Genomic DNA, 245,338 nt, shown 5'->3' with positions numbered 1-245,338 from the left:
CAGTCAGTGAGCCCTCGAACGATCTTATACGTCATCACACAGTCGAACTGATAAAGGGTAGAGTCAACCGTTGGAATGTCGTACTCCTCCGCAATTGTTGAGTAATCGTGACAGAATTTATGTAGAGGTTTACCAAGTTTATAAGCTATGTATCTAAGGAAGGAATGACGGATAGATTCTAGTTTGTTAATTAGATACTGGCAATGAGGACGCCAGATCTTAGGACAGTACAAAAAATGAGGTAGAACTAGAGATCTGAAAAGGTAAACAATTGCGGAGGAGCCCGAAAAATCAACGGTTGATCGTTTAATAAAACCAAGCATCATGCGGAAGGACCTGGAGACCACGGCATCGATCTGCTGGGAGAACGTCAATGTTGAGTCAAAGATTATACCTAAGTTCTTGATCGACTCCACTCTGGGCAGAACGACACGGTCAATGCTGTAGTCGAACAACAGCGGGGATCTGCTTTTGCAGAACGAGATTACAGAGCACTTACTAACATTAAGAGATAAGCCGTTGTCGATCGACCACGCAGAGAGAGAATCCAGGTCCCTCTGAAGTCTAGCAGCATCCTCAACAGAGGAGATCTGCATAAAAATCTTTACATCGTCAGCATACATTAAAACTTGCGCAGATTCGACCTTCGGTACAAGGTCGTTGATATAAATGCAGAATAAGAGTGGTCCCAAGTGAGAGCCCTGAGGAACACCCGACATTACACGCTCAGGAGATGAGACCACCCCATTGAGTCTGACTGCTTGCGATCGGTCAGTTAGATAGGAACGTAGGAGATCAAAGAGTTTGCCGCGCAAACCGAAGTTCCACAGCTTCGATATAAGTCGCTTGTGGTTAACAGAATCAAAAGCTTTCGACATATCAGTATAAATAGCATCAGTTTGAATGCGGCTACATAAAGATTCGGACACAAAATCATTAAATACTAAGAGGTTCGTTAAAGTCGATCGGCCGCTAATGAAACCGTGCTGTCGCTGGGACAACTTCCCAAGAAGAGAGTTAGATAATTCAGATGCCAAGTACGCATTGAGAATCTTGGTGATGCAGCCAACAGTCGAGATGGGACGATAATTCGAGACGCTCCGTCTATCACCATTTTTGTAAATGGGTACAACATACGAAAATTTCCACGGGGTAGGGAAGTGACCAGAGCGCAAGGAAGAATTGAAGATCTCAACTACAGGCCGCTCCAGGACAGACCAGCACCGCTTCACAAAGTAAGGCGGAATGCCGTCAGGGCCTCCATTGATGTTGTCGTCGAGATTGGCCACAATGCCACGTAGGGTTTCGGTAGACAGCACGATGTCAGAGAGGCTAAATGTAGGATCATCAACCATGTCGATGTCCTTCAGAGCATCAGTTCTAAAAACAGAACCAAAGTATCTGGAGAAGAGATTGGCGACTTCAACATCACTGGAGGCCCTGGAGGGACCGCTAAACATATTGGACAGGATACAAGAGTCGTTTCTCAAGTATTTCACAAAAGACCAAAACGTTCGCAAATTGCGCTTTAAGCCCGACTCGAGAGACGAGATATAATCACGATACTTAGACCTAGACATTCTGAGACAGACGGCTCTCAGTCTTTTGAATTCGATTTCATCTTGCTTACATTTAGACGATTTCCACGCAATGTGCGCGATTTTCTTTTTACGGATCGCATCGATGAGGTCAGAGTCATACCATTTCGGGTATGAACTGAGGGACTGTCTAGAAATTGGAAAGTGTTGTGCAATGACATCATTTAGAATGACATTGAATTTATCAACAGTCGCGTCAGGATCATTAGACAGTGAACTGAGGACAGTCTCCCAGTTCACCTCCTAAAGGCGGACCCCGATTGCCTCATAGTCGGCAGCGTAGAATTTACGTTTACAAAATCTAAATACACGGGCCGCATCGGGTACACTGCACACATTACACATAAATACACCAGGAGCGTGATATTCATCGCTGGGCAGAATATCTTCATTGATGTCCAGCGGAGAGACAAGGTCCCTCGAAGCGAAGAGAAGATCCAACGAATAATCCTTCGATGGATGGGTCCGGAAGTGCTGAGACATGTCCATTGATGCACAGAAGCTTTCAGCACAGAGCTAATGTAGCCTGTTGATCAGTACGACAGAGGGTCCGATTATGCAAAGTAACAATTGCAATTTTTAATTGTAATTTGTAATTGTATACCTGCTACCTTAGTTTGTTATAACGCAATTTTCACGAAATTTCGCTGCGTGCGTCCTTGTAAAATTTCCTGTCTGCTAAAATGTAGATGAAATAAAAAACAGACCACACACAAGTGCTTTCGCCATTTTTCCGACATAGAGATTTGAGAATTTTGATTAAGTTGCGATGGATTGGTTTAGTTTTCAGGGAAGTTGTACGATGTACATAATGAAGATTATAATCAGTTTTACACCTTTGGATATTTATCGCATTTTAATAGACTAGAAATTGGTTTAGCGCGCGCGTTGATTTTGTTGTTGTTGAACTCTCTGAAGTTGCTCCTTATTTCCACTGTACCGACCAATGAAATCTTTTGATAACGGTCTGAATTGGCTCTGTAAGAGCTTCAATTCGATACTATCGCAATCTCCCTTTTAGAAATGGACATTGCGAAGTATGTAGCTGTATTTATATTTTTATCTCGTGTTTGTGAATGAAAAATAACCTTTAGCTTATGATATGCAAATAAGCTAAGCTGCTTTAATCTTTCATGATAGAAAACCGGAAAACTAAATAATTATTAATCCAACGGCGGTCATACTACTATAATACATACGATCGTATATAAGCAAGGTAGAAATGAGTCTAAGAACAGGCTAGTAACTAACCAGTTCTTAGGATTTAACCTATTTCCTACCTAATAAATGGCCAGTTCTTAGGGTCATTTCTACCAGGCTAATTATAATCATTAATATAACCAACTTACTTTTGATAAAAATCTTAATCATAATTACTTAGGAATATTAATTTGCTTAGTTGATTCTTGTTTGATGTATATATAATACAGTACATTTCGATACTAGTGGCATAAGTCGTACTTTACGGAATGGCGTGTACAAGGCGATATACACGGTGCAATAAAGGACTACTTATGCCACGCAGTGCTATAATAGTACATTGCGATACGTGTGACTTAAATGGTTCTATTTTACACGACGCAGTTAGCACCCGAGCTACGCTGTAAAACTGAACCATTTAGGTCAAGCGTATCGTTTAAAATTTTATAGCACAGACTGCTAAAATCCGCAAGTCTTGCCTATTCGTGACTGAAGTAGTCCTTATGTGCACCGCGAGGTTAGCGCACGAGCGAAGCGAGTGTGATAAACACGGTGCAAAAAAGGACTACTTTAGTCACAGATATGCGTGACTTAATAGCGGATTTTAGCCACGCAGTGCTATAAAATATATCGTTCAAGTTCAGGAGCATAAGCTTCTGAAAAAGAACGTGATTGTCTTTCAGTTTCTGCAGATACAATAAATAATCTGCTCCTTTTTTCATAGTTAATCACAATGAATTTTATTTATATGTGATTATAAAATATTGCCGCTTCCAGCAAGTACATATACGAAACTCGCGACGAAAACTATAGAGATAGATTTGTATTTCCCTCACGATAACATTCGGTGCTCCCGCGTCGAAGAGATTTGAAACATTTATACAGCTATAAAAGCGTACCGCAGTACTCCTCGACACTGCAACTATATTGAAAAGTGTAACTTTTCGTCAAATATGTATCTATATACTATCTTTCTTTCGTACTACTTCTCTTTCTTCAAATGTATCTAGTATCTACTATCTACTATAATCTTCGTATAGGAAAGGACGTTAGAATACTGAACGCACTCAGTTCCATTTTTTCAACTCTACATATTTGGCTTACTAATGGCAAATAGTTGGCTAATGTTTCTACCAGGGCTATGTAAATTAAAATTGCATAGGTACGCAGATCTAAAAAATGTTTGAAACGTTCTATGCAATTGGCAAATTACATAAAGTCAATTAAAAATAATTGTACTTTCCGATCGAAAGCAACATATCTATTGTTTTTTGATTTATTAAACTCAAGCTAATAAAATAACTTATATAATTGTTGACTGAAAATATAGGAAACAACCATTACGGAAACTAGAGTTATTTTTAAATTTTCATAGATATCGCATCTCTAACTATCTCTCTAAGAAACTCTCACATAGGTTTGTAATAATTATGGGATAGTAAACAAGGTTGGGACACGCGAGAATGCGAATATACATAAAGCATATATTATAAAGATTTGAGGCAAAATATTTTCTCGCACTGTGTAAGTAACCAACCATATTATCAAAAAAACTACGCGCATGTGGTCACGCAAGATCATGCAAATAAGCCGAATTAATAGTTAAAAGCGACGAGTATAATATATGTGTTGAGAAAAAAAAAATGCAAAATCAGAGTACGCAGAAGGAGAGGTCAGACAATAATGAGAATAGCGGTGTTATATACGTGAGACGTGCAAGTAAATGCCTTTCGCATCCGAGAGGCTGCTCTGTTGAGGTAGGTATCCAGTTTGGATTGTCAAAGGTCAGCGAGTGAGCCAGCGGGAGCGCTCGATCGTACGTGCGTATGGACGGAAAAGCCGATTTTATCTCGCGGGAGCTATATACATAATAATATTATGTTTATAGCATCGCAGGCAGTCGCTGAGTACAAGGCGCTCGGTGAACAGCAGGAGCCGGTCAGTCGAAGCTGACCACTCGAAGCATGAAGACCGCGACGAAGATGCTACCGGCGATTCTGCTGCTGTCGCTGTTTCTTAGCTCGGGGCAGTGGCAAAGCGTTGATGGGCAGTTCCTGGGGGGCATCAAAGACAAAGTGCTGCCGACCAACCTGGCCAGAGGCATATCCGAGGGTGTGAGCAGTACGCTGGGTAACGCGACCACCGGTCTGAAAAACGCCACCCTCAAAGCCCAGGACAAGATCGGAGATGCCGCCAAAGCCATTGGTAAATAAGCGTTTCGTGTAAAATTCGGACCGCCGCGATTGTTCGGCTCATTATGATTATCTACCGCGTTTATATTAAGATATATTGAAACTTCGTTTAGTACTACTTTCTTAATAATTAACTAACTTTCCATACAATATTACGAGGTCGATTAATCCAATAATATTTAATATTTATAATTTACACGCACCTGTATTATAAATGGGAAATTCTACGAGGAAAAAGCAACCTTTTTTCTAATTGTACATGCGAGCAATGCAAAACCACGTTCCAACACCGAAAAAGTGCCAAATTCGTCGATAAATAGCCATTGTTCAACGGCGTGTACCTAAAGCATGAAAGCACAAACAGAAAATGTAAAAAGACACTAATTTCTTGACTTCGAAAAATCCTGCAATTTTCATGATTTTTTCATATTTTCAATTGCAGGTAACTTTTGACCAAATCAAGCATTTTCAACGCATTTCTTTTTACATTGAAGCTCTTTTCCCGTTCTTTCATTCTACCGTAATACATTTTCTGTTTGTGCTTTCATGATTTAGGTACACGCCGTTGAACTTGTACAATAAGAAAAAAAGGCATATTTCTCGTAGAATTCCCCATATCTTTGTGATATTTTTAAAAATAATTAAGATTTTTCGAATGCATCATTCGTCGTCAGCTAAACGCCTTATCGATTGAGACTCATGCGCGACGATAGTTTTATGCATGGTCGCATAATGCTCTAGTATGCGTATCTATGTGTGGAGTAAAATAAACATGATAAAATAATACTTTTTCGCGCGTGGGAAACCCCATGCTCGAATTGCCAAATAATATATCATAGTTTCATATCGCGTTCGTACACGCATACCTACGAAAATGTGAGCAGCTTTGCTAAGAAGTTGTATAACAATGATGTAGAGGATAAAACATTGACTCCTGCGAGAAGAATGAAGAGATTGCTTTCTTAATGTTATTTTTTTTTGTTTTTTTTTGTTTACTATCTGCTAATTTCTCAATAAAATAATGATAGAAACGCATGCACAACATTTGGAGCATATAAGACGAGCGTTATAGACAGCTAATCCATATTCTAAAGCGTTGACGCGTTTAGCTTTGGAAGCCTACTGCGATTCTGCTGGTTTCTAACGAATGACAACTTAGGTAAAGCGACGAAGAGCGCGGTAGACACTGCCCAGAATGCGGCGGTGAAGATCGGCAACGCGACGATCGGCGAGGTGAACGACTGCCTGGGCCTGGGCTCGACTCTGTCCTCGCAGTTCGAGGCCCTGCTGAAGAAGGACGACAACGGCACGAGGGCACAGGACGCCCACTTCTACCTGTACTCGCGCAACCAGCCCCGCCAGGTCGAGGTCATGATCGGCAAGCAGTTCGGCCTGGAATGGACCGACTTCGAGGTCAGGCGCAACACCGTCGTCATCGTCCACGGCTTCCTCTCCAACGGCAACGAGACCTGGATCAAGGAGATGGCCGACGCCTTCCTCTACATGGTACACACACGCACATATTCGATCGTTTCTCATATCAGCTAATTTCTTCGTTTTCGACGTCATATATAAATATCGTATTCGGAATAAGCACGTTGTAGGAAAAGTACCAAATCACATTAGGAGCGATTTCCGTCATAAAGCCCGATAAAATGTGCTAATGGGATGACGCATACGCGTTTGGAGTTTTTCAGAAGTATAAAGACATAATTGACCGGTAATTAAACCGATTACCGGAATATGCCGATATTTTTACATACGAAATCGCTCGTCGGGCTCACGCGTGTCATTTAAATGCAAACGCGCACCAAGGTGAAAGATATTCACGCGGTTGAAAAACAAGGACGAGCTTACCACTGACATTCGAAATATTAGATCTTACGTGCATTATATGTATAAAAACAATTCCCATATACTCTGACGAGACGTCATATTTTTTTCGATTCAAATAATTTACGAGCACTTTTGAATCAAAAACTAATATGCAAATTGTGCGAATGGTTTTTGCATTGCAAGTGTGATTTAAAAATTGCAGGCTGACGTTAACGTAATTGTCGTTGATTGGAGCGATGGCGGCGATACATACAATTATTTGAAAGCAGTTGTAAACACGCAGACAACCGGAAATCAAATTGCAACGTGAGTGCAGTATCATGCGTTAGCGCATAATTACTTATATTTACTTATACTTCATCTTTTTTCTCATAATGCAAAGATTTTTCGGCCAAATCGCAAATTACACAGTCGAGCGAAACGGACCCACGAAGGAGCAATGGGGTAGCATCCACTGCGTTGGACACAGTTTGGGTGCTCACATTTGCGGGTATGCGGCCAACGAAATCAAGCGCCGCGGAGCTGATTGGAAAATCCGCAGGATAACCGGCTTGGATCCGGCTCAGCCTTGCTTCAAAACTGCAGATCTAGCTCTGAAATTGGACAAAAACGATGCGCCGTTCGTCGACGTCATTCATACCAATGGCCAATTTTTGAAGAAACTTGGATTGGGCCTCCCGCAACCTATTGGTGCGCTTTTTCTAAAAAATTTAATCCAAAGAATGAATCAGCAAAGTGCTTGGCAAAAATGAGTTTTTTTTTTTTTTTTTTTGTTTATTTTTCATTGTTCACAGGACACATCGATTTCTTCCCTAACGGCGGAAAACAACAGCCCGGTTGCGCACTGACCAGCTTTACAATACCAGTATTATCCATACCCAGAGAAGGTTCGTATCGAAACCGGTAATAGTTATACCGGTATAATGTATCCTCAATTTTTCATTATAAAGCTCATCATAGTAATGCGACAAACAAATTTTCAGCTATAAACAAGGCGATCTGCAGTCATGGTCGATCATACTTGTACTTTACGGAATCGATAGTCAACTCGGTGTCGAACAACTGCACTTTTGTTGCACACCCGTGGGACCGAACATATCGAAACATTGATCAAGTCTTATCCATAAATTGCCAATCAAATATGTGCAGTGAAATGGGAATCAATAGCGATAAATTTAAATTTAGAGGTTCATACTTTACTTTGACTTCTTCGGTTCAGCCATACTGCCGTACGTATACTTTATATATATATATATATATATATATATATATATATATATATATATATATATATATATATATATATATATATATATATATATATATATATATATATATATATATATATATATATATATATTATTTTAAATTACGCGCACATGATTATACACTCTAATATGTATTTTGATTTTATACTATTATTTTTAGATGCTGGATATTGGGATAGAGAAGAAGCTAAAGAAATCTTAAAAGACGACTTCAAAGATACTTTAGAGGATTAAAGCGAGAGGATTGAGCATTAAGCAATCTTAAATTAAAAATAAACAACAAAAAAATCAACATGAAGTTAATAAAACAAATATTTGGAAAACTATAAAACTCATAGCTATTCCGTAATATTACATAGAGTAGTATAGTGCAGGCACAAAATAATTATGGAAATTTTACTGGTTTTAAATAACTATAAAAGATGTTTTTAAATTTCGAATTTAGCGCAATCCTAATCAGTTTTTATTTATAATTTTTGTATTATCATAAGAAAGTATTTGTTTTGTAGTATAATCTCTTCATATTTTTAATGTGCGACGAATACATCCCCTGCTTTTATATGTGTACATCGCAATATATCGTACAAAGTTATTATAAAATAAAAGAATTATAAATATTTTGTAACAAACACCTATTTATTAATTAAGCAGATCATTTAATTAATTCATTACAAAAGTATTTTTTAATCACCTGTTAATTTTTTTTATCGCAAGCAGTCGTAAATATCTACTTTAAATTTAACATACTAGTTGAATAGATTCAACATACACAGAAGCAAAACAATGTTGAGAGGTTAAAAAATCAGACTAAATGACAAATTGAGCCAAAAACTTGAAAACAACTCGAAAGAATGATCAAAGCATTGAATAATACATAAAATAAAGATTTTTGTTGGCTTCCAACATTTATATTCAAATCTCCCGGTCCCCCAATCTGCCATTCTTAAAATCATATGCGTAAAAGCAGTGTTCCTAAAGCTATCGCGTTCTTATTGGGACGAACTTTGATAAAAGAAAAACACATTGCGAAGAAAGTTAGAGGTTATGTTGACTGTTGCCATAAGTATGTGGACTGGTGGCTGTTAATTTTGCAGCTCAGAAAAATTGAACGTTTTTTTACTACGTAATAAACAGGCAAATAGTCAAAATTTGGAAACTATATTACATGATAAAAACAAACAGATCCTTCAACAATGACATCGGAAGATCCAGCCGTCATTGAAGTTGAAGATTCGGGTACCAGCATAAGCGATTTCATTCAGGTAAATGCGGTACTTTTGGATTCATTTTTATGAAATTATTGCGTTTAACGATTCCTTTCTTAAAAGTATAGAACCCAGTTGCATAAGTCTTAATAAACATGTATGTTAAATACATCTTAATTAGAGAACAACCTTCTTGGGATGGTAATAAAGTCATAACATTTGTAGATCACATGTTTTGTTCCGCTATTTTCAATGCCGATTGATACTTTTGACTGATATTTTGATTCATTAATGGGTCCAGCCTGGGTTGAATGCTACAAAAAAACAACAAAATATTCGTCCAATACAAATTTTTTTCTTTTCACGTAAATTAAAAAACAAAAAATATCTACTGTAAATATTTACACTGTACACTATCTCTATCGAGAAATATCATATATATACCATACAAAATCACTGACCAAAGTTCATGATATTTTACTATATAAATAAGTGTTTTTAGTCACTTGCCACAGCATTATTAAAGATTTGGACCGTCTTCTTTACTCTACCCGGGCTTAAAATGTACCTTAAACATGCCCCCTCAGACCTAATGAAAGACATTTCTAAAAAATATTAATTAAATGTTTTTCGCAACAAGTACAGTGTGAAAAATATTAATTAAATTTATTAGCTACATATACAACGTATGGATAATAACATTTAATTAATATTTTTTAGAAATGTCTTTCATTAGGTCTAAGGGGGCATGTTTAAGGTACATTTTAAGCCCGGGTAGAGTAAAGAAGACGGTCAAGATCTTTCATAAAGCTGTGGCAAGTGACTAAAAACACTTATTTATACAGTAAAATGTTATGAATTTTGGTCAGTGATTTTGTATGGTATATATATGATATTTTTCCGTAGAAATAGTGTATATTGTAAATATTTTTAGAAGATATTTTGTTTTTTAATTTACGTGAAAAGAAAAAAATTTTTTGGATAAATATTTTGTTGTTTTTTTGTAGCATTCAACCCAGGCTGGATCCCTTTAGTGATTGGCATTTTCTTCGTTCTACAATATTAAAATATGATTTTCAGAAATCGTTTGCTGTTATCAAAGATGGCATCAAAGCTTCAAACAGTCTACCAAGTGCTGACAACTTTAACTACTATACCTGCTTCCCAACATTCAACGAGATTCGAAATGAACAAATCAAGAAAATTCTTAATTCTATGCAAGGTATTGTGGAGAGGGCAGGAATTGCAGGCAATATCAAACAAAGGGATATTGAAGAAAAATTTGACTTAATTCTTGAATCAAACGATATATATCTAGATCAAGCTGTAAGTGATAACTTCAAACGATGTAATTTATTAATCTACATTTGTTAATGTTTATTCATGAAATTCTATTTATTAATTCAGGGACTCTGTATGGATGAAGCATCTGGAATAAGTAAAAATCCTACTGTTGAGTTAATCATTTCACAAACTAATTCACCGAGACACGTAAATGGATCCTGGAATACTAACAATTCTAATACTGCTAAGTCTGCATCGCAGAGTTCCAATCCTGCACAGGCTGTTAGATTATTGGCTGCAAAAAACATACAAAGACCTCAATTAACATTTAAAGATAAAATTGACAATAGCCAAAAGCCATGGGAGCCCAAAATTAAATATAAACCAAATTCATTAAAACCGCTGGCTATATACTTGGAGTGTGGGGATGAAGGAGAAGAAATATTTTGTCATCCATATGAGTTTGAACTTGATAAATTTCAACCACCAGAAAAGCAGTTAGTGAAAAAGCGTCCAACTAAGTACAAGCCAGTTCTTGACACACCATTGATCGTAATTGAGAAAGTTCAAGATCTTAAAATATTGTTGGAAGACTTGGAAAAGTACAATGAAATTGCTGTAGATTTAGAACATCATTCTTACAGAAGTTTTCAAGGTATTACCTGTCTTATGCAAATTTCTACAAAAGACACAGATTACCTGATTGACACATTGACATTAAGGTCCGAACTGCACGTTTTAAATGAAATATTCACAAAGCCATCAATTCTCAAAGTATTTCATGGTGCTGACTCTGACATTCTGTGGTTACAAAGAGATTTGGGTCTATATATAGTAAACATGTTTGACACATACCAAGCAGCAAAGCAATTGGGATTGCCATTTTTGAGTTTATCTTACCTCTTGAAAACGCATTGCGAAATCAGTGCAAACAAACATTTTCAGTTGGCAGATTGGCGTATTAGACCATTACCAGAAGAGCTTATGAAATATGCTAGAGAAGATACGCATTATTTATTGTACATAAAAGATATTTTAAGCAATGCTCTCATTGATTCTGCTAATGGTCAAAGCAACATTTTAAAAGCTGTATATACCAGAAGTACCGATATATGCAAACAAACTTATACCAAACCAGTTTGGACAGAAAATAGTTATAAAGCTATGTACAGAAAAAGTCAGAAAATGTTCAACAATCGACAACTCTTCGCTTTGCAAGAGTTACACAAATGGAGGGATGAGACAGCTCGAGCTGAGGACGATAGCACAAACTACGTTTTACCAAATCATATGTTATTGAATATTGCAGAGACACTTCCTAGAGAAATGCAAGGTATTCTTGCTTGCTGCAACCCGATTCCACCACTGGTTAGGCAAAATCTATTGAAGATTCACAAGATGATATTGAAGGCTAGAGAACAGCCTCTGATAAAACCTATTTTAGAAGATGACATGAAACAAAGATTGACCCAAAGAAATCAAGTTTCAAACTCGGAGTCTTGGATTTTTGCACCGCACGATACACCAAGTGGCATGGAAGCTGAAGCAAATCTTCCTTGTTTGTTAAATACTTCCTCTACAGAGAACAAAGTAATGAATGAAACAAAATTAAAACCAGCCATAAATATTTTCGAAAGTTCGTCAGAGGTAAATGCTAATTACTTTTTTTTATGTAAACTTACTTGCAGGTGGTGTTGATGATTAAATATTTTTATTTTCTTAACAGGACGAAGGCGGGGATTCGAGATCCGAAAATTCGAGGAAAAAGGGAAAACTTGTTTTTATTAGTCCATTTGAGAGATACAAGCGTGTGATGCCCATGATAGTTGAAGAGGAAAGAAAAGCAAGAGAAAAGGCAGAGCAAGAGGAGGCAGAAAGAATAAGGAAATTGCAAAAGAGTCAGCAGGATACTGCTGCTAGCATAAGTAGGGTTCACGAACACTTTGTTACAGTGGTGCAAGAAAATGTTATTAGTCCCAAACTCACGGGAAATGCAGTATCAGCCGATAAAAAGTCTCCCCAGATGATCCAAGTAAATTCACGCTTTGACAGGATAGTTCATAAGCATCATAACAGGTCTCCTTCATCGTACCAGACTCTTAGCCAGATGCCTGGCAAGAAAAGAAAGAGGCAATTGAGTCCTGAAGTCATTCGACCTTTCAGAAACAATAAGAGCAATGCTGACAAAGGAAACAAGCGTAAACGCCAATAACTACATTGTTTCAATGTAGCTTTAAGACGACCGTTTGCTTATACACTTGAAATATCAGAAAGTCTATTTTGCCGCTATCTAACTATAGATAATTTTTCTGTATCGTTTGCGGATTTAAGCAATACTGACGCAGATTACTTTATTATTATTAAAATCTACGTGCTACTTTAAGAAATCTTGACCCTTATGGTAGCCAAAATGTAAATATACGGATAATTTTATAATTCTATGATAATCGATCGTGAGAGAAGAAAGTTTATTAGACTACAGGTCGTTGTTACACGATAACCGCCAGGTTGAAAGAAAAGGTTTGATTTCCTCCGAATTCGATGAAAAGTTTTTCTACGAGTAAATGCAATGTAAAAATAAATGTCGTTTAAATAAGAAAAAGTACGTTTTTCATCAGTATCCTCTCCGCAGGCAGCATAGGGTAAGAGTCGTTCCCGACCTTGCCGACTACGCGTTCCGCGTTCCCCGGCGCAAGTAGTCGCTGTGAAACGAAACTGAAACGAGAAACTGGAGAGACCCGCGCCGAGAGAGGCGCCGCTGGCGGCCGATGGGCGGACTGGCGGCTCGCCGAGAGAGCAGTCGCAGCGGTAGAGCGCAGCTCCAAAATTAGTAAATAAAGATGGTGCCTCTCGGACGGAGGCCCGCTCCGTGTCCTCGATCGTAAAATGTCGCGCAAATCGAGGCGGAAGACAGGCTCGCGGCCCTCCGCCGCGCCGAGTGCCCAGGCCTAGGATACCCGGCAGCAGCTGTGCGCCACAGGCCGACGAGTCTCCTGGACGACGACACCGCGCGAGCACACGGTAAGACAGAGCCGCTTATTTTTAGAGGAACCCGCGCGGCCCACATGCGTCGACTGTCGAGCCGTCGTCGGCACCGGGAGCGCTTTTTCCCGAATCCGAATTCCGAAGCGAAGCACGAGGGGACGTCATCGCCGTCGGGCCGCGGAGCGAGCGAGCTAGGGAGAGACGGGCGTGCAGCGGGGAGAGCACGGCGGAACGTCTCGCGCGCGCGCGCCGGACAGATCGGACCCTTCTATTCTGAATATCAGGATGCTATTTTTATCCCCGGAAACCTACATACCGACGCTCCGGCTGCTTCTGCTGCGGGCTCGCTGCACCGAGGCACGCGCGAACAAGAGCAGCTTCGTGTTTACCCGCGCCGTTGGTATTTTTTACTCAGTATCCGCGAGTCTGAGCGATGCCGCCGCGTACAGAGAGTCGCGGCGGCGGCGGCGGCGGCGGCGGCGGCGGCAGAGTAGCCGACGCCGTCGGCGCGCGCTCCGTCCTGCAGTGCGTTCGCCTTATACCAGGAAGCCGGGGGGAGGAGGAAAAAGTTCGGGCGAAAAGTCCGACGTCGCTTTGGCGTCACACCAGAATCCGATCCGCGGGGAGAGCAGATGTAACGGGACACCCGTGCGGCGATGTCGATGATAGAACTCGAGGCTCTCTCTCTCCAGCTTTTTTCGCGGGTGTCGCGAGCGAGACGCCCACTGTTTATAGAATACTCGGAACAACTTTTAATAATACCGCGTGAATCACGTGGCTGTGTGCGCTTCAACATCTATTCGATGTGTGACGTTTCGCTCATATTTATAGCGCCAACAAGCCGGTGCAGCCCCAGCGAGGTGTCGATGAACCAGAGGCTCCTCTCTCTCTCTCTCCTTGCTTTCGCTCGATCGTCGAGCGCGAGCTTGCGATAAGCCGATCGACATCGATTTTCGCCTGCATTACGAGCCGTATTAACTGTGCTGCGGTGCACGCCTCGGCCCGCGCGCACCTCGCTAAAAATAATCGCATCGAAAAAGCCGATCGAGCCGCGCGAACGGCATACATTTTTGTCCGCTTCCTCGCGCTGCTCTCTCTCTCTCTCTCTCTCTCTCTCTCTCTCTCTCTCTCTCGCTCGCTCGTGTCCTAATAAATTGACGCGATACCGCCGAAAATAGAACGCTCCTATTCGCGCGCACTGCACGGCTAGCCGGCACTCGATTGTCAAGCCATGCTACTCTACTTGTTTACATTCCCATCGACGTGTCTTCGCCACTCTGCCGAGGCGCGGCGACAAGACCGAATTCGTACGCAGCGGGGCTGCGCCCGCGGTCGAAACGATTGCTGTTTAATTCATGAGTACAATAATAACGCCGATCAGTCGGGGGAGCTCGCACCTCGCGACAATCGAGGCATCCTAGAGAACGGACAAAAATAAAAGCTTCTCTATTGGGACGAGAAGCGGGAGTATAAATAGCGTAGCCTTTGAACTTCAACCTACGTAGGCGGCCGAGCGATGCCTCTGCAAGGTAAAACGAACCGTTAGCTTTGGTATGAAAACGCACGAGTCACAACTCACGTGAGGTAGAAGATGGGCGGAGACGCGCGGGTGCAGTTTACAAAAGACGACGCTTTCATCCGCAAGCTCTTCCGACGCGCTCGTTAATTTTTCTTTCAGCGCGTCCGCTTTTAAAATGCATTCGCAGCATTTCTTTCAACGCGAGGGGGGCTTTTGGGCGAGTTATTGCGAAGTGTTGCGAAATGCGTCGCATCGGTATGCTCGCGTGCGTCCGTGCATATTCCCCTTGTACTTCGTAGATGAATCAGGGGAAAGAGCTCAGCCGCGCCTTTTACTACTGATGCGTGCAGCTGTATTCTCGATGTGCAGATTCTTTTTCGTGAGTGATCCGGTCGCTCACTTCGTTTTATGAATCGTTTCGTTTTCACTTTATCCTTGCGCGCAAAACAACGCGCAAAGCCGCACGCAGCGTCGTCGGTAGTGTAGGACATTTTCGAATGGACAATGCCTCGTAATGAAGATTGATCGCGTGAGTAATTCAAAGGCACAACTGAAGTAGTCGCAATAATTTGAAAAAATTCTCATTAGCATTGCAAAGCTTTGGATTCTCGCTCGGCGCTCCATACTTGGCGATTACAAAATCGAAAAGATACGACTTCGTCAGTGTATTGCGGCAAACAGATGAGAGGCGTAAGCGGGCTCGAGCCGACCGATAAATATGGCCACAGAGCAGCTAGAGAGCTGATGTGTGGCAGACGACGTAAGACGTAACTCATGCACTACGCCCGCGCGCGAGGTGAATGAAACTACGAGAGCGGCATGCACTAGTCTCGATCGCCCCTCCCCGCAACTCTGACGGCAACTCTAACGAGCAATGCGCCTCTGACCTGTTGCGCTGTGGGTTATCGGCGTTGTCTGCAGAAAACTTTGGGAGAGAGAAGCGATATTGCATAAGCGCCAGTCTCGAGCATCGTCAGCAGACGCAGAGTTGGCTATCGCCTGCTGCAGCTTCTGCCGACACTAGTGTCGCTATCGACGGAAAATTGAGCTCGGCCCAAGGCGGAGTCATATACTTGGGGACGAGCTGTGCGCGAAAAAACGAATTTGTCTGCCGGACAGGAAATCGATGCGACACGCGTGGATGGCAAACACTTGATAATCAATAGTTTCTAGGGGTGTTCCTCCTTGGAGGTACAAGGTAAGACGCGTCGGTTAAACAAACGGCGTCAGCGCGCACTCGGCTGATTGCATCGACTTCGCGTCGGATACTCCGCTCTCGAGGGAAACAACTCAATCGAGCGAATTGCAGTGTAGCTCGCACCTCTTTCTCTCCCGCGCGCGCGCGCGCGGTAATCACAAAAGCAGCGGAAGATCGAGCAACAATTAAAACAGCTGCGCTCGCGCAGCACGTGCTCCCTCGGAGGAGAGACATCACGAAGTCTCTCTCTCTCTCTCTCTCTCTCTCTCTCTCACTGCGGGAGGGTCCGCGCGCGGCGCGCAGTGGAAAAGCTGGCCGACACGCGCCGCTCTCTCAGACGGAAATAAACTTGCCACGCTTTCCTCGCCCTGCTTCTCCCCTTGCTGCCCCTATACATCGAGCTATTAACGCTCCCCGGCTCTATACTCTGCTCGCGGGACTGCCTTCGGCTGCGGCTGCTTCTTCCTCCTCCTCCTCCTCCTCCTCCTCTTCTGCTCCGATATACTGCGTCACTCTGGCTGCATGCTTAAACTGTAATGGGCGGACTCGGATATCTGACTGAGCTGGCTCTTTGGAAAGAAATTTTTAGAGATGATGACTTCTCCTGCCTACTGCTGTCTCGCATTCTCCAATCTTATTTTTTCTCGATCTCGCCTCTTTCTCTTTGGCGAGGCTCTGGGTTTGTCTCGGTGGGAATCCACGACGCTGCGTCGCCAAAGTAATGGAACATGTAAGCTTATAAGCTTCAGTTCGTTTGGAGGAGAATCCGTGTTGTGCACATCCTCATGAATGTGGAGAGGATCCTCGAGAGCTGCTCTCCTCGTACACTAAACGTTCGCCCTGCTTATATTTAAATATGATAAATTGAGAGAAGAGGTTTTTGCGAAAATCCGCGACCCATCGCGAGTTTGCTTGTTTCCACCTCGTAGCAACGAAGATCAGTCGCTTGTTTAATCGGTACACGTGGTTCACGCGCGGCGACCTTCTTATGTATAAAACATTAATTTTAGTAGACCCGACCGGTGACCGCCGCGAGTCAACGACCGGCGACACTGCGGGCCTTTTTTTATTTTCCACGGCGCCAAAACTACTTGGTGTCTATCTTTGAAAATAGAATGCCCAAAGTTTAACGACGTTTCTTTCTCGATCTGGTTGCAGGTGACAAAAATTAGTCAAGATGGTCGTCGGCGAAGCGAGCATCCATAACATTATGGGTGGCATGGAGAGCACCGGCGGCGTGCGTCTCCACAACCACAAGCGAAAACTGAAACAAAGGTAAGACTCTCGCATCTTCGATTGCGTCGAGCGAAAAATCGGGCAAGTGATTTATCGAGAGCGGGCGCTGCCAAGCGGGAAACGCGTGCGCGCACGTCGGGACGAACGGATCGTTTACTTTGGAAAGGTTCGACGCTTATTTCGAGCGCGCCGCGCGGAGACACCTGTTGTCCTGAAAAAACGTTGCACAAATGGTTAATGCTTGATTTCGCAGCTGCCAGAGCCGTAAATTGAGTCACTTTACCGCGCTTGAGTCACTACCGCCCTGCACCGCTTCTCGATACGCAAATAAAGTCTCTCTTGAGAGAGACTTCCGGATGAGAAAACAGGCGTAAGGTGCGTAACCGACGTCTCTGCTTCGAAGGTTCGATATAATCAAAAAGCTGGGCCAAGGCACCTACGGAAAAGTACAACTGGGCATCAACAAGGAAACGGGTCAGGAGGTCGCCATCAAGACGATCAAGAAGTGCAAGATCGAGACGGAGGCGGACCTCATCAGGATACGCAGGGAGATCCAGATCATGTCGAGCGTCCAGCACCCGAACATCATCCACATTTACGAAGGTAGGTACAGCGAGCTACAGCCAGCGAGCTACAGCGAGCGCGTTTGCTCATTCGCCGCGCGACTCTGCCCGCAGTGTTCGAGAACAGGGAGAAGATGGTGCTGGTGATGGAGTACGCGGCGGGCGGCGAGCTCTACGACTACCTGAGCGAGCGCAAGGTGCTGAGCGAGCAGGAGGCCCGGCGCATCTTCCGGCAGATCTCGACCGCCGTGTTCTACTGCCACAAGCACAAGATCTGCCACCGGGACCTCAAGCTCGAGAACATCCTGCTCGACCAGAACGGCAACGCCAAGATCGCCGACTTCGGCCTCTCCAACGTCTTCGACGAGCAGCGCCTGCTCTCGACCTTCTGCGGCAGCCCGCTCTACGCCAGCCCCGAGATAGTCAAGGGCCGGCCCTACCACGGGCCCGAGGTCGACTGCTGGAGCCTAGGCGTCCTCCTCTACACCCTCGTCTACGGCGCCATGCCCTTCGACGGCTCCCACTTCAACCGGCTGGTCAAGCAGATCTCCCAGTCCGACTACTTCGAGCCCAAGAAGCCCTCGCGTGAGTATCATATGAAGCCCTCGTCGACGTCGGATCCTTTCATCGAATTCATCTCGTGCAATGATTCTTCCCGCGATCTCGCCGCAGCCGCGTCCCCGCTGATAAAGGACATGCTGACGGTCTGCCCCTCGAGGCGCGCCGACATCGAGAAGATCTGCGCGCACTGGTGGGTCAACGAGGGCTACGAGCAGAGCTGCCTCGACATAGCCGAGGACCTCGCGGCCCAGACGCCGGTCCGGCTGGACCTGCTGCTCTCGCTGGTGCCTCAGTCCGCGAGCGCCGAGCAGCTCGTCGTCGGCGGCGACCAGGCGGCCGCGCAGCAGCCGGCCGGCATCGCCAACAGCGTGTCCAGCGAGACCCTCGTGCCCACCAGGTGCCACTCGGTCGGCAGCCTCATGGAGCTCGACCAGAACAACTCGGACAGGCGGATCAGGGAGATGGTGCAGGAGGAGGAGCCCGCGGCCACCGCCGGACAGGACGCCGGCAAGCGGAAGCTCGAGACCACCCCGTCGGCGGAGGAGACGAGCGCCGCCGGGCTCAAGCGGAAGGAGCGCACCGGGAGAAAAGACGGAACCGACGACCGGGACCCCAGGGCCTATAGATCCGCCTCCAAGTGAGTGTGTTGCATAACATAATATCATCATCCCTCGGCTCGGCACAGTCGATGCATTCGTTTACTTTTTGCAGGCACCACTCGGCACCGATCCCAAACTCGATAATAGAAGAAGCGATGGAGGTGGACCCGGTAGCTGTGCCCGCAGCAGTTCCTACAAGCGAGACCGTCGAAATGAACAACGTAGAAGAGGCCGCCTCTTGCCTGGAAGTGAAGCAAGAGCAGCGCGAGCAAAAATCGCCCAGCAAAGAGCGCAGCAAAACTCCTGTGATTGAAAACTTAGCCGAGGACATCGACATGACGAGCGCCAAGGATCAGAGCGTCGAGGAGAGTCAGAACCGGATCGGCGCTCCCGCATCCTCGGTGAAGTCGGCGGGGCCGGAGTTGGCGCAGCCGCAAGAACCGCCAGCGCCAGCTTCGCCCGAAAAAGTCTCTCCGTCAACGTCCGCTGAAGTGGAAGAGAACAAGGACCTGCCCAAATCCGACGTGCCAAAAGAGAAGAGCCCAGCAAAGACTGGCGAAGCCATTAGCAATAAAGTTCCTGTACAGAAAGAGAGCAGCAAATCTGCTGCGGAAGCGGCGGCTAAGCAACAGCCCAAAGAAAAGAAAACAAAGAACAAAGCTCTCTCACTTGACTGCGACCTGTTGCCGGATGAGTCGGCGCCAAAGCCCTCGACCGAGCGTCGAAGATCGAAGATCTTCGAGACTGCGGAGAAGTTCAATCAGTTGGCCTCGCCGGTTGAGCCGGACAAGCCTAAGAAAATATTCATCCCCGGCGTGAACGTCGGAGGCGCGAAGGCCGCCTTCGAGAGGAAGGCCAGCCTGACGTCTGCAACCATACCTCAGACTGTCAAAGCTCCAGTCTCCAAGGTCATCATTGATGTGCCGAGCGTGGAGAAAAAGCCCGAGAACGACAAATCCGCAGAGCTCGATGCCAAGGAGAAGGAGAGGAAACGCGAGGAGGAGAAGAGAAGAGCCGTGGAAGTCATAACTGGCGCCCTCGGAAAACCACCCATGCAGAGGAAGGCCAGTGTTGGTTCTCCGCCCATCTCGCCTCAGAGCAACGATCCTAAGAAGCTTGGCCTGAAGATACCGGTCGGCCCAAATGACGTGAGAAACGCGACCGTCACAGTTTCCACGCCTACCGAAACCAAATTCCCATTCGAGTCGGAAGCCAGAAATCCAGAACTTCTTGCCAAAGCTGTAAGTATTGGCGTCGAACGTGTCTGCGATTAGGGACAATCGACTACGAAAACTGCGCTCTGTCAACTTTGCAGTCGATTTGGTATGCATGGTTACGCAATTTCAGTGCAAGTAATTAAAGTCGGTTCGTTGTTTTCCTACAGGTGCCAGTGAGCCCAGATGTTTCGTCGGGCAATGACGCGTTCACCTCCATGCCAGAAGAACCAAAGAAGTGCAGCAAGATGGAGATAACGCTGAAAAGCGCAACGCTGCCGCGACCGCGCAAGACAAGTAAGGCCGAGATAACTCTGTCCGGTGTGCGGCCTGTGGACACGGCTTTCCGTTCGGAGGTTGAGGCTAAGATCGACGCGTTCCAACCCCAGAAGCTGCGCACTCAGCGATCGGAGGTGGCCTTTCCCGTGGCTGCCGCTGTACCTCAATCGCATCGCAGCTCTAGTCTCGAGCCCGAGGGCCAGGGAGCCAACAACCATAATTCATTCAAGGAGCGAATCATACCCATCCAGGTGGAGCCGATCGCGCAGCAAGCGACCGTACACTCGACGACGCCACCTCCTAAACCACCTATGCCTCAGCGCTCGTTGTCGCAACGCTCGAACTCACTGTCGCGGCAATCGACCGCTGATTCCGATACGGACAGCGCGCTGGGATCAATTGCGGGCCCGGAACCTATAAGAAAGAGCCCGAGGGAATACATCATACCTATTGCCGTCGAAGGTGGTGGCTACGTAACGCCTAGGTCCGGCAGTGTCGAACCCGAAAGTAAGAATAGCACGCCCACGAGCACTAATCCACCGAGATCAAGATTCGGTCGACCCAGTAGAATGGGATCGCTACTGTCAGACGCCAGTGAAGACGAGTCGCCGTTCCCTTCGCTGCACAGGTAAAAAATAATGGAAACAATTTTTCAACAATATACTTTTTCGTTCGCAACAGTAGCTCATTAATTTTTATAACTTTAAGTCCTATCAAAAATACGCAATATTATTCCATCGAAATATTTACTTTTTACAGAGACAACGATGACTTGCTGCAGAGGCACATGCACCGTTTGAGGAGTTCGCGACCATCGCGACAGGCACCCGAACACGCAGACAGTTTATCATCTGGCGAAGAAGACGATGACGATGGTTTTGAACTATTGACGGCCGAGAACTTATTTTCCACACTTTTATCGCGAGTGAGAAGCCTCACTCAAAGGCTTAACGTTGGCGACAATACAAGCACTGGCTTCCCAAATACAAGGTTACTTGGTAGACTGGGCTCAAACTCACCCCAAGGATTCTGGGGCATTCACGAACCTCTGTCCAGGTATGCATGAATACATTGATCTCTTCGTTGCTTTTACAACGGTTATGAAGTTAGAAAATTGAGATTAAGTGACTTACAATCAATAGAAAACTAACTCAATTTTTGAAGAGGTACATTTCAATACTTATAGCTGTTCAAATAATTATTGACAATGTAAACATGGGTTAGTGTTCTATTCGTCATGCAATCATTATAAAATGACTAACAACGGCGCCTGTTTGTGTGCAAGCTACGAGAGCTACTTTGAAAGTCAAACGGTGACAACGTGAGTTTCCTAACAAGAATTTTAAGACCTTTAAATGCCTGTAATTCACCAAATAATTACTTTGCGCAATTCAATTAATTTTATCGCGATTATAATTTATTTTATCAATCACATTTTTGCCATAATACATCCTAAAATATATGCACTCATCCGCATAAATTTATATATCAACTAATGTTACTAATTTAAAAAAGCACGCTTGAGCTGTTGCAAAAATAAATGAGCTCAAAATACCTGGCATCACCCAGCACTGTTTCATACATTCTAATTTGACTCACATACGCCTTTGCTTGATTTCACTTTGTCCAAACTCTTAATTCAAACGCTTCGATCCCTTTTTTATTACTGTGTGTATAAACGCTAGGCCTTATCGACTGCACTCCTCAAATGATAAGAGCAGTTTACTTTAGAATTCTTTAATAGCTTATTCACTATATTTTTTAGTATGCAACCAACCAATTTTATTTGATGATTTTTTTATATATTTGTGAGCTTATACTTATATTTTAAAAGTAAACTATTTAAGGATGAGTCTGATAAGTTTAATTTAATTTTACAACTATAAGAGTAGAACAAGTTAAATTGCATTTCTTCTTCTTATTATTTTTTTTTAATATAATTAAATCACTGCACATCAGCATGAGTTTTTCTAATTCATTTATTTCTCGTCAATCAGACGGATCCCTGACTCGCAATTCAGACGCTCGATGAGCCGCGATAACAGCGATCGCTTTAGCCGCAAGGAGACGAGCGGACCCAACAGTCCAGGATCTCAGCAAAATAGCCCAGGAGCACGCACACCCTCTCGTGACAGTTTATTCGAAATGGGAAACAATACCTTGCCAAGAGGTGAGTCTTCCTGCAGTAATAGCTCTAGCAAGCGCAACAAATTGCCTTGAAATCTATTGATTCAATGAATCGCATGTACTGTCACAGATTAACGATATCCTAAAGATCTTTTTTATTAGTCAACGCGCTTAGCATTTAAAATGAAGCAAATGTCTATCGGCATTTTTACAAAGAATCTAAAGAATTCAATTGATGCGCACGAATTTCAAAGCAATATGTTGTGGCTGAATATCAAAATCGAATAATTCTATGGTAATAATGTCACCTCTCTTTGTAGAAGTCTAGATAGATGTTGACTTACATAATGCACTGTGTTTTTTCATGCAAAAAGTACAAAGATAGAATTAAATTTTAGCTATAGTATAGCGAAAAACAGTTCATGACTTCTTACAAGTAGAAGTGTACATGGCGGTCATAAACCGATTACAGAAAAATATACCATTTATAACAGAATATGAAGTTCTGTCTGCATCTTCTAGAACCTAGCTGTTGTCGAGTCGTTGATAGACAGAGCACATATATATTTATAATTTTTTGTTGACTTTATTTATTTTATTTTTTTTTTCATTGAGTTATTCCTGTCATTTTTTTTCTCTCCAACAAAATAATTTCCTCTCTTTGACTTGATGATTGCCTGACGATGTTTTTGCCATTATTTTTTTGGTACTAACACACGTAAATTTAGATAGTATACGGTTCATGTTCGGCACAGGTGGGTAGAGCGCAACAACTTTTTTGTTCATCTGTTGGGCACAGATTGAGGAGTTTTTCGCGTATCTATCGTTTGAATTTTTTAAGTGCCTGGCGCTGATTTACAAATGGCTTTTTAATAATTGTTAAATCAATGTTTTATAAACTTACGTTGTTGTTTTTACATTATTCTGTCAAAAACCGAGTTTAGTGCAGAGCTATATTAATATCTATCGCTTTTATCAGCAGATTTGAAAATTCAGTCAAGTAGATATAATTGGTCCGTATAAGATAAATATGCGCAATTGTTTGACTCACGTTCAATGTAAGTTTAAAATATATAACGTAGTTAGATGAGCATGGATGCACGTTAACTTTTTGTCTGACATCCCTGATTAGAAAATAATCGAAGTATATAGATGCAAACGTCAATGATAGTTATGGTTAATATCGTATCAAAATTTTGAGAAAGTTGGATTTCTAATCAGGGAATTTTTAAAACTTAACTATGTGGCATTTTAGTTTGTATAAAACACGAAACTCGGAGTTCAAACACCATATATTCATAATCGAACAACTTACGTGCGAAGTTTATACTCGAAATAAGATAAAAAGGTTATAAAAAATGTATAACATCTGCGGCCAGTCTGGCTGTGTTTGATAGTTTTTGGTTTTGTCAATTAATTCAATACATTATGGAGAAAACATGCTTACCTTTGCCCAACATAGAACCTTTCGTAATGCGCAGTAGACTTGCAATTGTTGTTGCTGATTTTTGTCTCTCTTTTTTTCATTCTCAATTTTTCCTTTAACATCATTGTTCTGACGGTTTTACGCGAACCTTTTTCTCATGTTTATAATAACGAGTGTTGAAATAGAAACATTTTATGAAGCATGAATGCACATACACACGAGATTCAAGCACATAGAAAACAAGTATTCTTGCATACACACAAGCATAACAGATTGTAAATAAAAAGTGTCTCTAAACTACAATTTTCAAGAAAAATATTAATAATTGAATTTGCAATTATCTCGGTATAAAGCTTTTTGGTTCTTGAAAATTGCGGGTCTGAGTCTACTTACACACAGTCACATTTTTATTCATCTTGTCATACAAGACTACAAGAGACACTTAACAGACATACTTTTTTTAAAATCACTCCAAGTCTATCGTCGACTCTTCAATCAGTGATTAAAAAATTAGCAGCATTCTATATAACCAGCTGACTGATTTTTTCAGTTCATACTACTCTCGCCAATATACTTAATAGTCGCGAATAAAGTTGTTGCAGCTATATTGAAAAGTGAAACATAAAGCGATGATTAAATTGTTGGAAATCATGAATAGATAGCGAGCTAGAAAGAGTATGAATTGAAAAATGCGTCATGTCAGTTGCAATGCTCTCTGTGGTATACGTATTTTATTGACGGTCTTTTCTGACGGTTGTTGCAGCGACCGTGCGAGTGACTCTTCGTAGGCGGGCTGACGGTAATCCCCAATAGAGAATCCAAGTTAGGTACTACTTACTCTGCCTAATCTCTAATCGAGACCAAACTCAACAACACGATACAGTGGTCGCGTTTCTTCTTCTACTTCTACTTCTACTCTACTTCTCCGCAAAGAATATAAGATAAGACAAAATAACAGTAAACCAAAAAATAACTTTATCTAACTCAAAGAACGACGGGCAGTGAAAAAGCTTGTTCTCGTCATGTATGCTTATTTATTATCTAAGACCATGTTTATACGTTTCTGTCTACATACGCGCTAAAAATAAAACTTTCCACGCGTGCAAACTCGTGCTTCACACAACACGACAAACCACTTCTATATACACAGTGAAAAAAAGAAACGAAGTGAAAAATACAAGATATTTTGTCTTTCCCAGAGCAAATATTCTGATATATTCTTGTACTAACAGATCGCTAAACGGTCATTCGACCAAGCTATACATACATATATTATTATAATATACAAATACGACAATCGAGAGAAAAATGTAGATACATCTACGTAATGATGAGACAAACTCGAAGTTCACACGTTCTCTAACTGTTGTAAAATTTAATCAAGCGACTTATCTTGTTTCGCGCACTTCTTTTTATACACATTAAAGTAACGTTGACTCTCTTTAAGTATGCTGTACTCTAGTTTTTAAGCTTCGCGTACTATTATATACAACGAATGAAAAACTAAATAAGAGAACAAAAAAGAATTATATTACCGGAGCGACGATAAAGTGATAACGAAAGAGCTGGAAAAATCCATGTCATTAGTAGAGTTAATGATAATACTGATTCTGCTCGATGAGAGGATCAAGAAGGAAAATAAAAATGACAAAAAAAAATACAAGCCAATTAAAATATAAGCTGATTGTTGCGTTACCACAGAAGCAATTTTATAATATATAAATAACACGATGAATTTTGTATATGACAATGTTGAGAGGAGAATGAAAAAGTGTTTGATAATCTTATAACGCCAGCAAGAACTAACCCTTGTATGATGATGGCTGCAATTTGTTGTGTTTTCAAGAGTTTATAAATAACAGCGTTTTTTATTTCATACTTTCTTGGCATGTTGCGATTGCGATTTATACATTGTATTTTAATATACACTGTGCAAAGTGCAAAGAACTGGGAGCCAAGCTTACTCATTTATAGCCAGCCTAGACTTTTGAAATTTAATCATCAGTAGCAGTACTGAGATGTGTGATCATCTAGAAGCATGTTTTTTTTCTAACGATATCTTTATATGGATTTGTAAGTGTGGCGCAAGAGGATATGTGCGTAACAAGAAATGAGTAATCCTCTCTCCGCATACACAGTTTTCTTTTTTTTCCACGTTTTTATATAAGTGGTCTCTCGGAATAACAGAGCGTGACTAATTACCAGAATCGTAACACTGATGATAAGAATCAAAATTGGTTCCTTGCTATGTATTCAATCAATCTATTGAGAACCAATAAATATGTAATCGTGGAGTATTTTTTCAATTGTCCAGTCAGACCCGATGAAAACAGTGTTTTTGATGTGTGCTAACATAAAACACCTCTTTTGTTTGGAATATTAACTCGTATACTTTAATCCTAATCAGTGTGCTCACCAAGACCAACCATGCAGTTGTGGTAGCCAGACTATTTCGGAGACACCGCTATGATATAATCTCGTAAGCTCGAAAATCGGATATCCGATTTTCGAGTCAAATATGCGCATACGCGAATTAGATAAAAAAGTAGCCGATTATTTGTTCAATTTGTTTTTTCTCATGCAAGTTCTTTCAATTGTTTTGTCATGGTAGACGATGATCTTCCACATAATTCTAAGTCATACTATAGCAGTCGAGAAAGAAGGTACAGCATATATAGTGATGTATATAATTTTGTACACCGCGTTATCCGCAATGAGTCGATTATTTATACAAGAAAAAGCACGCGGTACAGAAAAGATTGTAGCTGTCGTGTAATCTTCTACATAAATAACAGTCTTTATTTATTATTACTTTTCGACGGATTTTATAAAAACATTTTCTGTATGTAGAAATAAAGAATTGTATATATTAAAAATCCGAGATCTCTTACTTTGATGAACCAAATACTAAGCTTATAATCGTCTGTATACTAACGCTTTCAAATCATTCGTTTGATTTTTGCTTCTAACAGAACTTATATAATTTAGTTAAACCGAGGATTGTAATGCTTTTTTAAGAACCACAACCGATCCTGCGATTTTTATACTCGGTCGCATTGGAAATAGTATATATTCTGAAGGTGAGATTTTAGTACAATGAATGCTACAATCTCACACTCGATGTGCGTACATATTGATAACGGCCCTTTTTCATGCATATAGGGTGAATTCCAATGTCTCTCACTTTAGATGTATCAAAATAGGCTTCGAAAAAGGCATTACGCGATAGTCAAAGCATGTTGTGTAGCGAAAGCAAATAAGACCGAACGACCTATGCACTACTTTCGAGCCACCATTTGGCAAGATTTCGCGGGAAGCTGTTCACCCAGTATCAGTTAGTATTGGTATACATTAACCGGCTTATACATATGTTTTGGATATAAAAAGTTCATTCGTTAACGCTCTGTACTCTTTTCTCTACTAACGCCCTGTAACGAGTGAGTGACTCGTGCACGGACGCGATAGCCTGCGGATCGAAGGTACGTATGTGTGTCCCATCCCATTGGAATAAAAATCGCAGAGAATCGTCTTGGCCATTGTTTCGTTTGAGTAGGAAGCATTGCGAAATCGGATGAGGAAAACGTAGGTATGAGCCGGGTAAGCGGGACGTCTGCACCTGCATGTTTTCCGCTGTTTTCAGCCAAGAGCAGCAGCCATCAGCACCTCCTCCGTCACCAGCCGCAAACGCAGCCGCAACAGCAGCAGCAGCAGGCATCCCGGTCGCAGTCGCCCTCGGTCGGCACCGGCAGCAACGGCCTGCTGCAGCCCGAGCCGCGCAAGGAGCCGGAGAGCCTGGAGCAGAACCTGACGCCGTGCCTGGCTCGCCGACTCAGCCGGCAGTTCATCGAGAAGACGCGCCAGTCGCTGCCGCGCTCGCCGTCCCTGCCGCGCGAGCGCAGCTTCCGCGAGCCCTCGGCCGGCGGACTGCAGCAGGAGCAGAGCCAGGGCCACAGCAGCCTCGAGCGCTTCCGCAGCCGGTCGCACGACCGCGGCTACCACAGCATGCGCCGCGCCAACAGCCTGCTCGAGCCCTCGGTCTCCGGCCCCGAGGTCGACAGCAGGCGCTCGCCCAGGCGCAGCATCAGCCTCTTCGACGATGAGGACCGCTACCTGCCGCCGCTCGGGCCGGCGCGCCAGCCGCTCATCGCCAGCCTCGGGCGCAAGTACCGGGACTCGGGCAAGCTCAGCACGACGCCCATCGCCGTCGAGAAGATCCAGGAGGAGCAGCCCGAGGAGCTGGGCCCGAGCGGGCTCGCGATCCCCCGCATCCGCGCCGACGACTGCGAGAGCAACAGCCTCGCGACCGACAACAACTCGCTCTCCGAGTGCCTCGAGCGCACCTCCAGCCGCTCGGCCATCTCGGGCGAGACCTCGCCCACCGAGTCCACCAGCAACATCCTCGACTACAGCTCGTCCTACAAGAACCTCGCGAGTAGCTCGGCCAGCAGCAGCCGCGAGCTGCAGAATCGGCTGCTCGCCGCCGAGAACCTCATCAAGGAGTCCACGCTGAAGAACCTCGGCCCCTCCCGGTACAGCGCCAACCTCAGCTCCAACTACAAGGAGCTCGACAAGTGCGACAAGGAGTCGCTCGGAGCCATCGCCGTGACGGCCTCGGCGGCCGTGGCCAAGCGGCGCAGCTGCATCCCCAGCCTACGGCTGCGCTCGGGCTCGCTCACCCGCGACAGCTCGCTCGGCCGCAGCAAGTACGCCGAGGACAGCGTCAGCGTGCACGGCCTCACGCCCGAGCGCTCGCTGCTGAGCAAGTTCTTCCGGAGCGGCAGCTCTGCCGGCAGGGACTCGTCGACCGAGCGACTCAGCTCCGAGCCGCACAAGCAGCAGCCCAAGCAGCGCCGGATCTCGCGGTTCCTGCGCCCGGACTTCTTCGACACGCCGCGCGAGGAGAGCCAGTACGTCAAGGACAAGGAGGCGCAGAAGGCCGCGGAGAACGAGCGACGCAAGTCGCGCTTCATGCGCCGCAAGACCGAGCCGGTCGACCGGCTGCTGCTCAGCCCCACGCCCGACAAGCCGCCCGACGGGGAGCGCCTCGACAAGGAGCTCAAGAACGAGGTCAACTCGCTGACCAAGGGCAGGTCCGCCGAGCCGCCAGCCGGCGACGAGTCCAAGCCGAGCATCCGCAACAGCTTCCTGCAGAGCCTGGAGAGGAAGCTCGAGAAGTTCCGCTCGACGGACGACGCGTCCAAGTCCCAGCAGCAGGCCTGTAAGCCACCGGTACCCGCGACTCCCGCGGACGACAACAAAGCGCTGCAGTCCGCGAGGGAGAGCTCGGTCCCACCCTCGGCGGCAGCAGTGACCGATCCGCAGCCGCAGGAGCCTAAGCGGGCGACCAGCGCAGAGGACCTATCGACGACTAGCAGCAACAGCCTCTCGATCCAGAGTCCCCCGGCCAAGAGCAAGGTTAACTCGGTGCTGGGGCTCTTCAAAAACAGCGGCAGCAGCGAGCCCAAGAGCGCCGAGGCGAACGGCGCGCCGCGCAGCCAGGGCCAGACGATCCTGAGCAGGCTCAGAAAGAACGCGTACAAGGGATCGAGGTCGGACAGCGTGCTGTCCTCCAGCGACGCCGCGACCAGCAAGATTCCCACCAAGTTCGGCAAGAGCGAGCCGAGGCCGAGCAAGAAGGTGCAGGCCGAGCCGAAGAAGCCGTCACCCGAGAAGAGCACTACGCTCGGCTTCAAGAGATCGCCCTCCAAAGACAAGGATAAGGAGACCACTCCGCCCAAGAGAGTCAGCCCCGAGTCAAAGAAGCCGGCCATGGAGAGACTGTCCAAGACGTTGAAGAAAAGCCCCGAAAAGCTGCTCAAAGGAAAGACGGACAAGACTGAGAAGCCAGCCGATCTCAAGAAAGATGCCTCCACGGGCAAGCTCTCGGAGAAGAAAAAGTCGCCGGAGAAGTCGTTTCTGAAGGCCAAGTCGCCCGAGAAGTCCTTTATGAAAGCGAAATCGCCGGATAAGTCGTTCATGAAGGCGAAGTCACCGGAGAAGCTCGTCATCGACAACAAGCAGATCGAGGACATGAACGGGCAAGTCGAGGAGATGGGGGTGGCGAAGCTGAAGAAGAAGCTCGCGACCTCGCCTGATAACGGTTCCAGTCTCAAATCGGACAAGTCCGACGGCGTGAAGAAAGTGAAGAAAGTGGTGAAGGCCAAGGAGCCCAGCGATAAGGACAAGGACAAGGACGGAGAGGAGAACACGAAGAAGAAGAGAATAGTGCGCGTCGTGCGGAAAGTCGTGAAAAAGTCGTCCGATAGTTCTGACAGCAAGTCGGAAGACAAAGAAAAACCTACCAAGACCGACGTCATCAAGAAGAGCGTTGTCGCGAAGAAGGACAAGAGTCCCGAAACACCCGCGGCGACAACCACGATTCCGAGAAAGAGTCCGGAAGATCTAACGCCTGTACAAAGTGAGCAGGTGATGGAAACGGCGAAAACAGCTGACACAGGCGAGAAGAGCGTAAACGAAAATGCAGAAATGATGGAAAAGGACAAAGATTTCAACGAGATCGATAAAGCACAGGTTTGTCAAATAGATAACGGTGTCGCGTTGACAAAGCCACCGGAAATTAAGCCATGCAGAGAGAAATTGAAGTTGGACTTCTCGAAAATCCCGCAGCACAATTTTAGAAACGTTACGCCACCAAGAAGAGAGTCTCCGAAGAGTGAAAATGCAAAAAGTGAAATAGGCGATGCTTCCAAATTAGTGCAGAGAAGTCAGTCCGACGACGTATCGGAAAAGTTATCCGAGGCCTTACCGAAACTGACTCACCGAGCTATCTTTATGGGAAACAGAATTGTCGTGGATAAACCGCTTATGGCCAAAGACATTGCAGATTTAAAAACGGAAGCCAATGTCGACGGTGCGGAAATTTCCGAAAGCGCTTCGATATCGAACGAGATCGGCAAAGAAAATTGCAACGTCGATTCGAATTCATTGAACAGCCCTCAAGAAATAGAAAAGAACAATACAGAAGAAACGAAGGAAATGAAAATGTCAAACTCTTCGTCGAAGGATCCCATTAGCACGGAGGATCTAATGTCGCCAACCGAGGATACCGAGAGCTTCGATTCGTGGTCGATCTGCTCAGCTGACATCAATCATACGAGAGGGGACTTGCACTCGCCGACCTCTCCCACGTATAGCATGTACATGCGCGGGAACAATCCAAATGCGGAGTCGGTCATAGATAGAATTAGAAGAAAAAGTTTTTACTCCAGGTTCAACGACAGAAAGCGAAAGGCTTCACTGAACGCTCCACCGCCGGGTGTCAACGTGTCCTCCAGTATGACACTCCCGAGAAAGTTCAGTTTCAATAATCCACGGGACAGCAACAAGGAACAACCGAGCAAAGCCAAGACTAACAACTATACTTTGCCGAACAGGAAGAACGCGGAGAAATGCTACAGTATGTACAACGAAGAAGTTCCTACATTCAGAAAATCGCCAATTGAGCGAGACAGATACTCGGATGGCGGCAGTGCATCTTCGTACAACAACGACCTGAAATCACCTGGTGAAACATATGGACATATTTCCTCCTCCTACGACCCTCTGAGAAAGTATTTATCCCCCACATTTGATTCTAGCGCTGCACGCAGAAAATATCACAGCACCGAATTCAGTACCGCTAACGATTTGGGTTCTTACAGAAACTCATCCCTCACTGACAGTATCCTGGAACCCAGTACAAGCAGGAATATAAGTTCTCTGCCTCGAAGGTACGGCTCCAGTTTATCTGGATTCGAGCCCAAGACAGTTGCATATTACGAGGAGCTGCTAGCACCGAATCATACCGATTACTTGGGAGGTCGCAGAGCGTCTCCACTTCCGCATGAGAACTACAGCAAATATGAAAACGGTTACCACAACGGAAGCATAGACCTGCCACAATTCAGCGCTGATAAGTGGAAGAGTCATGCTGAAAAATCGACCAAAACAGATCCTTCTGACGGAATGCAAATCGAGGATCGTGCAAGGTATGAAAAATTTTAACCTGTTTTCAAAAAAATCGACTGTACTAGTTTCATTAACTAACACTGTTTCTTAACTGTGTTGTATAACAATGTAGTAGTGTAAAATATTTTGCTAATCAAGCGTTGATTCATTTATGATTGCAGAAAAGTGAGCCTGTGCTTTAGTGAACCAGACAATATGTCATCGAGTTCCTTGGATCAGCGAGCGACTACTTCCACTGCCGAGTGATATGCGTTTCAAGATTCTATAAGATACTCAAAAAACTGAGGAATTCCAAATAAAGTGTACAACATTTTTAAGAATTATCGAACCGCAGTTTTGACCGACTAGTCCTGCAGAACTCAATATTCGTAACCAAGCCAACAACTAATCTACGATATTTGTTAAGTGCTGTGTATTTACAAACAGAACAATTGTATTTTAAACTCAAGTCAATAGATGCCAAAGAGCTATAAAAATTAAGCAATGTGCAGTCAGTAGGAAACTTAAGAAATAATGAGTATATTAAATATAGGAATTTTGTAATCAAAAAACGGACGAAATGAAGCATAACAATGACAGAAATGTTGATTAATACAATTTCTAATAGCAGTGCGGACAATGAGATGGAAGATTTTGTAAAAATAAAAAATGCAAAGAACTGTATGAATGTACGTTGTTGCCAGAAACTTGAGTGTCATTAGAATCATTTAATTATCAATTGAACTATATTCTTGTAAGAGTCAATTTATACCTTTGGTTTATTTTGTCTCACGCATAGTAGATTTGCCTGATGATTTATTGTTCTTATTCTTGGCTAAAAGTCATTTTGAGTGTTTCATTTTTATATCACACCAAAGGCCTATGCGATGTCATTTTATTCCTATTTAGTTTTTAAAGTGTGCTTCTGGCAAGTAGAAGAGTTTTTTTAATATAGAGATATCTAAATCTCTACTGCAATTATTATTATACAATATAGAACACTTAAATTTAAATAATTCTGATGGCTCCATAAATTATAGAAATATAATATATGTGGTAGCCAGATTTTATTATTAAATGAAAGATTATTTGGGCTAGGTTTTGAGAATTGCTTAATACAAGTTCAGATTATCTCTTTCTTACATAAAAAGGAATAAGAACCTTTAGTTCCTTGTACGGATGATGCCTTGTAGTCATGTAAATGCTTTTGTGAAAAAAAAAGAAATAGAAGTGAAGGTTTGTTTATCAATCTCTGAGTTGTTAATCTGTAAGTGGTCTTCCGCATGTTATGTACTATGTATTTTCTATTGGTGTATATATATATATATATATATATATATATATATATATATACATTTTAAAATAAATATTTGAATCAAATTTTTTCTGAGCTTGTCCATTTATTTATCAAGAATAATGTATACAAAACGACATCATACATATTTAAAAAAACTTGTAAAAAAAAGCAAAATTATTCAAGATTTCAATGCTTAACACACATTGAATAACTTAAATACAAAAAAAGTCAATTTAAATAGTAAGAAATTCAATTTTTCTATTATTCTCTGACTTTTTCTTTGACTAGAAGCAGTATAATACTAATCTATATCATAATATCATATTCCTTATTTCATGAACTTCAGAAAACTAATTTGTGAGTTGCCTGGCAATATAAATAATATGATAATAATAAACAAATAAGTCCATGTTTCAGTGCTTAGCAGATATTGAATAAAATATAAGAGTGAACTATGAATTTGAATAATTCGAAAAATCAGATTTTGGTGTGATCATTTGATAATTTGAAGAAGAATTAGAACTATTATAAGAAGCAATATAGTAACCGGCAGATCTAGGAACTTTGGTTATTGTCGGTATCTCAAAGCCTTACAAATTTTTACAAATTTTTAAATAAAAAATGGTAAAAAACATACTTACGGAGTACAAACTCCACTTGCTGAAAGTAGTTTCTTGTTTTCTTTTTGCAGCGTAACACATGCTATTTTCAATGTATTATATTTTTGATAAAATTTTTTCAAATGTTCAGAATTAGCTAAGTATTCTTGCTTTAAAGTTTGATATTTACATTCCTGTAAAGCAGATATAAAATAAAAACCGGTCGAATTGTAAATACATATTGTGTATTATATAGGCTAAATAATCTTACAATTACATCAGCTCGTTGTAAGTAGAGTTTCATTTGAGACGTTTGAAAAATCTCTACTTGCTTAGCTTTGCCACGTAAAATATCAGGATCAGTAAAGTAACGAGCTATTTGAGTACTTAAAGGTTCTCTTACTGATCTTTAATTTAATTCTAAAAATGACTGCACTGAGTTATATGAAAATTTGGTTCTTTTTGATCGATTTTAAGCCAACACGAGTTGCAATGCACCCACTCTGTGTAACATTTAACTGATGATACCAGCTTCATCATAAATAACAATCGTTGAAGATTCGCGCGAGCAATGAGCAACGACCAGTTTTATCAAAACAAAACACTTAACTATACCTATTACTTTTCCGCAGTGAAAAATAATTTAGTGTAACCTTATATACTTGTTATAGGTGTATTTAATCGGATTAAGGAGATAATAAAAATACAGACTCTAACAAGCATTGTACGCGATAAACAAGCGCAACAGAACCTCATGTATACTGCCGGGTCGGTGCCGACTCCCGCTGCCGCAGCAGCGCCAAACGCCAATAGGCGGCGAGCCTGTCCTGACTCCTGACTCCTGAACGAGTCACAACAAGCCCGGAGTGGGTATAAGCGGTACTAGCCACTGTATACCATCAGGTATACTATAGAGCAGCTCTCTGGTACGTAGTCTATAAGTAGTAGACTATAAAATTCACGGTTTGTCTAAATGTTATTCGAGTGCACACCAAAAACGTATTGGCAGAGATACTTTATTCGTTTTATTTGGTCTTCAACCACTGCGTCTTCTCAGTTCAGGGCTTCATATTGTTTTTATTTGTCCAAAGTAATTTGAGTACTTATACAGTGCTCCGCTATTCATTTCAAGAAACTAACTGTACGTATTACTTATAGGCACAGAGAGTTGTGTTGTTTTGAAGAATCTTCAAAATTTCGAAAAAAAACAAACGATGAACCCTAACAAGTTAAAATTTCTGACCGAGAGATACGACAAAGAAAATAGAAATTTGAAATTCCAAGAGAAATTTATAGCATTGCCTGGTTTGAAACCCGTATCGGGAAAATTTTACGCTAAACATGACGCCTTGTCGTCGCACGACTCATCACCTGTGGAATATATTGACCTAGTCAAAAGATCGGCTTCTGCCACACCAAAGGATAACTTCCATTTCCCACCACCTGCCGTGAATATGGAGTAAGTAATATTTCAACATTCATCTCGCATCTAATTAAGTTCAAGAACACTGAAAATCTATAGGTTATATTTAGTATTGGTAGGACGCGCGCGCGTGTGTGTGTGTGTGTGTGTGTGTACAAATTTTCTGCATGATTTTCCGAAATAATAAAATATAAAAATCATGAAAAACGCGTATCTAAAAAAGTGTAGCAAAGTTTATTCATCAAAATTTTATGCATTGTAAGGGCAATTCTTAAATTTGCATTTTCGTAATTTTATATATTTATTCACAGATACGGATGGTTTGCAAAGCCCTTAATTCCTCGACCCTCCGATAAAAGGCTTATTTTCCCTATAAAACAATCCGATTTTATAAAAACCGAAATCTATATAAGAGAGATGCAAAAAAACTTGCCAGAAATGAAGTTTACTGGTATACCTTTTCGCACATGAAAGTAAATTTTAATATGGCATTCTATTCATTTTTCAAATTGTTGACATTTTGTATTCTATAACGATATCGAATGAAAATGCTTTATAAACTCACCCTACATGTATATTTTATGCTAATATGTTGCATTTAAACTATATGAAAAAAATAATTTAAAAAATAGTAACCAATAACTATAATTCAGAATTTAATTATTTTGCTGAAGGTTCGTATATTCGTATATACTTTAAGTTAAAATCATGTAAATTCGGCTCATTTCGGAGAAACAAGCCCCCGGTTGAAAAAATTGAGCAGTGAAACTGGCGAGCAGACCATAGTGACTGAATAATGAGTGCTTTAGGCACTGGCCAATCACCGCCAAGATTCCGAATTGTGAACCGTTAACAACAAGATGCTTAATCCCGAAAAATACGTATATACGGTTTTATGACACGCCGTGGCATAAACTTCGATTCAAGTCACGCTCGTGCAAAAATGCACTTGCTAGATCTCGGTTTATGCACGTTGATTCATAAAATATCGTACGATACTAGGGGGGTCAAGTGCACCCTCGTGCGGGGGGACTTATCGCCTTGTCCCTACGAGGATGAAACATAATTTTATTCAAAGGTGTATCAGTGATACACCTTTGAATAAAATTATAACGATTTTAACAAGCCACAATTCCAAATAGTTAGCAAAAAATAGGCATCACTGAACAGCTTAGTCCGAGACCTTGAATTTAAAAAAAAATTGTCGAAAATGACCGTCCTTATCGAAAGAGGCGAGCATTCTGAAATAGGATAAAATTGCCGTTCAAAAATGCCGTCGACACGAGAATGTTCAGTTTTTCGTCGGATTTTCTCATTTTAGACGATTTTTAGCCTACTTTAAATTGCTCGTAGTCGTCGTACACTATTTTAAATCGTCTACGAAAGAGCGTTGCCGATTTGTATATGCCGTGTAATCCATTTTTTATCTTTCTATAAATACTTCTACAATTTCATGATTTTCCATAATGTTAATCGCGTATCTCGTTATTATTATATTCTAAAATCAAAGCGAATCCACAACAATTATGTTACATAGAATACTGCAAAATAATGCAGTATTCAACATATATGAGGATAATTTTTAAAAAATATTTATGGCTATTTCAAAAGAATCGAACAGTAAATTATATTATTATGAGACATCCGTTACTACCTGACATCCCGGACCGTTATAAACTTGTATTAATTATTTATTAAAATCGCATTTTCGTCGTTGCGGCCGATCCGTGCGTCTTCGCCGTGCTCGAGCGATGAAAGCTGGATAAAGCTGAAGCCAAGCTCTGGGCGCGAACGGCCCGAGCGCTCTTATTTTCTTGATCCTAACTTTGGTTCTAAGTAAGAACTGCCGCATCTAATGAATTTGGGATCTAATAAAGGCTAGACAACTGGTTTTATGCCAAGAGCTATAATTTTTTTGTCAAAACGTTAATTTATTGCCAACTATGAGCATGCGAATATTTTTGTTGATTTTCACTGAAACACTTTTTTAGCTAAATTACTTTTTCAAACTCGGGCAAGAAATGCGTGTTTTAAAAAGTTTTGGTTGGATCAGCGGGCAAATAGTATGCTATACGCCAAGGGGGAGAAGAAGGCTTTTCTCCCGCGTGTGAGTTTGCAGCACGAGGCGAAAGCTGCAAAGACATATTATATACGTGGAGACATCTCCCTTTTCATCAGGCGTCTCTGATTTTCGGCCGTTATTATGCTTCCATGAAAACAGCCATACTTGTATATAAGCCCAGATAAGGTATCTGCTTTCATTTGTTTTTAAGCTAACATCCGACAGATCTTCGCCACCTCGGAAGTAGAATCCCGAGTCGTTGACAATCGCGAACATAAGTAGAAAATGATTGGCAGTGGCATTGCAGGTCGTTGGGCGGGCATTCGCACACGTCCTTTAAACACGCTTCATAGTACGATGTTACGTTGATTTTGTTCAAGCATTTTTCAAAAGCGGATCCTTTGATGTAACTACACAACCTGCAGTCGTACAAGGGATAACGTTCAGTAGTTCATTTTTAAAGCGAATAACAGTTCATTGGTGCGACTTACCTTTGATCCTTGCGTGGATTGCAGCCTCTCATCCCATAGTTTCTGGTGTCCAAACAAATGTCCTCTCCCGAGGTCCAGGACTGCGCAAAAGTAGCAGGATCGTCAACCAAAATACCCTCCCGCGTAGTTAAGTCATTGTCGGTAATAGAGTCAAAGCCGCCGCACAAGCCGCACACTGTTTTTCGATAGCTCTTCGGTATCGTGACTTCGACGAATCCCATGTAATTCCACAAAACCTTGATTCCAATTTCCGATCTAACGACAATGTTGCCACTGAACTCTTTTACTTCTAATTTGTCTTGTTTCCGATACGGCAAGTCAACAATTCGGTCGTTTACTTTGCTGTTTTTGTTTTGCTGAAGATCAACTTTTATCTTGCCCAGTCTCAACGATACTCTCTTTATCGTAACGTCATTGCCCACCACGGTATTTTTAAGTCGAATATTGAACGTCCCGCCGTCGCAATCACTGGCTAATTGGTATTTGCACGAACCTACGAAAGCATACAGCTTTCCATCAAATGTGCGAACGTGCGAGCCACCAAACACTCTGCAAACGCCCTTGCCTTCAAATAAGATCGAACAGTTTCGGATTATTTCTAATAATCTCTAACATTCATACGAAATCTAATGTTTCTTATTTATTCGCTTACTTTCCCGCTCCTCACATAGCGGGCAACACTCTCCCTCTGGTATTGCCAAAATTGAATGTTGCGGACAGCGAATAGCTGGGCACGTCATTGCTAAACATTTGATTTTTCCTGCTTGACAAGTGCAAGTCTCGCACGTTTCTGTATTCCAGGTTGCGCCATCCTTCGCCGAAACAAATATAACGCGTACGTACAATGATATAGGTATACACTATTCAGCACCTAATAACCACTAACCTTATATATTGTGTCACTGTGTGCGCAACTGTTTAATTTTTCGACTTCTTGAGTTTTATCTTTGGCTTGGTCGGTCTCTATAATGTTGAGCCCATTGTCGCTGCCTATGCATTGGGGACAACACTGACCCGGCCAAGTTGTCTGCTGCTCTCGTTTGCAGCTCAAAATAGGACAGCTTTCTCTCTGGCAAAATACGGTTGAATTTTCACAGCTGCAGTGCGTGCAATCGTCCAGAGTAAATTGCGTTCCAGATTTATGTAACTTCAGACCCTGCAGCAGGCAGGCTCCTTGGCGCGGCGGATCCACGTACGTGCCACTACCTTTTTGACAGCAATAGTGAGGCTATGAGAATCGCTTTTTTGGAGAAACAATGTGCAAAAGTATGGAAAAAATACCTTGACACCGCGGACAACAGTCTTCGAAGCTATGCACGATTTGTGATTCGGGACAATTTAGAACTGGACAAGCCTTCTTCGCGCATGCCAGTTTGCCAGAAGTACAGTCGCAGAGAGTGCAGGGATCATGTTTGGGCATAATACTCGTTTCTTTGCTTATTGTTTTACCCTTGAAACGGCAGTCTAAAATTGAAGGAAAAAGATGATATTTCTTTTCCTACACAATCCCGTAGAATTAGATTAAAATAATTAATAGCGATAAATTTACTTGGACACGTGGGACAGCATTGTCCAAGCGCTGGTGGCACTGGGTTGGAGCAAGGAGTACGGCAACGAATAGATGATTCGGTGATAACGCCTGCAATACAGGTTAATGATTTGCACGGTTTGTTCGGCTCAGTCCACTCGGTTCCTGACTCGTGGTACAAACCATTTTTCATGCAACCTTCAATTATTCCATTCGCAATTAATACTTTATAAATTCGCATTATTCTACGCATATTTATTCAATTAAATATATACGTTTTCACCTTTGCATTTTCGGCAACATTCATCATTTCGTAACTCTTGAAGTACATAACAACCTTCAATTTTGGAACAATTCTGTTTAACACATTGAACCATGCCACTCTGAAACGAGTGATATTATATATTAGAGAAGTCGTATTAGATTGTATAAACATTTCAACTTAACATCACTAATGTGCCATTGGCGTCATAAAATAAATATTAACTTGAGCACACATTAGTTGTATAGAATTTAAATCATACCTTGCAAGTACAGTGAAAACATTTTATATCGGGTATCCCAGGGCTGAGGATAGGTTCGCCTTCAGCATCACACGTCTCAACGCTGCCTGATGGTAAACATACGTACGTATAATATTATAGTATCATCGGAATTCGTTAAATTGGCCGTATGACGACACGAACAAAACATTTATACCTGACAGTTGTGCAGTGACGCTACTGCTCCGCTGTGCCACACTGAAGAAAACGTATAAACCGATTGCAAAACTCAAGGTGGTAGAAGACAGTAGCACGAATGTTTGCATACTGTTTATGTCACTCGAGGAAAGCCTCGAAATTCTGATAAAAAGTTTAAAAATCATTTAACGCGCGCGCTAAAGCCAAAGAGTTTAAATTCTGCACTGTATGAGTTCAGTGTACATTTTTCTCACAAGCAACCCGACCAGCTGCTGATATATAAGTTTTGTAAATAATATTTTATATCAAACCTCGTAAGTGATTTTTCCTGCATGACAATTAATTACACTTGTGAGTTTGCACGTATATCGATTATCCAGGAGCGAATAAATTCGGTATGCGTTTGTGCTGAATAAGTACCTATACATATACGTTTACACTGTTTATACATCATAATAATGAATACTAGCATGTTCGCAGTCGAGTCTCTGGTCTCGGATTTGTAATACACAGTGTGCGCGCGTGTGTGTAATGCATATATTTAATATTATCATGCTGAATATACGTTATATAAATATGTATTTATATTATTTCAGTAATAAATCGAAAGCTGAAAAAAATGAGTTTTTTTGTGCCTCGATTACGGACGCAAAAAGGCCTTATTGCACTTGAGATTTCGGGAAAAAGTAGATATTTTATGTGTTTTGGCTAAGTTTATTGCACAGCTTTCAAACCCCTATGATTCGTAAGATATCAAGGTTTCAATTTTTTTTTTTGAAAATTTTTTGATTCCTTATATCTCATCAAAACAATCTGGTCAAATGCTTCAAAATTTTATTTGGTAATTCACCATAAAAAATGCTATCCGCTGCTAAAATTTTAAACGATTTCGTTGAGCGGTTTTCGAGCAAAGAGTAAAAATGTAAAAATCGTTTTCTCGAAAAGTGCGCGAGCGACCTATCTAATGAATAACCTGCTGTTTTGATGGTTAGGATGTAAACATGCGTAAATTTCTGTGAAAAAAAATTGACGACAGTGTTCCTATTCTATAATAAGAAAACAGAGGGGTCTTGTGTAGCAATCTTGTGTATCAAAAATCGCCTCATACAGATATATAGATATATTAAAACAATATTTTATTTATTGGACTTATAAATTTAGTTGGAGGAAGCTATAACGTGCCAATGAATTGAAAGAAAAAAGTGTATGCATGCCCAAAATCTGTAATGTAGTTATGTGATTATTGAATTATCGATAAATCAAATACCTATAGCAATATTGTATCATCGCTCTCAACAAAGATTATCTCACGTCCCAAATTACTATACCTATAGGCCATATAATATTCGAAAGCACGAGCATCGTTTCGGAGTTCTATAATTTTTAAACAATTGAGGATATTTATGAACGCCGAAGCGCGGATACGTACAATAATATTCACATACAAAGAACAAGCTAGAACAAAAATTATTTGTTGTTACAGTTTGAGCCGTGAAACGGTCTCTATAGTCTTCGCGGCGAAAAATGAAGAATTGAAATGTGTTAGTCAGTTGTAGTTACTTCAGCGCGAATAACAAAATGTGCTACTCAATATATAGTGAGCGACGAATTATGTACTATACTATTATGATGTAGGGGAGGACATAGAGGGCTCATTCGCAACTTCTTTTTCGGACCAGATATTTTTACTCTTTTAATTATTAATCTAAGCATTATAATTAAACCGAAGCGTTTATGGATCCTTTCGCAAGTAAACTATACTAATTTATGCTTAAGGAAATATAGCGAGCTTCAAAAAAATAATAAGTATCTTCAAATTCGGTGCCAAAACTTGGCACAACTTCTTGCACTTTAATTTTAAATTTATCTTACTGATTCTTCAGCTCGTTACTAAAATATGCAATAAGTGTTCTTATTGTGCTAAAAATGCTTTGGTAATTGTTAAATTTACGATTAAAATGATCCAAAAGTGGACCGCCGGAGCCGCATACGTACCCGCAATATTAACCAGAATACCATATATAAGTTCTAATTGTTCGTATGAATATAATCATGTACGCGTGCCTTGCGCTCCGCAGCTCCACTACCGTGAGTTTCACCTGTTGATATTTATAACGCAATCGTATATATATATATATATATATATATATATATATATAACATAATAACACTCAAACTCTGCCATAACTAAGTATTCGGAAAATGTGATAATTTTTGCTCTAAATTTTCTCCCGATGCAGCGATCGGCTATGATCTATGATCGCATCGACTAGAACTATATCGATCGCCATCAATCAACAGGGCTACGTTAACTGCGCGCGGTACCATGGTTCGGGAATACTTATGAATTGTGAGCGGCAGAATATATAAGTACCTTAGCAGAATACTTCTAGCATCAGGTGGTCATTATGGGAAACTTCGTCACATAACAGCTGGTTATTGGTTCCCTAGCGACGTCGCATTTAAAATATTCAAACATATCCAGGTACGTACAAGATGGCGTTGAATATTCGAAGTTCAAGTAAACTTGTCAATGTATAAACCATTTTCGTGATTATTCATCAAACTTAATTTTTTTTCATCAAATCATTGACGAGTGTGCAAATTGAAATGTCATCACGTAAATCAGACTATACTGCTACACCACAATATAATTCAAGACAGTAAATATCGACTGCTTTTTGTGGAAAAATCTCCGATACAGCACCATGGTTGGAAGGGCGTTTTCTGTTAAAATAGATCTTGACCTGCACGCTGTAAGCTCTTCAATCGAATGACAAATATTCTTCAAATACAATATAACAATAATAATTTTAGGTTACTTGTCCAGGAGTTTGGCTGTGTCCAAATGGGAAAGTTGCCTTGCAAATTAACATTTTTGACTCGTGCATAGCAACCCACAGATTAACGCCCATTTTCCCTCTGCTCTATCACAATAAATTCACATTTAAAAAAATATTTACCACCGTGACAACATTGGCAGAACTGGAAAAAAAATTGGCTGAAGAATACATTTTTGCTGAACTAATTCAATGCTCTCCCACAGCCAACAGGAATGTGTCTCTGGCTACATTTGAAACAAACTTAGTTGATTTATTATATCCAGTGCCTTGCTTTAAGGGTTTGTTAGCTGGAGTTGACGTCGATTTGCTTATGGAACCATCAACATTTTTCCCAGTACAGCTTATTGCTCTTTCATACAAATTTTTCTGACATATTCAACATTTTTTTCACTGTTGCATTTCAATATTTCAGGGTATATTAGCTCCAAAAATTGAAGTGTCAACAAGAACTACAATAGAGGAAGTTACAAATTTTCATGTCCGTTCTTCTGATGGTCATGTAATAAATCCTAAAATTATAAATTCCATGGTATGAAGTTTAGAACAGAATTTATTTTAAAATTGTCCTAAAATACTTGAATTTGTAATTCAATATTTTAGAATCAGCGTTGCATTCATAAAAAAAAAGATCCACCACCTAAACAAAGAATTATTAGACAAAAAAGAGTATGTCATACTGGCCAAGGCAAATTAAATAACTATATATGCAGATGGTAAGTTTTTATGATAAAATGTGATTACAGATGGTATTTGTTTTAACGTACAGTTTACTTATACAGTTGCCGTCGTCAAGGGACTACTGAGGAGGGCAATTGCAATTGCGACGCATATAATGATTCTCTACGATCTTCCAAAGATCAATGTTATTTAGCAACATCTAAAAGAAGACAGATATGTAGTTGCACATCACCAGTTAAGCTAACATCTGCTCGAAATTACAATGTTTGCAATGATGCTCATATTCTTGATAGTTGTCCAATTTGTCTTAAATATAAATGTTATTTTTCTAATAGAAAAATTGATGCAAATAATTTATCTAAATTATGTGATGTTACGAATTGCCAAAATCCTTATAACAAACATGTACAGAGCACAACTAAGCTTCTGAGTGGAATGAATTGTAACACTATTAAAAACTGCAGGAAGAATGTATCAAAATTTTCCAATGACATAGATTCTCTCAATTTACAAAATGATATGAAGAGTAGTAATCATAAGTCATGTGATGGAGATACATGTTGTAAGTCTTCTTCTTTAGAAAATTGTAAAAATAGTTCTATCTACAGATCAAACAGTGCACCATCGTTACAAGATGATCCAACTACATCGATGTAAGTTTCTATGATTTTATTGTAAATTGCATATATAAGTATAAATTAAACACAATGATTTTGTTATAAATAATTCAATATGAGTTTATTTTAGTTTACTTGCAAAAATGAGGCAACTAGAAAGAACAAAAGAAAGATTAAATTATGCTAATTGTGCCAACAGGTGAGAAATAAGACAACTTTTTGTGAAATATACAAGTATATACTTTTGAATTCATAATTACAATTAGTTGATATTGTATTTTACACTTTACAGGTATTCAGATCATAATCTATCCTGCAAAGATGTACAAAATAACGAGTCAAGGAAAGGATTTTATAAAAATTTAGAAAAGTTTTATAAAAGAATGTATAAACAGGCAAAACAACGTGCACAGGATTTAAATGAAACTTAATTTTACAATTCCAGTTTTTGTGAAATTTGTTTCATAGATCTTATTTAAGGAAATCATTAATAGACTTTCAGTTGAACATTTATTTTCGACATGTACCAAGTATGTATATCTGGATCTGTTTATTCAACAATTGCTACTTACATAGTAAAAAAATTAATGAATAATTTACAAACGAATAACAAAAAATTACAATGTTTGGAGATATTGTTTGATTGAAGGCAAGAGGAAACTGTAAGATATAAAATATCAAATCACCTTCAATGCTATGTACTAGTCAATGACTTTAGTTTTAACTCTTACGATTGTATGATTTTGAACTATTTAATTTTAATTAGTTATTTTTTGTATGTTTCATGAGACAGTTTTAAAAGCAGCTTTACATGTATTAAATGTATTTTTAAAGTATTGTGTATTTGCGCAGAAATATATAAAATCGTTTCTTTTCTTAATCTATATTCTAGATTGTTTCTTAGAATAATATATTTGTCGCCCTAGTCTGTAAGCGAGACTATTAAGTTTTCTCATCCCGCGATGGTTTACAGAATTTGGTAAAAGTGCCGGAGTTCTCAAGTAAATTCCTCGCCCTTCAGGAGTCCATCCTCTCATAACTACTCTTTGATTTTCATCTGCAGTAATAGCAATCCAACCTAAAAATATATTTTATGAGTTTCAAAACTTTATTAAAAATTATATATATTAAATTGAAAACACTCTTTACCAGCGCTAGATAAAACTACATCTGAAACTGATTCTTTATGACCCACACCTATCGTTTCAAAATCTTTTGATTTTAATTCAGGCCACATTTTGAGCCTTTCTGGGTTATTCATTGGCACAACAAAAGCTTCGGTATGCAGTAACTCATTATACACCAACTCAGAATCTTCAACTTCACAAATGGTAATAGGTAATTTATTACTTGCAAAAACTGTACACCTAATTAAAACATAAGAAACTATTCATGAGAAATTCTTTAAAAACGGTCATGTACAGAATTACGCTTCTATTAGATGAAATATAAACCTTATAAAATTGGAAGATTCCAGAATATCCAATCTTCCTAGACCTGCTATAAATATTGTAAGGCCAGGTTGAATACAAAATGTTCTTGGAGAAATTATTCTACTAGGCAATGTTTTCATAAGTTCATCCGTTGTTAAGAAATGTAAAATTTGATCAGGCTGTATTGTTCCAGGTGTATCATAACACCAATGAGAAGTCTTAAATTCAGGAGCTGTTTCGTCTAAACCAATGTTTTTCTTTGTATCTATTGTGATTATGTCAGTATTTTCCTTACTTCTGTCTAAAGCTAGATTAATTTCCCTACAGTCTTTAAATGTATGGACAATACGACCTGCAAACAGTAATAAAAGATTTTTCCAATCAACATTAAATATATTTGTTCAAGATTTTAATGAGTCATGAAAAATGCATTACTTTGTAGTGTAGCCAATTCGATGTTTCTAGACAACCTAGACTTTTTTTCTCGTAACATTTGCTCTTGATGTTGCATCGTCTGATCTTGTTTTAATCTGAGAGTTCTTCTTTTCAGCCTTGAACTATTATGTCTGAGTATAGGAAATTTCAACAAATTCAAAGTAGTTCCTGGCCATGGAGAAGTTGTTGCGCGTTGTATTAAGTCAACAGCTTGTGACTTACAAAAGTCAGATTGTAATAAAGTATTAAATAAAGTTGATTTTCCTGCATTTGTGCATCCAACTATATAGACATCACCTTCAAAATTATTACAAGATTATGCAATTTTGTATGCTCACATTTTTATGAATGGCAAAGCAACATTTTAGTAAAATCAAGTTTATTCTTACTTCTGTACTGCCATACTTTATATAACTTGTTAATTAGTTGCTCGATTCCATATCCAGTTTTTGCTGATATAAGACCAACATGTTTTATATTTGTTTTGGTTAGTCCTATTTCTATCAATGATTCTGTTAAAGAATCTTTGACATGGTCCAAAAATAATGTACTATCTTTTGGTAACAGATCAATTTTATTGCCAACCACATACACGTGTCTTTTGGTTCCTATGACTTCTGGTAATTTTGGCCAAATGCTACATGGAAAATCAGTCAAATCCACTAATAATATCACTATAGCTCTTCGATTATCATTGATCTTTTCTAATAGTTTTGGATACTCATCTGGTGAAACTCTAACATCCAAACATGTGTGATAATTCTTCATAAAATGACATCTTTGACATGTAACTGATCTTAAGTCAGCGATAGTTTTATTCAGAAATAATTCTGATGGTAAATAGCCAGGAATAGCAACATCCTTACAATGTAATAATGCGCCACATCCGCCACAAGGTACAGAACTAACATCAGCATTTGGGTCTGGTGTGCCATATTTTACATCTTGAAAATCTTCCAATGAATCGTCATAAATTTCATAATCTGTCATCCAAGATGATGGTATTTTTGACAGATCATCCTCCAATCGCACTTTAATTGCATCACTTGCATTTTTGGCATTTAGATCACCTGGATTTGCAGATGCATAATTTGATAATTCTAAATATTTTTCATACAGTTTTTTAAATTTATCATCCAGTTCCACCTCGATTGTTGGTTGCTCTTTATGTTGAAAGTTCTTGGTAGGTACTTTTTTATATGTGTCAATAATTGAATAAGGCATGTGGATTGGTTTTTGCTCCCGTGCATCTACCTCGCTCTCACTATACTCATCGTCACTATTGAGTTCTGATTGTTGATGCAAAATTGTTTTATCACCATCCAAATATTTTAAAGCAACACTGATTGCAGGAGTTTGCCTCTCTACGAGTTGTTTGCCTTTCATTAATTTATACTCTAATTTTCTTTGTTTCTCTTTATTAGTATTGTATCCAAATTTTAATTTTTTTTTCTCTATGTAATCACAATACTTCAATTTGTCTTTAATCTGCCTCACTTTAGGATCCAGTAAATCATCAGTATCAGTTGTGCCTAATTTGAACAAATCGTGCATTACTGAATTTGAATAATTTGAAACACGCAAAATTTGCACCTTCCTTATGCGTGATAACTTCAAAAAATAATGCTGCATTCTTATTAAAATGTTAGCTTTTATTTGGAAAGAATTATCTCTTTATAATGTTTCAAAAACCCTGCAAAATATATTACAATTTTAATGTGTACAATTTTTATTTTGATCACTTATTTCTAATTTACTCAATCGAATAATTACCACATCACTTATTTTAACACACACGTTAAAATGCACATTTGTTTCATCTATTTTTCAATAGTTGATTATTATTTTATTTTACGTAAGTTAATAAACGTTCACGCACGTTGTTCGCTTAGATGAAAGAAGTTAGATGAAAAGTTAGGTTATGGTATATGGCTCTATAAACGCGTGCGTATGATATAACCGTATATTTCGCGTCTGAAAAGACAAAAAGTTTGTAGCTGCACGAAGTTCGCGAATAATTTGTATAAATCGTATCGGAAAAAAATTAGATAATTGCGGAATCGTTATAAAAGTTTGTAATCGCAAGTAAAAAAATTGTCAGTTTATTAGTTTATTTATAAAAAATCAAAAACTTTTTACGCCGCGAGAAAGTAGAAAAATGCGTTTTTCTTGTAAGATATTGATCTGAGAACATTGAAACCACTGCGAATCGTTTGTAAATTAATTACCGATTCTGTAAATATTGCCTTTATTGCGTTATTCGCTATAGATACTGATTAATAAATTAATTATTTTTTCGTCAACTATGCTACACCAATTCGGGCGGTTCGTGTACCATATTCCGTTCGATGATTCGAATCAGCTGTTCCTATATCGTTACGCACGTGTACTGCAGTGACTATATAATATACGACAACAACAATAAGTCGGTTTGTGCAAGTGCATCGCGGATTCAGAAGTGTGTACAGTGCAGCGATGGTCTCCTGGTGCAACGGCCTCTTCAGGGAGTATTGGCTTTCAATCTTATTCTAACTTTAATAAGTCCAGAAGTAGTGAAAGTGTAAATTACTAGGTCATAACCTACAAATTATATACTCCATCATAATATCTCTTTTATTTATTTAATAAAGTCTAGATAACAAACGGGTTTTTATACTGCAGTAGTCGATTCTTTATTGTAAATAAAGTCACTTATGGCAAAAATATTTTAATTATTAATGTTTTTATCATTTTCTATGTCTCATTTTTTGATGATTAATTTTTTGAAATCTAATCAATATTAGATATTTTTTAATAGAATTTCATGCCTAGTTCTATCACTTTTTATCATTACTTTATTACTTTTACAGTAATCTTCAATAACACCAATCAGTCTACATGCCATTAGATCATACTTGGATAGAAGAGCTTACCGTTGTAGCTACTACTGTTATAACTACAGGTATGTCCTATCGTACAAAACATTTTGAACCTTCAATGGCTAACTTATAACAAATATTAGGTGCTTCAAAACATTGTAATCAGGGTGACCAGACCTGTCGTCACTTACTATCATTATATTACAAAAAATATTAATTGAGATTACATAATAATTTCTTTGTTGATTTTTGAAATATCTGAAATCGTAAACATCTCACCACATTACTAAATAATCACATAAATAACATTTGGCCAGGTCTGGTCACCTGGCTCATTGAAATATCTTGTGCAACATACTAATTCATTTATTTTTCATCGAACGAGCAAACTGTTCCTGCATAAGTTCCTGCATCACTGATGTCTCACCGGTATCCACTCTTATTTGTGCTGCTGCGCGTATTCACTGGAGTGAAGTCTTCAATACTTATTGAATTACCTTTCGCCAAGAGTGTATCATGAAGGACATTTTCAGAACAATACATATAATATAACAAAGTGATCAAAATATTAAAATTATTAATTTTTCAGATTCGAGGCCGTCAACTTTGATGGTGTAAACAACAGTGCGACTGATGCAGTGCAGGACAGCTGGATAGCTGTTTCATCTGTTTCAAGAGTGAAGACCGCTGTGTTACAAGTGAAAGTGCGAAAGTGTTCTTAGGGGGATGAAATAGACTTAGGGATTAGAATGTGAGGGAGTAGGATTAGTTTAGAATAGTGTTATCAAAATAGGATACAGAGCGTATTATCAGATGAAAATTGAAACTCTAAGTTCATTAATTAGAATACATAATGTTTTGTTTAATAACTTTCGAAAATGTCACTGAATATTTTGTTTCAATTTTCATCTGCTCAGACTTTGGCAGGATATATGTTATTTTGCGAGTAAACTTTAGAAAAGCTAATCACAGAGGATCTGTCAGGACTAGCTTAAATAAATCTGTGTTCTGCCATATTTTTAGGTCCAGAAGGTGAAAATAGAAAATTCAACTCAAGTAATTATGACCATCTGGTCCTAAAAATACAGCAGAAAGTAAAAAAAGAACTTGTAAACGCTTAGAGATACTCCATCTCAGCAATTACAGTTGCAAAGAGAAAAACCGTGAGCAGGTGTTTAGGTGATCATAGGAACCGAATATAGATAAACGAAAATTGCCATGATAGCTATAGTTTCCTAATGATTAACATAACATCTGTACAAGTTTTTAGACCTCTAGATTAAAAACTACTTTAATAGTATTGTCATTACGTTCAACAAGTTTTGTATATCCTTAAAAAAAGTAACTACCATAGCAATTTTTATTTATCATTGTCAGTGACTTTTATCGAGGTATTTTACTTAATTTTAAAGCGTGGAAAAGCAACAATAATTTTGAACAATTATAAATAATATAAACTTAAAAATACTTCAATTTGTTAATATGCAAATAATTTATAATACTTGAAAGGAAAAATTATTGTTAAATACTAAGGTATAGCTTGAGTAACAATGCTTTTCTATACTTGAAATTATACTAGATAACAGTAATGCAAGTCTCAAAGGTTAATAGATTCTCTATAAAAAACCATCACAGAAATGTGAGTCGCAAAGTGAAAAGCACGAGTGGGTTTACAGGTAATCATCTATACAGGATAAAGTTAAATAAAAACTGCCATGGTAATTAGTTTTTAAATAATTTTTAAAACGTCTGTACAAAATTTCAGCTGTCTAGTTCAAAATTTATTGTTATTTTTTTGTCAATGGGAAGAAAGTCATAAGTCAAAATAAGCAAGAATTTTCCAGCCATTTCTATTGCTTTTGACGTACAGCTTTGAAATTTTGTAAAGATATTTCACAACTTATTAGAAAACTATTTACCTGATCAGTTTTTATTTAATTGTATCCTTTCTTTATGTTTATCCGAAGCCCTATGCTCGGCTTTTTAGTTTGACGGGGTGATTTATTATAAAGAGAACCTCTAAAGTGCAGTGACTTATACTAATGCGTGTTCAATGTTTTCCTTTTTTTTTACTGCTAAAAGGTACCATTAGTTAACCAGTTACCTTAGAAATTTTTCAATTATATTTAAAAATTATTAAGGATTTAGACATCCCTTGTAACAAGACTTTTGTAGGAAATCAAACTTCCAAAGTGAAAAGCCGTATGCAGGTCTCCAGGTAAAGGTACAGAGAGGATAAATTTAAATAAAAACTGATAAGCTTAATAGTTTTGTAATGAGTTGTAAAGCTTTTGTTCAAAATTTTAGAGCTCTACAATTAATGACAACTCTCAAGTATCGTAATAAGCAAGATTAACATTTCAGTCATTTCTCTTCTTTTGAACGTAGAGCTCTGAAATTTTGCACAGATGCTTTAAAACTCATTCCATAACTATTTACCTTATCAATTTTTATATAATGTTATATTTTCTTTATGTTTACCTGAAGCCCTATGTACAGCTTTTTGATTTGAGTAGGTGATTTGGTTCAAATAATTTTGTTAAAATGAATCTCTTAGCTGCACTGACTTCTCTTGGTGTGTATTCACTTTTTTTATAATTTTTCATACAGTTCACCTTAGTATTTAACAATAATTTTTTAAATCGTGAATGTTATAATTAACTAGCAAAATGAAAAGTTGAAAATTTTGTAAAATTCTAACGTAAAAACTAATTATAGCTTCATATATTAAAATACCCTCGAATTTTTTGTATGCAATCTGACGAAAAGAAGAGGAAAAAATTATGTACAATAAATATTTTTACACTACAATTAAATAAATGTATTTATTAATAATCATGCATTAATTATTTTTAAAACAGACTGCCAGTGTTTCTTGCAATATAATTGTACATTATCTGCGACGATGATCTCTGAAAAATAATACAAGATTTTATAAAATTTCCTATGCGTTAATATTAATTGAGACATCAGTAATTCAATTTTTACTAACCTCTAGTTATCAAATTGTTATTGTTATCAACCTTGTTATCAAATTCTGTGTAAATTAATATTGCTCCGATTATTGAGGCAGCTTTATATTGCTGATTGATCAATCTTCTCTGTGTTATCATAGTATGATACCTTCGCATAAATAATTAAAGCAATTTTTTCTTCTGGAGGGATGAATAATACTATTTTATTGGAGGCTAAATCATTATACAATATCCATTCTTCATTAGTGGAATATGTGTAAGCTTTGTAATGAGCTAGGCTCTTTGGTGATTTGGAGTCACCGTGAAAAGCAATTACTCCTTTGAGTTCAAAATCATTATCTTTCAGTTCTAACATTTTAGGTATTTCTTCAAAATCTGTTTTGAAATTCACTTTTTTATTTTTGACGGTTGGCAGAATAATCTCAGCGTTCTTTTCTTCGTGTAAATATTCCAGATCAATTACAAAATAATTAGAAAGTTCATATTTTACCTCTAAGCTTTTATTTACGCACTCCATACAAAATATAAAATTGTTTAATAATTGATTCTCTAAGAACCTTTCAATATATTTTATACCATTATCATAATAGTTTGTGGCTGATATTGACATACTATAATATGCTCTTTGGTTTTTATAATCACAATGTGAGCATTTAAAAGTTTTCTGAATACTTGGTAATTGTTTCAATAATTTTTCAAGTACATTTCCTACATTGTCACAGCAATCAATAATAGATTCTGAAGATGTTTTTGCATTTTGATATAATGGATACAAAATCTCACTCCTACAATTATATACATAATCTGTATTAAAATTATTGTCACAATAATCAACTATACAACTGTAAATACTAAGAGAACCATCACATTTCGATTTCTTTATATCTCGTTTAAAGTATTCATTATCAATATAAATAGTCGTCAAAACTTCCAATACACTATCGAAGGGGCATGTGTTTCGAAATTGTAGTAGCTTTAAGCTGTTATTTATGCCGTATATTTTTTTCCCTATTTTATTTCCATTTAAAATAAGCCCGCGTTCTTGGATATCACTCTGGTCCTTGAAAGAAGAAGCTAACATTTCATTCTTATCAAAACTTGAATCACTCTGACTATCCGCAATTGACGTATTTTCTACTGGCATCTTTTTTGAATAACTGTGCTCTAAGCTTATGTAAGATTCTTCTAAAGTATTTTGTGTACTAATTTCATTATATATTGGAACTGATTCTATAGAACGTCTTTTTGTTTTCAGTTTTTCTAGATTAAATGTTGGTGATATGGATATTGCTGTTTCATTAACATCATAACTATTTTCTTTTTTAAGTAATAAATTTCCAACGCTTACATACTTTTTAATTCTATTTACATCTGACAAAATATACTTTTGTAACTGTTTTGGACGCTCACATTGTTTGATTTTCTTAAAAAATGCTTCAGACCGAGCAGATGATGCAGCGTTATTTGTAGATTTAAAATGATTTTTCATAACGTTTGTCCAAGTTACAAAAGTATAACATAAATTTTTAAAATTTTTAAGAAACTCATGACAATATAAATAGTTTACTTTGTCGCTTATCTCATCTGAAGTATTACTAAGAGCTACTCCCCGGTCGAAAATCGAATCAATATATTTAGTAATAGAATCTTTATTTTCTTCCATTTCTTCTTCAGGAATGTTAACATAATCATCATCGTCACTTATATTTGTTACATCATCGCTAGATATAATAACTAATTCAAGTTTGTACTGGAAGGTTTTGAAAATATTTGTCATTAACAGTTTTCGAGTGTAACATTCAGATCCTTCATCTGATAATGTACTGTTACAAATTATCACAATAGATATGACTATTTGTTCAAATTCGTCTAAATCTTCGACCTGTGTAAGATAACCTAAGCCTCTGACAAAAAAATCTATTGTAGCTTTATTAGATTTGTCGAAACATTTCCATTTTCGTACTGCATTAATTAAATGTGCAACGTCATGACGGTAGTAGCAATTTGGTGATGAATGTTGTAAGTTAATAAGCATTTGATAACAGTGATTGTTGTACATCTTGTACGTCATTTTGTTGAAAGCAATACAAATACCGTTTTGTAAGGCTAACGATCCATCAGTTACGATTTCTTTAGGTATTTTTGCACCAAATTCGATCCATTTTTCCAGAAACTCTTTAATAAATAAAACATGATGTATACTGGATATAGTTTGCAGTAAGGGAATGATTTTCTTCTTATAGCCAACTACTAGTACGTAATAAAATAAAATTTTGCCGGAGTAAGATAAATATTTTTTTACTAAACCTCCCGTAGAATCGAGAGATAATGGTAAGTTTCTATGCTGTAATTTGTTCCAAAATATTATTTGTGCGTCTGTAAAGTAATACACATATAATGGATGCAATGATAACTTCCTAATGCTGCACTTTTGTATGAATTTTTCATTTGTAATAGACAAACCTTTAAATTCAAAATAACCGTCAGCTTTATCCAAAACTTCTTCCCTTAATTTTTGCAAAGCGCCTGTTTTATTTAAGTCGGGAGGTTCAAAATCTATATCTAATTTTTCTATCTGTTCTTCTCTATATTCTGTCGCAGTTTTTGTTAATAGTTCTTTTCCTATTTCTTCCCGTCTTTTACCTGTTAACTGTCTTTTGTTTTTATGAGGAATTTGATGCGTTGAAAACGTTTTTATTTGTATAGTTAAAAGTTTATTTTCAGCACTAACAAAGTCACTTTCTCCTACAATACTAGTTTTGCAATCACTACAAAAGCCTTTGATTTTAAAAGATGTTTTCGTTAGATAACCATCTTTAAGATTAAAAACGCAAGGTAAGTTTTGTGATGCCGATATTTGGTCTTTAACTTCTTCTGCCCATTTAGTCTGATTCTTCCTTGTTGTTAAATCAATTATTTTGCTAGTTTCTGCAACAATTTTAAATTCTAATCTTTTGCACTTGTAAGGATTATTGCGGGATTCCTCATCACAATAATCAAGATCTATATCACTTAATTCTTGAATTTTTCTTTTTTTACTTGGTACTTTAAAAAAACGTTCCAAATTCGTTCTAATGTTATGCCTATTTCCGTATACATTTAAATACAAAGAGTTTGCAGTCATTTTTAGATTTAGAGCCTTTTTTATGTCATTCCAAATTGGATCAATTGTGCCCTTTAATGTCCCATTTTTATGAAAAACATTCCATTCTTTTAGTTTTTCTTCCAAAAATTGTGCTGGTACTTCTGCTTCTCGTGGCATATTGTTTTTTTTTGTCTGATATCAACACATATAATACTTGATCATGCAATAATCTATTAAACTTTTGTAGTAAACACATACAATATCTCATTTTTCGGTCATCAAAGACGAATGCGACTTTTGCCGCGAACGACCGTTGCCTCGCGCGATAACGTTTTCCAGGAAATCTGATCGTCGATTGTTTTATATATATTACGTTGTCAGAACACACCACGAATCAGATGACATCTTAGTCTTTTCTTTGTTAAAAACTTCACAAAAACTTGTCTTGTAATACATCTATTTTTTAACAAAAACAAAATAGCTACGTGCAGGATCACGTTTTCGCGGAATCTCGATGCGCGTGGTGGATTTCGTGTGAGAACGCGTTGATTTTTGCTAGCGCCTGTTGCGACTGTTGCAGTCCTTTATATATACTATACAGACTAAACTATACTTTTTATTGTAATAGATGCATGCGTTTATGATTAAGAAACTTATTCGTCGATACGATTACGGCATTTAGATCAGTATATACGACTTCGCGCTTCAGTCTTCGTGTGTTTACAAACAGATGTGATCATAAGAAGAAAATTCCTATATCATTTTACGTTATATCCCCTAATCTATTCTAGTTACTTATACGATTCTGCTAGAGATTTTTATCTACAAGCTTTGCTAGACTGAGAAAGTGCCAGTGACATATGAAAGCTATCGCCTAGCAGCTCAAACGTGTTTCAATTGCCTTCTAATATTATGTCTGATTCGACAAATAACTACAATATATAAGTAATATTATTATAATAACAATGGGGAAAAGAGGAAAACCATGCTTAGTGCCACATGAAGATCGGATAGAAGAAATGAGAAAACATGAGATTTGTACCGCAAATGGAAAATTGAAGAAAGAAAGTGATCCCGTGTGGCAATTAATTTGTGACAACATAAAAAAACGAGATTGTAAAAAAATTATAAATGTGCGAAATCTGTACCGCTATGTTCAAATTAATTCCAAGAAAATATTAGCTGAAATCAATATTACAAATGCACTAGATACAATAGAGGATACAGTAAAAGACACAATAAATGATTCTCAATTAGCAGATGAACGAGATGAAGAATCTATACTGATTGAAATGCGAAAAGACGTATTCTACAAGCCTGCAATAAGAGAAATATGTACATTTCCTCTATCTGTTTTACATTGGACGATAGAAGCAATAGATTTTTCAAAAGATTTAGGAAAAGATATTCTGTATATGTTTTCTCTGATAGGAACGTTTTGCAAGCCATTTATGGCGCCGGATGGACACGTTAGCAAGCCAATAAATTTATATGCATTAGGTACAGTGGTGTCTAATACATTTGTACCTTTGTGTCAATTATCGACTGAAGATTACTCAACATCCTTATTTAATAAATTCTTTGGTGAAAATATACGAAGTGGCTTAGCAATTCCAAAATTTTTAGTTTTGGACTATTACACACATCATTATCTTACAGCAAATGAAGTTTTTAATGAGTACTTACCATACGAAGAATATTTGCTTTTGTGTTACGATTATTTAACTGGGAAAGCTCAAATATTACCGAGAGTTATTATTTATACTCACAACAGATTTTTGATTATCAAAATAAAATATTGGGAATGCATCAACAGGATACAACTTCCATCTGTAAAGAGATTTCATCTTTACTGTGTTATTGTACTAAGTTTACAACAAAATTTAGATGATTTTCAACGCAATTTAAAAAGCATCTTCATTGTCTCCAGTAGTCAATATCAAAGTAAAATTACACATGAGAATTTTGAGCTTATTAAGTTACAAATACAAGAATTAAATGTGGAAACACTTTATAGCAATGAAGAACTAGAAAAAATAGAGAATAAATTCAAACAAATTGTAGACCTTGATAATGTTATCAAAATTAACTGTGATAAGTGTAAATGCATTAAAGACTTTATAGAGAATATTTTTATAGAAGCTAATCAAATAATGATTACACAAAATGATCAATCATGTGAAAATAATGTGTTTTATAATCCACAATTTTGCGAAGAATTGATGAAACTTTGTATGGAATTTGTTCTTTGGTCAAATATTATACAACAAAATAGCATTACAAGTTCATCCTGTGATTTTACTGCACTATTAGATAGTTATAAAGTTGACTTTGATAGATACTTATCACTAAAATTCGAATCAACACCAAGACTAAATGAATATTTATTAAAAAATATTGATTATGAGAATGAAAAGTTAGAATATTTAAGAAAGATTATTCATTCAGAAGCAAGTAGAAAAACAAAAGATAAATATTTTGACTATAGTTACATGCAGTATGAAGAAAATTGGATGGGTCTTAATAATTATCGAGTAAAAGCTAAAGAGGAAAACAATTCAGAAAACTCTTCAAGCAGTGATGATGAAAGTATACTAGACACTAATAATGATAGTGATGGTGTTGATTTTGAAGAAGTAAGTTTGAATATCAATACATTTATAGACTCTGTTTGCCAAGATAATAATGATAATCATATCTCACACACACATGCAGTAATATCTGAAAAGTTGGTTCCCATTGAAAATGAAAATACAAAAGTTGAATCACAATATGTGCATGATAAGCACGATAATGAAATTTTTCAACAAAATGCTGTTACTAAACAAAACAATAACACTAGTAAGAGTAATAAAAAAGTTCAGAAATCAGAATCTGCAATTGCAAAAAATAATTTCAATAGAGGAAAGTTTCTTAGGCCTTGTGAGGATATCTATTTGTTGCAACAAAAACCAACACAATCCTCTATAAAACGTCAAGTTATTAAAAATTCCAATCAATCTACATCTAATAAGATTAATAAACAAAGAAGAATTCTTGCTACTTCAAGTCCTTTTGATAGTCTTTTAGAAATATTAACTTCAGCTTATTGTAATATCCAAAAATTTCAAAATTTTATAACTCAACCAACAAATTATACAATAGAGGAAATCACTGAAGAGTTTTTCAACATTCTTCAAAAATATGTTGAGAATTTCAACTTTAGACAGCTAAGCTCATTGAGAGTGAAATTTGTCGACAAGCTTTGTGGCTCAGCAAGTCAAAAGTTTTGTTGGAGACAATCTATTGGTGAATTTTATAAAAGAATTATGCCATCAACCATAATTGATAAGTATGAATGTAACCAGTGTAACATCATATCATATCGACATGAAAAATGTATAAATATGTCATCTACAGAAATAATGTCTGAAAATTATATAGAAAATATTATTAAACACCTTCATATACCAGATAAATGTGATAAATGTGGTCATAAGATTTTTATAGCAGATTTTAAAATACAAAATATTTTATGCATTGATATTGAAGACACAGTCAAAAATAGTGGATCATGCTTACTCAAGTTAGGTGAATTAGTATCACACATAAAAATAGAAGAACAATCATTTATTTTGATGGGAATAATTGGTTTTCAAGAACCTTTAGGAGAACAAACAACAAGGCACTATTTTGCTTGTTGTAGAGGCATTCAAGGATTTTGGTTAAAGTATGATAACACAGAAGAATCCAGCAAACCTATCAGAATCAGCGATAAAGCTGCATCACTAAACGGAGCAATATTAATTTACATAGAATTTGATAACAAGGTATAACTAGCGGTTAGTAAAAATTGAATTACTGATGTCTCAATTAATATTAACGCATAGGAAATTTTATAAAATCTTGTATTATTTTTCAGAGATCATCGTCGCAGATAATGTACAATTATATTGCAAGAAACACTGGCAGTCTGTTTTAAAAAATAATTAATGCATGATTATTAATAAATACATTTATTTAATTGTAGTGTAAAAATATTTATTGTACATAATTTTTTCCTCTTCTTTTCGTCAGATTGCATACAAAAAATTCGAGGGTATTTTAATATATGAAGCTATAATTAGTTTTTACGTTAGAATTTTACAAAATTTTCAACTTTTCATTTTGCTAGTTAATTATAACATTCACGATTTAAAAAATTATTGTTAAATACTAAGGTGAACTGTATGAAAAATTATAAAAAAAGTGAATACACACCAAGAGAAGTCAGTGCAGCTAAGAGATTCATTTTAACAAAATTATTTGAACCAAATCACCTACTCAAATCAAAAAGCTGTACATAGGGCTTCAGGTAAACATAAAGAAAATATAACATTATATAAAAATTGATAAGGTAAATAGTTATGGAATGAGTTTTAAAGCATCTGTGCAAAATTTCAGAGCTCTACGTTCAAAAGAAGAGAAATGACTGAAATGTTAATCTTGCTTATTACGATACTTGAGAGTTGTCATTAATTGTAGAGCTCTAAAATTTTGAACAAAAGCTTTACAACTCATTACAAAACTATTAAGCTTATCAGTTTTTATTTAAATTTATCCTCTCTGTACCTTTACCTGGAGACCTGCATACGGCTTTTCACTTTGGAAGTTTGATTTCCTACAAAAGTCTTGTTACAAGGGATGTCTAAATCCTTAATAATTTTTAAATATAATTGAAAAATTTCTAAGGTAACTGGTTAACTAATGGTACCTTTTAGCAGTAAAAAAAAAAGGAAAACATTGAACACGCATTAGTATAAGTCACTGCACTTTAGAGGTTCTCTTTATAATAAATCACCCCCTCAAACTAAAAAGCCGAGCATAGGGCTTCGGATAAACATAAAGAAAGGATACAATTAAATAAAAACTGATCAGGTAAATAGTTTTCTAATAAGTTGTGAAATATCTTTACAAAATTTCAAAGCTGTACGTCAAAAGCAATAGAAATGGCTGGAAAATTCTTGCTTATTTTGACTTATGACTTTCTTCCCATTGACAAAAAAATAACAATAAATTTTGAACTAGACAGCTGAAATTTTGTACAGACGTTTTAAAAATTATTTAAAAACTAATTACCATGGCAGTTTTTATTTAACTTTATCCTGTATAGATGATTACCTGTAAACCCACTCGTGCTTTTCACTTTGCGACTCACATTTCTGTGATGGTTTTTTATAGAGAATCTATTAACCTTTGAGACTTGCATTACTGTTATCTAGTATAATTTCAAGTATAGAAAAGCATTGTTACTCAAGCTATACCTTAGTATTTAACAATAATTTTTCCTTTCAAGTATTATAAATTATTTGCATATTAACAAATTGAAGTATTTTTAAGTTTATATTATTTATAATTGTTCAAAATTATTGTTGCTTTTCCACGCTTTAAAATTAAGTAAAATACCTCGATAAAAGTCACTGACAATGATAAATAAAAATTGCTATGGTAGTTACTTTTTTTAAGGATATACAAAACTTGTTGAACGTAATGACAATACTATTAAAGTAGTTTTTAATCTAGAGGTCTAAAAACTTGTACAGATGTTATGTTAATCATTAGGAAACTATAGCTATCATGGCAATTTTCGTTTATCTATATTCGGTTCCTATGATCACCTAAACACCTGCTCACGGTTTTTCTCTTTGCAACTGTAATTGCTGAGATGGAGTATCTCTAAGCGTTTACAAGTTCTTTTTTTACTTTCTGCTGTATTTTTAGGACCAGATGGTCATAATTACTTGAGTTGAATTTTCTATTTTCACCTTCTGGACCTAAAAATATGGCAGAACACAGATTTATTTAAGCTAGTCCTGACAGATCCTCTGTGATTAGCTTTTCTAAAGTTTACTCGCAAAATAACATATATCCTGCCAAAGTCTGAGCAGATGAAAATTGAAACAAAATATTCAGTGACATTTTCGAAAGTTATTAAACAAAACATTATGTATTCTAATTAATGAACTTAGAGTTTCAATTTTCATCTGATAATACGCTCTGTATCCTATTTTGATAACACTATTCTAAACTAATCCTACTCCCTCACATTCTAATCCCTAAGTCTATTTCATCCCCCTAAGAACACTTTCGCACTTTCACTTGTAACACAGCGGTCTTCACTCTTGAAACAGATGAAACAGCTATCCAGCTGTCCTGCACTGCATCAGTCGCACTGTTGTTTACACCATCAAAGTTGACGGCCTCGAATCTGAAAAATTAATAATTTTAATATTTTGATCACTTTGTTATATTATATGTATTGTTCTGAAAATGTCCTTCATGATACACTCTTGGCGAAAGGTAATTCAATAAGTATTGAAGACTTCACTCCAGTGAATACGCGCAGCAGCACAAATAAGAGTGGATACCGGTGAGACATCAGTGATGCAGGAACTTATGCAGGAACAGTTTGCTCGTTCGATGAAAAATAAATGAATTAGTATGTTGCACAAGATATTTCAATGAGCCAGGTGACCAGACCTGGCCAAATGTTATTTATGTGATTATTTAGTAATGTGGTGAGATGTTTACGATTTCAGATATTTCAAAAATCAACAAAGAAATTATTATGTAATCTCAATTAATATTTTTTGTAATATAATGATAGTAAGTGACGACAGGTCTGGTCACCCTGATTACAATGTTTTGAAGCACCTAATATTTGTTATAAGTTAGCCATTGAAGGTTCAAAATGTTTTGTACGATAGGACATACCTGTAGTTATAACAGTAGTAGCTACAACGGTAAGCTCTTCTATCCAAGTATGATCTAATGGCATGTAGACTGATTGGTGTTATTGAAGATTACTGTAAAAGTAATAAAGTAATGATAAAAAGTGATAGAACTAGGCATGAAATTCTATTAAAAAATATCTAATATTGATTAGATTTCAAAAAATTAATCATCAAAAAATGAGACATAGAAAATGATAAAAACATTAATAATTAAAATATTTTTGCCATAAGTGACTTTATTTACAATAAAGAATCGACTACTGCAGTATAAAAACCCGTTTGTTATCTAGACTTTATTAAATAAATAAAAGAGATATTATGATGGAGTATATAATTTGTAGGTTATGACCTAGTAATTTACACTTTCACTACTTCTGGACTTATTAAAGTTAGAATAAGATTGAAAGCCAATACTCCCTGAAGAGGCCGTTGCACCAGGAGACCATCGCTGCACTGTACACACTTCTGAATCCGCGATGCACTTGCACAAACCGACTTATTGTTGTTGTCGTATATTATATAGTCACTGCAGTACACGTGCGTAACGATATAGGAACAGCTGATTCGAATCATCGAACGGAATATGGTACACGAACCGCCCGAATTGGTGTAGCATAGTTGACGAAAAAATAATTAATTTATTAATCAGTATCTATAGCGAATAACGCAATAAAGGCAATATTTACAGAATCGGTAATTAATTTACAAACGATTCGCAGTGGTTTCAATGTTCTCAGATCAATATCTTACAAGAAAAACGCATTTTTCTACTTTCTCGCGGCGTAAAAAGTTTTTGATTTTTTATAAATAAACTAATAAACTGACAATTTTTTTACTTGCGATTACAAACTTTTATAACGATTCCGCAATTATCTAATTTTTTTCCGATACGATTTATACAAATTATTCGTGAACTTCGTGCAGCTAAAGTTTGTTTCGTTCTTAGAAAAACAAGTTTCCGTGAGTGCCTATGTATATATGTATACACACAAATTTTTTTCTAAGGACGAAACAAACTTCATGTATAGGTATTCTCTTTGCGCAATTATATGTGCGTGTACTATAAGTAGTTCTTTCTAGGATGCATTTTTTTTTTCAATTAAAATAAACAATTTTTTAAGTTGAAAAAATAAGCAATCGAGATTAATATAATTATAAAGCGGGATAAATTAAGAATGAATAAGTTTTGCGTAAAATTTTCGCTTTAATTCATCCAACTACATTAGATTATACACTTGAGAGAAAAGAAAAATGTTATATTAAACCCTTTTCTCGATTCAGTCTCGATATTGCTGTCTCTATTATCTGCAGCTAGAAATAAGTAATAAATGCATTCATGCAAATCGTCACCTAATAACAGCTTACGAGCGCAATTGTTATCCAGCATGGAACCGAGTAATTTTCCGCTCGGAGCTCTACTAGCTACCTATAATAATATTTCTGTGATTATTCGAGCCAGGTAGAATCACCTGCGACCCCTTATACTGGCAATTTTTTTTCGAAGCCGACTATTTTGCGTTAGTTTATTTGCGAGCACTACAGCTGCTTGTATAACGATATAGTGTAATACAAAAGAAACTGCGAAACATGGATGAGCGTGAAATAGATCTACTATATGATAACTATTATTTTAAATTGAACAAAAAGCTTCAAATTATAACAGGTCTTTGGCCATACAAATCACGAAAATACAAATTAGGCATTCGAGCCGTAGTGTACGCAACTTTGTCTCTTGTGATGATTCCTCTCGTAAGTTGAATAAAACAAAAATCTAAAACAAAGTCGCGTTTGAAAAATGTTAATCATTGATGATTTGTTTTTTTAGACCTGATTTTTAATTATTACGTTTTATAAAACATCCGGGTTTGGCTACTTTGCTGTTCTCAATTTATTGTAAATATTTATTTATATATTCTAAATACTAGAAATTCGATGGTTGTTGATGCGTTGTTGAACGTACTGCCTGACGTTCCCCCATTGCATCCACCAATGAAATTCTTTGACAACGCTCTCAATTAGCACATGTTTACCTTCCTTTCGATACTATCGCACTCTGGTAGAATATTGACCCTATTTCTGGGCAGGATTTCTGGCCAACGCCATACTCCGAAACAAATTTCTGATAATAAAACCTTTTGACCTGCATTTTCTACCAGGGCAATCTTACTTTTATACATGGATTATACGACACAAAGCGAATTAAAAAAAAAATTAAAAACTGTTTTCCATTTATTATATAAATTTAGTTCATTCTACTATTGTTTTATTTTTATTACAATTTAAGTTTGCTGTTAATTGCGAATACATGTTATATTAATTGTAATTATTTGTTTGATTTATTTAGTGCAACGGTTTTCGAACGTGGTGTGGTGTCAACTTAGATATATGTGGCGAGAATTTAGTGGGAATCTGTTATACAATGCTTATTTTTCTAAAGTACTGGGTCACAACTCATAGTGAAGAAAGAGTATGTTGAATCTATTACCTAAACCACACTCGCATGCAGAAAACAATCCTCTTGGTGCAATTTTTTCAAATATATATATATTTGTGTGTGTGTGTAATATATACTGTTGAGAGGGGGCGAACTTGAACGTGGGGCAATACTATAACTTTTCTATATAACTTTTGAGTAAAGCGCATCTACGCTCCGCCGATAACATATATGTCATATCTCACCAAAACTAACATTTGGACCAGCTGACTTTTCTGTACGCAGCGGTTATGCGTGCGCAGGGCCAGTGAACGAAAAATTCTCAAACACTTTCTGTAACTTTTAAAAGTCAGGAAAAGTGTGAACACGCCAGTGTGTATCTAAAAATTAATATTTTCGGCCTGTGAGATGGAAAAGTACACCGCGTTAAAAGGGTGATTTTGACGCCGGGTCGCTTGTGCATACGTAAGTTTAAAGGCTAGATATTGACAACTGAATTCTTCAAAACCCTTGAGGCTTATTTGTACATTAGGTACGGGGCAATACTGTACATAAGATTAACATAGAGAAATATGAATGAACTTGAAATCCATTTTTTATAAACATGCCTTTAGTACTTTAATTATAGCTTAAAACGGTTTATAGATCAGTAAAATTGCGGTATGCTCAAAAAAACTTTCAAATGCCGCATAAGCTGTGGTAAGGGACGACTGACCTATACTTAGTAGCGCCATAGGTCGCCAATATGATATAAAAGCTTCATCTCCGTCACAGCACTTACAAAAATAAAAAAATTAAGTTTGAAACATATGTGTACAATTTTCTTATTAATTAAACGATTGCCCCACCCCTAGGGCAATTTTATAAAAGTTATGCTTCGTTAAAGTTGTAGACGGATTTTTACAGTGGTCTTTTAGGGAGCTGAAAATTTTTGTATAACAACTTTAATCCAAGTATTTGAAACCTAATTGATTGATTTTTTATTTTCTTTTAACGGTTTTAAAATATAAAGCGACAAAAAAAGCGTTCAACGTTCGCCCTCTTCTCCCCTAATTATTTAATGAATACATAGAAATATTCTTTTCGATTAAAAACTGTGAGAAAATAATTCTTGACACAAAGAAGAATTCTAAACTATTAAGAAAATTGGATTAAAATGTGGAGAAATCTACGCGTCTTATGAACAGTCAAGTTATTTCAGATATTTGAATTTGAGTCGCGCTGTTTTTGCACTCGGTCGATAACTTATTTTACCGTTGGTGAGATATAACAAATACACGAAAAATAAGCTGCGGTTAAGTCGCGAATCCTTTACGATAAGGATTCTTTTTTTTATCGAATAAATAATTATTGCTCAAGATTTTAATATAATTATTGGCGAGAGAATTATTTTCTGAGCGATGCCATATTATAACAAAATTATATTGAAAAATGCAGTTTCAGAATTTTAAATAAACTTTATAGCTTAAAAATGTGTATAGACTTGTAGCGAAAAATTGGATGGAAATCACTGATCCACATGAGCATGAAATTCTAGTTGACTATGCCAAACAAGGAAGATTGAAGACTATAGGGTATACAGGTACGGGATAAAATGTATTTCATTTTACAATTATATGATGCAAACAATATTAATTATTTATTTATTTATTTATTTATTTAACCAGTACAATAATACTACATGTTTGTCTATATAGCTATAGACAACAGTAGCATATCCTATAGAGGCAAAACAAGTTTACCTGTACATAGGGCCGGTTTACAAAACTTAAACTTAAAACTTACATACTAATACTAAAACTAAACAATTCAGGATTTGTTTTTATAAAACTAGTTAACGGTGTTATAGCCTTTGTTTCAAATTACATTTATATTTAATGAGTTGCTTTATAACTATATTTGATATTTTTGATATATTTTAATGAAATATAATTATATTTCATTAAAAATTATAATTAATAAAATATACATTTTAGTGCTTAGAAACAAGTTAATTATTTCATACACTCATGCGATAAAAAACAATTTCCTTTTTAATGCTTCTTTAATAAAAAACAGCAACTATAAACTGAGTATACTTGATGTTTCGCGCGACACGGAAGTGCCTTATAGTTTCGTGTGCGAAAAATGTGTGAGATGCGATATCTCACGCAATTTTCGACCGATCGGGCTGAAATTTTAGGAGAAGTCTCCTTTTGCAAAAGCTAAAAAACTAATTTTTTTATCCCGATCCTCTACGTCGTTTTGAAATGCGGGCACAATTTGTTAGATTTTTAAGCGTTTTTTTAATAAAAATTTTCCTGTGATGCGATTATCTCTGAGAGACTTTAGTCAATTGGGCTCAACATTTTTTTGGGAACTCGTCTCATAATACTATACTGACGGTCCTATTTTGGGCCTGATTCCTAACATATATACAAAATGCGGCCACCTTCAAAAATCGCTAAAAATGGTTTTTGGGCTGTAACTTTAAATCCAAGCATTCTAAAAAAAAAAGTTAAATCGAAAAATTGTAGATCTTTGAAAAATACAACTTTTTCTATTGACATCAAATCATGAAAATGCTTATAACTCGAGTTTACAGCCCAAAATCGATTTTTTAGAACTAAAAACCAATTATTTGCCATAAAACATTACGGATTTACGTTTTACATGAAAATGTTAAATGTAAAAGTTGTAAACATTTTCAAAATACAACTTTTTACCGTGGCAAACATTTTTTGTTAACACTTTTTGACATACACAACCCTAAAAGCCATTTTTTGATACATAAATTCAATGTGCAACATGCCCCATCCAACCCAATTATTTTCAGCAATTTTCCTATATTATTAAAAGCTGAAAGTTATATTTTGGCCTTTATATCATACATATATACAAAATTAAACCACTTTTTTAATTAAATTATAAAAAATGCATAATTTAGGAAATACGTAATGGCCGAATACAATCCGTGTAACTTGGCATCATTCAACGACGTACGCTATATTAATTAAATCTTTTAAGCTGAATCAGTACAATTCACTTTAAAAATTCAATTGTATATACTGAACTACAAAAACCTAAACTCAATAAAGAAAATTGCTTAGATTGAAGAAAAGCTCTAAGTAGCTTACTACATCCCTTTAAACTATGCTAAATACCTAAACAATCAATTTTCTAATATTCTAATTGAAATCCTACAAACGAAATATCATCCTTTTGTTTACTTCCTCTTGAAAACTGCGATACAAACGTGTTGTATTATTTATCTGGAATTACAATAGAATAAAATTAAAATAAGATATATTTTAAGAATATCTACAAAGAAAAATAAACAATTGATACAAATACAAATAAGTTACTAATTTTCCAGTAGTTTTGATGATAGTGTTGATGACCGCCAGAAGAATACCAATTGCCAAAACTTTGACAACAATATTGAAAAAAAAAACAGGATAATTCTGTATAAGCACCGGTAGGCATTACGAACTACGCGAAGCGCGAGCGTCAGCGGTCGTGCCTTATGCGCAAAACGCGAAGCGCAAGCCAACGCGGCCGTAGGGCCGCGCGTGGCGTGCTATAGTTATACTAGTATAAGTATGCGAAGGTGTGAATTTAGCCTTGTGTGAACGTTTGATCACTCAAGAGCAAAGCGAGTGCGAAAAGGCCACACAAGACTGAAATCACCTTCTGGCACATTCGAACCTTATTATTTGACACTATGTGTGCGAAGCTCGATTCAAGCATACGCTTGCGCGATGCAACGCACGTGAGTTAGGTCACGTGATACACACACACAAGAGCGTGTCCGTGAGCATATATATAGATATACATTTAACACGGGTTTGGGGCTGGGAACCAAGACGCCCTCTGGGCTGAGCTTGCATGCTAACATTCCTAATAGAAGAACAGAATGCAGACTCACAGACTGCCGCGAATTCAAATGTATGAGGATATTGCAAGCTGGAGCCAGATGGCGTCAGTACGCGACTCAGCTGTCATGGCCGCCGCACCTACAACGTAGCTGAATACATAGCTGTGCTAGTCTGCTGCGTACTCATGTGCCTAGCGTTGAGAGTGTGGGGGGGGGGGGGAGATCATCATTTAAACCAACACGATTATTCGCATAATTGTTGTGAATTTTACAAAACCTAAGGCTCTTTTTAGAATCCGCAATTAAATTGCAAACGTTTTGTGCTACTCTTATGCCAATGTAGTTTTTATATTGTATAAATAGGCTACCTCACTTAATCTATGCAGCGAAAATCTAGAAACAGCCTTATATTAGCATAAGAGTAGCATAAAACTTTTGCAATTTAATTGCGGATTCTACAAGTGCCTTGGATTTTGCAAAATTCGCAGTAATTATGCAAAAAATAATGTTGGTTTGATTGGCGCCTTCCCTCCATGCTCTCCACATTATGGGTGTGTTCCAGAGGGAACGCCAGCAGCGGTACAGCAGTTCGGTCCGCGTTCGAAATTCCGCTGCTGTACTGTTACTGTGAAATCGTTCCGCGTCAGCTGTTTGCATGGTATCTTTTTTCATGGTGCTGTAAAAGTTATTACCAAATTAGTATGGCAAATTATACAGAGAAAATTACTTTTTATGACCCTGAAACGCACGAAAACATTATTCTTCGTGTAATGAAAATTTTCTTTAAAATCATTATTATTGTATCTTACAATTACAGTTTCTATGTAATTATTGATTCGAGGAATTCTTCGACGTTCACGACGCGGAATGAAAAACATGATCCCGTTATTTTCATCATCACTGTTTTCACTACTAGAAGACGATAATAAGAACTTTGTAATGTTCAAGAGGTTACAACTGCAAACAGTACAAACAGAATCAGCTGACGCGGAACGATTTCACAGTAACAGCACAGCACCGGAATTTCGAACGCGGACCGGACTGCTGTACCGCTGCTGGCGTTCCCTCTGGAACACACCCTATATAAGGAGGTTTGCCCTGCAAGTTCGGCCCAGGTGGCGCCAGTACGCGTCTCAGCTGTCATGGCTGCCACGCACCAATAGAAGAACAGAATGCAGACTGCCGCGAATTAAAATGTATAATGTGGAGAGCATGAAGGGGAGATGCTAATCAAACCAACATTATTTTTTGCAAAATTCACAACTATTATGCGAATAATCATGTTGGTTTAAATGGCCATCCCCCTCCACACTCTTAACGCTAGGCACATGAGTATACGCAGCAGACTATAGCACAGCTATGTATATAGCCTATGTCGTAGGTGCGGCGGCCATGACAGCTGAGACGCGTACTTGCGCCATCTGGCACCCCCCCCCCTGCCCCAGACTACGAATTTTGGATATATATATATATATATATATATATATATATATATATAAAAATACGTATAGATGTATTTTTAATAGCACTTCTCAAAAATATTAATTATATAAATAGCACCCCCGTAGTTTATAAATAAAAAATAGGTAAAGATCGCGCATCTTATAACCTTGATATCTCTTCAGATACCTACAATTCGTTACTTCTTATAGTCTAAAAAACAGCACCATACGTGAATCTAATTTCACCATAGCTAAAAATCCATAAAATGCAATATTAATTGCGAAAAGTTAATAAAACCCAATTTATCTATCGCCGAACTGCACGGCGTCTTGGCGCATGCGCAGAGCAGATATTCTAGGGTTTTTATTTTGGGAGCTAAAGCGAATCCCGCAGTCCCGCAGATGATTAAAAATTGTATAAGAAGTTAACTTATACATTTTTCTTTTTAAATAAATAATAATAGTTAATATAAATAAATAAAAATTAAAGTTAACAATGGATGCACATACAATGGTAATTATATTAACAACGTTATTTTTAAAACTTTCTATAGTTAATACATTTTATTCGTTTATAATTGTATACTTTGCCGTATTATAAACGTGTCATAATTAAATATTATATTTTCATTTTTACGTTAATCAGAGAGCAACAGTCGTACGCATGGTCTTGCAGTCATTATAGCAGGCTAAAACACATCAATATAAAAATATTGTTATGCATCAATGAGCCATACAACACCTGAGGCAACAGGAAGCATATACTTGGAACTGTGCTCTGATCATTCCCTTATAGTTCTGCACTTTTGGAAACTGGACATGTATTATATGTATCATGAGACAACTACTGGTTAACAAGGAGGCGATTGCCAAGGCGTGGCTGGGGCTTATCCCACCTAAGAATATTAGGAACAGTCTCAAGGATTGCTGAATTTTTCATTTGCTGAACATCAAGCTTAAACTCTGCTTTCAAAAGATATAAAGCATACAAAAAGTATGGCCCAAATTGTAAGTAAAGCTTATGATTTTGATAAACTTGAAATAGTGGATTCAAAAATGTGCTCCCGATGCAAAAAAGTAGCTAAAAACTGATGTTCTAGATGCTAGGATATTAGGAACAGTCTCAAGGTTTCATCATACGTGGTGGGTAGTAAATTTTAACATAAATATCTCTTGTTTTAGAAATGCATATATCTCTTATATTACAGTACGGTAAAGCTGCTGCTACCTGCTGCTACATCCACGTATCCTCAAATTCATAATCGACAGCATCAGTGTGGAAAGCATCGAGGAACTGCAGATTTGTAACGAAAAACAGCTTAGCAGTGAGCTTAAGCTCCTCGTCAACAAGCTTATAAATGCTACTATAGTAGCTTATTTTAAAATTAATTTTAGGAGAATGTGTAGTGTCAATGTTTTGAGGGGAAGTGATTACAATGTCTTTAAAAGAGAAACCAATAGACTATGTATTATAATGAATTTAATTTGATGAAATGAATGATAATGTATTTAGAATAAAAATTCATAAATAAATATTAAAAGCTCTTTGCAGTCGTCATTATTACATTTTTTCTTATTCGTTATAATCTGGTATATATAAATATCTCCATTGTTCCTATGTATCTCAATGATCTTTAACAGCTACGTAAATTATTGTAACCTCTATTATAGTCTTGTTTTTTGACAATTCTTGCAGTGTCATATTTAAATCCAGATCATAGAACCTTTGGAGAAAATAATATCTTGTATGATAAATTCCTTGATTCCAACAGTACTCGGACACTTTGAACGTGTTATTATTACTTTTGCTTCATGGTAATCAGCTTTCATCAAACGTTGACTGATATTTTCCCAATGAGGATTTGTTGAGTTAGTAGGTAGACTCTAAATCTGTAAATTAATTCAGCGGTATGAACATCACGGTATTATCAAAAGTATTAGAACAAGAGATGACAAAAAAAGCAATAAAACATAACTCCATATGGCCAGGGCGAGGCTGTTGAAAATATATCAACCTCTCTTCGCTAAATAGGTGATTCAACTCACTAATTAGGCTAGAATTAATACTAGGTGGTTCCTGTAGATTGTGACTATTATTGCTGCTCAACAACGGCTGTAATTGATTTTGCTGTTCCTGTGGCATCTGGTGGTTGCTGTGTGGCTACGCTGAAACTGCTGCTGTTGTGCCATCGTTGATGAAGAAACGAAGAAACGGATGATGATGATGAAGATGGTGGCAGGTCAGGGTATCGAATGTTCTTCAGGAATATGAGTCACAGCTATAATAAAAAATTAATTTTAGTTTCATTGTAAAAAAAAATAGTAACTTGCTTGTTATACAAAATGAGGAGACCCATATCTTTTGGCTTATCTAAGCTCCTGGTGAGCAGGCCTTGTAAGCCAAGATATTCGACTGCTTATGTATATGAAATATATCTGCACAAGTTTTATACTATGTACAGATATATAAAAATACACCATTCAGTTTATTTGTATAATAGACAAGTTCCTAAAGTTGTGGCTTAGGTCTAGTATTCTCTCTTTATTAGTTCAGTGCAAAACTACGCATCCAAGGAGCAACAAAAAAATAATTAAATAATGCATGGAATTTTCAAATTAATTTTAAACTTTAATTCTCAGATTTCTCAGAATAAAATCGTGTTTCTACGAAGGCTAGCAAAACTTATATTTTAAATGCTAGTCAAGTTCAATATTACTCAAAATTGCACCTCTAATCACAATTCGCGCATTTGCCGCCAAAACAAGCGTACAATTGAAAGTCTTATAATGATGAATTCTTTTCTCAATTCCTAGATTTTTGTATCATTATCCTTATTGACATTTTAAAGTTCTCATAATTAATTTTTTTTTAACTCATAATAATTAATTTCAAATTAAACATGTATTTCTTTTATTAATAAGCATTAAGAATTTCAAATTTTGCCGCCATATAAAAACAAAGAAAAGTGTTTCTAATACTTCTTTTGTTTCAACTTAAAACTGTAATATGATGTAGAAGATCTTATGTAAATAATATACTATAAAAATGGTATGACCAAAGGCAACATTTAGTTATAAACAAATATTTGAACAATTAATAAATTTTGACATTTATTCAAACGGTTCTTTAAAAAAGAAAAAAGATGTTGTTTGGATTGAAATCTGCAATCAATTGAATTGTAAGCAACCTCTTCATTCAATAAAACCACTGAATTTGTACTTAAAAGTACAAAAAGATGTTGGAAATTTGCTGTCTGATTACAAAAGGTACAAACATTTGAAAGAAGATACTGTTTCTGTCAGCAAAGGTAATGAGGATAATCTCAGTGATCCTTATTCTGATGAATTTAAAGACAATGAAAATGTACCCAGTGATTCTTCTGATCAATTTGATGAATCTGAAATACAACTCGTAAAAAGAAAAAACAATGCTCAGAAAAATATTAAGTTTACTATTAGTCTCGATCAAAAAGAATGGGAAGAAATTAGTCCAATTGAGCAGCTCTATAAAAATGGAAACAAAGGTCTAGCTTTGAAAGCAGGTTGGCCTGACATAATAATAAATAAAATTTATCTTGAAAAAAAGCTTCCATGTACATATAATTTTAAGATACATGTCATAGATGACATGGAAGTGTACATTAGAATTGATGGTTATTGTAAAACATGTGATACCAAACTAAAAGTTATTTGCGATGAAAAACCATCTGTAAATGATGAATCAATTATATTCATTGTGGAAACCACGAACAGTCGAGGAATACCTCATGCAGAAAAGAGAAGATTAGCAGGTCCCCATAGAAAAAAAATAAAAGAGCAATTGAAAAATAAAAAACCAAAACAGTGGCAGCGAGATGTGGCAGCAACAGATATGGAACATGGTGATTGTGTGCCACCGTATCTTTATAAATTACCTGTATTAGAGAAAGCTTCACAACAACAAAAAAATGAAGCATTGGGAATCATCCCAGAAACGAAAGTTTTTGACAGTTTGTCAAAGATTAAACAGGATTCAGAGTTTAATAAATTCATCAAAGAAATTGGCTATGATAAATTTTATACTACATTCTGATCTCCTGAACAAATAAGTGTTCATAATCAATTTCAAAAGCTTTTACAACATCCCGTATGTTTTGATGCAACTGCATCCGTAACTTTCAAAATTGATAGACCTGGTGGTGAAAGCAGTGATGTTTACTTGTACGTTATAGTGTCCCACGTGAACAATATGCTAGTCCCACTGACTCAGGCTACTTCTGAAAGAAACGATACTAATTTTCTAACTTTTTGGTTGACTGATTGGCGAAGGTCTGGAGCTAAAATACCATAGCAGGCGATTACAGACATGGGAAAGGCTCTTCAGCATTCTATAGCCTTATCTTTTAATAACGTAACATTCACTACATACAATGACCTCTGTTTACTAATTTTATTAAAAAAAGAAGATTCGAATATTAAATTATTTAAACTAAGCACTTATATTCGAACTGATGTAGCACATTTACAACATGCTGTATCTAAGTGGCCTTGTTTTTCTAAATGTTCACCTAGAGTTAAGGATCTTTATATGCGATGCACCGGATTTATGACAATAATTGATGATTTTCAAGATTTTTAAAAATTTTTTCATAAAATATTTCTTTCCTAGATTTGAGAAACACTTCTGAAATGTTTCTAAGTTTAATAATCACTATAAGTTACTAGTGAAATGATGATTCAGAAATATTTCTGAAAAATTTAATAAAATATTTCACCTGGAATAATTCAGAAATATTCCACATATCTTCCGTGAAATATTCTTCAAATGTTCCCGAATTGCTTGAAGGTACAGTCGCCGGACACAATAACTTTGCTTTACGCGCCACAACATGGCGGCGGGTCTCTTGTTAATTGGACTCCTTAGATCGGTCATGACTATCAGAAAAGCGATATCTGACGTCATGACCGTCCTAACCTTCTTCTTCTTCTTCTTCTTTTTATAGTCGTGGTTCGCTGTCTATGCGACTGCGAAGCCGATGCACCTTGTTCTGAAAGCCCAATCAACAAGAGACCCGCCGCCATGTTGTGGCGCCTAAAGCAAAGTTATTGTGTCCGGCGACTGTACCACGACACCGTGAATATATCTTATTTTTTATATATATATATATATATATATATATATATATATATATATATATATATATATATATATATATATATATAATTATAATAAATACACAAACAGTTTGTATCTTTGCTTTTACGCCATCGGCTTTCGTAAACTAGTTAATGTTAGTAATATTAAACTTTTGGATCAAATTATACGAAAAATAATTGAAATCATGTAAGCGGATAAACTGTTAATTCGAACCCCTTTTGTTTTTGAATATAAAGAATAACTCCATAGTTTGACAGCAGGTACAAACACATAATTGATCCAGTGTGAATTCATGTGCAGGCAGCTAGAGTTAAAATTTATTTTAAGAGTTCCAATAAAATATTAAAGAATTATTTCATAAGTATTTCAAGAAATGTTCCACTGGAATATTTCCGAAATAATTACATGATAGTTTGCGAGACATATGTATGGAATAATCCTGAAATATTTCAAGAAATATCCAAAATTTATTTGAAAGTTCCAATAAAATAAAGAATTATTTCATAAATATTTTAAGAAATATTCCATTGTAATAATGAAGAAATAATTATGTAAAAGTTTACAAGATATATCTATGGAATATTTCATAAATTTTTTGATAAATGTTTAACAATTCGTTACAAAAGTTCCAAAGAAATGTTTAAAAAAGATTTCAAAAATCTTCCGCAAAATATTTCAGTGTATTATTAAGTAAATAATTCTGAGCAATATTTTATGAAATATTTATGTAAGGTTTCCTAAAGAACATATTGAAATATTTAAAAAGGAATTTCATAGATTTCAACAAAATATTTATGGAATATTTCTGAAATATTTCACGAAATATTTCCATTGAGTCGGTTGATAGCTCTTCTATGGAATATTACTGGAAGGTTTCAGAAATATTCCGTGGATATATTTCACTGAAATATTTCGAAATATTTCATTGAAATCTTTCATGCTGTGTGGGATATACATGTATGAAAGAGATAACAACCTGCAGGTTTTCGAATGAAACTAAAAAATGTAGTATACCTATACCTAATATAAACATAGTTCAGGAACATAAATATTCTACATTAGAACCAGCTTTGCAAGAATATTTTAAGGACCAGAGTGTGTATTGCCATTGTTGTAATAAAATGAGTGCTCTGCTTCAAAAATCAACAGGACCATACTTAGCAATAGACACCGATGATGCTTATGTTCTATTACAAAATTCAAATATGAAGAATATAACATCTGACCTACGAGAGATTCCAACATCAATAACACTAGCTGAAAATGTTTATGTTTTATGTGGCATAATAGAATTTGTTTCTCCTGTTATTCCACCAGGAATGGGGCACTATATTGGTTACTGTAGAAAATTGAATAATACATGGAAGGTATGCAATGATTTGCATAAAAGTAAGAAGAACCTAACAGTTGGACAATTAAACAATAAAAAAATTAGCATGATAGTCTATGCAAAATGTAAAAGTGTGTGAAAAGACTTTCACAGTTGTAGGTTATAACAGTAACTAATGTAAATTTTTTTATAAATCTATCCTATTTTGTTATTTATTTGTAATCTTAATATAGTTGTTTACTCACTTATTGATTATTATCAATAGTTTTAACATGCAAACTTGAGTTAAAATAAATGGATGCGCCACCCTTCCTAAATATAATGCTTATATATAATCCTTACAAAGATTTAATACACCCTAGCATTAAGCACCTATAACTACATTTTCCCTGTTTGGCGGGAAACAAGCACGAACTTTATGGAAAGTTCGTTAAAATATTATATATGTGCAACATAATATACTATTTCATACACATAAAAAAGAAATATGTATACGAATGGTTACCTCCGATGTAAACTTCATATTTTACTGAAAAACTATAACAGACTTATAATTCTGAGGGAAAACAAAATAATCATCAATGAATAAATAAGTTAATAGTTGTTTTTCAACCATATATGTATTACTTTTTAGCATACGTGGTTGTTGCTGGAATTGGATTTTGTCAAATACCAATGATATCCGTTATTTTAGATATCATTATACCATTAAATGTATCTCGTACAAAAATCCTTTTTAAAGGAGGCGAATTCATCTTAGATCCATATCAACACTTTTACAAACTTTATGTATATTTTGTCATAACTTCTTTCGTTATCATGACTATCATCATCGCAATTGACACAAATTATACGATAATTATTCATCAAATACTTGGACTTCTCACCATCGTAAAGTAAGTTCATCAAGTTTTTCAACGCATTTATCGAGTCATTATTGAACTTATAAAATCTTATAATCAAGATATTTTATTTGATTTAATGTGAAAACTAAATATTGTTTATTATTATTATATATATTATATCGCTTTTATAGCACTGCGTGACCTAAGCCCGCGTTTAGGTCACGCCTATTCGCTTTATCTATGCTAACCGCACGGTGCAGTACAGGACTGTTTATGTCGCGGATAGTTGTGACATAGCGGACTTAGGGCAGGCAAATGCTATAAAATAGTATACGATACTTGTGACTCAAATCGACCCATTATTACACGGCGTGTAAATCTATCTACACGCCGTGTAATAATGGGCCGTATAAGTCACATGTATCGTAATACACTATTATGTGATGATAATGATAATTTTGATAAGCACTTATAGTTCTAAAGATAATTGAACGTATACAATGGACAATATTTGTTCATTAATATGCTTTATACCTTAAGAAATTCACTAAAAAGTTATATTTATGAATAATACATTTTAGACACCGACTTCAAAGGTTGGCGATTCCTATGAATTTAAAAAAAGATAATAGCTACCACGCTATCATAAAAGCCATACATTTGCATAACGATGCGCTTCAGTTGAGTAAAACATAAAGATTTAGTGAAAGTGTAATTAATCTAATTAATTTTAATAATTATTCATATAATAGTATTATTTCAATGATATATTATAAACTCAAAATTGTTATACACATCATAGAAATAAATGAAAAGAAGCAATCATACTAACGAAAGTTTTTTTTACATTTGTTTTAATCTAGGTTTGTTGATCTGATTGAATCATCATATTCATGTTTATTTCTTGTTTTCATTGGTTTCACGATAATCATCATCAGCATCAGTACTTCTATTGTGAGTGTTTAATTCTAACAGTTTGATTAAATTCTTATAAATTTTTGAATGATTATAAATACCATTTAATTCGTACATAAATTTTATCATACCACATGGCATTCGAAAGAATCCGACATTCAAATATGTTCAATGATAAAAATCAATATATTTTATTTAATGTGTTCAATGCATGCTAGTCTTTGATTAAAGATCATTTGGCCACAATTTATTTTAATTTAATTATGTAATCTTGTAGATGATGGCGCAAATAGGAAAACTTCTAAACATGATAAGAGTCGCTATGTTTGTGTTGGGAGCTTCATTGCACTTTTTATATATTAATTGGACAGGGCAACAGATGATTGATCATAGTAAAGAACTGTATTTAAATGTGTAAATGTTACATATTCAGCATTCAAATCAAACTATTAATTACAATGAAATGTAAGATAATTTTATAAAAATATTTCATTAGATATTCAAATGAATGGTATAATCTAACAAAAGAAGCAAAAACACTATTGAAAATTGTCATGCTAAGATGTCTAAAACCTAGTAAATTTACAGCCGGGGGCTTGTACACCTTGAATCTTGAAAGTTTTGGAACCGTAATGTTCATATTTTTATAAAATATTTGCATAAATATGTTTATCAATTTAATCAATTATTAAAACGAATCGAATATTCTAATTCCAGATCATGGAGTCCGCACTAACTTACGTCGCTATTATGTCTTCATTTCGTTAACTACTTCATTAACGCTCTTTAAACGTTAATATCTTTATTAAAATATATTTTATACCCATTGATGATCAGCCGACAATAATTTGCTATTCATGCACAAAATTAAACTTTAAATTTTATATTAGAAAAAAAAACACTATTACGGAAACAGTAATTTATAAACCAAGTTAAATAATAACTATACTTGTACAAATTAAAAGCTTATCTTTCCATGAAATGCGAGAAGAATCGTTATAGAAAATAAGTACAGGTTTTCCCGTAAAAATTTCATTTCCTATAAATCTACATGGAGAATATTTTAAGAAAAAATCTTATAGAATCTGCATACCCTGAATATTGACATGAAATACTCACACCAATGTTTATCATTTGGTACAATTTCGTAAATTTTCATTTTGAATGTATTATACTAATAACAAAAAATAAAACTATTTATACTTTATAATCAAAGACTCATCTCTGTGTATGTAACAGATGTTTCTAAATGAAAGTAAAATACTCAAATAAATATGTAACGATTATTATTATGATATTTTTAGTGTGAATTTGCATTATCTTTTCTCATTAATTTAATTTGTAAGGATCCGTTAGAAGAATCAGATTTCTGAAGTTATACATAGAATGTTTTACTTTCAGTCTACATGATGATTGCTGGTCTTGGATTTTGCCAGATACCAATGATACCGATTGTTCTTGATTTAATCATGCCGTTGAACGAGTCACGACCAAAAATTTTATTTGTTAAGGGAGAATATATAATAGATCCATTTAAACATTTTTATAAGCTTTACGTATATTTTGCGATCACTTCACTCACTACAGTGACTGTTGTTAGTGCTATTGACACAACATATACAGCATGCGTACATCAAATTCTAGCAATTTTTTCCATTATAAAGTAATTAATAAATGCAATGCATTTATACTATTATTATTTTTGCATAGGAATCCTCCGTTGTAGTCAAATGAGAAAATAATTTTTTTTGAATGCACACAAAATATATTTAAGTTTAATAATCATATAAGATTGGTTACTCGACGATCAATTTCTTAACGCGTCAGATGACATTGTATAAAAATAAGCGTACACGCAGTAATTATGAAATTACTCCATAAAAAAATCTAGATTTTTGCAAGAAGGATTCATATGTTCAAATTTTAATCGTATAACACGAATAAAAAATATAAGTTTCTATATGTATATTTATTTTCATTTTATATAGACATCGTATACACACAGCAACGATATCTTTTGATTCAAAGAATGACATTAGTTATGATATTATTGTCAAAGCCATTCATTTACACACTGCAGCTTTGCAGTTAAGTGAAATTATGTACTTTTTATCTACGTTCAAACAATTCAAGGAGCTTAGAAGTGAACTTTTTAATAAATAATTCTTTTAATTACTTGTATAGGTTCATTGATTTAATAGATTTATCATATTCATTATCGTTTCTTATCCTAACTGGTTTTACGATTGTCTTTATTAGTATTGGAACTGTCGTTGTGAGTATAGTTTGCAAATATTTTATGCCAATGCAGTCGATATATGCATGTGAATTAATATATATTTTTCAAATTTATTTATTTGCAACTTACAGGTCATGGTTCACATGGGTGCAATGTTAGATTTAATAAGACTAGCTTTGTTTGTAATTGGTTCTTTAGTGCATTTTTTGTTTATTAGTTGGCCTGGGCAACTTGTTATCGATCATAGTAATGATCTGTTTGTTTCTGTGTAAGTCGCATGTTTACATATTTAAATTGAATTTTAAAAATAAAAAAAAATTAATATTATTTCTTGATATATAGATACGCAAATGAATGGTACGTTATTTCAGCAAGAGCAAAAACTTTATTAAAAATCGTTATGCTAAGATGTATAAAACCTTGTATTTTAACTGCCGGAGGACTTTATGTAATGAGTTTAGAAAACTTTGGAGTTGTAATTATTACTCAAAACATATCATATAATTTTTAGATCATAAGTATAATGCACTTATTCTACAATGGAAAATTAAAAATTTTTTTCAGATATTAAAATCTGCTTTATCATACATTGCCGTTGTGGCATCATTTCGTTAACTCGTCAACTAAAGTTTTTAAGTAATATATACATCAGAATTATTTGTGCTGTTAAAAATAACGATTATATATTTTAATACTAATAAAACAATGTATCCATACGTACATAAAGTTTTAATTTAATTTTTACCTCATGTGCGACTTTTCTCACTCACTTCACTCGTGCCAAAAACGTCACATGAGGCAAATGATTACCTTCCACACCCGTATCGAAATGTACTATTATCCGTTAATTTTTTTTCGTGTATAAATCACTCAAAAGGCCCTACACCGTTGGCTTTTCTAGAACGTACAAGCAATCTAGTCATTTTCTCCAACACTATTATCTTTCCCCTCTTGCAAATAAATCAACCCTTTTGGCAACGGCGCATGTAAGAGTCAGCATTTTTCTCATTTGCTATTAAAATATCAATGAATAAAGAAATTAATATAGTTAATTTTTATGATAAAAAAATATTTGCGTTAATGATTTGTATTTATAATATACTGTGGCTAACGACATTCAATATTCATGAACAAAGCTTTTTTTTTAACATTAGTAATGAAGTTAAAATGTAATTTGAGTATATATTCAATAAACTTTATAATTGAAATATTAATTAATGCAGAAAAAAAATCTTTTTAAAATTCTTGAGTCGATGATGTAGTAATACTTCAATCGTAAGTATAAAAGAAATACGTTCTTGCAAATGTGTTTAAACTCTTTTCTAAATTATATTGTTATTACTGCGATCTGCGTAAATGTTTAGAAGCAATATAGTTAAGTACACTGACCAGGTAAGCAGGTTTTTTACTTTAATGTGAGGAAGTACATGAAAGTCATATGGTAAGTTTTGATTTACTAGAATTGAAAAAGTATTAAAAATTTAAATACACTGTAAGTTCGGTCTCGCACTGTTTTTGGTTAAAGTATCATAGTGTCTAGACAATTGTAAGAGTTTCTTCAACGAATATTTTCCATGTATAGTTTTAACAATAATTTAGTCGTACGTAGATATACAAGTATCACCGGCCGGCGAACAGTCGCATTCGTGGTATGCCATCTCTCTGACCCGCAGGCCGCAGGTCGTGAAACTAACACTACTACCGACAACTCGACTGTCAAGGACAGCGAACGGCAACTTAACTATACGAGGGTTGAGCCCTATACCCTATACCGTGCGTCACACCATTACACAAGAATTGAAACATTTACGCAGTATAGCTTCCCTTACGCCGAAAATTGGCAGGTATTCACAACGTGCGCAGTTTTCAATGATTTGTTGAAGAAAAACTGCACGTGAATTTGCATACCTTTACTTCAGATTGAATTGCTATTCTGAAACTCTTTATTTAGCTTGTCCTTAGTACTTATAGGCAAAAACATTTGGGAAACGAAGCAGTTGGTGCGGTATTTCCACAGATTCACTCTTCTATCCAATTACAAAACATTTAGTATATATATATATATATATATATATATATATATATATATATATATATATATATATAGTTGCGACTATATACTGCGCATGCTTCCGGCTGATTTTCGGAAGGGCGTAAGTAAAGAAGAGGGAGAGAGAGAGAGAGAGAGAAAGACAGACGCTGCGAGACTCACGTGCGGTGCAGGCGCGGGCCGCGGAGCCGTATACAGCCGCGCCGCGCTTTTAGTAAGGTTAGTACCGTCGTGTGATGTGTGCATCTCTACGCGCTTACGATGATCAGCGAAGGCATGGACGGATCGGAAAAAGTAAGTCCTTTTTATTGCTAGACATGCCATTTTTACAATATAAGCCATCGATCAGTTTATAGAAAAACCTTCAAAGTTTGAAATTCACACCTGCGGAAAGAATCCGTGAGATGTTTCTGTCATGATGTAACGTCGTGCCGAAGGAGTGTGTGTGCGTGTGTATTGCGCGAAAGGCCGAATCACAATAAGTCGCGTATAAAAGCATACTGCTCAAACGAATTTTTAGATAATGTGTCAACTTGAGAGCATCGCTGTAAGTGGGAGGCTCGCTAAGACGGATCGTTTCATTGCAAAAGTCGCTTCGCAGGCATCGCATCGGCGTTTTTACAATGTGTACTTCGGTCCACGAGGTCGCCATCTTCGATCTCGATGTTTACGTTTTGCGTTGCGGCGTCGGCGCAATCGCGATGTTTTTGTTGTCATCTCTCTCTCTCTCTCTCTCTCTCTCTCTCTCTCTCTCTCTCTCTCTCTCTCTCTCTCTCTCTCTCTCTCGTCCTTGACCGTGGTTTAAGTATTACATGCTAATTGATATCGCAATAACATTCACTATCAATCCCGATATTATGCGGACTTGAGGAATTTAATTTATGCCAATAAGATACGGTTAAGCGCAAATCCTATAACGCTTGTTACAATGCACATTTCAGTGCGGGTAATAAACTGAGGCTTTTTCACTGGCGTTTGTTTACGCCAACAACCTGTCGACTAAAAATAAAACGTATAAATATCCTAAACGAGCAAGTCCACAAGTGGGATCTTATGGAAATTCAAAGTTGCAGAATACGATGGACGTGCAACTACATGGGTTTATTTTATATTTTGCAAAAGAAAGATCGATTTTGGACGAGTGTACAAGTGTACAGTGATATGCTAATAAAATATGGCTTTCGTAGGGCAAAGGCACTAGTAGTCGGGCACTTAGTGGTCGGACATTTCAGCTGTATATTCAATTTTAAAAGACTAAACGAAAAAGTGATATCGAGAATTTGTTTAGTGGATACCGTAGCACAATTTAAAGAAGGTTATACATCGAAATAAAACACAAACCCCTCGAGTAAATGCTCTTTTTCGCTGTTTCACGGGCACAGCTTTTCCTTGGGAGAAATTCGAGAAATGCAGAAAATTCCATGGCACGCATATTTTTGTAATTCAAAGCCAAACTTCCGGCATCGATTCGTCATCGCGCCACGGTATGACCTCGCGCTGGATCGAGGAGAGCCACCGCCCCCGCGTTATAGGCAACCGCCGGGTAGACACGTTTCTTGGCTGTGTGTCGAATCGCGCACTGCGATCCCGTTGCACTCGCGCGCGCGCGCGCGCGCACACACGTGCAATAAAGAGCTTTTTTACCAATTCGTTATGTGCGCTTCGTCGCTGCTTTCATGCTATTACTTTGATATTAACATTCGAAACTGTCAGCATACAGCTGAAAGAACCGCGAAAGTGATGCAGCTCGTTACAACAAGAGTACGAGGACACGCTATAGCAAGTGCAACGAGAGAGCCGTCCTTTTTATATATTACGTACGCTTTCGGGAAATCCTAACAGCACCTCACGCGCGCTTACCTGAATCCTATTGTACCGAGGCTGTATAAACAAAGCTGCGACGGATACCTGACATATGTTGGTATGAAGTCACCCTTAACTCTTAACTCAATTATTCTACTTGTATTCTACACCCAACCGAAAACCTCACCATCTGCCCCTGGTAAGCGGGGCGAAAATAACATTTTTTAAATACTATTAATGGTATGTTAAGAAATTGTATGCACAAACTAAACTATTTTTATTTAAATTCTTTCCGTTGGTTTACAACTCATTTAACTCATACGCATTCCTCTATCTAACAGAATGCGAAAATGTAGCAATGTAGCCTTCCAGTCGACACCGAACAAGCTGCGTACACATAAATACCCTACAAACACACATATTTTCTTAGACGAAAAAAAATTCGACACCGATATTCTCCATAACGATTCTTCATTATTTTACTACGCTGCACATATAACGTATTGTTAGATCATTGAAAATATCCATGTAGAATTTTTTCGAGTAGAAAAATAGCTTTGTGTAGGGTATTTGCATGTATAGTTTGTTCGGTGAGTACATGCAACACGAGGCAAAAGTATATGTCTTCCTTGGGCGATTATACACTGCCCTTTCGAGAATAAGAGTTCTGCTTTTCCTGCTTAGAAATAGTAGGGCATACTATTTCGCGTCTAGTATTATACACTTCTATAGGCAGGTCAATTAAGCTGGGAAAGTATCACAAATAATATAATACAATGAGGATAACTAGTGATAATATGTGAATACTAAAAGACATATCTGGTGTTAAAGTCAATAGAAAGTAAACCAATTTCGAATAGTCGCGCGCGCGCGCGCGCCGATGGCAGCGCGATCTAGATACAAAGCGCGCCTAATTCAAAATTTATGAAAAATAGAACAGCATGAATGAATGACGCGAACCCGCAGTGTGCTTTATAAATATATTGCCGTCGGTGCGTGACTATCCCGTAAATTCGATTGTAAATCGCCGCACGCCGACATTATAAATAGGATGCCTCTCCGCTCTCCCCCAGCGTTCTGCGTCGTATCTATAAAAGAGCCCTACAAGCGAAGTGTGCAAGTCCGCCCGCAACTGCGCACATTTCGTCGGCTACAAGAGACAAGAGTGTGCGGGGTCTCCCGCTCCGCGGCGGAGAGCTACCCGCCACTGGTGCGGAGAAAACGAAGCGAACCCCTGTTACCATAGGCGACTCCCGGAGAAGTCCCACTCCCACTGCTTTTCGAGTATCGCCGGGTGCGGAGCGAAACTACTGCGCAGTTAGCCAGCAGCCGCGGGAGGGAGAGAGAGAGGGAGAGAGAGGGAGAGAGAGGGGGGAACGGCGGTTACGAGGCGCCAGTGCCTATATAGCCGAGCGAGTCGTTTGCCGGCGCGATTAGGCGAGGGTCGAACTTTGTCTTCCTCGCGGGCTTCGCGCGACTCCGTATACCTACACTCGGATGGTACCCATACAACCGTAGCCGTTATACCACTACATCCGAGCGCACGTCCGCAATAATGAGCTCGGTAACGACCGAAATGATTCTTTTTCGTTAACGCTCGCTTACATTACGCGTTGGACGGCGGACAAAAGGAACTCCGCTCCGAAAATTGAAATATCTACTGCGAAGGAAAAATTTACAGAGAAATCGCTATGATATTTTGCCATCAGAAGATTCATGTAAAGCGACAAATTTTATTCATACTTTTCTTTAATTAAATATCGAGTTAATGTCATTCGTGTTTTTGTCATTTTTCAACTGTAATGATCGGTTTTTATTCTGTGGTCATAGTCCTCAATTTTACTTTATTTTATTTTAAATATTGATAATTATATAGTAAAGTGTCGCACAATTGCTTCGAAGCATGCTTCTTATTATTGCAGATTTTTTAATTTAATACTGAGAACTTGTTGGGATGTTACATTTTTGAACCCCTAAAAAACTCTATAAGAGTGTTTGAGTATTTAACATTTATACTATACCAATGAGGGGTTTTCGCGTGCATTTTTACAAAGCTTTTTTAATAAGAAGCACTGAATAAAATTCACTTCGCGTAAGTAAATTACGCACCATGAATTTAATCAAGCGTATTCGCTATATTTAACGCGGAGAGCTTAATTAGGTTGCTCACTTTACATAGCCCGCATTTACTGCATTGAAATTGAGCAATCGAAGCCGAAAAATTGGCCTTTGGATGATCAATAGGAGGAATGGAGACTCGTGTTAGTGAATGAACGCAGCGAGTGCGAATCGAAGCACGCTTGCGAGGAAAGCCTTATTTGGGCCAGGGTTATCCCGCAGAGCCGGAAGCTTGCGGTTCAGCACGTAGCTGCGTCTTTCTGGATGCTTCGCGACTCACGCGGAATCTACCAACTCTGTGCAGTTTTTTCTATTTTCAGAGCGCGGAAGTCATTTGATTCGATGTTTACCTTTGCGGAGCTTCCACTTCGAAGATGACTGCTTTACCATACTCGCATTATACTCTAGCGATGTCGGTATTCCTACATTGATTGCTCTCGAGAGTGCATTAAAATTTTGTCCCGCCGGCCATCATTCATCGGCTTTGAAATATTTTAACATTCTTCAAAATTCGGCATACGAATAAAGTCATATCTCGCGCAACATTCGAGCATCAGTCTTGTTCTTTTTATAGCAGCGCATCGAACCGCGGTAGGAGTTAATAAGAACGAGGACGATAAGTGAAAAACGTAAGAAAAATTCCACTCGATAAAGCTACACAGAGAATGCGTCCGCTGTCGCAAATCACCGCGCCGTGCTTGTTACGAGAAATTCTTTAATATAATTGTTTTGCGTGCATGCAACGAGGCTGACATCGAATTGCAACTTTCAACGCGCGTATTTGCATTTTATCTTTCGAACTGGCCAGTTACGCGTCAAAGTGGCTCAATATTTCAGCGAAATTTTCCACCTTCGAGGAAATAACAAGAACTAACAACAGCAGACTTGTTCAATCTAAATCGAGGCTTACAAAGCCAATATCAAGGATAATAGGTAGAAACAAAGACTGGCGGAACTGTTGACGTTTGACGTTAAATCGGATCAGCGCATGGTCATAGATGTTGCAATCAAAATACTCGTACAACAGAAGGCTTCGTGCCGAAGCTCGAATTTCCTAGCAATTTAAAGTCTATCAATACGTCGGCGCCGTGGAAAATAGCGGTACGTTCTTTTTCGTCTTCGAGAGGTGGTGACATCTGGAAGCCAGTGATCGCACGCAGAGCCCGCCCCTGTCCCCTCGAAGCTCGCGCCTGCGCAGAGCGCATACTGCGACGTTCTTCTTCCCACGTGCCCACGCCCCACGTGTATGTAGTGCACTCTTATCGGGGGAAGAGAACTAACTATAACAGCAGTATTAAGCAGCGCGCCGCACACGAACGAAAGCTTTCGCCGTGGCTACTTTTTGCGAGCGCGTACAAAACGCGTCATCGGCTATCGGCTAATGCCGGTGCGAAAAATAGAGTAGGTGCGTGTTAGGAGTTAGGAGTTAGGAGTTAGGAGTTAGGAGTGGTATGACATTTAGATCTATGGAATCAGATCTATGTCTATTAAGCTGGAACCACCACTTTCACAGTTTCACCCAACCAAAAGAACTACTCTATATACAATTAGTCGCTAATTTGTCACGCAAGAATTCATTTCGTTGCTGAAAGATAGGCTAGGTGTCTCATTGCCCGAAATTCTTCAAAAACAACAGTAAGTTTGAAAATGTATCCTCCGACATAGGCAAGCGTCGCGGTCCGATATTTTTTGCGTAAACTCGTAAAGACCAGCAACGGTAGAAAAATAAGTAGAAAGAAGGAATCGCGCAATACCAGGCTTCTCGCACCGAAATTTTCCGCCTACAAATATATCTACTCAGCTCGAATCGATGAGCACGCGGTCGCTGCAAGCCGCACTCAACAACGTATGTACATGGCACAAGTGTCGCGTCGAGAAGCTCGAGTAGAGTCGCGTGTGCTCGGGATCACGTAGACCACATCGCACGGCGGATGAGACTGTGTTTACAAAGATAGGCGCGCTAGCTATAGGGCGGTGAAAAATAAAGAGCGTCAAGTGGAAAAACGGGAAACGGATTGCGCGGCGCGTACGCAGATATACTTACGCTGCAGAGGTATGGGAGAGAGCGACAGACACGAGGAAGTGTGAGAAACGCCGTGGGGAAGTTTCTCAGTGTAACGAAGAAGGCGATCCAAGGCCGCGGGTGTAGAGTTGAGAGGGGGGAGAGGGGAGAGCGCGGAAGCCATCCTTCGCTGTTCTATCGACGAAAATTAAAGCGACTTCTCGGAGTCGCACAGCAGCGGGGCTCTATTACTGGCAGATTGCCATGCTCGAACGATCGTTCGGAAGTCATTGTTGTTAGATGAAGTATGAACTCATGACGCGAAATTTCCCCATTATAGCGCGATATGTATCCGAGGAAAATACACAATCACAATCGCAAGCACGCATTTTGCTGACCGAGCACGTTTTTAGATTATTAGCTCGGTGCCGCAGCCGTGATAAGCTGCAAGCGCGCATGTTGGCGCATACGAGCGAAACGCTGCACAACGCTGCGGCCTTTTTTCAATGCAACAACCGTCGCCGCCCGTCGCTCCGTTTGCGTGTGGGATATTACCGACTCTTTTTCGCGCCGGCCATCCTGGCTACTCGCCTGGCAACTCTGATTTCGATGTCACTATATTGAAAAATCAAACAACAATCGAGCTGGAAATGTGCGGCGAAAACTTTCCTCTCGAGTTATCGCGCTTTAATCAGAGTCGGTCAGTGGTATTATTAAATCTCTTTATTTAGAGCGTAATCGATGTACAAGTTATTGTTTCTGCAGCCGATTCGAATCCATCGAGCTGTCTATACTTGGATAACCCTTTGAATATTGAATCGGAAAAATCTCGCGAAACCGTTGAGTTATTTCTCGCAGCATTAGACGCACAAGCTGGCTATGACGTGCAGTTCTGTGGACGAGCGAGAATTTATGGAAACTCGATCTACGCTGCAATCTCCACGCATGATACGCTACTGCTATTCTTATTTTTATTTGCGGACGATTAATAAAAACCAATGGTGATTCAGATGCATTACCAAAAAAATGCGCTCGACCGTGTCATTGCCCTTCCAGCTACTGCGATAAAAACTCCTTGATCGAAGCGGCAAACATTCTCGGAGGAACATCCAGTCGCTTGCGGAATATTAATTGATCCCCTGCACTTTACACTCGTTTACAACGATCGCAGTAGTGGTAGTAGTTAGCTAAAACTGCCTCGATAGCGCATAGCGTGCTCGATGCCTCGACGCTACAGCAACGCAGAGATCAACCTTGCGAGCGTTATTCCATCGCCGCTTGCGAAATCCGAAGCGCAAGCTTCACCTGATGCGCGGATTCAGTGCGCGCGTGTCGTCGCTCCAGTTTCGCCCCGCAGAGCTTCGATTCAAAAGCAATGGCGAAAGCTCCGCGGAGACGGCAGCTTTTAGCCTTCGACTGCGACTCTCTTGTGCAACAAAGGATCAGCTCCGGGGCTAACGCACGCGCCCGTCCCGTTCTATGTTTCCTAGGCTGATTAGCAGATTGAGGCTACGCGTATCTAGTCTGCGGGTATACGTCAGGACCTTTGCAAACTTGCAGCTTTCTGCGTCTTCTTCTCTTCTCTTGACGTAGCTTCATTTCTACAATTTTTTTCTTCTGATCAAATTATTTCATAAATTCTAGCTAATTGTGCTAAACTTATAATACCTTCTTCACACGAATCGCCAGGTAAAGTTTTCAATGAATTGCAGTAGATCGATAAGCATTATTGTACTATCAGAGCAGCGCGTGCAAGTCCCAAAAAGCAATTTGCGCGGCAAAGAAGTCCCTTAAAGCTCTTTGAGTGCAAGTCGAGAAGCGTTCTCGTTAAAACTTATTAACTGGATCGTTCAGGCCGAAGCCTTTCGACACTGGACTTACGATTTCATTGCATCATTCGACCTTGAACCTACTTAGGATATTGCGTCAGATATAACGGGGGCCGGTCACGTCTCAGAATTCATCGTCGCTCAAGCTCGAGTAACTTGTTTTTCGCTTAATCCCATTCATTTAAAACAGATCGTAAATCGCATTATGATTCATTGCTTCGGTTCGATTTATCTCTACCCCTGCTGCGCCATGCGCTGACTACTTCCTTCTTCGCCGTTTCAAAGTTTACTCATCGCAAATACCGTCTATTGACATATCGAAGCAGCCATAGACCGTTTCATAAAAGTACGAAAGCCTCAACGGCGCCTCGTGGTGTGTAATATATTCAAAGCCCCGGACCCATCGGCGGAGGCCGCCCGGGAACTCTCCTCGGGGCTATAAATACAAGCGTACACCCGAGTTATAAATGATTGTCAGAAGCAGAAATTCGTAAAGTCGTTGTCTCGTTCCGAACGCTTTAACGATCAGTGCATGCAGATATGGCCGCCTCCCTGCGTGCAAGCCGTAAATTTCGAGCGAAGGCTCGAAACTGCGTGCGCGCAAGCTGCCTCGCAATTTCGCCTGCTAGGCGTATTTTCGAGCCGCTGAGAAAGCTTCCCGCCGAGGCGCACTTATAACTCGTAAATATGTCGCTCATCAAAGGATGGACTCTGCATGGTCGCATCTGTTTGCGCAGACATTTTAATTGGTATCATTTTATCATTAAATTATGAATATGCATTTTTAGCAATTGACGATAACTTTATTCGACGTTTGCAACGACTTTTCTCCGTTCTAAAGTATGATTAATTGTTTCAGAAGCACTTTCATTATTTCAACGTGACAGGATCCGTTATGTTCATTTCGATTTGACTTTTAATCTTACATACTAAAATGTAATAGGAACATAATAGACTGAGGACTGAAAATTGTACTTTCGACTAAAATATCGTTGAATTTCAACTGAAGTATTTGGCAATGGCTGCTGCAGTAAAGCATCATTGTAATAAATATTAAAAAATGATTACACAAAAGCTCGACATTTGTGCAATTCGATGTACAAAATCCGTTTCAAAAACTTCGAGATGGACTACAAAACAGTACCAGATTCAAATTCTAGCATAGGCGTTTAGATCGGCGCTCCTTTGCGCACTGCGCGCGTATGCATGAGTCTGAATTATACGATGCAGTCGTTAGAATTGAACTAGCAGCCCTGAGAGGAGACATAGTCACAGCTGGACAATACCATCGTCTATAAACTTTAATTCGAATAATAGGGTAGGCCTAATAAATACTTCCCCCACTTAGATTTTATAAATAGAAATAATTGAGTGTAATATAAAAAGTTTGTTTCAGTCAAAGTATACGTTAAACTTTGCGATCAAATAGATGGATTTGTAAAAAAATTCTCCCGCTTTGCGAATGAACAATAAGTGATTTAGAAAAATATATAATGGTATTGTGAAGCAAACCAAACTGCAGCGTAAACGGGGTAAACCTCACTTGCATAGCAACATGATATAAAAAGGTCCCTTTTCGATATACTTTAGGTCAAGGATTTCGGTATTTGTTATATGGCAGCAACTTCAGAAAGCCGCTTAGCCCAGGTATATTGAAATGGTCATTACATGAGATGAGCAGTTGGAAAGCTTGTCCTCGAGAAAAATTACCCCAAACACTGCTTGAAAACTCGACTAGAAAAATAAGTATAACTGAAGATCAGCCAAATTGCCATCTTGGCTAAGGCAGCCGACCCTCATTTCTAACATCAAGAGGAAAGATGTTGCCCAGACAGTAAAGACAAGCCCTTATTAAAATTTATACTCCCAGCTTGAAGAAGGTTTCGTGGATTGTTCAAATTGGCCTTACTTAAGCTCTTGAACGACCCTTTGCTATGTCCTTGAAACACATCTATTGCATTCTGAATAAGATAATAAGATAACGGTAAATCCGTCTAAAGCGACACATGCTCTTACAAAATTGCCATGGTATGAATTATAACAAAGTATAATTCTACTTGTGAAATAATGTGTTTAGAGGAAGCTGTATTGCAATAGAAGCATCTTTGACGTTATTAATAACGAAACAGGTTAGAAACCTATTTTATAATATTTCTGAACCCAGTATCTGAATACCCATAAAGTTGAACTTTAAATTCGGAAAAAATTCCCGTTACAACCTAATGAAATATACAACCCTTTTTATCAAATATTTCTTTGCATCTAAGCAAAGAAAGAAAAAGCACGGTTGCATTGTTTCTTGTATACATTATTGCAATCAAGATCTGTGTGCATACGAGAGAGGCAAACAGCTATATGTTTGCCTGCCGCAAACTCAAGGACGCATCCGCTCCGTTAATAAGCGCACAATTCTTGTAATTGAATCTCGAACACAGTGACCTACATAGTACTTTTGCAGCCATATGGAGCGATCATAACAGGTGGTAAAATGCGTTAGCGGGATGATGACTAAGTTTGAAGTTTCAAGGGCTGTCATAATTGTTTCAAGCAGCCGCAAGTACCTGAATCATATTCACTTTTATCGAGGCAGGCACGTGTGGGATAATTACACGCTCGCTGCAATCAGTGGCAGCTTGCAGGTACTCCAGTCGACGAGGGCGGATGTACAGTGGCCGCAAATAGAAGCGCGGAACACACGAGCCTGCTCCCATACACAGAGACTGCGGAGAGTGTGGCGAGGGAATCCCTTGGCATTGTCCTGGGAAGCCAGTAGGCGCTCACTGCTCAGTCACTGTATACTCCTTCCATCAGCCCGCATCGTAAACGGGTTTCGCTCGGCACGTGCGCCAGGAGGAGGAAAAGTACTACGCCTGGAGAAGACGTAAAAAAGAAGAAAGAAGCGAGCCGGCCGGCGGAACCCTCGTCTCTCCCGAAGTATAGAGAGGCGCAAAAGAGAACTGCGAAGGAGTCAAGGTCACGGAGAAAGAAAACAAAAATACGCGCGGAGCGCGTGGAGGAAGAAGCGATGGCTCGTGATGCCTCTTTAGAAATTATGTGGGATGTGCCGGCCGGTGTGTGTGTGTGCGCGTGTGTGTGTGCGTGTGTGTGTTGTGGTTATCGCCGGGCCCGCATAGTAAGATCTGCGTCTTTTTTTATTATCGGCTTCTCAGAAATTAGGACGGGGACGATTATTTTCGTGCTAAAAATTCTCTCACTGTTTGCCTTTTGCTATCGGCTTCCTTTTCCCACATCCTTCGTCTGTTATTGTTGCGCAATTCTGGTCCCCGACACGTGTCAGTGCAAAATTCATGCGTGCATTCAATTTGATGCGCGATAATTTCGATGCTCGCTAAAAATGCCGGTTACGTGGATCTCGGGATAGACAGACGTTTGCGTTTGTGAATCTAAGTAGGATGCTATTCGAATTCCTTGGCGATTTGCCGACTGCATAAAAAAGAATGGCGTGCAAAAAGTGCCGCTAAAAATACCACTCGCTAGCTCCGAAATAACGATTCAGTTCAAAGTGTGCGAGTTGTCAGAATTTACGACGGTTACGACGATACTCGACTTGGCGTTTTAAAGGAGATACCTAATGGCGCAACGGTTAATGGTTATACGTAAAAATCAATAATAGTTTAATCGATGAGCTTCGTGAAAATTTCTTAGAAAGCATGAGCTAGCCATGTTTGCCAATTGCTCGTGGATTACATTTTTAGCGATATAGACGTATAAGACAATAATGGAAGAGTTTATACATACATAGTACGCGCGGCTATACACGTTTTTCGAATGCACGTCCTACCCGTGTCTGCCACTTTCTACTTATCGCGTGAGTTCATGTCTATTTTGAGTTATAGCTAACAGTCTCATTTCGTCGACTTCCACTATCGTAGATGCACTACTCTTTGCTTCCGGTAAAATCTACTCGCATTTTCGCCTCCTTTGAAACGTGACGATGGAAAAATATCGCGTCCGCTGCAAACGTGATCGGATCGCTCTCGTTGCGAGAAAAAAATGATAGGTACATCCACCCGTCCTTATCGCGACGGAGCTCACGCTGGCGCTTATCGTAGCCCTGATCGAGTCCGAAGAAATTCGAAGAAAAACAGGCTCTTCGAGCGCGCTCGTGCGCCTTTCCCCGTTTCCGCGCAGACGAAGCGTACACGGCGCGAGGCAAAAACAAAGTTGTAATTTTTATCGTCGGCAGACATCGCCTCGCACATTTCACAGCTCTGCTGATGTTATTGGCTCGGTCCCTCCTCCGCACGAGCGCCACGTGCCCGGCACTTTTGCGCAGCGTCGGCTCTGCTTATCTCCGCGAAGGCGACGAGCAGCCGCCGCTCTTTCGCCGAGGTTGAAACCCTACCTGCAGCGCGGTGCATGCGAGCTCGGCACGGGATGCGCTCGCGCACTGACTCTGTGCCTCGTCGCACGTGTGCGTCTCGTCAGCAGCATCAGCGACTTGCCAAATTAAAGCGACGGCTTGCTTTAGATGCTCGCGTCTTAGTTTCGATGACCGATGCAGGAAGTCGCGCAGGCTTCTGCATGCGGGCGCATCGACGCAGTCCCACGCACAATGTCCAGCAAAACATCATCGAGCGGGTATTACGGAAGCGTATACAGACCTATCGATTGGGCGTAAGCCGCACGTTTATTCCTGCACACGCGCGCAGTTCGGTATCACTGAACTCGTTGCACAACAATATGTCAATATATCCTGGGGTCGTCAGCTATGCGCTTGTATAGGGTGCTCGCGGCGCAGTGCGGAAACACGTGGCGACGATCTCCGCCAAAATCACCATTTTGATCGCTTAGTGTGGCACTTTGTTTTCTGCCCGACAGCTCTATAAAAACACAACGCACGATGACGTTGAACTCAACGAAACTCGATGTTGCGGCCGGGTTAACTGTGGATTCGGCAGAACCGGGTAAAACGCTCGAGATACAGAAATAACTGTATACATATAAGTATGAGATTGCTATGTCAACAGCATAATCGTTAGATCATTGCATAAAAATACAGCGCGGCGGCAATCGGAAATTTCGACATCGTTTTCAAACAGAGTATATAATATAAAGCAGTAAAGCGCGTTATCGCTGTAACAGATTTCGCGACTCAGCGATCTAAACATGATTCGGGATCAAAAATATATAATCCGCAAGCGGTCGTATTGACGCGCAATAGCCGCGTCATTTAAAGATTAGCCCTCTTACGCTCGGATGATCATGATAATAAGACCCCGATTACGGTGCGTCGCTAGATTAAAAAGTCGCGCTTCAAAACAAACTCGTGGTGGAGCGTGTTTGTTTCCATTTTTCTGCTCGAAAATAAATATCGGATCGACTCTCGAGAGCAAGACGACGAGACTGTCCATATATTATCCATCTCGGCCGCATGTGCGTCGTAGAATAGCGAGGAGCGGCGGCATCACGCTATCGGTTCTATTTTCGAAAACATTTTTTCATGCGTAGCTACGCGCGCAAACAGAGTGTCGGCTGTTCTGGTGCTCGGAATACCGAGCGCTGCTGGAATAGATTATGAGCCACGAAAACAAACGCTCCCGCACGTGCAGCGATGTGTGTGCGATCGCGCGAGATTGATGCCTAATTCTAATCTATCCTCCCGCCGTGCATTATTATTTACACTGAAGTGAAACAAAATCCTCTCTTCGAGCGGGAAAAGGCTATGCGCAGCAGCGATCGACGCTGGCGGTTATTATAACTTTCTTTGGCGCCTCGTGCACTTTCACCGCGCTGCAATAAATTCTCGCGCAAATCGGCGTAGGCTGAACGCAAGTACCACTTTAACGAGCCAACTTTTGCCCACCGACGTTGACTCCAGCGCTTTTGCAGATTGTTATCGGAGGCGCGTGCGCGAGTCCAAAGAAAATATTTGGACTTGGAAGCGCGTTCGCAGCTCTCGAAAAGTCGGCAAAGCGTCGGACGAGTTTTATCTATCAGTCGGGCGATATTATGCTCGAGGCGGAGTCGCGCCGTTACGTAAAATCGGACGTCTTGCGGTTGTGATGCTATATCGTCTGTAATTCGCGCCACATGGCCTGAACGGCCCAAGAATACTCTGCAGCAGACTGCTTGTTGTGGCGCCGCTTGAGATGAACGCGTTTGTGGACGCGATGTCGTTTCTAATCGGCCACGCGGATCTTATCTGGTTTTCGACGATGATCGTCATCATATTATGGAGGGAGACTGTTCCACGTTTTATAAAATAACGTCGACTTTCCGTGTCTATCTAATATTTGTCGGTTACACATCAAATAATACTGAATAAGGTGCTATCGATGTATGTTATGAATATTCGAACCATTAACCTTCCGAAGTTAATTGCCAATGTACTTACACGCTGTTGTCACGAGAATCTCGAAATGAGGCCACTTTTGAAACGAAGGACTATCTATGCTAAAAGATCTTCCCCGCACAACAGTAGCTGTGGAAATCCCAAAATGTTTTCGAAACCTAATTACAGAGTCAACGACTGTTGTCACTGGAGTAGGTAAAAATCCAAAAGTACAATAGCTTTTGAATATCCAGTAGTTACTACTCACGTTATTAAATGTGTGAATTGTGTTTTTATCAGCTAACGAAACACGTTGGTATTGTATAAGTATAACCGAACAATGTGCATTCCACAAAGTGCAAAGCCCGACTTGTTTATCTTGCTAGCATCAAAAAAGATGAAGCTCACTTGAGAGAGGCGACATCAGCCATAATTTTCACGTGAAATACATGATATCGTAGAATAATTTACATTCGCCTATGGTGAGACTATTAGATCGGAGTGTCAATTATAATTTTATTAATAATAATTAAAAAGCGCCTGCTTTAATTTGATAAGACTTACGTTTCATCATAATTGTAGAGATAAGAGCAATTCAAAGATAAAAATCCTTATCCGAGTTTATCATGATAAAAGTTGTAAGCCAATACAAAACACTTTGGAGGTCGAATAATATTTGTAAACTTGCTAAATGAACTACAACTATTTTGCCGTTCTACGACACGTGATACATGAAAAATTTATTTAAATCACGTAAATTTCTATTGTTTACGTTACTTTATGGAATATGGCGAATTCCTGCCCTAGAAAATTCTCATTAGCATTCTCTCTCGGAACGAGTATTGGATATTGAAACTCGTTTCATTTTTTAATTCGTCATACGCATTAAGAGGAAAACACGCGCACTCCCATTCGTTTCGCACGCGACTCGTGACTAACCGACCACGGTCAAGGTCAACGATCGAGTGTAACACGTGTGTTTGTCGTTCGCTTTCCTATAAGTATACACTGAAAAAAACACAGTCGTTTCTGCTGTAAAGTCCGGTAGTTTTAACCGTTCTGCCACCGTAACGACTGTTCAGTAAGTATATCTAATTTTTAGAATGATTCATTGATTAGATTGGTTCGAAGAAAGCAAATAATAGTTTATAAAATTATGTAATTATGTAATTGCGCACATTTCCGCTGTTTCTTTCTTAACGCGATGTTATATTCATGATTGATTTTCTATGTCCAGCTCATGTGGACGCACGTGTTTTCGAGATCCGTGCAAAATTTCGCAAGTAGGTGAAGAGCACACAGCTCACGGCATTTGATTAACATCCGACGAGCTTTAGAAAGCTTTGCGAGGTGATTGTCGATGCAAAAAAAGTTGTGAAATAAAAGCAGAAACGCCGTAAATCTCCGTGCTTTACTCTCGTGCATGCGCGCTCCAAATTACAATCGCGTCGTTTTTCTTCCCATTGCCTCGAACGCTGCTCGCGCACGTGCGCATAACAGTTTCGGTCCAAAAAAGTCAAAACATCCGCTGCTAATTAGAATGGAATTTCGTCCGAACGTATTTATACTGGATTCCGGACCGGGATAGCTAAAGTTTCTGCTGCTCGGTGTTTGTTCACCCAGTCTTGTGAAAAACAAAATTGCAGTATTGACACGAAGGATAAAGCATGTACACGAGACAAACCATTCGGATGTACTTTGTAATCGACTAGCTAATCGAGGCATGTCCGAGCGAATCGAGACGCGTGCACAAACGTCGATTCGCATATTATAATTGGCGAGTCCGAGCAAAAGAGCATATAAAAGGAGAGACTGATGTCGGAGGAGGAGGACAGGACGGTTGGAGGCACACGTGCAAGCGAATGTACGCGCGTGTGCGAAAGAAAAAGGGAAAGGAAAGAATAAATAAAAGCGACGGCGCGTGCGAGGCGGAATGCCATTGTAGCGCAATAAAGTCAAGGTTTTTGTGCTAGCGTAATAGTGCGATGTACCTGAGCTGCCTAGCGCGGCTCGGGTTTATTGTACTCGAGCTCGCGCTCAGCAGCACGGAAAGAAAAACAATCGTCATGCAGCGAGCCCGACTCAAAAAATAACTCGTGGACTTTGAATTATAGCTTTCGCCGCTCCCATTCGATTGTATCTTGAAAAACTGAAAAATGCATGCCGCTAGCTTTGCAGTAAAGATGCATAAATGCTAGCTTTGCTGAGCTTTTGAAAAATAATCGCATAGATCAGATCGTATGTGACACCCCATCCGCATTGCACTGAGTATATAAGCTCGAGTTGCGCAACACATCCTCAATCCAGAAGTCACTTTCGAAGAGTGCAGAGCATGCCAAAAAAGCAATCACCATGGACTCTTTCAGACAACTGATGACCGCAATGGGCGTTTACCACAAAGGCATCGACTTTATCCGTGAACTGCCTGTTGAACTCTCTCAAATCATTCTCTCTAAATTAGACGCCCAATCCCTTCTCAGTGCTGCTCAGGTCTACATCGACTTTCAGACAACGCGTTCGACGCCACCTCTCGTCGCCGAGAGCAGAGAATTGCTCAAGTTCTGCCACCACCGCCAACTGCTTAATCCACCGCTCGCGTACTTTCAAAACCCATAAAATTAGTCCCTCAAACCAAAATGCCTTATCCCCTTGTTGATCATTTCCATTGTCACTAACTTTCATCCGCATCATTTATAAAATGAAAATGGATGATTATAATTTAAAATAAGAACAATTTAGTTCATGTAATTAATTGAGTTCTACAATATGAAATTTTTAAGAATAAATACTAAAATATGTTAAAAAATTAGAATATGTTTTCTAGCGCGTGTTGTATTTATTTATTCCAGAATAGTACAGAGTATCATAACTAGTTGATATAGTCACTCAGTACTTTGCAGAGGTAAATAATGTTACCTGTTCGGCGCTGGCATTACATAAGAAAATTAAAGAATACTTAAAACTATAAAAATTTTACCTCTTACTCTATATGCTACAAACTAAATGCATCAATCGCATGCTTATTATTGAGCGCTTCACAAATAGCTTGCTTATATTTTGTTTACTATTTGTATTTCTGGAAAGCAAGAAAAAAAATATTAATGTTGCGAACATGCGATACATGTCATGAGGCAGTAGAAATCCATGTGAATGACGTTATAATTTGAAAAATCTACATTTAATTAACTTTATTTTTTAAACCGCAGCTTATTTCATAAGATTATTTATACGATTTCGAGTATCTGATTGGGGATCTTCTATAAATGGACGCATTATCTGTTTCCTGTTCATCCTTTAGTACAAAAGCCGCGCAAAATATTCGTTGGCTTGCATTGAAGAATACGACTGGCATTACTCTATTGTGTCGAATAATTTAAATTTCATGCAACATTTTTATTATTCGTATTGACACATTCTGTTGTTGTCGCGAAAAATAGTTGCGAAAAGAAAAAGCGAATTGGCAATTTCTTGTACTTCAAAATTGCACGGAACATCGTCGATCATATAAAAAGCGTCAAGGGTATGTACGTAATATTATTTTTTATTTTTTGCTTCCTCCTATAGAGGAAGCTTTGTAATACTAAAATTTTGAGTTTCTTCAAAAGTTCTGGAACATACTTTTTGGTGTGTTATAAGTTGAAATCAAGTGCTTTTAGGAAATGTCCGTATGGATGCGTGTGTGTGTGTACGGTAATATTTCTAGAACTACTCCGTCAATATCATTAAAATTTGACATGCATATATATTTGAGATTCCGAATTCGGGAAAAACAGTTATTTTTATTCTCAACTATAATATAATAATTTTTTTGATGGCCATTTTTTGATCTTTGAAAAATACTATTTTGCGTTTTATTCAATTATCCCATTGTTACAAACAATGCAGTTATACTGCATTTGAAAAAGCATAAAATTGCCTATTTTTCCTCGGTTGCTGCTCGGGATCGACCGCTTTGTTCGGCAGATAAAATGAAAAAGGTGACTTTTTTTAAAAAGTTCATATTTCTGAAACTAAACGTTATAACCTCGCGAAAATATTATGTCGATGGGTCAGGAGTCAAACTATATCCCATTAAAATTTCAAGTGATTTGACTGCTTGTTTTTTTAGTAATAAATCGAAAACTGAAAAGAATGAGTTTGTTTGTGCCTCGATTACGGACGCAAAAAGGCCTTATTGCACTTGAGATTTCGGGAAAAAGTAGATATTTTATGTGTTTTGGCTAATATGGTTCGTAAAATATCAAGGTTTCAAGTTTTTTTTTGAAAATTTTCCAATTCCTTATATCTCTAAAACAATGTAATCAATCGCTTCAAAATTTTATTTGGTGATTCACCATAAAAAAATCTGCTGTTAAAATTTTAAACGATTTCGTCAAGCGGTTCGCAACTAAAGAGCTAAAATGTAAAAATCGTTTTCTCGAAAACTGCGAGCGAGCGACCTATCTAATGAATGGCCTGTTGTTTTGATGGTTAGGTTGGTTAGGAACACATGTAAACATGCGTGAATTTCTGTGAAAAAAAATTGACGACGGTGTTTACATTCTATAATAAAAAAACAGAGAGGTCTGCAATCTTTTGGACAATAAACCATCCAAAACTTAGATATTAAATTATGTATTCAAAAATCGCCTCATACATTAGCAAACAGATATATAGATATATTAAAACAATATTTTATTTATTGGACCTATAAATTTAGTTGGAGAAAGCTACGTGCCAATGAATTGGCAGTGTTTTTGTTTTGGTATTTAAAGCCAATTTTTTATGATTACTAAATAAATTGTTGAGAAAAGAAAGGTTGAGATGTAATATGAATTATTGAGGGTAACAAAGAAAATTAGTGCATTATCGCTATTCTCTTTATGAGCATTCGAATGTTAAAATGTTAACATGGTTAAAAATTGTTACCTCTTCAATATTTAGAGTTCAGACGAGCAATTGATAATGATGTTTATAAACAGCATAAGTGCACCGGTATAGAAGCTGTCGTGCAGCTTCGGGCCTGAATCATAACTTTGACAGTGCAAACGTGCTCGAAGGCATAATTGCTGGATTTTGAAAATCTGTGGAATCTGTTAGGAAAATGCGAAAAATCGTTTTATTGTAGTGTACCGCGCGATATAGGACGATCAAAAAGGGCGCTTTATCGCGCCATATGAATGAATGCAGCTAGATTTGGGATGCTACCTGACAGGTCTGCGCCTGCAGTGGCTGTTTAAGATTTTCTGCAATAAAACCACCCTTCGATGACGCTTGAGCCTCTGACAAGAAGGTTCCGTCATAATCTCTAGAAATTAGAAAACTTTTGATAAATGTACACTATATATTAACTGTGCCTTGATCGCCGCGTAATTTACCAGTATATTCTTATGTCCCGTCGTTTATTAAAATTTGTGAAGCAACGTTTAGCAGCTTGTTTCACTAGGTATATAGTAAAAAATCTGCTCTGCTCTGCACACCTCGAATCGCAGTATCAATGTATCTTTTTTATCCATAATAGATCCTGTGACAATCGCTCGCATTGTGCGGAACTGCTTTTTTCATAATTATGTAAGCTTGAATCTCACGTTTTACGTTCTTTCAACGGCAGTTCGTTCGCGGATAACATTATATTCGAACCAGCATCGCCATACAACACGCGGCGATTAATCAATAAAAAATGATACGAGCACGATTCTAATCGCCGCGGCCGGATTACTTATTTAATGGCTGCCGAGTTGGGCTCAATTAACGGGCAAATCGACTTTTAAGAGAGACGTTATAGGTGTATAAGGCAGGCGGTGTGTAGGTACGTAGCTGCACAGCGCACACTCACACGTACAGTCCGCATCGAGCGCTCGCTTGCGCGGATCGTGTGCGCGCACCTTTCAGGTCACTCAAGTTCATTGGCTCTTTTTCACCGGGTAGGGCGACTGTCCGCCCGTTCTAGATGCAGCAGCCGGCTGCAACTCGCGCAGACGTCGCGGCGAAGCTGCGCTGATCGTCTTGCGAAATTTCTTAAACGCTCTTTTTTCGGCCAAAAGAAATGACGGAAAAAACGTCCTCGCCAACGAAGCGCGTACGCAGTATATAATGCAGCAGTCATCGCGAGAGATGGACAAATAAAAATTATTGTATATATTTTCAATTAGTCAATCACCTGCGCACTGGCGGTCTAAGTGGTCGCGCAACTCGCGTTATGTCATCGATGGAAATGAAGTCTCATAAATGCAAAAATAAACTTCGCTTACAGTCAAACTAACGATTGTTCGCTATTGAACAAGTTTTGACGAAGCTCCATTTATCAGACGAATATAATTAAGATCTTTTTTCATATAGCGGCGTGCAGTATCTCTGGCGTTCCGCAAAAAATAAACAAATCTCTCATTTACGACTGAGCTTGTGTACAAGCGCGATTGAAACAATTTATGACGCGCATAAGGCGCCGATAAGCGTACTGGATGTGATATATCGCAACTAAAGCTATCTTTACGCGCAGTTGATTTGAGTAATCACCGTTGGGCTATAAAAAAGTGGAATCAAGGAGGTCAATTTGGTTGTCATCGATCGAGCACATATGCATACATTATACGCAGGGTCGACGTATAGAACGAACGAAATATCAGCGCAGCTGAAATACTCTGTGAAGATAATTTGTCCAATTAGATTTGCCATTGCCGTGTTTGGCGGAGATCAAACGAAATTCCCGCTACGTGTATCGGTAAACGCATTCGTAGCTTTCTCGTATTCGCGGCGCGCGCGTGATAGGAATTACAGCGCACACGCGGCCCGATCGATTCAGCGAGCCGCATATCCGACACGTCTGTTGGCTAAAGGGATTAGCAGAGCACGAGAGATTATTTTCGTTGGCGCCACCGCGCCCGGAGAGCTCTTATTAGCGCTCGACTTGGTTTATTTGGTCAGGTCCGGGCCGCAGCTTCCACGTTCGATCTACGCGCGTGCGTATGGACTGTAAACGTATTGTTCGGATTGACTTTACTCGTCTTTCACGTTAACCTCTTGCTAATTTCATTCGCTGATTAAAAGAAGAGCATCGCGTGCGCGATACGTGCGTTATTGTTATAACCGCGAGAATTAAACGGACTTATTTATAAATACATGGCCCGCGCGCGGCGATATTATTTTATGCGCGCGATACATGGAGCGGAAATCGTCGTTCGAATAATCGATGCCGTTATATTGCGATGCCTCTTTTGATAATGCTATTCATATATTTGTAATTCCTATACCGCGTCGGACAATTTAAATATCTCGTTACAAAAGCTCGATCCGCAATGGCAAGCTTTGAGAGAAAGTCTCTAGCTCTCAGCTGTAGCCACACATTGTCTTGCAAAGCCGTTCGAGCGTGAAAGTCTTGTGGGAAATACCTTCTTTCAACAGCACAACATCGCCGTGTCAGCTGGTGTTTGCTATTTTATAGCGTTTCCGAAATGTCAAGTGGTAATCTCAGATCCAATATTTTCGGGGTTTCGCACGTGTAAAATTTGAAATTGAATGAAGCGGAAAGAGAGTTGATGCAGAGATTCGATAATTATTATATGCGGCCGTAAATTTGCTCATCAGTATAATTAATCGTAGATATCTTTAATCGTATAATCGCCGAACATCAGAACGCAAGAGAAACAACTTTTTACGTAAAATTGTTTGTAATTAAAAATATACGTTTATTTCGTTGTGCAAATTTTAATTAAACTTAAAATGATTCACGCTACAGCCGAATACAAATCGAACTTTAATTGAAACGCGCATGCGAATATTGATGGGGCATACATTATCATTCGAAAAAATAAAAATTCAGCACCTTTCTGGCTTATCGCCATTCAAATCTCCCGTTCGCGGACGAGTTTGATGAGACAGAGGGGAAAAAAACTCGAGCGAAAAGACAGTCTCCCGACGCCGACCGTCCGATTGTCCCCCTTAAAAGCCGGAGCGCATTCACGCGAAATTTCGCGTCCCCCATTGTGTCGCTCGAGATAAATCAGACGGCGGTAAATTGTAGCGTCCAGAAATTTTAATTCTGCGAGAACTAAATTTCTCTCCGCCGCGAGCGCCGTCAGCGGTCAGCTCGATGACGCGCATATGGAAACTCGAGCTCGGCCGCGCTTATTCCTGTCAACCACTCGTTTCGTCAACATTCGTATGTTTCTACTTTGATTCAGTTGATGCGCGATGATTGTCCCAAGGAGCATCAACGTTTATTTCCGAGCGGCGTATGCGTATACGACGGGGCAGAGATCGATGACGAGAGACGATCGTCTTGGGGCTCAGCTGATGCCAATTGTATTATTAAACTTTTTCCAAAATATAAATTATCCTGCGTAGATGTGCGGGTTTATTTTCGATGCGCAGCGCGTTGACGATCGTGGATACGCTTATAATTATACGGCAGCTTCTCGAGCTCGTTCGTTATACTCGAGCAATCTATGCGGCTCCACTTATGCAGTTGACGATATAAACTGCAGGTTGAACGACCTTTACAGTAGCGCTTCCTACGGCGCAGATAAACTTGTAGCGTACGTCATGGAAATAATTTATCTTCGGCTTTGCATAACTCGCTTCATAATTGAGTTCATAATTAATGAAACTCGCTGCTGTTTACGCTGACTGGAACACCGAAGGAAATTCACCCTCAATATGTCGATCGTCTCTTCGAAGGCGCTTTCACCGAAATCGCGCGGACTTTTGCGCGGAGCATATTTACCGCACGGCCGAGCGCCACGAGGAATCTCTTTGATATCGCGCGCAAAACTGGCCCAAATAAAAGTGCCTCAAACGGCGTTTCGTCGGAAGCCGCGGCTCTCTGGCCGGGTGTATCGCGTATAGGCGTAAGCGCTCTCTCAGAAGTTGGGCTAGAGCCGGTCGACGACCTCCCGCGCGCTCGCGGAGCAGTGGAGTGCCGCGCATTATTTTAAGAAAGGTCTAGCTGTTGGGCCAGGTTAAATTTGCACCGCTACCGCGAAGCCCATCGGCCGGCTTGCCAAGATTGTTACGTGTGCCGAGCGAGCCACCTATGCCTGCCTATACCTACGAGCCTACGGAGGATCTTATCTGAGCGCACGCGGGAATTGACGCGGCCGAGCCCTCGCTGAAAACTCCGGCAATAGCCGTGCTTTCAACGCGGGCACAATCGCGATCCGGTTAATTATACGCGCTTTCCCAACGATCCGAGTATATTTTCAGTCCGACTGCCGAGTTCACTCCTGCATTGCCTGCTAACTTATGTAAGAAGCGGCTGAAGAGCTTTATGGCTCCGCTATAGCGCGCCTTTGTCTAAATAATACGCGCACAACGCAAGCTGCGAGTCGACGTGACGTAACGCGCTCGATTACCGGCCGGCCTCCCCCTTTTGCCTCTCCGCCGCTTCTTCTGGCTAATCGCACTCGGTGCTTGTAAAAATCGCGTTCAATATACATCTGCAGCCCGCGAATCGGATACGTGCGATGGTGCGGATCTTTGGGCTATGCTCTTCGCGCGTTGACGCCTGACAGATACGCGCGGGCTATCGAGTTCGAGGAACTCCCTGCCATTCGACTCGGCTGTGCCTGTTTACGCCTACCGGATCGTGACTGCTGAGATTGGCGTTGCTCGCGGCATCACGCCTGTGTCGGACGACGCGTTATTCGGCTTCGCGTAGCCCCTTTTGCGCGATCGTCTCGAAAGTAGTTTCCAGTAGCTGGATAAGCGCGGCTCATGGAATCGATATAGGCTGAAGCTAATTCGAAGTCGCGTGCTTCGGTATCTCAAAACGCGGCACGTTTCACCCATTGCACGCCGATCATTACGCTCTTTACGTTCGCGCACGCATGGGGTTGCGCGAGAGCGCGCCACGTGTAGGTATAGTTTCGGCCGATGCCCTTGAGGCGCCGGTCCTTTCTGTGGGCATCTGCTCGCTCCGGCTCCCTCTTTTGCCCCTCATTCCGCGCTGCGTACGGCATACGTATACACACCAGTCACCCCTTCCACGCGCAGGTTCCACGCGAGGCTATAATTAAATTAAACATTCGCGAGACTCGGAAAAACGTTCTCTGTTTTGAAGATTCAAGCTCTCTCGGGCACACGAGATAAGATTAGAAAAGTGGAAGCGAAAGCGCTGACGCTCCCTCCCGCCGCGGTGTGCACGCAACGAGATTCATCCCAAAACAAAAGGAGCGTGTATCGTGTGTTCCGTGATGTTTAAAAAGAGAGAGTTTAGATAGAGTTACTCGGCAGCTCGCGCGTTCAAACAACAGCCGCTGAGATTTCCATCTCGTCCATAAAAATCCATAACGCTCCTTCTCTATCCGTTCTTTATCGCGAAAAGGGCTCGGAAAAAATGACTCGATAAGCGGGCGATAAGCGGAGACGCGCGCATATATATAAAGAGGCGCTTATCTGCGGCGGCAGCTGCGTGCCGGAGAACTAAACGCTCGCGACTCTTTTCTGCGTGTGACTAACGAGATAGCCGAGCGCACTGCAAATTGAAAGCATGTATCGTCGCGGCTGACACGCCTGATCGCGAGGCTGCGGCTATTTTTAGCGACGTGCGCTTCGCTTTTTATTCCCCTGACTTTGTGTGGGCATTCGAATGTCGGACGTGTCGTTAGTCACATCAATCGCGCGGAGTATAAACGGAGGATAATCCGTAGAAAAACTTTTTCTCGAAAACTCGTAACTCTTCGGCTCGCAAAAAATATTAATTGAACGAGGATATAAAGTTCAGCGGGGGAAAATGGCGCGATCCCCGTTTCACTTACAGGCCCATCAATCGCGACGTCGCGTTAGCGTTCCGCAGTACAGCGCGCCGGAAAAGGAGCGTTTTTCCAAATCAAATTTGATCGCTCCGCGCTCATGACAAGCGGAAGGACTATCTCACCTTCATGGAACGGGACGACGATAAAGCATCTATTCTCGCTCCGTCGTGAAAGCCCGCGTTTGTGAAATTTAAAATTAACGGCGGAGCGCTCTCGGCGCTCGCGGCTATCGGGGAAATTTTACGGTACACACGCTCGTCGACCGCGAGATACGGCGCAATTTGTCATCGCGCGATCCCCGAAGAGGCAGAGAGAGAGAGAGAGAGAGAGAGAGAGGGACTTTAATTGGGCCAGCGTCGCTCGAAATCTCCGCTACTCTCGGCAGTAGGCGAGCCATCGCTGCTCTGTGATAGATCGGCCGAGACGATAACGGTGCAATTCAAAAACTACACGAATTACCGCTACCGCACATTGTTCACTGATGCTCTTTTGTGAGTGTGCTGCGCGTCGAACTATGCCGCCGTGGAAAGCCGTAGCTCTGGCGCGGCGAGCGACCGGGGGTAATTATTTGGAATCCAGCGCCTGTACGGGCCGGTAGGTACACACACGCACGCACACACACACACATACACGGGGGCTTATCACTTTCATCGCGACGCGCGCATGAAAGGCTCATTAAAAAATAGACCACTCGGAGGAATTTCATTTTCAGGGCGAACGCAAGCTTCGGCCGCGGGACATTAACTGAAATTCTCGCGTCGCGGGGAAATTTAAAACTTTAATCCGAGGGGCTTTTCATCCTCTCGCTGTGTTTAATTTGAAACGTTATCTCGAACGCGCCCGTCGCGATGCTGCAAATTTCGATATCTGCTTGCGGCCTGTAAAAAACACATCATCGCGGCATTTATCAAAATTACACGATGTCGCAGAGATACGGTAGCCGAGTGCCTGCCTCGGTCTCCCGCGGAGACTTTATCCGAATTCGCGCGCACGTGCTGCTCTCCCACACAATACGCGCACGCACGTCGCGAGCGGAAAAGTCGGACTCTTGGTCGTTTTGCGAGCAGCAATAATAACGGGAGAACCGATCGAACCCGGCCGCGGCATCGGGCGAGCAGTAAACTGGCATTCATCGATGATAATCGGCTTTAATTAGCGAGAAATGGACGCACAAGAGAGTTACACGCGCGCGTATAACTATCGACTACTAGCCGGTCGCCTTGTGTTTCGCACTTTAGAGTCCCGCGCGTCGACTCGCTTATTAAATGTTAATGAACGGCCCGAGACGAGGCCGCGCGCGCGCGCGTGTATGTATTAACTTGCATGGTTATATGTAGGCGCGCATGGGCGCAGCTCTGCGGAAAAGTTTGTTGCGGCGCTTTCGCACGGAATTCCACTTGGAAATCGCACTGCGCTGATCGCCTGCCATTTCAATCGTCCCCCTGCGGGCCACACAACGTGAGCTGATGGTTTTTGTGCCTCGCTGTTCTCGGTTTTGGGAATCATTGCCTCCTTTCTATCCGACTCTTATCCGTCGCGGTTTTGAAACACACAGTATAGACTTGTCAGTCGTTAGGTTCGCAATGCACGACCCTGCCAAGTTTATCAGTCATTTCACCTCGAAAGAAAGTTATTTTCGAGATCATGCTGGGCTATTTATAACATGTGCGCATCTCTTTCCGCTGAATGCTCTTCTCTCGCGCGATTATACATAACGAAATGTCTTTCAAATGAATACAAACAGCGAGGGACAGCAGCAATATTTGTCTCGCTTTGCCAAGTGCGATACTTGATTGTTTGCTTTGCGGTGAAGCTAAGCTTCCATAAAGCTAGGCGCGCTATAACGAGAGCTCAAATTAAAATCACACGCAAACAAAGTGTCTTGCCGGCTGTTTGCTCAATAATGTTACATACGTATGCAGCCGTTTAGTGGCTTGAATGAGCCAAGCCAACGTTTGCATCGACTGTACGACCGCGTATACTCCTATCTATATTGATGCTTACGGGCTAGACCATCGTTAACTGAAAAATTCTTATCGACGCAAGCGAAAGCTCATCTTTTACGATGCACCAGCTTGCGCGCAGATAAAGATGCCTTATCGTGGCAGGCATAAATTTTGCGAGGGGAGATAAAAGTTATTTACATACTTTTGATTTCTACGCCGCATCCAGTTTGACGAACCTAAAAAATAGCAGACCCTTCATCTACTTTTATTGTCCACTTTCATCCGCAACGCTGTTTCAAACTGCGCAGCTCTGTTATTAGTTGTGTGCGCAGTAGGTGTGTCCCGTGCAAAGGAGTCGCCAGTTCTCAGAGCCAATTGTTTGCAGATTCGATAAGAACAACTCTCAACTGCAGCACTGCGCGACTGTTATTAATTTCGCCTTATCGCGCACTGTCTCGCGCTTCGTGCACGCGCTTGCGTAATACCCAGCATCGCGGCTGCCATTCAGCGCTAATTCAGTCACGAGTCGCAGTGCTCTATATAGTCCTGCAGAGGAAAAAAGGAAACAAGTTGCAGTTGCTGCGTGGGCGGCTCTCCGCGGGCTCGGCGAATCGTAAACGGCGCTTATATCGCTGAATTGACAGAGCGCGCGCGCGTCGAACTTTCGAGAATCTCTGCTCGTCGACGAGCATCGAAGGTCACAATGCCTATAGCGACTATTCTTTCTGCGGACGTCTGCGCTCTTTCGACGCATCGCCTTCGCCTTTCGCTGCTACTTATTAGCGTCGAAAGTCAATGAGCGCTCCTCGAGTTCCTTTACGCCCTGTCCGAATTATCTTGAATTCAAGCTGAATAGAGGCTTCCGATGCGTTGTATCTCCGTGCACGCGCGATAAGTTATGAGACGCGTGGAAAAAAATGAAAAAAATTACGACTGATGTAATATTTAAGAGCCTTAAGTAATTTGTTCTTATGTTTTTATAAAACACGGTCTATTCGGTTTCCATATCTAGCGCGGTTTATTGCGATCACTCGTAGACTGAAAAGGTTATAAAATATATACAACCTTGACTCGACTCTTATCAGCATTTTCACGCGATCAAGAGGCGAATCTCCAAAAATAATGCCACCATATTTTTCGCGATAAAAGGCTCTGCAGAGAAATTTCGTCGATATGTTGTTTTGCACGTGTATCTTTGAATTCTTATAGCGTTAATTGGGACTCGACGACGATGAGTCACCGTTGACAGAAGAAATGATTGCCGGTAGGATGAATTCAATATTGTCTCGCGTTATCGTCACAGATTACATTGGTGCGGGGAGATGCCGATCAAGTGATAATCTCAAAATGTAAACGCCATTTGGATGTAAACAGTGCCCACATTCAGATCGACCGCGAAGGCAATCATTTCGAGAATCCCATCCCTGCGGGGAAGGCTGAGTCGATAAATAACGTTTATTTTTACTTTCCAGGGGGACGATGAAGCATCGGTGGCCCTGGAGCGTGGCGACAGCAAGTCAGAGCAGGTGAATCCGGAAAGCAGCGAATCCGGAAGCGTCGACTCGGGCCTGCCGTCGTCCTCCGAGCCTCCAGGTGAGCAATTAACATCCATAAAACATGAGTCGGATGCCGCGACCTTTCAGAACTTTCCTATCAGCCGCCTCGTACGCGCCGAACGTTTACCGTACATATTCGAAAGTGCTCGAGGCATACACAGAATCACAGAATATTGCCTATGTTCTCAACAGTCCTGGGCTACCACCTTTTTAAAGGTTTGAAGTTCAATAGTTGGAAAAAACCAAGCGGACAACGCATCGGCTGATCGCTTGGAGTCGGAGTTTGAAATATATTTGCACGCTAATGAAGAAAGCAGGCGATGACAGTCAGAAGTGTTGTTGATCCCGCAGATTCTGTGGCAAACAAACCGCGGCAGGTGAGGTTTCTGAACTTCCGAGCGAGATGTTTCAGCGACCTCTCAGCTGGGCCAGCTCCTCTCCTCATAGGCCTCTTCAATTTTGACGCTCACAACGACAGCGAGCTGTAGACGAATCCGACAAAAATTCCTACTCTTCGTACGAAAACATCGCTGGCGCAGGTGCGCGCACCGGTGCAGGGTTTTGCGCACCTTTCCTTCGGAGCGATGCCATTGCGGCGTTTACGCACGCGGCGTTGCGTAAGCTGCTCCCAGTCTTTCCCAATCGAACATAATAGCGAGCGAGTGCGTTGCTCCCGCGCTTGCCAATAAACAAGATCCTTTGCCAAGGAGAGTTATATCGACCGATCGAAGGACGGGGAAATGCTTGCGCGTGTCTTTTCGAAAACTGCGCGACAACTTGGCTTCTACACTCTTGCGCAGCTAGAAAATGTTACGATGCATCGCCGCCCTTATTGCGGGGGCTCTATCTTTGGGCGGCGAATTATTAGCGCTCGTGCGTGCACATAATGTATTCAATGCGAGTTGCATGATTTGATAGAGACAGAACTGTAGACATGGGGAGGATTCGACATTTGGTAATCAAATGAATCCATTGCCATTTGAGCCGCTCGTTCCGAATAAAATAAAAGTTCTGGCCGGATCATTTGTTTGTTAATTGACTTGCACGCGCGCAGTTCCGAGTTCTCGGCGCAGCCTTTGGGGCGCGTCTGCTGCAAAGCCGTGCGCGGTATCCGAGGAAGCGATATGCAACGGCCTTTCCTTCGGCGAGAAAACTCGCTTTAATTACTCTCGCCAGATCGAAATTTCCGTCATTTGCTGTAATAGTGCGAACGATATAGTCTGCGGAGCCCCGGGAAAACGTGCGCCGGGCAGTAAAGTCTGGCTAGCAACGAATAAACCCGCGTTTTTCTGCCTCGGCTCTACGATTGCGTCATTTGGAGAGACAGTCGCGTGAGATTTTGACAAGCCGACAGTCTGTAATTGCGCCGCGGCAGTAGCCGGAACTGTCGCGCGGAATATAGCGGGCTCCACGGTTCTGGTTCTCTCGTAACTGGTTTTCTAATAGCCGATACTTCTTGCCAGTCCGTCCAGCTTGATTTCCTGGCGCACCTGTGAGCTGCTACATCGAGGGCAGAGATTCGTCCGTGTATGGTCGGCTATCGGCGGATGACAATGTCGCAAATTCGATTCGCTGCATTATGTCGCCAATGAGCCGCTGGCTGTACTGCAGAGTTGAATACAGGTCGCGCGGCTGCTGCGCGAAGATCAGACGCGACTGAGATCGTCCCTCTCGTGCGTGGCTGAATGACAAATTCAATCGAGCGCGCCGAGTGTGTATTTTCTAACTGCGCTTCATTCAGCAAGATAACTATCAGCTTCAAATCGCGAAAGCGCTCGACGCCGCTGAAAATCATTGCCCCGGCAGCGGAAAGCAATGGCTCTCGATGGAAGCCCCGCTGCGCTCGCTGACGAAACAACAAACGCGCTCTGTGCACAGCAGCTAGCTATATAGGTATGAGGTGCAACGCAATTAGCGCAAACCTCGCTGCACAGTAGCGGCTCTCGATGACTCACCTACCGCCTGGCTAAGAGAGCCTGTATACGTGTGCGTAAATGAACGATGCAATAATGCGATAAAACGTTTGTGCGCAGCTGCCGCTGATGAGAGTATGGGTGAGTTTCCAGCAGAAAATGCTGGAGGCTTTGCACCATGCGAGGATCAACACGGCCGGTATTTGCTGAAAAAGCCGTATTTTAGTCTATTTCCAATAATACTATGTACTCGGCGTCGAGTTGCAATGCAAATTCGCAGTTCGAGTTTTATGGCCGCACTAAAATTGAAGCGTTTCGTTTTCCAGGCTTGTTTGCTTTTCGATTAACATCTGCCTGACTCGTAGAGATCTGAGGCGCTGCTTCGCGCTGCTTCGCGCTCCCGAGTCCCCGAAACAGGCCTACGGGGGAGTCTGCTCTCGTATACGTGCGGCAGCTCTTACACAACGGCTCCTCTCTTTTTTTCGCTCGTTTCGCGCTGTGCTCGCGCGGCTCGCGAACGTCTTCGAAAACACGCTGGGGGCAGGACGCGCGCGACGTCAACAGTCGGGAGACCGGATCGCCTACGGCCTACGGCCGCGGGGAACCGGTTTTTCCAGACGCCTATATCGGAGACTCGGGATGTGTGTGCAGTATGCCGAAGGACGTGGGGAACGAAAGTGAGCGAGAAAACAAAGACCACGAGCCGAAGAGGCGAAGGAGGCGCAAGGAGAGCTCGATGTAGAGAAAGAGTTGGAAGCCCTCTATAGGTATATGCGCGGTACGCGGGGCCCTTTAAATAATTTCAATTCCACTTTTGGGGGAAGGTCTCGCGCCACCTTGCCGACCTTCAGGATTTATCAGCTCAAATGCCGGGATTCTCGTATTAGAATTTGCTGCAGTTTTCCTCGAGTTACGTAATGACAGTGTGGAAAGGCAGCCGCGGCTGCGCATATGACTCGACAGCTCGAGCGAGAATATTTCCGCGTAATAATAGAATAGTAGCTTATTTATGTAGAGTGGAAGCATCAGTAGTGCAGCGCGCTCATCGTTGAAATTCATCCTTGGCTACGAAAAGCTCAATGGATACGTTGAACCCGAGACCCAGTTTCCTATTGCGCTGGACTCGAGATTACGCATCGCTCCGATGCTCGTCGAATGAAAAAACCGGCCCGAGGCATATCCAACTTTCTCGTTCTGCCGCGCTTCCTATGACTTATCCGCTATTCCACAGCGGCTAATATTTTTGCGCCAAGTCAGTGTCCCCGCGGGCGAATCCGAGAATGGAAAGTGTACTTTGAAATCCTGTATTTTCCAAGCCGCTTTTATTGTTGATTCTTTGATTCTTCGAATTCGCCAGCTTGGCTTTTGGATTCGTTAGCGGCTATTCCGATTTCAAGACGCGCTAATCATCGACACATCGACAGTCTTTCCGCGCTCCATTAAGGTTAATTTGATGCCCTCCGAAAGGCATCTCCGCGCCGCCGGATGCATGTTTATGCATGCAGCGAGAGAGTGTCTAATCGCGCACTTCCTAGAGCTGAATGTTTCGAGAAGATGCGCAAAATAATTAGCGCTCGTTCTTTTTACCTGCAGCGCCATTGTAATGTTAATGCGCTCTTTTCGGAGCCTTTAGCGCTGAGTCAGCGCGCCGTAGATACGTGCCGATTTTACGAGTTTTTGCATTTTAACCAAAGAGATAAGGAATTGTTTATGCTGCTGGCTATATATGGGCTCTATTAATAGTTTTACTGCTTCAAAAAATGTGTGGCGTGGTTGCACGTGAGAACGTCGCCCGCGAATCACTGTACTGCGCTGTATTTCCGTTTCCTCCGAATAATATATAAACTTGCGCCCAATAATTCGAGCCGCTCGGTGAGAAATGAAAATTTTAATGCTCTTCCACTTGGGGAGATCGCATAAAGAGGTCAAGTGGAAATATCGCGCTTCTACCTTCACTCTCCGTTCACAGCCGGTCCGAAATCGAAGCGTGCACAACTCTTACTCTTACGTTGCAGTCGACGCCTGCATCCTGTGCGCGAGTGTACAGCGAGAACCAGTTTCTCAATGGCGCGAAATCGAGCTTTTTCTCCGCAGCGGCGGTGCAATATCTCTCGAGAGCTGCTCTGAAAAGCGCGCGGCTTATGAATGACGAGTGTCGGGGAGAGATGATCGACGAGGACGATTATCGCGGCCATTATCGCGGCTGTTTCGCGGATTTTTGCGAGAGGCACTGCGCGTAGCTATACTGCGGAGCTGCAACGTAGTTTCCCGCTGCACTCGGGCGGCTCTAGAAACGTCGAAACGTCGAAACGTCAACGCGCGGGCGAAAGATGCGTACGCGCGCATGAGCCGCGCGACGAAGCGACCTCCAAAGGCGAGTTGACGTGTCCGCCAAGAGCTGCTGCCGCTGCACTTAACGAGCCGGCGGCAAATAAGCTCTCGAGTATAATTCAGCGGCACTGCGCGATGCTGCCGCATTCAAAATGTGCATTCGTCGATGTTTCCACGGCTGCTATAACGAACCGGCTTGTTTTTCGACCTCTGCGCTGAATCGACGCTTTTTGCGCGCTTGTATTCTTGTTTCTTGCCGTTTTTATTTTAGAATTTCTCCAGCGAAAAAACTTGGCAAGCTTTGCTTTTGCTTTTGCTTTTGCTTTTGCTTTTGCTTTTTCTCGCCGCTCCGCATTCGCAGGTTCGCCGAGGTTGGCGGCGGGGGTTGAGGGAGTAAGCCAGCACGTAAATACGAATTCGCCTCGAATCTTTCGAAACGAGACTCGACAATCTCAGTGTTCATATTGAAGATTTTGAAGAGTTAAACGCTTCACTTCCACGTTCTTCGGTGTATCGCGCCCAGTTAGCCTTTGTTCTCTCCTACACAGACAGCTGTATCGTCGCGTTTCTTTTACGACCGAATAGAACGGGTGCGTGTCCTGCAGTTTTCTCGGAGCAAACATCTCCAGCAAATAGCTCATGCTCAAGTTTTGTAACAGCGGACGTCGCAAACAGGAGGAAAACTCGGTATACAGGCTTGATCGAGCCTGATCGCGGCATCTCGTAAGAGCATTTCAATAGCCCGAGGATGTTTTGATGCGCGCAGCTTCGCCAACTCTTTCTGGGTGATTTCTGCGTCGTGGATCCGAACTTTCGATCCTTTCTCCAGGCTAATAAGTGCCTTTGAGAGTCATTCTAATCTGTTCCTCTCGTGCTCCACGTGTATATATCTAAATGACGACATCGGCGAGACGAGTCCGAGCGTGAAATTCGGAGATTGTGCGGCCACATCGGTGGAGCCGAACCGATCGAAAATTCAGTCCACAGGCCTCGGATATCTGCTCCCGCAGACGGTTCAAGGAAGTTCATATTGACATCACGGCGATCGATGCGACAAATTCCGGAGGATCTAAATCCAAACGGCGGAGAGATCGAGAGCACGCGCGAGCGCGAGCGCGTCGTTGTACCGGAAAAGAATTTCGGGTGAACGAATGCGCAGTATACGAAGCGGAGAGGAGAAATAATGGCCGTGTTTTGTCGCGGAGGAGTAGGTATATATAGTATTAGGCTTCTCGGACGATGTTTACGCCGCGGAGAGTGTTTACAGCCGAACGAGTCGCGCGACTGCTTGACTAACCTAACCTACTGCCACGAGTCCGCGTATAGCTCTAGACGTATATAGGAGCCGGTTGTCTGTTCTGTTGTCACTTCTAGTCCGCCTATATGCGGACGTGTAATAACTGCCGAAAGATTGCCAATTGTATTGGGCTATTTACCTAGCCGTACACGCTATTACGTTCTTCATTATTTTTATGTTGAAAGTAATAATAATCAAGCAGGCCATACCTGCTCACGGTGAATATATTTATTAATACAAAAAAAGGAACGAGAAATTAATACAAGTATGACAGCGTAGTCGGATGATGTCAGCGAAGCGTTCGACTGGACACAACTGCTCGCCTGCTGGATTCGGTATTACAATAGCTCGGTGACGCGGTCCTACGGCTGATCGCAGGAGGGACACTGCCGATATCCATCAGGTACGCGACGACTCGATAGCCCCGCCGCTCACCTGGGTATCATAAAGAGCGCGCTCCTTCTCAATCCCTAATTGCCGTGTTGGTCGCGCGTATTTTTCGTAGGCAACAAACAGACCGCGTCTCCGAGAAGCTTATCATTATAAAACGGGCAGATGCGCTATGCGTTTTCCCAGCTACAATAAAATAGAACTGAATAATATTTCAAAATACTAAAAATACTAAGTTTCAACAAAAAGTAAGTTTCAACAACAGGCTCAAACAATCGAAACTGGTTTTTAGTCAGCGTCGCGGCGGAAACTTTTCGGAATTACATGGTCGCGACGAGGATATGGATATCTGCGGAAGAAGCGCGGAATGAAAAAGCAAAGATTTATCGACTCTACGAAATTATTACTTGCTCTCCGCACGCCCTATACGTTACCCCTTCTTGCTCCGCGGCTGCCGCTATTTATGTCTATGTACATCTATCTCGTATCACATAATACGCTTCCGCTTGTACAACGATCCTTTTCGTTGCGTCATTTTTCACTTACACAAACCTCTGTGCATCGCGCAATCGATATACATAATAAATGAGCGCGAGCGCAGAACGCGCTTGTTTACAGTCGGCGAGAAAAGAAGGAAAACGAGTAGGATGAATATGCGCGCGCTGCAAATGAAGTTACGTGAGCGAGAGATGGATGAATGCAAACACGCTGTAGAGTCAGACCAACTCGCTCGAGAGGGGCGAGAAGGAATTCCTGCAAACAGGGCAGCAAAGCGTCGCCTCGCTGCGTGTGTCTCTAGGCGGAGTCGTCGCGCGAGGGACACGCGAGGAACGTTTGCATTTTCTTCTCGCCCGCATAAGACAAGCGCGTTGAATAATACTGCAGTCGCGATATCGATACTGCCGCTTCTAAAAACAGAATGAAGAATTTATTCTTGAGTAACTAGTTCATCGCTTTATCTCCTGTGAACCTATTGGATACTGCACGCAGGGCGAAAAACACGCCACTATTCACAGAGAGTTTTCCTTATTTTCCAGTTTACTGTGTAAAGACGGCGAACCAAAACAAACAATTCCAATCGGTGAAAGAAATGCAAGATTTTTTCAAGCGAAGAATTTTCCAGTCGGCTGAAAATATACTTAAATATTATTTTCAAGAAAACCCCATAAACTATAGGATTTACATTCGAATGCCGCGGCAATTAAACAACTTTTCTATACGCGAGTGCTCGTTATTCGAACGGTCGAGCACGATACACCGGCAAATAAGGAAACTGTAAAGCCCGCTGTTTTCGTAGGCGACGGGCCTTCCCGGGGCGCACTTGAGCATGGAAAAGAAAAATAATGGCGAAAAAACGAGTAAAAGGTGCGTCTACAGCGAAAGAGGAGAAGGAGGAACAAAACAGCAAAACAGCAGATGTAACGAAAGAGAGCCTCGCGCTGTTCGCGAACGTGAAAAGCGTGCGGAATCGCGTGATGTCTCGTGTCGTGCAGGCGAATCGTCGCGCGCTGCTCTTCCGAAAACAATGCCTACCCGCGTCACTGCCTCCTCTAGCGCTCTAGCGCGAGCCAGTGTGTTTGTACACCTAAGCGTAGCGGATTTCCCTCTCCCACGCGATCGAGTATCGTATACGCAGATATATCCACGCCGTCTGCCCCTCGAGCGAGCGAGAGTTTAGATTCGATTTGCCAAAATCCCGGACGAAAATAAGCCCGGGGCGCCTCTCTTCCGTTTCTCTCGCGATCATCGCGCCGGACATTCGACTCTGCGGGCGTGGAAGATTCCCAGCGCGGAAAACGGCCGGCATTACGCGAGTACTTCGATTCGTATAGATGAGCTGGGATGACCGCGGTGGCTCCATTTAAACTTGCACAGTCGCTCGCTTTCCGCGACAAAGTCCGCGCGGAAATATATCATTTCTCAAATAGAGCAGCGAGCGCCAAAATAAATACGCCTCGTTCCGAGAAGGCGCGCGGGAGCTCGGTTGCCTTCCAGGAAACCATACCGCGCCGCGCAACAATCATTTCAGAAGACGCAACGCGAATCCCTGTCGCTCGTTGTGTTCCCCCTAATGCACGCGCGAGCTCTCCCCCGCGTTCCAATCGCGCGGCAACAGCAGGTTCCTCCGAGTTTCAAGGAGATCCGAAAAGATAAAACGAGATCTCGAGGAGACGACTCTCTCATTGCATAGATGTCTCGGGACACGCCATGTAGGTGCACCTGAAAGCTGAGCTTCAGCCGCTCTCTGTACAAATTGTCACCTGCTTCGGGACTGAGCCAGCGCTGTTTACTCGGTAAGACACACCTAAACCTTAACTAACGCCGTTGTTGTCGCAGTAGACGATTGATTTTTCAATTAATAGGGGCAAACAACACCCTAATGTATCGTAGCTTGTCAACGTTCATTCGACTTCTTAAGCGCGAAAATACGGGTTCGTAAGGTGCACAGCCATATCGTGCGCGCAATCAAGTTCACCCGCTCGACTAATAATCATGAGCAGATATTATAACGCTGATCCAAGTATCAAACTCAACACTCCTACTGCAGCGTTCGATGCAGCGCAAACGAAAATATTTTCGCGGTTGAACCGCGATGCGCAGCAAAGTACATAGAGAGAGAGAGAGAGAGAGAGAGAGAGAGAGAGAGAGAGAGAGAGAGAGAGAGAGCGAGAGAGGCTTGAAGTAAGAGACACCGCGCGCAGGTATTAATTTTATCCGACTCGAGCGTGCGGTCTATTCTAGCGTGACTAACGATGATCCGCGAACGCGCGCAGTTTAAGGAAGTGCGCGGCACACTATATATGCGATAAATTTCCGTATTGAACTTTGACAAATATTTTTCAGTCAGTACTATCTGCAAGGTGCTGCCCGTGTACAAAGAGAAATTTCGATTTTGTCATTATGATCGACGTTATGCAAAACGATAACGCGAGTGATCACTTTTTCGTTTATCCAAAACCAACAATTGCCTGGAGTTGTTCAGCAAAAATATTATAAAAGAAAAGATACTGCTTTATGTATTCAGAGCGCAGGAAAGCAGATCCTCCCGCGAAATGAATTCGTTGAATGAATTCACGTGGACGCCCCCGCTTTTAATTTTAATTAATCTTCGCAGCTCCAGTGTTAATTAAGGCGAGCGCAGCACACGCGCTTGCAAACCGAACAGAAGCCCGGAGCAGCGAAAAAAGGTCTTACAATGCACAGAAAATCCAGCACCGCTGATCGACATCAGCGCGACATTTGCATCATCTCGCCCGCGACGTCAACGCCTTGAAATTTTCATCATTCTAGCATACATGGCTCGAGGCTCGCGAGTGAGCGCCTGCTCTCCCCGCTCCATGATCCCCCGACGCATAATATAACAGACACACTGCGACTTACGCGCACACGAGTGTATACGCATATACTTAGGGTCACGTGGATTCTCGCGCGGCGCGGAGAAGAGATTCGGTGGCCGCGACCTCGCACTAGAAAAACACGACGCGCGCGGCAATATATCGCGCGAGCTGTGCTGGCACACGAAATCCGAAGAGCTGATAAGACTCGACGCGAACCTCGTCTTCTCTCGCCCCCCCCCCCCCCCCCCCACGCCCACCCCCCTCTCTCTCTCTCTCTCTCTCTCTCTCTCTCTCTGTCGTGTTTTTTGGGGAATTTGGAAAAGAGAATTCGTCACCTTTTGCTCTGGCTTTATTGAAATAATTTTCCCCCAGTGGAACTTTCAGGTCGAGCACTTGAGAGCACACACACTCGCGATATCGTGAACATTTGAATAATTTTGCAACCCCGAAAAATGCCAGTCGTATTCGTTCGTAAATGGCTGTTGTTATTGTATACGAGCACCCACGCATACTTACTTTAAAACAAAACAAACATGAAGGAATGGTACGGAACTTTCTGGCATGATGACGTATTCGACCCGAACGGTCTAGAATACAGCGCGCTCAAGTCGATCCCAAGAGAGTTGAAGAGAATTACATCAGAAATAATACGTTAGCGGTTAGATATACAAGCAGATCGCAGATGTGTGCGTTAGGTCAACGTATACGTGACAGGTCGGAACTCGCATTTCGTACAGTACATCGCAGGGGGAAGGGCTGATCAAAGCGAAGGGCGTTTAGCACACAATAAGAAGCCGCGAAACGGTCCCGCGCCAGTTACTTTCCGCATCCAAACGTATGCGCTTGTACGGCATGCAGTGTTCTCATACGATTTCGAACATTCGTTGCACTCAATACGATTGAATACGTTGCTCCCGAGAGCTCGGGAGAGCAAGGACTCTGTTTACAGTTACTCGAAAAAGGTATCTGGGAATACTGTTGATCCAAATGGACGTAATGATGATTCCTGTTAACAAAAAGCGCTAATTATTTCCGGCCGAACGAATCGTCTGCGTATTAGAGCGTAAGATAAGCGCAAAACACAACATTCATTATGCCGCCTATTTAAATGTAGATCGAACGATTGAAAACAATATAAGAGAGTCCTTCATAAGTTCGCCTCGAGAGATGCTTAATATGCTCTCGCAACGTCAAGAGTGTGACAAGAAAGCTTCATCGAACAACAACATTTCATCAGCAGTTCAAAACTTAGCTTTATAATTATCGGCTTTAGCCGTCATCGAGCGGCTTTTTCCTCCTCCCGCAAGCTTTCTCGATATCGATTTTTGGTAACTTCAACGATTAGCGATTTTGATAGTGTATCTTTATCGATGAATCGGTTTTTCAAGTTTTATCTCGATTTACTCGATTAGATCGCACACTAACGCACTCTCGGCGCAATAGCAGCGCAGTGCCGAAAAACGAAATTCAATTGGCTTGTTCGATAATTTTTTAGGGATCGTCGAGACGAAAACAATAATTACAATCGTAGGCGAAAAAAATGTTATCGACCAGGTCGCATAAATCAGACGCAACATCGCGAGTTCGGCGCGTCAGGCGGGTTATTATTTTGGCGAGCGCAGTTGCATCAGTTTCAACTTATCGTTTGAAACATGTCGCGACCCGCGAGGTCCTCCGAGGCTCGGCAAAGCGCGGTTACGCGCCGGTAAGTTGTGCACGGAGCTGCAATTGCAAGGGAGAGAGAGAAGCTATTTTCTCTCTCGACGAGAGCCGAGAGAAGAAAGGAGTATAGCGAGGTGAGGGCCGGGCCGCCGGTAAAACGAGCCGCAGCAGCGTATAAGTAGTATAGGTATAGAGGCTGGCGTACGTGCGTACGTGCCGGGACGCGGGTATGCAGAGAGCCAGAGCGGAAAAGACAGACGCATGTGTAGGCACCTATTCACATGTAACGTGTAAGTATGGTAGTAGAGAGCCGGCCGCCGGGCGACGTCGCGCGGCGTTGGCAGCAGTTGCGAGGCGGAGAAGCGGCAACTGCGCACTGCGAGAGACGAGAGTCGAGAGTCGCGCGAGCCGCGGCCGAAGGCAGGGTGGGGGGAAGCAGCTCAACTGCGCGAGCCGCGAGCAGCAATAACTTGGGCCGGCCATGTTGCCGCGGGCTCAGTCGGAAACCAACTGCCGAGCAGTGAGGGACGGTGAACGTAAGAGCAGACCGATGTGTTGATCGTGGGGAATTTTGATGAGCTTCCGAGCCCTAAGAGCGCTGCTGCTGCGTAAAGGAGCAACGAGCCAAGTCCAAGAGCGAAGGCCTGTGCGATTGCCATCAGCAGAGGAGGAACGTGTCACCGGTCGAGAAGAGGAGCAGAGAGGAGGCGCGAGACGAGGCGCGAGACGAGGTCCCAGCAGCATCAGGGCCATCGCCACCGTCGCGCCGCGCAAGCAGAGTCAGTCGGCCATCAGTGGAGCTCGAGGAGCTAGATCACATTTTCGCCGCCACGCACATCGCGGTCGACGGGAGGAGTTTCGCACTTGTGCGCGGAAGATCGTCAGCAGAAGTCAGACATAGATAGAGATAGAGATAGAGATAGAGGTAGAGGTAGAGGTAGAGATATAGAGGGAGAGGAGCCGGGAGCATCGTTTCTGTTGCTCCGAGTCTGTGATAAACCACCTACCACCTAGGAAACTGCGCGAGCGCGAAGCGAACTGCGCCACCACACCGTCTCGCATCATCGCATCCAACATCCTCGTTCTCGTTCTCGTTGATCATCGTTGATCGTCATCGCTCGAGCAGGAGGAACCACGACGAGAAGGCGCGCATCAAACCTACGACTAGATAGGCTTTATAATATTTATTTCAATCTGTGATATACACCTACATTACTGATATTAGCAGAGGCTCGATTCGCGGATAGTTGTTGCTGGTCGTGTTGCTGGAGAGCTGGCCAACCCGGAGAGTGCATTATACGTACACACACACACACACACACACACACACACGCGCGCGCGCGCGCGCATACCTACTACTACCACGGCAGGAAGAGTCCAACTAGATATCAGTACCTAGTGCTTAGGCGTTTTTGTATATACGACTGACTCTTTTTTACGATTATTACGATACGATATATATTATATACCGGTGCGATATATCAAGTGCGCATACGCGGCGACACTGACAAGAGAGAATATATATATATATATACATTATACACGTAGAGGATATTTCCGAGCGATTCCGTGTGTGCGGGAGAGGAAGAGAGTGTGAGATACGAGTCATCGTCCACGACCACCTTCATTTTTCTACGTATACGATAAACGACAAGGAAGAGAAGCCAGCGCTAAAATGGTCGAGAAGATATTGGAGGAGCGCGAGGACGAGCAGCATCAGCTGCAGCCGCAGCGGAGTCAGGAGGCCGGCAGAGGTGAGCGTTCTTTGCAATATAAATCCCAACAGCGCCGATTGTGTGCGCGTGTAAACACGGCTGGTATATATACCTACGCCGGTAGCCGGCGCTGAGCCGTTAGCAATAGCTGACAAAGCCCGGCCATAAAGACCTGTTCTACCCTCCCGGCGCCTAATACGCTCGCCGGCAGCCCACAGTCTCACTTGCAGATTCGCAAACTCCACGCCAACCCGAGATCGCGAGCAGAGAGAGAGAGAGAGAACGCGCCACGTCAGCGTCGTTCCTCCTCCCACCCCCTCTCTCTCTCTCTCTCTGCACTCCCCCGCGCGAGATATACATGCAGCTCATCGCGCGCTCCTCTTCGCATACCCTTGTTGCTTCCCTCGGCTCCGTCCCGGTTGCCATGGTCGCTTTTTTCCCTTTTTCTTTGTCTCCGCGCGGAGTCGCGCACACTTGCGCAACCACTTAGACGCGCCCCTCATCCATCCGATGCATACGCTTTTCGCCGCGCGACGCGTCCGATTAGCTAATGTACGGTTGGCTCTCTGTCGCCGTGACCTTTTTTCGGAGTCGAAATAAACGCGACGACAATGACATTGTTCCGCGATAAACACCGTACGGGTCTTATACTCGCAGTGACGCAACCGCGTATAAAAATAATTACGCTCCGGAGCTTTTGCCCCGAAATGCAGCTAGAAATGGTCGTCGGCATAAGCGAGTACCGTCGTCGTTGGCAACGCCGAGCGGATTATTTTCGGGGGGTGAAGTAGGTTAGTAGTAGTTTGCGACTGGCGCTTTTTGCGCGTGCAGATATCTCTCCCTCCCTCTTGTAGTGTAATCCACGTACGTGGCTTCGCGCATTCTCAAAAGCGCGTATACGCGGCGAACAAAGGACAAGGGGAGAGAGAGAGAGAGCGCGCGCACACTCCCATGCGGCAGCGCGGCCCGAAGGGGAGTCTGGCTTTTAAAGGGACAAAGAGCTCTCTCCCACTTTGTTTCTCCTTTTTTCGAGCGCGCGCGTTACACACGGGATGCCACGCATATAGCCTCCGATGCATGCGTGTTTCCGAGCCGGCTGCTGCCGGTGCCGCGCGAGCGCGCTTCTTTGTTTGATACAGCCGTTCCCGTGAGGTAATCGACGGGCGCAGATTCATGATTGGGCTCGATCGCTTTGTTTACGTCCTCCCACTCTCGACCGTATGACCGCTGTTCCAGAGAGCTTTTCACTCTCGCGAAGAACCGCAAGACTGCGTCGACGCAGTCCTTGCATAAATCAAGGCTGAACAGAGAAAAAAAATATTACGCGTCGTTGTTCCCAGAAGAAGCTCAGTGCAGCTGAATACACGCACGCAGCGCTCCCCGTTTTCCAGCGCGCATTTTGCAAAAAGCATCATCAATTAAGCAAGCGCCGGAGAGCTCTTTCGCTCGCGTAACTTGTGCAACAGTAAGTCAGCCATTAGCCGACTTTGAACTTTGAATAAATAATTCCCGCTCGCTCTAAATGAAAAATAAAGCGAACAAAGATGAGGCGCGGGAGCTGCCTCGCGATAATATCGCGCGTTTACGCAGATTATTTTATAACCCAGCTCGGCGGCGGCAGGGTATCGATCGCTTCCGTACATATACTGGGCTGCCCGCGCGCTCCGTGTGTGTGTGTGTGTGTGTGTGTGTTGGTGCGCTCGATACACCCCCTCGTCCGTGAGTCAGCTCGCGCGCGAGCTCAAGGTCACTGGGGGCGAGCGAGCGAGAGAGAGAGAGAGAGAGAGAGAAATGCGCGCAACCTTCTCTCTCTCTCTCTCTCTCTCGCCCCCTTGCCATGACCCAGCAGTAGCTACAGGTATACAGGCCCGATGCGCGGCTAGAAGTCCAGCTGGCGATGAGCAGCTTCTGCGCGCCAGTTTTTAAACACTGCCGCAGCGTTGACGCAGCTATTGCCCGCGCGCGATATAATGACGACGGTTATCTCGCGCTCTGCGTACACGCACGACGCCTTGGGAAGGGTCATCGGCTATTATCGTAGCGGATTGATAGCTCTCCCGGCTCACTCGGCGATTAATGTCAATTCAATCGACTCTGCATTGAAAAAGCTGTAGAGTCAGAAAAAGCTGTAAAACAAGAGGAGAGATGTATGATAGGATGTGAAGAACCGGTCGCGCGCCTCGAGTCGATAATGGGTAGCTCCGCAGCCATTGTTTTATTGTTTCGCCGCCGCCGAAACGAGATCGGAAGCCTCGATTTACCGCAAACCCGCTTCGCGGGAAAACGTCCGCATTAGCATATTCGACTAGGCTTTTCCCGCGCGCAATAACGGACGTCGCGGGCTCTGTAGCTCCGTAGCTCCGAACATGAAAATCAAAACTCCGAAGAACTTGGAGAAAGTTGGCTAGCCCGCGGTTATAAATAGCGCCGCATCGCGTGAGCGAGCAAAGTTGGACGGGCCGCTATCAGTCGTGCGGTAATTAGCGCAAAGTACTAATCCGAAAAAGTAATTAGGTCCAGCGCGATGATGAGCCTGATGTACACACTGCGAGAAAAAAGGAGCGTTGTGCAGTGTGTGCGTTACGCGGCGTCCAGTAAAAAAGGAGCATGGTCCCGGAGAGCGCATTACACACATACGCTCGCTCCATGAGATGGCTGCCGCACGCGCTCGCTCCTTTTCTGTGTCAGTCAATGAACTCGTCGTCGCGCTCACGCGAACGCAAAAATACATTCTCCCGCGATCGCTTTTCTAGCGCACTGGCTTACGTAAGGTACATTCACACCGTCGTTCACGTGAGCCTGCATGATTAATGCAGTGAGAATCTTCGGGAAATCCGCTCACGCCACTGGCCTCCTTTGACTCCCCCGCGCGTTTTTTTCTTTCTCCTTTCTCTGCAGAATTGCAAATGCAGTCAATCTCGCGTTTATTACTATCGTCGTTGTGCCTTTACAAATAGAGCCGGGCTGCTGCATAACGAGGCTCGGAATCGGGCCAAACGGTGAGAGTACAAAAATCTCTCGTCTCGACGTCCACGACGCGCGCGCATTGAAATGGAAAAACGAAAAGAAGGACCGAGCGGTTGACGACACCGCGAGCTCTTCGCGACCGTGTGGGCGCTCGCGCCACGACAGACACGCGAAAACGTACGTGTGCAGGAGTCGATGCCGGAAGTCTGCGACTCTCGCTCGATAAAAGCAGCGGAACGGGACTGTCACCTCGAGCGCGGAGTAGCTAAATAATATCCTGCTTGACTTGATTGCGGCGAGAGGTAGAGACGCGCATTACACGAAGTGGGCGCGACCGCAGCTCTGATTTTACGGCCGAGACTTGATTTACCGCGAGATCGGAAAGACAATGCGCGAATGGTATTGTAGGTACACGTATATAACTTCTCGGTGCGTCGCCGCGGCTCGAGAGCGATCTGCATCCGATTCGTATTCAAAGCGAACTAGATCTGCTTGCCAACGCCGTGTACATAAAACGCTGTATTGTACAAACCGATTGATTTAGCAGTCATGAATGCACCTAGATGGCCAGCTCGCGATTAAAAGAAAAACAGGCTAATTCCATTAGATTAGAAATATCATCATCAGATTATAGAGTCGGATGCGCGCGCGTGCGTCGTTGCGATAAAAGAAAATACCTGCGGCGCCGAGTCGGGATGATTTTTCCGCCGCACGGTTGACAAAGACGCAGAGCCGCACGTTCTTCGTCCTCTTTGAATACTTCGAGTTTTTGAAATTTATCTGGAGATGCAGCGGCGACAAGAAGCAAAAAGGCCTACAAAAAGAGAACGAGGCTCGAACCTATTGAATCCGAGAGAGAGAGAGAGAGAGACCAGGTAAAGATCTCGCATAGAGAAGCGAGGAGCGGAAGCTGCGTTGTATTGCGTTATTCCCAGAAATGAAAACGCGACAAAAAAAGTATGAAAGGGAGCCCTGCTCCCTATGCGAGTCGAGGAAAACACCCCTTTCCAATTATAGCTGCAGCTCCCGGCATCAGCGTTAAATTATCTCGCGTTAAATTATCTCGCATGTAAGCAACATGCGTGTCCCTGCTTGCATTTAAGAGCGATCGTTAATCGCGCGCTTTGTCTAATGCAGCTCAGGCTCGTGGCTCATTTTCCGTTTCGTCGGGAGCTTTCAAAAGTCCCGTCTCGCAGCCCCATGCTTGATCCCCGAGCGACAGGCTGGGCTCGACGCTCATTGCGGTCCCGGGCTCGGGAAAAATCTCGGGCTGGCTCCCATTGACGAGGGATGTGGGGGTATCTCGAGGGATCGTATTTTCCTGATGCTTCTCGGAATTTTCACGGGGGTAGTTCAGCGCGGAGAATTCCTTTTCCAAGGTGAGATTCTATGTTGGAGAGTCGCGGGCTTAAAATTTTCATTGCTCTTCCGGGAATAATCGAGACGCTTTCGCGGGGAACGAGTCATTTACAATACATGCTCTCGCCTCAAAAATATTCTGTTTACCTTCAAATATTTGTTGTGGCCTACTATCTATAGTACGCTCTCGCGTTTATATTCGAACGCTCTGTTTACCCCGACAAACGCGCGACATTTTTTCCCACCGCGATCCAACTTTTTTTCCCTTTGCAGCAGCGGTGACCGCGACGCGCTCATCAAGTCCATTACCTCATTCTACGAGCACACGCGTTCTGAATGCGCATAATTGACACGCGGACAATTGCCGTAAATTAATGCCCGTCGCCTTTTTCCTGCATTTGCCCCGGCTGCGGGTGTGAAAATACGGAGCGTGAAACAAGTGCAACATCCAGACACAGTTGTTAGAACTATCTCGACACAGAGCTTCGCGCTTTCTTCCCGGTGTCACAGAAAAAAAGCTCGCGCACAAAGCCGATTCGTGGAAAAGGGAAGCACATCGAACGATGCCAACGGCTTCTGGCGTAGAGCCGAACACCTGTCCCGTCGACTCGGTTTGGGGTCCTCTCGAAATATGTATATCCCCTCGGGCCGTTTTTCTTCTTCTACTTTGTTTCGCTTTTAAGGAGAAAATTCTGGACTGACGACGAAGCGCGATGATCAAGAGCCGTTAAAATGCAGGGAACGGATTTGCGAGGGACAGGGCGTGTTTATTATCGCGGCACTACGCGCACTTGCCAGTGCGGCCGTCCACGGGAGGAATAGAGGGGCACTTTCCGCCTGTGCTCTCGAGGCTATTCTAACGGTCGAACAGCGGCTGCTGGACGCGTCATATCAACCTATGCCGCCGGTTCAACCCCAATCCGTGTGAGAACTCACGGTTCCAAGCCGAGGAAATTCTCGTGAGGAAACTCAGAGAAACTCGTCTCCTTTTCGAATGACGTTCGCGCTCCGACTTTTTGCAGACTGCGGCACGAGATGGAAAACAACAATTAGCTGAGTTTGCGGATCGCCCTCGGCGCAGAGCGGCTTATCTGCATTCGCGGGATTTTTCTCCGTCGCTATGCACTGCGCTTGTATCTGAAATCCGTATGCATACACGGAGAAACGCGAGCTCCGTTGTGTAACAGCATCGGAGCCGATAATGGGAGCGATTAAATTATTTACCAACAGAGACTTGGTGTATCGCGCGCGACTCACGATCGCAAACGGAATGTGAGTCTGCGCGACGAAAAAAAGCATGGCGACAATATTCATATTCATTCGCCCAGAGAGAGAGAGAGACAGAGAGAGAGAGAGAGAGAGCGGTGTTTCACGTGCGTTCGATACTCCCCAGATTTGCATCTGACTAAAGCCCGCTTTTTCTTTGTGCTGTTGCAGGTGAGGCTGGCTGTCGGGCCGATGTGACCTCGACGGGGGAGACGGTGTCGGCGGTGCAGGCGCGCCAGGAGGAGGCCCGTCGCAAGAGGCGCAAGAAGAAGCGCTCATCGGGATCATCCCTCGTCTCGTCTTGCTTCCAAGGTGAGTTCTCTTTTCCAAAGCATTCCGAGTCCCGGACAATCGAACACGATCCACGAGGGAGCGCGACGTTTGATCGCAGTGCGCAGAGCTGCAGCGCGGCTCGGGGATGCTTCTAGAACGTTCTGCTGGCGCTCGGCTCGATCCATACCGGCGCGGCGGCGCCACGATATAGAGCGCGGCGCGCAGCTGCATAGAGTTCATCGGCTCCTCGGTCTCGACTCTATGCTCTCTTGCAGTTGCTTGCTCGTACAGCTCTATACGCGAGAAGCCCTATACTCCTGCTCTGAATCCCGCTCTCGGAATTTTTCGTCTGCGGTCAACCGCTATTTCCTGCGGATTCTCCTCTGCCTGTCTGGGGGCGTCTCGACGACAATATTTTGGTCGTGCCTATCGCTCGCCGGCCGATAAAGCTCCGCGTCGCGGGCAAACGAGGCCGTCGCCGACGAGACAAAAGCGAAGAGCGCGCGCGTTTCACCTCGCGCCGATAGCCCGAAAGTCCTTCCTACCGTACCTTTACACCGCGGGTTAAAAATAAACGAGCACGTGTAGCTGCGGAGCTCGGGGCGCGTTCTCTTTGTTCCGCGTATAAACCGCGCGATCTTTTTTTCATGTCGCGCGCATCGCGGCCCAACTGCACACGCAGCACTCCGTCCTTCGCGCGGCTCATTCAAACTCTCGCGGCGCTTCCGCGTTCGCAGACTCTCGCATTGGCAGCGCGGGAAGGAGGCGAGTTTCATTTTCGCGCGGTGCACTGCGTGACTCGGCTGGATTTATGGCTTTTTTCTCTCCCCGGAGCGCTATTGATCCGATTTATATTTGCTCCGTACGCCAACGTTTATACGGGGCACTCGATAAGTAAAGCTCTATTTATAGGACGCGTCCGACGCTCCAGATTCTATATGCGGCGGAGAGCGGTTTGATTTTCTTGGCGGTAAACTCGCACACACACACGCGCACACGCAATGGAGAGAGAAAGTACACATTACCCGCCCACCGCTCAAGTTTCTAAAACGCGAACCCTCTCCCATCTCAGCGACAGAAGTGCCAAGCTATGACATATAACTCGATATTTTCAACCGCCTACGTTTGCGTACGCATCCCTCGGGCCGCCTAGCGACTCGGCCGGCGCTTCCGCGCAGACGTGTGTGACGTACCTACTCTGTACGCGCCCACGCGAATCAACGACGGCAGCGCGAAAGTGCAGCTCCTCAACCGCGCGACGTTGCGCGCGACGTTGCCAAGTCGCGCTCGCGGCGAGTAGAAAGTCTTGTTTTTTCGCTCGCTCGCGCGCGTGCATACGAGGCTCTGCTGACGTTGGCTTTTTAAATACTTATGAGACAACGCATTTTCGCGATGGGCGTCGCGTTTTCGAAAACGGGTCGAGGGAGAGGCAGGGGAGCGCGCGAGCCGGCGAGGGCACGTACAGTAATCAGAGGCAGAAGCAGGAAGGGCCGCGTTTACGCGGAGAGACTGTAGCGCGGAAGCAGAGGGGAAGGAGAGCCTGCGCAGAAGCTCGCGAGGCTAACCTTGACATTGCAGGCTCTGCTGTACGCGAGCTTCGGCCGGCTCTCCCCCTGCGTAAACAGGCGTGCGTGGGACTCGGCAGCGCCGCTTCTTTCGCGAACAACCGGAGCGACTTTCTAACCGATCCACGCCGAGTGCGCCCTGCGATAGATCGGCACGAAATTTGCATATTCGACCATAATCAGCCGCTTTTCCCTCTCGCCGGGCAGAGAGAGGCGCAATTAATTATTTGCAAGAAAGCGCGCGAACCCGATCGAGCGCGGACTTTCCTCTTGGCGCTCGCGCGCTTTCTCGGCGCAGCTTGCGGAGCCGAGTGTAAAGAGACACCTGCGCTTTTCTTGCAGAACTGTACAAGCTGACGGGCGAGGTGCTGGGCGAGGGCGCTTACGCCTCGGTGCAGACCTGCGCCAGCCTCTACACGGACCTCGAGTACGCCGTGAAGATCATCGAGAAGATCCCCGGGCACGCGCGCGAGCGCGTCTTCAAGGAGGTCGAGACCTTCCACCACTGTCAGGGCCACCCCAACATCATCCAGCTGATCGAGTTCTTCGAGGACGACGAGCGCTTCTACCTCGTCTTCGAGAAGATCAACGGCGGCCAGCTGCTCAACCGCATCCAGGAGCGCGTGCACTTCAGCGAGCGCGAGGCCAGCCAGATCGTCGGCGAGATCGCCAGCGCGCTCAAGTTCCTGCACAAGAAGGGTAAGCCTCGCTCGATTCTATCTCTCGCGATCTAATAGACTCGAACCTACGCTAACAGTGCGCCCCGTTGCTCGCGTTTCAGGCATCGCCCACCGGGACCTCAAGCCCGAGAACATCCTGTGCGTGCACCCGGACAAGCTGACGCCCATCAAGATCTGCGACTTCGACCTGGGCTCGGGCATCAAGTTCAACAACAGCGCCTCCTCGCCCCTGGCCACGCCCCAGCTGCTCACGCCGGTCGGCAGCGCCGAGTTCATGGCGCCCGAGGTCGTCGAGGCCTTCATCGGAGAGGCCAACTACTACGACAAGCGCTGCGACCTCTGGAGCCTCGGCGTCATCATGTACATCCTGCTCTGCGGCTACCCGCCCTTCTACGGCAACTGCGGCACCAACTGCGGCTGGGAGCGCGGCGAGAACTGCCGCGCCTGCCAGCAGATGCTCTTCACCAGCATCCAGGAGGGCAAGTACGAGTTCCCCGACGCCGAGTGGGCCTGCATCTCCAAGGAGGCCAAGGATCTCATCAGGGGCCTGCTCGTCAAGCAGGCCTGCCAGCGCCTCAGCGCCGAGTGCGTCCTCGCCCACCCCTGGATCAACCCGGGGCCCGCGGCTGGGGAGACCGCCAACCGCCCCCTCGCCACTCCTCAGACTATTAGGTCAGTTGCTCGCCTCTCTCTCTCTCTCTCTCTCTCTCTCTCTCTCTCTCTCTCTCTGTGTCATCTCCCTCTGCGCTTCGCGCAACTCAAATTCACGCCCTCTCGTTCATGCTTCCAGAAGGAACAACTCGGCCCGGGAGCTGTCCGTCTTCGCGGAGTCGGCCATGGCCGTCAACCGCGTCGTGCTGCAGCACTTCTCGATTAACCTGGAGGAGCTGCTGGAGAACCGCGAGCCGCGCCTGTCGACTTCTTCCACGGACGACGACAACCATCCCTACGGCCACATGTCGGACTCGAGCAGCGAACTCTCGAAGAGCCACTCGTCCGGCGAGTTCGAGCAGCACTCGGCGGGCTACGGTCGTTCCAAGTCGCAGACGCGCGAGAGCGAGTCCTCGTCATCGGGCAAGATCGGCATCGTCGGCAAGTCCCGCTTCATGGACAACGACCCGCTCAATCTGTTCGGGCTGTCGCCCCCGAGCGAGAGCCGTCTGATGCAGCGCCGTCTCAAGGCGCGCTCCGATCTGCTGCAGCGCCAGAGTGCACCCATCGTCGCCTCGCCAAGTGGCTGAACAGGGGCCGCACGAATGAAACCTGCTGCGCCTCTCTCCGGCACCGCCTTTCTTCGAGCTGCTCTTCAACCATCATCGTTCGCCGTTTTTTTTTCATCGCCGTCGCTACTGCTGCTGCTGCTGCCTCTGCTGTTGATGTCGACGTTCCGGGATGAACGATTCCCGAGTTTTCCACCAAACAGCTCTCACCACTGAGACGCCACCGCCAGGAAACGTTCATCCCTGACGCCTGTGAGCATTGTGCAGCTGCAGCCGTACTTTATATGGACACACACATGTACACACTCACGCGTACACCCTACAGACGCTGTATGTAGAAGCGAGAACACTGCACTCAATGGGATATGCATTGACAGTTGACCGAATCGATTGATCTGTGAGTTTGCTATTGTGCAACGGGTTTGCATGGCTCGTCGTGTGACGGGTCCTTTGTGCCATGCGTAGTTTTCTTTCTGAAAGGAAGCATACCTATGCTTCGTGTTTGTTTTTGTACGGTATGATTGGTATGTTCGACGACTGTCGAAGCACCGTCCGATCAGTTCGGCTTTATTCATACGCACTGGTAGTCAAAGTTGATTTTTTATGTTGCTTGTATTCGAATACATGTAACCTTCAATCAAGTTCTCTCTTTTTAGTTAATTTTTTTTCAGATTGTGCGTAATTTATGCACATTTTTTGGATTTTCCATGAGCAGACGACGAGCAACGAGGTATGGTAGAGGAAGATGCCACGTGGTAACTTTTCTCGATGCCTACCCCACTAGCTCTAATATGACTCGTGGAATCAAGTTTGAATCAATTTACTCGTTCAATTGAGTTTATTTTCGTTTCAATAAAAATTATCAAAACGGCGAAAAACGCGTGCAGTGTTCTCCTAGATGCATCAGTATAGCTGTACACATTGCTCATTAGAATCGTAAGGTTTAGCTGTAGATCGTAAAAGTCTTGATAAAAATAACAAATTTTTAATGAACGGCATATAATTATAAAAATGGAGTTATATCGCAGAAAAGACGGATTTATCAGACCATCTTCTTTACAAGTGCTTAAAGAGTTTAAGATATAAAAAAAAAAAATCATCGTAGCACCTAGTGCTTAAAGGAATAATTCACATCGCGTGAAATCCTTTAAAATTTGTACCTGTGTTGTAAGTGAATTAGGCGGGAGGAAGAAGATATTACGAGATTAATGAAACGAGTTTTTGACAAGAAATCGTATGCTTGAGAAAAATATTTACAATTTAGCCTGCATATTATATGCGGTACACAATTATTATTGAAAATCTTTGCTTTCTTATTCATTTTATCTGTGCATTCAATCGCAGTCAAAAATAATTATTCATATCATATCTGGAACAATCAGTGTAAATCAGATAAATTTTATAAATTATTTTATGTTAAAAATGAATATTTGCATACTCTTCTTCCCGTGAATTTTGTAAGATTTGGCAATTGATTTTAAACGTTTTTCTCTTTTTTATTGTTTATTTCTACAATATTTTTGCCAAATTTTACTGGTATAAGAGATATCGGGGATACTTATAATTATTTTTCTTTAAATCGTTTTTGGGCAAGATGCGCCAATTTCATCATAATTAAATTCCAAAATACGCAATCAGTTACTTTGATTACCACGAAAGGTTTCTGGAAAACTATTACGATTTCACGCAAGAACTGGTGGTCTGCGATCGTTGCGTTCACATGTCTTGACGATTTTTAGTAACGTACCGACGTAGAATTAAAGCCTATTTCTGGTTTTGTAGTTCATAAGAATACCGCGGAATCTCTCAAAGTATATACGTCAAATTCAATCTTGGCACGAATGAGTTTGCAATATTAACAGTATTTATTTAAATCTAACGTTGGTCTGACCATAACAAATAAGCTTGTATTACAAAACAACATTTCGTAAAATCTTTGAATTTGGCTTTGACGAAATATTTTTGATGGGAATCCGCAGAATATACTAGTGTACATCAAAGTTATTACACTATAGAAAAGATGTGCAGAGTATAAATATTATAATGTCTGGACCCGAGCGAAGGAAAAGTAAAAAAAAAAATACAAAAAAATGCCAATCAATAGCCCCGGTGGTCTTTTAAACTCTTCAATTCACGCCAAAATACGATTGTAACGATGTTTCTCCGTGCCAGTGTTATTATCGTTTTCTGTTTTCCAACACAATAACAGAGGAAACAAATTTTGTCTACTCCCGGAGAGACATCGCTCGTACGCTCTGATAACAATGTAAATGGCGTGTTTTAATTCTAATTACTAATGCACGCGGCTATAATAAGTGATGGCCACAGCGCAAGTGATATAATCGATGTATCATGCAAGGCGAGCGTACACATGATAAGGCGACAAACAGAAAATAATGAAAACGTAATTTCGTCCAGACGCTGGCGCGGATGAAAAAAATTCAGTCGCTTTTTTAGTTTTTCGTTTCTTCTTCCTCTACTTCTTTATTTTTTTCTTATTCACGATTAAAGTCATTTTAGACTTATACAAAGAGCGCATGAAGATTGAAGCGATTACAAATTGCGTGCGTTGTGTAAATAGACGGGCGGAAAGAAAGAGAGAGGCGAAATAAGAGAAAAAAACTGAGAAAAGGACGAATAGCTACTAAGACAAGTAAGCGTCATGTATTTTATGAAGACGAGAAACCACAAAATGGCCATAATACGTGATCGACGCACGCGGGCGCGGCGAGTGAATGACTTGAATATTTGATATTGCGGGAATAAATGACGCGAGCGACAAATGTTTAAAGAAATCTAACTATTAGTTTGTAAGCGAATTGTAAAAGATGCGCCGTAACGGCTGCTAAGCGTGAATGTGCGAAATCAAATGTGATTGAACGTCTGCGTGTGTGTACGTATACATTTAAGCGTTGGGATGCGCAGAGAAAGGGAACATGAAATTTTGTTTCGGTAACTTTTTCTCTAGCGCCGCTGCGATCGTCAGATTGTTGAACGATCGTACACGAAAATCCATCATTTGTAATTGAAACAATTTTGACTGTAAAAGTTTAACGATGCTACAGTTTTACATACTTTCCATGTTATGGTATGTTCTGGAGTTGACTCTCATTGTAATTTGAGCGCAGGCAAACAAAAATTGAACGGTATTATAATAACTGGCTCTAATAAGAACAGTGAGAAGAATTAATGAATTAGCGCAGCGGCAGTTTATACACACATGTACGCGTAGAGAGATCGCTCTTTCTCTCTTCGATGCGCGAAGCAAACAAATATTAATTTATGAAGGGTAAAACATGCGAGATGTTACTTCCATCGTTGAGCCAGCTGCCAAAGTATGCGGGCTCGAAGGGAGAGAGAGCGAGATTTTCGTTACTTTTTTAAAAAGCAAGCTAAAAAATGTCCAAAAAAAAATAAAAAAAATCACGAATCTTTTTAATTGATTTTAAATCTTTTCTGGAACAAACACTTTATTAACCTGCACTTCTTAAGACAACAAACTTTTCGATCCTCACGATTAAAGAAAAATGTCATTTTGGGCCTTTGATATTATTGGCTATCTACAAAAAGGTTTATACGATATGACGTAAGGAGGAAAGTAAAACAAAGGATAATTTTTACATTGTTTATGGAACATCATGAAAATCGTCTTTGTAAATAAGCCTCATCTAAGGAGAAAAATTTAGCTCATGGCATAAATATCATGTTGAACGTGAATTCCTCCGTTGATAGAAAAACCAAATGATTACCAGTGTGAAAGAATATGAGAACAAAGTTAAAAGAAAAAAATAAAAAAAAATATCACCCATTAGAATTGAAATAGTGCCTAGATTAGGACTAGGCGCAATAAATAGTTGATGCTGTCCTCAATCGACCAAAGCTCCTTTCGCCTTTATTTTTCCCTTCCTCTCCATCTCCATTGTCTCGTTTTCGTAAACGACAAGAGTCATTATACGAATAGAATCACCACGAAAAAAAATTCTCTGCAGAGAAAAACGAAACGAAGATATTTTTTATTATTTACATCCATCGATTGTGTCGGTGCGTGCGTAATGCGTATGTGTTTGCATAGGTATTATAATCTCGATGCTTTTTTATGAGAAAGGAAAAAGCGAAAAAGAGAAGTTTTAACAACAATCTGCACTTGCGTTTGTTTTCTCAGCGCAATTTTAGTTTACTTCTTCTTTGTTTCGGTTCAGAGGAACGACCGTCTTTTCCGCATACTTAAATACAAACGAGGCCTTGAGGCTTAAGGTTCCGTCTTGCATTTCTTTACTTCATTTGCGACGTTTACTTTGACTTTTCTTTCGTAAAAGTTGAAATAACGAGACGAGGCAGCAAGCGAGTGCTTGTAGAGCTGGCCCGAATAAAAGAGTCGCTACCGATGATGAGACTTTCCTCGTTTCGAACGACGAAAGGCATTTTATTTTTATATTCGTTTATTGAAGGAGAGAGCGTACGACGTAAATAAAGAGAAACGATATATAATGTAAATATTTTTTCTTTCAAATTTGCTGTTATATTTTCATGCCCATTAAATTCGGAAGCAGAGAAACTATATCAAATACCGGCTTTCCGAGCATTTTGCCTTTTTTCTAAATTATTTGGGTACGATCGTTGGCACGAGTTCGCAGTATTTTATGAATGCATTTATGAAAAAAGCATCAAGTAGATGCGTGCGAGCCAAATGTTTATTGATTCGATTTGGAGTTTGTGTTTTCGAAATGAAAGCACAAAACGGAAAGCTGGTATATTGTCATTTGCAAAGCAAGCGCTAACGAGGAAGAACATGCGTTACGCCCTGTGCATTAGCCTGTAGCGAAACATATGCAAAATGTTGAGACTGGATCGTGAACGTACAAACTTTGTTATAAACCTTGATAGCGATTAAAGGAAAACAAATATGAGATACGAGAAAGCTTTGATGAAAGTTATCTAAATTTGAGCAATCGATCTTGAAGTATCTCTATGGAATCGCTCCAGTGTCCAGAAAATTGAATCGGTATTAAAATAGCATCGCTGCGTATGCTTGCGTCTTTTTGCTCAAGCTTAGAAAATTTTTACTAATCATGTAATCAGCGAGCGAGAAAATTTATATCTATACGTTATACATTTTCATGGAATGATTGAGAGAACACGAAGGAGTGGAGAGTATTGCGATAATGCGAACAAATATATATATATATATATATATATATATATAGTTTCCTCCGGAAACTTTCATTCTTAAGTTGCATCATGATAATTATACCATGACATGTCATTGTTTCGACGATCAAATGCTCGATCCCTCCGTTGTAACTGATCAAAAATGCTGTTTAGAGCAGGCAAGATCCCACTGTTTGATGTAGAGACCGACCGAAACAGGAAAAGAGGGGAACGCTTTGTCGAAAAACAAAATCCGAGACTTACCTCCCGTAGCATGTAACTCTACGTAATAATTATAATCATCGATCAAGCGAAATAGCGACGATTTCATTTCTCATGTGGTTTTCTGTGTGTAACAAACAAACAAACAAACAAACAAACAAACAAACGAAAACGATATACACTGGGTATCGTTTTGCAGCCAATGAGTCTTTGCGTTTTAGTGGGCGTTGCGAGATGCGACGGATCGCAAGTGCAGCGAGGAAACGAAAGATGTACACACAACGACAGAGAGGAGAAGCGAGCGAATATTGTGATTTTTTTCTATAGCGATGTAGGAATAAGCGAGGGTATTATATAAAGGAGACGGCTGGAGTGTGAAGCAATCCTAAAGCGGATCCAGGTCCCAGAGCGACTCATTCACCCGATTTGTTTTTGCAGAGTAACAATTATTTTTAAAATTGCAAGCAACTTTGTTTGTCTCTTTCACTGCGATAATCAAAACGTTCAAACTGTGGATTTTGTTTTACGTAATTTCCATCGGTCGGTTGAGTAATGAAGCAACGAAATGAAACGATCGCTAGGACCGGGAACCGCTCTTGCATTTTTGTAAACTGCAAACGATCGTCACGTCGCGCTGAGTTCCGTCACAGTCGCGCAAGCGCGACGACAGTATTATACTACATTAGTATACAGATATAAACCCAGAAATCAAGAGAGGGAGAGGAGAAAACAAACAAACAAAAAAGGCTCCTGCGATTAAGAAAAACATCTAACGAGCCGTCGACTTGAAATACATATGGTCTCGATATCACATTTTGTGAAAAGCGCAGTTCGAAGAGGATCCGCGCTCTTCTCTTGGCACTTCTTGTCTTCATTCTCGCGAATGACCTTTATTATTACTTAGCCCCCATTCAGAAGCACAATCGAGACAAGCGTTTCATCGTGCTCGTAATCTAAGACCTGCACAAATAAGAAAGATGTATTATTTTAAAGCTGTATCTTAAAAATTAACTGTTGATTCTACGTGTACCACCGATGCTGTAAAATAACTCGAAACTTTTATCAATGTTTGTTATGCGAAATATGTTACAAGGCGTTTTTTAGGGAAAACGTACGTACTTGATGAAAAATTGAAAAAGAGCGATCAGCCATAGCGATTTTTCATGGATAAATTCCAGAGAACAGAATAACACGTCATTGCGAGAAATCTTTACGAGATGCAAGTGAGAAGAGCTAGCGAAGAGCCAAACAGCGATTACTATTTACTTTATGAAAAAGAGATTTTGTAATGTTACAGTGCCGGACTAACCATTATTAATCGTATACTTTGTTCGATTATATGCATTATTAATGGGGAGCATCGATAATAAAGTCCAGTGAATAAGTTCAACATTGTCGTTTTTTTTACCTACGAGAACCTTTTCATGATAGATTCGTTCAATTTCAATTGGAGGAAAGCGGGTGCGGTGATAGGAGAAGTAAAACTATGCATAACAGTAGTTTGTCGATAATTTGAAGATTTTACTTTTTGTTATTGTCTTATTGGACCCAAAGCGAGTCCACTGTACAAACGCGCAAATTTGACATTCCTTAAATAAAGTCTATGAGTAAGAGCTCTCGCTCAGCTTCGTTACCAGAAGCGAGCTGCCTTACCGGCGCTTCCGATAAGAAACTTTGCGCTGCGCAGAAAATCAATCGCCCTCTGACCCCAGCTTGATACAGCAGGACAAAAATTTTGCGTTTATCGTACGGAGATATCATGCTGCTATGCGCCAATTATAGATTCACACATTCGCGCAGAAGGCGATCGAGATTCATCGTGGGCGCGTCTCTCGGCTGAAAATTTTTGCGATACAATTTTTGTGACGACGATAGCTGTATGGAAATACACGTATGCATATTATATTGTTCACGAGTAAACGTAGACATTTATACATTGAGTATTCGCTTATCGTTTAGTTATAGCGTAAAGCGCAGATGTTACGGAAGTTTCGCGAGAGACGCGCAGGAGATCCGAAAACGAAAACTTGACCAGTATACATCGAGTCACACCTAACATTCGCAACTTGACTATATAATTTATACATACTTAATTTTTTTTCTCATAATGCAAGCGACTCGCCGACATAACTATGTCGAACGTTACGCCCACGACTCTTGTATCTTTTTTGTGATGAAGTTATTTGTACAAAGGTGTATAGAGTAGTAATGTTATCTTAGACGACTACAGTGATGCTTTCAACAAATTGTATCACCCATCGGGGTGAAGAGATTCTTTCTTGGCATGAAAATAAACTAAATCCTACCGCTGCGCGTCAAGTGTCCCAGTCTTTGGGAATTTCGGTTTTGCCGATGTTGCACGGGAAATTTTCCGCCAAAGATTAGGACGGACGACCTCTCGATTCGCGACATTCGCGCAAAGTTTCCGCTCTCGGGTCTCTGTTATAAGATTACATCGTGGTATACAGCTCGGGCCCGCTTCCGAGGTCGCATGGTCGACGACCTATAATTGGCCCAGGCCTCGCTCGCTCACGCGCGCGCACACGCAGACACACGTACACTCTTAGCTTACGAACGAAATCTAAAAACTAATAAGGCATCGATTCGTTAATCAATAGTTTGTTCGATAAATCGCATCGGGCGCGGGAGCGCGCAGCCGTCGAGTAATGTATAAATACAGAATCGCTGTATGTCTGGTATAAACAGTTGATTAAACGTTATTCAGTAATCGCATCACAGTGCAGCTCTCTCTCTCTCTCTCTCTCTCTCTCTCTCTCTCTCTCTCGTTTTTCATCGTTACTTTCGCAAACTACCGCGCGCGCTCGGCTGCGTGTAATGTTTTTTTTCAGCCCCCTCGGCGCGTCGGAGCAAACAAGCGCAAACAAACGACTCCCTCACCCCGCTCTCCCGCGATAGCCGATTCGATCCGAGTGGTGGCCGAATCGCAGAGGCTTGGGCGCCAAAAATGAGAGAGACTAATTGTCGTAGAGAAGGAGGCTCTCGTCAGTCCGGTCGCTGGCGTCCCCGTAGTCGTCGGCGGATGGGCTCGGGGCCGGGGGCTAGCTGGGGCTGGCCGGGCCGAAGAAGCCGAGGGTCTTGAGGGTGTCGGTGACCCTGGAGACGAGCTTGTCCTTGTAGCGCCAGATGGTCGTGTCGAGGACGCTGTTCTCGCGGTACTCGACGCAGGTCTTCTTGAGCGACTTGACGCAGTCGGCCCGGTAGTGCTGGAGCTGCGCGTCCTCCGTGTCGATGGGGTAGCTGGTGCAGCCGGCGCCGAGGCAGGCCAGCGGGAAGTGGTTGTGGAGCGTGACCACGCGCTCCGGGTTGTGGAAGCACTTGATGTACTGGTTCGGCTTGGTGAAGTTCTTGGATCGGTAGACGTGCTGCAGCATGTGCATGTACCTGCGGGCCGGGATTACAAGATTAAATAATCTGTGTAGGCTAGGGGGGCGAGCGATATAATGCTAGGAGGAGCGCGGCGTACCTGGGTATGTCCTTGAAGGAGCCGTGCGAGTGCAGCAGGTCGTCGAGGAAGTAGACGTTGCGCACGTTGTAGGAGGCGCGAGTCTCGTTGCGCAGCTTGAGCGCCTTGGGCATGACGCGGGCCATGAGCTCCTGCCAGGTGGCGTCGCGCACGGGCATGATGACCTCGTCGACGTCGAGCAGCGCGATGTACTCGTACTCGTACATGTGCTTGTAGAGGCAGTCGTTGTAGGGGATCAGCTCGTTCTGGCGCTTGTGGTTGGTCTTCTTGGTGAGGTACATGTGCTGGAAGGCCGGGACGTTGGGCTGGCCGCCGGGCAGCGTGAGCGGGGTCACGTGGACCCTGCCGAGGCGCTGGTAGTGCTGCAGCACCTTGGTCACGTTCGGGTGGACCTGCAGCTCGTAGAAGAAGATCTTGTCGGCGCCGAGCAGGCCGATCAGCTCGATCCACTCGACGAGCCGCACCGAGAGGTCCTCGTGCAGGAAGTCCAGGCCCTTGACGCACACGGCGAAGTCCTTCTTGCGCGCGGGCTTGTTGTAGGTGACGCGCAGGTTGTTCGAGGCGGTCTCGCAGCGCCGCTCGACGAGCGAGACCGAGGCGGGCGGCCCGCGGCGCCAGTGCGACTGCGGCACCTTGCACGCGATCACGTACGGCTGGTAGATGCCCTGCTTGTAGTTGCCCCACTTGCTGTACCAGATGTACTTGTACTCGAGCACCTCGACCAGGCGGGCCTCGCGCTCGCCGTCCCACCACATCTGGCAGTGGGTCTTGACGCTCGGCTCGATGCGGTCGATCATGCCGACGATGCGCAGCGCGGGCCCGATGCGCGAGAGCTTGCGCTCGTCGTAGAACGCGCCGAAGAGCTGGAAGGTGCCGTTGCTGCTGCGCAGCGTCTGCCAGTAGACGTTGTTGAACTCGAGCTCGAAGATGCTGGGGTAGCGGGGCTGGCAGGCCTCCTTGCCGGCGCTCGGCTTGGCTCCGGCGGCCTTGCTGTTGCGCGTCCAGTAGGCCAGCGGCAGGCTGGGCAGCCGCTCCTCGATCTCGCGGATGAGCTCGTCCTCGGTGCGGGCGGGCCTCCGGTCGAGCAGGGGCTCGAGCTCGGGCTGGCCGGCGGCGGCTGCGGCTGCGGCGGAGGTGCTGCCGGGCGTCGTGGTGGTCGAGCGGCCGGGCGAGTCGGCGGCCGGCTGGCGCTGCAGCAGGAAACGCGAGGCCGCGAGGCTCTGGCGCTGCAGCGGCGCCAGCAGGGGCTGCGACTCGCCCTCGGGGGCCGCGGCGTTGCTCGGCAGCAGGCTGCCCGCCTGGCCCGAGTGTCGGAACTGCACCATCGCGATCATGAGCAGGCCCCAGGCCAGCAGGAGGATCAGGCCGCGCCGGGCGCACCTCGAGCCCCCGCCCGCGCAGCTCTGCAGCATCGCTCGGCGAATCTTGCCCTCGCTGCGTTCACCGTCTGGATCCCAACTCTCGCTTCTCTCGCTGCTGCTGCTGCTGCCGCTCGCTGCGAGCAGTCGGTACTGTCCGGAGGTGGCCGCTCGCTATCTGCGCCTGGAACAGCATGGAAGAGCATTCTCGTGAGACTATTCGGAATCCGCGAGTTCTGCCAAGACGCGTTGCTTCCGGATTCGCGAATCGATAGCCTCTCTCTTGCCGGGCTAACAGAGAGATGTATGCGGCGCAGTTAATGAGCGCGGGGTAAAAGTTGGCGCGAAAAAGAAGCGAGAGTAATAGCTGCAGTGGTAGGCAATAGCTCTGGCGCGGCATAACACGCTCGCCGAGAGAAAAAGAAGAAGAAGCAGAAAGTTTAAATTAAAGAGCGCCCGTTTTAGCGCAAACCTGTGCCGGCGCTGCTGCTTTATAAGTAAAGTTTGTTGCCCGGCTACGCGCGCTGATAAAACCGAACGCAGCCGGAATAAATTTCGAGCGGAGCAGCAGCGCGAGCCCCGTAACTATGTCCAATTATTCGCAGCAGTAGCGCGGGGGTGGCTGGAAATCGGGGCAAGCGACTTTTTTATGAATCCGTCATCGCGAAACAATTGTTCATACGCTTCCTCGAGCCGTATGCAGAACTGCGGGCGAATTAGACATTCATCGCTTATTCGGTTGCGCAACTGGCCACGGGCGTACCCGCTCGCGAGCAACGGGGATTTTACGGTGCCAGTCGTAATTCTCCGCGCATTTACTTCGCTTTGCTTCCGATTTTTAGTGCGCGCCGGCCAGAATTTATAGGCATCGCCGAGGAGACGACGCCGGCTTGGATTTACGACTCTATTATAAGAGCCTTGGATACTCTCTCCTGACGCACTTTTTAAGCGCGACGAGAGCGTCTTTCTCTTCGGGAAACTGTCTCTCGCGCGCGCGCGCGCCCGCGTGGTTTATCGCGGCCGCGAGCTTTGGCGTGTCTTCTTCCTCGATTACCGCGACTCTTTTTGCCGCACTCGAATTCCGCGCGCATTGTGCTGTCGTTCCAATTGAGCGAGCTCGGTTCTTGGACCTTGAGCCGCACCGCTGCGTAATTAACCGAGCTACACACACACACACACAATATCATAAGCGGCTTGCCAACGAGGACGGCGAGTCGTCGCATTGACGTCCGGGCGCGCACGGATTTCGGCGGAAACTACAACAATGAAGCTAACCTGGCCCCCCTGATCAATCATTCCCCGCGCACACGGCCGTTCCCGGTATAGCGCGAGTTGATTAATTGAATCGAGCGGCTCCCTCTGTCTCTCCCACAATTTCACGCATTTCGCAAATAATTTCCAGAGGCTCGCACGCACACAGCCGAATAAACATTGCGGCTTTCGAAATAATTCGAATAAAACGCCCCGCCGCGTTGACAGAGGGGCCTTTTTCTAACCGCGAACTTCTCGAGGGAAGTTGGGAAAAAGAAAGAACTCCGTCGATATTGCGCATCACATCCGCCGGCGGGCGAGCCGAGACAGGGAATCGAGGGGGGAAAATAATAGCGCGGAAATTGCAGCCGCGGCAGCTAATTAAAAATAGTTTCGGAAAGTACGCGTAATAAGCGGAATATTCCTGGGCTCCGATAAATTTCAGCAGGAGCTGCGAGCGAGCGAGCGGTAAAAGTGCCTTTCGCGCTGCCGACGCTGCAGAGAGAAGCCGAGCAGCAGCCGCGGCGGATTCTCAATAAATTCCGACGCCGGCATTCGAATTATCCGCGCGTTTCCGACATTTTTCCCCGGCGAACGCAGCGCCACGACGCGCGCACGTGAAGTTATGTGCAGCTATAGCGGCCTGCCCGATAAACGCGAGCCGCGCGTATACAAGGGCGCGATAGCGGGTATAAAAGGGCCCGCGTGCGCCGCACTGATATAAATTCCTGAATTTCAGAGATTCCGCCTCTTGGACATAGGGAAAAGTAGGCGCGACAGATAATAGATAATAGGATACAATAGCGCCAGCTCGAGGGGGCCCTTAAATTTCACTGGATAAGTAAAGGGATTAGCGCGCGGGTAAAATGGAGGACTCGAGCTGGCGGCCGGAAAAAAGAAGAGCCGAGATAAAATAAGCCGATTTATTTCCATTTGCCAGCTTTTTCCGCCCACGCCTATACTATATGCGACTCGGCTGGAGAAACGGACGACAGCCTGCTTGTAATGGCTCTGTCAATTTCAGCCAGATGCTCGCCTCGCAATTTTACTCAGCATTCGAATCTTTTCAATAAAGCTGATTCGTTTGCGTAAATTAACGGGCTCACACGCGTTAACTGCAATGTTGAAAAGGCTGCGCGAGATGCCGCGGGAAGGGGGCAATTTAAAAGAGCCGCATCGCGGATAATCGCGCCGGTCGCGCGAAACCCCGTTGCAGCGGAGCCCGGCTTCTTCGAGGAAGAAACGATCGGAGCCGCGCAGCAGCACGGGGGAAACCGGTTATGCTGATATCGCATACCGTTTTTCACCTTTTGCACCTCCCCCCCGCACCTCTGCACGCACGGCTCCTTCCTTCTCTCTCTCTCTCTCTCTCTCTCTCTCTCTTACTCTCCGGCTCGCCTGCCCGCTTCTCGCGCTCGCTCGCTCGCTCACGGAACCGCCGCGAGAGCCGGAGCGGAGGAGAGGGAGAGCAGCGTCTGTCTCCGCGCGCTCTTGCTTGACCGGCTGCTCCAGGCCGATGCACGCCTAAGAGAGCAGGGCTCATTTTCGTGCGCGCGCATACCTGCGCGCATAGAAACGGGCGCCTGATTGATAGGATGCTCCTCCATTCAAAACAGCAAGTTTCATTAGAGCTATCAAAATTATTCGTTGCAGGTCGAAATCACGCGAATCGCGCGGCAATCGGCCGAAATATTCTTTCTAGGACGGCTGCGCGCTCGCGCGAGTTGCCGCCGTAAAACACTTGCTTTTATCGCTTCTCAAACAGCGTTCTGCACACAGCCGACTCGCGGAATTAGCGGCTCAGGAGAGAGAGAGAGAGAGAGAGAGAGCGAGGCCGTAAATTACGCCTCGGTAAAAAGCGAATATTCGTATCAGTAAAGCGCTTGGAGAGAAACTCGCGCAATCCGGGAGAGTCGGCGCATCCCCTTTCCCCTTTCTCTCCGCGCTCGCGACATTCCTCCGCAGCGGCAGCCGATCGATCTCTCGCACCTTGCATAACTCTCCGCGTCGAGGCGAATATTGTCCCTCTCTACAATACACAGCGCTTCTCGCTCTGTTAATTTCGCACTGCTTCACCGCGCGGCGCGAAGGATAATGCTATGCTCCTCACTCGCTTTTTTTCACGAGGCCATCGCGCATAATTCGAGAAGCCGCCTGCGCACGCTCCGAACCTGGCGCGACTTTTTGCTTCGAGCAATAATTCCTCGCAGCGGCGCGATTACATCTTCGGCAAAAGTTTGTTCAGGGGAGAAATTACAAAGGCGCCGAGCTGCAGTTCAAACGTAACGGTGTAAAGGAGAGAAATTTCATCAGCGTTTCGCTTTTTATAGTCGCGCGTAACTCGCGAGAATTTCTGAACTTTCCGCGCGGGCGCAGCCGCTCTGATATAATAAAATGTTATGCAGCCCAGTAATGAAAACGCCGGCAAGAAAAACAGATCGCCACGGAGCACTCGGCCGTGAGCAGTGCGTGCAGGCAAGGGAAATGCTCCTCTCGAATTCGTGTGCCCCCCGCTCTCGCCGAGACCGTTATTTATGCATAATAAATCGGAGGATAAAATGCGCGCCCGATTCCCAGACAGGCGGCGCAGCTGAGTTATGCGCAGAATCCTAGAAAGCGGGAAAGCCGCGTACGCGCGTTAATGGACTTGATAATCCTTTTCCATCATCAGTTTTTTAACGACAGGCCATTGTCACGAGAAGTAGCTCGCATAGCTTCTCTCTCGCGGGGCGAATTCCTTTACTCGCTTTGTGTGCAAATCCGCGCAGCTAGCTGATGATGCCATGTGCCAATACGGCTTCGACGACTCGAGGACCGCCCGATTCGGAAACAATAAAGCCGCGATAAGAAAATCCATAAAAAGCGCGTCACTTCCGGCAATGAATCAGCCCTCTGTGTGCGCCGGGTGAAATTTACGGAGCGCGAATAAAATCTTGGATGCGAAAAAGAAGTGGGAAACAGAAGTGCGTTGGCGCTGCAAATCAACTGAATAAACAAGACTCCGCGGCCTGATTAAATTAACATCGCCGCGGAGCGAACGAAGCCCCTATACGCTATACACCAGTGTGCAATTGCGGCGTCTCGCCGCTTGATGAGTGCGATTTTTGCGATCGCTCGAGATTTCGCGATTCGCGCGCCCAGTCAATTAAGGCCTTTTGATTAGGCGCTCGCATCTAATTGTCTAAATAAGGATAATTGCGCCGCAGCATTGCCGCCCGGCCGGTCGCTGATTCACATGGCTGCCCGAAAGCGACGTGACGGAACTGGAAAAGACACACGCACGCACATTACGAGCGGTTATGCGCCGAAAAGCGGATACGGCTCTTCGCGTTTAGACACGTCGTTATCGGCCGGCGATAAAAATTGACTGCCCACTTATACGTGCGCGCGAGTCTACGCTCGTTTCCGAAGCTCGGAATTCGAGCAAACACGGAGCCGCACAGCGCGGAGCGAGAGAGCCAGCACTCGAGAGGAAAACACGCTACGCCCCGCAGGTTTTTCCCGCGGGCCGCGATAAAGTAATGAATCTAATCGCTCTGTTTGTACAGAGAGCCGGATCAACGGCGCGACGAGCGATAAGCTGGCGCTGGATGCAGCGTGAAAGAGCCGGAGAAATCAGTAAATCACGACGATTATGGCGGAGTTGCGCAACAATCGCTTATTCGGCGGAGGCTGAGCGCGGCTATTTGCGGCCGCGGCGGGCTCTGATAAATTTTCGGCTATTCTCGGCGCGATAAATCAAGCGTCCTTTTTTCACAAATTCGTCAGCGGCGTTCATCTCTCTCTCTCTCTGTCCGTTGGCGTAATGTGCACAAGTCGAAATTACTCTTTAAGCAGCTCGCGATAAAAGCTCGCGAGTGCGAGTTACTCCAATTACGCCGGCGACAATAATTCGATAATGCAGAGCGACGTAAAATTTTATTAAAAGCGCTTTACTGCGCCGGTGCCGGCATATGGGCGCTTCTCGCGCCGAGATTGCAGTTGCGAGCGTAGCGAGAGAGTTTTCGCTCTCGGAAAAATCGACTTGCGCCGGGCTTTCTGGGTCAGATGGAACGTCCGAGCCGAGGGCGAAACAGCCCGTGTCTGTTTTCCGTCCGTTGTATTAGCCGCTATTTGGCCGGAAGTGCAGGGGCATGAATTCGCATCGTCATTTTCACTTTCTATACGAATCGCGCCATCACAATCCGCTCGAAAGTTCTTTCGACAATGTACAGCTCCGCTGCACTCGCTCGCGAATTTAGAGCGACGCGTGCGGCCGGGCTCGGCTTTTTCCTTTTCCCGGAGAGCGAGCTGCCGCCTGGCTTTAGTGCCAGCCGGTGCAGTTGTCTGCTCCAATTGCGAACGCGTGCTAATTAATACGCGAGAGAGGGAGAGGGCGATTTCACCGACGCGTCTTCTCTCTCTATGCAAGTTTCGCTTGTTTTATCGCCCTCTTATGCGCCTCGACTTTTCCTCGCGGAAACGCACGGAGAGCGGAAGGATTATCAACGCGGCAGTCATTTGCCTAACCGAATGCCGGGAACTTGGAAAATTCAGCCTCCGAGTGGATTCGAGCGGAGAAGAAAAACGAAATTGCGAGTTGACGGATTACCAATCCGCCGAGGGAAGTGCTGTTGCGAGTTGGCGGCATGCGCGCCGAGTTACGCCAACTGTTCAACACAATAATACGACGTGTTCCCAGCCGTAAACTTTAATCCGGTTCACTCTCGCATTTTTGGCCTCCGCATATGCGGAGCATTGATTATGAATTAAACGTTTCTCGTTGCGTCACTCGCGGGGGAGAGCGCATAAAACTGCATTATATGCGCTTTGTCGCAGATTAATGGCTAGAAAATGTGCATGGTTTAGCCGCGTTACAGCGCGGAGGCGACCTAAAATTAAGTTGCTGCCCGGGGACATAATGGGAATGGGAATACGGCCGTTATGAAGTTATTCCAAACATAAATCGCTAAAAAATTGGACTCCAGTACTCTCCTTTACGAGTGCTCGGAGGAGAAAAACACCGATCGAAAGACGCCAAGCGCGCCACGAGCGATCTTCACGGAAATGAGAACGCGCGCTCGTGCGCATTTGAGCAGTGTAAGCACGTAGCTATGCCGCGGGATAAGGCAACGATCGAGTGCGGACACGTAAAATATCGCGCGCTTTTCGCTCGGCATTGGCTTCAATTCTGCACGCTGATTAGCAGCGTAAATTAAGAGCGTGGCTGAATTCCCATAACGAGGGCGCGATTAACAGAGGGGCCTGCATCAAACAAATAATGCATTATTTCCTCTCGACCCGTTTTTCCGTGCGCTCTCTCGCTCTCTTTCTGTCTGCGGGAATTGAAAAAGCCGCCGAGAATTCGGCTGAGCTGGCGCGGACTCAAAAACTCTTCGGATTATATACAATGTCCGTTGCGGCATACGGTTTATTGTGATAATTTACACTGTGCTATTTAACACGACTAAATGTGATGAAGAGAGAGAGAGAGAGAGAGAGAGAGAAGAGAACGCGCCGTCGCAATTGCCGCTCGCTCCGATCCGAGTTTCTTTTTTAATAAAGTAAACAAACGGCTTCCGGAGCGCGCGGGGCATCGTCGCGCGCCGGCTGGGCTTCGGGAAAAATAATCCCATGCGAGCGCGGCACATGTGTCGCCCTGCACTCTCGGCGGCTGCACGGGCTGAAGAATAAGGAGAGAAAAGCATCCGAGAAACTACTCGCGGCTCTCTCCCGGCCAACTGCCGCACACGAGCGCGCACAAACGATAATATATAACTTAACGGTTCCTCTTAAACTAGCTTTTTGCCGCATGCGCTCGCTCTCTCCCGCCATCATCGCGCCGCTGCACGGATGGCCTGATGCACGCTGCGCCGGATCTGCGCAGCAGCATTATAACATTGCACGACATTACACGTTCGTTCATCTCTCGCTCGAGATTATCGGCCCCCTTCGCTGCAGTGTACGCTCTTTTCCTCGGCCTAAGCTCGGCGCTGCGCACGAAGGTCCACGGCCTATAGCTTTTTAGCCCAATTAGGCCGCTCCGCGCGGCATTCGGAGGATGTGGGCCCGCGCGGGGGGGGGGGGCGTTATCTCGCGCCGGATTCCGATTGTGACTTGGCGGCACCTGAGTACGCGCCGCTGTCAACGCCGCCAGTCAACCCCGGGAAAAATCAATCACCGCGGACGCGATAAGTGAATCACGGGCGCGCGACGAATAAGACGAGTCGCCGCGACAGCTGCTCGCGCGCGGCGCGATAAAGCATGCAGAGATAGAGATCGCGACTCATGCGTCACCGCGGCGAGCCGACAGCTTCAGGACTAATAAAGACGCGCAGCGCGCATCATATAGGTGGAGGATGATCGAGTGCGGAGGGAAAAGGCGCCGCACTGCAGCGAATCACAGTAACCCAGTGACCCGCGCGGCGGGGAACCGTTACAGCCGCGCGTCTCTCTCTCTCTCTCTTATTTCTAAGGCTTCTTCCCCCGAATCGCCCGAGTGGAACGCGCGCGCTCGCGGCTTTTTGCCCCGACGAGCAGCGCGTCTCTCTCGCCTTTATCCCTGCGACGCCGGAAAATAATGACCGCGGCGCGTGTAGCGTGTACTGTCCAGTCGCCATGGCTCTGCGGAGACCGGTCGATGACGTGGTCCGACAAATATCCCGCGCGCGACCTTTGACGGCCGTTTTCTCTCTCGCTCTCTCGCTGGCTACCGGCTACTAATACATCGCATACGCCGGAATCGCAAAAGTACTAATGATTCGCCGTGACGTCAGGTCGTATGTACGGAGTTTCTTCGGGCCTTGGATTATTTCTCCAGATGACGGCGCGAGCAACCGATTGCGTCATTGCTGCTCTTATCTGCGCAGATTATCGAACGCGAAAAGTAGAGTCTGCGAGAGTCTTGGCGCATTGTGCACCGGAGGTCAGAGAGTGAAGGCTCGAGCTTTCGAACGGATTATCAAAAATCCCGGCGCCTTTCACCAAATAATGCGGGTGGAAGCCTGCAGCTTTATCTCGACTTGCCTATGCGGCGCAACGGATTTGAAAAGTACTTTTTGAAAAGCTTTTGAAAATTTGCATGATTTTCCCGACAGTGCGATGATTACTCCAGAGATAAACGCTTCGTGTGCTTGTACTCGCGTTGCCCGCCGCGTTACTGGAAAAATCACGTTTCTGCTTGTTGTCCCGAGGCGCTGTTTTCACGGTAAACGATAGCTTTGCGCCGCGAGTCGGCGGAAAAGAACAACGAGCGGCAGTGTATGCCCGGCTGCAAGTTGTGAATGACTAACATTCGAAAAATGCCGAACAAACGATACAATGCTAGTGGTTCACCGCGAAAAGTCAAACGCGCCACAGAGTGCTCGAATTGCCGCGTTGTTGACGCAAAGCGTCAAACGACAGGACTGCGAACCGCGGACATGCGGCTCGCGCCGAGTTACAGAGCGAATACGCGCACTCGACTGCTCGATAAACAAGGCGCGCTCGCGCGTTCGATCGATTTCCCGCGGAGCGACAGGCCGCCGCGTGTGTCTCTGTAACTTTCCAAGTGTATCCCTCGCAAATCATGCCCGCAGCCGTACACACACCTGCTCCGCGCACGTCAGACTGCTGCGGAGGATGGATCCCTCTCCGGCAAGACGCTTGCGCGCGCCTATATATAAGCGGCTTTCGGTTCCTCGCCAGTCGAAACTCCTACATGAGAGATGCATCTCAGAGCGGAGATTCAATTTATCCCGCGGTGCGTCCGTTTATTATAGTTTTCCGCGCGGCCTGGAATGACCTAGCCATTAGAGCATGAAAAGATTCTACAAATTTGATAATTCCACACGGGCTTTTACCGGCTGTTTACCTTATATCGACAGGCCGCAGCGTTGTTATATTATACGCACGCATGCAATTACCGCGAATTTCCTGCCGGACAATGCAGCAGCAGCAGCAGCTCGGGAGTTTATCTCTGGACACTTTTAACGCGCTACCCGTTTACGAGCTACTCTCCGCGCGCTGCAATGTATAGCTATCGCGAGCAGCGAATTATTCCAAGCCGGCGAGAGGTGTATCCGCCGCGTTCGGAAGATTTTCGCTCGACTTTTTGCTCGTTCGTTAAATGTCTATGAAAATACATTGCGCTGTGCTCCGCGCAGAAAATCCAATTTTTATACGGATCGGAAAAAAGCTTTTCGCTCGATTGCGCGCGTTAGAAAGTGTTGGAAATTGCACACTTTTACCACCGCGCGATTATGCGCGCATCTCTCGAGGACCGCGCCGCCCGTTGCAGATCATCGAGTGCCAACGAGTCGAGAACGTGAAGAAGCGTGCGCTAATTTCCAGGCATCCGGCTGAAATTCGCGTTATGGTTGTTCGGCGAGCGTTGTAAAATATCGTTGGCAATTTATTACCGCGCGATTAAAGCAAAGAGCATATAAGAAGAAGGGCGCACGAGCTGCTGCATGAATTATCGAGCCAGCGTAAACAAAATATGTAGAAGAGCTAAAAATCAAGCGCATCAACCTCGATCAAACAGAGTCTTACTTATAACTATGAATACTTATCGAGTACTGATGATCGACGATAATCTACTACACGTGTCTAGTACGCAGATACCGGGGGCCGCGGATAATATATAGTAATAGTCCACGCGAGCCCAGCGTGATTCTCGTCCTCGTCGTTTTGTTACCGATTGTATTTCGTCAGAATTACGCAACGCGCACGATTGTACATCGACCGAAAACTCGGCAGCGCCGGCCCTCGATATTGCAGCACGCGCGTTCCGCAAATAAGCCGCGGGTGAGCGGAAGCGCATCAACCAAGTTACTCGGCGTTATCGGGTCGCAAAAAGCCGCCGGCGAATCATAGCCGCTTATCTAATTTGACCGCTCTCGGCCAAATTATCGGCGTTGTCCCCTGTGGAAATTAATTGAATCGTGCCGGCTCGATAAAAGGCGCAAAGTGTATCGACTATCGAGACTCGTCCGCCGGCGTCCGTCGAGAACAATCGAGCGCGGCAGAACTCGCATACGTGGGCAGCTGCAGCGGAGTCAACGTTCCGGTCGCCATGCCTGCCTGCGTGTTCTATAGCGGCTCGCAGGAATTCGCTTTCGACACTCGATTAAATCTCCGCTTGCCGCGCGCTTATCTCGCTCCTTTTCTCTCTTCTTTCTCCAGCTGGCGCAGCTTTTCCCTCGCGCATTCAATTCAAATGCGCTGTTTGGCCGCGTCGATCGACATTTTCCTACGTTGGACAGCTCGCTGCAGTAGAGATATATTTCATACCGTTCGCTTCTTCATTCGATCGAAGCTCGCGTGTGCGCGCAGCTTATCGATTTAGCTTCGTTAAGCTCTGCAGTCCCGCCGAGAGTGAATCAGATGTAAAGCGCATAATATGATTTCGCTCGCGCTCAGCGGCTGAAAAACAGGGAGCGAGTTTTCCGGGACGCTTGACTCAATCCTCGACATGATCGCACGGTTTATAATTGATCCGCTTGCGCGCGCCGACTGAGAAAAATTAATCTCGCGCTCCGTAAGAACGCGAGGAGCCGGCCATGAGAGATTATAAGTCGCGCGATCGACTGCGGGCTCGTAAAACGAGAGAGGAAAATGCAGCGGAGCTGAGAAGAGCCGAGTGAGTAGAGCAGCGCGCGAGGCGCATCTTGGCAATCAGCGGCGTCTGCTCTAACGAGCCTAAAGTGCCGGAATTGGCCGCATTCGCAAGCGATAAGTATTGTCAACGTGGCTGCGTCGCGGAAAGCGATGCGACGTACAGCTGGCCGCAATTGGACAATTAAAATACGCGCTGACTCTTCGAAAATATCCAATCATCGATATCGCGCTCGCGAAATGAGTTCTCGCCGCGCGGAACGAATGCTCGCGCTCGGCGGCCCCGAGCCAATAAACGCGCCTCCCGACGTTTGGACTCGTTATCAGCGCGCACGTGTTTTCTCTCTCTCTCTCTCTCTCTCTCTCTCTCTCTCTCCCTGCGCTCGAGCCGGCTTTCCGCTGAACTTCGCAAGAAGCGACGACTACTTGTATTGCTCGAAGGGATAGGTTAATCATCCGTCGCGTCGCGGAATTAACAGGCGATGCGCCCTTCCAACTTCTAATTGACTTTTTATGCCGCGATAAATGAAAGTTTCGCTTCCAGCCCTTGCCGAACTAATTGCACAAGTACAGGGCCGGGGGGAGGATTTTCGAGGAATTAATTACCCTTCCGAACCGCCGAGGGCCTTTTCGGCGCAGTTTGCATCGTTACTTATAATGTGCATTTTACGGCAATGTTTATACTTTAACGCGCAAACGATGAAGGAACGAGTGCGTGGCAGGCGAGTACTACTAAATAATGCACGTGATTTTTTGTATAGCTTTTTATCGATTGTTTCGGCTGCTTTTAGCATTTTTACTGCTGACTTTGATATTTACGAGCCTAAACATTTACGAAAGCAGCAGCGGCAGTTTTATGAAACGGAAGCTCTCTCTCCCTCGTGATACATACACTTTAGCCGAGTCGCGGGAGCAAATAAATTCGTTAAATTATACGCTGATACAGATTCTGCGCGCAGTCTAGCGTTATTCTTTATATATCGGCCTGAATTTTACGGACGTTAATTTTGACGTTAAACCGGCGCACTGACGACGAAAGCGAGATCGCGCGCGTTCTCCCTAATGTCTGCGACATTACACGTGCCTCCCCTCGGGCGTTACGTAAGGCGCTAAGCTCGAAACATAGTGGGCTTCGGGAACAGGCGCGCGCGCGCGCGCCCTGTGTGCACTATTCGCCTAAGTCTTACTACGTTTTATGTTCCGCATACTGGATACACATCGAAAAATGCCCGCGAAGTGAGCCCTCGTTACGGGGGCATAAACCGAGACTCGTCATCGCGGATGAGTAATTTTCTCCCGCAGGGCTTGGGAACGAAAAAGTATGAAACTCGTTTCAAAGAGGCTTTGCTGAAATTCAATGCTCCATGAGCGCAGATGAGCGGCGATTTCCGGATTCCTCTTTCACGAAACTTCGATAATGTGTTCTTTTATTTTGCAAGCGACGCTGCGCGCTAATCGGCCGTTTTCGCAAATACCCGCGCTCGGGAGCTGTCAAGAGGCTCCCCCGCACGTACTCGCGTGCGCGGACAATTTAAAAACACTTTGCGCGGCCGGAGAGCCGCAATTATTAGCCGTAGTCACATCTTAACGGCTAAATTATCTTTTAACTGGTTTGAAAACAGTTCAGCTCCGCCCACTCCGCAACGAGTTTTTATCTAGCAGCGCTCTCTCTCTCTCTCTCTCCCTCTCTCTCTGCACGAGCCGTTTAAAATACTTCGCTTTTTCAGAAGACGCTCGTTTCAAATATTCTGCAGCTGCTACTGGCGAGGGTAGACATCGATGGAAAAAGAAGGACCGGTGATCGCTGGTGCACAGAGTGCGCGTCACGGTCGATTTTATCTAATTTTATTCAGCAGCCGCGGCAGAGAGACGCGCGCGCGCGCATCCTCCTCATTAATGCGACGAAAACAAGGAAAAACAAGGAGTAAGGAGAAAAGAATGCAGCGGCGGCGGCGGCGGCGGTGGAACAATAAAACGACAGACAGCCGAGGCGTATCGATCGCGGAAGGGGAAATTGTACAAAACAGCGGCACATCAGGCGTTTATTTTGACAAGACAAGGCGAGCAGCTTCACACGGTTTATAGCTACATTTGTTCTGCTAATGAGATTCCCGCGTACAGTCTATAGTTCAGCGAACTCGGTTAAACGTCGAAAATTTGCATTGCAGCCGGCGTAATGAAGTATGAAACGCTCCTCTCGTCCCGTATCTCTGCTACTCCTCGCGCGCGGTTACACTGCATCGGGGCGAAGTTTGCGCGCGTACACACCAAGCTTTTCGGGATCGTTACAGGCGCTTCGACTATTTATTCCGGCGGCCATTAAAACTTTCATATCGGAGCGGATCGATGGCGAACGCGAGTGGAAAAAAGCCCGGGTCCGCAGTTTTGGCCGCGGTACGGGACGGAGGGAGAGTGAGAGGGAGAAGGGGGGGGGGAATAAACACGCGCCGACCTTGACAAGTCCCGAGCTCCTTCCTGGGCCGCGGGCCTCGCAGCGGCGGACAAAAAACTCGTACGTTATGGAGATTTCCAAGGGCGACAGCAGATCGGGCCTCTCTACGGCCTGACGGAATCGGCCGAGGAATCGACGTCCGCCCGCGGCCTTGGCGAGGAGGGGGTCAACGATCAAGGCCGGAAGGTCGCGTAGACTTACGTGCGACTCCTGAGCGACTCGGGCGGCGCTGGCGCCGATCCCTGTCTGTCCATTCAACGATCCGCGGGCCGCAGCTGCGCGACCTTGAGCGGACCGTCGCCGCTGCTCATCTTCCTTCCTGCGGCTGCGTTGCGGGGCTACGGCACGGCACACTATGCTACGAATCGGTGTCGCGGGCGACGAAGAGCGAGTATCGGCCGGGAGCGCGCGAGCCGAGAGGAGCGAGCGAGCTCTCTCCGGTGCGGATAGTGCGCGGCGGCGTCTCGCCACTGACTGAGTGGCAGTGAGTGCAGCAGCGCCGCGCCGGTCGCCGCCGCCGCCGCCGCCGCCGACTCTCTCGCCGAGTCGCGCGCGCCGTGGCCCCGTCGTCCTATACACCGCACGCACGCAGAGCCGAGTAGTCGGGGGGGGCAGCTCCGTACAGTGCGCTGTAGCAACTATACGTATACGCTCGATTCCGAGGACGGCAGTTTTCGAGGACTCGGCCGTTGTTTGCGCGTACTTTTTTGTTTCCTCGAGAACGAGACGCTCTTTCTCAGCACAGAGCGAGGGGGGCCGCATTATTAATTAAATTAGTAAGCTTCTTAGATCTTGCTTGATCGCTTCCACTTGATCCCGCTAGACGAGTAATTAATAAAACCGAGCCGCCGCGGCCTCTCTATTACGCCAGAAGAAAAAAAAGAAAAAAAAGCGAGGGGTCGCGTACGCGCCACACAGCGCTCGTCGACGCACATCGCGGCAGCTTAGCCTTAACCAGCATTTAGCATTTCCGACTTCAGACAGACGCAGGCGGAGCGAGAAGAGTGGAAAAAGCAGTCCCTTCGACTGGTCTCAAAAGAGAGCCCCAGGCGGCGCCGGCTCTCCCGCGGGAGTATAGCCGCGCTCGCAGTCGGCCCCGTTCCTCTTTCTCGGCGTCTTTGCAGCCGAGCGGCAAAAAGAGCGACTATGAGAGCCGGGCCCTTGTTCTTCCCCGTCCGCCTGCCTCGCAATCCCTCATGCAGTCGCGATATATTGCGGCGATATGCGTAAACGCTCCGATTCGATTTCCAGTAATCGAATTCGCGAGCGGCCGAGCGATTGGAGCCCATTATTTCGGCATTCTCATCAAAAGTTTTTTGGTTGCGATTTGCGAGCGCTGGGAAGAGGGAGTTTTGTTGGATTTCGCCGAGTGATTCACGCAATGTCCAGCGTACAGGCGCGCGTTCGCATGCACAGATGTAACAATAATTGCGATTGGCATACCGCCGGCGATGATTGATTAAACGAACGCGTTAACAGTTTCCCAAGCGGAAAATGCAATACGCGTTGCGTACGTTGCGCCATCGAGGAATTTAATTAACATTAATTCTAATGTAAGAGTATAATTTCACGGGAAATTTCGGCGCGCCGGCGCGCATTCGGGGCTTCTGGCTCTGCATCGTGTATATTGTAGGCGCTTTGTAGTGGCCGTTCTAGTGTTTAGCGTTTTAGTTTAAGTTAGGCCGAGTAAAAGCGGGAGATTCGCGAGCGATGCGATGCATGCGTTATCGTAACAGGAGAGCAGAGCGCGAATCGCTGTAGACAACAGTCGTCGGGCCGGCGAAAATGGCGAGCGGCCTCAATGAATTATGCAGAGAGCCGTCTCGGCGCGGTTACCGACTCCTCGCTGCCTGCGCGCGCGATCGCGGACTCGGGTGCAGCGCATATTACGCGAGGAACGACGTTCCGGCCTGCCTTCGGAATCGCCTTTGCCGTCTCCCCGAGCCGGCATTATGTCTTACTACACACCGCGGCGCTCTAACGAGCATGATTAGCTTGAAAGAAACGGAGGTGCATATCGCTCGCGGGGATCATATTATGCTCAGCGTCCGTCAAAGAGAGCCTCTGTCGATCGCGGCTATTGTCGCGTTGCGCAACGCCTATCTGACTGCCTATCTGACTGAACTCGTTGATCGCTATACTGGATATCGGACGAAATTTACTCGCCGGAGCCAGATTTCGTTTTTTCCCTCTGCCTCAGCCGCCGCGATTCGCTTCCTCTCAGGGATATATTTTATCGCTATATTTTATCGCTATATTTTATCGCTATATTTTATCCTTTTTATTCGCCCGATCTGAAAGTTGCATCAGGAGCCATATAATGCAACGTATCTTACGTGGAACTTGGCTTTCTTAATACCGCAGCAGGCTTTGCCGCTTAATCGCATTTTCCTTGAGAAAGAAGCGCACAGGCGCCATTGTCTTTGCGTAATAATAATGTGCGCGACAGGCATCCGAATTGGTTTAGTAGGTTTCCGCGCCGATATGTGCTTGAAAATCGCTCGACTGATGCGAGAATCGACGTACCCGACGTCATACGCCACTTTTCCAACCTCGATACTTCGCGGTCTAAAAAATCCCGGATCTAAAAAATATCGGTACGATGCCAGTCTTGGCATACCGACTCTGCAGGGCCATAGTTGGGCCAATACTGTTCACGTATTATCAAAATTCGTATTGGCTTTACGCTATTGGTTCAACACTGGCGCAGTATCGGGACGCCGATACTCTGGCGTGATGATCATCCATATATATTATTGAATTTATCAAGCAAAATAAACTCAATCGATTTTAGAGTAAAAATATCAGTATTTATTATATATCAAAAGGAATACAAGTTGTAAGAAAAATGTTGGCGCAGAGCAGACTCGAGAGACAGAGGTCTTTCCTCGTCGAGTGCTAGGGCTGAACTGAGGGCTACAGTCTGCAGAGGGCTGCACACGCAGAGGACTGCAGCTTAGATGCATATTTCACCTGCATATAAAAAAAGGTCCGGAAGCATTTTATTGCACATCTGGACACATCCTAATCCGCGGACCGGGGACGGCGCGTCTCGAAACGGTCAGCGGGAGAAAGGTTTATTGCATTACCTGGGTGTGGGGTTTTTCCCTTAATAGCAAAATGCTTAAAATATAAAGCCGTGCTCGTGCACGTATTTCTCAACATATATATTTGCACAATTGGGCCGATGCTGGCCGAAGCTTCCAAGTCCTTGTGCCTCGTACGTCTCTGAACGGTTTTTCGAGACGTTGATCCGTAAGCCCGCGGGATATGGATCCTATATATACACACACACACGCAAAGCTGCGATTGAATCGGCGTCAAAAAGTAGGCCAGGAGAATTTATTACCGCCAAAAGAATGGCCGGGAAAGAAAGCAATTATAACGATTATATAACGCTTGCCGCTAGAGTTGCATCGCGCGAGTCTTTTAGGCTGCGCATTCTTTCAAAGGACGATTAAAAGCTATTCTCTCGCTGTAAAGGCTGCGAAGAGTACAGGCTAGCTGTTTTATTTTCAAAGCGCATTAGTCACACGTGAAGAAACAATACGTCAAGGTCTTGACAACAGGTTCTAACGTAAGTACACGGCAACTGACGCATATACGCGTATCTGGTTAAATCGAATGTGAAATCCAACACCGCCGCGATATTGTACGTGCCTGTATTAGTTGGCCAATTAAACGTATACCCTGCACAGCAGCCGCGCAATTGCGAGCCGAGGATATGCATTATACATAAATCTGCGCAAAAAGATGATTTTATTTGGAGCGAGCGCTCGAGAACGACGATTGAACATAGTGTGTGTGCGATCCCCGCGGTTATCGCCCCGCTCGGCTGTCCGCGATGCGAACTTTTCACTGTGTTTTCAACGCTTGGGCCGCTGCTTGTGTGCTAATTAAAGGATCGCCTGCCGACCGGCATCCATTTCGATTCCTACACGGGTGCATCGGGCACTTTTCGATGAGTCAGGCTGATGTGTGTGTGTGTGTATATATATATATATATAGAGAGAGAGAGAGAGAGAGAGAGAGAGCGAGGAATGCGCGGACGACAGTGCTTCGGAAAAAGCGAGGAAAGCAAAGTGAAATATCGACGAGTCCGCGCGGCGTGGATAATCAGTTCCGCGCCATTAGAGGCTGTGAGCCGCTATTACATTAACGGCAATAACGGTTCTCCGCTGCTGCCCAGCGAGGGCCGGCGCGATATTCTTACATTCGAAGGCAACGGCGAACAGCGGCTGCGGGCGCTCGACAAGGCGCTGGATTGATAACGCGCGCTCCCGATAATTTTCTCCTGCGCACAGGTGTGCTACGCGGCTGACCTTTTAAAGTGCATCCTGCTCGTGATTCCGAGGCCGTCGCTCCTTCCCAGCTGGCGAAGAGTCGCCGTAACTCTGTGTGTGTGTGTGTCACGGAGGACTACTGCCGAAGTGAAAGCGTATTGAAAGCCGGCGCTGCTGAAATGGGGAGGGGGGGGGGGGCTGATTTATTATCGAGAATTATCGGAAGACGAGCGATAAAGTGGGCAAGATACGTCTCGCCGTTACGAAAGAGCTGCGAGGAAGAGCCCGAGAACAATCGCGTCGGAAAAAAGCTGTAAATCGAGAGCCCGAGAGCGCGCTTTCACATTTCCCCGCGAGCCTATACGCGAACGCGCATCGTTGATCGCCACTTAGAAAGTCATCCTCAACTGTACGGGCGGATTGCGAAAGCGCGCGGGATAAATGCAGCTTTCGGCGATTGTGCGCCGATCGAGAGCGGATCGGGAGACGAAAATTGGAGAGACGGCAGCCCCCGACGATGTAGTCGCAGGTGGCTCTCGACTTTCGACCTGGTTGTTTCGCAAGCGCTGCCGGTAAAAGGAGCGGAGGAAAGAGCCGCGCGAAATAGCCAGGCGATGAGACCCCTTTGCTAAAAGGAGCATCTCGGGCGCGGCCCAGCCTCGGACGAGTTCGGGGCATCGCTGGCACTCGACCTCGCGCTCCTTTGCGCTGCGCGCAACTAAGGACGGATTCCATTCCGCCGCTAATGACCGATCGGCAAAGCAGGGGTGCCTATTTAGTATGGTTTAGACTTTACTTAAATTTCAATTCAGCGGCAGCGAGGAGGAAGGGAAGAATCTGCTCGCGCGCCTCAAAGAGAAGAAAGGAAGCTGCCGCCTCGCTCCCGCATGGCAAGTGCCGTCAAGCCCAATCAACTTCTTTTTAATTGACCGGCTCATAGGGCTCGCAGGGATGTTTGATCGTTTAGCCCTGTGTGTGTGTGTGTGTGTGTAACAAAACGAGCTTCTTTATCAGTGCTTCCGCCGCGTATAAAAGTGGATAAAATAGGAGACAGATCGAGTGGCCAAGTCGCAGCCGTTATGCGTGATCTGCAGCGCGTTTGCTTATAAAAGTCACTGCTGTAAGAACTCCATTAAGATCCAATCGCGCGCTCCGCGCCAATTTCCAGCGCGCCGCGCGGGGAACAAACGTGAGAAAGACGGAAGCAGCCCGCGGAAAACAATGGCAAGATTGCCGATCTCATTGGTGCGCGGCACTAACGAACTTGAGATTATTCGCGCGCTCGATCCTTGAGAATGTATCGAGAGACGAGCAATTTTCAAAAATATCCGCTACTTCTTTCATTCATTTCAAGGCTAGATGAAAGCTGCACACACTCGGCAAACTTCGGAGCTGCGCGCGTTTACTCCGTCCTTGTCGAATATTAGGAGGACGTGACATAAGCAGCGTCGCTAATTATCTTTGTCGTCGCTTCATCGAAGGCTCATGGGAGCACAACAGTTTCTTTCACCCGATTATCCGCGATCTTCGGTCTGCGAGTCAGATATTTCTCCATTTGGTCACACTGTGGCCGGATGCCGCTGCAGATGTCATTCGCTTTCCTTCTCTGCGCGAGTCTCTCTACTATATGTCGTAGCTCGAAACATTGCGTTCATTATTATAATATGCAGAACATGATCAAGAGGGAATATTCAGGAGAGAGCTACTCGCGAGCCTACGGAGATTCCCATATATAAAGAACAAAGAAATAGTACACTCATTTAGCCGAATAATTTTTTCTCTTTCATCTCGCTGCATAAGCCTCCTCTTATTTTTACGTTTTCTCGTATCAAGAGCGTTGACGCAAATGAAAACTATAATTTGCTTCTTTGTAAGTCTACGATTAACGTAGCGGTGTAATCCTTCGGGTTATGTCACGCGTAACTGTTGAGCTCGCCTTTCAAATCTCATCGTCGCGCGACGTAAAGAGAGAGAGAGAGAGAGAGAGAGAGAGAGAGAGAGAGAGAGAGATTAGTCTACGCGATTATGATTGTCAGAGTCACGTTTAGTTTAACCGAATTTGTTCCGCTGCTTTCACGAGCCGAGCATTGCGCGTGCGCCGATAACAGTTACATTCACGCCGACTGTTAGGAATCCTTAAGGATCGCGCGCGGATCTCAGGCTCGTCAGGGCCGCGCCTCCGTCCCTCGCCTGCATCCGCGGCCTTGAGAGGACGTTGCTCCGTGCGACAATCCTGATCTTGCGAGGCGATTCATAATTAGAGGATGGCCGCCTTTTATTGTACGGGTACGTGCGTCTGTGGAAAATTTCGATCGCCGATACGCATTTTTACAAAGGAATACCTGCCTATCGAGTTACGAAATACCAAATACCAAGAGTCAATGCGTGAAAAGTAGGTATATATCAGGGGGCACGGGGGATCAGAGAAGAAGGAGAGCGAATTTCGTGTGCCAGCGGAGAAAAAAAAAACAAGCGAGCGAGCAGTTGTATCCGGTTTCAATATCTCATCGACTTCTCGCGCGCCGGCCGTTTTCGTTTCGAGAAGAGACATTGAAAAGGCCTTTCTATGGAAATTTATCGCGGCTTTTCCACTTTCCAAAGATCCAATTGACGATCATCCGGGGCATTCGTAATGCCGCTTTTGCGAGCTCCTCGCGCTTACCTGCATGCAGCAGCCTTCTCATCTAAGCTATAAACTCCGATCCTCCGACGTAGTAAACAGGACGTAAATTCTTATCACTTGATATCTCGGGGTTTCTTAATAGTTACTAATAACTTGATAATAATATTTAAAACTTCCAATTCGTACGAAATTGTTGTGCTTCGTTTACTCTAAATAAAACAAATGAAGCGCTTTAACTTTCTTGTTATATATATGTATATATATATATAATTGAGGAGTTTTTTGTATATTAAATAAATAGGTTGGTCGGATGTTACAGCTGTTTAAATGCTGCAAGATTTTATCACCAGCAAAAATCATCAATAAGAGCATTCAAACTACTGTCGCAGCAATATATGTAACAGAAGCGATCAAAGTTTTCAGCAAAACCCTTGTGTCTCAAATTGGCGAATGGAAGAAGAATTCCTCGCAATCGTGTAATGGGCTCCGGCCATGTATTATTCCTTATCCGCCGAGACAATGAAGCGCACGTAAGCGAGCGTCAAAGCATCAGCGTGTGAGGGCGCGCGCGCCTCGCGTATGGCATACCTTGACATATAAGTAATAGGTCCACTTAAGGGATCGATATGCCGCTCGGTTGTCGGGCAGGGGGCAATTCAGCTCTGCGCAATCACTGGCTCTCCGCTGGTGATTCGCGAAAAGCGCACCAATTATAACGGACAATATTATGCAGGCTGAAACGCGCGGCTTGGATTCTATGGCTTGTCTTGAAATTCAGCGGTGACGCGGAAAGCGCGCAATATCCCAAGCACGGATCCGAAGCAAGTCGAAAAAATAGATAGTTTTTCGAACTGCGCTGAAAGCATTTTTACAAATCGAGGGAAATAAAACAAGCGCAGAGACGACAAGGGCACGAAGCAGTCGCCAGAAGGGCCTTGAGCAGCTTGAGGCGATAAAAAATAAAAAAGCAGCCGAGAGCGGGCGCCTTGAAAGGAGCACGAGCGCGGCGGACGAAGCTATAGGTATATGCAGACACTTACGTAAGGCGACGCGCTGCGGCGAGCGGAAGTGCGGTTGCGGCTTATGCAAACGCACCCGGATTCCCTCGAGGTCAATGGCGAAGCGTCTTTAAAGAGGGGTACGAGCACTCTGCCCCGCGCCTAGTGTAAATCCCGCTCGCGCTGGAAAACAGTGCAGGCCGAGCTAGTTTGGCCAAACGAGATTTAGGAATGTAGGTTAGGAGAGAAGAATCTCGCTCTCTCGAAATAGAAACAAGCGACTGTGAATAGTAATAGTAAATACTTATACCGGGTTCATTCCAGCTGCTCCTCCGCGAGCCGCGAGTCTGGGCGAGCGTACTTATACGTGCGCCGAAACCGATCCAGCTTCGGAACGGCCTTGTGCCCGTCGCGCTCGGCTTGGCGCGCTCCTAATAGCGCGATCGAGGTGATTAGCGCATCGACAGAATTTCAACTGCGAATGGAGAACAACAACGAAGCAATTGAAGCCATCCGGCGGCTCGCCATACTCCGCGCGCGTTGCCCCTTCAATTAGGCTCGCTCCGTGCGTACGCCCTTATCGCAGCGTCGCTAGAAGTTTGAAAAACGAGTCGGGAGCCGGGGGAATAGTAAGTAGGTGCGCGGCAACGCCCGAGCGATAATGCGCACTTGGTCTTGACTTTCGCGATTCTCGTTTCTCTCCCGGCGTCCGCCCAAGATTTCCCGCCGCCGCCGCCGCGAACGGCAATATACCTATATGTATGTGTGTGTGTGTGTGTGTGTGTGTGTGTGTGTGTGTGTGTGTGTGTACATGTAGACATGCAGAGTTCCGATAGACTCGGGGGGAAAGTGCCGGCCGGGCGCGCGAGCGAGGAGAAAGGAGGCGCGAGAGATGCTGTCGGCTCGCCGTGGCGTGATTCATATTTTCGATTTCCTGCGCGCTTCTTTTCCCGCTAATAAGCCCACGCGAACCGGCTGCCGTGCGCAGAGTCTCTCGCGCACCGGCCAACGAAAGTGTCACGCTATCGAGGTCTAGGCCAACGCGGCAATGAGTTTTCGCTGAAATTTATGCGCTGATCTCTCCGAGCGCGAAGGCCTGTGACGATAAAAATGGACTGCTGCAGTCGAAGCAATCGATGCAACGCCAAGTATTTTTCACACAAGTAAAAGCATGTCGTCGCGCGACATCCTGCGCGCATTTGATTTTATCAAAAAAAAAAAACAAATTCTGGCGCAAACCTTCAGCTTACAAAGTGACGCGTGAATAAGGCATATGCATCGCTAGGGGCACGGCCGGCCTCTACGTCTTCATACAAGATTACGTTGTTTTAACAGGAAATTCGGTCCTTACAAACTTGCAGCTTGGAATGAACTCGAAAACCATTCGAAATATAAATCATAATGAAGATGTGAGCCGGAGTCGTGCTAAACGTCGGCTATTTATGCACGTCGCGTCAATAGAGAAAACTACCTACCAAGAGATTTCTCTTCGCGAACTAAAAAGCCCCGACTCGCGCGATCGAAGCTATAACTCTGCAATGAACTTATTATTATTACTATTTATAATTTATACCGGCTGGAATTATAATCAGTGGAATAATTTGAAAAATCCGTTGAAAAGTTCGATCGAGAAGGGACTTTCTAGCAAGTATACATAAATAGCTTATAGCTAGCGAGCTTATACTAACTTTGTCGGGAGCGTGATCGGGAAGCCGGCGAGACACGGCATGTTTGAGGAAAAAGCGTTGGCCGATCATCAAGCGGAATCGCCACACGCACTCTTGCCTATAAATAAAAGCCAACGCGAATCGCGAGGAGAGCAGGAAGGAAGGAAGCGAGGGGCTCGATTGACCTTTGACATAGTACTAACATAACAGCCGAGAGCTGGATCCCGCAGTAGGCTGCATACGCGACGTTATACCTTATTATCGGGCGACGGAAAGCGTATAAGCGCAGCAGCCTTCCATCAGGTGCGCGAGGCAATGTGAAATTCATGCCGCCCTTCGCTGCGAGATCTTTGCACTATATTAGCTACTATCGCGCGAATTCTGCCCCGTGTAAATATTCCGCGCAGCCGAGCTCTAAAAATTCACGAGAGCGCCTCAAACGAGCTGCCTGACAGCTGGGGCGCAGCGCGGCAGCCCGGCAGCGGGCATAAAATATTTCCTCTCCGCCGCTTTCCATTTTTATATCCTTCTGCCAGCTACACCGATGTCGTTACATTTTTCACGAAGTGTGCGATAAGCACGGAGAGCTGAAAACATCTGCGCGCGATGTGATTTCTCCGACTCGAAGAGCTGTTCTCTCGTGCTCCCTTATTTTCGCGCTTTTGATCTGCCTTGAAAAATTAAATCGAACGCTCAACTGCGTCTGCCAAGTTTTCCTTGCTGGATCGATTCGCCGTAATAGCGAGCGGCAAAAAATCGTTGGATGCGCGCGCTCATTTTTATCCGGTAATCCGAAAGGTGGCGCGGCACGAACAAACGTTTTCTCCCGTCGCGCTCGCCGATGCTCCGGCGGTGCACTCTTCTTCCAACTGCAGCGCGACGCCTCTCGTAATCGACGCTAACCAAGCGTATATGCGCTAAACGGCAAAGAGAGCGAGAGAGAGAGAGAGAGAGAGCTCCGGACGGGTCCATTTGCGCAACGCCTCTCATTGGCAGCCGCTGCAAACAATGGGCGAAATTAAAATCATTCGTCGCGTTCAGCGGCGACGGCGGCCGAGCTAATAATAGTCGGCGAGGAGCCGCGGCGCGCACGTAATTGAACAATCAGGAAGTTTGCACGGACTTTAAGTGGATTTAATGCGTACGCGCGCCCGAGCAAACTGGACTACGGCCAACTGCGCGGCTGTACCTATGCACGTAGACTGCCTATTATATATCGATACACCAATATACTGTATACCCCGAGTGGCTGGCCGCAAGTCGAAAGGACAATCTGGAGCGAATTGAAAAACGTTACATTGGTAATAGGCGCTCCGGAAAAGGCTAGTGTGTAATGGGCGCAGCTGCCCCCAAGCGCGAAAAGCCGATCGCGGCATCTTTTCCAATTGCTCAGGAGCGAGAAGAAAGCGCATCGCGCAGGCTCGTCTGCAACTCCGCGCTCTCCAATTAGGAGCAATACTTTTTCTCTAAGCCCCTTCCTGCTATGATGCGTCCGCCCGCTCTCGTTCCAAATCCAAAAGCGGGATCTCATATGCTTTCTGCAGGAAAAGATGTAAAAAATGTAAAAAAGAAAAGCACGAAAGCGGATTGTAAGCGTCGCTTTTTGTCGCAGGCGAACCTGCGGGTGCGCTAAGTATTCTCTGATGGGTGAAGTAAATACATTGCCTTTCGAAAACGGACGAAAATGCGTGAACAGACCGCACGCGTGCGAAACGGGCGCGGCGCGCGAGGCTTACGTTTCTGATTATGTTTATTTTGCAGCCGTTACGCGAGAAAACAGCCGAGGTACGCGGAGAAAGTGCTGGACCAGTTCCAAGTCTCCGAAGAGAGAGAGAGAGAGAGAGAGAGAGAGAGAGAGAGAGAGAGACATGCACTTGCCCGTCCTGGCTGTCGGCTCGACGAAAACGTCGTCTCCACAATTGTCCATCGCTGTGTGATTCATCCTTACATAAATGATGCCGAATGACGCCCTCGTGGTCGGATACGTGGTCGCACAACTCAGCCTCGCGTCAAATGTAAATAACGTTGATAAAGCAGGGAGTCGATTTCAATTACTGAAAGACGCAAGCGTCACGGCTGGCGAGTGAGAATTCGCGCATGAACGGCGGGACGAAGCGCGGGATGATTCCCGAAGAGGAAAAAAGACGACAGATGTCGGGGATCGGAGACGCTCTGAAACTTTTTGTGAAACACTCGCCGCGACCGCAGCCAGTGTAAATACGGGCGTCTCTGCGCGCGACCGCAAAACTAATTCAACTAGAAAAATCGGCAGATAAAAAGGAAAGCCATTTCGTCATCGCGCTCGACGAGCCGCCTGCAGCAGGTGCTGCTGACGCGAGGCCAAGCAAGAGCGGAAGGCTGCATTATTATTATGCAGCCATTAGGAGTTGCCTGCAGTTTGCCGTTCACAACGGATCGTCGGATCGCAGGAGCAGCTTGCGGAGCTGAAATCTTTACTGCGCATGAATACTTACAGGTACTTATGCTGCCGATGACGATTTGGCAGTCGGATGCTCTTCTCTTCTCTTCTCTTCTCTTCTCTTCGCGCACGGATCTCGATTCAGCTCAATATAGCCGCGAGATAAATCCGTGTAATTATTACGACGTGTAAACGTAACGCGTGTACGTGCCAGAACCGAAATTATTTTTTTAGGCCAGCGTGCACACGGTGCATATCGATTGCGAGCGATGTGGTTTTTCCGCTGGTTTAGCGCGATTTGTTTTGCGCAACAATTTGCAAGCCATTCTCACGGAGTGTCAGTCCGGCTCGAAACGGACACGGCATCGGACCGCACGCATGACTGTCACAAAAAGAGACGAAAATACCGACACTACTTCACGTAACGGACATGAGCCGGACCCGACAAACAAATCGGCAGCAACCTCGCCAACATCGTCACCATCATCGGCGTCTGCAACATCTGCGCCATCATCATTGCAGTCGTCGCCATTTTCATCATCATCAACATCGCCCTCGCCGTCAACTGCGCACTCCACATGACTGACGAGGCCTCCAATGTAAACTCAATTAGGGCTCGCATTGGGATAGTCCGAAATTACTTGACGGAGCATCCGTCGTACGACGTCTTTGGCTTCGCGGAGACATGGCTGGGTCCGATTGTGGATGATAGCCTCGTTGGCGTCGCGGTATATACTATCATCAGGCAGGACCGTAATGTTAATGGAGGCGGTGTCGCCCTATTTGTGCGCAACGGATTGAAAATTTAAAGCTCGCTTCATCTGACACTTTGGATATAGGTAAACCTGGAATTCCAGAGTACCTTTTCTGTAGCGTACAAAGGGGCGACTCACCTCCAGTATTGCTCGGAGTTATTTACAGACCTCCAAAAATTCCGATGCAAAAGGACTCGGAGCTTTTTAGTGTCCTGCGGGACCAATGCGGCGATTTCAGTCATAAAATCATTATGGGTGACCTGGTTCAGATGACGCTGCCACCATCAAGCGTTTGCCTGAGAAGTTATCTCTTCAGATAATCCGGCATGGTCCCACGCATCATACCTCATCTTCTCACACTTGGATTAACCTAATCATGACCGACGAAAACGACATGATCCTGGACTCTAGGAATGAGTAGCTGCCTAGTTTCGGCAAGCATTGTGTCATAGATGTCTCGCTCGACATCTACTCTCCCACTCATAATCCAGTGAAAGAGACTTTTTGTTACCGTGACTCTTGTCTTGTTGCGACTGGACAGCCATGAATTCCATTGAAACCGATCTGGAGGGCGCTTTAAGTGCCCTTAACAATAATCTAAAATTAGCTATTGATGAATTGGCGCCGTTGACAACGGTTTGCCCGCGTAAAAAGTATGCTCCATGGTCTGGACCAGGGTTGAGGATTCTCATCCATAAACGCAATGCAACACTCAGGCGCTATGAACGCACGGGGAGAGCGGAGCTTTTCGATGACGTTCTTCGACTCACCAATGAGGTCGACATGTGTTCTGCTCAAGAGCGTGAATCCTTCCTTCGACAACAACTCTCAGACGCTCTTGATGAGAGAACAGAAATATTTTGAAGGTAATGCGTCATCTCGGCCTCCTACCTGGGCGTAAGGAGGAGGAGTTTTTCGGTTTCACGCCGGGTGAGCTGAATGAGCACTTCGCGGGAATATCGGAATAACCCCTCGAAAACATAGACAATGCAATGGACACTATTTTACTTGCAAGCGAGGAAGGCTTCACCTTCAGTCCAGTCAATATGAGCGACGTCGTCCTTGCTCGTCGTTCCATGCGGGGTGGCGTTCAAGGCCCTCCCAATCATTGGCGAGTTTATTCTTAATCTATTTAACTGCTCCTTCGCTCAGGGAGTCTTTCCGAGTATCTGGAAGCAGGCACAATTAATTGCTCTAAGGAAGACCAGCGCTCCTTACAATGTCACCGACTTTCGTCCAATTGCGCTGCTCTGCTTCCTCTCAAAGGTACTTACACCACAGTACACAAACAGCGTTCCTAAAATTGACCGACGACATACGAATGGCCGTTGACAAGAAGAAGGTGACGATTATGCTGCTATTTGATTTCAGCAAAGCTTTTGACACCATCTCACCTTCCAAATTACTATCTAAGCTGAATAGGCTGGGGTTCTCACGGTCGGCTCCCCTGTGAATCAAGTCATATCGTAATTTCAAATAAGAACGGTACCTCGGAATCGCTTGAAACCAATCTGGGAGTTCCACAGGGATCTGTCCTGGGACCCCTACTATTCAGTCTTTATGTTAACGACCTATACAGAGTATACTTGACGGTAGTATAATTAAACATCTTTTTTACGCGGACGACCTTTAGATTTATCTACACACCAGCAAAGATAATTTTCGGGAAGGCGTGGCTCGATTGGCTGAAGCGGCGCGGCTGGTTTCTGACTGGGCGGGGAGCTCCAACCTGCGACTCAACTCCGGCAAAACTAAGTCTATTTTTTTGGTTCCACAAGAAGTGTTAATGATATTAAGTCGTGAAACTGCCTGGGGTTCCGTTGCCGGACGGAGTGATCTCCCTTTCAGTGAGACGGTCGTGAGTCTTGGTGTTGTATTAGACTGTAAACCTACTTGGAAACCGCAAGTGAATACCATTACGAAAAAAGTCAACAAAGCCTTATCAGAGGCTGCACCACTGAGACTCTCCGCAGAAGGCTAGTCGAGACACTCATACAACCACACTTGGACTACTGTACTGTGACCATTCTGGACGCGTCTAACGAACAACGAATACGGTTACAGAGACTGAGCAATTCTTGTGTGAGATTCATCTTCGGGGTTAGAAGGGATGAACATATTAGTCCCTACCGGAGGCGTCTAGAATGACTACGCACCGATTCCAGAAGGCTCTACTTTGAGGCCATTTTATTATACAAGGTGATTCGAATCGGTGAACCTGGGTACTTGGCCTCATTTTTCGTTAAATACAAGCCGAGACCCTCCGGCAGAGGAGTTCCTCCGGAACTAAGCATACCTACTGTGAACACCGAGACCAGGGCTAGAGCCTTCCAGGTCCAGGGTGCTCGTTTCTGGAACTCTCTACCATCCCTTGCCTCCTTCAAGGGGGCACTGCGGCGACATCTGCTGGCCATCGAATCGTGATGACTGAACCCTCTGGCGTTGCGTTTTTAATCTAGTCTGACTCGGCCTATAGGCCGTAATAATTTTTCAGTATTATTAATTATATTATGTACTCTGATACTAAATGTGCAATACAGATAGGTCTATGATCAAACCTCACGTGTACAGCGTAAAGTTAGAAAGGTTTATTGTGATAATTAATATTGTGATATTTAATATGACTAAATGTGATTTTTTGTGATGGTATTTTTACCAAAGTATTATTTTAATCTGTGCAGGACAAACAATTTTACCTTCTAAAATGCTGTAATTATATTTTTATATTCTCTTTGTTAGTTTGTATCAGACACAGTCTTATTTGATCTCGACGAATTGTATTGTTTTTTGCTTTGAGCAAAATAAAGATCTATCTATCTATCTCTCTCCCTCGCACTTACACGCACTGCACACACACGGCATCGCAGTTACGAAGAGACTTGGGGGGGGGGGGGGGGTAAAGTATCACATTCTCCCGCTTCATGTGTGGCGCTGCAGTACGCATCTAGGCTTATTACACTGTCGCTGACTGTGTCCTGCGCACAACGCATGTGCCGTGTACTAATATTTCAGAATTGGCCGGTTTTAAGCAGTAAACCGGCTTTAAATAACTCACTCTCGTCAGCAGGTTTCTAGCTAGAAACCCGTTAGGAAAATCACTCTAATAGCGAGTTTTACCTAATTTCATGCTAATTTTTAACGGGTCCTTGCATATTTCTAGCTGGAAATCCGTTAATATTTCTACCAGGGATAATTACTAAGTAATAATATTCTCATGATTTCGATAACATTTTAACAAAAATCAGTTCTCAAGGATGATTTGAAAGACTGATCTCGAGTCCCATAAGAGCACATTTTTTCTGTCCAACTTTATCAAAAGCGCGATTTCCATAAAGCGGTAGTTGGACACGTTAAGGAGGTTTATCTGATTTAGAAATAACAAACAGACTAAGGGAAACAATTCACACACGTGGATATATATATATATATATATATATATATATATAAACAAAAAGCTTATGCAAAATTGTAAGTCATTTTTGGATACCCTACTGACGAGATATTAATAAAATTTAAATTTATATTATCCTGATTTTAGTTTGTAAATATTTATTGTATTAACAAACATTTTCTGTTGCAAATTTTGTATAGCAAAGCTAATATTTGACGAATTTAAATTGTTTTTGAAAACGATCAATGGGTACCTCTATGCATAATAATTAATTCGTTTAATACAAAATATGTTCACTTAACCTCAGAAAAAGAGTCAAATGTCGTCTATACTGAATTTTTTCGTATTTTTGAATAAATAGTTTGATTTCTTTATCTATGAAATCGTTATTTGTGATAAACTAGCTTTTTATAAGTCCCAAATGAATTCGACCTCGTGTAGGGTGGGGATCATTGCAACGAAAGATAATTTTGCAGATAAATATTAATGCTGAATATATATTAACGAAGGGTAAATTTACCGAAAGTGTCAACGGTCAGAATATTCGATTTTCAAAAGTGCCGAAAAATTATTCACGACGGGTAAATGCGCCGAAAGTTAAAAATGCTGAAACATATATGTGCAAATCAAGAAAAAATCGGCCACTTCAGGGGTCTGAGTGAACAAATTTGAAATTTGTGGGTACACCTCCCAGACCAACTTTTTTGGGTTTCTTAGGCCACCCAGAACTCGTAAAACCTTGGGTTCCCAAGATTAAAAAATACCTATTTTTTGCGGGGCAGTTGAAATTCTCTTATAAGAATTTAACACGGGGAAAATTAACGAAAACCAGGAAAATGATAATAGAATCGAAGTATTAATAAAAAGAATTGATTTGAGGGCTGGTGGGTTAAAAATGGTTGCCTAGGTCAAAAGTTGTCTAGGCTTGAAAATAAAAAAAATAATCACCAATTTCTCGATTTTTTACAAAAATCAGCGATTTTTCTTATTTTTAAAATCCTTATAACTTTTGATCCCAGCAGTCAATTTCGACCACCCGGGGCTGAAATTGTAGCAAAATTTTGAAAATACTTATGTAAACACACATATCCATCGGATAGGCTGCAGAGTGAGGAAAAAACTACTCCCTTGGGAGGAAAAAGTCCCTAGGGGCGAAAACAACTATTTTCGCTCCTCTTGATTTCCGATTCTCAAATTATTGTAGGCTCGTTCTATCTTATAGGGAGGGAAAATGGATTAATTTATACATGTATTATGACCAGGGACTCTTGCTCTATATTTTGTCTGACGCTCGGACAACCCTATTTTCGGTCCACTTTATAAGCGCCGAAAATGGTACGTTTTATGCACGTGTTATAAAAAAACATTTTACTGGTTTATCAGCTATATATATATGTATATATATATATATATATATATATATATATATATATATATATATATATATATATATATATCGTAAAAAAATGTTATAACTCAAAAGTTATAACGATTTCAAAAAAAAAAAGAAAAATCGCCGATTTTCCTAAAAAATCCAAGTATTCATGATTTTTTGCTATTTTTAAGCCTAGACAACTTTTTTCATATGCAACCTTTTTTAACTCACCAGCCCTCAAATTGAAGCTCTCTTCTGATACTTCGATCCTAGTAATACACATTTTTAGATTGCACCGTCATACACTGAGTGGGTAAAGTTGAATCGTGGCTTGTTTTCGATAATTTTCCCCGTGTTAAATTCCCATAAGATAATTTAAACTGCCCGGCAAAAAATAGGTATTTTTTAATCTTGGGAACCCAAGATTTTCGGGTTCTGGGTGGCCTAAGGAACCAAAAAAAGTTGGTCTGGTAGGTGTACCTTCAAATTTCAAATTTGTTTACTCAGATCCCCTGAAGTGTCCGGTTTTTTCTGGATTTGCACATATATGTTGACCGGTAAATGAACAAAGTTTTTATCATTTTGAACAAATCTTATTTTCGGCATTTTTAACTTTCGGCATTTTTACCCTTCGTGACTTTTTTTCGGCAATTTTAACTTTCGGCAACTTTACTTGATTGGATTTGTTTCTTCGATATTTTTAACTTTTGGTATTTTTATTTATCTGCAAAATAAGCTTTCGGAATATTTCTCCCTTCCATTTAAAATACAATATCCAACTATACGGTTTTATGCGATAGTTTTCTAAAAAAAATGCTTGTAGCCTACATCAAGCCTTTCAGCCTTTAGCACAAACTCTATTACATTAGGATGGAGAAAGTTTTAACATCTAAAGTTATCAACGGCTACCGAAAGACCTACGTCAAGGCCAGCCTGCACCTGACAGCACATACTTATCCGAAAACAGCGGAGGATCGTTTAACAGGAACGACGAGCTGGTAAAGGCATACACACAGCGCCTGGAAATCAAAAACAGAAAAATATTATTTATTCATCGTCGATAGGGAAAATAAACATACTGGATTCTACCTTTTTTGAGCGAAAAGCGTGTATTTCATTTTTGGGTGCTGGCTCGTAAGCACTTTTGTCCCCATAGGGAAAAAACACTTTCGCCTCAGATATTTGTATTTTCATGTGTGTGCGTGCGTGCGTGTGTGTGACACACACTCATATAATGTATATACCGTCGGCTCGTGTGGCATCGAACACAATTCAGATTTACAACGGCACTGGTTATAAAAATATAAAAATCACAGTGCGCACAGAGGGGCCAATTAGCTTTTTCAAACTATATTGTGATAAATTTAAGTTTAGCCAATACAATTATTACCTCTCAATCAGCAACTTGCGCGTTCTTATTGCCTTTTTTTACAATTTTCACTTTTTGAAAAATGGGCGAACTTAATTTCTACCGAGAGCATGCAGGCATTTACAATTTTTTTAAGCAGCCAGGCATTTAATTTTTTATAGGTGCATTTAGAATTTTTAAATTTAGCGCCATTAAAACAAGCAATCATGGTAACTTTTTAGATATTATAGCTGCAGCGCCGCCATTAACCAATTACGTTTCTTGATTCATCAGAATCAACCAATCCATTTTCGGCTTCAAAATTTTCGGATATCACATTTTTAAAGAGGAAAAAGAGGAAAAACAAAAGTAGCAGCGCAATTTTTCGACTCGACTCTCTGAAGTTGTAGCTCTAAACTCCAATTTTGATAGGTTGCTTGCTTCCTTTTATATCTTGACGCCGTGATAGATAATATAATTATTAATGCGGGTGAAGAAATGAACTGATTTAAAGCACCAAAAGGCTTTCGCGGGTAGTATTAAGTATAATGGCTGAGCGATGAAAACTATCCTGCACTCTTTACAGGTGGGCACGCCTCTCGAGATATACCTGTATGGTTCTTTTAATGTCATTTAAGCAACGCTATCGACTTACTGTGCGTGATGATTCAGAAGGCGTAAGAATCATTCTTGTATCGCTGTAGTAGGTCTAAAAGATGTTATTAAAAAGTAACAGTGCGATATCTGAATATAGCTATATACATGTAATGTAAACTACACGTCTTTGGCAAACGTATTTGTATGCAGCACGCTGTCTTAATAGATAAGCCACTTTCTATTAAAATAAACGATCACTTAATTTGGGATATCACAAATTGCGCATTCAAGTGAATAGCGAGCGACCTTCGTCACAACTATGTGAGGCAAAGTATTATAACCGGCCTCGTTGATTACGTCCTCCAGTTCCAGCGTGGAGCGATAGAACTGTTTGGCGCGCTCGAAAGCTCCGAGTATGTCCTCGGCATACATGGAAAAAATGCTCAGGTCGTACAGGCCGAATTTGCTCTGCATGAGCGCTGCCGCCTGGCAGCTCTCGATGAACTTCTTGGATCTCATCCTAGAGACGCGAGCCTGGCAGTCTCGATAATAATCCAGTATCGAATCCAGAATCGATGCGAAAGGCGTCCTCCCGTGCCAATCCTCCACGAAGAGGTTATTTTCTCCAAGTTCTGCAGGCTGTGTGCAACCAGTGCAACGCGGTGCGGCCGCGTTTAGCCGTTTGCACGTCGACGCTCGGAAATTAAACGGCGAAACATCAGCCTGACTGGCCCAATCTGGCCAAGTCGGCGGAGGTGCCTTCGCGAGGGGCCAATGCCAAGTAGTGCAATACGTTCACGCCGACCGAGTCCCTGGCCGCTGGCGGCCACGTCGGCTCCGTATCTGATGAGCAATGGCAACAGTTCGTCGGCTGCGCTGGTGCGGATGCTGCGGTAAGCGTCGAGTCCTCTCTCGAGAAAATACTCGGCCAGCTTGATTCGGCCTTCCTCCACCGCGAAATGCAAGCAGGTGCGCTCGCCGCCAAAGCCTTGATCAGCTTCCAAGTTCCAAGAGGAGGGATACATCTGAAGCAGAGCGTGGAGAACGGACCACTTCTCGTACGCGTCCTTTCCAAACGGGCAGTTGTTTTTTTTTTGTTTGCAATCCGTAGATGCAATTCCAGGGTCAGCTTGATTATGGAATCCTCTCGAGCGTTCTCAGCAGTGCGGAGAAGAAGCTTTTTTATCTGCTCGCTAGTCAGGCAGCGCTCGACGAATATCGTGCTATAAGTGCTTGATGCAGCATGCGGTCATATCTTCTCACGCGTTCGTCCTCGTACGGATCTGAACTCGTGGAGCCAAGGTAATAATCACCACCTGCCGTTAGGCATCTTCGTGTGGTTTCCGAGTACAAACATGATTCAATGACGAATGCGCATGGAGATTCGCCTTTTTGTGTGAAAACCGAACTGCCAGTGTACAGTACCGATCTTCGACTATTTTTTTCAAAATAACAAACGATTAAACAAAGCTCATTAAACTTTGCAGATCTATGCACACGAATTTTTCAATATCAGCTACGCTCTCTCATGGTTCACTCTCTCGCAGGGACGCTGCGCCCGGCTACGGGTGATGACTGACGCGGGCCCTTCCCCCTCCCTTGACTTCCACGCGTCATCTGACTAGGCCCGCGTATAGCAAACGTCAGGTACCTATATATGAGCTAACAACGCCGGGGCCGCTGTGGCGCTGTCAGCGCTCACGCATCACGCACTTGGACCACCGCGCCGCGGATCAGCTAAAGCTTGACAATGCCGCCACAAGACATTTCGTACTTCCACTGCCAAAAGAAAACTAAGAGTCTGATTGGCATCTAGTGTTGCTAAAATGATTCTTTCAACTTAACACTACACCGGTCAACTCTTTATATTCATTAGAATCCATTTATATTAACGTTGTTTGATCAAATAAAGATACTTTGAGGTTAGGTGAAGTTTGCTGTAACTTGTGTCAAACACCCGCGTGTATTTCCAATGCCAAACAAACTAAAAGTCCAATCGACGTCTAATTTTGACTTTTTATTGTAAGTTTTTTTTAGAAAGCTATACCTAATCAAAATCCCGCGCTTTTAGACACGGCCGTCCCTTAAAGGTCGCGTATGCGGAATACATTTTTTAGTAATCGCTGCCGAAAATTAAGAAAAATTGTTTGCCACTCAGGCTATGACAAATGATGAAAGCGTGATTATTGTCGTAGTTATAGAGCATTTTATAATACTTGTATCACAGTTTTTTAATAAGTATGTCACATTTTTATGTTAAATGTAGACAATTTATGTGCATTATCAAAAAATTGCTACCCCGGTAGAAAATTCATCAGATTTTCTGGCCGCGTCACTAATTAGTGCAATTAGGAGGTTAGAAGGTTAAGGTATGTGCACACACAAATTGATTTGCAACAACCACATTTATTCATAATGTCTGCCGATGAATCATCGATTTCATCAATTTATATTTTATTCAACACAGTCCTACTCTACAATATCTACATTAATTATGTGATACGCGTACAACTTATTTCCACCTACAACTGAACCAAATCATCAACTTTTATATTTCAATGCTATCTGATTTATTAGCAGAAATTATTCAAGCAAATCAATATGTGCATATGGTCATCATCCTAAACTTCTAAACCTCGAATTGCCGCGATCTCTTTATCTCCGCCAAAATTTTCGCTAGAATTCTGCTCAATAACCGTCGCAATACTCCCAAGCTTTCTGGCAAGATTTCGCCAGAAATTCTGCCGACCCACCAGAAATCCGCCAGAATTCTGGACAATCCATATGTATAGCCTCAATTTTCTACCAGAGTACAAAGTGTGACATAATCAAATAGAAAACGTAAAAATAATATTCGACAAGTATGACAAAACAATGTCTATGCTTTGTCCCAACTACAACAAAAAGTCATTGTTTCATACTCAATTATACTTCTTGTATTGCATTGAGAAATTATAGTAATCTGTAATGGCTGAATATATTGGCGCGATATATCGAAGAGCGAATAAGGCATAATCTGCGCATAATAATATCTGGCAAATCTGCAGTGATATGACAAACATAACGATACCGAACTATCTATATAAGTATATCCAAAAACTTTTCATTGAAGCCGTCGCTGGCAACCAAAGTTCGAATGGATTTGGATTTTAGCGAATTACTGCGAAGGAGCTAACTCACGTCAGGCTTCAAAAATCGACATCTTTCGCGCGCCACAACATAGCAGACCAAAAAAGGACTTATAGTTGCCCTCGGGTATAATCTTGTCTATCATTTTACAAAGTTTTGCATAAGAATGGCATTATTTAAATAGCATTTAACGAGTTATTCGCTTATTATTAAGCAAATTACTTGTTTGTGTCTTGCCTGCTATGCTGTGGCGCGAAATCGGGATTTGAATTGACTTTCGGACCCCTCCTTAAGTAAGTAGGAGTTGCCGTACTGGAGATTAAATGTAAGTCGATACAGAAAAAAGCCAAGTCAAAGCTTTACCTTCGGCAAGCAATCGATATATCACGTTTTTCCGAGTATCCGAGTGAAGCACCGTTGTACGCGTTTTTCCAGTCCCTTTTTGCCGCTCGCCACTCGGGAGCGACAAGAGCTCGACACCTCGCGGGGCTGCGTTATTCCGGCGTTAGTATACTATATTAGGCGTTTTGCCGCATCACGCGAGCTCTTATCGTTTGAGCGGACAAGAGCTTTTATATTCTCGTATAATAAAATACGTGCCTAATCCAGCCAGGCGGCGCTGATCCCTCAACTCGTCCAGGCGCGATTTAGAAGCTCCTGCAGTCGTAACGATGGCTCGTATTGTACAGGTCGAGAGAGATTAGGATACATCTCGGTAAAAGTGCAGAGCTTTTCCAAACGTATAATAATCTTTATAGCTGCGCGGCGTTTTCCGAGAGCTGCAGTAAATTTCTAGTTTCATAATCTCACAGCCAGATGCTGGCTGTGTAGAAAAATATGCATATTTATGAGAAAATGCATGGTGATGGCGAGAGAGGCGGTTCGAAGGACAAATAAGGCCCATCTTCTGCCTGGGAGACTCATAAGTGGACAACCAGGCTGAGAAAGTTTGAAGCTCGCGAGTGTAAGGTAGAAGCCATAAAATAGATTATAATAAATTCACGTTTGAATTAATCTTGCCTTTTCGCTTTTCCGAACGCTCGAGATTGTTTTAAAGTGTAAGTGCATTTCTGACGAAAACGTGCGCTTAAAGCAATGTTCATAACAATTTTTTAAACAAGTTGCCTTGGGCCGCCTTGTTTATTATATCATTTATGCGATGAATTTGAAATGCGGCTTCTTTAAAACTTGACCATGCAGCGCCGCGCTAAATGAGTTTCGTGTATAAGCGCGCAAGCAGAAGTTCCAGCCGCCCGTTGTGCGTTGTTTCAAAGGCAAATAATTGAAGCACGCTCATCGAGACAGGATTTTGTGGAAAAGAAATGAAATTCGTGCGGAATGTCAATTTGTATGCGCTGCGGCTGTGAGCGATGTATAATGTACGTCTCACGTTTGTATTTAATCCAATTGCCTGCACAGGATAAATCTGCAGGCCTCGCGTTTCTCTTAAACGTTTATCTTCACACTATTAAGTATGCCAAGAGAAAAACAATACAACAGGCAGTAAACTGCTGTCTGAGCAGCTTGAACTCGTCGCAACTTTTGCCTGCAGAACAGATTGCGTGGATTGAGCATTGCGATTCGGCAGCGATTACTCGATTCATAACGAACCGGCGCGTCATACCCTGGACGAAGTAGCACACCGAAGGTAAGCTCTGCAGGGCAAGTGCAAAATCTTCTCGATGTATTCGCTTTTTCTCGAGATAGCGAGCGCCCGTATAGCCTGCTTTCCTTTTACCGCGGCTCGCGATAAGTGCCCATGCAAATATCGTGACTGCACGGCGGCGGCGATGACAGCGTGCAATTCGCATTTTTACCGAGCCGGAAGCAATTACGTTACACGGCGCTCTAAAAGTTTCTCCGCTCGCTCGCTCTGCCCGCTTTCCTCTCCGCCGCGCGGCTACCTCTATTGTGATTTCCGCGCGCGCGACTCATCGATATTCCCACCTCTCTCTCTCTCTCTCTCTCTCTCTCTCTCTCTCTCTCTCTCTCGGCAGAGGCTAATTGGAATTCAGCGTCTCATTATGCAACGGGCCTCCACATCCAAGCGGAGCGGAAGTCGCGCAATCGAAGCATTTCCACTCCGACGTATACTGCACTTACCACTTTATCGGCGCAGAAGAACATGCAGGACGATGCGAGTTGGAGCCGGCCGAGCCGTTTTAATTGCACTGGATCGGCGCTTCTGCGTTACCCAATGACGAGCCGCGCTCCCTCGAAAATGTAATTGAGTGCCGAGCTTCTCTTGTCGCGGCGCCGCGACGCTCTTTTCGCGGAGAGAGAGAGAGAGAGAGAGAGAGAGAGAGAGAGAGAGAGAGATTGTATTTTATCTGCGCAGCTCCTAATTGCCGGCGCTATTATATACCGTCGGCCGCGGCGGCTTGCGAAATTTTGAGTACGTTGCGTAAGCGCCCCCGACGAGCTGATGTCTTAATGGCCGATCAACGCCGTCGTATTTGCAGCCGCGACGCTCCTCAGCTCTCCTCTCGTGGCGGATGCCTATTTCTTTTTCGGCAATTCGGCAATCTCGTTTCGAAACTTCCTATACTAACCCGAAGTCGTCCTAATGGAACGTAAATAATAGTCACTATTCTATCTTACGGAATCGATGCGAACATTGCCGATCGTCGGCATTTTCACATCAGGTAGCTGAGGATTTCGCTGAATAAAATAGGGCTAATATATAAAAGTGTATTCATATAACACACGGAGGATAATATCTGTTGCACAAGTTTGTTTATTCGAACGATCATTTGGATCCGCGGGCGTCTTTGGCCGATTTAATGAAATACATACAAGTACATAGCCGCGCGTAAAGTTTTCCTCTGGAAAGACGCCTATTACAAAGCGGAAAATTAAAAAGTTGCCCAGTGTATGCGTGTTTTAATACTTTCGCGCGTCTTCTGGAACCGATAGCCGCTGGTGGAAAATATATGCACACACACACACACACAGAGAATATAATCTATCGACAAAACTTGGTGCGGCGCATTGCCAGGTGTAGCGAGACAGCTGCATTGTCGCGTATTCGTCACGCGATCCGCGGGAGAGGGAGCTGGGACGTGGATTCGCTCAATTAATTTAGCAAGTTTTTTTACTGCTTCGAATTGCGATGGCAAAGCTCTGCTTGCGAAGAAAAGAGTATTGTCCTTCTCGGCGACCTGCATGGACGTCCGTGGAAAGTACAACGCCTGTGAGCTGATAATAAGCAGCTGATAAAAAGTCGAGGCCTCATGCTAGCTGCAGCCCTGTTATTTATTCCTTCGATAATATTAGATTTATAAATGATCGGCGTCTATACCTGCGCAGAGACGCGCGAGCGAGCCGAGAGTCTGAACTCTGAAGGATTATACTTTATACTATATACGTACATACATAAAAGGCTTAGACGCTAACGTTAACGAATAAGGCTACACGCGCAGGCCTTTGCCTATATCAGATTCCGGAGTGTGTGTGATATATACATATGTTTCGTATATGCTCATCACCTTCACATTACTTTCCACCTGCAGAATTAGATAAGAGCGCACAGTGCTCATCATTGGACGTTAAGAACGTATAACATTGAGCAGTCGACGAGTCTCGTCTCTGTATAATAGTTTTCGCACTTTGAATTTTTCGACTTCTGAACACGCTTTCAGATGAGACCAGAGACAGAGCGAATCACTCCGATTCAACTAAAATCAACTGTCAGAATATTCAAATGCATCTCCTAGGCATAATCAGTTATCGTATTTATCGTAAACATTAACACACATACATTTTCAGATGATGACAATTTTTAAGTTTAGTATATAATGCAATATGTGATATGTGTATACAGCTAGCGATATTTCTAGTTTCATTAAATCTTTCCAAAATATTATTCCAGTACTCGTCATATTCGTTTAACTTGGTAAGCTTTCAACATAATGAACGAAATTATCGAGGAAATTATAGGATCTGATGCATGGAAATTTATTGAGCAGCAGCCGATGCTCCGTTTTTATTAGTTAATACAACATTAACGTTACCATATATTTTACCATTTGATTATTTTATTATTAGTATGAATTCTTTTTATACTCAATCATATTGAAGTTTATTTTTTCAAAGAAATCATTGCCGAGTCTTATAGTGAAAATAACGCTTATTGCAGCGTATGTTCTTAATATCATCAAAATTTGAAGAAAAAAATTTGAAACTACATTTTCAATTCAGTGCCAAATATTCATTTTTTTATACATATATGGCGAATTCTACGGGAAAAATGCCATTTTTTGGTTGGAGAAACCGAAAAAAAACAAACAAATGTTTTCTTTCTTATTGTACATGTTTAGAACAATGGCTATTTTTCGACGAACTTGAGGGACCTATAATACAGTGCCACAAGGCAATTTTTGGTGTTGGAACGTGTTTTTGCATTGTTCTAAATCCTATGTACAGTAAGAGAAAAAAAGTTGCGGGCGCGTGCCCCAACATTCGTTTTTTTCGATTTCTCCAACCAGAAAATGGCATTTTTCCCGTAGAATTTCCCATATAGGTACTATCAGGACAGGTATTTACATTAAGAATTTTTGTTCATAACTTACACTTGAGATAATACTATAATACTATAATAAGAAATTCGGTTTACAAAATTAATTTTTCCTGAAATAATATTTTATTCCTAAACCCTTAAATTTCAATTCCGCTAGCACTACAGCGTCATCTGTTGCTTTGATTCTGAACTTAAGTATTTATTCAAAAGCTTCTTTACCATTACGGTGATTACGGCTTTGCCACATTACCATCTGCATAAGAAAGTATGTTCAGTCATATTTTGGAATTAAAAATATGGATAAAATATTACGCACTGATATTATTTTAAGAGAAGTTTAGTAAATAAATTGACATGGAGCTGGGTTAGCCTGTAAATAAAGTACAAATGGAAAACAAATGTAAACTGCGATACCTATATTAGGATGAGTTTGGCTTCAAGGAATAATTGTAAAGTAGTGATGGAAAAAGTGTGAAGCGATGTAGCAATCTGTACATTATTGAATGCATGCAGATAAATACTACTACTAGTAAGGGAGAGGGGGGGGGGGGGCGCGCGCGAACTTGAACAAACTTTTGATTTTGATTTTGAGTAAAGCGCACCTACACTCCGTCGGTAACATATATAGTCGCTCCCTACGAAGAGTAGCACTGTTCAAGTTTCCCGTCATGAGTAGCACAACTCAGTTGACGCACGCTAGACTAGCACAACTCAAGCTTTAAACAACCAATATCTATGGAAATAGATGATCCCGATTTTTGCGAAACGGTCTCTAATGAACATTATTAAATGTTCACAATTTACAACTTTTTACCGAATTTGAAATTATTTTCCCAAGTACAATAACTTTTTTAAAATGTTCACTTTTTTTTTAATTTTCGAAACTTATTGAAACTTTGAGGTTCGCCTGTCTTTGTCCAAGGTTTTCGTGAACTTAACTAACCCAATAATCCAATAAAAACGTAAAATACTCACATTTTAAGTATAATATAAATCGCGCGTTGTGCTAGTTTTTCGCGAAATTTGGACCGTCGGACTTTTCCGTAAGCAGCGGTTGTGCGTGCTCAGGGCCAGTGAATCAAAAAAGTTAATACATTTTCAGCCTGTGAGATGAAAAAGTACACCGCGTTAAAAGGGTGATTTTGACGCCGGGTCGCTTGTGTATACGTAAGTTTAAAGGCTAGATATTGACAACTGAATTTTTCAAAACCCTTGGGGCTTATTCGTATGTACATCAGGTACGGGGCAATACTGTACATAAGATTAACATAGAGAAATATGAATGAACTTGAAATCCATTTTTTATAAGCATGCCTTTAGTACTTTAATTATAGCTTAAAACGGTTTATAGACCAGTAAAATTGCGGTATGCTGAAAAAAGCTGTCAAATGCCGCATAAGCTGTGCTAAGGGATGACTGACCTACAGTAGCGACATGGCTCGCCAATATGATATAAAAGCTTTATCTCCGTCACAGCACTTAGACAAATAAAATAATAATGTTTGAAGCGCATTATGTGTGCAATATTTTCTGATTCGGCCCCATTGCACTCCTGGGGCAATTTTATAAAAGTTATGCTTCGTTAAAGTTGTGGACGAATTTTTACAGCGGCCTTTTAGGGAGATGAACATTTTTGTATAACAACTTTAATCCAAGAACTTGAAACCTAATTGATTGATTCTTTATTTTCTGTCAACGGTTTTAGAATGAAATTTGTTGTAACTCAACTTGATGTTTGTAAATAAGTGCGCGCAGTTGACTTTACCGACGTGCGCGCAAGCATCGGAGGTCGATGTGCCGGCTTCTAATCGGGAATCAAGACACAGAGCCGGCCATCAGCAGCGGCTGAAGCGCCGGATATGCGACGTTCTTCCCCAAATGGAAAATTAGATGCAGAAAAGTAATCGCCAGCTCAACAGTTATTTCGAAGCGCGTGCGTAGAATGTATGCGGGAGCCGTTAGGTTAGTGAGTAATGCTTGTCGAAGCGATGCTGCACCGACGCTGCAATCTCTCCAGGAGGACAGTGTACTTAATTATAGGAGGAACATGAGCAATCCGGCGGGCTCCCTCGTACATACCTGTCCTATACTTATACTTATAACGGGCAAATAATGCCCTGAACCGAAATAGTTTCGCACGAGTGAAGTCGGCGCCTCGAGGGGGCAGCAGCGGACGCATACGTATACAGAATTCTAGCCTCTCTCTCTCTCTCTCTCTCTCTCTCTCTCTTCTATCTCTTCTGCCCCCCGAACCGAACTTCGGCCGAAGCGCCTATGGGCTGTGGTACACGTGTCCAAAAACCGGATCAGTGACCTACTACTGTTACCGTTCGCTGGCGCGGTAAAAGTTCGTTTCTCCATCTCCAAAAAGTCCAAACTCCAAAGTCAAGCCCGAAGCCATATAGGCGCGCGTATAGGTATGTATACATGCGTGAGTGTACGGCTCACGCACACTCCTGCACTCGGCACTGGGACAGAGGACTGCCCGCTCACTGTACATACATACACTGTACATCTATGTAGGTCCTGCGCGAGATATCATAAGTACAGGGGAAGGAGAGGAGAGGAGACGCGACTACGCGAGCACGCGCGCGCGAGAGAGAGAGAGAGAGAGAGAGAGAGAGAGAGAGCGGCCACGTCGACAGCCCCCTCGCTCGCAGTGGAGTGGCAGCAGCAGCGGCGCGCACCAACAGCAGCAGTACTCGCACAGCAGTGACGCGCACGCACGATGCTCACAGGCCTGCCCAGATAATCGACGGCCCGGACACTTCGACGCGACTGTTTCACGGGAAAATGAGCACGCCACGAGACTGATCTCCGACTCCACGACCGCTGCTCCGACTCTCGACCCCCTGCGTTTGTGAAAACTTCCTGCTCCTCTCTTCCGCGCCAGCCAGCCGCCTCCGCGACTCACCATGGGCAGTAAGTACCTATTCCCCGATCGCGCCGGCCCAGCGGCTTCTCCCCGACTCTTATTTCGCAAATCATCGCTCCCACCTGCGACTAACGCTCGTCCTCTGCCTCTTTTCAGTCAAGTTTCTCGAGGTGATCAAGCCCTTCTGCAGCATCCTGCCGGAGATTGCGAAGCCCCAGCGCAAGGTACGTACCGTCACATATGCCGCACTTCTCCGCGCGTCCCTGCTGCCCAACGGCCCCGTTGGCATATTTTCTCCCACCGTATGCTACCACCTACGTATGCGAATCTGACAGCCGCGAGCGACTCGCGCTCTAGCCCAACATCTGGACCGTCACGCTTCACGTGCTTCTCCTCTAATAGCCACGCGCTCTCTTTCTCTCTTCATTTGCAGATCCAATTCAGGGAGAAGGTGCTATGGACCGCGATCACGCTCTTCATCTTCTTAGTATGTTGCCAAGTAAGTATGCCAGATTTTTTCCCAACTCCTTTCCGCCGCCTTTCCGCCGCTTCTCTCTTATACGTCCAACTGCTGCCCCTTGCAGATCCCACTCTTTGGAATCATGTCGTCGGACAGCGCGGATCCCTTCTACTGGATCCGTGTCATCCTGGCCTCCAACAGGGGCACGCTCATGGAACTTGGTATCTCCCCCATTGTGACATCTGGCCTCATTATGCAACTGCTGGCTGGAGTCAAGATCATCGAGGTTGGTGACACGGCAAAGGACAGGGCTCTCTTCAACGGGGCACAAAAGCGTAAGTGACAACGTTGCTCGATCTTTGCTATTTACCTGACCATCTTGGAGATAATGCTCTACTGCACTGTTCACAGTCTTTGGAATGGTCATCACCGTTGGACAAGCCATCGTCTACGTCATGACTGGAATGTACGGCGATCCCGCTGAAATTGGCGCTGGAGTTTGTCTATTGATTATCATCCAGCTGTTTGTTGCTGGACTTATCGTCTTACTATTGGACGAGCTACTCCAGAAGGGATACGGTTTGGGAAGCGGTATCTCGCTCTTCATTGCTACCAACATCTGCGAAACCATTGTCTGGAAAGCATTCTCTCCGGCCACTGTCAATACTGGACGTGGTACGGAATTCGAAGGTGCTGTCATTGCTCTGTTCCATCTCTTGGCCACCAGACAAGACAAAGTCCGTGCTCTGCGAGAGGCCTTCTACAGGCAGAACCTTCCCAACTTGATGAATCTGCTGGCCACCATTCTGGTCTTTGCCATAGTCATATACTTCCAGGTAAATACAAGCAATTCAAGCGTCATACAATATCTTCCTACTCTTACCATTCCATTGTCGCTTCGTAAATGGGGTCGGCCGCTTGATGGAAGTAGATCAAGTGCAAAGCATGCACTTTGAAATGCTGTGTCTTTACATACATTTCGCAATGCATATTTGTTACATCACCACCTTTTTTTCAAACGATACTTACGATGGCAATTTGAACATTCTAACTCATGAATATCTGTTTTTGTTATCAGGGCTTCCGAGTGGACCTTCCGATCAAATCTGCCAGATACCGTGGACAGCAGAGCAGTTACCCTATCAAACTGTTCTACACTAGCAACATTCCGATTATTTTGCAATCCGCATTGGTCTCGAACTTGTATGTCATTTCTCAAATGCTTGCTGTGAAATTCCATGGCAACATCATCGTCAACTTGCTGGGCGTTTGGTCTGATGTCGGAGGTGGCGGTCCCGCTCGCTCTTACCCTGTAGGCGGACTTTGCTACTATCTCTCCCCTCCAGAATCTGTTGGACACATTTTGGAAGACCCCGTGCACGCCTTCCTCTACATCCTCTTCATGCTGGGGTCCTGTGCTTTCTTCTCCAAGAGCTGGATCGAAATCTCTGGAAGCTCCGCCAAAGATGTAATTATTAAAATTTTTATAATCGATATTTTGAAAATCGTGAAAAACTAATTTTTACATTTTTAATGTTCTCAAAGGTCGCCAAGCAATTGAAGGATTCCCAGATGGTTATGCAGGGTCATCGTGAGAAATCTTTGATCCACGAACTTAATCGTTACATTCCGACTGCTGCTGCATTCGGTGGTCTTTGCATCGGTGCTCTTTCGGTATTAGCTGATTTCTTGGGTGCTATCGGCTCGGGAACTGGTATCCTGCTTGCCGTTACGATCATTTATCAATACTTTGAGATTTTCGTCAAAGAACAAAGTGAAATGGGTGGTATGAGCACGCTACTCTTCTAGACTCACGAGATTAACGTGGACTTGAAAAGTGAATTTTGTATTGACGAACTGAAGTATAGTTTATATTGTGAAGAAATACGTTTGGCGTTGTTTACGGAGACTCGTACGCTAATACGGTGGGTATAATATTAAGCGAGTACGAGTTCTGTACTCGTGTTACGACTGTAATGCTAAATTTAATTTTAGCGAATTTTATCATTGTTACTTCATGTAAAGTTCATTTTCGATGTAAAATTTTTTTTTGTACAATGATGATCTCGCTTAAAACGCCGACAATGTTAAGGAAGAGAGCATTGTTGAAAGTCAATGAAGAACTATCTAATGACATGTGTACATAGTTTCTTTAGAAATATGAAAAAATAATGTATTTAGTCCTATTCCAATCATGCAAGAAATTTAATGATTACTTTTACATATTAAATATTCATTTGGCTTTGTTAATCATGCTTAAAATGCTTATACTGGTTTAACAATAAGGATTTTTAAATTTTGTAAAGTAACAAAACTTTTTTGAAAGATCTCCTGAATGTTTTTTCTCTGATGTCCTTGCAAATATATCATTGTTAAAAAAAAACAAAAAAAACAAACAAACAAACAAAAAAAACAAAAACAAAAACAAACTTTTTTGCCCTGGTTTTCATTTGTTTTCTAGCGTCTTAGTCAGTTTGCCGCGCGCGTACCGTAATTATTTTACCACGAAAGTCAGTTTTCGAAAATACGAGGTCTGGTCTCAAACTAATTTTAAGTGTTAAAACAATAATATTGATTATTATTGCTTTTGGCAAAAAATTATTTTTTCACCAATTTTTGAATTCTGTTTACCAGTAGGTTCACTTTTGTATGTTTCATAACGTGTACTTAGCTGCTATTTAATAAAAAAAGAAAAATGTGATTTTTGTTAGTAAAAAATTCGTCGGCCCTTTTCCTTGTTAACTTTAATTCCTGAATATACCTGTAGTTATGACTTGCAACCGTCGCAGAATCTCGTGCGAACGCTTTTTCATGAAGTTTTGATCATTGATTTTGTCATAAAACTTTAGTTTTATCATCGTATAGCGTTGAGAAAAGAATAAAAATATAGTGTATACTGCGTCTTATAGAGTGTATTCGGAAGATTTTTATTGAACATTGCCATACAACGAATGATTAAATTAACGCGACAGTTAGAGGTATAATACATGTGATGAGTAGAAGAGAAAGCGTCATTCAATTGGGATGAACGCTGTTGTGCTTCTTGGACTCTTCGGCCTCGGCGTCGAGCCTGGCGACGGCGAGACTGAGCGCGTTCCTGAAAACGCCGAGGACGAGCGTGGCCAGGTAGGCGAGCTCCGCGAGCCAGCCGGGCAGGCTGCTGCAGAAGAAGCTCTTGGAGAGGAGCTGCAGGAGGAAGGGCGTCCAGAGGGCCACGGCGAGCAGGGCGTTGAGCTTGAGCAGCCGGTGGAAGCTCTGCAGCCTGCCGGTTTCGCGGGACAGCTCGTCCGGCGGCTGCGGCGCTCCGCCCCCCTCGGCGAGCCTCCGGCCGGCGATCTCCCGGCACTTGCGGCGCGCCGCGCCGAGCAGCAGGGCCGCCGCGAGGATCGGCGCGAAGTAGGCCAGGCCGAGCAAGAGGAGGAGGTGCACCTGGAGGAATCCCCTCGAGAGGACGCAGCGGCTCCTCGCGCAGCGCAGCGCCCGCAGCCCGTGGGACAGCGGCGATCCGGCCCCGTCGCCGTCCCCGTCGCCGGCCCCGTCGCCGGCCCCGTCGCCGGCGAGCCGCTGGGCCCTCGGGCCGGCGGCCGAGGCGTTCAGGGCCGCCTGGACGATCGCGTGGATCCTCGCGACGAGCTCGCGCGTCTCCGAGGAGTTCGGGCTGGGCCAGAGCAGCCTGTCCTCGCTGCCGAGCTGGTCCTGCTCCGGCGGCGGATCGGAGAGCAGCTCCTCGGCGCAGTTCTCGAAGGGGAAGTTGGCCGCGAGCGTGCAGGCGAACTCGTCCATCGTGCGGCCCGCGAGTTCGATGCGCCGCTGCTCGGCCAGCTGGAGGGCCCCGGCGAAGAGGGCCGGCAGCAGCCACTGGCCCAGGACCGCGAGCCGGGCCGGGAGGGCCCTCCTCCTGCTGCTCCGGCTGGGCCCGGTGCGCGCCGGCTCCGGGTCCGGGCCCTCCGGCCGGGAGCATCGGCGCTCGACGCCGCGGGCGGCCGCGTAGCAGCTGGCCGAGCAGCCGAGCAGCGAGGCGAAGGCGTTGGCGAGCGGCAGCAGGAAGAGGGCGTGCTGGAAGAAGACGGCCCCGGGCTCGCAGCCGTCCTCCGGTTCCTCCGGTTCCGCCGCCGCCGCCGCGGAGGAGGAGTTGCCGTCGGGCTCGAGGTAGAGCCGATGCAGGAGAAGCAGCAGCGAGGTCAGCAGCGAGCCCGACATGTCCGAGATCGAGAGGACGGACGCCGAGGAGCCGAGGCGCGAGCTCGGGGTCCTCTTGAAGAGGAGGCCGAGGCACAGGGCGCCCGAGAGGAGCAGGCCGCTCGCCGCGGCGTCCAACGTTGCCGAGTGCATTTTCGAGCTTCCCGCGCGACTGATTCCGCGCGAGTTGCCGGCGCAGTGCGGGAGGCCACCTCTTCCTTCCTTGCTCCCGCATGCACGATATTATAACGATCTGCCGGCGGCACCTGTTGACCTGTGTACCGTAAGCCGACGGCGATAGCGCCCAACTCTATAGGTGCGTGAGTGTATATACAGAGCGCCAGTCAACGGTTCAGCGAGCTTTTATTTCTTCCTGCTAGATCCGCGAGATGCATTCGTACATTTCGCCTAATGATATAATCTTATTTTCAATTGTCAGTTTCACGCTGGCCGTTTTTTCCCTTTAATTGAAGGAAAGTGCGGATTGCTGTCCAAACGCATGCAAAAAACCGTAAAGTGCGTCCAACTTCTCGTGGAATGGCGATCGTACACGCAGATTCTAAAATAGCCCAAATGGCCACTTTTTGCGCCTGAAAATCGGGACCTGTTTGCGGGGCAAAAGATTTTTTTTCATTGAATGAATGAAACAAAAATATAAAAAACACGTCGACTTCGATTTGCATAGTACTGCTAATACTAGCCATTTCAGGAAAACAATTAAATTAAATTCGGTAAAATCAGGAAATTTCCATTGAAATTGGTTGTTTAAAGTTTGAATTGTGCTAGTCTTCGCGGGAAATTTCGAGTTGTGCTACTCATGACGGAAAATTTGAACAGTGCTACTCTTCGTAGGGAGCGACGATATTATAACAGCGAGGAATAAGCTCAGTGCTCCCCATAGCTATAGATATAGTAGCTGATGTTAAATTCCTCGTTGATTCTTGTTATTCTTCTGAATCCTTCCTTTCTGTATACGTAAATGTAGCTCTTTATTCCCGACTCGCCGGGGATAAAGTACTAACTTTATTATGCTGGGGTGTGTTAAAAAATGTTATTTTTTATAATATTGGATCTAATCTATTTTTTTATGGACTCAAAAGAAAAAGAATCAAAAATTTTACCCATTGGTATTATTAATTTTAATTATTTTGCTGAAGGAGCAACTTACTTAACAAAATACTACGGCACTTACCAGAACGAGGGGTGTTTTAAGAAGTGCATCGTGCATGGACGGACGGGTGGGAAAAAATTCGCGAAATTCGCGGGGGAGGGACTTTAACGACGTGCAACGACACCCCTATAAGAGGAAGCAAATATTTTGAGAAAAATGGTTTTTACATTTTAGCTCTTTACTTGATAACCGCTCGATGAAATCGTTTAAACTTTTACCAACAGATACCTGCTATAAAATTGCTTTTTTATGGTAAATCACCAAATAAAATTTTGAAGCATTTGACTACATTGTTTTAGAAATAGAAGAAATCAAAAAATTTTCAAACAAAAATTGATATCATAATTAACAACCACAGGGGGTTTCAAAGCGGTGCAATGAACTTAGCCAAAACACAGAAAATACTTATCTACTTTCTTCCAAAATCTCAAGTGCAATAAGGACTTTTTACGTGAAACCATCGGTACCATCCGGATGGTAGCACCTGTAAGGCCACTTATTTTTATCAATTTTTATAGCGTCATTTAATAACGTCATGTTTTTCAACAGGGAGGTCGCTAAACGCCGTGTAAAACGGAACCATTTAAGTCAAGTGTATCGTATAAAATTGTATAGCACAGACTGCTTAAATCCGCAAGTCTCGCGTATTCGTGACTAAAGTAGTCCTTATTTAGTCACAGATAGGCGTGACTTAACAGCGGATTTTAGCCACACTGTGCTATAAAACTCATTTTTTTTAGTTTTCGATTTATTACTGAAAAAATAAGTTGTCAAATCACTTGAAATTTTTATGGAACGTTTGACACGTGACCCATCGACATGATTTTTTTCGTGAGTTTATGCGATGTTTAGTTTCAGAGATATGAATCGATACGATGCCCAGGAATTTTTTGGCACGCCGTCGAAAAAAATTTCGGACGCTTTTGAAATTTAAAAGTTTTGAAATTTTCGTCTTGGGTTATTGGGTTACGGAGAAGCTGACCCAGCCACGGCAAGTTCACCTTGTCGATTAATAAACAACAAGTTTGAACGATCAACACGAGGAATTTTTAGGATTTTTTAATAATATAATTCATATTAGGTAATAAAGTATTCTGCAAGCTTTACGTTTTAAAGGTTAAAGTGCTGCTAGTCTTTATTGGCGATATGTTGCTCGTGCTCTCGAGGAGATTTTGGAGCAGTAGGCCGTTCTCGGTGCTACATTTAGTGCGAATCCCGGGCCGTCGTCGTTTTTTTATGCATCATCTGCGCAATGCGCATGTTTTGAGGGGAATGCAGATAAGACTGCAATAAAATTAGATTGCGCTCGCATTCACAGAAGCTGACAACCTGCGTTCAGACAACCGCCAGTCGTGCGCGACCAGGGCGAACGTGACGAGGGCGAACGCGACGGGGGCGAGCTTTGTTTATTAATCGACAAGGTGAACTTGCCGTGGCTGGGCCAGCTTCTCCGTAACCCAATAACCCAAGACGGAAATTCAAAAATTTTTAATTATTTATTAAAAATAAAAATTACAGAAAAATGCTATAAATATGGTAGTTCCATAATGGGACTTTTGCCTCGCAACTCGGAAAGCCGTCTAGAATTTAGTAAAAATTTCAAAAGCAGCTTTCCGCCCCAGCAAATTTCGCCCCGAAAATTTTGTCGACGTCCTGCCAAACAATTACTGGGCATCGTATCGATTCAAAAAAAAAAAAAAAACTACTGGAAGGTAGGCCATGATCTACTCTTCACCGTACAACAGTTAAAATAATTCTTTAAATGGCAATTAGGATCTCTGCCATGCTATATCGAAATCTGAATTTACTAATTCCGTAAGAAAATTTCTGTCTAAGGCTAATGTAAAAAATCAATGTATTTTTGGGGATTTTAATATTGATATAAGGGATATATATTATGACAAAATTGGTTTAGCTGAAAAGACAATTGCTCAAGAATTTTTGAATAATTTTTTTGAAAATGAATATACTTCATTTTTTCGAGGAATCACAAGACCATCTCAGAACAGTGAGAACGGTACGTGCATAGACAATTGTTTCGCCAAAGTAAGAAATATCGAGTTGGAGTCTTTTAAGTTAAATATTTCGTTCAATGATCATTACTCACTCTTTATAAGTATTAACAAATTCAAAATACAACTAGCGCGCCACTCGCGGCCTTACGGTCGCGTTGGCTTGCCGCCTTGCATCGCGTTTTGCGCATAAGGCACGACCGCTGACGCTCGCGCTTCGCGTAGTTCGTAATGCCTGCCGGTGCTTATACAGTATTATCCTGTTGTTTTTTTTCAATATTGTTGCCAAAGTTTTGATTGGTATTCTTCTGGCGGTCATCAAAACTACTGGAAAATTAGTAACTTATTTGTATTTGTATCAATTGTTTATTTTTCTTTCTAGATATTCTTAAAATATATCTTATTTTAATTTTATTCTATTGTAATTTCAGATAAATAATACAACACTTTCGTATCGCAGTTTTCAAGAGGAAGTAAACAAAAGGATGATATTTCGTTTGTAGGATTTCAATTAGAATATTAGAAAATTGATTGTTTAGGTATTTAGCATAGTTTAGAGGGATGTAGTAAGCTACTCGGAGCAATAAACTTCAATCTAAGCAATTTTCTTTATTGAGTTTAGGTTTTTCTAGTTCAGTATATACATTATCGAATTTTGAAAGTGAATTGTACTGATTCCCTAAATTATGCATTTTTTATAATTTAATTAAAATGTGGTTTAATTTTGTATATATGTATGAGATAAAGGCCAAAATATAACTTTCAGATTTTAATATTATATCGGAAAATTGCTGAAAATAATTGGGTTGGATGGGGCACCGGAGTTATTATTGAATTTATGTATCAAAAAATGGCTTTTGGGGTTGTGTATGTCAAAAAGTGTTTTAAAAAATGTTTGCCACGGTAAAAAGTTGTATTTTCAAAATGTTTGCAACTTTTACATTTAACGTTTTCATGTAAAACGTAAATCCGTAATGTTTTATGGCAAATAATTGGTTTTTAGCTGTAAAAAATCGATTTTGGGCTGTAAACTCGAGTTATAAGCATTTTCATGATTTGATTTTAAGGGGAAAAAGTTGTATTTTTCAAAGATCTATAACTTTTCCATTTAACTTTTTTTTGTAGAATGCTTAGAATTCGACTTAGAGCTAAAAAGCCGTTTTTAGTGTTTTTTGGAGGAGACCGCATTCACAGGAAAATTTTTATTAAAAAACCGCTTAAAAATCGAACAAATTTTGCCCGCATTTCAAAACGACGTAGAGGATCGGGATAAAAAAATATAGTTTTTTAGCTTTTGCAAAAGGAGACTTCTCCTAAAATTTCAGCCCGATCGGTCGAAAATTGCGTGAGATATCGCATCTCACACATTTTTCGCACACGAAACTATAAGGCACTTCCGTGTCGCGGTCCTGCCTAAAAAAATTACAATCAATCAGCCTGCATTAACGAAGTATGGCAAGTTAATAAATATTGCAAAAAGAGTTGAGTGGGACTCATCGTTACAAATAAACGATCCTAATCAAGCTCCTTTATAAACGAATTAATAAGTATGATCTAAAGCTGTGTTGAAAAAGCAACTGATAACAAATATTCAAATAAAAACAAAAAAGATTCAGTTCCAAAGAAAAAATGGATTACCAAAGCAATATTAATATCCTGTAAAACTGCAGAGATCTTATATAACATATGGAAAAAGAATCCAAGAAATATTAAAATTTAAACTGAAAATGGACTTTAAAAAGTATGAAAATATTTTGAGTAAGGCAATTAAAGATGCTAAGTATAAATACGTAAATAATGCTATTAGAAAATGCAGTGGCAATTCAAGACAGCTTTGGAGCATAATAAATGATAAGTTAGGAAAAAAAAGAAACAAGGAGGATCACTTGATAGTATAAGCCATCAATGTCATAGTTAATGATCAGAAAATTGAGGATAAGACTACTATTGCGAACACTATGAATGAATATTACTATAATGTAGGAATAAATTTAAGCAATCGAATTAAAAAAAAAATGGACTTAGAGCAATTGAAGCTGCCAGTTAGAAACAACTACTCAATTTTTATTAGTCCAACTAATACGTATGAAATTCAAAATATAATTATTGCAATGAAAAAGAAGGCTGGTGGCAAACGCTAATTATTGTGGGATGTACGGAGGTGAAGTGTGAAAGAAAGGCTTAAACTCTTACAATTAGTAAAAACAGTATATTTGAAGTATTGGCTACATCGTCTGCGTTCTGCGCTGGCAGGATTAGAACTAACCCTCCTAGGGGCTGCCGGCCGTACCTGCCCCCTCCGCTTTTTCCGCCGTCCCTCCTATCATAAACTCATAAAACCCTTCTCGCTCGATTCACTCATAAAACCTTTCCTCGGGCTTTCTCCGGTTTATGACATAATCCGCTCTTCCTCTTAAACCTCACGTTCCGTCCCTCGCATCCTTCCTCTCTCATACACATGCGCGCACATACACATACACGCTCTCTATATCACTCCGACATTATTATCACTTAACTTATGTTTTCACCGTATACATATATATTTTTGCAAGTATGCTTTGAAGCGGAATCATATGAATTCAGATTTGAAAAATACTCGAGTGCAGTCATAAGCTAATGTACACACTAGAGTACCTATACCTATTGGATACTGGCGTGTATTTTCGCACGCGACGAAGCTTTCGTATGTTACCACTGCTCTCGAGAACGATCCAGGAAAATCGATATTGATAAAAAAGGAAGAGCGTAGAAGGCTCGAATTCGCGGGCGTCAGTCGCATCAACGAAAACAGATGCTTGTGTATAAGTACGTAATCAGCTCTGTTGGAGCATTTTTCACGGATATGATAAGCGCCCTCGCAGGCTCGGCAGTCTGCGGCCGCTCTGCAGCAGCGCGCGAAGGTTCTGGAAGGCCTGATGGCATCGCAGCAGCCCAAGCCCCAATAGTCGTCGGACATTTGTAATTTGTATGAGCGCCTGCCACCGGCGCGAGCTTCATTGGTCCACGTACGCCGCGTGGGTCGCTGCGATTGGCTCGCTCTCTCTCTCTCTCTCTCTCTCTCTCTCTCTCTCTCTCTCTCTCTCTCTCTGCGCTGTGTGCAGCCGTGTCGGTGTCGCTGCAGGCTATATTCGACCGCAGATAGATATACCTACTAGGCTACTACCATACAGCCGAGCAGCCCATACTCTCCGGAACATCCGCGCTTCTCTCACAGTTATAGGCTCATAGCCGAGCTGTTGTCTCCTGCCGAGTGAGCTTGCGCCCGCAAGCCGTCTGCGTTCACCGCTGCGTACTTTCCGTTGCCGAGCCGCATCTAGCTTCTCCGAGGCTGCCATCGACATGAACAAGCTCGCCTTCGCCGTCGCGGCGCTTTTCCTCCTCGCGGGTAAGCAACTCGCCAACTCTCCTATAACCTTCGCTCGCATTGATCTTACTGCTTAATAGTTCACAATGACGGAGCTCTCATTTTTCCTGCTTTCTCCTGCAGGGTTTGCCGCTGCGGAGGACGACTTCATCGACGAGAGCATCGGCACCGTCGAGACTGATTTCGGCGCCAGCCGAGAAGCCCTCAGGACAGGTACGTCACAGTTTCCTCCCTTTCCTCGCTGCTCGCCTTGAGAATTTTTCTTTTAATTTTATTTTTCTCGTACCTCATAAGTACCTACAAGTGCAGGGGGTACCTCTCACCTACCTAAGTCTTATAAGTATGTTCTAACGTACAACGCACGCCTTCCGCGGCGTTTTCCCATTGCAGACGACCAAGTTGTGCAGAGAGAGGAGGAAGCCATCAAAATTGATGGCCTCAATGTCGCCCAGATTAAGGAACTGAGGGACAAGGCTGAGAAGTTCAACTTCCAGACCGAAGTCAATCGCATGATGAAGCTCATCATTAATTCTCTGTACCGCAACAAGGAGATCTTCCTCCGAGAGTTGATCTCGAACGCGTCTGACGCTATTGACAAGATTCGCTTGCTCTCCCTCACGGACAAAAACGTGCTGGAAACCAATGAGGAGCTCTCCATAAGGATAAAGGCGGACAAGGCCAATAAAATACTCAGCATCACCGATACCGGCATCGGTATGACCAAGCAGGATCTCGTCAACAATTTGGGCACCATCGCCAAGTCCGGCACTGCCGAATTTCTGGGCAAAATGCAGGACGCGTCCAATGCTCAAGAAATGAACGACATGATAGGGCAGTTTGGTGTTGGATTCTACTCTGCCTTCCTCGTCGCCAATAGGGTAGTCGTCACCACCAAGCACAACGACGACAAGCAGTACATCTGGGAATCTGACAGCGCCAGCTTCAGCATTGTCGAGGATCCTCGAGGTGACACTCTCAAGAGGGGAACGACCATCAGGTAAATTTACTCGCGATCGCTTTATACGCTTTTTACAAACGAAAACTTTTTACCTCTCTTCTCGCTCGATTAATCCAAATAATTATTCTCTCCAGCTTGCACATGAAAGATGAGGCTTCCGACTTCTTGGAACAAGACACCATCAAGAATCTCATCAAGAAATATTCACAGTTCATCAACTTCCCCATCTACTTGTGGAACAGCAAAACCGTCCAAGTTGAAGAGGAGGAAGCGGAAAAGGCTGATGTTGAGGGAGACAACGAGAAAACCGAAGAAGAAAAAGAAGAAGAAGAAGAAGATGCCAAGGTAGAGGAAGCTGGCGAGGAGAAAGAGAAGAAGAAAGTTAGCAAGACCATCTGGGATTGGGAATTGCTGAACGACTCCAAACCAATCTGGACTCTGAAACCATCTGACATCACTGATGACGAGTACAATGAATTCTACAAGGCACTGACCAAGGATGCTCAAGAACCATTGGCCAAGGTTCACTTCATTGCTGAAGGAGAAGTCACCTTCAAGTCATTGCTGTTTGTTCCCAGAGTTCAGCCAGGTGACAGTTTCAACCGCTATGGAACAAAGGATGATAACATCAAGTTATACGTCAGGAGAGTCTTCATTTCTGACAAATTCAACGATTTGATGCCAAACTATTTGGCTTTCATTCAGGGTATCGTTGACAGTGATGATCTTCCACTTAATGTTTCTCGTGAAAATCTGCAGCAGCACAAGCTCATTAAAATCATTAAGAAGAAACTGGTTCGTAAGGTCCTGGATATGATCAAGAAAATTCCCAAAGAAGACTACCTTGACTTCTGGAAGGAATACAGCACAAACATCAAATTAGGTGTTATCGAAGATGCTCAGAATCGCGCTAGGCTTTCAAAATTGCTCATGTTCCGTACTTCTGCTCAAAATGAGCCTACCAACCTGGCTGACTACGTTTCCCGCATGAAGCCAAACCAACAGCACATCTACTACATAGCTGGGGCTTCCATTGATGAAGTTAAAAAGTCTCCATTTGTTGAACGTCTCCTGAAGAAGGGATACGAAGTCTTGTACTTGGTTGAAGCTGTTGACGAATATGCACTTTCGTCTATCCCAGAATTCGATAGCAAGAAGTTCCAAAATGTTGCCAAGGAAGGCTTCTCGCTCGACGAGGGAACCAAAGCTGCGGAGAGAAAGCAAAAGCTGGAAAGCACTTTTGAGCCCCTTATCAAGTACCTGAATGACAAGCTCAAGGACCACATTAGCAAAGCTCAAGTATCAGAGCGTTTAACTGACTCCCCTTGTGCTCTTGTGGCCAGCATGTTTGGATGGACTGGAAACATGGAAAGGCTCGCAATCTCTAATGCTCACCAAAAGAGCGATGATCCTCAGAAGACTTACTATTTGAACCAAAAGAAAACTCTGGAAATCAATCCACGTCATCCTCTGATTAGAGAACTACTGCGAAGGGTTGAGCAAGATGCAGAAGACAAAATAACTCAGGATATGGCTCAAATGATGTTCCAAACAGCAACTCTAAGATCAGGCTACATGCTGAAAGAAACTGCAAGCTTTGCTGAAAATGTTGAACAGCTTATGCGAAAAACGTTGGGGATTCCATTAGATGAGGTTCCAGAAGAAGAAGAAGATTTACCAGAAGATGTTAATGAGACTGAAAAAGAATCTGAAATTAATGCCGATGATGACAGAGAGCAGAGTGAAGAACACGACGAACTTTAAAGCGAAGAAGACGTGTAAAATTGACTAAAAACTTTTCTTTGCTATGTTCTACATAGCAAAAATCACAAACTTGAATTTTGGCAGCGTTTAAAGTTGCATATTCTTCTTATTAATACATCAGAGATGATTTTGCATTCTTGCGCTTTTGTTACAGTATGTTTTTTATAAAATCACAGTTGAGTTTTATGCGAAATGTGTGATAAATGAAAACGGCAATTCATATACTTGTATTACTATAATGAATTGAACATTATCTTGTGACTTAAACGCGACTGTGCCCTGTATGTTTGCACATACAATGCTTGAATCAACCTCCAATAAGTTGGAGCTTAGAGATTGTGTGCAGAAACTGGTTGATCGTATGATCAATTTATTTATTATTTGATTTGTTCTTCCATCACAAGTCTAATGTTAGTGTGAGATGACAGCATGTTAATAGTGAGATATATTTGCAAAGTGAGAATGTATTTGTATAAAAAAAAATATATATAAAAGATGTTCAAACCATAAACTTACATTTTTGTTGACAATTTTCATTAAAAAATTATAAGTAGTATAGTTATTACGAGTTGGAATCCATGTCTGTCCACCTGGACAGAATTTGATTATTTACAGGTCGGAATAAATATTCGTTTTGAAGATAAGCGTTCTCTATAACAATTTTGACGAGTCAATCGATATAAGTACACCCATTCAAATATCGTAAAAAGAAAAGAGAAGTTTCAAAATCTTTACCTCCATATTATTTATAAGAACAACAAAATGTAAATGGCAGTTAGTACGGCGGCGGCGGTGCCACATTTCCGTATATTTGAATCTATACCTATACATATAAGTATGTCCATTGTCCACCGTCGGCACCGTCGAACTCGCGCACGTATACTTATACCTATATACGAGTCACGAGTCACGACCTGCTATAGCAGGTATAGACACCTACACAGACATTATGACGTGTAGCACACTCATATATATATATATATATATATATATATATATGTAGCATCAGTATACAGTATACGGAATAGAATAGGCTAGCGAGTAGGCGAGCACCAGTCATACAGTGCAGGGGCTACAGCAAGTAGTCATTTTGTAAAAGTAATAGGTATAAGCGCGCGCGAGCGCTACGTACGTCACATGCGAAAAAAGAGCGCTGCAGGTCTCTGGACTCTACTCTAGTATTCTAGCGCGAGACTGGCAGTGGCAACTGGCGAGTCTGGCAGTATGGGTCTATAGGCTGCAGAAAGCAGTAGAGGAGCAGAGCCGCGGCCGTATTTACCGTGTATGTACGGCAGTGTATACATATATAGCAGATAATTGATATAGCTGCCACTGCTGCTAGTCGGCTCGCGTCCCGAAACTCCCGAACAAGATACTGACTGACCGTGACTACTGTCGTCGCCGAGTGTTCACACTTTCACAGTGGTAGTAGTAGCTCAATTTTGGCTCTGGTGTTTGCATGCATATGTAGGAGACAGGATGATTTGCCTCGAGTCGAGGTGAGTAGCTGCACTGCTCGAACGTCCCAAAGCCAACCCTCCCTGCATGCGCGCGGAGTACTTTCGACTCGCAAACATCTTGCAGTCCTTGCAGAGATCGTCGGCGCGGCCCCGTTCGATTATACACGCTGCGAACTGGCCGATACGGACCGCCGCGGCCGCCTTCTCATCATACCTATAGCTCATAGAGTGCCGGCTCCACGCCCTGGAACCGCGCGTCCTCTCTCTCTCTCTCTCTCTCTTTCTTAGTTCCTTGTGCCCTCAGTCAATGGCGGCAACTACGCGCCGACTCTTCTCTCTCCTCCGCGCTCAACCGGGACAACGGCCGACCGCGACGGAGAGCTTTCTAGCCGGTGGCACAGCATGAACTTGGCAGTCGCGGTTGTGAGTGTCGGCGCAAGCTCTCGCGGGCGAACGCCTGATCCAGACTTCCAGTGAGTCCGGAGTTATCCGCGCGCCAACGACCCCGGCCCCCAGCACATACCTATATATAGGTACTTGTGTGTGTTAGATAATTCATGACGGCGGCGGCGGCGGCGGCTCCAATTACGCCAGTCAATTGCAGCAGCCTCCCCAGGCTCCTGCTACCGCAGCTATACTGGCCGACTCGGTGGAAAACGCACGGTGCTGCTTCCCTCTTGTCCACGCTCATTAGCCACTCTTGGCGCTCTCGCGTGGACTCGCGGGCTCACAATTTAGCCTTAATAGGCTAAAGTCACTTGTGTAAAGATGAAAAGAGAGTCAAAGCTTCATTGTAAAGAGCCAAGCGCATGAAACAAACTGTGTTTGGCTGCACCCATTATCTCGCAGTCAGCGACAACCCAGTTGATAAATCTTGACCTCTTCTTGCACCTGTCACAATCTGCTCGGTCTAACTTGACAAATTTTCAGATTCTGGCTGGATAGATCAAAATTGGAATTATTCACCTACTAAATCATTTGAAAGTTTCCGCCAAGTTCTTGGAAGCTAAATTACTGCTTCTCCAAAATTCCATCCGTTTGGGACTATTGGACAATTCAGCTTGGTGCGTGTACACGATCTCTGCAGCAAAATGAACATTCAGGCTCTGCAAATTGTTCTGGATAGCAACTCAGTGCCAGGAGCATCGGTGCCTGTTGATTTGTTGAAGGTGGCTCGTAGTATCATCCAGAAGCAGCGCAATCGTAATGGCAAGGGACAAATGCTCTCCAATGCTAAATTGCGTCTAGTGCTAGATGGAGAATGTTGTCTTGATAGACTTTACGGTGGCTACTTTTCAGGTATGCATGTACTTTGCTTGCTGCCTTGGTTAATTTTTGTTAACCACAGTACAAATCTCTAAATTATTAATGCATGATCAATACTTACAGACTGGGCCTGTGGTGGACAATGGAATCGAATGATACAGTTCCTTGAAGTCTTTATACAAGCCAGTAAAGCAGCTGGTCTAGAATTGGCTGTATTTTTTAATGGTTCTCAAGAATCTCTAAGACGGGCAGAGTGGATTCAAAATCAATTGAGTGCTCGACAAAAAGTTAACAATGTGAGTTCACATTATTTTGCTAAACTACAGTTTATGCCTTATCAATCAATGATGAATTCACAATCTTTGTTCCATTGCAGGTATTGAAGCACATAGCGACCAAGGGGACACCCCCACCAAAAATTTGGTGGATTCCTCCCGCATGCTTAAGAACAAGTTTACGAATGGCTCTTAGACATTTAAATGTCACAGTTGTGAGTATACACACTGATAATCTATAATTAAATTACTGCTAGTGTGCGTGTGTGTGTATGCATGCATATATTAACATGATTTTTAATGTTTAATGTTTACTTAGATAAGTAGTACAGATGATCATCATCAAGAAGTAATTGCTTTTTGTCGAGAAAGTAGTTATCATGGTCTAATTGCTGACGATGCAGAATATGCAGTTTTTGATCCTCCAAGGTATTTTTCATCAGAACAACTAAAATTGACATACAAGGTTTGTCAACTGTTATCGTGATTTTTTTTAATTCTCAAATTGATTTCATTAATTTAAAAGATTTTATTTTTCAGGGGTCCCTTGATACAAAAGAGTATTTGACTAGTGAACTTTTAAAAGGATTAAATCTTCAACCAGAAAGGTTGTGCATCTTAGCAGCATTGCTTGGAAATCATATATTAACAGAATCCGATTTGGCTGACTTTTACAAAAAAATTAATCCAAATCCTAATAAAATAAATGTGGATCAATCTATAAGAGCAATAGCAAACTTTGTCAAAGATTTGCCTTCAATTGAACTTGATGATGTGGCACAACAAGTATTTGGCTCTCCAACTGATCCAAAATGTTCAATTTTCAAACAATCAGTACAATATTATGTCAATGGAACAAAAGATGGCTTTTTACATTACAAGCCAATAAAACCAACCAAAGGTAAGCTCAGCATCACTATTTAATTTAGTTCTCTCATATTGGTTGATGTCATTAAAATTACTTGTTTTTTATAAAAAAAAAAAAAAAAAAAAAAAAAAAATAGATGAAGTTCAAAATGATCAAATTCAGTCAACCACTTCTGATGTACCTTCGACTACTGAAGATGAAACGACGAATATGTCAACATCGCGTTTTGCATCTGAAACAGCTGAAAGTGAACAAGAAAGTTTGAACGTGTATAAAGAGGCTACTGCAAATGCCAAAGCTGCACCTCAGATTGTTATTGAACCACCTGCTTCTGGTGTACAAGGTTCTGCCGATGATGCCAATAATAGCCGGACTGAAGAAGAGCAAAGTAAGTCGACCAAAATTGAGAGAACATTTGTAAATTTAACCAAAGTCATCATTTCTTTTTAAACTTGTGTGTGTGTAAATTTAATAGGTAACGGGCATTCAACGGTTAATGGCACTCACAATCTTTTAATCAGCTCGTCTAGTTCAAGTAGTAGCTCTTCAGCAACTTCACCTTCTCACATAAATGTAGAACAAATTAAAGAAACGGACAAGTCTACTACAATACCAATCACTGTACCAGAAGTAATGCGCACGGCTTCAGAAAGGCATCAGAAAGGATTAATGTCTCCTTACATTTATCAGATACTTGCAAATGGTGAAATCAAGTTACCGGTATTGCTAGAAGATGAAAATAATAAGGAGTTTTCATCGATTCATGTTATATATAGACCAGTCAGACAAATGGTCTATGCTATTTTGTTTAACTTACATCATCGTTTATATTTAGCTACTAAAAGTAAAGAGAAAGGAGGTTAGTAAACAACATTATTAAAACCAAAATGTTTAATGCAATATCAAAATAGATTCAAATAAATGAAATATTTTTTTTTATAGAAACAGACAAAATCGAAGTGTCAGACGTTATTGTCAAAGAATGGGTTTGGTCTAAATCAAATCCATTCCAAACGCCGGAGTTAGTCAAAGCTGAACAAATAGGTTGGGGTGTTCCAACAATTCAACGATTGTGGTTTGGGTAAGAATAGGAAAATTTTATTTTTTAATTAAGTCCTTGATGGACAATAATTGATTTGAAACTATAGAATAAATTTGTTTAGTACTGGCATCGATGATAAGAGGCGTCGCCTAAGAGGATTTTTAACATGCATGAGGTCTGATACTCCACTCATGCTGAATACTGCCTATGTGCCGCAACATTTATTGGTTATGGCTTGTGTATTGAGGTATAATGTATTTTAATAAACCATGCACATACATACATTCATTGTAAAAATTAAACTTCAAATTACATGTATTATTATATTTTTTCTTTTCAGATACATCATGACATTTTCTGACAAAACAAAAATATTACGACGACAGGAACTAGATGCCTTTATTGTTCAAGCATTTTCACCAGAACTGATGAATGCTCAATATCTACAAGACTTGCAGGTATGTTTACACTATAATTGCTACTCGGTAATCTATGAGCTTTATTTAAAAATATACAAATTTTTCTCTTTTCTGCTTTTTAGATATCTCTTGTAACTACTCGAGGAGTGCAATTAGCCAGTCTTTTTATGGCTGGCGTAGAGACAGCCCTCTTAGCGAATGATGCATGCGGAGCACCCATTCCATGGTTAATGTGTTGTCCTTGGTTGTACTTTGATGGAAAGCTCTTCCATCATACTTTAGCACGTGCGACTGTTGCTAAAAATCTATTGGACCTATGTGGTGGCAATATTGATCGTGACCTCAAAGTTGAAAGAATGCGCAAAGCTATTCTCGAAGGAGTCAACGTTGTTTTTGCTCGACCGTTGCCTCCTATTACTCAAGGTAATTTGTGACCTTAAACATTTTTAGAATAAGATTAAAAATCACGTATAAAATTGACATAGTGAGCCCTCATGTAATCAACACAAATTTTACAAACAATGATTTTTTTAATTGGAGTACCAAATACACGTTACTTGTTGAACTATGAAAATTATACTTTCAATATGTCTACGTGTATTACTCAAATTCTCTTCCATTTGTTTATTTTGCATTTCGAAGTTGAACTTTTAATCGATTTGCTATTGAATGGAAGGAGATAACTGCAACTAATTGCTTCGTCTTATCATGAATTCAATGGTACTGCGAATCTCGAAGTTGAAACAAATATTTTAAAATCTCTGAAAATATATTTTTTTTAGTATGTTATCATGATACAATATAAGTGGCATAAGTAACTCCTTACGGCACAGCGTATATTAATACTCGAGCGTAGCAAGAATAACGACTTATGATACGAGTATCGCATAATAGTATATTGTGTACCAAGGGCGTAAAGTGGGCTTTTTTAGGCCGAGTGTGGATTTTGCAGTACGAGCCGCAGACGAGTACTGCAAAATCCACGAGGCCAAAAAGCTCACTTAGCCCTTGGTGCACACCATATTTTATGTAACGCGCGGACGTATTTTCGCGTTTTTTCGTACGTGTTAAGAGGGACTGATGTGACTATTTTTTGACACGGCAACCGTGCTCTTGTCTTGTTCAAACATTATATAAAATAAATAAATAATGCAAATTTATCAAAATCAACTTTTTTTTTAAATTACAAAAAAAAAATTTGCGGGCAATAAAGGCCATTATTGCCCGCTGTTTGAATATGCGGGCAATAAAGGTTTTTATTGACCGCTAAAATAACTTTTTTGCCCGCCGGTCAAAAAAGAGTCACTTTAGTCCCTATTAATAGGTACGAAAAACGCGAAAATCGTTCGCGTGTTACATAAATATTTATATTGTACTTTTTATATTGCTGGATAAAAAAAACATCCGCAGGAATTCGAATTGCTCCACCACAGGCGATACCACCAGCAGGCTGCCCAATAACACCTGATGGTTTGATGCGCAGTAGAGGTGGTGCCGTTGTTGGTGCACCCCAGCGCAGCCTCATGCGACGACCTATTCCGTCTCGAGGAGGTCAGCTTGAAATCGCTGGTGTGGTCGTCGGTTCGTGGGGCCCAAACTTTGGTCAACCTGGCAGAATCCCTCAACCACTCCAAGGAGGGCCCCAAAGACGTATTCCACCACAGGTAGGGTCAAATTTGTATATATATATATTGTTGTGAGCGAGCCTGAACGTTGCGCGATTCGAACACCAAGAATCGCGCATAGCGACCTTAGCAACGAGATCAACGACGTCGCGGATGTTATTGTTTATGTTTAGTCTGGTTCTGTCAGCTGTTGAGAACAGTTGTGTTTACGTTTGAATAAAGAGTCTGAGTTCAAGAGTGATTTTCTATAAATAACGTGTTGTTATTTTTATTATCCGAACCCGGTCATAACATTTTGGGGGCTTGTCCGGGATGGTTTATTCAAACACATGGAAGAACTGAACACCATGAAAGTCGTATATATTCAACTGGATTTTTGGCAATGGATTAACTCACGGATCGCTGAAGAATTGGACATTTTTCTACTACGAAAAATAAAAGAAGAAGCAAACCAGAATATTACTCAATTGAGTGATATTATCTTGAACGAAACACAACTTCAGGATGAAACTGAAGAAAAAGTAAAAACGGAGAATGAATTGAAACATCAACAGCTAGTTGAAGTAAACTTGGAGCGAAAACAAACACCTGGTCTACAAGCTGATCAAATAGCTAATGAAGAGTTAGCGGAGCAGCGCCTTTCAATCCTTTTACTCATAAACAACTGTGACCGTTTGCTTGCAAAGCAAAAAGATCTTCGACATCAATTTCAACATCTAAGTCTTTCCCAATTTATAAACACAGAGGAATGTGACCAAATTGAACCGGCTAATGAAGACTGCTCTGCTCACGGTTCTTTTGAGCCATGGTTTTTCCCGTGAGCGCGACAGTGAATACCGGAGCAGGGACTTGAGGAGAGGTTCCATGGCGCGTCAACTCCCCACTCATGTCCGAAGAAAGAATTAGACTGATGATGAATTCAACCGCTTGATGCTTGAATTCGAACCAGCTTGGATGGCTGGATCGTTTGTGATTAATCAGTTTGGATGACTGATTAAATCGATTGATTGTTTGTTCCTAGAAGTGATGATTGGAGCCTGCACCTGTAAGCGCCGCTCGGTAACTTGATACCTAGGTGGGGTCAAGGTAGAGGACGTTGGTCAGATCCTGGAAGTCATCATTGGAATAGAAGAGGTTTATTGTTCAAGAGACGGATCCGTCTTAGTCCTGTTAATTGATGATTGGAATGACGTCTGTAAGCATTGCTCGGTAACTTGATGCCTAGGATGGGTCAAGGTAGAGGATGTTGATGTCAGTTCCTGTAAGTCATCATTGGATTGTAAGAGGATCAACCCGCTTGAAGAATGGATGGTTATGATTGTCGGGACGACAATCTGAAAAGAAGAGGGCAATGTTGTGACCGAGCCTGAACGTTGCGCGATTCGAACCCCAAGAATCGCGCATAGCGACCTTAGCAACGAGATCAACGACGTCGCGGATGTTGTTGTTTATGTTCAGTCTGGTTCTGTCAGCTGTTGAGAACAGTTGTGTTTACGTTTGAATAAACAGTCCGAGTTCAAGAGTGATTTTCTATAAATAACGTGTTGTTATTTTTATTATCCGAACCCGGTCATAACAATATATATATATATATATATATATATATATATATATATATATATATATATATATGTGTGTGTGCTCTCTTATTTAATGGTTTTCTCTTTTTGTTTTAGGTGACGTCAATTGGCGGACCAAAGTACAATCTTCGACCACTCAATACACTTGGTGTTCGTCCCAACGTTTCAATGACACGAGGCAACGGACGCACGCAAGCTCCCAGTCGTGGCGGCAAGAAGACGCAAATGAAGGTGCCCACTGCTATTTGATAGAATTCCGTTAATCAACATTTGTTGTTATCGGCCCGTGTTCTATAATATGTTCGCGTATACTTTAAGGTTACTTCAAAAAAGATGGATACTTTTAAAAAAGCAAATTATTATGAAATGAAAAATGGCGCAGGGAGAAAAGCTAGCAACGCCGTTACTAGTGGACTTTCGTAAGTGTTAACCTTTCTTTTAAAGCCAAAACGACAAATCAATTATATGCTAAGTCAAAGAAAATCATTGAAAAATAAAAAAAATTAACATTTGATAGACGCGAGCGCGGAACAAATCCAAGATTAACGAACAACTCTTAACGAAAAAAATTGAATCTTACAGGAATACGTTTGCAAATCTTAAATTGACCAAGGAAGTCCTTAAAATACAAGATCAATTCAATGTTTCGGAAAACGGTAAGGGCGTCGTGAATGGTCAAGGTGACGCGTTTAAAAACGCCGCTCACCTAGTAGAAAATGATTAGTTGATAACACATTTTAATGAAAAAGTGAGAGAAAAGAAACACGAAAAAAGAAAAAATTATACTCCCGAACGTGACTCAAGACTGTAACCAATCTAGTTGGTGTGTTAGCTGAACCGTTGGTCAATTTCCCGTATCTTACGATTTTAGCTTTAAAAGCCTACCGGAGATGAGCATAGATAGTTTGTAATAGAGAGCAAATTACGAGTTTAACGGTTCAGTATACATAATTACTGACTACGGTGGGGCCAAAACGTAATAGAAACAAAAAGAAAACTGTAGCGCTATCACGGATGAGGCGCAAAATTTAAGTTTACTGTCAACTAACACAACACGTGTCCTCACTGCCAAAAAGTACCACACTCTAAAAAAAATTCAACAGTAAGAGTTTGAAGTAAAAAATTAAAGATAGAAAAACAGAAAATAATGAAAGTCATGCTTATGCTGATGGGGCTGCTCCGTTTGCACCATCGTGGAAATGTACTCCGACTGATTAGGGTATGCATGCACTAATTTTACCAGCAAGAACGAGTCGTCAACGCTATAGATGATTAATTAACTTAAGGAGCGTGATTATTTTTTTTACGATGAAAATATATATTTTCCGGTATTATATGAAATGCTCACATCGGTCGTTTCGACAGCCCATTCCAAAATACTCGTGCTTTTGTGTCTTAAACTCAACGCATAAAGCGGAAGTCGCGAATTAACGATTTCAATGCGGGACGGACTGTCGAGTACAGATCCGAGCGCATGGAGACTGATGCTTTTCATATAAGTGAAATATATATATTTATACATGATTTAGGTTAGAGTTCTCGTAGATATACTGTACGTAAGTTATATGCGTTCGTATAAAAGCTATACGTAGCGCAAACTGAAACTAATCCTCTCGTGGAGATGAATGAAATTGTATGACGAAAATGCTGTCTTAATCTTTATTCTTTTTAAGAAACTTGTCGAGTCAGAAAAAGGAAGAAAGCGAGAGCTAGCAAACGAGTGAGTGAAGACAACTGTATATAAAGACGATGTGATTATAGTTTTATATACGTATGCATGATTATGTACGTATAAGGTACGTGAGCGCGCGCGGGCCGCGCCTAACAACTAATATGTCCATCAAGTACGATAATTGATACAGAATTGATTCTTAAAGGAAATCGATCATGTTGCGTTTAAATAAGCTAAAGCGAGAACGTGTCGCGGACGCGGTCCGCGCGCACGGGCAAGTCCTGAAGTATAGATGAATACATATAGGATATACACATAATAATATATTTATTTGCATTTGCGTTCGGGATTTTATGAATGAATGTTGGTGTAAAAGAAAGGCTGCTGCTTGTTATGTATGTGCGTTTACGTTGCGGAAGCTGAACGTATAACGAATTTTGCCACAAGTTGATTTGGTTATGTAAACTGGACGATTATTTGCTTTCGGCGTGTATTTCTCAGTATATTACGGCTTACCATTTATTTTTTCATAAATTTTTGTATACTAATTCTTCTAATGAAGCAACTTTACTTAAGATTGCTTGATGGACGTTGTGTATTACACACGAGTAAACGTCATTTTTTCATATTTTTTTAACAGCACTTTTCGTGTTAGTTCAGCGATCCATAATTGTTGTACATACATTAAAGGCAAGCGCAAGGTAGTAATGAAACGATCAATGTATATATAACATGCTCTTGGGTGTGTTGATCACGCACCAAGTTTATAAATGAAATATGATTATGTTGATGAATTTAATTTAACATAAAAGTAGCCAAAATAGTTTGGCAAAAAGTCATCATCGCTATATCGCAAAGCACTCTTTTTATATTGACAAAAATAAAGGCCGGTGAAGATGAGTAAAAAGCAAAAAGGATAAAAAGATAATATAATGACAACATTATAAACACGATTTGATGGAATAAAGGATTTAATTACAGGATAGAAAAATGTGGTGCGTTGAGAAAATACGAAAAATAAACATTTATTGGATTAATATAATGAAAGATGTCAAGTACAGAAAGACAGAGACAATGCTATATTTTTGTAGATCTGTTATCGCGACTAAATGCATTAAGACAATGAAAAAATGTATAAAATAAAAAATCTAGTAAATGACGTTAGCTCGCGAATTTGAAATATAAAAGATTTAAGGTCAAGAAAACCGAATAAAGCTGATATAAACATTCTGTTGGCAATTCTACTGGTAAAATAAAGTTTTCATGAAATGAGAGCAAAGTCAATGATAACAAATGGCAATTTGATGTAACTGTAAAGCAAAGTGCGATTCATAGCTAAGAAATGTTCTATGAATGATGCTTTTATGCAGTTAACGAACTTTTAAATCTGCTTTGACGTGCTAGTAGTGTAAAACTAAATAATTTCTGATAAAAACGTAAAACTTGAATACGTTGAGATATATTTTTAGTTTTAAAATCTACGAACCGAAAAGTCAGTTAATGTGAGAGTAACCGAACAGCGATATGCAACCTAATAACTTAACAATTGAGCTCTGGAGTGCATGCTACTTCATTAAAACTTCACTAAAACACAGCAAACTGAAGCTTTGTTAAAACTAAAAAAGTGAATGATTTTCATTCTGAAGAATACGAATCTCTTGATACATTACGGTCAAATAAAAAATAACGATATGTACAATTCATAATAAAATCCGACTGAATCAGTTGCCGCAATATCGATATGAAGTATGAAGTCACAATTACAAGATAAATACAAAAATTTTAACCAGAAGCAAATGTTATTATGAACAAAACAAAAAACAATGCTAAAAAAGGAAAATCACGTATTGAAAAAACTCGTGTTGATTGTATCGTTAAATAAAAAGTAACTTGAATCAATAAAAAGGGTTGAAATCCGAAGCGCTTGAACAGCGCCTTAAGCTTTCCACTAAATAGAATTGGGGGCCCACGCGCTCTGCCTATGAATGGTAGTAAGTAAAAAAGTAAAGCATTCGAACGATCGATCGTTTATGTAAAACACTTGTAATGGATTCCTAACATTATATAATACATGTTTAATGAAAAGAAAAAGTAAAAAACTTGCAATTGCACAAGATGTGACGTGACCACATCAAGTACCGATGTTTTTCTTTTCATTGTCTTTCTTGTTTGTTGTATATCATCAAAGTAAATTTTGAACTATTTTTTGCTCTTTAAGAGTTTCGACTAGATTTTTCTTATAAACTGTAGAAAAAATGCATTAAATCGGTTCAGGAGAAATTAAAAAAAAAACTAATAATGGTTATCATTGTCAATCATTGTCCTTGACAAAAAAGGCTAATGCATATATACTTACAGTAAGTTTGGAGATGTAATGATGGGCGCGCGCAAGTAATGATGGGCATTAAGTTCTTCTAGCCGCAGTTGAATTCAGCGTTAAATATTCCCAAGCATATAATAAACTTTTCGTGGGTTTATGGCTTCTTTGGCGTTCTGACGTACGCGTTTCTAAGATTTATTTTTATTTATTTATTTATTTTTTTTTGCCACATTGCCATTTTTTTGTAGTTTTTCTTTTTTTCTTATATTATATATTATAAGTTTTCGCTTATATACATATGTAATTATCAATAAAGTGTAAAAATATGATAGTAATCACAAAATGTATCTAATTAAAAAGTATTGAAAAAGAAAGAAAAAAATCGATCAATCACTATTGATGTAGTTAAAACCATAACGTGGGCCCCATTATTATATATTCTTACTAAATATTACATAACATATATCATATTATTTCTTGTCTTAGCTAAAATGTGAAAAAATAAAACAAGTAAAAACTTCAAAAAGAAAAAAAGTATAAACTGCATGCATGCGCGAGATGATATGCGTTCACCAACTAACTTTAAATATTATTATTTTTATTATTATTTAGTGATTTGCATGACGCGCCAATACATTTCCTAGAATTTTGTTCATTCAAATAAAAAATTGTATCATGTATCGAGTTTTCATTTAGTCGAGTGATAATTACTAATTTTCTTCTAAATGTTTTATTATAAATAGTACTGTAATATTTTCTTTTTGAGTCGACAAATATTTGGTCGTCAGTTACAAAGGAAAGAAGCATTTGCAAAAAACAATATAGATTTCATGTACTTTTCAACATAGATTCAGTGTTATAATACGATGCAAAAAATAAAACAAAAAAAAAGTATCGACACAATAAAATTTGAAAACGCAAAATTTTGTACTTATTCGATTTTATTACCAATTATTGATATTTAATGCACCCGTTGTATGTCTACAGTAAAAACGAGAAAAAAAGATGATAAGTCCAGTACCGCTGCATTTATATTGCGACTGCGTCATTATAAACACATGCTGAGTAATCTACCGTGTATTTTTATTGTTATAAACATGTTATTCCATCTGTGCCTATAGTGTCCAGCGGAGCTGATTCTGCATTAATATTTTGTCTTAGTGGTGATTTTTCGAAACCATATTTGCATTTTTTATAACTTTGAAATCAAGCCAAATAAAAGTTTTTAAGAACATTACGAAGAGACTGTACGTGATTTTACTTTAAAGTCGGTTAGTTTGATGATGGGTATGATTATGTTACGGACAGAGAATCAGCGTTAGCGAAAACACAAGGCAATTCGGAAGATTACTATTCTATAAGAGTGCGTAATATTGCATTAATATAACGAACAAATAAAGGTTCATATTTGGAGCATAGATGATAATGTAAACGTAGTGGCAACTCTATATTATTATTATCAAAGTAAAAGAAGAATGGTAATACTTATTACATGATTACTAACGAAACAAATATTACATGAAAAAAAAAACGCACGTTGATGGATGTTGTAATGAATTAGATTACCAGAATTGCATTAATATTCGATGTAATGTCTACGTTCGAGAAATCGTTATTCACTGGTCGTATGTAGCTTTAGTATTTCGTCAAAGCACGACTTAAGAATAAATTTTGATTTATTTTATTATTATTATTTTTTTTTTCTTGCTTTTTATGCTAGTATTAACTTTAGTTTATAGTATTACCAATGCGAGAATCATTAAAAGATAAAGAAGGAATAAAGTTACAGTTATACACTTCCTAAAATTTAACAAATAAACCAATTTTTTTTCGAATTCGCCACAAAAATCGATTGAATGAACGACTGGTCGATATTTTTGGAAGTAAGATAATTTATTAAAATGTACTGTCATGTCATATAAATAAAATTAAAAAGATGCAGAATATAAGAATTTGTTTATTTCTATTTTTTAATTAAAACAACTATATTTCTATATAATTTTGTTATACGAAATATGAAACCCTGATATATACTTAAATTAGGATGAAAATTGTTTGTTCTAGCATTATTTCACTATTCGCGAATATAAATTAAGTTATTGACTGTGCTCTTATATCATTTGCATAATAATAGCATACGTTTGGTTTTTCTTTTCATCCACAATCAGTAATTTTTGTTGAAAATGAAAGTGAATATTTTTTGGTACCCGATGAGTCCATTACATTATGCTTCAAAAAATCCTCATGCTAATTTTATAATTGATAGTCAAACTTCATTATAAATCAATAATTATCATTTTACTAACCACTCGAACTGTTGATCAAAATTTACTTTTACTAAAATTCGAATATTAAAAGGTTGTTATACAAATAATCAGATTCAGCAAAAGAACAATACAATTTATTAAGCATGTATTTACAAATGTATTAAATTTACAAAATTTGCTAATGCTTTAGTGTATAAAATGCGCAATGTTTATAATTATTTTATTTGCGTCATAAACTTGTATGGCTCGTTTGAGAAAACATAATTAAAGAACTCTTGTAGTCTTCAATATTAGTAATATAATAATTTAATGGTTTCTTTTTCTCACTGCCTTCATCTGTCAAATATCTTATTGAGTATTTCTTTGATTCTGAATCCAAATTGGGATTATCTAGAAAATAAATATTTCTCAATATTTCATCTCGAATTTTAGCAGTAATTATTATTTAATAATTATAATTCTTACCAATTGACTCTTTATCTTTAGATGGATTAGAAATTCCAACTATTTGAACAGTTAATTTCCTGAAGTTTTTTCCATTTATTGTGTGATTATCCAGCCACTGTCGAAGTTCATTAATTGTTACATTGCTTATAGCAGAAATTTCTTTATTGTATCTGTCAAAAATATACTCTTCACGTGTTATTTCAGACCAATTTCTGTTAACTTCTTCCTTCAAGTGTAGATCTGTGCATTGTTTTAATTTAATAAGAGATTCTTTGATGAAACCATACTCTTCATCAGACATCTCTTTTAATGTATTAACTATGTATTGTACAAAGTTTTCAATTCTTTCATCCACATGTTCTGTTGTGAATTTATTAGCTTGAGTGCAAACAGTTATTGAATAACCAAGAACACCATACGTGTCTCTAATCAAACAAAAAACATTGTAACCTAATTGCTCTATTGTTCTTAGTTGATTAAACAACGGTTCTTCCATAATCATCTTGTTTTAAAAAAGGAATGATGTAAATTAATTCATAGTAATTAATAAATAGTCTATTTCGACGCTCCTAACGAAGACTGGCACCACTCAGCTAACTGCGAACTCTGGCTCATTTCACGACTTGTAACGAAGGATCGCACGAAAACCGAGATTGCCGCGATCACTAGCTCGCTAAGAAACCTTTGCATCGAATTGCGAGCTCGCAACGAAAACGAGAACTCTCTGTCGTCTATGCGGCGAAGACTAGCGCGTGAACCAAGTCGCGCCGAATTCTAGTACGCTCGCCCGTAATCCTAAACACATGGGCCACATTTACGAGGGTCGCTACGAGACACAAAGGGTCTTTCCTATTTTCACATTGCAAATGACGCATTATACACAAAACTTTGTAGACCACATTTTAATATGCTAAAAATACCGATTTAAATGAAATTCGAATGATAAAAATCGGATCATACTTATATGTATATTTGACACGTATACAAGTGTGTGTGTGTGTGTGTGTGTATATATATATATATTTCGCCACATGGAAGACAAAGAGTTTTCGTTTTCATTGCGAGCTCGCAACACGTACTACTATTCGATGCAAAGGTTTCTTAGCGAGCTAGTCATCGTGGCAATCTCGGTTTTTGTGCAATCCTTCGTTACAAGCCCTCATTTCATTCTTGTTTTCGTCACAAAATAAGTTTCGCTGCTGGCGTTCGCGGTTGTCCCGAAACACGTGCGAGTTTTCGTTAGGAGCGTCGATTTATTAAAATAGACTAGATAATACTTACATTTAAAAGTTCAATTAATGCAGATAATTTGATGGAAGCAAGACCAGACTGATAATAATTAGTTATAACAGAATTTACATCCATTAGATTAAAATTCTTCACTTTGCAGCATTTTTCTCCACATGGTATTTCATATACTTTTATACGTGGTCTTTCTTCCATCAATAATGAACCATATTTCAGAGGTTCGATACATTGAAAAATATTTTTTAGTACATCCTCTTCCGTCATATTACCTTGGGCAAGACACTGAATATACACGTGATCAGTTAAATGCTTAGCAAAGTTTATAAACTGCTTAAAATCGACATCAGAAACTGCAGTGTGTTTTTCTATTGAATTCCAAAAACCTGATGTCAAGATTGATAATCGTACTTCTCTAAAATTTATTAAATTTCAATGCCAAATTCTATCATTACATGAGAAAAAAAACGTTATACTTACTTGTTTAATTTGGCTGGTTTTAAAAACGTGTTATAATAATTTTTTAATTGCTCTTTTTTCATAACATTGAATAATTCTTCTGTAGCTATTTTGTGACAGTCTGCTATGTACTTTATAACTGTGCGCAGTAAAAGCTAATAAAAATATATAAAGATTTTTTAATGAAGAAGTCAATAGTGGATTTAATAAACAAATACTTACTGGTAACTTTTGATTGAAACCATATACTTTTACAGTTAATCCTTTGTCATTGGTATGAATTTGAAAATTTAATTCAGCTGCTGTTGCATCATACAAGTCTTCAACTAATAATTGCTTCAATATTTCAACAAATATATTTAACATGGCAGAGCTAAAAATTATCAATATAAAATTGAAATACAGAAAATCTTTCAAGTCTTTCAACAATATTCAATTAATTGAACTTACAATCTAGGTGACACAGTGGCAAAGGGAGTAATCAAATAAAGATAGATGTAACATTCAGGAAGACGAAATTTAGCATCAACTCTATGCCAAACTTCCATTTTATCATCATGATGAATTTTAACTGGATAATTTGGAATATCAGAAGGCAAATCAATTAAACTAAAATCATCAGTAATAAATATGTTTGGATGAGGTAAATGAAATTCAGGCAATGGCTCGATTTCCTTCCAGCGTGCTACCCATTCTTGGGGGATTTCGCTACTGGTATACTTTGTTTGAAACCAAGGTTCAACTTTATCAAATTCTTCTTCATTAAATTTCTTATCGAACAATATGATATTTACGTTATCCGGACTTAAAGCATCAATGCAATTTTTTATCGATTCGGGATCGTATTCAAAAAACAGTTCACTTCCAGTAATATAGTCAGCTGGGGGATAGAAATGCATGTTTTCGCACAATGCTTCTACGTAATCAACAGGATCATCTTCATCAGTGAACCTAAAAATAAAACTGTTTTTAGGAAAACATAAATCATGATGCAAGTAATAAAACATTTATTTAGAGCACGAAAATAACCTGAAATTTATGTTTTCTATTTGCTGAATTTCATCAAATATCCTCTTTTGTGGACCCTCTCGACGCAGTAAATTAATGTAAGAAAAGACAGCTTCCAAGACCTCTTTAAAATGTTTATGACCTTCATCGGTCAGAACAAGAGACAGACTGAAAAGGGCATACATGGAACTATGCTCAAACCCTCCTTCTCCATTGCCACTAAAAATATTTAAACACCACATTTTCTTCCGAAGATAATTGATTAATGAACCCTTTCCTTCATGACCCACAATCCATGAAACGTATTGGTGTGGTTTACTTTTGTACAAATGATGCAAAGGTGGCATAACCCATGTCAATTCAACCTATATACATTGATAATGACAATGAAAAAATCACTTCAATTTTCAATAAATTTTGGCGCTTCCAAATATGGATAAATAATATATTTTTTACATGTATACCTGGCAAACATCTTTAATAGGTTTGATTTTATATAATTTTCTAAACTCTGGATTATCAAATGAATCTTGACCTTTGTATTTACTGAAGTCATCTGCTGGTAAATTATTTATAGGTACATCAGAGAAACAATCTTTAACATACTGCTCCAACACATCCAATGATAATCTGGCCTGGAGAATAAAAAAATTATTTTTTAAATCAGTATTGCTGTTGATTTGTTTATCATAGAAATGTTTGAAATTTTTTCATAAAAGACAAACTTGGACTGCTAATGTCATTCGATGAGCACTATAGTGCCTTTCTCTAAACTTGTGCAATTCCGAGTACAACTCGTCTTCATCTATATTATCACGCAAAGTAACTAAATTTCCCCATGGAAATTTAGTGGCAGGATGATTTTTTCTTGCTAGACTACAAAACAATTGCTCTTTTCTATTAGAGTCTGAGGGTAAGGCCATTTTAAATTCTAAATATTAAATACTTGTTAGTTTATCATGATCTTTGAGTTGTCAAGTACAATTATTCGTAATAATATACAAACCACTTTCAATAGCTTCTCGTTCACGAGTAATCGTATCTCTTTTCATTAGAGGACTTATGAAGAAATGGGCAAAACGATCCATGGCAGGAAGCAGATGGTTTTCTTGTACTTCGAAGTAAAAAGTAGTTTGCTCGCAGTCTGTAGAGGCATTATCAGACCCTCCTCTTTTTTTAATAAATGTTTCAAAATCATTTTCCTAAGAACATGGATTACATTTTTACAATAATCACTATCACTATTTTCACAATACATTACTACACAAGATTTAATTCATGCTAACCTGTGGAAATTTTTCAGAACCCATAAACACCATGTGCTCAAGGAAATGGGCCATGCCTTGTATTTTATTTGGATCACTAAAACTTCCAACACCTACACATAAACTGCACGCTGCCTGTAGATTAAACAAATATTTAGGAATAAAATATGTTAGGGAATAGTTTAGGATTCATGAACCATATTAAAAATACCATTTTCTCTTCTCTTTTTATTTGCCTGCTTCCTGCAGCCCCCTCATCATCATCATCCTCTTCATCACTTTCTTCCTCTTCATCATCATCCTCATCTTCGCTTTCCTCTTCGCTTTCACCATCAACAACATATGTACTGCAAACTTTTATTGAAACAATCAAGTACAATCCTTGTAATGTTTTCAAACTACTAGTTCAAAAAGTCTTACCCTTATCCTTTCCATCTTCAAGACTGGCAGGACAGGCTCCATCCTTCATTGAATTCACATCCGAAATTAATAGGGCAGTTAAACCATTTGGCAGTTTAATAACTCTGCAATCATAGTTAAATTTATTTTATAATAACAAAGCTAAAAATGAAGATATTTATATCAAAAATTTGACTTTACCTGTATTCCTTTTTATCACTCTCGGACTTGATAGGAGTATCAAGATATTCCACCTTTATTTCACGCTTAGCTTCTTTCTCACTTTCTAAATTATTTACTGTCATATTTGCTCTTGGTAATTCTATCTTTTGTGACTGGCTGTCAACTTGTAGGTTAAGGCGACTACTTTTTGAACGCGTAAGATTAATATTCTGAGTCAAAGTTGCGCTTATTTTAATTTTTTTGCTGCGAGATGAACTTTGTAACAAACGTTTTGGCATTATACACCTATTAATAACCTCGTTTATACCGTTGCATTTGATGCAAGTTTTAGTGAGAAGTGATGGCAATTTATAACATGAACTCATGCGTTGGAAAATTGTATCTATATACCTATACTTACAGGATTGTTGTATATGTATGTGTACATATACCTATATGTATGCACATATATACTGATACAACCTATGTCGATAACAGTAATAGATTGACAAAGAAAGTTTTTTTTCATTTATTTATACTGCCTGCAAATATGATCAAAATAATAGATAATAGATTTTCAATTCTATTGTTTGTTAATTATAGGTCCAAATAACTTATTCTCGCTGTTATTATGCATCATTAATAAAAGCTTCTTCATTCCATGTGTTGTTTATAAACACAAGCAGACGCTATTTATCGACGCAGTGTGAGTACACGTATTAGAACAATACCTATATGAACACGTTAACGAACGAAGATTTAGAAAATTTGATATGCAGGGAAAGTTAACGGTTTAAAGAAATATTATATATAGGTTATACGTGAAATATATACTTATTATTAGTGGAATCTATTAGCACATCAACATCACCTCATTGATTTTAAAATTTGACAAACATGCATGGAAAATAATCAAGGGAAACATGCCAATGTTGTATACAATCCTAAATAAATAGTATCAAATTATAATAAAGAAGAGAGACACTAAGATTCGTTGTATATTTTTTTTTAATTTTATTCATATTTTTATTATTAAAATGTTCATTGCACATGTACATTTTGTAGTATTATGTATAGAATAAATCACTACTTATTCAAATTATATAAGTATAGAAATTGTTATAAACAGGTACAAAAACTAATCTAAATTTTATGTATATCTTATGATTACAGTTTATCATTATTATTTGTAGCTAACAAATTACGCTGCGCATATTTCACACATGGAGGCGTACGTCACTGATCAGTGATTATTTATGCATTCGTTCAAGGAACAAATGTGTGATGCGCCTATGTACAAACAAAACATTGTATGGTGATAAATCACAAGCATCTTTATTTTCATGCTAAAAATGATTTTGATTTCTTTGAGACCACAGTTTATAATATTAAGCTTATGCATTAAAAAAAAAAAAGATCATAATTTTTCTTTCTCTACATGTTATGTGTATCTTTGGACATGTTACAGATACAGATACAGTTTTCCTTTTATAGCTTTGGCTATTATTGGCAGTGTTTCGTTAATTGAAGTTTATTCTATAAAGTAAAGTGAGTTTGCAAATCAATTAAGAAACAAATCTTGAGCTAGTCATCACGATTTTCAAGAGTATAAGAATGTGTGAACTATTTTGTTACAATTTCGGATGGCAAAATAAAAGAAAAAAAATAAAATATCAAAATTTATTATAAAATATGTAGTAATAAAAGGGATTTTATTTTGGTCCCTTTTCTACAGATTTACTGGGATTAAATGATTCTAACGGAAAATACTGTAAAAGTCATGAACATACTGCTGTTTATGCATCTGTAATATGCATATCATATGGAGCAAACAAAATACAAGAAAGATCAAAAGAATTAATCATGAATCAAGATTTAAGATAAAGATGCTTCTTAAGTGTACTATGTTAAAGCATATAATAAAGTTAAGAAAATAGTGACTATAGTTTCCGTGAGAATTCATTCACGAACGGAATAAACAATGTGGTAAATGCAATCTGGTGACAAATTGTTCCGGCTTATTATATACAACTATACAACATACCGCCTCCTACTAAGTAAACGCATTGCAGTATATCAGAGTTAAACGCGAAGCAGAATCTGCACTATACCACATTGGAACTTGAGGAACGTGTATGAATGACGCAATGAAATATAATCTATTTGCTTAATTAATTCTGATCGAGACTAAAGTTTACCAATTAATCGTTAATGTATCTCACAGCATTGAACGTCCTTAAGGGTTACTTGGCGATGTACGCTCTCATAAAAAAAGTTACGTAGTTTCGTAGGTAGACTTACTAGTATTCTAAAATAACAAAAGTCCTCATCGCCTGATGACCTGAATATAATAATAAAATCGGCCTAAACAAGTGATCCTTTGATTGTTCATCAAGCTGATTCTGGATGAATTTGTCTAAATACAATTTTTGAAGCACGTTCACGCTCGACAATTCAATATAGCGTAAAAATTAGATAAAGTGTACAATTATTTTCACTTACTATGCTACAAAATTTTACAATGATGAATTTTTCCTATGATTTGTACTCTACCTGTGTGTGAATCTAAGTAATTTCATAGTTTTCAGGTATACAGTTTTGCAAAAAACATTTACATATATTACTTAGTCCAGCAATGTATAAAAAGTATAATACATCAGTCTGGCCATTGGCTGACCAAAATACTTATTGATCTAAGTTTACTTTATAGATTTTTTTTTACTCAGAGCAGTCACTATCATACGTGTATATACGACGCACGACAAAAGTGACCATTTCAATCAGAACTCGGCTTATGGAAAGTACACAAACAGGTTTTGCATTTCCAGTTCAATGATTTCACGCACATTTGTATACATCACTTAAATCTAAGGACGAAGACTGAAGACTCGCAAATATTTCTACAAATTTTCGTCCACTCGCACACACATAGTCTCACGCAAGCGTGCCAGTAAATTACATACTGTGTAACCTTATAAATTAGTTTTATCTTACAACTTCATATATATCGCTTACAATTTCCAATATTCTGTACAATACATTAATTTCGTTACGCTCGTTTCGGAGACTATAAATTCGCATGTCTAAAGCATAATTTTAACTGTTTTGGGCATATTTATCAAATATAACCAAGAACATCTACGTAATTACCACCTTGCCAAAAATTATAAATGTGGCTTTAGTCAATAAAAAATATTTTGTAAACTTATATTCTCATCATACTTATCACATACAAAACCGCAATATCTCGCTCTACTTAATGCTGCATTGTGCCGAGATCTTTGAACGTTTTTTATTTATTATTTTTTTAATTTTTTTTTCAAGACTTTCCGAATTCCACAAAGAAAAATAGTATAGTAATTTTAACGCATCAGTAATATTCTGAAAAGAATGTTTGCCCCAAATTGTATGAGTGTTTTACTAGACGCATAAAACTTGGGCAACCTTAAAGAAATGCAAATTTCTATTCCAAATCTCGAGGAATGAACAGTAAAACAGTGAAAAAATGTTGACATCTGTTTTTCTATCTTTCTTTTTTGTTTTTTTTTTTTTGTTTTTTTTTGCTTTCGAGAAAAGGAATGTTAGGCTCGTGCCGGCGACTCAGAGGAGAGAGCATGGATTGAACGCGAGTAGCACCCGGACTGGTTGCTGATCAAAATAAGGACAGACTATTTATTTATGATTCAAAAGCTCGATGATAGTGTTAAAAATAAGGACGAAGGGAGTGCAACTCGCGTTGAAGGCTATCTCACTAAATCTTTCGGATTAAAAAGAGCGAATGCGCAATGTAACGAAGAAAAAACTGTACAAGGAATTGAAAAAAGGAAAAAAGATAAGGTAAAAGGAGTTTAAAAGCCTCTATCGAGCCCGCTCGTTTATTCGATTTTGAGGAAGGAGCCTGCTGCTGCACCCGTCGTGAGGAAAAGAGGTGTTTTCCTACGAGCCGTTGTAACAGGCTGATAGACGTAGTTGCCCTGTAGCGTGCCCGTGAGGGTTTTTTGTCGCTTGGCACTTGGACTGTGTTGTTGATACTCGGAGAGACTAATGGGTGAGTCCTGCTTCGCCGAAGAGATGTTTAGTTGCATGTGCAGGGCTTCCTTGTTCTCGTCGATATCGATCTCGTCGTAATTCTGTTCGCTTACATCAATGTCACAGTCCTGACTACTCTCGTCATAGCTATCGGTGACCGAGTTGGCCGCAAGGTGGCTAAGACTATGGCCACCGAGCGGATGGGCCGCCTCCTCGGGGCCCTCGGCCTCGTCCGCTGAACTCTCAGTCTCCTCGGAAAGCTCACCACCGCTACCGCTGCCCACGTATTTTATCTCGCCCCGCTCAAGCAGTTCTAACTGCTCTGGATAGATCATAGCCTTCTTGATGGCGAGCGGGTCCTTCCGCGACCACTTCTGTACCTCCTCGTCCATCTTGGCGATCTTGGCTGGATTGATGGCCCAGAGGCAGCCCTTGCGTTGGTTGCCGTTGCCTGCCGGCTTCTCGATCTTCTCAAAGCACTTGTTAAGCGACAAATTATGCCTCACCGAGTTCTTCCAACCATTCGGCGCCGTCTTGAAGTAGGGGAAGTGTTCGCTGAAAGAGGAGAAAAATAACGTTAAAATTCCGAGCATATATGTATAGTAGGAGATCGCAGAAACACGTTCTCGTTTGTCAGGGAAAACAACGCGAGCTGTACTCGTTATTATTCAGAGCTTGCTCAAGAAAGAAAAAGCGTGCTGTAATAATAACGAGCGGCCGTGAGAAAAAAGCGAGATGAAGAAAGAGCACTCTGCAGTAGATCGCGTGGACCGCGCGCGCGCGCGCGCGCACGCCAGCGTAGATCGGGCAGGAAAGCGAAATATCGCGAGCTGTGCGCACGAAAGGGCAATAATTGCATGTAGCGAAGAAGAGAAAGAGGAGCAGAAGGAGAACAGGGAAGCCGGTCATAATCGAGATGGAGAGAGACTGTTGCAGCACGCGCGCGCGCAACAAGAGCAGAGTTGAAAATGTTGAGCTAGACTGTACCCGAGTAGCGCGCGAACGAGGAACAAAGAGAGGGGTCTCGACTTACTCGAGGGACTGTAGCTTGGCATGCACCTGGTGTTCCAAGGGCCTCATACAAAATAGCAGCTCTCCCCCTGCTGCTGCTGCTGCGGGAGAGAGAGAGAGAGAGAGAGAGAGAAAGAGACCAAGAGCTGGCAAGAGAAGGGGGAATAAAGCAGGAGGGACAATACTTTTTCCCCTCCTCTCTCTCTCTCTCTCTCTCTCTCTCTCTCTCTCTCTCTCTCTTGCTCGCTCGCTCGCTCCTATAGGTATAGTCCAGCGAGCGGCAGCAGCAGCAGCAGGGCTGCGAAGCCCCGTTTACGTTGAGCTCCCTCTTTCCCCCTTCTGGGGTTCGCGAGCCAGCCAACACACGTTTGAAACTTGAAAATCTCCCTTCTGTTACTGCTGCTGCGCTACTCGTTGCCTGGCCCCCGCTCTCCCCTCGCGCACGATTCACGCGCGTTGACACAGGGCGCTAGACTAGGTATAGAATTTGCAGGCGCGAACAACAATAATCGCGCGCGAGTGCGACGAGCGGAAAGTAGGCTTACCCGCGTGCGCGCGCGCATGCGGTTTTCAGCCATCTTGTCGCGCGCGACTCTTCTTCTTCTCTTTGGGCTTTTCATCTCGCGGCCCGAGTATCAACTTTATACGTATATACTATAGTAAAGAAGAAGGTTAAAGCTAAAAGAAGCAAAGCACTGACCACATGAAATTGTAGATCTCGGATACGGGCAGCGATCCCGTCTGACTGTTCTTGAGAGCCATGGCGATGAGGCAGGAGTAGGAGTAGGCCGGTTTGGGGTAGGGCTTCTCGTCGTAGTCGTGGCCGAGCGGGTCAAGCTCCTTATCCCTCTTCTGCTGCTGTTGGCAATTGGCGGCAGCCAGCTGCGCTAGCTGGGACTGCTGCTGCTGCTGCTGGAGGAGTGTCGTGCCGGTCTGCTGCTGCGTGACCAGCTGAATGTTATTATTGTAGATCTGTCGGCGTAGCTGCTGCACGTTGCCGGGGCTCTGAAGGATCTTGAGATTCTGCAGCCGGATGCCGGTGATGTTGTGCCCGTTAACCCTGAGGGCCTGCTGCTGCTGCTGGGCGGCCTTGATCAGCTGGGGCGAGAGGGTCTTGATCGAGCCGGCGGGTAGCAGCAGCGTGGCGGGCTTGGATTTCTGGCCGGCGAGCGCGGCGGGTATGCTCAGCTTGAGGCCGGCCGGGCTGCCGATCTCGCGCGGCCGCGTCGCCGGCTCGTCCTCCTCGTCGTCCTCCTCGTCGTCCTCCTCGTTGTCGTTGTCGTTGTCGTCCTCCTCCTCGACCTCCTCGACCTCCTCGACCTCCTCCTCCTCCTCCTCCTCCTCCTCGGACTCGCTGAGCTCGTTGGCGTAGTCGCGCTCCGGCTCGGACTCCGCCTCCTGGTCCAGAGCGCCGATCAGCGGCTCCGGCTCGATCTTGAGCGCGAAGCTGAAGTGTCGCTTGCTGGCGGTGGCAGGGCTGCCGGCGGCGGTGGCCGCGGTGGACGTCGTCTCGGCGCTCGCAGGCTGGGGCGAGCTCCGCTGCACCGAGGACATGTGCGGCATGACCGAGTTCGGGTTGACCATTATCGAGGCCGCGTCGCAGTCGCTCAGGTCGAGGTTGAAGTTGCTGTAACGAAAGAAGAAGGAAGACCTTTGAGTCTTCGCTCAGCATTGCGGAGGAACAAGCGCGGGTGTGCGCTGCTGCATGCTTACCTGTTGGAGCTGTTGCTGTTGCCGTTGAGGAGGCTCTGGTGCGAGCCGAACCAGCCGTTGAGGTCGCCATTGCAGCCGACGGGGTCGTCGTCGAGCTCAAGCGGCGAGAGCTCGGTGAAGTTGAAGCCGAGCTCGGGGTGGCCGCCGATCACGCTGTCGATATCGTTCTTAATGTCGAAGTCCATTATCTCCTGGAACGACGAGTCCGTGCTCAGGGTCCAGTCCATCGTCGTCAGCCAAGGGTCCCAACACGGTCCCTGATGCTGATCCAGCACGCTGCTGTGTCTACCCTCGGTATCCAACATTCACACGTCTGAAACAGGCAGAATTGCCGAGATGAGTCGAGGGCGAGGTCGGGGGCGAGGTCGGGGGCGAGGTCGGGGGCGAGGTCGGGGGCGAGGTCGGGGACGAGGTCGGGGCTCAGCGTTTGTTCATTGCCGGCGTTCCACGTCGCCGCACGTTGCTCATCGGTACCGCGCGCGGCGCGTCATGCTTGCGAGGCGAGTGTGTGACCTCGCTCGCGCCGCACGGCGAGGCTCTTGAACCCGCGCCGCCGCTCACTCCTGCCATGAGTCCTACCTTGCCTGCGACTGACTCATGCAGCGGCGCACAGCGCGACTCGTAGTACTACTACACAGCTGCACATACTACGACTCGCCGTAAACGCTACGGCGGCAGCCGATGCAACGCAGGACGGGCCGGTCAATGGGGCGCTCTATACTTGCGAACAGATATGTGTACGTATATGTATGCGCATGTCATTTCCCCCGCCCCGCTTTCTGCGCGTCGTGGCGCTCGCGTCGCTCGGCGCTAAATAATAATAAAATTAACGAGGAACCCGAGGCAGCTCGGCGAATCGCGCACCTGTGGATTCGACGGTACCTTTATTTCCGGAGCGATCGATATATGGGTGCCGTATAGGCTATCCATACCTGGCGTTGGGCAGGAAAATCATTGGCTTATTAAGAACTTGATTGCACGCTGCACATCGAGCAGTAAAAAAAAGTAAAAAAAAGTAAAAAAAAGTAAAAAAAAGTAAAAAAAAGTTTCCACTCTCTTCGGGAGGTTCGTGAACCCGCGCGCGAGTGCGCTGCTTTTAATAGACACTCGGCCATCTGGCAATGGGGAAGACACCTCGATCGACGTGACACTGGCGACTGGCGAGGAAGCCGTTCAGTTAGACTGGCAGAACCTCGAGTCCGTCGACTTTTCCGCGTAAGTACACGGAGCGCCGAAAGTGCGATAATAAGGAGCACACGCGAGGAGAACAACGACCTCGGTCGCGCGATTGCTCCGTCTCGGTCCCGCGGGTCGCGGCTGTGCTTCCCGTGGCATCAGCGCGCGCGGAGTACGAGCATACCGAGCCGCGGACAAAGGCTCGACTGTGCGCGGATCTCCGCAGGCACGGCGCGAGCGCGAGCTGCCAGTACTTAGTCGTGACTATTATCGCGCGGAGCACGCTGCAGCGCGATCGATATGGATATATAGCAGAGTGGCGCGCGGGAAGACGGAGCAGAGCCGGACAGACTCGTTTCGCGAAGAATTCCATTGACGTGCGGCATGAATGAGTGGACGGCGGCGGCGAGCACTCCCGCACTCGCGCCGGAGAGAGTGTGCGGCAGCTTTCCAGACGCCGCAGACGGCAGAGGAGATAGCGAGAAATTCCAAATGAGTAGAGAGAGGGCGGGAGGAGCAGCCGACGAAAATAAAGCCTCGAGGCTGCGCTCCCGACCGCACGTGCTCCTTGCGCGCGCGCGCGCGCGCTCTTTCGAATCCTCCGCGTAGCGCACGGGCGGCTTTCGGCGCCGAGTCTACCGGCTCCCGCTCGTATGCAGCTTTTTCACGGCGTCACAAAAATGCTGGTACTCGCGTCTTGCTCCACGGCGACCTCGTTGCCTCGGCGAGGATGCCAGTAGCTCGAGCCCCGCCGATAAATCTCGGTTTTCAAAAAGGAAATCGACGAAAGTGACAAAAATCCGCGATACTCGTGAGAGCTGCCGCTCGCGTTTGTGTTCTTTGAATTCTCGCGCCCCGCCCCCCCCCCCTCTCTCTCTCTCTTTCCTCCGACGCTCGACGTCGGCGCGAACCCGGCCTTGAGCGAAAAAATCCGGCTCTCGAGTATCAAACGGCGCGAGCGTGGCGCGGCCTTCGCCGGTCGCGATCATCGCCCAGAGCGGCCAACGTCTCTTCGTAACGTACATGTGCAAAATTGCACACAAGCAACGACAAGGGACTGCCCTGGCGCTGTCGCAATTAAGTTAGATCGAAATCGAGTGCAGGAGGGTCATTGTGTTTCGCCGCTCCGAGGATTCGTTGGCTCGTGCGTTCGAAAATCTACAGTTAGTTTGGAGAAATTGTCGGCGGCGGCCCAAGGATCTAGCGCGCCGAGGGAGTATTATTGTTCTCCAAGAGCGAGAGCGGGGGGAGGGAGGGGGAGAGAGATCCCATCCCCAACGGCGGCTAAACGGGCCCGCAGGTCAGAAGAGGATCCTTTCTTCTCTCGTTGCTACTTGCCGGCTCGTCGATGGCCGGCAACGGGCAAGAGCCATCAAGTCCGATTTTTGAGACAATGAAAAAGGAGAGTAGCAGAGTCGTCGCATCTTCGCTCGTTGCTCGCAAACGCAGGTCGCGTGCACCGGAGTATGCGAGCACGGGAGGGAGAAAATCGCAAGCGGCCGGGGGGATGCCGTAGAAATGATCGGGATCCGGCTGGCGCTCTTTTTGCCGCGTATACGCACGGCAAGACCAGCGAGTCTCTGCGGTGTAGCTCGCGCTTTGTGATCGGCCCGGGAAAACCGGTTCCTCGCCGCGCGCCCGTCGAATATCATACTTATGCCCTTCAACAGAGCTCAACTCGCTGCGCGCACAACGCGAGATAAGAGGGTGACTAGGGCATATTTTTATTTGCCTGCGACGAAAGAAAAGAAAACGGCGCGCGCTAAGATCAAAGGGTTTTCCCATTAGCGAGTACGCTGCGCGCGCGAGTGTCCGGAATACATGCCGCCGACGAATCTCGCGGGGAGGGAGGAAGGAAGGAAGGAAGGAAGGAAGGAAGGAAGGAAGGAAGATGCTGGCTCGGTGCGTATACCGAAATAACCCGTTGCCTATACTGTACGGCTGCAGCGGAAGAGACGCATGCGCGACGGGCGGGCGAGAAGAAAGGTGGAAGGAAGCCGAGCGCCTGTTTTTCCTCCTGGCCCCCATCGGCCCCCGTAATCCGAAACGCGCCTTTGTCTCTGCGGCGCGGCGATAATCAGGCGCAGGGCCCAGCCGAGCGCGTCGCCCCTATGCTCTCCCTCCCGTCTCCTCGCGCCGTTCGTCCCACATTGCGGCGCAGGTGCATCTTCCTCTTCTTCTGCTGTTATGTTAGACTCCGGCGACTTGTGCGCTTCATTTTCTGCGCGCGGCAAGCGCGGAAAGTGAAAGCGCGGGAGGCCCTTGCGCTTCTTATTTTACGCCCTTTTCTGATAGCCTTGAACTCTGCGCGCGAGCGCTCGGCGCGCAGCCGTCGAGATAATAACTTTCGTATTTTTAGACTCCCTCTCTCTCTCTCTCTCTTGCTCTCTGCAGTTCGCCGCTGCCGGCGCCGTTTACCTTTGATCCACCGAGATTTCGCTTTGCTCCGAGCCCGATAACGAGAGGGCAAACTCGCGTGTGGAATTTTCCAAATCTTGAGCGGGCTCCCTACCTGAGCAGGCCCGTCTCGAACAATGACGGAGCCTTCCCCCACTCGCTCGAAATTCCACAAAGGTGCACCTTGCGCCGAGCCAAGAGAAAAGCACGCGCATATACCTGCGCGCACGAGCCCTCGTGGAATTTTCCTTTCGTCACACTGACCTGCGCCGAGCTTTTCCTTTCGTTGGCCGGCGAGCATAGCACGAGCTGCGCTCGAGGCTGCCTCTTTCCTCGAGAATTTCCTTGAAACGCGCACGCGAGCATAACTTCTTCCAAAAACAGCCGTCGGGGCGATCGTGCTCCATCCGGAGAAATAGATCCCGGTAACGTCTGCTCGCCAGACTTCCGGAAAAGGCCCGGCACGTCCCCTACGCAGAACATCTGGCCTCAAGACGCAACTCCCGCTTCGACGTCGCTGCACGATGCCAGAAAAAGTGTACTATCGTGCAGTCGGCTCCGAGCGGCTGCGTAGCTTGTGCTCGCGTAGTTTCTCGGGGAGCGAGTCACAGGAGCGTGACCGCGCGAGCAGGAAGAATTGCGCGCTTCCGCGAGGAGCAGCTTCGGGGACAGGCAGGAATTCGTCTTCATCAGCAGCGAGCAGTCGTTCGGTTCCTTCGTGCGCGCGTACTTACGACGCCGCGCAGCCGGCTTTAGCGCAGCGCATCAGTGTGGAAAGTCCCTTACGATCGCGCAGCTGCTCGGCGCCCGCCGCAGGCCCTATGTGTACAGCGTTAATGCCCGAAGGGAACTGTTCAAATAAGAATTTTCTCGCCAGCGCGCCGGCAACTATCGAGTTCTGCATCAACCCCCCGAGGCGCGCGCTTTTTCAAATACACTCGAAGAGTGACGTAACAGGCGCACACTTGCCGCGATGCCCAGTCAAAAATTGTGCGAGCGCGCCGATGAATACTGATGAACGAGCGAGACTGAGAATAAACTCGGTCACGATTCGCGAGCGAGGATTACTTAGCTTCCTCCTCCGCTCCGCTTCGTGTGCGCTACGCTCTGCGAGACGCGATGACGAAACGTCGGCTTTGAACTTTTTTCCATCTCAGCGAATGACCCGCAGCATTGGCAGCCTCCGCATCGCAGGCGACTAATAAAGCCAGCCGAGATGGCAATTTCGCCTCGTTTGCTCGGTTTGCGCTGCTGAAGAGCAAACACGCGAGAGAGAGAGAGAGAGAGAGAGAGAGAGAGAGAGGAGAGAGCGCCGTTGGCCTCATTAGAAAAAAAACGAGAGAGCGCACTCCAATTTTCAAAACCAATTTCGTCTCTGCCTGCGTGGGCCATAGGTCCATGGCCATTCACGAAAATGCTAAGTTCATGCGGGAGTACTTACCGTGGAACCCTGCAGCGCCGAACAGGTAGAAAGTTTACGACTCTCGGGATCCCGAGGAAGTTTGGGCGAAAGGGGAGGGCTTTATGGTATGCAATAATCTGTCCCCAGGATCTCTCGGAGCCGAGCCGTTTCGACGAATCGTGACGTTTCTGCGCTCGAGCGGCTTACGGAAAATTTTAGGAGCAGTAATGACCTGCGCGCCGAGCTTCGAGATCATATGAGCTCGGCCGAATATAACGAATAATTTGCAAATTTATGGCCAAGCTAGAAGTAGCCGCGGACGGAAATAGGCGAAATGGTGCAATAAACCCCGGCGCAGCAAATAATGTAAATAGAATTCCGGCGATATATGTAAGTAGGTAGATAGCAGCAGGCGCGCTACACGCGGCGCGAAGAATCCGCGAAGAATCCGCGAAGAATCCGCGAAAAAGTCGCGCGCGCACGGGCACCAGAGGGCGTTTATCCTCGCGCACGCACGCAGCGCGGAGAGGCCGATGGACCGTACGTAGCCCGCTCTCGTCCTCTCCTGCGGCGCGCATATATATCTATAGACGTGGAAAGCCCGCCGCTGCCCCCTCGGCGCTGGCTCGGCGGTGTTTTGGCGAGTATCGATCGCGGGGTGGTGTGCGCTTTCCCCTCCCTCCCGTGTGCCGCCGTCTCGCACACAGCCTCCCCATGGCTGCTGCTCTCGTCCGGCGTGCGTCGGCCCCCTACACTAGCTATATATACGCGCCTCAGCATCAGCGGCAGCGGCTTTGCTTTTCTCTCTGCTCGCGTCCCATCGCATCGCGCGCGCTCGAGGGGAGCCTCCGCACTTCGCTCACGGCCTCACGCACTTTATCGATTCGAGCCGGCCGGCGAGTTGTGCGCGCGAGCAATGACTCCCGGCCCGCATTAATCTTCCTGGATCATCGATCCCTCGCGCGCGATCGTCGTCGTGAGTTCAGGGGTGTGCTGTCGCTGAACTCGCTGCACAGCTGTCCCCCTCCGCGCGATAGGCTGCGGCGGAGCTCGGCCTGGATATCGATTAGATTATTTTGTAAACAGATCGCGGAAATGTGCGCAGCCGGTCTTGCGGCCGGCAGATGCACAGCTGTGTGTTTGTAGAGCGCGCACACACGCGCGGCCTTCCCCCTCCATACCTGCATTAGCGATTACGCCGAAGCCCGATGTTTCGCGTGTTTCTTCGAGATGCGTTTTCCGCCACGCTCGTTGCGCGATTCAATTGGTCGATCAATAACGCGCGATTCTCGCGGGCAATTGACTCCTCTAGTCTACCTATACATATGCGACGGCTTAGAGTTTCTTCAAACTTCCGCCGCTGCATTATTCACGGGAGTAACGAAATTCGGACAATTTAAATTTCACGGAAAGGAATCTCGAGGCGATTCGAAACGCATAACACGTGGTCCGTCATCTCTCTCTCTCTCTCTCTCTCTCTCTCTCTCTCTCTCTCTCTCTCTCTCTCTCTCTCTCTCTCTCTCTCTCTCTCTCTCTCTCTCTGAGAAGAAAGAAGAGGAGGACGTCTTTGGGACTTTGTCCCGGTTGTGCACATTGTCAAATTTCCATTCGTACACAGACAGACTACGAGAGACGCGGTTTTGCGCGAATCAGCATCGCCGGCAGGTCGGTTCTTTACCCGGAATGCTCGCTTTGTTTTCTTGTAATAATACATGTAGAAAACAGAGAAGGAACCGAAGGAAATTGGAGAATAAGAATAAAATAAGGTGTTGAGTATCATTGCGATGAAGTCGATCAGCGATATTTCGGCGAGGGGAGCACGACGTAGCTGCACGAGGGGTGCGTTGCATCGCGCGCCCGCTCGCCCGCTCGCCGGGGTGAAGGAACGAGTGCGCTCGCGGGGCGCATGTGCGGTCCGAATTAACACGAGGGAGAGAGAGAGAGAGAGAGGCGATGGAGCGCGACCGTGCCCTTGAAAGAGCCCAGACTCTGCGCCGAGGTTGCAGTGGCTCTCTTTTATGCCGTATGCACCTACGTACACTTCCCTCGGAGTAGTCCGCGCTGGCTGCAGTATATGCGCACTTTATGACCAACGGACGGATTCCAGGTATAAACGTCGGAGCAGCGGCTGGAGAATTTTCGCTGAAATATATAGGGGGCCGTAAAAGCGGAGAATTGCACAGTTGTCGCACGCAGGTATAAGAGTAATAGAGAATTGCTCATTAAGCGGCTGTCGGCTGTCGGGGTATCGAAGAGGCCGGCTTCTCGGGAAAGCACGGAACGGGCAATAGTAATTTCGGCTGAAGCTCCGGGGGGTTGTGCCGGCTCAGCCGGATTAAGACTCCCCGTGCGCGCGCACAGTCCTCTCGGGGACGCCATGTTCCCCACCTACGCGCGTCTCGTTATTTATTGGTCTGCCAGTAGTAAACAATGTAACCTCGGTGACCCGGGGAGAGAGTCGTCGGATTCGGCATTGTCCTTGTAGCCGATGTCCCGTCCTCTCGACACGTCGTACCGCGCGCCACTATACCCGCATATAACTATGCATAGGTACACGCTGGGTGCTGCAGCCAGAGCTGCGGCATATGGCGAGGGGCCATAGCATAGACGCTTCCCAGAAAGTTCCCACGGTCAAAACTTTCGCCGCCGCCGAGACGCAAAGGGGCTCACAAACACGACCGCGGCGGCCCGATCTTCCACCCCCTCTTTTTTCGTGCTCCACCTCTCTTTCGGATCCTACACCGTGTATATGCGGCACCGAACCCAGAAACTTTCCTCCCTCTCGTCTACCAATGCGCCCATTTATGGCCGTCTACGGTGATGTGTTTCTCGAAAAAGAAGACCATACCATTAGACACGATAGAGAGAGGGAGAGGGAGAGAGAGCGAGAGAGAGAGAGAGAGAGAGAAAAGAGAGATACGAACGGGGAACATTTTCGCGGAGGTGCGAACGCTCGATTTTTCGGCACGGCGAAGAAACGCGCGAAGGGTAATCGACCGGAGGACCGCCAGTGCGCCGACGCAGCGTAAACGACGAGGACGACAACAGTATAAACAAACAGCGCAGCCTCAACAGTCAACCTCATCACACAGCCTCGGCGACGGATTTTTAATCGTAAAGTATTATTACGCAGTCGGTTCGCATCACGCTCTCGCATGCGGGCCGGCATTCTCGACTTGATGAAGCAAGTCTCCCGCACACACGGCTCTCTGTTTATTTTCATGGCGCGCGCATCCGCGTCTACATGCGTGTTATATGCGGCGGAGCGAAGGGGAGAGCCGGAGAGGCAGTGTGAGAGAGTAAGAGGGCTGCCGCTGGCCGCGAGCCAGACAGGATCCGCCGCGAGCAGCAGCATCTCTTCTCTTGACACGGCGTTCCCGCCTAAAATCCCGAGAGCCTGTGTAGAGGCCCGTTCGCTCGACGGAACGGATACTCGGGAGGCGAACCGAAAGGCACAAGACTGCGCGATGAGAGAGAAAGAGAAAGAGAAAGAGCGCAGGAGTAGAAAATGGCAAGAGCGCGGTGAGGCAATGGCTTTTGCATGCTTCGTTCCGTGTAAGTATTCGACACACGAGCACACGCCACACACACACACTCGCGCGCGCGCGCGCACGTTACGGTTACGCGAGCAACTCGCAAGAGAAGGGGCGAGGGAAGGGGAAGGGAGGAACAACAACACTAGGTCGATAAGAGGGAGCGAGTGAGCGGCCGCCGGCCGACAATAATAAACAATGCTCGGGCCGCGGAAGTCGAACACGCGACGACCGGCGGCTGGCCGCCGCCGACGAGGAGGACGACGGTGTCGATGGTACTTACCGTGTCTGTGACGATCCGCTCGGGTGCAAGAGTCGTCCTGGCAGGCGCTCGACGCTTAGGCACAAATCTCTACGCACCAAGTACTACGTCTCCTCGTCAAACGCACCAGGACTATACGGCGAGGGCAACGAGGGCAACGAGGACGAGGACGAGGACGGCAGCATCCAGCTTCAGCACACACCACTCTCCCGACGTTCCTTCGATCCTTCTGCCATAGGCTGCTGCAGGCCTCTTCGCCGATGTTGTACACGAGACTGCCTCTCTCGAGAGGGGAAAAGGCGCGCGCCACGGAATATACACACACTGGCGCTTCGCCGCACTGTTTCCGCGCAGCGGCTACGACACACGAGACTAGGGAGAGCGCGCGCCGACCACCGAGCACACAGAGCCGCCAACTGAAAACGCTGCCGACAGCCGAGGCCGAAGACGCTCACAGCGCCCGCCTGAACAAAGCCTACGCACCGATTTCAAATGCCCGCCGTCCCATTGGTCGGCTCGGGTCACGTGGCTCCGGAGCCCCCCCTTGCCATTGGCGCGCTGCCCCTCTCTGCGCCCCGAGCCGCCGTAGTGCGCCTGCTCTCTGCCGCTGCTATACCTACTGCTGCTGGCTGCAGCTCGGCTCGGACACGGACGATCGGGACGATACTTTTAGCCGACTGCGAGGAGGACGAGCTCATGTTCGGCAAAATTTCCCGCGACGAGGCCGATACGCCCGGAAGGGCTCCCGGGCGGGCTGCCGCTTTCGCTCGGCCCCGAGATACTCGCAACAGCGCTGGACCCTTTGGCTTTAGCGATGCCGAGAGTGCATTCAACCTCCCCCACCCGCGCGCGGCCGGCCGCCGGACGAGTCCAAGTTGATGAACCGCGGCGCGATTCGCGCGCAGGATGCGCACTTTACTTTGAACTGAGGCTTGCTTGGAAAAACTCGACCGATTTTTCCGAGCCGCTAGGCCCGCTGAGTTTTAGCAAGCGGCTCGAGCCAGATCCTACAGCCTCGTCGCATGTCGCTGATGCGAGGGCGGGAAGGAAGGGGAGCTCGCGCGGGCAAGTCCATTGCCGGCCGGTCGGGGGGGGGGCTGTTCGCTCGTTTGAATGGATCGCTCGTCGCCGCTCTCCTCGCGCGCGCTAACAATGGCGGGAAGGCGCGCGCACTCACCCGAGCCACGTGCTAACTTGCTCCGAATTCTCGCGCGGCTCGGTGGCAGAGAATAATCTGTCGGCCAAATATATATATGTATATATAATTAGCCGACTTGCCGATTTTCGCTCACCACGTATTGCGCCGTTCGGCGCAGGTCTGTCTAGGGATCAACTGCAGCTTCTTGACTTTTACATATTTCAATTGCTTATATTTCATGCTTATTTAACTTTTTCCAATCACAATTCTGTCTGATCCGTCTCTAACAATCACCTCTATATATATATATATTAGGTATCTCCGTTAATTTCAATAAATGCATACTCAATTGTAACATTTTTATGTAATTTATGCAACTCTGCGATATTCTCTTCTTGCCTTGTCTTTTTCTGCATCTCCTATGTATTTGCGGGAAACAAGTTCTTCTGTTTTCCATTAAACTTTTGGCACTTTCACTTATGGCACTTGCTACTTTGTCTTCGCATGATTGACAACTTGACAACAAACACTGTACGTCGACCATTCAAAGACTCAACGACTTTCCTTCTTCACAACCGATTTTCGTAAGAATAACAAAACTCGTTTTCAACGAGTAAGGCACGTGACCTTTATATAAATAACTTTGATTTTTTGCACCATTAATAATTTTTTTCTTTTTTCTTTTTGGTATATACAAATATCACACACTTTCACACTTTTTCAAACAATCTTAAACAATCTTGAATCTTCAGTTGCATGAGATATCATAATCTAGATTACGATTATGATGTCCTTTAAGGAACATTTTTGTGTAAAATATACTTGCTTTATAAAATATTGCACTTGGTATTTAGTTGTTCGTTGTTAACTCGAAAAAAGTTATTATAAAAATATGTGAACATTCTTCTCTTTACACTAATCAAGATACTGAAATACTAGAAAAATACTTGTTTGGAAATTTACACATTGGCTACCGATGGAATTATATCCATGTAAACTTTGATTCCACGGAGAAATACGTCTTTGTTCAAGTACTCGTCGTGATCGTGCAATAATATTTTTGTATTATTCATTGGCGAGAACCCAATCGCTGGAACGCCGAGCTGCAAATACAATAATTTTTAATACACATGTTTTGTATAGTTTGATTTAAATTTGAAAAAAAAAAATAAACAGGCACATATGTATTTTCTTACGTCTCGTATATAGCGACTGTCGGTTCCACCCGGGAATATGCCAATTTCCAGGTTAATGTTTTGTTTATCGCATGATTTTTTAAACGCGATCCAGAAAGGGTTGCTGTCATCTAATTTGGTATTTTCAACAAATTTATTCTTCTCTCCAAATGTAAAATGCACTCCTTCACCAGCTTCTTGACACCACTTGGTAAGCATAGCTTCGAACTCAGCATGATTAGTTTCTGGGTCTAAGCGAACATCGAATACGGCCGTAATGTTGTTGGGAATGACATTAGCTTGTACGCCACCCTGTAATTATGATTAAATCACAATTATATTTATATAATCATATGTAAAAGATCGTAACAACAACTAATCTAATTCAATTTTTTTTTTAACTGGCCTGAATTTAACATCAATACTTTTTTTGTTACGATATTTGGATACTTACAAATCTTTAATCCTTAATAAACAGACATGTAAATACAAAGAGCAGATATTAAAAAAATTGTTTAATCTTTTAGTTGCTGCTCGTTAGTATATGTATAAGTCTTATCACTTTTGAGGGTTAATATACAATTTTTGCCATCACAAGAAAACCGCAACTGTGCAAGATGTTTTTAATCTTGTGATCGAAACTATGTCTTAAAAATTTTAAATCGACAGTTACAAAATAATGAATGATGTTATTAATAAAAATTGATACTAAATTCAATCATTTCATATGATTTGACTTATTTCTTAACAAGATACAGAAAATTTGATCATCCAAACGGAAGAATAGTTTTAAGAAATTTACTTGTTTTTTTTATGTACGAGATAATAAATAGTACATTACGATACGCGTGACTTAAATGGTTCTTTTTTAAACGACGCGTAGTTAGCACTTGAGCGTAGCGAGGGCGCTAAGCGCCGTGTAAAACTTAACCAACCACTTAACCAAGTCACGAGTATGGCATAAGGCTGCGTTTACATATGGAGTCCGGCATTCTTAAGAATAGCAGATTGGAGAGACCGCGAGATTTAAATTCAACGTCAAAAGTATAAAAAAGTCATCATCATAAATATTGCGATCCACCTTAGGAAAAGTTTTTGTATGATTTTAAAAAACAGCATTCAGTTTTTACAAATATGTAAGTAAAATATTATAAATCCAAGATAGAATGTCAATATGAATATCTCGCGACATCCGCCATTTTGAGGTTATGAAATTTACAAGCATATTTTAGAAAAAATTATGATTTGCTGATGCGTTAACATGATTATCCATGTAAATATTATAATATCTATCCATAAAGTGGATCACAACATTTATGATGATGACTTTTTTATACTTTTGACGTTGAATTTAAATCACGCGGTCTCTCCAATCTGCCATTCTTAAGATTGCCAGGCTCCATCTAAACGCAGCCTAAACGATTTAATTACACGCTTATACTTTGGCAATTTAAAATCTATTTAATGTTAATATATTATAGTAAATATTAAAATTAGATGAAAGAAAAAAGAACGTACTTGAATCTTTGTTAAATTGACAGATGTCACATTTCCCAACTGGACTTTTGGATCCAAAAGTCTAGCCTTTTGCGCTGCTCTGAAGTCCATAAATTTATCAATGATGACTCTTAATTTTTCACCAGGTGTGTTATCTAGCAGCATGGATCCATGCCCTGGGTTGCCAGGACAGTGCACATGAACATGCCAAATTGATCTTTCTCCATGGAACATGTAGTAATTGTTAGTAGGATTAGCAACTCCTTCATCCAAAGCAAAACCAACATTTAAAGCTTTAAATTCACTTGTGTGGACAAATTCTTTCATTCCTAGTACACCCCCAACTTCCTCCTCAGGAACAAAAGAGATGTGCATTGTCCTTTTGAATCTTTGCCCATTTAACTTTAAACGTCGCACGGCTTCCAAGTACTGAATGCCAACGCATTTCATGTCTTGACTTCCACGAGCATAAATGTTTCCTTTCTCATCCATGTGTGCACTGAATGGTGGATAAGTCCATTGATCCTTTGAAAAATATGATAGATTAGAATAATGAATACAAATTAAATTTTATTACATGTACCATATCGTTGCTACAATAATAATAGCTAATCGAATTTAAAAAATTCAGTTATATATAAGAAAAATTGAAATTGGAATTTGTTGTCAGTTGGCCGGTAAGGTAGGATTCGAAATATTAAGCAAAAGATTCGTAAGTATCATAGGCTTCTGCATTACCGACACTAACAAAGTATAATTTGAATTTTGATTAAAATCATATTTTTGATAAGCAAACATTTAGAAATCATAGATTAGTATAAGTCGTATTTAAATTATCTTGTACATAACACACGTTTAATATATGTACAACTTATTGTTTATACAAGTAATTTGGTGGAAACTAAATTTTTATCGATAGCATGCAATCTATATTTTATTGCATGATATTAATTTGTTTTATACTTACGGCAAAGACTGGTACAACGTCCATGTGGCTGTTTAGCAAAATTGAGGGTAGAGAAGGCTCAGTTCCTTCCCAAGTAATAACAATGATTGGCTTCTTTGGATCCACATTGTAGACTCGTATTGGCAAACCGAGTGATTTTGCTTGCATTTGTAGGAACTCTACACAGTCATCTGAAAAATTGTTAATATTTTATACATTATGTTATTTATTATTAAAATATTTAGCAACCAGAATAATATGCGCTAAATTATATAACTAATTGTAATTTTAATCTTGCAATTCAAAGCCTCGATAATAGTACATTACGATACGTGTGACTTAAATGGTTCTTTTAAGTCACACTTTTAAGCCATTTAAGTCAAGAGTATCGTATAAAATTTTATAACACAGACTGCTAAAATCCGCAAGTCTCGCCTATACGTGACTAAAGTAGTCCTTATTTGCACCGTGAGGTTAGCGCACGAGCGTAGCGAGTGTGATAAAAACGGTGCAAAAAAGGACTACTTTAGTCACAGATAGGCGTGACTTAACAGCGGATTTTAGCCACACTGTGCTATAATAGTACATTACGATACGTGTGACTTAAATGGTTCTTTTTTACACGGGGCAGTTAGCACCCGAGCGCAGCGAGAGCGCTGAGCGCCGTGTAAAACTGAACCATTTAAGTCAAGAGTATGGTATAAAATTTTATAACACAGACTGCTAAACTCCGCAAGTCTCGCCTATTCGTGACTAAAGTAGTCCTTATTTGCACCGTCAGGTTAGCGCACGAGCGTAGCGCGTAGGCGTGACTTAACAGCGGGTTTTAGCCACCCTGTTCTATAAATAGTTTTTTATTTTATTAAAGATTTATGACTGTTCAATGATTATGAAAGTGTCGCTGATTAATCTCGAAAATCCTTTGCAGCAATGATATTGTGCGATAAATGCATTTTTCATTTCGCTTCCAAGATAGCACACGCACAAAATTCTACCAGTGTTAATCATTTATAAAAACATTGTAACTGAGTTATTTATCAATAAATTATCTTGTATATAATTTAAAATTAATTCAAGCATTGTTTAAAAATTGATAATTTTTTTAGTTACAATCTTTATAATTAAGTCCATAGAAATCCCTAAGGTGATTAGTTGGGCGATAACTTATACTTAAAAAGTATTAAATTTATTAAATTATTTATGCCACTGTTATAAAATAAATGCAGACGCTATACCTGCGATTTCCATAAGCATTTAATTGCAATATTTTTGTAAAATGATTTTAAAATATCAGCATCTGATAACGATGTCCTACTTCACCTCGCAAGTCATAAACATAATACTTGATTGCATAAATCATGATAACGGAATAAATCTTTGCAAACAAAAAACAAGCAAGATAAATTAAAATACCCAATACGTGTGCAGCGAGGATAGAACGCCTTTTAATTAAAATTTTCCGTGAACCGAATGTAAGATTAAATTGCGGTGTGATTATATTATATATACGAATTCGACTCAAACTTTTTAGTAAAAAACACCGTTCGCTTTATTTTTTCTGCATCAATGCGTTTGGTGTGGCGTAAAAAGCAAAAAACAAAATGAAATAGTACGAAAAGTTTTTGCATCTCTCAAAAGCAAGGACGTCTTTGATATATTTAAAAATCTAAAAAAAAGTTTTGAATCTGCACAGATAATATTGGTTTAGTTGTTAAGCTACTTTATATTTTTAGCTCGATCAAGCGACGATATTTTTTGCATATACCGGAGTATTCTTTTGGATTTATTGACGCCAGTGTATGGCATCGCCTGTGCTCCCTTCTTTTTTCAACATCAAAGCTGTTTAAAGAGAAGTGATTCACTCACAAAATTAAGTAGTTTAGAATAGATGGGAAAAAATGAGAAAATGCAGAGGGTTCGCATTGTACGTATCGCGCAGGACGTCAAATCGGAGGGGTACGTAATACTATACAATGGCTGAAAAGAGACTAGAGAAAAATTGTAGAGAAACTGGTTTTCTAAATTTTCATTTGCATTTCAGCAGCGTCCCGCCTTACGAGTGACTGAGAGAGAGAGAGAGAGAGATCCTGCTACGCTGCTCTGAAGAATAAGAAATCATTATCATATCCAAAGAAAGAAGTTCCCTCTAACTCAAAGTTCTATCGAGGCAATGTTTCGATAACAGTGCAACTCATTTAATTATTCGTAAGCAAAACGCGCAGGAGTAAAATTCAATACTCGATCTTATCGGCAGCTTTTTAAGCAGAGCACTCATCAGCGGATAGTAAACATTGCTGTAACTATATAGTCCGTCGAGCAGGTGAAAGGAAAAACACGCGAGCATACAAGTAAACAGTATGTGTGCGTGCGCGTGTGATCAGCGCGTCGAGTGTCAGCTCGAAACGAAGTCGCCGTTTATACTTATCCAATTAAAACTTCGAGAATAAGTCGTGCGTAGCTTTCCTGGAAGGTATTCGCGCCTGTTTCAGTAGTACCTATAGTGTATGCACGGAAAAGGGAGAATTTTTCGTAACAGCCGTGCGCTCTATACAGCGACAATGCCGACAATAAGGCCAATTGCGGACGGTACTTGGCCGAATCATATTAGAGTGACTATGACGCTGGAGTATAAGTTGTCATATAGACAATGAGGCTTGTGTATGATGGGGAGCAACGCAGTCGGCAGTACAGTATAGCCACTAGCCTGCAGCAACTCGGCGTGAAGGTGACAACGAATAAGGAAAGGAGCGATTTTCTCATGAAGCTTGCACGACATATGCGTAACAAAAGCGCGACCGAAAGCGAGCGCAGCGTTCGATCCGTATATTCCATTCCTAGCAGCACTGCTCAAGGGAGTCGAGCGGCCAGGTTGCCCTGCACGTGTTAGGGGTATCACGCGTAAAAAGGAATAGCGAGGAATAGCAGCTGACAGCCAATCAGAAGTAAGCGTTAAACGGACTTGTTCCTTATTGAGGTGGTGGGGAGAGAACATGACGGAATGAGTCCGTTTAAAGATTGCTTCTGATTGGCTGTCAGCTGCTATTCCTCGCTATTCCTCGCTATTCCTCGCTATTCCTCTTTACGCGTGATACCCCTTACAAGACCCCGCGTACCTATAGGTATGTAGGACGTACGCAGGAGACGCGCTTCGGAGCATCGGTCCGAGCAAAGAGCAGTCGACTAAGTAGTCGAGTACACGGGTATGCGTATTACTTATAGACATAACAGACGGGCGCGCGGAGCACGCGGCGGCGGTCGCATCGCATAAGGGAAAAACGAGGCTCTCGCGTCACGACGCTCTCCTGCGCTCGCGGCCGGCCTCTCAAGTATATGTAGCCATGTAGGTGTATGTACATACGTACCTATAGGCGCGCGACGCGATGCACCAGCAGCAGCAGCAGCAGCGTCTCGCATACGGTCCTATCTAGAATTCCGCAGCTCTACCGGGAAGTCGGGAGGATCGCGTGCCGCGATTAATTTCACCAATGAAGATAGTATTGTAATGTGTGCTCGGGCGGAGGGCTTATAAGAGAGAGAGAGAGAGAGAGAGAGAGAGAGAGAGAGAGAGAGAGATAAAGTCGTTGTAGCCGCGATGACAATCGCGCGAGAGCTGTTGAGGAAAGTGCGGCGGAAAAGGGGCCACGCCGCGCGAGTGTATGTACCTATGTACCTCAGTACGCAAGAGTACAGTGGCTGCGGAGCGACGCGTCGAGTAAAAGTTGGCTCGCGGCGTCGCCCAACTCGCAGCGAGAGACTCGTCGACGCCGCCCCGGGTGCAAATCGAAACAGCAGCAGCCAGCGAGCTCGCGAAGGCTCGACCGCGGCTTCACGGGAGGGCGGCGCGGCATCGAGAAAGCTCCTCGTCCTCTGCACGCGGCGAATTAAAGAGGTCGTCGACTTGACTCACCGTAGTTGATGTTCGGGTGGACCGAGGGTATCCTTAGGTAGTGGCGAAAGTTCTCTACAGCTGTTGCGTCCAGCTGGGCTGGAGTAGGCTTGGACATGGCGTGTGTGCGTCTGAACTCTAGGCTGCTCTCGCACTGCTTCTCCGCTCTGCCGCCGTCGCGAGACTGATGCTCGGGACTCGGGAGTCTCGGGGGACTCTCGGGTGAGTGAGTCGCGAGTTGGGCTGACTGACTGACTCTCGAGGCGCAGCGCGCTGCCTGCGCTGCTGGCCGGCCCTGCTGATGCTCAGCGGCTCAGCCGCTCGGTGCTGATCAGTGGCATTGCTCTCCTCTCCTCTCGGGCTCACGCTCCCCTCGCGGCTCGCGGCTCGCGGCTCGCGGCTCGCCGCGCCTCGCTCGTCAGCTGCCCTCTCTCCGCGCTCGCTTCGCTCTCATCGCTGCTGCAGTCTGGCTTATGTCCCGTACTCGGTACTCCCGTGTGTCCGTGTCCCGTCGCTCGCATGCGCAGGAGCCTGTCCTGTCTACAACAGACAACTACAACTACAATGCGTTCCTATTCCGTTGCGACTTGCGTTCTGCCGTGTGTTCCAAGTTCTTGTTCTGCACAGAACAGAAACGTAAAAACTTTGTTTCCAATCTATTGTTATAGCCCATGTCCGTACTATTTCATTTCAAAATTTTGTCAAATAAATCGAAAAGAACTCAACCATTTTAAAGCCATTTAAAGCAAATTAAGCAAATAAATGAGACTGTGCGCACCCCATTTGTCTCTAAACATAGCCTGCAAATGTGGCTTCACCCCCGCACCCGGACCACCTTCGAATCTTTTTGTCTCTTATCATCTTGTGGAAAATCGTTAAATCTATCAACAAGCCTAATACATTTAGACAGCAATTGATTTTTTTCGCATTTTTGTTGACAAAATTTTGAAATGAAATAGTACGAACATGAACTGCAACAATAGATTGGAAACAACCTTTCTGTTCTGTGCAGAACAAGAACACACGGCACAACGCAACGGAACTCACAGAACAAGGGAACGGAACGGATTGTAGATAGGCTCCGGGGCCGATCACGCGGGGGACTATCGGGTCGGGTGTGCGTACTGCGTTGGTACTTGGTAGGTATGCTTAATGCTTGACCACGATACGGCGCGCCACGCCACGCAGCTCACGCACGCTCACAATCGCAGTTGCTACTCGGTCGCTAGTGTTGCTACGGAGAAGGAGCGAGAGAGGCGGAAGACGCGGCGGCGGGGCGGGGGGGGGGTGGGGGGGCAGGGGGCTACATGCCTGCGGTGTGGTGCCAGCGTCGCGCTCTCGAGTCTCGACCCGATGCCCGACGCGACTATCTAGCAGACGCCTGCAACTGGCGAAGCGAGCCGCGAGCCTCATCCGGCGTACCCCTCGCGCCCGCATCTCGCGTCCTATATACCTATACCTTATATAATGTTACTTAGCACACTACACCGGCAGCCAATCTTTGCGCGTCGTGTCAGGAG

At 42.8% G+C, this 245,338-nt stretch overlaps 16 protein-coding genes, 5 long non-coding RNA genes and 1 pseudogene across 48 annotated transcripts; 14 read left to right on the top strand and 8 right to left on the bottom strand.

Moving 5' to 3' along the window:
- Positions 1-4,526: 4,526 nt before the first annotated feature.
- Positions 4,527-8,723, top strand: LOC100113631 (pancreatic triacylglycerol lipase). 3 transcript variants are annotated; one of them, XM_032601447.1, is made up of 8 exons: positions 4,527-4,618; positions 4,687-5,003; positions 6,150-6,496; positions 7,029-7,132; positions 7,209-7,516; positions 7,621-7,713; positions 7,810-8,055; positions 8,255-8,723. In XM_032601447.1, the coding sequence occupies exons 2-8, from the start codon at positions 4,763-4,765 to the stop codon at positions 8,326-8,328; spliced, it is 1,413 nt and encodes a 470-aa protein (XP_032457338.1). In that variant the 5' UTR covers positions 4,527-4,618; positions 4,687-4,762; the 3' UTR covers positions 8,329-8,723. The 3 variants fall into 3 exon arrangements, with proteins under 3 accessions (XP_032457338.1, XP_031778242.1, XP_032457339.1); XM_031922382.2 differs by having other exon boundaries at positions 4,529-4,614; XM_032601448.1 differs by having other exon boundaries at positions 4,531-4,555.
- A 356-nt stretch (positions 8,724-9,079) lies between these two features.
- Positions 9,080-13,185, top strand: LOC107981806 (exosome component 10). The gene is made up of 4 exons (XM_031922378.1): positions 9,080-9,356; positions 10,380-10,625; positions 10,707-12,230; positions 12,310-13,185. The coding sequence occupies exons 1-4, from the start codon at positions 9,288-9,290 to the stop codon at positions 12,793-12,795; spliced, it is 2,325 nt and encodes a 774-aa protein (XP_031778238.1). The 5' UTR covers positions 9,080-9,287; the 3' UTR covers positions 12,796-13,185.
- A 162-nt stretch (positions 13,186-13,347) lies between these two features.
- On the top strand, positions 13,348-33,486 carry LOC100113673 (serine/arginine repetitive matrix protein 2). 3 transcript variants are annotated; one of them, XM_031922372.1, is made up of 13 exons: positions 13,348-13,604; positions 17,444-17,560; positions 17,925-18,124; positions 18,199-18,669; positions 18,757-19,282; positions 19,357-20,485; positions 20,629-21,365; positions 21,497-21,793; positions 22,023-22,058; positions 22,735-22,907; positions 27,931-31,861; positions 31,952-32,278; positions 32,420-33,486. In XM_031922372.1, exons 2-13 carry the CDS (start codon positions 17,463-17,465, stop codon positions 32,502-32,504), a joined length of 8,010 nt encoding a protein of 2,669 aa, XP_031778232.1. In that variant the 5' UTR covers positions 13,348-13,604; positions 17,444-17,462; the 3' UTR covers positions 32,505-33,486. The 3 variants fall into 3 exon arrangements, with proteins under 3 accessions (XP_031778232.1, XP_031778234.1, XP_031778233.1); XM_031922374.1 differs by lacking the exon at positions 22,023-22,058 and having other exon boundaries at positions 13,349-13,604; XM_031922373.1 differs by lacking the exon at positions 13,348-13,604 and having other exon boundaries at positions 17,422-17,560.
- Positions 33,487-33,883: 397 nt separating this feature from the next.
- LOC103316733 lies at positions 33,884-36,120 on the top strand. 7 transcript variants are annotated; one of them, XM_008212019.4, is made up of 4 exons: positions 33,884-34,107; positions 34,805-35,036; positions 35,292-35,592; positions 35,868-36,120. In XM_008212019.4, the coding sequence occupies exons 3-4, from the start codon at positions 35,348-35,350 to the stop codon at positions 36,025-36,027; spliced, it is 405 nt and encodes a 134-aa protein (XP_008210241.1). In that variant the 5' UTR covers positions 33,884-34,107; positions 34,805-35,036; positions 35,292-35,347; the 3' UTR covers positions 36,028-36,120. The 7 variants fall into 7 exon arrangements, with proteins under 7 accessions (XP_008210241.1, XP_031778246.1, XP_008210240.1 ...); XM_031922386.1 differs by having other exon boundaries at positions 33,898-34,107; positions 34,805-35,223; XM_008212018.3 differs by having other exon boundaries at positions 33,899-34,107; positions 34,805-35,059.
- A 1,346-nt stretch (positions 36,121-37,466) lies between these two features.
- LOC100113767 (BMP-binding endothelial regulator protein) lies at positions 37,467-42,443 on the bottom strand. 3 transcript variants are annotated; one of them, XM_031922380.1, is made up of 10 exons: positions 42,313-42,443; positions 40,337-40,479; positions 40,162-40,247; positions 39,921-40,020; positions 39,659-39,835; positions 39,391-39,573; positions 38,996-39,315; positions 38,762-38,921; positions 38,110-38,674; positions 37,467-38,037 (listed from the first exon to the last, which is right to left on the bottom strand). In XM_031922380.1, the coding sequence occupies exons 2-10, from the start codon at positions 40,443-40,445 to the stop codon at positions 37,830-37,832; spliced, it is 1,908 nt and encodes a 635-aa protein (XP_031778240.1). In that variant the 5' UTR covers positions 40,446-40,479; positions 42,313-42,443; the 3' UTR covers positions 37,467-37,829. The 3 variants fall into 3 exon arrangements, with proteins under 3 accessions (XP_031778240.1, XP_031778241.1, XP_031778239.1); XM_031922381.1 differs by lacking the exon at positions 42,313-42,443 and having other exon boundaries at positions 39,659-39,748; positions 39,821-39,835; positions 40,337-40,885; XM_031922379.1 differs by lacking the exon at positions 42,313-42,443 and adding an exon at positions 40,629-40,885.
- LOC100113792 lies at positions 39,648-45,335 on the top strand. 4 transcript variants are annotated; one of them, XM_032601449.1, is made up of 10 exons: positions 39,648-39,759; positions 40,203-40,263; positions 42,558-42,802; positions 42,947-43,073; positions 43,135-43,494; positions 43,573-43,689; positions 43,761-43,873; positions 43,940-44,491; positions 44,586-44,654; positions 44,748-45,335. In XM_032601449.1, exons 4-10 carry the CDS (start codon positions 43,026-43,028, stop codon positions 44,884-44,886), a joined length of 1,398 nt encoding a protein of 465 aa, XP_032457340.1. In that variant the 5' UTR covers positions 39,648-39,759; positions 40,203-40,263; positions 42,558-42,802; positions 42,947-43,025; the 3' UTR covers positions 44,887-45,335. The 4 variants fall into 4 exon arrangements, 3 of the variants coding, with proteins under 3 accessions (XP_032457340.1, XP_001599111.2, XP_031778243.1); XM_001599061.5 differs by having other exon boundaries at positions 42,558-43,073; XM_031922383.1 differs by lacking the exon at positions 40,203-40,263 and having other exon boundaries at positions 39,653-39,759; positions 42,558-43,073.
- Positions 44,987-48,601, bottom strand: LOC100113824 (nitric oxide-associated protein 1). The gene is made up of 6 exons (XM_001599076.6): positions 48,097-48,601; positions 46,713-48,016; positions 46,324-46,620; positions 45,910-46,240; positions 45,605-45,822; positions 44,987-45,533 (listed from the first exon to the last, which is right to left on the bottom strand). The coding sequence occupies exons 2-6, from the start codon at positions 47,953-47,955 to the stop codon at positions 45,337-45,339; spliced, it is 2,286 nt and encodes a 761-aa protein (XP_001599126.2). The 5' UTR covers positions 47,956-48,016; positions 48,097-48,601; the 3' UTR covers positions 44,987-45,336.
- A 160-nt stretch (positions 48,602-48,761) lies between these two features.
- On the top strand, positions 48,762-50,757 carry LOC116416056. The gene is made up of 2 exons (XR_004226561.2): positions 48,762-48,895; positions 49,173-50,757. It is a non-coding gene; the product is annotated as an uncharacterized LOC116416056 (long non-coding RNA).
- A 5,436-nt stretch (positions 50,758-56,193) lies between these two features.
- Positions 56,194-59,982, top strand: LOC116416054. The gene is made up of 2 exons (XM_031922371.2): positions 56,194-59,062; positions 59,143-59,982. The coding sequence occupies exon 1, from the start codon at positions 56,207-56,209 to the stop codon at positions 59,054-59,056; it is 2,850 nt and encodes a 949-aa protein (XP_031778231.1). The 5' UTR covers positions 56,194-56,206; the 3' UTR covers positions 59,057-59,062; positions 59,143-59,982.
- Positions 59,983-60,480: 498 nt separating this feature from the next.
- Positions 60,481-62,909, bottom strand: LOC116416055. The gene is made up of 2 exons (XR_004226560.1): positions 62,343-62,909; positions 60,481-62,065 (listed from the first exon to the last, which is right to left on the bottom strand). It is a non-coding gene; the product is annotated as an uncharacterized LOC116416055 (long non-coding RNA).
- A 671-nt stretch (positions 62,910-63,580) lies between these two features.
- On the top strand, positions 63,581-78,720 carry Or151 (odorant receptor 151). Its single transcript, NM_001190620.1, has 9 exons — positions 63,581-63,742; positions 64,338-64,460; positions 65,892-66,009; positions 76,827-77,088; positions 77,619-77,717; positions 77,901-77,991; positions 78,230-78,366; positions 78,449-78,581; positions 78,670-78,720. The coding sequence occupies exons 1-9, from the start codon at positions 63,581-63,583 to the stop codon at positions 78,718-78,720; spliced, it is 1,176 nt and encodes a 391-aa protein (NP_001177549.1).
- Positions 69,826-71,270, top strand: LOC116416061. The gene is made up of 3 exons (XR_004226567.2): positions 69,826-70,733; positions 70,826-70,868; positions 70,934-71,270. It is a non-coding gene; the product is annotated as an uncharacterized LOC116416061 (long non-coding RNA).
- On the bottom strand, positions 71,188-109,492 carry LOC107981924. 5 transcript variants are annotated; one of them, XR_004226565.2, is made up of 3 exons: positions 88,207-88,417; positions 71,772-72,004; positions 71,188-71,615 (listed from the first exon to the last, which is right to left on the bottom strand). It is a non-coding gene; the product is annotated as an uncharacterized LOC107981924 (long non-coding RNA). The 5 variants fall into 5 exon arrangements; XR_004226563.2 differs by lacking the exon at positions 88,207-88,417 and adding an exon at positions 109,167-109,476 and having other exon boundaries at positions 71,189-71,615; XR_004226564.2 differs by lacking the exon at positions 88,207-88,417 and adding an exon at positions 83,583-83,786 and having other exon boundaries at positions 71,190-71,615.
- Positions 79,356-80,806, top strand: Or152PSE (odorant receptor 152 pseudogene; annotated as a pseudogene).
- On the top strand, positions 82,397-135,935 carry LOC100113853 (MAP kinase-interacting serine/threonine-protein kinase 1). 2 transcript variants are annotated; one of them, XM_003423767.5, is made up of 6 exons: positions 82,397-82,535; positions 110,437-110,557; positions 128,930-129,070; positions 130,939-131,295; positions 131,378-131,948; positions 132,067-135,935. In XM_003423767.5, exons 1-6 carry the CDS (start codon positions 82,503-82,505, stop codon positions 132,515-132,517), a joined length of 1,674 nt encoding a protein of 557 aa, XP_003423815.1. In that variant the 5' UTR covers positions 82,397-82,502; the 3' UTR covers positions 132,518-135,935. The 2 variants fall into 2 exon arrangements, with proteins under 2 accessions (XP_003423815.1, XP_003423814.1); XM_003423766.5 differs by lacking the exons at positions 82,397-82,535; positions 110,437-110,557 and adding an exon at positions 121,754-123,205.
- A 3,431-nt stretch (positions 135,936-139,366) lies between these two features.
- Positions 139,367-156,487, bottom strand: LOC100113889. The gene is made up of 3 exons (XM_031922403.1): positions 156,189-156,487; positions 141,351-142,892; positions 139,367-141,268 (listed from the first exon to the last, which is right to left on the bottom strand). Exons 2-3 carry the CDS (start codon positions 142,760-142,762, stop codon positions 140,926-140,928), a joined length of 1,755 nt encoding a protein of 584 aa, XP_031778263.1. The 5' UTR covers positions 142,763-142,892; positions 156,189-156,487; the 3' UTR covers positions 139,367-140,925.
- A 28,577-nt stretch (positions 156,488-185,064) lies between these two features.
- LOC100114093 (protein transport protein Sec61 subunit alpha) lies at positions 185,065-189,127 on the top strand. 2 transcript variants are annotated; one of them, XM_031922368.2, is made up of 9 exons: positions 185,309-185,508; positions 185,615-186,013; positions 186,123-186,190; positions 186,400-186,465; positions 186,551-186,761; positions 186,838-187,262; positions 187,505-187,894; positions 187,972-188,100; positions 188,958-189,127. In XM_031922368.2, exons 2-9 carry the CDS (start codon positions 186,007-186,009, stop codon positions 188,985-188,987), a joined length of 1,326 nt encoding a protein of 441 aa, XP_031778228.1. In that variant the 5' UTR covers positions 185,309-185,508; positions 185,615-186,006; the 3' UTR covers positions 188,988-189,127. The 2 variants fall into 2 exon arrangements, with proteins under 2 accessions (XP_001599253.1, XP_031778228.1); XM_001599203.6 differs by having other exon boundaries at positions 185,065-185,508; positions 187,972-189,127.
- A 4,922-nt stretch (positions 189,128-194,049) lies between these two features.
- Positions 194,050-200,432, top strand: LOC100114164 (endoplasmin). Its single transcript, XM_001599232.6, has 4 exons — positions 194,050-197,173; positions 197,276-197,365; positions 197,543-198,149; positions 198,245-200,432. Exons 1-4 carry the CDS (start codon positions 197,128-197,130, stop codon positions 199,872-199,874), a joined length of 2,373 nt encoding a protein of 790 aa, XP_001599282.1. The 5' UTR covers positions 194,050-197,127; the 3' UTR covers positions 199,875-200,432.
- Positions 199,579-200,791, bottom strand: LOC116416060. The gene is made up of 2 exons (XR_004226562.2): positions 200,610-200,791; positions 199,579-200,525 (listed from the first exon to the last, which is right to left on the bottom strand). It is a non-coding gene; the product is annotated as an uncharacterized LOC116416060 (long non-coding RNA).
- Positions 200,792-200,893: 102 nt separating this feature from the next.
- Positions 200,894-211,308, top strand: LOC100114205 (constitutive coactivator of PPAR-gamma-like protein 1 homolog). Of its 6 annotated transcripts, none has more exons than XM_031922397.2 (16): positions 200,894-201,373; positions 202,265-202,633; positions 202,724-202,896; positions 202,977-203,090; positions 203,195-203,341; positions 203,416-203,776; positions 203,880-204,131; positions 204,219-204,602; positions 204,686-204,824; positions 204,907-205,032; positions 205,126-205,243; positions 205,327-205,627; positions 206,615-206,868; positions 208,506-208,640; positions 208,728-208,828; positions 208,992-211,308. In XM_031922397.2, exons 2-16 carry the CDS (start codon positions 202,426-202,428, stop codon positions 209,131-209,133), a joined length of 2,955 nt encoding a protein of 984 aa, XP_031778257.1. In that variant the 5' UTR covers positions 200,894-201,373; positions 202,265-202,425; the 3' UTR covers positions 209,134-211,308. The 6 variants fall into 6 exon arrangements, with proteins under 6 accessions (XP_031778257.1, XP_031778261.1, XP_031778259.1 ...); XM_031922399.2 differs by having other exon boundaries at positions 200,934-201,156; XM_031922398.2 differs by having other exon boundaries at positions 201,037-201,299.
- LOC100114249 (nardilysin) lies at positions 210,616-236,389 on the bottom strand. The gene is made up of 18 exons (XM_031922417.2): positions 235,198-236,389; positions 226,407-226,719; positions 225,394-226,344; positions 223,532-224,237; positions 219,693-220,105; positions 219,513-219,616; positions 219,304-219,446; positions 219,114-219,227; positions 218,834-219,029; positions 218,553-218,758; positions 218,292-218,462; positions 217,849-218,192; positions 217,270-217,770; positions 217,042-217,192; positions 216,841-216,974; positions 216,397-216,775; positions 215,134-215,617; positions 210,616-215,058 (listed from the first exon to the last, which is right to left on the bottom strand). The coding sequence occupies exons 2-18, from the start codon at positions 226,709-226,711 to the stop codon at positions 214,898-214,900; spliced, it is 5,463 nt and encodes a 1,820-aa protein (XP_031778277.1). The 5' UTR covers positions 226,712-226,719; positions 235,198-236,389; the 3' UTR covers positions 210,616-214,897.
- A 130-nt stretch (positions 236,390-236,519) lies between these two features.
- LOC100114283 (aminoacylase-1-like) lies at positions 236,520-244,918 on the bottom strand. 2 transcript variants are annotated; one of them, XM_032601468.1, is made up of 6 exons: positions 244,866-244,918; positions 243,840-244,371; positions 239,954-240,123; positions 239,008-239,511; positions 237,511-237,801; positions 236,520-237,417 (listed from the first exon to the last, which is right to left on the bottom strand). In XM_032601468.1, the coding sequence occupies exons 2-6, from the start codon at positions 243,934-243,936 to the stop codon at positions 237,274-237,276; spliced, it is 1,206 nt and encodes a 401-aa protein (XP_032457359.1). In that variant the 5' UTR covers positions 243,937-244,371; positions 244,866-244,918; the 3' UTR covers positions 236,520-237,273. The 2 variants fall into 2 exon arrangements, with proteins under 2 accessions (XP_032457359.1, XP_031778262.1); XM_031922402.2 differs by lacking the exon at positions 244,866-244,918 and having other exon boundaries at positions 243,840-244,490.
- Between the last annotated feature and the right edge of the window lie 420 nt (positions 244,919-245,338).

The sequence above is a fragment of the Nasonia vitripennis genome (genome assembly GCF_009193385.2).
Source record: "Nasonia vitripennis strain AsymCx chromosome 1 unlocalized genomic scaffold, Nvit_psr_1.1 chr1_random0015, whole genome shotgun sequence".
In the NCBI taxonomy this organism is placed as follows: Eukaryota; Metazoa; Arthropoda; class Insecta; order Hymenoptera; family Pteromalidae; genus Nasonia; species Nasonia vitripennis.
Note: the sequence above shows the minus strand (reverse complement) of the source record. Positions and strands in the feature narration are given on the sequence as shown.

Coding starts and splice junctions, on each gene's coding strand:
- LOC100113631 (XM_032601447.1), top strand. CDS start 4,763: ATGAAGACCGCGACGAAGATGCTACCGGCGATTCTGCTGCTGTCGCTG. Junction 5,004..6,149: donor AGATGCCGCCAAAGCCATTG/GTAAATAAGCGT, acceptor ATGACAACTTAG/GTAAAGCGACGAAGAGCGCG. Junction 6,497..7,028: donor CCGACGCCTTCCTCTACATG/GTACACACACGC, acceptor TAAAAATTGCAG/GCTGACGTTAACGTAATTGT.
- LOC107981806 (XM_031922378.1), top strand. CDS start 9,288: ATGACATCGGAAGATCCAGCCGTCATTGAAGTTGAAGATTCGGGTACC. Junction 9,357..10,379: donor GCATAAGCGATTTCATTCAG/GTAAATGCGGTA, acceptor TATGATTTTCAG/AAATCGTTTGCTGTTATCAA. Junction 12,231..12,309: donor TTTTCGAAAGTTCGTCAGAG/GTAAATGCTAAT, acceptor TTTTCTTAACAG/GACGAAGGCGGGGATTCGAG.
- LOC100113673 (XM_031922372.1), top strand. CDS start 17,463: ATGGTCGTCGGCGAAGCGAGCATCCATAACATTATGGGTGGCATGGAG. Junction 21,366..21,496: donor CCGTTCCCTTCGCTGCACAG/GTAAAAAATAAT, acceptor TACTTTTTACAG/AGACAACGATGACTTGCTGC. Junction 22,908..27,930: donor AAACAATACCTTGCCAAGAG/GTGAGTCTTCCT, acceptor CGCTGTTTTCAG/CCAAGAGCAGCAGCCATCAG.
- LOC103316733 (XM_008212019.4), top strand. CDS start 35,348: ATGAACCCTAACAAGTTAAAATTTCTGACCGAGAGATACGACAAAGAA. Junction 35,593..35,867: donor CCACCTGCCGTGAATATGGA/GTAAGTAATATT, acceptor ATTTATTCACAG/ATACGGATGGTTTGCAAAGC.
- LOC100113767 (XM_031922379.1), bottom strand. CDS start 40,651: ATGCAGGAAAAATCACTTACGAG. Junction 40,248..40,336: donor CGTCACTGCACAACTGTCAG/GTATAAATGTTT, acceptor GTTTACCATCAG/GCAGCGTTGAGACGTGTGAT. Junction 38,038..38,109: donor AATCCACGCAAGGATCAAAG/GTAAGTCGCACC, acceptor GTACGACTGCAG/GTTGTGTAGTTACATCAAAG.
- LOC100113792 (XM_032601449.1), top strand. CDS start 43,026: ATGGTTGGAAGGGCGTTTTCTGTTAAAATAGATCTTGACCTGCACGCT. Junction 43,074..43,134: donor TAGATCTTGACCTGCACGCT/GTAAGCTCTTCA, acceptor TAATAATTTTAG/GTTACTTGTCCAGGAGTTTG. Junction 44,655..44,747: donor TATGCTAATTGTGCCAACAG/GTGAGAAATAAG, acceptor TACACTTTACAG/GTATTCAGATCATAATCTAT.
- LOC100113824 (XM_001599076.6), bottom strand. CDS start 47,955: ATGCAGCATTATTTTTTGAAGTTATCACGCATAAGGAAGGTGCAAATT. Junction 46,241..46,323: donor CGAATTGGCTACACTACAAA/GTAATGCATTTT, acceptor TACTGTTTGCAG/GTCGTATTGTCCATACATTT. Junction 45,823..45,909: donor GAATCTTCCAATTTTATAAG/GTTTATATTTCA, acceptor TGTTTTAATTAG/GTGTACAGTTTTTGCAAGTA.
- LOC116416054 (XM_031922371.2), top strand. CDS start 56,207: ATGGGGAAAAGAGGAAAACCATGCTTAGTGCCACATGAAGATCGGATA.
- Or151 (NM_001190620.1), top strand. CDS start 63,581: ATGGATGAGCGTGAAATAGATCTACTATATGATAACTATTATTTTAAA. Junction 66,010..76,826: donor GAAGACTATAGGGTATACAG/GTACGGGATAAA, acceptor ATTACTTTTTAG/CATACGTGGTTGTTGCTGGA. Junction 77,089..77,618: donor GGACTTCTCACCATCGTAAA/GTAAGTTCATCA, acceptor AATACATTTTAG/ACACCGACTTCAAAGGTTGG.
- LOC100113853 (XM_003423767.5), top strand. CDS start 82,503: ATGATCAGCGAAGGCATGGACGGATCGGAAAAA. Junction 82,536..110,436: donor GCATGGACGGATCGGAAAAA/GTAAGTCCTTTT, acceptor TTTACTTTCCAG/GGGGACGATGAAGCATCGGT. Junction 131,949..132,066: donor GCCACTCCTCAGACTATTAG/GTCAGTTGCTCG, acceptor TCATGCTTCCAG/AAGGAACAACTCGGCCCGGG.
- LOC100113889 (XM_031922403.1), bottom strand. CDS start 142,762: ATGCTGCAGAGCTGCGCGGGCGGGGGCTCGAGGTGCGCCCGGCGCGGC. Junction 141,269..141,350: donor TCCTTCAAGGACATACCCAG/GTACGCCGCGCT, acceptor CCCGGCCCGCAG/GTACATGCACATGCTGCAGC.
- LOC100114093 (XM_001599203.6), top strand. Junction 186,191..186,399: donor TTGCGAAGCCCCAGCGCAAG/GTACGTACCGTC, acceptor CTTCATTTGCAG/ATCCAATTCAGGGAGAAGGT. Junction 187,895..187,971: donor CTGGAAGCTCCGCCAAAGAT/GTAATTATTAAA, acceptor ATGTTCTCAAAG/GTCGCCAAGCAATTGAAGGA.
- LOC100114164 (XM_001599232.6), top strand. CDS start 197,128: ATGAACAAGCTCGCCTTCGCCGTCGCGGCGCTTTTCCTCCTCGCGG. Junction 197,174..197,275: donor GGCGCTTTTCCTCCTCGCGG/GTAAGCAACTCG, acceptor TTTCTCCTGCAG/GGTTTGCCGCTGCGGAGGAC. Junction 197,366..197,542: donor CCGAGAAGCCCTCAGGACAG/GTACGTCACAGT, acceptor TTCCCATTGCAG/ACGACCAAGTTGTGCAGAGA.
- LOC100114205 (XM_031922397.2), top strand. CDS start 202,426: ATGAACATTCAGGCTCTGCAAATTGTTCTGGATAGCAACTCAGTGCCA. Junction 204,603..204,685: donor TAAAAGTAAAGAGAAAGGAG/GTTAGTAAACAA, acceptor TTTTTTTTATAG/AAACAGACAAAATCGAAGTG. Junction 208,641..208,727: donor GCAAGAAGACGCAAATGAAG/GTGCCCACTGCT, acceptor GTATACTTTAAG/GTTACTTCAAAAAAGATGGA.
- LOC100114249 (XM_031922417.2), bottom strand. CDS start 226,711: ATGTTGGATACCGAGGGTAGACACAGCAGCGTGCTGGATCAGCATCAG. Junction 217,771..217,848: donor ATAGAAAACATAAATTTCAG/GTTATTTTCGTG, acceptor TTTTATTTTTAG/GTTCACTGATGAAGATGATC. Junction 217,193..217,269: donor GCCACTGTGTCACCTAGATT/GTAAGTTCAATT, acceptor GATAATTTTTAG/CTCTGCCATGTTAAATATAT.
- LOC100114283 (XM_032601468.1), bottom strand. CDS start 243,936: ATGTCCAAGCCTACTCCAGCCCAGCTGGACGCAACAGCTGTAGAGAAC. Junction 237,802..239,007: donor TCAATTTAACAAAGATTCAA/GTACGTTCTTTT, acceptor TCATAATTACAG/GGTGGCGTACAAGCTAATGT. Junction 237,418..237,510: donor ACAGTCGCTATATACGAGAC/GTAAGAAAATAC, acceptor TTGTATTTGCAG/CTCGGCGTTCCAGCGATTGG.